Source organism: Camponotus vicinus, unplaced genomic scaffold (genome assembly GCF_025532165.1).
Source record: "Camponotus vicinus isolate PSW18456_S1 unplaced genomic scaffold, iyCamVici1.0 SCAF_3, whole genome shotgun sequence".
In the NCBI taxonomy this organism is placed as follows: Eukaryota; Metazoa; Arthropoda; class Insecta; order Hymenoptera; family Formicidae; genus Camponotus; species Camponotus vicinus.
Genome location: NW_028141967.1, coordinates 12,043,927 through 12,247,835, shown reverse-complemented (window position 1 = coordinate 12,247,835; position 203,909 = coordinate 12,043,927). Strand labels below are relative to the sequence as shown.

The window sequence follows — 203,909 nt, the reverse complement described above, 5'->3', positions numbered from 1 at the left end:
GCGATATTATCGTTCTCTCTTTCGTACGCGCTATCGTTCTCTCTCGCACGCGTTGTTCTCTCTCGCGCGCTAATTGTAGGTCTCTCTTTCATATGCTCGTCACTCACTCACTTACCTTTGCGTCGTCCTTCTCCCACCTATGCGTCATCTTACAATGCGTCGTCCTTGTCCCACGTTAACGCCATCCTTGTCGCACGTTGATGCCATCCTTGTCGCACTGTCCTCTTCACACTTAGCGCTATCCTTTTCCCAAACGTAGCGCTATCCTTCTCACACCTTAGCACCGTTTCTCTTTCCGCGGATCTCCTTTCTCCTCGCGGACCCCTCGCCCATCGGTTGCGCCGCGGTTCCCCCTTCCCCGCGCGGACCCCCTCGTCCATCGGTCGCGCCGCGGTTCCCCCTTCCCCGCGCGTGACGTCACTCACCGCGCGCTGCAATTCCTCCTTCCCCGCGCGTGACGTCACTCACCCCGCGCCGCGGTTCCCCTCGCACCTCACCCCTCCTGAGAGGGCCTGGGTTAGAACCGGCCTAGCTATACTACTCATCTTCATAGTCAATGTATTTCTTATCACGACGTTTTTGTGAAATTGCATGTTTCAAAAATTCATGTATATTTTGCAACTCATACGGTCCCTCGAGAATCGTAATTTCGGCGTCGTCTTTGCCAAAGTAAAATTTATTATTCGAGGAATTCACATTCGGTATCGTATGATAAGTCTTAAAGTTCGTTAGACCGAGCTCGTATTCATCGTCTCTCAAATCTACTGTGGGAAAGAAGTTTGCCGCGAGAACGCTACTCTTCCCAGTCAACGTGAATGTCATTTACATGTCGACAAAACTATTTAACGAATACTGAGTTAAATAACGCATTATCTGTCTTTAAATTCGCATGCATCGACCGTTTGAAGAAACTGCAAGCACAATTGTCCGCAGATGCTCTGATCGTAAGTTTGAACAGGTGTGTAATTATACTGTATCTTTGTTACGTTTCGTCCGAAATATCGCACCAATTCATTCGGTGGTCGAAGATTGCCGAAACTGTCGAAATATATAGCGCGATTCCCCCTCTTTGCATACGCTACCCAATGAGTACCTGGTCCTTCGACGCTATCCAAATTTACGATGCCGCTCTCGTTTTGATATATACCACCGATCGGTAAAGAGTTGCGCATGAAAACACCTCTAAAATATGGAATGCGCATACGTTTTGCCAGTTGCAGCAATTGTACATTGGTAGTTGCGCCCTGCAGCATTTTTAGCGTCTCTTTGACGTTTTTTTTTTCTTGTTGAGGCTCCTCGTCCGTATTTGTAAGAAGCGAGATATAATCCGCGACCTTCCATGGCGCGATTGTGACGTAGTATCTCTTGCAACTGACGTTGCGCGGCTTTTCCGTCGTTCATCGCCTTCGCTACACCAGCCGCTTCACCGATCAGGGATCCGAGCGCATGCAACATCAAGCGACGCGGTAGCGTCGCGATGCCAAGTACATAAAAAAACAGGTCCAAGCATTGAGTTGAGAGTCACTGTTCTTGATGCGGCGCTACCAAGTACCTTATCCGGAATTTCACGTCAAGTAAACTTTCGATTAAGATATTTAATAAACTAAAGCCGTAATAAAAAATCTAACGACACTTTTGTTATATAATATGAATACAAGCTTTCGATTGCGACCTGTTTGAATAAAATCGGTGCAGTCAATCCTGAGAAATGATGATCGAATATTAGAATTGTGACATTTTTCGTTCTTCTCTTCCTTTTTCAGGTTCAGACTCACGTACATATGCTCGCACGCACACACGCAAAGCGAGTTTGTCCCTCAAGCGGCGTTCACAGCGTGCGTATACGATTATTGTTTCGATATGTACAATGCTTTAAGAGACATAATCATATGCGTGCATACGTGTGATATGTATACGTATGTGTGAGATTAATTTATTAGAATATAGTGCGGAATAGTGTAAAACAAGGAATAGAAGTGACACGTTAAGCAGTCAGGTTACTTGTTTAAAAACACAGATTATAAGAAGTAAATAAGAGTAAATAAATAAAAGTATAGTGCAGAACAAGGAAGAGAAGTAGTGTGTAATAATGTATCAAGGAAGAGAAGTGACATATTAAAAGTTATTATCAAGCGATGCAGTAGCGTCGCGACGCCAAGTACATTTATTAGTATTATATAAAAACACAAATTTATGACACTTAACGACAATCAAGTGGACTGTGAATTTTGTAAATCAATCAAAAGGTAAATATTGTGAAATTTTTCTCATTTCTGTTTAGACATAATATATTTTGACATATTATATATTAATCTTAATAAAGAGAATAAACAGTTATTATCATTTTGTGGAATATAAGTATTATGTCATTTATAATTATATATGTGTGTGTGTGTGTGTGTGTAGAAATTTACATATTTGACTGCGCAACCATAATTATAGTTACATAGACATTTATTACATTTGCTTGCGTAGACACAAATATAGTTACGCAAAAATATTCCCTATATGTATAATGATAATTATATATATATACGTGTATGTATGTGTGTGTATACACACACACGCACGCGCGCGCGCGCGCGCGCGCACACACACACACACGCGCACACACACACACACATATATATATAGTGTGTGTGTAGAAATTTACATATTTGACTGCGCAACCATAATTATAGTTACATAGACATTTATTACATTTGCCTGCATAGACACAAATATAGTTACGCAGAAATATTCCCTACATGTATAATTATATATTATAATTATACATGTAGGGAATATTTCTGCGTAACTATATTTGTGTCTAAGCAGGCAAGTGTAATAAATGTCTATGTAACTATAATTATGGTTGCGCAGTCAAATATGTAAATTTCTACACACACACACATACACACATATGTATATATATGTATATAATTATGTACTATAGAACTATAGAGTTATAGATATACATACTTATGCAACAAAACGTTTATAAAAAAATATCCCTAAAAATTATTTATGTTGAGGGCGAGTGGAAATAATGATGGCCGATACTTTTTATTAATGAAGAAAGTATATTCTTGATGAAACACACAAAGTAAAATACAATAAAGGAACGTGCTACCGCGACAGCGTAAAGACGTCGAGAAACGAGGCGGTGTACACGACAGTATCGCCACACGTATAACGTGGAGACGGCTAACTACACGCAATGTACGTGACTCCAGGCGCAACGTCGACCGCGAGATTCAAATCTCCAACACTCCCCCTCGTTAAGCACGGAGTTGGTTCATCCCTAATAATTTTATGCATTTATTATGTTTGCTGCTAGGCAGACCTTTAGTTAATACGTCAGCAGCCATGTCATCCGTTGAGACATGCGTTAGATTGATATCTCCTGAATTCAATGTTTCCCGTACGAAGTGATGTCTAATGTCTATATGTTTCGTACGAGAATGAAACACGGGATTTTGTCGCGATCTTCTGAGCTCCGATGTTGTCGCACATGACTGTGATGTCTCCTAGGGGCTCTAATCCAAGCTCTACCAGGAACTTTCGTAGATATATGGCTTCCTTGAAGGCATCGCTGATTTCCATATATTCAGCCTCCGTTGACGATAACGCTACCGTTCTCTGCTTTCTGGACTCCCAGGTGATGCAACCACCGGCGAGGATAAAAGCGTATCCCGTATACGATCTGTGGTCGTCTGGGCAGCTTCCCCAGTCTGCATCAACGAACCCGGTGAGAGGTCGTCCGCCAGTTGATTTATAGTTGATTGTGTAATCTAGAGTGGCCTTCAGGTAACGCAATACGCGTTTAGCTGCAACCCAATGAGCGTGTTTGTGACAATCATTGTAACAGCTTAAATAATTTACCGCATGGGCGATATCTGGCCTTGTACCCATGGCTATATACATCGGAGATTCTATAAGTTCACGGTAGGGTACTTTATTATTTTCCTCATCTCCCAAAGACTGACCTCGACTCAATTTTGTACTGACGTCCATGGGAGTTGAAACGGCTTTGCATTCGGTCATTCCGAAACGCGTCAGAACGTCCAGGATAAATCCTCTCTGATGAATGGAGTATTCGTCTTCATGACGCATGAATTCTATGCCAAGACAGCATTTCACCCAGGTCGCGTATGTTGAAAATCTTCAAGAGGTTTTCTCCGATTTTCTTGATGTCACTCCTATTCTTCGAGATGATTAAAATATCGTCGACATAGGCGACGACAAGCGTAAGGGCTCCCCCTTGATTTGATGAATACACGCAGGGGTCTGAATTCAAGGGCGTGAATCCTAAGTTTCGCAATTCTTGGTTCAGTCTCTTGTGCCATTGGCGTCCAGATTACTTTAGCCCGTAGAGTGCTCTGTTCAGTCGACATACTTTGTTTCCGCTTTCTATGTCTTCGAGCATTTTTCTAGCTTTCTTTTCAATTACGCTATTTCTTCGTTCTGTACGTATAATCTGCTTCAAGGCTTCCTCGGTCATCTCGGGGATCTCCATGAATATCTCTTCATCTAGATGACCGTTGAGATAAGCAGCTGTTACGTCAAACTGACGTATAATCATGTTATATTCCAATGCTATAGCCGTTGCGATGCGAACCGAGCTTAGGGTGCTTTCCATTTAGCGACACAAGTCGACACAAGCATTATTCTATCTTTTTTCAGTGAATAACACAAACAAAGATAGAATGACACTTGTGTCGATTTGTGTCGCTAAATGGAAAGCACCCTTAGTCGAGCTACTGGGGCGAAAGTTTCGCCGAAGTCGATTCCCGAACGTTGAGAAAAACCACGTGCGACGACTCTTGCTTTTCTTCGTTCTAATGATCCGTCTGTTCCATACTTGTTACGCAATACGATTCTGCTTCCGATCACTTTGCGGTCTGTGGGGCGATTCACAATTTTCCACGTTTCGTTCTCAATGAGATTTCTCATTTCGGAGCCTATCGCATCGTACCATTCGTGAGAATGGGGACCCGTGATTGCCTGATCAATGGGGATTTCGGCTAAGAACGCTTCTTGACTGCAGTTCGCTTCAGCAATGCAATACTGCTTCTGAGGTCGTCCTCTCCTTCCGGTTTTGATCTTCTGCGGCCTACCGGGGCCTCTTTTCATTGTCCTCTTGTCAGTGTATGGTTCCTCGGTGTTATCATCGTCGTCGTCATCTGCGTTGGATAGTACTGTCTAGTAGTATCTTCTTCTTCGTCGATGTCACCGTCTTCTGGAATCGCCTTGATTAAAAGAATATCGATCTTCGGTATATCGCTCTGTATCTCTGACGGTTGTGATCTTGAAGACGTAGGGGTCAAGGGAGATGCATCTTCCATGAACTTTACGTCCCTGGCTATTTCAACTTTTCGTTCTTCGGGGATCCATATGCGATATCCCTTCGATTGATCTGAATATCCTAGGAACATCCCGCTTTTCGTTTTGGAGTCGAACTTTTCTTTGTGAGAAATTCGATCGAGGACGTAAACTTTGCACGAATTCTCTGAAGAAATCCACTCTCGGCCTTTTTCCATGCCACATCTCGTAGGGGGTCTTACTGTCGAGTGACTTGGAAGGACACCTATTTCTAATGAAGTTTGCAGTCATGATCGCCTCGGCCCAAAAAGAATTTGGCAGCCCGGACTGGATGAGTAGACACTTTACCATTTCTAACAGGGTTCTATTGCGACGTTCTGCCTTCCCATTTTGCTCAGGATTGTTGGCTACGGTTAAGCGTCGTCGAATGCCATTTGAGTTCATGAAATCATTAAATGCGTTATTTAGGTACTCGGTTCCGTTGTCGCTTTGTACATTTTAAAGATTCACCTGTTAAAGACGTACCTGTCTGTTTTTCGAAAAATGCTCTTACCTTCTTGAACTCGGCAAATACCTCGTTCTTTTTATTCAAGAATCGCACCTCGCACCAGCCGGAGTGATCGTCTATGAATGTGACAAAATATTTTGCTCTCCCGTGGGATTCGGTGCGCATCGGACCGCATACATCAGAGTGAATCAGATCCAATATTTTGGTACTTCGCTCGGAATGCTTGGGGAACGCGGCGTGCGACATTTTACCTTGAATGCATACTTCGCAAGTGATATCCCCTTTCGATTCGATGACGCCAATGCCTTCTATCGTTTTCTTCTGTAAAGCTAAGACTAAATCCTTCATGTTTAGGTGCCCCATCCTACGATGCCATAAGCTTGACGACTCTAAATTTGAGAATTCCTGCTTCTTCGTGTCTGAGCTCGCGATAAGTGCGTTCGTTCTTTCCGCCTTAATGTAGTACAATTCGTCAACCCGATCCGCGGTTAGTATAGTCTCACCGTACTCATTTACGACATCCGCCGAGTCTTTCTCGAAAATCACACGATAACCTTTGTCGGTAATTTTACCGACCGACATGAGATTGGTACGTAGATCGGGAGCGTGTAACGCATTTGTTAATTCGACTCTTTTAGTCTTTTGTCCGAGACTTACTTGAATATGCACGTTTCCGCGAGCCTTTATATCCGTCGATGCGTTATTCGCTAAATGTAATTTTCCCGTTTCGACGCTACAAGTATCATTGAGGTCGTCTATATTTTTGGTTAAATGAGACGAACTATCGCTATCTAAACACCAAATGGTATCCTGATTCGCGTACGCGGCTTGTGTCAGTTCAAACGAGTATTTATTGTTTTTATATGCTTGCGTTTCGTGTACGCCGTAGAATAAATGATGCTCCGCGCTTTGTGCACTTTGTTCAGTTTTTTCGCGAGCTTTCCGACACTCGGATCCCTTGTGGCCGATTTTCTTGTATCGGTAACACTTTATTTTCGTTGTGTTCGTGTTGTCTTTAACCGGAAATCCACTTTTCTTCCTCTGTGTTCTGTTCTGCTTGTCGAAACGTTTATTTGCGACCATCGCGTTCGAGATGTCTCCTTGCGTATCATGTTTTCGTGCGTCGCTCTCTTCGATAATTTTGACTCGTAAGGTCTTCGGGCTGGGTAACTCGTCTCTGGACTCTATCGCACAGCGAAAGTTGTCGAACGTCGACGGGAGGCTATATAACAATAAAATCGCGAGAAGATCCGTGTTTATTTCCACTTCCATTTCAGCGAGCTTGTCGACCGCATCGAAGAATTTTCGTAAATGTTCGCGCACGTCGTCGTCCTTCTGCATCCGTGTGAGGATCAGCTGTTTCAGTAACGCGGATTTTCGTGCGGGTCCTTTAGATTGGTAGATCTCTTCAAGACGTTGCCATACATCCCGGGAAGTTTCGCATCCCTTGATTTGTTTAAGCTCAATGGAGCTTATCGATAAGATAATGTCGGATCTCGCTTTCCGGTCATTCATCCAGACGTCGTATGCTACTCTACTCGCATTGTCATTTGGTATAACCTCCGGTTTAACCTTTGTACCAGAGACGTATCCCCAGGCGTCATTTTTAATTAGGAGCGCCTCCATGTGCATTTTCCAGGTGTCATAATTTTCTCGATTTAGAGTATCTATCCTTGTGACACCGGATATGGCCATTTTTGCTTTCGATGATTTCGCGGCGCACTGAGTGTTTTATTTCAATTCGACTTTAACTATTCGATTTATCTCCTGGGCCCATAACCTGTTGAGGGCGAGTGGAAATAATGATGGCCGATACTTTTTATTAGTGAAGAAAGTATATTCTTGATGAAACACACAAAGTAAAATACAGTAAAGGAACGTGCTACCGCGACAGCGTAAAGACGTCGAGAAAGAGGCGGTGTACGCGACAGTGTCGCCACACGTATAACGTGAAGATGGCTAACTACACGCAATGTACGTGACTCCAGGCGCAACGTCGACCGCGAGATTCAAATCTCCAACAATTTATCTCTCAAAAAATATATGTAAATTTTACAAAAAGATGTGAAATCCCTCCAAAAAAACCTTACAAAGGTAAAGAAAAATACGCCAAGTACATAAAAAAATATTCCACCTTGTATGTAACATAACGTTTATAAAAAATATCCCTAAAAATAATTTATAATAAAAATTTTCTCTCGAAAAATATATTTTTCTTAAAAAAAAAAATCAAAACTAAATATGAAATCAATAATTAATTAGCCAAGTACATTGAAGCAATTGATAGAGATTTGTAATTTGAAATATTTGTCACAAATTCAATCTTGCATTTATGTATTAGATTCTCGACAAAATGAAAATGATTTTCAAAATAAGTTCAATACTTTGTATGATATATAAAAATACATTATTATTTGTGATCCAAATAAATATTTGTATAAAATATGAAATAGCATTAATATATTGCGGATTTTATATTGCAGATTATAAATAGTAAGTCATAAAACTATTTAACACTTACTGCAATAACATCGATTGCATTAATCGCCAATTTTGAATTTTAAAGAGGAAAACTAATCGACTTGTTTTAACATCATAAGTTTTACTATGTAGACCTGGAACTAAAGGATTTAAGAAGTTACATACAAAATTTGACCCGAGTCGTATTATAATTTACACATTTTTATTATTAGGAAATATTTAATTTTGAAATTAATCATAAGCTTTGCCAAGTAAATTTGGAACTAAAAAAATTAAGACCAAAACGACTTACAAAAACTTGGCGTGCTCGGGTCACATTATAATACACATAATTTTACAAAGTTTGCGAATTACATACCTGTAATTAATTTCAATTATAGAAATATGTGAATTATCTACGCTTTTGCAATCGCGTGCCTGGTCCGCAAAACTGATAGCCGGGAATATGGAATTCGATCGGAAGTGTGTTTATTGCGTGATTTAATAGACCTCTACCTATTTTCGTTGACATTCGCTGCAATTCTTTATCAACGGCGCCGGACCGTCGATGTGCGTTTGCTGCCATGGCTGATTGTAATGTTCGTAACAGCCAGGGTTGCCACCCGTCCCGATTTTGCCGGGATTGTCCCGCATTTTCTTTTTTTGTCCCGCGTTCCGGCACGATGATAGCCGGGACGCTGAATGTCCCGATTTTCAGTGTTTGACAAAATTGGAACAATTCGTAGGCCCACTGTTCATTGCAGATGGCGCGATAACGCGACGCGCATGCGTGATATCTAAAGAGGGCTCTGCTTTATCGTCTGTACTGTAATAAACCGTAAACGCGTGATAGATTATTAGGTAGTATGTGATTTTCTTTGTAGATTGTGCTCTGATTTCTGATATACATTGTCAACATTAAAAGTGTATACAACTACAATACTGGTAATGTATATCGGTCATCGGAATACAATCTTATACTGTGTGCAAGCATAAGTGTCTAACCTAACCTAAGTATCTAAGTTGCGTTTGCTTTGAATGCTTTCATGCTGAAAGCGAAAGCATCACTCTATTTTTTTCAACCTGTATTAAGTAATAAAGATAGAATGACACTTTCAGCTTTCAGCACGAAAGCATTCAAAGTGAATGCAATCCTAATCTAATAAAAAATGTTATATATAGAAAATAGAAAGAAAGTGTAATCAGTTCTGTTTATCATTTTTTTGTATCACGTACATAACAAAAATGGATGATAGTAATAAGTCAACAAACAGTGTCAATGATTCTAATTTAGGACCACAACAAAGGACCAGGAACCTCAACCAAGAACATCAAAGTCATCGGTAAAAAAAATAAAGCGTATGTGTAAATTTCGTGCTGAATGGTTAAAAATCTTTCCTTGGTTATCAAAAAGTAATAGTGAATTTTATGAAAGATGTAAATTATGTAATAAGGATTTCTCGATTTTACATGGTGGAATTAATGATGTAAAGCACCATGCTAATGGAATGGGACATAAAAAAATATTAATGACTGAAAAAACTTCATATAAAATTAGTAATTTTTTGACGAAAGAGAACTCTCTCCCTTGAATCAGAAAAAGTTTCTTTTGCTGAATTAGTTGAAATTTTTCACTGTGTAAAACATAATATATCATATAATTCACTAAATTGTGGAATTAAATTACTACCACAACTTTTTCCTGACTTTGCAATTGTAAAAAAAGTTTCTTGTGGAAGGACAAAGGCTGAAAGTATTGTCAAAGAAGTGCTTGAATCTAAAGCTGAAAAAATAGTTTTAAGAACATTAAAAAATCCTGAAACAGTTTTAGAAGATCCAATACATTGTAATGAAGTTTATTTAAGTATTATGACAGACACTTTAAATAAAGGAAATAGAAAAATGTATCCGATTTGTGTGCAGTATTTTTCATTTGAGAAAGGATGTCAAAATAAATTGTTGGACTTTTTTGAATGTTCTTCAGAAACATCTAATGCAATAACTAATAATATACTAGACTCTCTACGTAAATTTGATCTTGATATAAATTATGTTTCTGCACTGAGTATAGATAACACGAATGCTAATTTCGGTAAACATAGATCAGCGTATGCATTATTAAAGGAAAAAAACTCTAATCTATTAAAAGTTAATTGTCTTGCTCATGTCGTTATTAATACATTCAAATATGCTTTAAATAAGTTAGATTTAGATGTAGAAAGTGTAGTTCTTAAGATTTATTCTCATTTTTCATCATCAGCTTTAAGAAGAGAAAACTTGAAAGAGTTTGTAGAATTTGTAGATCTTGAATGGCAGGAATTGAACAAACATGTACCTACAAGATGGCTGTCTCTCGGACCAGCTATTAAAAAGATATTAAAATTTTATCCAGCTTTAATGCATTATTTTGTCTCTTGGTGAAGATTGTCCAAATGCTTTCAAGATACTTTTGTCAATAAATGAAGTTGAAAATGATATAGAAAAATGTCAATACCGTAAAACATCATTGTACTTACAGTTTTGTGCAAATATATGCTGTGAGTTTCAGAAGACTAACTTAAAGTTACAAAATAGAACTACTACATCAACAGAACTATTTAGTATTATGGAAAACTTATTTAAATGCATCAAATTAAGAATCGAAGAACAATATTTTGGCTCACACATTCGGATATCAAAAAATCATGCTAATGAAACAATTCTAAAACAAGCAGAATTTGATTTTAATGTCTTTTATAAAAATGTATGTAGTTATCTTACTGATCACTTTGATTTTAATGATACAAATCCACTTAACCCTTTCGCTCCTAACGCCGACTATAGCCGGCATCTACGAGGTAGTTCGCGGAGACGAACGCCGGTTATAGCCGACATTCACGATGTGACCTGCAGAGACGAGCGCCGGCTAGCCGGCTAGCCGGCGCTCTCGCGAACTAGTTTGTGGATAGTAGCACCTTTTGTAATCGTCGCGCAAATTATTTGACGGAAAAAATAAATCATATGATTCGAATCAGTTTTCTCGAAAACTCACGAACCGGAGTTTTTCTCGAGAACCGGAGTTTTCTCGAAAACACACTGTATTTATTCGTCTTCCATTTTTTGAATCAGTTTTGAGTATCATACAGCAATAGTCAGTTAACGAGAATATTACAAACTTTAAAATAAAAAAGTTCGAATACGTCAAATTATTGTTATATATATGTTAATTTATATTACATAATATATATTAATTATGTTTTACTTAAAACAATTATTGTTTATGTAGAAATTATTAATATCTTGTTTTAAAGAAAAGTCCCATTTCTTCCAAAAGCATGTTAAAGCGGCGTTGTTCAGGTGTAAGTCGTAAACCCAAACGCCAAAGACTGTCCACGCGCAATGTATACACTTTTGGCGCGGGGACTCGTTTAATGGCGGCACTACGGCGGAGCGAACCGCCGTAGTGAAAGGGTTAAACAGATACAGCCTTTGTCCTTAAAACAAAATGTTTCTTATGATGATATTGTCAAAGCTGCTACAGCATTAGGATTGGAAAATAAAATATCGATGGATAAATTATTTCATGATTATTCTGTAGTAAAACCGTTAATGCTAAATGCTTTTGTGCCTCTTGTCGAAAATATCAGTATTGATCAAAAGTGGGTAAATATCTTCAAAAGTGTAAAGGAAGAGAAATTAAGTACTTTATTAGTTGTTGTGTCTTGTGCTTTGAGCATTCCGCCATCCAACGCGTTTGTAGAGCGAGTATTTTCTCACATGACATTAAAGTGAACAAATGTTAGAAATAGATGTTCTGCGGAATTAATTAGATCTGAGCTTCTAATATCTTTGTATTTGGACATGTCTTGTACTGAATTTATACAACTGTTTCGAAATGACAAAAAGCTCATTAATGCTGCCTAAAGCAATAAGGAATATGTGTGGAAGCAAAAGTAAATTTTATTTTTATTTTATTTAAATTTAATTTTTTTCATTATTATTTTAAATCCATTATATGCATTATGCATTTGTTTTTTAAATGATAGTATTAATATTATGTTAATTTTATGCTATTTAATTTTATGCTACTGAATTTTATTTAATTTTTAATTTTATTTGTTTAATTTCATTGCAAAATTTTTCTTTTTATGTTTAAAATCTTTTTTCTGTGATTCGTGATTCTGTGATTTGTTTAAAATATTATTAGTGTAATGTATATAAATAAATAATAATATAATAATATAAATATAAATAATAATATAAATGCTAATAAATAAAGTAATACTAACAAAACGAAAAAAATATACTATATGTGTATACAGTATGTATTTCTGATTTCTGTATTTGTAACTATTTCCAATCTACCTTCCCCCTCCCTCCTACTATTCAAAGTCCCGATTTTTATTCAAAGAAAGGTGGCAACCCTGGTAACAGCGACGATACATCCGAACCTCCGGATCCGCCTTTATGTGTTCCGGAAGCTTGTCCCACACGTAGTGGACGTAATCACCGCACATTCGCAACAGCACTGCTTTCGATACAAATTGTAGCTGTTCGACGCTCAAATCGCGAATATCGGAAGGACTTGATAGCAGGATGAACATTTTTTCTCTACTTAGCGATTTGTGATTTCACGCACCTATAAATAGGCAGGCGTTCGATCCAATCGGCAGTGTCGAAAAAATGAGATTCGTATGACAACCTTTGACGATATGAGTGACAAATTGCGATGACAGATTACGATCAATGGGGGACAACGCGGAGATGCGCAGGCACGGTACGATGCTACCGACTACTATACGCGCGATCGTTTGCGACCCCTCGAATTGTGGTAAAACCAACGTTTTGATAAGTCTACTGGAAAGTCCACACGGTGTACGTTTCGAGAACGTGTACGTATACTCGAAGTCGCTGCAACAGCCGAAATATCGATATCTGGAGAATTTGTTGACGTCGATCGACGAAATCGGCTACTTTACGTTCTCCAATAATAGTGACGTCATTCCACCGAGCGAGGCACGTCCAAACTCGATTTTCATCTTCGATGACGTGGCGTGCGACAAGCAACATACGATAAGAGAGTACTTTTCAATGGGTCGTCACTCGAACGTCGACTGCTTCTATCTCTGTCAGACGTACGCGAGAATACCAAAACATCTTATACGCGACAACGCGAACTTGTTGATCTTGTTAAAACAGGACGGTACCAACTTGAAACACGTGTACTACGATCATGTGAATACCGACATGTCGTACGAGGATTTCAGTGAATTATGTCGTACTTATTGGCAGCAAAAGTATGGATTCCTAGTGATAGATAAGGACAGCTCGCTTACGAACGAGCGATACAGAAAAGGATTTAACGTGTTCGCGATACCGCAAAACGATTAGTCGCTGCCAACATTTTGCCGAGAGGGGTGAAACGCTCGACACTTTGTCGACATGGCTGGAAGCGATAATATTCGTGAGTGTGAAAAGATTGCGAGGGAGATTGAGAAGACGAGCGAATCGATCCGCAAGAAACATCGCGCTTTGAAGACCGGTAAGATCGACGACGATATCGCGGTCAAGACCCATTTTAGGCCTATTATCGAGCCACTACAAAAGATCGTCGACAACTCTAGTTCAATCGCGGTGAAAAACTAGCCGGAGAGTAACGCTGACGCGATGATTAAAACGTTATCCATCAAGCAGTACAATGAGGAAGAGAAGGAGGATGCGACACCGAAAAAGAGGAAACGATTGAAGGCGAATCGTTTATTGATGCCGCGTACATCGGATGCTTTACTGGATGAACCGCTGATAACCTCTACACCGTCCGCGACAACGAGAACCGTACAACCCACGATATCACACACAATCGAAAATGTTTTCGAAACCACGCGCAACCCGCTCGAAACATCCGTTCGAAACATGTTACAAACGTCGGAAGGTCAAGAAATGTTACGAGAGCACTTGGAGCCACTGAAACAAAAGTACATGAGCACTCTCCTTAGTGGTAATAAAAAAAACGAAATCGATCACGTGTACGGTGTCTATTTTAACAATAATGAAATGCAGCTCGGTAACAAACGATTCGACATTGATAGAGATTATTCTATAATCATAGACAAAGTGAGGTACATTGGTACACCAGGATTATACGAGTTGATCTTAAAGAGAATTCCCGATGACGTCATATACACTGAGGACGATATGCAAAAATATAAGAGCATATTAATGGCAATGAGTGCGTATAAACGCTAATATGATGCGCAAGGTCAATTAAAGAGCGACAAGGGATACAAGTATAAACAAATAATTGCACCGTTGATGTCGATCGAATCGAAAAAGAAAAAATCCGGTACGGGAGTATTCATGCCTCGCGCGATGATACTAACCGACAATAAGATCGATTACGTGCACTGGGACGATCCCAACTAGTGGATCGCCTACGATTCTGTCGATCATCGATGAACTTCGCGAAATTGGTCTTATTATAAATTAAATGGTGTCTCGACAAAACTAATCAGTCGATCGACGTCACTCGCATCGAGAAAAAAAATGCCTATCAACAAATTTGGATTATTCGAACGGAGAAATGAAGCAATCAACACAAGCGATCATTGGTAAATTGATGACAAGTTACTTGCGTCAAAACGCTCTGTGTCGTGTCGCTACGGACTATGACGCGAGGTCGCGCAAGATTCGCCGTGTAGCGCAACCTGAGGCTGATACCGATGCAGTCAACAAACTGTACGTGCAACAATGCGTTAAAACGTTGGAGAATCAGCAGAAAGAATCAGACGAGAAGCTGACTGCGTTCGAGAAGGACGTGCGAACTTTGCAGACTGTGATAAACGAGCTTCGGCGTGCGATTAACACTAATTCAGAAACGGCTACGAATGGTTATCGAACGGCTGTCGAACGACTATCGAACGGCAACGAACGGTAGCGGACGATAAAGAACGGCTATTGAAAAACGGCAGTGAACGACTCAGAAACGGCTAAAGAGTAACAACGAATGATAAAACGCATGGTGATACTCAAGGCATATATCGTTTGATCGACGAATCGAAAGAACGATGGATCGGTGATCGGGAATAACCGAGGAAGCGAAGAAACAACATAGTTTAGAGAAACGGCAGTTGGTGAACGAACTGCACGCGCCGGCGAGAAAAAATTTTCCCCGATGACATGTCATAGTGCGGGGATACGATGACCTGTGGCAAGCTGACATTGTCGAGATGCGTCCGTACTCTTGTTTCAACAAAGGTTACCACTACATACTCACTGTCATCGATGTGTTGAGCAAGTACGCGTGGGCCGTACCGCTCAAGAGTAAAGGCGGAAGCGAGACAGCTGACGCTATCGCCGAGATAATTCAAGATAGCAAGAGGTGTCCGAAAAACATACAGACCGATATAGGGAAGGAATTTTATAACGCCAACGTGCAACGGCTCATGCGGAAACATGACATCAATCACTATTCTACACATTCGGTATTGAAGGCATTGATCGTTGAGCGATTCAACCGCACGCTGAAAAACGACATGTAGAAGATGTTTACGCTGAACGGATCTTATAAGTGGATCAATGTGTTGTCGCGACTTGTATCGGATTACAACGCGCGCAAGTATCGAACGATCGGTATGCGACCCATCGATCTTATCCCCGCGCTGAAAGACTCTTGGCTACTGTGTACACCGTGTAAATATCGCGGGTCTCGAAAAAAGAAATGTAATTTGCAATTAACAATTACATTTTTTTTTTCGAAACAATTATGTGTTTTCTTTACACCAATCGATTCCTCTCATTATTTTGTACATAAAAGTATTAAGGTAAGATAATCGAAAAATGAATATTTTACTAGATATTTTATAGTTTATGTAAAATTAAGAAATTATTTCAAGCCTTATAACTCGAAAAGTACTTGATGAAAAAATACTTTATTATAGTGATTTGGAAAGCTCTCGACATAAGCTATAAGAATATGCAATAAAAAATAGGTAGTTCCATTTAAGAAATTAAAGGTGTCCTTGACTTCACCTTAACGATGCCATCCAAGGTCAAACCAATGACACCATCTTATGTTCCCCTCAAAACCATACAATTTTTGTCGAAAACATTTTTCTCTAAAATGCTTAGTTTTTGAAAGAAAAGGGGTGTACGGGTGGTCTAGGACACCCTGTACTTGAACTGATTATACGCGCTGGAAGGACTGCGGAGTATATCTCCAATGTCGAGGATGGTCCTCTTAAAGAGGATAAGGAACTGGTCATCACTTATGAGGTGCACCAGGAATATAAGGAGATGACTGCCCGGGTGGCGGAGCTTGCGGACGGGACAGCGGTGGCGTTTGACGCGCTGCGGTCTATGTTGGGGCTTTACTTCACATCGAGGCATAGGAGGATGGAGGATACGGTGGGGCCGAGTCCCGGATACCCGCGCCCCCCGCCCCGAATGGATGCATCCGCCGGCCCCGATAAAAGGGACCGGGGGTTGCAGACGAGGGAGAAGAAGGACGTAGGTACGGATACCGGATGCACGGAGAAGTATCTGTACAGGGTGTACGTCGTTTCCGCGTGCATGTCGGAAAAGAAAATAGGCACCCGCCCGGACAGGGCAGATAGAGGAACATCTCCTCCGAAGGAGCTAGAGGTAAGAGAGGAAGAGAAGGGGGAGGGACCCGGAACTTGGGTCCTGCGACCCCCCCAGCGGGATGCGGCCGTTGATCCCGAGCCACAGGTGGCGAGGGACCGATGGTCGCAAGCGGAGTGCAAGGAGATGGTAGATGCCAATGTGGGGCCCGATAATGACATCCTGGTGGATGTCCCCGGCATCGGTAGGAGGAGGAAGAAGCGCACGGAAAGGGAGACCGCGGCGGTGGCTCCCTCTGAGGGGCTCCCCACATCGGGGTACTCCTCGGGGGAGCATACGGGGCCTTCCTCAGACGAGGAGGGGAAAGTCGGCATCGGCGGGTGCCGGGCCGGGCGCCCTTCGGCTGTGTTGCCGGGGGGCTCGGCCCGGTGCTACTCGTGCCTTGAGACCGGGCATATTGCACGGGGATGCCCGGCTCAAGGAAAAGGAGGGAAAAGGGGCACGCGCTGCTATCGATGCGGCGCGTGCTCCCACCGGATGGCGAGGTGCAGAGCTGGGACCCCGAGGTGTCCGCTGTGTGCGGACCTAGGGCGTCCCGCGGAGCACGTGTTGGGGGAGGCGGGTTGCCTACCTCCCTTCCCGGCACCCCGGCGGCGGAGGAGACCAGTGGGAGCCCCACTTAGCCCGGGTGCGGGTGCGGGGCTCCCTCCGATGAAGCGGAGTGGAAACAAGGAGCAAGGGCTGGACTCGGGGGCGTCGAGGTCCTCCTCTGATGAGGGGACGCCGCGGGGCGGGAGTCCGAGCTCATAGCTGCCTCCCCTCCCGAAGCGTCCCCTTGGAAGGCGGCGGGCGGCAGGGGCAAGAGGAAGGGTCCCTGGTTTAAAACCCGGGGGACCCACTTTGCCCCCGAGTAGGGAGGGATCCTCAGGGGAGGGATGACCGCTACGGCGGTGATCCTCTCTCTCTCGGAGATCCCTCTGAGGACGCCCGCCCGAACCTCGCGGAAGGGGTCCCGGGTTGTTGGCCGAATCCATACTCCCATGGGAGTGGAGGGAGCCTCAACCCGAGGCCGGGGGGCCGGGGCCCGAGTAGGAGACTTGGACCCCGAGCTCGGCCTCCCATAGGGGGCGGGACGTGGAGGTGATGCCCCTCTGCGTCCCAACTAGTGTAAGCACCGCCGTATTCTAACGAATGCGGCGACGTGGGTGGGTCCGCCCTTCACTGGACTCGCCCACCGAGATAGGTCGGATGGATGGGGGGAGGACGTCCGGTCGACATCGCTTCAGCGCACCCGGTCCTCCCCCCGTACACCCGAGTAGGCATCCAGTAAGGAGGTTGGACGGGATGGGGGAGTGCGTGAGAAGGCTCCCCCTCCTCCCAAGTCCTCCAGTACTTGTCGCGGGGAACTTCAATGCCAAATCGAGGCTTTGGGGTTCCCCGCGAACAGACGCGAGGGGCAACGTCCTGGCAGAATGGGCGGCGCAACTCGGCCTGAGCATTTTGAACTTAGGCACGAGGAGCACCTGCGTGCGGCCACAGGGGCAGTCCATTGTGGATCTGACTTGGGTCAGCCCCTAGGCCGCGCGCCTAATCGTAGACTGGAGAGTGGTGGCGGATGCCGAATCTCTATCGGATCACCGATACATAGAGATGGCATCCGTTCCCCTCTCCAGAGGGGTGCTCATCCACCGCCGAGAGGCCAAGGGCGGAATGCGGCGATGGGCCCTGAAAAAGATCGAGGAGGATGCACTATACTCCTCGATTCTCGCGGCCATATGGGCAAGAGAAGGGAGAGGGGAAAACGAGTTACCCCTGGAGGAGGAGGTACGATGGATCCGGGGCACGATGCAAGATGCGTGTGACGCGTCAATGCCCCGGATCCGCCCTTCTCCCAGAAAGGCAGCATACTGGTGGACGGAGGAGATTGTCGAACTCAGGCGCTCCTCCGTCCGCCTCCGCAGACGCTACGACCGGGCAAGAAGAGCCCGTAACGGTCGTAGCGGGGCCGCGAGAATCGAGGAGATGCTCGAAGTGTATAACCACGCCAAGAACGAGCTCAGGGCGCCTATCAAAGCCGCGAAAGCCAGGGTCTGGGAGGAACTTATCCTCATCCTGGATCAGGATCCGTGGGGACGCCCCTACAGTATAGTAATGCGTAAACTGAAGGGAGGGGCGCCCCCAACCACGGAAGTCCTGGACCCCCAATTCGTGCAGTGGATCGTGGCGACCCTCTTCCTAGATGGGGGGGCGTCACGGCCGCTCCCACCCCCGAAGACAACACGGGGCGGGAATGGAACGAGGAGGAACTGGGAGTCACCCAGGGTGAGGTGAAGGACGCCGTCGGGAGAATAAAATCCGGGAAGGCTCGCGGCCCTGACGGCATCCACGGAAAGGTGTGGGCCCTGGCCTTTAAGGAATTAGGTGCTTACATGAGGCACCTTTTTAATAGGTGCCTCCGAGAAGGTCGCTTTCCCGCAGAGTGGAAGAGGGCCAACTTGGTCCTCATCCCGAAGAAGGGCAAACCGGGGGACCAGCCCTCGGCGTACCGTCCCATTTGTCTGTTGGACGAGGCGGGAAAAATTCTTGAGAGAATTATCGCCAACCGCCTCGTCCGACACTTGTCCCGGACCGGTTCCGACCTCAGTCGGGACCAATATGGCTTCCGCAGCGGGCGGTCCACAGTGAACGCGATCCTTCGCGTCCGGTCCGCTGTGGAGGCCGAAGTGGAGGATGGCGGGGTGTTGATGGCGGTGTCGTTGGACATAACCAATGCCTTCAACACCCTGCCATGGCGGTGGATAATGGGGGCGTTCGAACACCGCGGTGTGCCCCAGTATCTCACCGCCATGGTCCGGGACTATTTTAGGGACAGGGTCCGGGCCTCTACGGACCGGGACGGGACGGTGCGCGAGAGGAGGGTTGAGTGCGGGGTTCCACAGGGCTCGGTATTGGGCCCACTATTGTGGAACCTTGCATATGATCACGTCCTCCGATCAGCCCTCCCCCCCGACAGCAGTGTTGTGTGCTATGCCGACAACACGTTGGTGCTTGCCGGGGGACAGACTTGCGGGGAAGCGACGATATGGGCGGAGATAGCCCTCGAGAGCGTGGTGCGTTCCGTGCGGGTTCTGGAGTTGGAGGTGGCGGCTAGAAAAACCGAAGCCGTGATCTTTAAGGGCGCGGCGACGGCGCTGCCGCCTCCGACCTTCATTCGCGTGGGTGAGGCTCGCGTCCAGGTTGGAGAGAAGATTAAATATCTTGGACTCCAGCTGGACGCGACCTGGTCCTTTGGCGAACACTTCCGCTGTCTGGCCCCGAGGGTTGAAGGAGTGGCGATGGCCTTGGGCCGGCTGCTTCCGAACCTTGGGGGACCGGGCGGAAGGGTTCGACGAGTGTATGCCGCCGTGGTGGCATCGGTAACCCTTTACGGGGCCCCTGTGTGGGCAGATGACGTAGCCGCCAACCGTCGTCTGAAAGATCTACTTCGTAGACTTCAGAGGCGGGTGGCGATCCGAGCGGCTCGGGGCTACCGAACCATAAGCCACGCGGCGGCGACGGCCCTGACCGGCATGGCCCCGCTGGATCTCGCGGCCCGAATGTACAATAATATGTACAAAAGGGTTCACGGGATCCGGAAGAGCGGGGCCGAGATTACCGGCAGGGCTCGTCGGATGATAAGGGACCAGGCTCGGCGGTCCATGGTCCTCGAGTGGCAGAGGTCACTCGGGGACCCGCACATTGCGGGAAAAAGGACCGTCGAGGCCATTAGACCCTGTCTACCCGAATGAGTGGACAGGGTCAAGCAGGAAGGAATCACCTACCGAATGACGCAGGTGCTCACCGGACACGAATGTTTCGGTGAGTACCTGTGCAGGATCGGCAAGGAGCGCACCGCGGAGTGCCACCACTGCGATTGCCCGCACGACTCGGCGCAGCACACGCTGGAAGCCTGTCCGGCGTGGGTGGCCGAGCGTGCGGACCTAGTGGTCGCAGTGGGGACAGACCTCTCGTTGCCGGCCATCGCTCTCACGATGGCCGGGAGCGGGGAGACATGGAAGGCCGTGTCCTCCTGCGGCAAAGTGATGCTGCGGAAGGAGAATGCGGAGAGGGAGAGGGAGAGGCGCGGCGAAGGTTGTCGCCGCCGCGCAACTCCCTCTCCGCCGGGAGACGGGGGCCGGATACCTCCGCCGATCGGACCACCTCCGAGAAGGCGGAGGCATTGTAGCCCCCATCGTCCCCCCCCTCGTACGAATAGAGGGGGAGGATGACCTCGACAGGGGGCGGGGACCCGGTAAGCCGGCCTCCCCGCCCCCAGCCGAGGAGAGTCGGGGGGTGCTGCCTCGGGGAGCAATAGCTCCCCGCAGCAGCACCCGAGATTGGAGACGGAGCCCTCCCGGGGCGTGGCCGAATCTCGATCCTGCGGGAGAGAGAGGGAGCCCGCCCCTGGAGGGACACCAAAGAAAGAGCCCCGGGGTGCAGCCCGAATCCCAACCCTTCCCGGGGAAGGGAGGGGGGCCCACCCCGGGGCTCGGGGGGCCGGGGCTCGAGCGGGAGACTCGAGCCTCGACCCCGCCCCCCGGAAACCCTGAGGGAGCGCGGCGTGGAGGTGATGCCCCTCTACGCCGCAACTAGATGAAGGCGCTGCCTTTTAGGCGGCGTGTGCGGGCCCCGTAGCGTTTATCAATGCGACGGGGTCTGCACACAGGGTTAGGTCGGTTGGGTGGGGGGAGGACGTCCGGAAGTAATGCCTCTGGCGTCCCCGGTCCTCCCCCCCCCAAACACCCGGGTAGGCATCCGTAGAGGTTTTAGTTGGTACACCGTTAGTCCTTGCACCACAGACCGGGAGTCCAACATAACCCTTGCTCCCTCCCCGGGGAGTAAGGGTATGCATAAAGCATTTCCTCTACGCTAAAAAAAAAAAAGGCATCCGGTAGAGTTTTAGCGGGTAAACCCTGTTAAATAGGGGGAGTCCCGCATAACCCGTGATTCCTACCCAAGGATTGCGGGTATGAATAAAGCATTTCTCTACCGATATCAAAAAAAAAGGTTGCGGTAGTATATCACGTAACGCTTCTTATCGTATAATGTTGCGAGCAGTTTGTGCTCTGGCTTACCGGATGGCTTGTCGCGTGTCAGGCAAAACGGAAGGTCATTGTGCGTATCGTGAAGATGTTGCGGATGCTCTAAATCTACCTCGAGGGTATAGCCTGTAGGCGAATCTAGCGCGATAAATGACGCGTCAAAATTAAATATACAGGGTGTCCGATTCGCGAGGGACCAAACGAAAAGTGATGATAGATTGGGTCAAACTAAGAAGAAAAGTCCTCTACCATTTTGCAAAATTCGCAATAATTATTAAGTAATAAGCAAAAATGTCACATGAATGTTTAATTTTTTAAATGGAACCCCCTATTTTTCATTATGTATTCTTATAGCTTATCTCGAGAGCTTTCCAAAACATTATAAAAAGTATTTCTTCATTGAGTACTTTTCGAGTTATGAGGCTTGAAATAATTTCTTAATTTTACATAAACCATAAAATATCTAGTAAAATATTCATTTTTCGATTATCTTACCTTAATACTTTTATATGCAAAATAATGAGAGGAATCAATTGGTGTAAAAAAAGCATAGTTATTTTTTCTTAAAAAGCATAGTTGTTTTTAAGAAAAAATTGTAATTGTTAATTGCAAATTACATATTTTTTTTAAAAACAACTATGTTTTTTTTTACACCAATTGATTCCTCTCATTGTTTTGTATATAAAAGTATTAAGGTAAGATAATCGAAAAATGAATATTTTACTAGATATTTTATGGTTTATGTAAAATTGAGAAATTATTTCAAGCCTCATAACTCGAAAAGTACTCAATGAAGAAATACTTTATTATAGTGTTTTGGAAAGCTCTCGAGATAAGCTATAAGAATACATAATGAAAAATAGGGGGTTCCATTTAAAAAATTAAACCTTCATGTGACATTTTTGCTTATTACTTAATAATTATTGCGAAGTTTGCAAAATGGTAGAGGACTTTTCTTCTTAGTTTGACCCAATCTATCATCACTTTTTGTTTGGTCCCTCACGAATCGGACATCCTGTATAATCGATCCATCGAAAATCGGTGTAAGACAACGGTTGACACATTGCCCATCCGTATAAATTATTAACGTCAAAATACATCAAGTACGACGATGGTTTCGATGGATCGTACAACTCCATGTACTTGTTATTAGCACGAGCGTATCTATTGGAACATTGACTTAGACCGCCGCGTATACCACGTTCGATAAACATAACCATGTCGATATCTGTAAACAACTCGAACGTAATTTTCGTATGTTTCAACATGGCGTCTCACGTATATCCGGGAAGAGTATAGTAATACGCGGGGTCCAGTTCGTAACTTTCGATACATTTATCGCGAAAGTTTTCAAAAATGTCGGCTAATAACAAGACATCGATTTTAAGATATAAATCGCTATATTTGCCTAGCGTTCGAATGGAGAATCGCGTTCAGATATTCTCGGTGTGCGCGTAATCACTCTCGGATATAGTGTCGCCGATCATAGAACTATAAAACGATTCGCGCGGTGGTAAACATGTATTTTGTAACCTGTCGACAGAATCGATGTATTCATACCGAAAGACACCTTTCTGTGTTAATAAATTGAAATTTTTACTCGATAAATTTTGAAATTCCGATTTTAAAATATTGAGTATCTTTATTTAATAATGATGCCAATTTTTCGAGACTCGATGCAAGAAATTTGAAGGAATCGATAAAGCGTAATTTTACATGATTTTTTTATTTCTCTTCCTTAAGGTCAACATTTTTCGTAAACGATATATATTTCTCTTTTGTTATCGGAAGTAACTCGACTCTCCCTTCGAACGCTGTGGCTATTTCCTTGATTATAAAATGCGAATCGTACCCGGATAAATTGTGAAAAACTATCGGAATGCAAAAAGATTCTTTATAATTTAAATTACAATTTGAATGCGCGGGACCTCTGTACCGCCTGGTCAAATGACAATGATCGCGTATGATACGTATATGATACGCGTGTATCGTCTTGCGCGAATGGTTTTTCGCATATATGACATTGAGTGGCGCTATGGAATTTTTCCCACTCTTCGGACGTCAAATCTATCATGGGGGACATTGGTCGATAAAATATTTTTTACACGCAGTGCTAAATTTTTAAGATCTTCGACGAACCATGCAACGCAATCGGTACTACGACGCGAATGATACGCGGATAACGATTCGTTATATAAACAATGTACATAATAACCCACGCAGCACCAAGTCGTCTAAAAGTACTACTAAAACTGGACATTTTTTTGTCACAAACATCTTTTACTGACATCGTTAAGTCGATGAAAAGATGGCTAAAAGTCGTCTCATGACCCGAATTCAGTGACATTTTAGTCATGTCCATATGATGACTAAAAGATGACTTGATTCATTCTATATAGATTATCGACACTCGGTAGTAGGAATACTTCAATACACGCAATAAATGGGCTATTTCTCCCATTTATCCGCCTAATTTCTAATAATCTGTTCAATATTCTGAATCCCAACAAGGAATCCAGATTATTAAATAAATTATTTTAAATTCAATTTGTCAGAAATTAAACTGATAAACAGTAATGTCAGGAAAAAGATGCGGCTCACGCGCATACAATCATTCTGCGTAGCCCATGTATGTGGCTCTCTCTGATTGATGCGTGCGAGCAGTATCCTCTTTCTGGCATTACTGCTCGTAAAAGGCAAAAATATGCTTCAGATCTTATATTAATTACTAATTCTTTATATACATTTCGTGATAAATATTAAATACGAGATAAGTTAAGAATGGCTCGCTGCGTAGCGGCAAGCGAAGAAACACATGCCACATACTATTATGTCTTTTTTATGTCATCTTTTTCGACAAAGCGAAAAGATGTCTTTATAGACATCTTTTCGTTTTGTCGAAAAGATAACTTAAAAAAGACATCTTTTCGTTATCTTTTAGTATAATGTGCTGTGTGGGAAGCTATACTAAATACTTGATGATGTTGGTATGCGTTCTTTTCATCTTGGCCAAAACGCATTCCAAGTCAGCGTACATGATGAATGAAAGCTGCTTTTTCCGATTAAAGTTGCTTAACTCGAACCGCTTATCGTTGTCGCTCGGTAATCGGATAGCGCATTCGTTCATCTCTCGACAGTCAACCGTATGTGACTGCAACTTGTCGTCCGAACTAAGGTAATGCAGACATCTGTAAAAGAAAATTTTTAAATTAAAAATTTATACAATGCATATTATATATAATTATAAAATATTTAAAATATAAATTATAAAAATATAAATTAAAAAATAAATTATAAAAATATAAATTAAAAAATTATTAAAATATAAATTATATAAATTATTTAAATTATATAAATTATGCACACCGATCGCAGATATATTTCCTATGATCTTTTTCACCCAATTGCGAGCTCACGAGCCGGGATAAGTTCTTGATCCATGTGAAATGTCCGGTGTTGTTGTCGTCTTCCACGTACATCAAGTTGACGTGCTTATCCCGCTTTTGCTCCGTAAGACATCGGTACAATGCCCTCGTTTTCGATGCCGTACACATTTATAGAAATATCGTTGACAAGTTCAAATTTTTTATCTAATTTACAGTCACTGGAAATTCAATGTCTCGGAGATTTAGCACCGTCACGTAATGCGGGTATGATGATTCCCGTTCTGCGTGATTTTTGGCGGGATATAGAGCGACCACTGCCCACGCATTGTCTTTTGATTGCACGTTAATCACCGCTCTCTTCATCATAATCTTCCGCGCAATTTTATGTGACTCCCGCATGCATAGGATTATATTTATTTATATTAACAGTCAAATTCTATATTCGCGACAATGTCCATCCGCTATCACGTTCCTGAAACTCTTCCAGCGATGCTAAGGTGGGTTCGATAACGCGCCGTTCAGTATGAAAAACCTTTTATAACCTTATATATATTTTTATAACCTTATTTCATAAACTTATATTTTTGAGATATTTCGAGGTCCGACCTTTTTCAAGCAATTTGTATGCCGTAGTGATGTAACGGCACATTTCCTACGATCCTAGGTCCATTTGCAAAAAATTTTTCTTTTTGGTGCCCCCGACAATCTCTGAAAGTTTGTCGATTGATTAACCTGTATTGTTTATACGTCGAACGGAAAAAATCTAGAATTACTTATATTGGAGTTGTACCGCGAGAGCACAAAGCAGCTGAACATTGGCGCTGATATATAAACGGGGGAAGCAAGGGCACGAAGCAGCCGAACATCGGTGCTGATACGTTGCAATTCTTCCTAGAAAAAATATGGAAAATGATTCTGGGGCGCCATTTGTTTATATTGTTTATAAATTTGTGCAACGCGTAATATGAAAAAATCGAGAATTACTTATATTGAGAGTGTACCGCGAGAGCACAAAGCAGTCGAACATCGGCGCTGATACGTTACAATTCTTCATTAAAAAAAATAGAATAGAATAAAATAAAAAAAAAGAAATATAATTTTGGGTCAGCCCCAAGATCCTTTTCAAAGGAATACCGCTGTTTTATTGTTTATACTTGCCATAAAACATCCAACACGTGCGTCCCTCGCTCCGCAGCCCCCGCGCCACCGAAATCCCCTCCGTCCCGTGTGACGTCATTCCCCCGCGCCACCGAAATCCCCTCGCACTTCACTTCCCTGAGAGGACCTGGATTAGAACCGGCCTATATATTCTACTAACGTATACGTAAGTTGCATATATATTTTTCTCTGTCTTACTTTACGTCCACAACTGCGACAGACGTAAGCGCTAACATCTCGTTCTCTACCATCAGCCTTATTATCGGAATGCTACTAGCGCCATTTCGTGTTAAAAATGGCAACCGTAAATTTTTCCGACGACGGAGAGAACGACCACGACGTTTTTTAAGAGAAAATTTTCACATTTAGACTTTGCATCACATTTCCTCAGTTTACAATACATGTAGGAAAACACTAAAGATACTTTTATTATATAATTCAAACCCAAACTATCGATTAAGCTTAAGAATTCGATCCGTTCAGCCGTTATATGAGAAATGATAATCTAAGGCACTCTCAACTATCCGATTCGAGTACAGATACACGGGGTGCCTCGCTGTACTTCGCGTGAACTTGGCGCGAGACACTACCGTGTCTCTTGATACATAGTTAAAGGAGAATTTGTAATTATCAATTACATATTTTAGAAAAACTATTTAAAACTATTTTATTAGGTCTGCTGCGACTTCGCACAGCACAATTATAGTATATTTGATTGACTGTTGGAAGCAGGGCGCTTATTAGATCTCCGCGGGATGCAATTTAGCGTCACCTACACGTCGAGAAACAAGTTCGTACAATGTAACGCGTCATAATCTGTAATATATATGTTAACATCGCGCTGAGGAAGGATCAAAAGATTATCCGAAACGTTCGCTTTTTGTTGTTGTAATGAGTTTCTAATAAACTAATATTGAAAACAGAAAGAAGTGTTGTTGCTTCTCTGCGCTCCAACTACCGCGCGTTGGCTCTTATGCCATTTTCTTTTTAATTTTTTGATTATTTGAGATTTGTTATAATAAATGATTAATAAATAAATTCTACTCCAAATTGTATTTTTGTATGTAAAAGTTTTTTGACATCTAAGTCTTCCAAGTGCGATTTCTCGAAAAATATTCATTTAAATAAAAAAAAGAAAGAGAGTTGTATAGAGAACCAAAAGACCTTTAAAATAATACATCATTTGACCCTTATTGCCGTTTAAGATTTTTGAAGGGATAGCTACCACGACAAAAGGGATGAAAAAATTTCGTCGCATTTAATGTACCCCTTAAATGTCCCTCTCGAAAATAAAATTAACGTCTTTTGGCATTTTTCGCAGAAAATTGTTAATCATGAAAAAAACGAGTAGAAAGTTTAAAATGAACATTCTGTATGTACACTGCGCGACAATGATTCTGTCCTAGGCGGGGCGAGGGGAACTAAAAGTATAGACATGGCGCCATCAGTCGGCAGCGACTGACTAGCACTGATTATCGACATAATTATCGATCGCCGCAAAAAGTATGTTGAGTCGATAAAGAATATGCGCGCGCGATTTATCACTATAATCAAAGATTTTAAATCAGAAATAATATTAAATTGATATTAATATATAGAAAATCTAATATTTTACTGAAAATACTATGCTAAGTTTTAAATGCATTTTTTCTTATTATTTGTATAATTATAAATTCACATATGAATATTTCACACATAAATATATAATTGTTTACATATTATATAATGTTTATTTTGAATTATTTAATGGGTTATATTTTGAAATTAAAAAAAGTTCTTTGAAAATAACAGTAGGTATACTAGGCCGGTTCTAATCCAGGTCTTCTTAGGGGGGGTGAGGCGCGAGGGGGATTTCGGTGGCGCGGGGGAATGACATCACGCGGGACGGAGGGGATTTCGGAGGCGCGGGGGCTGCGGGGCGGGTGTTGGATGTTTTATCACAAGTATAAGTAATATTATATTACATACGCGGTTGATAAACAATATAAACAGTATTGCATATACTGATGTCCGGTTTATAAACAATATAAACAGCCGCATTGAAGACAACGCGTGCGAGAGACAACGCGTGCGAGAGAGAGGGAACGATAGCGCGAGGAGAACGCGTGCGAGAGAGAGGGAACGATAGCGCGAGGAGAACGCGTGCGAGAGAGAGGGAACGATAGTGCGAGATGATCGCGTGCGAGAGAGAGGGAACGATAGCGCGAGATGATCGCTTACGAGAGAGATAGCGCAAGGGATGGGAGCGCAAGGGAAAGACGTGTAAATAAGTACATTTTTTTTCAATTAAAATATATAAAATTTATTAAAGTAATAATACATTTGTATGTGTGTGTGTGTGTGTGTGTGTGTGTGTGTAAAAGATAATGTAAGAAAAATTTAAAAGAATTTAAAATATAAAAATATAAATGAATAGGAGGGCAACGACAACGGCGATGTGGTGGTGTTGATGAGAGGCGATGGTGGGGCGGCTGGGTGGTGGAAAAGAGGTGACGGCGCGGGGTGATGGTCGGTGACTCCTTCTGCACATAAAAAATTTATTAATTATTAATAATTTGAAAATGAATACCTACACATGCGACCTACCTCCAATTAATGATCAGCATCCGTATCAGAATCAGAATCAGAATCAGAATCAGAATCATAACCGATGGTATATTCTAGATATAGCAACCAATGGATATATTGATGGATTCCTTACATCCTTTTAGAACACGCTTGTCGATTCCCGCCTGGCAAACAACAATCTTCGCAAATGGCTGCCTCTAGTCTATTCCTCTCTGTAATCCGAATATAAGATTGTAGATTGGAGGTCACGGTTGGAGAATTTCCTACACCAAGTTCGCGATTTCTTAAATATTGCAACACCGAAGACATGTTCATTGATTTTTTTTTAGTTATCATTTTTACAACACTTGTTGAATTTTCACATTCATAAATGTCCACTGTGCCAGCACAATCTTTGAAAGTTTATTGAACGCAAATAGGACACAGACTGCATGAAACTATTTGAGACACTGAGGCTTTGCATTCGCAGCATCTTTCTCCTAATAGGAAAACGTATCGCTGAATCTCATGTTTACGCACAGCACGAGCACGTGAAAACAAGTCTGCTACTCGTAGAAAACATGCTGTGCAAAATTTTTCACTGTTAAGTGTTTCATAATAAAAGGAGATGCAGCACATTTTTTGAATTACGTCGATATCGCGAATGTCAGCTCGTTTTAACACTCGCACCTGTATCTCACTTGGTTCCTCACTTAGTTCCTCACTGCACTCGCTGTCGTAGCCAAAGTCTTCCAAATGTCCTATCTCATCATCAGATGAGTCTTCAACATCCACAACCTCCACATTTTCAACATCTATTTCCATATTTTCATCATTGTCTTCAAGTATAATCACATCTTCATCACTATCTTCGATGATAATAATCTCTTCTTCTTCTTCTATATTCATTTTATGCACTTTACTCTTACGTTCACTGCACGAAAGCTGAAAACTTTTTGACGTGGAGACAAATCCTCTCTATGGAGAGGAATGGGGGCTGAAACTTATGAGTTTCCATGAAGTAATATCATAGTAATAAAATCAGGCACTATCTATTTTATATTGTTTATAAATTCCAGCAGCCGGACATCGGCGCTCACCGTAATGCAATATCCACGAAGAAACATGTCCCGACGCGTTAGTCAGCCTCAAAATCCAATCCTCTTCAAAGGAATACCGCTGTTTATATTGTTTATAAATTCGCGCGACGAGTAATTCAATGAGAGAGAGATAAGAATACGTCGAACGGAAAAAATCTAGAATTACTTATATTGGGGGTGAGGGGGTGTACTGCGAGAGCGCAAAGCAGCCGAACATCGGCGCTGATATATGAGCGGCGGAAGCAAAAATACAAAGCAGCCGAACATCGGCGCTGACACGTTGCAATTCTTCCTAGAAAAAATGTGGAAGATGATTCTGAAGTGTTTATATTGTCAAGCACCGGAGGATCCCATAAACACTCGAGTGATCTATTTGTTTATATTGTTTATCAACCGGGCATGTAATATTGCTTATACTTGCGATAAATGCATAGGACCACACATACCTTTTACGACGCGTTTTTGATATTGTGATAATGCCACATCTCTACTATACGATCTCGTACCGAGACCTCGTTACCTCGTCATAAGGTTCTGCACCGTCTGCGAGTCGAGAAGAAGTGTGTTAAGAAATGGATCGCGTATCAATATACAAGGATTGGAAAACTAAATTAATGGATATATTGTGCATCGTCGTGTTAAACATGACTTTTACCTGGAACGTAAGTAGTGTTTTGTGAATATTTTGTAAAAAAATTGTGAAAAAATTTGTGTGTATTTTTAAATAGATCGTTTTATAGTTCCAGGATGAAATGGAAATTCCCGGTTTCGTCAATATTCAACAAAGACAGTGGGTGCGGATGGTGCGTCGCGCTAAGAGGGAGGATTTCTCCGATATGTGGGGCGACACCCCGGAGAGTTGCCATCGCCAGGTTGATGATATTTTCGACCTGCGGCGGCTTTTCGGGGAAGAGCCCTACGACATTGTAGAAGAAGAGGAAGAGTGGATCCCAGAAGATTGGGTTATAGAAGAAGAGGATGATGATGAAGAGCAGGAATGGATGGAAAGATGTAAGTGTTTTTATAAATTTTATTGTAATTACGCTTATATTAATCCAATATCTTTTTTCTGTTCCAGGAGCGGCCTCCCCCTTAGCCCGGCGCATCACCCCCCTCGCCCCATATATTATAATTTTAATTTTTATATATTTAAATTAAATTTTTATTATATTATTATATTATTATTATTATATTATTACACACACACACGCACACACACACACACACACTTTGTATAATACACATTTTATTTTTATTAAAAAAGTATTAATATAAAAAAATCTTATTTATTTTCAAAATTCCTCTCTCTCTTTCCTTTGCTCCATTTATTATTAAACTATAAAAAACTATTAAACAAAAAAATTATATTAAATTATTAAAAATATTTTCATTGCGCTATATCTCTCGCCGCGCCATTGTCGCGTGCGCCTCTCTCTCGCCGCGCCGTATCTCTCGCCGCGTGCGCCTCTCTCTCGCCGCGCCGCGCTATCTCTTCTCTCGCGTGCGCCGTATCATTCCTTCGCGCTGTCTCTTTCTTTCCTAGTGTTTGCTCTCTCATGATAACTCTCTCGCAAGGAATTATGCATGAAAGCTGGGACGGGAGAGCGCGCCAAACGCAAAGAAAGTACACCATGATATAGACTTATAACTATTTATTCTGCTTATATTTAGTATACAAATATAATTTTTGTCTTACATATTAAGAATTAAAAGCTAAAACTGCCAGCTCGCAATCGACGAGTTGATGCTTGTTGAAGGTGTCGCTAGCGCGTATTACATTTGATACTTCTTTAGGATCCATTATAGTGGACGTTCCATATAGTTGGCGTTCGTTGGCGTTCGATAGACGTTCCTGGCCCGATGGCTTGGCTCAGCGTGTAATTACAACAGCTATCGTTGGTACGATACACGAAGAAGAAGAAGAAGGAGAAGAATCGTCTGTCGTGTACGTTAAAGGACTTGAAAAGCGAAAATGGCTGACCGATATACTAGACGATGCGGGAAACGGCTATATTATTGAAACCTTGGATGCAGATTACGAAGATATTGATTCTCTAAATAAATTAGATATTACCAATAGTATGCGATGTGGAAAACATGTTAAGAATTGCGCATTACAAAATGTATTCAAAATATTTAACTGGTGGTCGCAACGCCAGAAAGAATTGCAAGAAAAATAAAATATGTAAACATTAATATGTGTTATCTCTTATTTCCCCACCCTAATCCTTTCCTTGCGTTTCTAAGAATTCTTTTGTCCGAGCGCCGTCTCCCTCTTCTCCTAAATTTCAGAGCGTTAGAAGCATTGATCCCCCCCCACCACATTATACTTTTGGAAGATGAGCGTCACGTATACTCAGTTAATTCCTGTACGATCAGTGTCGCGTTAACCGTTCGTGGTTCACTTTTCATAACCCCCCAGAGAAATGTACTACGTCAAAAGAAGCAGCAGCAGCAGCAGCAGCGTCGGAAGACGCGTAAATAATTACGTGCCGAGTCGTGATAAAACTCGATCGTTTGAGAACAAATGTGATGAGTAAGTTTCGTTTAACATTTTTTCTATTTTTCTATTTTTACAAATTGTATTATTACTATTATTTAATTTTAATTTTTCCCGTAGCATTTCATTGGAGCGTTGTGCGGTTTGTATACTAGGTAGACGATACGCATTGACAGCTACGGAATTCAAATTCCTCGAAATTGGTATCAACGTGGGTCCGCCGAGTTACGTGGAGATTGCCGTAGGAGATCATCGGGGAAAGGAACTGATATTATCTCTCGAAACGTGGAAGGGACTCTACGAGCAACGTCATAATATTCTAAATCTCCTTCGGAACGGCTCTCAATCTACAGTTTTATAAGTGTTGGACCGCTAACAGTGCGAGTTCATACAATTAACGATGCTAAACTCATAAGTCTCGAATCTTCAGATGTACGCATGATGATAATCGAATCGACGTTACATCGTATGTTCGATCTCGATGGTTGCATAGATGTAACTTTTGATCGATTGGTTAGAGTAACCGAGACAGTCGATGTCAAATTTACGCAATTCTCCAATATCGCGTCCACTGTAACGGATCCTAAAGAAGTATCAAATGTAATACGCGCTAGCGACACCTTCAACAAGCATTAACTCGTCGATTGCGAGCTGGCAGCTTTAGCTTTTAATTCTTAATATGTAAGACAAAAATTATATTTGTATACTAAATATAAGCAGAATAAATAGTTATAAGTCTATATCATGGTGTACTTTCTTTGCGTTTGGCGCGCTCTCCCGTCCCAGCTTTCATGCATAACTCCTTGCGAGAGAGTTATCATGAGAGAGCAAACACTAGGAAAGAAAGAGACAGCGCGAAGGAGTGATACGGCGCACGCGAGAGAAGAGATAGCGCGGCACGGCGAGAGAGAGGCGCACGCGGCGAGAGATACGGCGCACGCGGCGAGAGATACGGCGCGGCGAGAGAGAGGTGCACGCGGCAATAGCGCGGCGAGAGATATAGCGCAAAGAAAATATTTTTGATAATTTAATATAATTTTTTTGTTTAACCTCTTAACAGTTTCTTTTTTCTGCCATATTGTGTCCAAAAATAAGCACATTTTTGGTAAACAATTTTGTATTCAAATCGATTATATAAATTCAAATCAGCAGTCAAAACTGTTACAAGTATTGAATTTAATAATTTATGATAATTTTTAATTATAGCGAAAAATTGGCATTTTTACTTAAAGTTGGCTTTTCCGAACAAGAACTTTTAAGAACACTTGACAGAAATGGATGTGAGAAAAGAGCACGCATTTTTTTAATACTTACATTTTTATATAATTTTAAAACTCAGCTTTTGTATGATAAATTTTAAAACATGGAGATAAGCAGAGTCCTATATCACAATCGGGACAAAAATATCTGGTTTCTTTTCTCATCCGTTTTCCGCTATCGTTCCTTTTTGAGCAACACACAAAGCACTGCCTCGTCGGTCTCAGTTTCTTTTCAGTGGGTGGAATCACTTCTAAAAAGTGTCTTTCAGTCAATCGTACGGGATTCGGCAAAATTCCTGGTCATCCTTTTTTCTCATTCACTGTTCCATGCCTTTCGATCAGGCGATCAACTAAGTCAAGTCTAAAATTCAAATGAGAGTATTTTCCTCCAAGCTTCTGGTACAAAATAAAAGCATTCCACAGTGATATATCAAAGAGGTGAAAGAATATTTTTTTATAATATTTTTTTCCTCTCTTTTTTATGACGGGATAATTTGTGAGATGTTGATCCGTTTTATCAACACCTCCCATAGTATTATTGTACTGCATTACTACTTTTGGTTTCTTTTTGACTTCATCGTTGTGAGACGACACTTCAATCATTTCGGAATTGTGTATAGTAGATAACAGAGTTACAACCTTCTTATCCATCCATTTGATGATGCATACCTTTCCTCTTTGGTAAGCACAGATTTCGCCTTTTTTGAGTTTCTTTGACTGCAATTCCTTTGGAACGTCTTTTCTGCTAAGTTTGAGTGTTCCATACATATCTGTTTGCTTGCTGAGAAGGATGTCTGCCAATTCTGGAGATGTGTAAAAATTATCTGTTGTTAGGCAATATCCTTTATTGAATAGTGGCTGCATAAGAGTCATTACCACTTGAGATGACTTGCAAAGATGTTGGTAATTGTCATCAAAAAGTGTATCTTTTCCCGTGTATATAATGAGTTGATATACATAACCAGACTTCGATTCGCATAGCATAAAAGTTTTTATACCGAATCGTGATCGCTTCAGCGGTATATATTGTTTCCAGTGTAATCGCCCTTTGAATAGCATCAAGCTCTCGTCGATTGTTACATCTCTTTCAAGTGTGATAATTTCTCGAAAACGAGTATTCAAATGCTTGATTATAGGCCAGAGTTTTTGTAACTTTAGACACTCATGTGTTTCAGCGTTAAATTTAGCATCATCAGAAAAATGTAAATACCGGTGAATGAGATGAAAACGACGATAAGACATAATTTTTGAAAAAAATGGCGTTGATGTTGAATGTCTCTTACTCCAATATTACTCAATATCTGGCTTTTTAACAATTCCTTGTAAAATATTCAAAGCGAGAAACACTTGAATTTCGTTTATCGACGTTGGTTCCCATTTTCTTGCTCTGCTATTTCTTCGTAGATTACTGTTTCGAATACTTCTATCTGCATATTTATTAGTTTCAGAAACTATTATTTCAAGGAGGTTACAATCAAAGAAAATATCAAGAAACTGTAAAGTTCCATTACTTACATCAATATCCAAATGAACAGGATTCGCTGTGAAAGGAAATCGCGGCGGTGCTGGAGGAGGATTACTAGTGTCAATTTCACAAAAGTTCCGCACCTGAGTTAGATCATCGGAATTTTCCGTTTCCTCATTACTAGAGAAGTCCGATAACGAACTTTCACAACTTCCAGAATCATTTAGAGAAATTTCCGATTCATTATCTGATCCAATATCAGAATTATATTCTGTTATGAGCCGCTCACTGTCACTCATTCCTCTTTTATTTTAGCACAAAATTCAAAAGAAATAGTATTCGCAACGTGTGATACACTACACAAGTGAAAACAAAATTCACTCCTTCTCCCACGTAAACGAAAAGCAGTAAAACCTGATATTAAAACCGGTGTACGCATGTTTTGCATTACAATCTTTACTGGACTACTAGAGCCATCTATTAGAAACATTGCAAACGAAAAAAAAGTTAAAAAGCCGGGCAAATCATTGGATTGGCGTAGAAAAATAAGATGCCCGAGCGGCGTACGGGCAAATCAGAAAAGTGACCTTTCGCAGCACCCGAGCGGTGTTCGGGCAAAACTGTTAAGGGGTTAATAGTTTTTTATAGTTTAGTAATAAATGGAGCAAAGGAAAGAGAGAGAGGAATTTTGAAAATAAATAAGATTTTTTTATATTAATACTTTTTTAATAAAAATAAAATGTGTATTATACAAAGTGTGTGTGTGTGTGTGTGCGTGTGTGTGTGTAATAATATAATAATAATAATATAATAATATAATAAAAATTTAATTTAAATATATAAAAATTAAAATTATAATATATGGGGCGAGGGGGGTGATGCGCCGGGCTAAGGGGGAGGCCGCTCCTGGAACAGAAAAAAGATATTGGATTAATATAAGCGTAATTACAATAAAATTTATAAAAACACTTACATCTTTCCATCCATTCCTGCTCTTCATCATCATCCTCTTCTTCTATAACCCAATCTTCTGGGATCCACTCTTCCTCTTCTTCTACAATGTCGTAGGGCTCTTCCCCGAAAAGCCGCCGCAGGTCGAAAATATCATCAACCTGGCGATGGCAACTCTCCGGGGTGTCGCCCCACATATCGGAGAAATCCTCCCTCTTAGCGCGACGCACCATCCGCACCCACTGTCTTTGTTGAATATTGACGAAACCGGGAATTTCCATTTCATCCTGGAACTATAAAACGATCTATTTAAAAATACACACAAATTTTTTCACAATTTTTTTACAAAATATTCACAAAACACTACTTACGTTCCAGGTAAAAGTCATGTTTAACACGACGATGCACAATATATCCATTAATTTAGTTTTCCAATCCTTGTATATTGATACGCGATCCATTTCTTAACACACTTCTTCTCGACTCGCAGACGGTGCAGAACCTTATGACGAGGTAACGAGGTCTCGGTACGAGATCGTATAGTAGAGATGTGGCATTATCACAATATCAAAAACGCGTCGTAAAAGGTATGTGTGGTCCTATGCATTTATCGCAAGTATAAGCAATATTACATGCCCGGTTGATAAACAATATAAACAAATAGATCACTCGAGTGTTTATGGGATCCTCCGGTGCTTGACAATATAAACACTTCAGAATCATCTTCCACATTTTTTCTAGGAAGAATTGCAACGTGTCAGCGCCGATGTTCGGCTGCTTTGTATTTTTGCTTCCGCCGCTCATATATCAGCGCCGATGTTCGGCTGCTTTGCGCTCTCGCAGTACACCCCCTCACCCCCAATATAAGTAATTCTAGATTTTTTCCGTTCGACGTATTCTTATCTCTCTCTCATTGAATTACTCGTCGCGCGAATTTATAAACAATATAAACAGCGGTATTCCTTTGAAGAGGATTGGATTTTGAGGCTGACTAACGCGTCGGGACATGTTTCTTCGTGGATATTGCATTACGGTGAGCGCCGATGTCCGGCTGCTGGAATTTATAAACAATATAAAATAGATAGTGCCTGATTTTATTACTATGATATTACTTCATGGAAACTCATAAGTTTCAGCCCCCATTCCTCTCCATAGAGAGGATTTGTCTCCACGTCAAAAAGTTTTCAGCTTTCGTGCAGTGAACGTAAGAGTAAAGTGCATAAAATGAATATAGAAGAAGAAGAAGAGATTATTATCATCGAAGATAGTGATGAAGATGTGATTATACTTGAAGACAATGATGAAAATATGGAAATAGATGTTGAAAATGTGGAGGTTGTGGATGTTGAAGACTCATCTGATGATGAGATAGGACATTTGGAAGACTTTGGCTACGACAGCGAGTGCAGTGAGGAACTAAGTGAGGAACCAAATGAGATACAGGTGCGAGTGTTAAAACGAGCTGACATTCGCGATATCGACGTAATTCAAAAAATGTGCTGCATCTCCTTTTATTATGAAACACTTAACAGTGAAAAATTTTGCACAGCATGTTTTCTACGAGTAGCAGACTTGTTTTCACGTGCTCGTGCTGTGCGTAAACATGAGATTCAGCGATACGTTTTCCTATTAGGAGAAAGATGCTGCGAATGCAAAGCCTCAGTGTCTCAAATAGTTTCATGCAGTCTGTGTCCTATTTGCGTTCAATAAACTTTCAAAGATTGTGCTGACACAGTGGACATTTATGAATGTGAAAATTCAACAAGTGTTGTAAAAATGATAACTAAAAAAAAATCAATGAACATGTCTTCGGTGTTGCAATATTTAAGAAATCGCGAACTTGGTGTAGGAAATTCTCCAACCGCGACCTCCAATCTACAATCTTATATACGGATTACAGAGAGGAATAGACTAGAGGCAGCCATTTGCGAAGATTGTTGTTTGCCAGGCGGGAATCGACAAGCGTGTTCTAAAAGGATGTAAGGAATCCATCAATATATCCATTTGTTGCTATATCTAGAATATACCATCGGTTATGATTCTGATTCTGATTCTGATTCTGATTCTGATACGGATGCTGATCATTAATTGGAGGTAGGTCGCATGTGTAGGTATTTATTTTCAAATTATTAATAATTAATAAATTTTTTATGTGCAGAAGGAGTCACCGACCATCACCCCGCGCCGTCACCTCTTTTCCACCACCCAGCCGCCCCACCATCGCCTCTCATCGACACCACCACATCGCCGTTGTCGTTGCCCTCCTATTCATTTATATTTTTATATTTTAAATTCTTTTAAATTTTTCTTACATTATCTTTTACACACACACACACACACACACACACACACACACACACATACAAATGTATTATTACTTTAATAAATTTTATATATTTTAATTGAAAAACAATGTACTTATTTACACGTCTTTCCCTTGCGCTCCCATCCCTTGCGCTATCTCTCTCGTAAGCGATCATCTCGCGCTATCGTTCCCTCTCTCTCGCACGCGATCATCTCGCACTATCGTTCCCTCTCTCTCGCACGCGTTCTCCTCGCGCTATCGTTCCCTCTCTATCGCACGCGTTGTCTCTCGCACGCGTTGTCTTTAATGCGGCTGTTTATATTGTTTATAAACCGGACATCGGTATATGCAATACTGTTTATATCGTTTATCAACCGCGTATGTAATATAATATTACTTATACTCGCGATAAAACATCCAACACCCGCCCCGCAGACCCCGCGCCACCGAAATCCCCTCCGTTCCGCGTGACGTCATTCCCCCGCGCCACCGAAATCCCCCTCGCGCCTCACCCCCCCCTGAGAGGACCTGTATTAGAACCGGCCTAGTATACCTACTAATAACTTTTAATAGATATTCTTATTATCGCCTTAATAAAATTGCTTGATCGTTTGTTTCTACGTCAAACAATTTGTGGCTCTGAAGAGAACCGTTTTAATCAATGGTCCTGAATGAAATTATTTAATAAAAGTCAATCTATCATCCGTTTTGTGCAATAATATTATTTATACAGTGGTATTTATACAGCGCTACTCTATGACATAAAAACAAAGAAGCATCATCATGAAAAGACAATCGCTAAGACCGATGTTCAATTGTTTTTCCTCTTCTCGTGTCGTGCAATTATAGCAAGTCTTAGCGAATTTTTTCGTGGTCGCATCGTAGGTTTGTGGGAAAGTGGTGTGAACGAAGATGAAATTGCACAGCGCATCCAGTGCAATGTAAGAATCGTGCGTAGATGGATCAATCGATGGCAAGAAGAGGGAGAAGAAGGTCTTAAAGATAAACGCAAAGACAATCGTAGAGAGCGATCTACATCTGCCGAACAAAATCTATCTTTAGTCAGTCAGGTGGATGAAAATCCTTTTCTTCCGGTGTCGCATTCCGTAAATCAATTAGATTTACAGATATGTGCGAGGACAGCGCAAAGGCGTTTACACGAAGTGAACGTGCATTGTTTCCAGCCAGCACGTAAGATCCCATTAACGGATCGACATCGCGAAGATCGTGTTGCTTTTGCGCTGCATCAACTTAATACCGCTTCACCAGAAGATTGGGATCGAACTATCTGGACTGATGAAAAGGTATTTTGTTCGGCAGATGATCGACATAAATTTGTTTGGAGACCTGAAAACCATCGATTTGAAATATGTGCTTCCTAGCGGGAAAAGTGGGCGTATTACTTGTGCTGTGTGGGGGTGGATCAGTGCTCATTGTCCGGGAGAACTAGTTGAAGTGTCCTCGCATATGGACGCCTTAGAATACATAGATATTCTGGAGGACGTTTTGCTGCCAAGCGTTCGCAGAATTTATAGTAAAGGTGATATGCCGACATTTCGATTAGTTCAGGATAATAGTGCTGTCCACACTGCTCACATAGTACAAGAATGGTTTGCCCAACATCCTGAGATCGAAGTTCTCGATTGGCCAGCTAAATCCCCGGATCTTAATTTGATTGAAAATGTTTTGGCAGCTATTATGAATTCGTGGGATGCTGGTCATGAGAGAAATAAAGCACAACTGATTGCGCACGCGAAAACTGCGTGGGAAAATCTTCGCCAGAAACCACAACTTTTCGCAAACCTACGAGCATCAGTAGAAAAAAGGCTAGACCAAGTAATTGCACGAAATGGGTGGTGGACCGATTATTAAACGGTTCTTTTCAGAGCCACCAATTATTTAACGTAGGAACAAACGATCAAGCAATGTTATTAAAGCAATAATAAAAATATCTATTAAAAGTTATTTTCAAAGAACTTTTTTAATTTCAAAATATAACCCATTAAATAATTTAAAATAAACATTATATAATATGTAAACAATTATATATTTATGTGTGAAATATTCATATGTGAATTTATAATTATACAAATAATAAGAAAAAATGCATTTAAAACATAACATAGTATTTTCAGTAAAATATTAGATTTTCTATATATTAATATCAATTTAATATTATTTCTGATTTAAAATCTTTGATTATTGTGATAAATCGCGCGCGTATATTCTTTATCGACTCAACATACTTTTTGCGGCGATCGATAATTATGTCGATAATCAGTGCTAATCAGCCGCTGCCGACTGATGGCGCCGTATCTATACTTCTAGTTCCCATCGCCCCGCCTAGGATAGAATCATTGTCGCGGAGTGTACATTTATTATATTAATAATTACTAACAAGAAGATGGCAAGAACTGTCAAATAAAATGTATCATAGTTCACTCGAAGAGGAGAAGGAATAGGGTTTGTGGAAACTGTAACAGGATTTGAGATAGGCCTTAGTTTCTGAAAAATTTTTTAAATTGAGCGTCCACCAGCAATACGTTAAATTACATTTAAATACATTTAATTAAGTTGAGCGAATTAACGTGTGTAGACTAATTGCAAGACGTGCGCGCATTAAACTTTTGTAACTGCGTCGATGAGTTCGAATTCCTGCAATAACTTCTCTTTTTTATAACAATTATATTTTATACTATTACAACTATATTTTATAATGTAATTAATTTTGCTTTATAGCCTTAATTTTTCTTTAACTGTTTTATAATATGTAAAAATATTAACAATCAATATTACATATTAAAAAATAAATTTTTTAAAATTATTTATTATAATTCAAACATTGTTGTACAATGTTTCGGATAAAACTTTATATAAAAACATTGAAAACATACATAAATTGGACATTGCATTTTAGAAAAGAGCATTTATTGCAAACACATTTCATATCGTGCATATTTGAGGGAAAACATAATTAATTGGTTAACATTGTAAAAAATTTCATGTTGAACTTGCTATAAAACATGAAATTTTATATAATGTTAATCCAATTGTTTTCCCTCGAATATATAATATGTGTTTTGCAGAACAAATATCTCTTAAAATGTTCGTGATATGCAACTTATTCATATTTTTTAATATTTGTATGTAAATTTAATCCGAATTGTACGTATTTTACAATTCTTGACATCTCTTTATAAGTATAGTTATTGTAAGTATAGCAATTTTCACTGGCTTTTTATATGGATGCTTATGAATTGTGTACCTTTTGAGATACATAGTGAGCCATAATTAAGACATAAGACATGACTTAAATAAAACATAAGATATAATTATTGCACAAAAATTTACCTGTATTGCGTATCCATATATTGCATCTTGCATCCTTTTGAATTGGGAATCTGAATAGCCGTTTCCCATGCGAAATATTTTCATTCTTGCACTCTTTATACATCCACTTATTGTAATCTACTGACTCGACATCGTATTATGATATGAAAAGTAATTAGAAATATAAAAAAAGGAAAAAAATACAAAACTTAAAAATAAATAGAAATAAGAAAAGAAGAAAAGAAATAAAGAAGAAATAAAAGAAATAATAAAAAAAAGAAATAGGAAAAGAAATAAAGAAAGAAATAAGAAAAGAAATACAACACATAAAAGGAAATAAATGTATGAAAAGAATGAACTGACACTATAAAAGTACACGCGTACGTACACGCGCCGGCAGGAATGGTGTCCCGGTATGTTTGTGTGACGCTCATAGACGTCATATTCACACAAGCGAAGCGCGCACGTACGTGGACAGGGCAGCGAAGGAGAAAGTGGGGGTAGAGTAGTGGGGAGCGTTCCGATTTTGCGTCCTTCACGCACGGCGAGAGAGAGAGAGAGCATTACAAGAGCGAAAGAGCATTACAAGACGTGATATCGAGTTAGTAGTGTCCGATAGCCGCCTCTCTCACTCGGTGCTCGAACGAGAGAATGCGAGCGAGACAGCTATATACCGCGCGGGATACCGCGCTGTCTCTATACATGTCTCGTGTTCTTTAGTATCGATATGCATGTTTTTCTTTTCTTTCTTTAAGAAATGCACCTGAACCGCGTGCACCAATGGCCGGCGCATTCATTTTATTAAATTGAATAATAATTAAATTATATAAAAAGTGTTCAGAGATTTTCGTGATGTAGCGCGTCAGGTATGCGAACACGCGCCCCTCACGTGATCGCGGCAATCGTTCGAGTGATGGGCAAGCGCGATGAAAATGCGCCCCAAATTGATATCGGTGGTACCATCCCAGCGCGCCCCTTCGAACTCTTCTTATTCCACACCGCCCCGCATCCCCTCAAGTACGTGGCGATAGACAATTGCGACACGTATGATTCTAAGGATCATAGGCCAATCAAAGGATCGCGTGATCCTGCGTGTCGATCATTGATTGGCTTTACTGATCGAATGTTCGCGAACCGTATCGCACCCCCGAAAGTCTAAGACTCCGGCAGTCAGAGACCATTCAAACGAGATCTGAACGCACGTGTCCGCGACAGTCTTCCAATATATCCGGCTGATTAACATAGAATCAACGGACGATTTTATTGTTAATTATTGCATTCCGCAGTGCAAAGGCGCGTGAAGTTCGGGCATCGTGTATTCAAAATAACGCAACGGCCGACCGAGAGAGCCGGAATTGAGCTATCGGTTACGATCGATCGAACATTTTCGATCCGCATTACTCGTACATGGACTGGTGAATCCTTGCCAACCGCGCAAGTGAATCGTGACCGGACACTGCTCGGAAGTTTGGTGCAAGACTAATCAGTTCGGCTAAATATACGAATTATCATTAATCGTGTGCTCTCTGTTTTCGCGCGCTCTCTCACTCGCATTTGTTCTCGCGCACTTTTACTCGCTCTTATAGCGCGCTCTCACTCGCAGCCGTTGTACATTGCATTCCTTCACATTCGCCGAACGAGCTCTCGCCGTTAATTCGTTATTAACGCATTCTTATGTTGTATTATGAAGTGCTTTCGCTTTTGTCGTTAGTATACTCGCTCGTGTCATCGAATCACTCTTGTCGTAAGCGTTATCACTCGCTCGTGTCGTTAGCGCTTTTTGTTCGTCTAGTTGTGCGTGCCTGGAGATCAACCGAGACTTGCCCCCGCGGCAACATTTATATGATTTTTCTACTTTGCATTGTGAGGCATCAACTTGCCTAGAAACTGTGTACAAAATTGTGAACTCTTTTGTGAATATTGACTTCTTTTGTTTTGACACTGTTACCAAAGAATAAATGTCTTTGTGATTAATCATACGGTCTTATCCGTTTTCCGATTCACTGTATCCCTATCGGGATAGTTCCAGTCACGGAAACTTTCTCGCATAATCCCGCACAAAGAGATAAAATTTAATGAGGGATAAATTTGTAATGATGCACCTCCAAATACATCGTTTCCCGACGAACACCGGCCGGAAGCTGCCGCCCGACGATCACCGGTCGGGCCGAGGCAGAGGCTATGCGCCCATTTTTTAATACTTAGAATAACAACCGGGTAGGAACCGATCGATCGATTATCACGACGCTGCCGTCGAGAATCGATACCGGCGGTTGAGAGCCCGTGCTCAGCACCCCAAACTCCCCCGGGCAGACCCGAACCGCTCCGATATTTTTACCGCCGCCCGGTGGGAGTAATTATCGAATATGCTGGCGCGGGTAATTAACCGAGGGTAATAAAACGGGCTCTCGGCGACACAGACAGACATCCTACCGATCCTTCTTGAGACGCAAAGCTAGTCAGAAGGCAAGCAAAGCGAATAACGAGAGAAATCCTTGCGAAAGTAAAAGGCCAGAAGGTAGTGCAAACGCTGCCGATCGATATCGACGCCTTGGAAATTGCCTCCGAACCAACATCCAAATATCAGACGTCGTGCCTATCACGAGATGGAACTTGAGCCGCCTCCGACGCTCGCTAGCGTTGCGACGCCTTCTGTAAACCCTCTATCCATCGGGGAAACAGACACGATTTAAATAACCGCACGAACAACCGGATTTAAATCCCGAACAGCTGACGGACGAGACGTAAACACCGGGCAAGAAACGCGGGCAAAAACGCGCTCGACAGTCCGCAAAAACGCGAGCGCGCCGTATCGGGATTCGTGCAATCGCATATTGCACGCATTATAAGATTGCGTTATTCCGCGCCGCTAATTGTGCGAACTAATATCTCCGCAAAATCCGTGACACGTTCACGGCCGAATTATATAACGCGGACGCATTGATAAAGCGCAACTTCCGCCGATTATAAACCGCGGCAATTACTTCGCGCCGGGATCCCGTAGATCCTCGGCCCGCGTTTCGCGAACATATCGATTCGCATACGCGCTTACACATACATTGTAATTACACGTATTCACATACACATATACACGCACACGCACACTCACACTTTTGTACATCACAACATAGAGTTACAATAAATATATAATATATACAATAATATATACAATATACAATAATACATTTATTACACACATACACGTAATTCGTTCTTATATCCGCCACCTGGATCCGACGGTTATCCGCAATTAGAGATTTCGCGGTATACGAAAAACTGCACGTTACAAAATCTTATAATAATTAATTTTTATAATAATTAATGCTGTAATAAATCTCATAATAATTTTTGTAATAATTTTTTTATACAGGGTGTAACTGAAAAAGTGCCCACGGAGCAAATAGCGTTATTCCTGATTAAAAATCGAGTCGAAAAGTCCTGAACCATTTTTTTCTATAATGCTTAATAAAGCGGTAATTATAGAGTAAAGTTGCGCCAATAAGCACCGACCTTTAGACGGGTGCACGTCAGTGAGCCGCGCGCCTGGTAGTGTGTGTGAGCGCTTCGCTGTTTCGGCGCTATGTATGCCGCTATCGTGCAATATTCTTATGCGTTGTAATAATGTGAAAAACTTTATTTTGCATTAAAAATCATATTTCTTCCGTCAAAAGCGTTTCCTTAAAAAAAATTTCGACAAGGAGACTAAAAGTCGGTGCTTATTGGCGCAACTTTACTCAATAATTACCGCTTTATTAAGCATTATAGAAAAAAATGGTTCAGGACTTTTCGATTCAATTTTTAATCAGGAATAACGCTATTTGCTCAGTGGGCGCTTTTTCAGTTACACTCTGTATATATATGTAAAGACTGCAATCTGTGTTATAGTCCGAAAGACTAACTTTTATTTTACCGCTAATAAATTTTATATAATTAAAATGCGATGGAATGTTCGCGAACCGCATAAAACCGCTACCTCAGCGAACCGCCGGAAACGCGAAATATGCCAACGAAGGGATCCGACTTTGAACCTCCTTCGCTTGCACTTAGACTTGACCGCCACGAAAAATCTTCCATGACCGAATATGGTCATGTCGCTAGGCGATCCCCTCCAAAAAACCCCAAAAAACGTGACGTTAAAAACCAGTCGATAAAGAGTACGAATCTGGGCTAGTTACTATTCAGCGCGTCTATAACACTTAAAGTCTAACGGAACGAAGGAAGAGGCGACGGAAAGAAAAGCTAAATGATAGAACCTGGCAAATAAATAAATATGTTCAACAAACGAACGAAATGTGTAAAAATATAAGATCCGAAAATAACATTAAACGAACGTGCGAAAATTTAAAAAACATTATCAACAATGATTCTAGTACACTACCTAAAATAAAATTAATAAATAATCTATATAAAACATCATCAGACGCAGAGGTCTGATAGATGGAGTAGGCTCAATAACTAAAACGTTATTTGGACTTATGGACGCGAATGATAGAAAACTAATAAACGAACAAATTCAACTATTACAAAATAATCAGTAAACACTAAAACACGTCGCGAAAAACCAAATAAAAGTCCTAAACACTACCATAATTCATTTAAATAAATTAGAAAACATATTAGATTACAATGGTAAATTAATAAATCACTATATTAGAGAAATTACTACGCGAGAAGAAATAAACGAACATTTCACTGTAATTATAGAAATGATAACCGATCTAATCAGAGACGCGAAAGACATTTTAGAATACCTCACATACATACGTAAAAGCATAATGCATCCGCTATTAACACCAATAAATGAAATAATTTCCCATTTGAAAGAAGCCGTCTTACAATTACCACAAGGTTCGTATTTCCCGTTCGAAATCAAATATGACGAATGATTAACAATAGAAAATTATATGAAAATAAGCGCGTACTGCAACAAAACAACTATATATACAATATTAAAATTTCCAATAGTCGCGCAACCAATGTATGATATTTTGAATGTAATATCGTTACCAACGTATAATCATGTAAATAAAATTGCAATAAATAAAGATATGCGTATATATGTAATCTTAACAAAACAAAACCTAAATGATTGTATAAATAATAATAATCAATACTTATGCGAAAAAAGTTAACCAATATATCATGTAAGTATAAATACACCGTGCGAAATTAAAATGTATATACGAGCACAAGATTATGGAGAAAATTGTAACATAGACTATACGATAATGAACCGCTCTATATGGATTACGTTACATCAGCCACACTCTTGGCTATATTCGACTGCATCCGAGCAGCAAATTGCGATAAACTGCGATAACCATCCTAAGTATAAAAGGATACTCACAAAATCAGGTCGAATTATCTTAAACGACAATTGTAAACTGACAACTGCAGACATGACAATACAAACAGAAACAATTACATATAGAACGAATATGGAAACATTTTTACCAGAATTCAATATAACAATTTCCCGAAACATTGACGAATCAAATGACGAACGAAAATTCAAAGACGTAATAAATAATCCTCTAGAATTAAAAGAATTAAGAGGATGCCGGACCTTCCTGTATTACCGCTAAATTTTGTGCACAGAAAACTTTTTATTAGTTGCACAGAATAATAAATACTTCTCCACAATTAAATTACACATAGCAAGAAATATGAGAGTGAACCATTTTATGTTTAAAATAAAGAAAAAATAGAAAATTACAGTTTTCTTATCGGCTTCTGACATCAACTCGTAACAATATTAGCTGAATATAAAAGTTTTTAGTTTGTACGTACAAAATAAGAGCACACTCAGCTCGGAATTTCCTGAAGGAATATAAGTGAACAGTCAGAAATGCGTTTAGAAGCGTAGTAAAAAAAATTTCTGTGCAGAAAATTTTTGTGCATATGTGTTTGTGTGAGATCGAGGCAAAAGAGTAAAACAGACCCGTAGATTAGTTGCCCGATGTCGCGATAGATGGCGCTGTAATCGGTTTGTGTGACAAGGAGAGTCAATCTCGTACCATCCTTCTCTTTCATTTTGCATGTAATAGTATACGTCAGTATACATGTACGCGCACACTAAAGCATTACACTCTTGCGTTTTCTTTCTCGAATTTCGCGTCATAGATACTCGCTGTCACGAAGTGGCGTAACAATCGTACGCGTAACAAGCTGCGGAAAAACAGCGTTACAACGTGTTCCATAGAAAATATTCTGTGTAAGTTATACATATACACAATATATATATGTGTGTGTGTGTGTGTGTGTGTGTGTGTGTGTATTGCGTGCGTGCGTGTGCGTGTGCGTGTGTGTGTGTGTGTGTGTGGATGTGTGTGGGTGTTGGTGTGGGTGTTGGTGTGTGTATGTATGGACGTATGTATGTACAAAAGTGACGCGAGAGTTACGTGAAGAAGCGAGAAGGTAATAAGAACGAGCAAAATAACAATAAGAGCGAATGAGATAAAAATAGCACGAACAACGAGGACTCGAACTCGAGAATCGGATCTTTCTTTCACACTATTATTTTCCTCTCGCTCGCATCTAGTACTGTCTCGCTCGCTCCTATTATTGTCTCGCTCGCATCTATTACTGTTTCGCTCGCTTCTATTATTGTCTAGCTCGCATCTATTATTGTCTCGCTCGCTCTCGATTCTTGGGTCCGCTTATATTTTCGAGCTGTCTATCACGATTGTCAAGTGTGACGGAGAAAGCAAGACCATGAGTAAAGAGCGAGCGAGATGACCTATCATCAAAGAGTTCCGAAGTCTCTTACAATCGGTTTCTTCGCTTCCTCCATTCCGAATTCATGAAAATGTAAACATCTTATAAAATAAAAATTGAAACTTTTATTTTTAATTTCATCGGTTTGAAAATAATTTTAATAAATTAATAAGATTTTTGCGATTAAAATGATATCAAACACGGCGTAAATCGGGTAATTTTTAATTAGTCTGATAATACAAGTTTTATAATTATATATTTAACTAAATTTATGCCACTTATATCGTGTTTGATATTATTTTAATTGTAACATTCTCATTATTCTATTAAAATTACTTTCAAATGAATAAAAAATGCATTTTATTTTCTGACATATATTCGTGAATTTTATAAATAAAGTCTCATGTAAGAGACTTCGCAATGTTCGACATCGGAAACTTTTTCGTTATTTATAATAATTCATAATAATTTATAATATAATAATTTACGACTTTAAATTGCCATAAAATAAAAACTAAAACTTTTATATTTTATTTGATCTTTTTTGATAAAAAGGGATTAATGAAATTTTTGCGTTTAAAATGACATCGAACACAATATAATTCGGGTAACTTTTACTTATTGTTATATAAGTAGAAGAATGTATCTAATTGAAAATTATTCGAATAAAATGTTGGGTTGTTTAATGTGATTTTAGTCGTAAAAATCATATTAATTCTAAAATTATATTCAGTAAGGTAAATTAAGTAATGTAAAAATTTTAGTTTCTAATACATTTTCAATGTTATCAATTGTGGTGTTCACATGACGTCTCCTGGTCTAAATATGGTCGATATAATTAATATTAAATGATCTATATATTGTGCAGTGAAACAAATTATCTTAATTTATTATACATATTAAAATAATTTATTTATTTCTTTCACATATTTAAATGTACCAGAAGATGTCATGTGAACATCACAATTGATAACATTGAAAATGTATTAGAAACTACAATTTTTACATTACTTAATTTATCTTATTGAACATAATTTTAGAATTAATATGGTTTTTACGACTAAAATCACATTAAACAACCCAACATTTTATTAGAATAATTTTCAATTAGATACATTCTTTTACTTATATAACAATAAGTAAAAGTTATCCGAATTATATTGTGTTCGATGTCATTTTAAACGCAAAAATTTCATTAATCGCTTTTTATCAAAAAAGATCAAATAAAATATAAAAGTTTTACTTTTTATTTTATGGAAATTTAAAGTCGTAAATTATTATAAATAAAAAACGAAAAAGTTCCCGATGTCGAACATTGCGAAGTCTCTTACATGAGACTTTATTTATAATATTCACGAATATATGTCAGAAAATAAAATGCATTTTTTATTCATTTGAAAGTAATTTTAATAGAATATTGAGAATGTTGCGATTAAAATAATATCAAACACGATATAAATCGCATAAATTTAGTTAAATATATAATTATAAAACTTGTATTATCAGACTAATTAAAAATTACCCGATTTACGCCGTGTTTGATATCATTTTAATCGCAAAATCTCATTAATTTATTAAAATTATTTTCAAACTGATGAAATTAAAAATAAAAGTTTCAATTTTTATTTTATAAGATGTTTACATTTTCATGAATTCGGAATGGATAGAGGAAGCGAAGAAACCGATTGTAAGAGACTTCGGAACTCTTTGATGATAGATCATCTCGCTCGCTCTCTACTCATGGTCTTGCTTTCTCCGTCACACTTGACAATCGTGATAGACAGCTCGAAAAGATAAGTGGACCCAAGAATCGAGAGCGAGTGAGACAGTAATAGATGCGAGCGAGAGGAAAATAATAGTGTGAAAGAAAGATCCGATTCTCGAGCTCGAGTCCTCGTTGCTCGTGCTATTTCTATCTCGTTCGCTCTTATTGTTATTTCGCTCGTTCTTATTACCTCGCTTCCTCGTGTAACTCTCGCATCACTTTTATACATACATACGTCCATACATACACACACCCACACTCACACCCACCCACACAACACACGCACACACACATATATATACACGTACAGATTATATATTTTACCAGATGCGGTTTGCATGTGCGCTTTAGTTATTAATTAAAAAATACTTTTTAAAAAATATTTATCCCAGAGACGATTTATTCGTGGATTGGTGGTTTTTAGAAATATTTCATACCAGATGCGGTTTGTATGTGCGCTCTGGTTATTAAAATATTTATTTCAGAGGCGATCTATTCGTGAGCTGATTATTAAAAAAAATTCCAGAGGCGATTTAATTCGTGTGCTGGTTATTCAAAAAAAATCCAGAGGCGATTTAATTCGTGTGCTGGTTGTTTTTAGAAATGTTTCATACCAGATGCGGTTTGTATGTGCGCTCTGGTTATTAAAATATTTATTTCAGAGGCGATCTATTCGTGAGCTGATTATTAAAAAAAATTCCAGAGGCGATCTAATTCGTGTGCTGGTTTAAAAAAACCCAGAGGCGATTTAATTCGTGTGCTGGTTATTGAAAAAAAATCCAGAGGCGATCTAATTTGTGTGCTGGTTTAAAAAAAATCCAGAGGCGATTTAATTCGTGTGCTGATTATTCAAAAAAATCCAGATGCAATTTATTCGTAAGCTGGTTGTTTTTAGAAATATTTCATATCAGATGCGGTTTGCATGTGCGCTTTGGTTATTTAAAATATTTATTTCAGAGGCGATCTATTCGTGAGCTGATTATTAAAAAAAAATCCAGAGGCGATCTAATTCGTATGCTGGTTTAAGAAAAACCCAGAGGTGATTTAATTTTGATGCTGACTATTCGAAAAGTATTCCAGAGGCGATTTAATTCGTGTGCTGGTTATTCAAAAAAAATCTAGAGTCGATCTAATTTGTATGTTGATTATTCAAAAAAAATTCGAGAAGCGATCTTAATTTGTGTGCTGGTTACTTTCAAAAATGTTTTACATCAGATACGATTTGCATGTGCATTCTGAAAGCGAAATTTAAACGAAATTTAATTCAGAGATCATAAAGACACTGCCTCAACTAAAAGGCATATTTGATAAGAATAAAAATCCAGATAAAATGAATCATTGAACCGATTTTTACACGTTATAAGAGGATTCTTATTTTGAAAGTGTGCTATATATTGCGATAATTCTTATATAATTGTAGCATGTCATATAGCGACAAAAGCTAACAAATTATTGGAGCAAATTATACTGATCGCTGGCGATTTTTTTTTATGACACCAAGCTTCGAATGTACGATAGCCTACCCGGCTATGTGGTGTCTATTGGTGCCTAAAAAAATTACTTTCATTGCCGTTTCCTACAAATAATATAATATTTGAAAAGCTTCGACTTGATAGCATATGCTGTGAAATTTATGCTGCGGCTTTCACTATACTACTATAAACTATAGCCTTAGAAGGAAATCCTTGTAAAAATATTTCAATAATGTGAAATGTACAAAGCAACATTTTTTTAAAATTATAGCAGAAAGTAAATTGCCTTTTCCAAAGTGATAAATTATTCATATATCTTACATTTATCATATCTGATCACGATATTCCAATGAATATCGTTAGAAAAAGACGCCTCAGTACAAATATCTCATTTGCATATATCGGAGAAACGAAAAAAATATATATTATGGTTGCGTCTGGAAATGGACGATGAAACCTATTATATTATCGATATAAATCTATCATTTCGATGCTTTTGAGACAAAGAATGTATTATGAAAATATTTATATTATTTATAAATTTTACATTACATCAATTTGCATAAAACATTTTATATTGTTAGCTTTTGATTATATCGATTTAACAAATGTCGTGCATAAATTGTAATTTGTAGATAGTTATATGCAAATATCTTTTTTATTGTATATACAGAATGTCGCAGAGTACTATACATATATAAGCGCTTGTGAGGAGCGCAGTAAATTGAAGAAACAAGTCCCATAGCATTTTACGATTTTCGCAATAATAGAAATTATAAAATAAATAAATTATATAATAATATTAGATAAAATCGAACGAATGTGTATCTACGTGTGTGTTTGTGTGTTTGTGAGAGAGAGAGAGAGAGAGAGAAGCGCTCGGCCGTTCGAGCTATCGCATGATCCAGTGTGTTTGGCATTTTGTCGGCGCGCGGCAAGGGGAGGGACAGCGCGGCGCGGTGATGACGTTGTAACGAATGACAACGACATGTCCCGCTGTTCTTCCCCTTGCCACGTGCCGACGAAATGCCTAACACGTTGGACCATGCAATAGCTCGAACGGCCGAGCGTTTCTCTCTCTCTCTCACAAACACACAAACACACACGTAGATATACACATTCGTTCGATTTTATTTAATATTATTATATAATTTATTTATTTTATAATTTCTATTATTACGAAAATCGTAAAATGCTATGGGACTTTTTTCTTCAATTTACTACGCTCCTCACAAACGCTTATATATGTATAGTACTCTGCGACGCTCTGTATATACAATAAAAAGGATATTTGCATATAACTTTCTACAAATTACAATTTATGCACGACATTTGTTAAATCGATATAATCAAAAGTTAACAATATAAAATGTTTTATGCAAATTGTTTGATGTAATATCGTATTCGTAAAATTTATAAGTATATAATATTTATAAATATTTTCACAATATATTTTTATTATATATATAAAGAGACATAGCTAAATGAGAGCAATGATATTAGAATTATGTTTAATATGTACGCAATAAAGACAGATCTATGCTCTAAAATCGTTGCTTGTGCGAGACGATATAGCAGTGAAAATGCAACATATTTTTTGTTCCAATAAACACAATTAAACACAATGTAAAGAAAAGCTTTCACATTGCTCTTTCTAAAATATGCATGTCTTTTTATTCTAGACAATACTGTCGGTAACATAACTATAAGTGTTGGTAATGTACCGACACTTTTAGTTATGTTAAAATGAGGGCGCCTACCCGTCGGAGTTCGGCTGTGACTCCGGCATCCTCTTAAGTAACAAGTTAAAAGAAATAAATAAAGATTTAAATAATAACGAAAATAATTTCTTTAAACAAAAGGAATTTATTTATCCAATGGCTTCCAGTGGAATAACCACTATAATTATTATAATATTAATAGTATGGATAATTGTCCAATATAGGAAAAAGAAATCTAAACGACCGACTGTCACAATAATAGACGAAACTGACAAACCATACGGAATGCCTAGACCAATATTAAAAAGAAGTAAAAGTACACGATTTTAGAATAAATAAATTTTAACTTAGAGATAAGAAACGATTATAATAAATATTGTAAACGGGAAACATATGTTTTTTGTACAATCAAAATTAAAAAAGTTATTCGGGGTGATCGATTAAAATGGGACACCCTGTATAATTGTGTAGACATAATTATTATGTATGGATTTCGGACTTGATCTAATCATATATATATATATATATATATATATACAGTACTCTCCATAAGTTTGGAAACACTCTAAAGATATACAATATAAAGAAAATAACTTTAATTTCTTTGATATTTGCCGGATGTTATATCCTTCTTCTTGTAAAATAATAATCTTGACTCGCAATTCATATGGAATCTGGCACGTCGGAGCCATTTTTAATGATTGTAGTAATTTTTGTTACTTTTACAGAAACTAAAATCAAACTGCACTTAAATGAGTTCTTATTACTCTGATGTATGTTTCTAATGCGCGTAAACATTACAGGCATTCCAATACAGCATCTGATATGCTGTAATAGCACTAATTGGCAGAAAAAATCAACGCGCGAAATTTAACTCCGAGCAGTTCGGTGCCGCGTAATAATTATTCGATATATTTTCGGTATAAATAGGCGTCATATCATCATTTAAACGTCTTACAATATATTCATATGAAAAATCTGCACAGATTGCTGCCATGCGATTGTTTCTGTAAAATGCAATGTGTTTCCAAACTTAGAGTGTAGTGTATATACAGATAAAATTATTTTTGATTATAGTAGTTAGTACTAGGCGGTTTCTAACCCAGGGATCTCAGGGGGGGTGAGGGGCGAGGGGATCTCAGCGGCGCGGGAGAATGACGTCACGCAGGATGGAGGGGGGATGACGTCACGCGGGACGGAGGGGATTTCGGTGGCGCGGGGGCTGCGGGGCGGGGGACGCACGTATAAACAAAAATGGCGGTATTCCTTTGAAGAAGATTTTGGGTCTCTCTCTCTATCCCTCCCTCTCTCTCGCTCTCTCTCTCTTTCTCTCTTTATCCCTTTATCTTTCTATCCCTCTCTCTCTCCCCCTCTCTATCCCTCTATCTATCTCTTTATCCCTTTTATCTCTCTTTCTCTCTGTCATCTCTGTATTATCGCAAGTATACAATATTAGTCATAAACTTATATTTTGAGATATTTCGGGGTCCGACGTTTTCGAGCAATCTGTGAATCATAGCGAGATAACAACACATTTTTGAGATATTTCGGGGTCCGACGTTTTCGAGCAATCTGTAAATCATAGCGAGATAACAACACATTTCCAACCCTAGGTTCAGTTACAAAAAAATTTTTTCTTTTGTGCTCCCAACAATCTCTGAATATCCCTCTCTCTTTCTCTCTTTATCCCTTTTATCTCTCTCTGTCATCTCTGTATTATCGCAAGTATACAATATTACCAGTTAATAAACAATATAAATAGAAGTATTCTTTGAAGGATTGGGTGGATGGAAATGCGTGCGAAGAAATTACGTCATGATTTAGACTTAAAAAACTCTTTATTTATGTTTTATATATATTTTTCTTACGTACTATGGACTAAAAACTAAAGCTGCCAGTTCGCAATCGACGATTTTGTTACAATTAAAAATATATATAATTTATTTAAATGTGTGAGTTTAATCAAAAGTATACAATATAAAAGAAAAATAATAATAATATATAAAATAGACCGTCGGGCTATGTTGCGGAAACCGTTTCTGAAAACAGAAGAAAACATATGCATTTCATTAGTTTAAATTATTTAATAATTTATTTTAAAATACTTTTGATATATAATAAATTAAAAGATACTTACAATGTTATCCATGACTCATCTATTTTAATTTGTGCAAATAGGGCACATGTCGCAGGGCAATATTTGATTTAAACATTTTCTGCATCCTTTGCATGACATATTTTCCAAATGAACATAAGCTATGGTTCTATGTTCTCGAACAGAACTAGTTTCTTCAAACTGATGCGGATCTTCTAGAAAGCATTCGGTACAAAATTTTGATCCATTTTCCATGTAATAATAGGAAATGCAACATATCTTTGTTGCTTCGTTATATGTTATTATTTCAGGTATGCTTAAATCTCGCTGTTTCTTTTGTAACCGTTCATCAAGAATATCGACACTATTGTCACTATCATAATCACTGTCCTTCGCCAAGGGTTCTATATCAGATCCATCATCTTTCATCTCTCTCCTCTCTCTCTCCTCTCTCTCTATCTCCATCCTCTCCGCCACAACTAGATCCATCCAATAATCGTAATCATCATCCGTATCGTCGTCGATGATAATTACGTTTTCTTCAGCCACCGTATCATCGTCGATGATAATTACGTTTTCTTCAGCCACCGTATTGTCGTCGATGATAATTACGTTTTCTTCAGCCATTGCACAAGACCACCGAAACACAGAAGAGCAACGAAAGAAATGATACTCTAGTGCAGCAGACCAACGAAACACAGAAGAGCAACGAAAGAAATGATACTCTAGTGCAGCAGAGTCCTCTTCATTTGAGATATTTCGGGGTCCGACCTTTTCGAGCAATCTGTGAATCATAGCGAGATAACAACACATTTTTAACCCTAGGTTCAGTTACAAAAATTTTTTCTTTGTGCCCCCCAACAATCTCTGAAAGTTTGTTGGTTGAATATAAGAAGGATCGAAGCGCATCAGATCATAGTACGTGATTTGAAAGCGCATCGACACGTCGGTATAGCAAAAGTATAGTCAAAAAGTGTAGTGTTCTGTCAGAAAGTAGTGTTCTGTCAGTGTTGTGTGATAATATATATATAAAAATGGAAGACGAAGATCACGCGTTGTCATCTGACAGTGATTGCATTAGTGACTGCAGTGAGAACTCCACGGAATTCAGAGAGAAAATAGTATCTGTTGCGGAAATTAATGCTTTAAACGCACGTAGTACAAAATTTTGTATCATATACTTTTATTATTCCACGGGTGGTGCTTTAGCTGTATGTCCTTCGTGTATGATTGCATTGCAAGGCGTGGATAGCCAAATGATGTATGCTGTTCGAAAGCATAAAATTGAGACACTTGATGCGATGGATGGCCGATTCTGTTCAAGTTGTAGCGAGCCGTTGTATATAAGATTTCCGTGCAATATGTGCCCAATTTGCACTCTGTGAAGAAATGGAAAACGTCGAGCAGACTGAACGCGACCTGGTGGAGCGGTCCCGCCAAATTGCCACCTTGGGCGAATATTTTGCATGGCTACAACGATGCAACGAGTACATCGAGTCGCTGGAAGAGCAAAGTCGGATCAAACGACCACGATTATCGATCGGGAATCGACAATCGCTGATTGCTCGGATCGCGCGACTCGAAGGTGCAAAGACTCGATTGCAGAGACAGTTTATGCTCAGTGGTGATAATTACAGTGGCGACAATAACGCGGGTGCCGGATGTAGCGCGCATCAAAATGAACTTGTGTGGCGCGAGATTGATACCGCGTTCGATAACCGTATTCTGACCGGTGCTGTGATTAACGCAAACCATATCGAACCTCGTCAATTTCTCGAGGATGCCAAAGACATCGTGCTCGAGCAAGTGCAAGACGTTATAAGAAGACACAACAGTGTAAAAGTGAACACTATATTCAACGGTGAATTTGTGTCGGGTGATAAGCGTGCGAATAAAAGTATCAATACGAGAAACTGTGAACTCTTTCGCACGTCTGATTTACACGAGTGGTACGAGCGCAGCGTTATCGAGCCCACCCTAGCATTGCTAGAAGAATTTCAGGAACGCGATAGTGGCTGGGCATTGTCGCGAATACAGAATTTAACTGTAAATATAAATAAATATAATCCTATGCGCGCGGGATGTTATATTAAATTGCCGCGAGAAATTATGATGAAGAGAGCTGTAATTAATGTACAATCCAGAGACAATGCATGTTTCGCGTGGGCAGTGGTGGCCGCTCTATACCCCGCAGAAAGGAAGGCGGAACGGGAATCTTCATATCCCCACTATACGACGGTGTTAAATGTACAAAATATTGAGTTTCCGATGACGTTGAACCAACTAAAAAAGTTTGAACATATAAACAATATCTCATATCAACGTGTACAGCATCGAGAAAGAAAACAGCATTGTCCCGATACGTCTTTCGGAGCAGAAACGGGATAAAAACGTCAACCTGTTGTATGTGGAAGACGGCAACAGCGTCGGACATTTCGCATGGATCAAGAACTTATCCCGGCTCGTGAGCTCGCAATTGAGCAAACACAAGAATCATAAATATATCTGTGATCGGTACGTATAATTTAAATAGTTTATGTAATTATAAAATATAATGCATTGCATAAATCTTTAATTTAAATATTCTTTTACAGATGCTTGCACTATTTCGGATAGGAGGACAAGTTGCAGTCACAGACGGTAGACTGCGGAAAAATAAACGACTGCGCTATCCGATTGCCGAGCGATAAGGACAAGTGGCTCGAGTTCAACAACTACACGAGGAAAGAGCGGCTTCCATTTGTGATCTATGCCGATTTGGAATGTGCGTTGACAAAGACTGACGAAGAAAAAAATTATCAGCATCATAAGGTGTTTAGTATAGCGTATTATATGCATTGTTCGTTCGACGACTCGTTATCCGCGTACCATTCTCGCCGCAGTATTGATTGTATCGCGTGGTTCGCCGAAGAACTTAAAAATTTAGCGTTACGTGTAAAGACTATTTTAATGACTACAAATGTCTCCATGGTAAATTTAACATCGGACGAGTGGGAAAAATTTCACAGCGCAACGCATTGCCATATTTGCGAAAAACCGTTTACGCAAGAAGACGATACACGCGTACGCGATCATTGTCATTTGACCGGACGATATAAGGGTCCCGCGCACTCAAATTGCAATCTAAATTACAAAGAATCATTATATATTCCGATAGTCTTTCACAATTTATCAGGTTACGACGCGCATTTCATTATCGAGGATATAGCCACAGCGTTCGAAGGGGAAATCGAATTACTTCCGATAACCAAGGAAAAGTATATATCGTTTACAAAAACTGTTAAAGTTGCACAAGACAATTGGAAAAATTATATAAAATTAAGTTTTTTTGATTCGAACAAATTTCTTACAGCAAGTCTCGACAAATTGGCATCTTATCTAGACAAAGACAAATTCAAAATTTTAAAATCAGAATTTCAAAATTTATCTGCAGAAAATTTCAGTTTATTAACACGGAAAGGCGTCTTTCCGTACGAATACGTCGACTCTGTAGATAGGTTGCAAGATACGTGTTTACCACCGCGCGAATCGTTTTACAGTTCTTTGACCGGTGAAACTATATCCGAGAGTGATTACGCGCACGCCGAGAACATCTGGACGCGATTCTCCATTCGAACGCTAGGCGAGTATAGCGATTTGTACCTGAAAATCGACGTCTTGTTATTAGCCGATATTTTTGAAAACTTTCGCGATAGTTGCATCAAAAGTTACGGACTCGACCCCGCGTATTATTATACTCTTCCCGGATACACGTGGGATGCCATGTTAAAGCATACAAAGATTACGTTCGAATTGCTTACCGACATCGACATGGTCATGTTTATCGAACGCGGTATACGCGGTGGTCTGAGTCAGTGTTCCAACAGATACGCGCGCGCTAATAACAAGTACATGCAACAATCGTACGATCCATCGAAACCATCGTCGTACTTGATGTATTTCGATGTAAATAATTTGTACGGATGGGCAATGTGTCAACCGTTGCCCTATGCCGATTTTCGATGGGTCGACGACGTGTCGAATTTTGACATAGCATCGATCGCGTTAGATTCGCCTACGGATTATATCCTCGAAGTCGATCTCGAGTACCCGCAACATCTTCACGATACGCACACTGACCTTCCGTTTTGTCCGACACGCGACAAGCCGTCCGGCAAGCAGCAAGACAAACTCCTCGCAACGCTATACGATAAGAAGCGTTACGTGATACACTAATCTACAGCAATGTACGCGACACGGCCTTCGCGTTACAAAAATACATCGCGTTTTACAATTTACACAATCTCCGTGGCTTCGCAGTTATATCGAATTAAATACACAGTTTAGAACACTCGCGAAAAATGATTTTAAAAAAAATTTATATAAACTGTGTGACGTTGCCGTCCCATCCGCCCCGGAAATCTTCACGGGGCGCGAGCCGAGCGGCCGCGCCAGAAAAAGATTGCGAGAGCCGTATCGAAATCTCCGGAGAGACGAGCCATTATCCTTTTTCGCGCTAGTATTAATTATTTTTTTGTATCATTTTTGTACGTCGGGCAACCCGCCGGAGGGAAACCAGAAGAGGCCCAAGAGGAATCATTACGACAGCCGATACGACAACGCCGGAGGAACAGAGTCGCGGGTGGATTTCGCCCCCTTCAAGTAAAGGAAGGAAATCATCTGTCTTGTGGGCCGAAATAACCGGGCCGGATCGGCGCCACCCTCAGAGGAGGGAGGACGGAAAATCTACCTCCGGACGATCGTAGATAACAGGATCGCCGAAAGTCAGCATTTTTAAAGTATCGGGGCCGTTACGATCCCCGATACGGCGTTGTCGCGGGGCGCAGTAATACCTCGCGTGTCGCGGCGCTATTGGCCGCTAATCCGCGCACTCCTGCGCGCAGAATTGACGCCGCTATCGACCCTGGATCGCGAGATCCAGGGACTCACTCTGGTGCGAGCGCTCTCAGCAGATAGTCGCCAAAAATTGTCGTTATTATTTTGTGCTTCGTTGTCGAGATCCAGTCGAGAGGACGAGCCGAGGATCATCCCCTGGCCACGGGAGAAAGTATCGGTGAGGTTGCCCATCGCTATTTTGTACGCCACGTACGCGATTCCGTCCGCGGACCGGCCGTTCTGTCGCCGTCGCTATTTTCGTGTCTCGTTGTCGCTCGGGCCTTGTACCGAGCTCGCGATTTTCGTGTATTTCGGGCGACCGGAGACAAGCGACCGAGGCATCAAGGACGATCGTAACGTAGGCCGCAGCTGATAAGGAACCGTTCGTCTCTCTCCGGGATTCGGGGTGTCGTAAAACGCGTAGTGACCGGCTCTCGTATATCGACCACGTGCGCGGTAAATCGCGGGGAATGCGTCCGCTATCCGTGCTGTCGAAAAGAGTTGTCGAAACCGCGTAAGACATCCCCGCAATCGATCTCCGGGCAATTTTCGTCTGTAATTAGCGTGTATGTGAGCGTGTGACCGTGTGCGTGTGACGACGTGGCAAATGTCGTGCTGTCCTTGTCGCTCTTGATACTTGTACGAATTGCGTTTATTGCGCGGTATTTGTCGTACGTTGGAGTGTGTCGCGGTGCATAATAGATTAAGAAAGTGTCGAAATTCGAGGGTTTCGCATAGATAGAAAGCGGTACGCCGAAAAGAGGCGAAGCGGCGTCCGACGGCTATCGAATTCCGAGCGAATCGATCTTGCTCGTAGCAAGCGAGATTTTTCGTCTTCGCAAATCGCTTGATTACTATCGCTCAATTATTAAGCCTCATTTAAAACATAGCGCTGTCGATTAAAAGAGCGAGTAACAAAGGGAATAGATCTGTTAAATGCGTCCTCGAGGAGATTGTCGAAATTTCCGTTACGCTCTCGAAACGCCGTTCGGTTTCGCAAAGTCCGGCCATAAAAACGGGCCTGAAGGACGATAAATATCTCCGCTGTCTTGCTATGGTTATCTATTCTCTGGTATTGCTATGGTTATTATATATCACCGCTGTCGATCTGTTGTACGTTATTTCAAATTTTCGCATTTATTTTAAACTCAGTTATATTTCGTTAATTCAGTCTCGCTAATTTATGTCATTACTACTATTTCTTTCTAGAACTTGTTATTTCTTTCCCTTTATATTCTTTTCTATTATATTTCTTTTATTTAAATAAATTTGTTACAGTCTCTTTTCTATTAAATTCGCGTAACTTATTTGAGTGTTCGTTTGTCGTGAGCGTTAAATCCCGTTGTGTTCGTCAATTTTCGTAATCACCGACCGCCTCGCATAAAATAATTCTGGATCCTTTTCAACGGACCCTGCCCCTCTACCGTTAGGTGAGCTAGTCGGCCCATGGCGAAACAGGCTAACGTTCTTCGCGTTATTCTGACGATTTTGCGAACTGATACGTGGAAGACCGTATCTGGCGCCCAACTTCGAGGTCTCGAGACGGCCTTCGCTTCGCCGCGGCTCGCGCGAGAACACCCTCCATCTGAGTTCCTCCGAGCGCGAGTATCTCTATCCACCTTGTGTCTTTTTTTTTGACGGCGTTTTCGCTCCCCATTAACATCCTCCTCTCCAACACCCGAGGAGGATCGAAAAATTAAAAATAAAAAGACGTCGCAAAAATTTGGCGCCCAACGTGGGGCCACGCGTTGAGAAGGAAAAAGTTCGGGGAGCTAATACGAATTAAATTATTTAGTCGAATGATTGCTTTTGTCGTATATTCGTTTCGCTTGTCGTTAACGCTTTCGTTTGAAATTCTTTTCTTTCGCCGACCTTTACGTGTTTGTTGTCGACCTTCGATCGTTTGGACAATAACGGCTTTATCTAGTGTTATTGAGTTATCGACGTTTATGATCACGGTGATCTTGCCACGTCTTACTGAGTTCGAGCTTATTTATTTTGTTTCGAGTTTTTCTTTCTTGATCGCATGAGTCAGGTCGATCCAGAGGACGACTGGATTTTCGTGTTAAATCGCGAACAATTGCTTGAGGAATTACAGCGGCGTAGACTTTCAACGGAAGGAAGTTATTCGATTCAGACCGCGCGTTTGCTGCGTCGCGTACGCAAAGATCGAAAATCTAATACGGGCAAGATGTCGGACGAGGAGCTTTTAGAAGTTCCTACGGATGCAATGGTTCGACCTGATAGTCCGATGGATCAGGCGAGATCTCGCGCGCCTTCCGGCTCCCGCGATACTCCGCGCTCGATGGGGCGAGATTTCTCGCGCGAAAACGCGGGAAATTCCGCGATGACGGCGTACAACGTCATGCGGAAGTGGAATTTGAAATTCTCGGGTGCGAGAGGGGAAGACGCGGAAACATTTTTACTTAGAATTGAGGAAGGTCGCGAGTTAATTCCCGTACCCGACGAAGACATTTTGCGTTGCTTGCCGTTCTTTCTAACGGGCATAGCACTTCATTGGTTCCGTAGTAAACGCGATCGGCTGTCGAATTGGACCGTTTTTAAAAATGCGTGGAGAACGCGATTCGGGGACCCGGATTTTCAATTTGCTCTTCGCGAAGAAATTATGAGAAGGACTCAAGGGGAACATGAGTCTGTCGCCGATTTTTTGACGTGTCTTCGAGCCATATTCGATCGGTTGTCGCCACCGTGGACTGAATCAGAGCAAGTAAGCAGCGCGTTTCGAAATTTATTACCGCGCATACAGCAGTCCATCCGTCGAAATGAGGTAGAAGACTTAGACGCTTTAGAGGATTTGGCGACTCGCGTGGAGGCTAGTTATCAGCTGTCGCAACGCTATCGGGCTCCCCCGACTCCGGAGAAATCTCTGTTTCCGGATCTCGCGTACCACGCACCGCGCAATACGAAACAGTCTACACGAGGCCGGGAAACTCTTGCCGCGTTGAGTACGCCTAATGCGGAATCAGAAACGAGATCTGCCTCTCGCAGGGAGAGGAAAAACAAAAATCGCGCAACTCGAGCCGCGACCGGAACGGAGGCCGCTCAGACAAGTTTGTCGTCTTCAGGGGCAACGGCCGCAGAATCAAATGCTTCGCGAAATTCCGCATTAAAATGTTGGAATTGTGAGGGTGTAGGTCATATTTCGAGAAATTGTTCAGCCGCTCCGCGACTACATTGCTATCGTTGCGGTCGAGCGAAAGTAACGTTACGAACGTGTCCCGACTGTTCGGGAAAAGAATAAAGGAGTCGAATAATAGGGGGGACCCGACTCCTATTCAAACCCAACCCCCTTTTCGTGTCGTTAATTGTTCTCGTGAATTTTCGTTCAGTGCTTTTGGTTGTCGTGACATCTCGTCGATGTTATTTATCCGTGTTAAATTATTAGGAAACGAGATTAGCGCTCTAGTGGATTGTGGTTCTACTCGAACTTTCTTAGGTTCTAGCGTTGTCGAATTGGTGGACAAATTGAAATTAAAGTTTCGAAAGTCGGATGGCCGACGAGTAGTTACGGCGACCGGCCAAACGACACGCGTTAGGGGGGAGGTGGATCTTCCTTTTACGTTGTTTGAAAGGACGCTTTCTGTGAGAGCGTATGCCTTGCCGTCATTAGCAATATCATGCATACTTGGGCTTGATTTTTTGGGGCTATTTGGTATGGTGGTCAATTTTCCACGCCAAGAATGGTACTTTGAGGATGAACCCGCCGTTGTGTATCGTTTCGAGAACCAGCCAGTGGACCCCATTTTTCACTTAAATTTGATCGAGAATTCGGCTAGTCGTGAATCAAGTAATTATTTCGTGTCCGAAATCGCGAAATTAGCAGACCGAAAGTCGGATGACGGCCCGCGAGAAATTAGTCTTCCCGCGGAAACGACCCGTGTTCACAAAATACGGGCTCGGCTGTCGAAATCTGATCCGCTTATTTGCTGCGGTTTGAGTGAGTTGTCGTCGCGCGAAAGCCAGCGATTAGAAAAATTCTTAGAGGGTCATATCGTAGGCGATCCGAATAAACCGGGAGCGACTAGTTTGGCGGAGCACAAAATTGATGTCGGCGGACATGCTCCGATTAAACAGAGGTATTATCCCGTTTCGCCAAAAATTCAGGAAGCGATTTACGCGGAAGTAGATAAAATGTTAGCGGCGGGGATTATAGAACCATCTAAAAGCGAATGGTCTAGTCCGATCGTAATGATTAAGAAACCTAATGGAAGCTATCGATTTTGTCTGGATTTTCGAAAATTAAACAGCGTTTCGAAAAAGGATGCGTATCCATTACCGTATATGAACGCAATTCTCGATAAGTTACGATCGGCTAGTTATATTTCGACTATCGATCTAAGTCAGGCCTATTTTCAGATTCCGCTCGAGAGAAATAGTCGCGAGTTAACGGCGTTTACGGTACCGGGGAAGGGGTTGTTTCATTTTACTCGAATGCCGTATGGTCTCACCGGTGCCCCCGCGACATTTCAGCGTTTACTTGATCGGCTTATAGGTCCTGAAATGGAACCGCATGCTTTCGCTTATTTAGATGATATCGTTGTCGTAACCCGTACTTTTGAAGAACATTTGAGTTGGTTGAAACGCGTACTAGATCGGATAAGAGAGGCAGGCCTTACAATAAATCCTGAGAAGAGTAAATTCTGTCGGTCACAAGTGAAATATCTTGGGTTCCTGATACAACAGGAGGGGCTCAAGGTTGACCCTGATAAAACCGCGCCGATTGTCGAATATCCGCCACCGAAGAACTTAAAGCAATTGCGACGATTTATAGGGATGGCGTCTTGGTATCGCCGATTTGTACCGCAGTGTGCGACGCGCTTAGAACCGCTAACTCGTCTCCTCCGGAAGGGTTTCTCTTGGGAGTGGGGGGATGAGCAAAAAGCTGCGTTTGATTCTATTAAATCGTGCATCACGTCACCGCCTACGCTGTCGTGTCCGAATTTTGAATTGCCGTTTGTTTTACAAACGGATGCGAGTTCGGTCGGTTTGGGAGCGGTATTGACCCAAGAAACGGAAGGCGTAGAACACGTCATCGCGTTCGCTAGTAGAGCGCTGTCGGAGGCCGAAAAGAAATACTCTACGACCGAGCAGGAATGTTTGGCTGTCGTTTGGTCGATTAAAAAGTTTAGACCGTATCTCGAGGGGTATACTTTTAAAGTCATCACGGACCATAGCAGCTTACGCTGGTTACATAATTTAAAGAACCCCACAGGTCGATTAGCGCGATGGGCTCTCGAATTGTTGGAATATGACTACGCGATCGAACACCGGAAAGGAGCGTTACATCATGTTCCAGACGCGTTGTCGCGCATGTATGAGACTACCGATGAATTATGCGCTGTTGCGATTACCGGAGACGCTTGGTATGATGCACGCGTTCGAGACGTGGAAACTAATCCGCGTAAGAATTCGGGTTGGAAAATTGAAAACGATCAGCTGTATTTTCGAAAGCCGAACGCTGTCGTTTCTCAAGTTGTCGACGATCTCGAGCAATGGAAACTAGTACTTCCTAAAGAAGCGCGCGCGAACGTTATTAGGGAGGCTCACGATGTTCCACAATCAGGTCACTTAGGAGTCGAGAAAACATATCAGCGAGTAGCGACTCGGTATTTCTGGCCGCGTATGTTTCGTGGGGTAGCGGATTATGTCAGACATTGTGACGTTTGTCAGAGGACAAAGGTGGAACAGAATGTGCCGATGGGTTTAATGGGACGCCGAGCTGTCGAAACTCCGTGGACGGTCGTAGCGGCGGATATTATGGGTCCTTTTCCGCCGAGCAAAAACGGTAACGCGTATATTCTGGTAATCCAAGACCTATTCACCAAATGGATTGAATGTAGCCCGCTCCGGAAAGCAACGGGCAAAAAGATTCGCGAGCTTTTAAATGAATTAATCGTTAACCGTTGGGGCGCGCCGCGGATACTGTTGACGGACAACGGCACTGAATTCATCAACCGCGAATTACAGGCGTTTGCGGAAGAATATGGCATCGTTCACTCGACCGTACCTCCGTATCATCCTCAGGCAAATCCGGTAGAACGCGTCAATAGGGTACTCAAAACTATGATTACGGCGTTTCTCAAAAACGATCATCGCGAATGGGATATTCACTTGGCTGAGTTCAGATTCGCATACAACACGGCGTACCATACCTCCTTACAGGCTACTCCGGCGTTCTTAAATTTCGGTAGGGAACCCCAGCCGGTTAACACCGTGCGTGGGGGACACGAGTCAGCTGTCGAAGTCGCGGAAGCGAATCCCGAGACTTGGAAAGAGCGCATGGAAAGAATTAAGGCTTTGCGAGATTGGGTAGTAGAGAACTTAGAGGCCGCGCATAATAAGCAGGCGCATTATTATAATTTGCGAAGACGAGATCATCGTTTTGCGATTGGCGAGCAAGTCCTGAAGCGGCAGCATGTGTTGTCGTCAGCCGCTCAGAATATTTCGGCTAAATTAGCGACCAAATATCACGGTCCGTTTACTATCGCGAAAATATTGTCGCCGGTAGTGTACGAATTAAAAGACCACGCTAATAGATCAATAGGCAAGGTGCACATTAAAGACTTGAAACCCTATAATATTCCACCTGACCCTCCAGGCAATTAACCCACTAAGAATGTCGCGAGAATTTCGCGAAAGATATCGCGACGTACTAAATGCTGTCGACGAGCTGCGCCCCGGGTTTTGGACGGCGATGGCCGATGAGCTGCGCAGGATGATGGAGGGGCGCGTTACAACCAGAGGCGCCGTGGTGCGCGAATTTCCGGCGCACAGAGAGGCCGGGGTTCAAGTGGTCGTCGATACCCGGGATGAGGCCACCGAGACGACGGTCGGAGCCGCGTGTGAAGCCGCGGTTCAGACCGGGCCAGAGGACCCGGAACTGAACTCCACATCCACCGACGACCAAGAGGCTCCCATCATGGAGTCACCCTGGGACAGCCCTCAGGCACGACGGTCGTCCCCAGCTCCCTGGGAATGGCCGAGACCTCCTGATGGACCGCCTTCACCGGGCGACCCGAACCCACCAGACGGTTGCTGGAACTGTGGGTCCAGGACCCATGTTGCCCGGGAGTGCCCCCGCGCGATAACGGGGGCCTACTGTTTCCGGTGCGGCACCAGGGGATACACCGTCCGGACCTGCCCCCATTGTCGCCAGGGCTGGCTGGCCCAAGGCCCGTACGTGGAAGGCCGAGGCCACCGGGGACCAGAACCCCCACGAGGTCGCCGGGCGAGGGGTGGGTCCCGCCTAGGACCCTATTAGCAGCTGTCGCTCGCGGTCCTCCTCCACTGCCGTCATCTTATTTTTTTTTGATACGGGTTTTGCCGAGACCATCAATTTTTTTTTATGCTGTCGCTCGGTTCGAGGCCTACATATATGTTTAAGGGGAAATAAATAAGTTGCGGCAACATTCTTTCCTCATTCTTGTAATTTTCCTCCTTACAACCTACTTCCACCTTTAGTGAGACAGCTCGCGAATGTCGAACGGGAGGGTCCAGCCGCCAAACGGGACCGCGGGCCCCCGTGAGAGACGACAGCGCGAGCAACAGTTAGTGAGAGACGGCATCCTATAGCTTCTCGTTTCGGAAAGTTTATTGTTTGGTTTGTTTCGTCCCATTGTGGATTTGTATTTGTGTCTGCCTCGGCTCCGGAGACTTTGGTCGCCCGAACATGTGCGAAAGGACGAACGGAAAGTCCGATTTTGTGGCCATGATGGATGGCTGGAGCCGATACGGTCTCTCTTGGCAGGGGGGGGTGTGACGTTGCCGTCCCGACGCGCGTCCATCCGCCCCGGAAATCTTCACGGGGCGCGAGCCGAGCGGCCGCGCCAGAAAAAGATTGCGAGAGCCGTATCGAAATCTCCGGAGAGACGAGCCATTATCCTTTTTCGCGCTAGTATTAATTATTTTTTTGTATCATTTTTGTACGTCGGGCAACCCGCCGGAGGGAAACCAGAAGAGGCCCAAGAGGAATCATTACGACAGCCAATACGACAACGCCGGAGGAACAGAGTCGCGGGTGGATTTCGCCCCCTTCAAGTAAAGGAAGGAAATCATCTGTCTTGTGGACCGAAATAACCGGGCCGGATCGGCGCCACCCTCAGAGGAGGGAGGACGGAAAATCTACCTCCGGACGATCGTAGATAACAGGATCGCCGAAAGTCAGCATTTTTAAAGTATCGGGGCCGTTACGACCCCCGATACGGCGTTGTCGCGGGGCGCAGTAATACCTCGCGTGTCGCGGCGCTATTGGCCGCTAATCCGCGCACCCCTGCGCGCAGAATTGACGCCGCTATCGACCCTGGATCGCGAGATCCAGGGACTCACTCTGGTGCGGGCGCTCTCAGCAGATAGTCGCCAAAAATTGTCGTTATTATTTTGTGCTTCGTTGTCGAGATCCAGTCGAGAGGACGAGCCGAGGATCATCCCCTGGCCACGGGAGAAAGTGTCGGTGAGGTTGCCCATCGCTATTTTGTACGCCACGTACGCGATTCCGTCCGCGGACCGGCCGTTCTGTCGCCGTCGCCATTTTCGTGTCTCGTTGTCACTCGGGCCTTGTACCGAGCTCGCGATTTTCGTGTATTTCGGGCGACCGGAGACAAGCGACCGAGGCATCAAGGACGATCGTAACGTAGGCCGTAGCTGATAAGGAACCGTTCGTCTCTCTCCGGGATTCGGGGTGTCGTAAAACGCGTAGTGACCGGCTCTCGTATATCGACCACGTGCGCGGTAAATCGCGGGGAATGCGTCCGCTATCCGTGCTGTCGAAAAGAGTTGTCGAAACCGCGTAAGACATCCCCGCAATCGATCTCCGGGCAATTTTCGTCTGTAATTAGCGTGTATGTGAGCGTGTGACCGTGTGCGTGTGACGACATGGCAAATGTCGTGCTGTCCTTGTCGCTCTTGATACTTGTACGAATTGCGTTTATTGCGCGGTATTTGTCGTACGTTGGAGTGTGTCGCGGTGCATAATATATTAAGAAAGTGTCGAAATTCGAGGGTTTCGCATAGATAGAAAGCGGTACGCCGAAAAGAGGCGAAGCGGCGTCCGACGGCTATCGAATTCCGAGCGAATCGATCTTGCTCGTAGCAAGCGAGATTTTTCGTCTTCGCAAATCGCTTGATTACTATCGCTCAATTATTAAGCCTCATTTAAAACATAGCGCTGTCGATTAAAAGAGCGAGTAACAAAGGGAATAGATCTGTTAAATGCGTCCTCGAGGAGATTGTCGAAATTTCCGTTACGCTCTCGAAACGCCGTTCGGTTTCGCAAAGTCCGGCCATAAAAACGGGCCTGAAGGACGATAAATATCTCCGCTGTCTTGCTATGGTTATCTATTCTCTGGTATTGCTATGGTTATTATATATCACCGCTGTCGATCTGTTGTACGTTATTTCAAATTTTCGCATTTATTTTAAACTCAGTTATATTTCGTTAATTCAGTCTCGCTAATTTATGTCATTACTACTATTTCTTTCTAGAACTTGTTATTTCTTTCCCTTTATATTCTTTTCTATTATATTTCTTTTATTTAAATAAATTTGTTACAGTCTCTTTTCTATTAAATTCGCGTAACTTATTTGAGTGTTCGTTTGTCGTGAGCGTTAAATCCCGTTGTGTTCGTCAATTTTCGTAATCACCGACCGCCTCGCATAAAATAATTCTGGATCCTTTTCAACGGACCCTGCCCCTCTACCGTTAGGTGAGCTAGTCGGCCCATGGCGAAACAGGCTAACGTTCTTCGCGTTATTCTGACGATTTTGCGAACTGATACGTGGAAGACCGTATCTGGCGCCCAACTTCGAGGTCTCGAGACGGCCTTCGCTTCGCCGCGGCTCGCGCGAGAACACCCTCCATCTGAGTTCCTCCGAGCGCGAGTATCTCTATCCACCTTGTGTCTTTTTTTTTGACGGCGTTTTCGCTCCCCATTAACATCCTCCTCTCCAACACCCGAGGAGGATCGAAAAATTAAAAATAAAAAGACGTCGCAACTGATGAATAACGCGGTATTTGGCAAGACGATGGAAAATGTGCGTAATCGTGTCGACGTAAAATTATTAACAAAGTGGGACGGACGATACGGCGCAGAAGCAATGATAGCGAAACCAAATTTCCATAGTCGAAGTATTTTTTCGGAGAATCTGGTTGCCATAGAGTTACGCAAACTAGAAGTAAAATTTTATAAACCAATCTATGTCGGCATGTGCATACTCGACATTTCTAAAACGTGCTTGTACGAATTTCATCATGAGTACATGTCACCGCTATATCGTGATAAATGCCGGGTAATGTACACCGACACAGACAGTCTTATATATCACATTGAGTGCGAAGATGTCTATGAAAACATGAAGCGCGATATCAACCGATTTGATACGAGCGATTATGCGATAGACAATGCGTACGGTATACCGCTCGCGAACAAAAAAGTGCCGGGTTTAATGAAAGATGAAACTAACGGCGCTATAATGATCGAATTCGTCGGGCTTAGAGCAAAAATGTACGCGGTGAGAGTGGACGGGAAAAAGGATACGAAGAAGGTTAAAGGCGTCAAAAGTAACGTTGTTGCGAGAACGATAACATTCGACGATTACACGCGGTGTCTGAATGACGAAATAGAAATGACACGACAGCAATCTTGCATAAGATCGAAATTGCACAAAGTGTATACCGTCCGCGAGACGAAAATTGCTTTGAGTCCGTACGATGACAAGCGGTATATCGTATCTGATTCGACTGACACGTTACCATGGGGACATTATAGCATACCTTTGTAAATAAATGTATATTTTGTTTATTATTAATTGTATATATTTTGTACATAACTATGTATATATTTCTGTATTTTTATATTTCATATAGTTTTATGTAATACATATCTTACACATTTATATTTCATATATTTTTTATGTATATTTTCATTTTTCAAATATTAAATGTAAAATGTAAAATGTAAAATGTAAAATGTAAAATGTAAAATGTAAAATGTCCGTGTGTGTGTGTGTGTGTGTGTGTGTGTGTGTGTGTGTGTGTGTGTGTGTGTGTGTGTGTGTGTGTGTGTGTGTGTGTGTGTGTGTGTGTGTGTGTGTGTGTGTGTGTGTGTGTGTGTGTGTGTGTGTGTGTGTGTGTGTGTGTGTGTGTGTGTGTGTGTGTGTGTGTGTGTGTGTGTGTGTGTGTGTGTGTGTGTGTGTGTGTGTGTGTGTGTGTGTGTGTGTGTGTGTGTGTGTGTGTGTGTGTGTGTGTGTGTGTGTGTGTGTGTGTGTGTGTGTGTGTGTGTGTGTGTGTGTGTGTGTGTGTGTGTGTGTGTGTGTGTGTGTGTGTGTGTGTGTGTGTGTGTGTGTGTGTGTGTGTGTGTGTGTGTGTGTGTGTGTGTGTGTGTGTGTGTGTGTGTGTGTGTGTGTGTGTGTGTGTGTGTGTGTGTGTGTGTGTGTGTGTGTGTGTGTGTGTGTGTGTGTGTGTGTGTGTGTGTGTGTGTGTGTGTGTGTGTGTGTGTGTGTGTGTGTGTGTGTGTGTGTGTGTGTGTGTGTGTGTGTGTGTGTGTGTGTGTGTGTGTGTGTGTGTGTGTGTGTGTGTGTGTGTGTGTGTGTGTGTGTGTGTGTGTGTGTGTGTGTGTGTGTGTGTGTGTGTGTGTGTGTGTGTGTGTGTGTGTGTGTGTGTGTGTGTGTGTGTGTGTGTGTGTGTGTGTGTGTGTGTGTGTGTGTGTGTGTGTGTGTGTGTGATACAATATACTACTAAAAGAAATATTAATAAAGATTTTTTGGTATTTTTTATATTTCATATATTTTTATGTAATGCATATCTCATACATCTTATATTAAAAATACATGTACTATCGCAAGGAATATTGATAAGGATTTTTATGTATATTTTCATTTTTCAAATATTATATATATGTTATACACATATATTTTTCTAGAAAATTAAAAATAAACACTGTATGAATTAAATCACATTGTCTTTATGTATCCAAGAATTGTGCGAATTGTCAAATCCCAACCATTTCACGTAAACCTCGTTACCCCTCCTACGCAGTACTTTCTTCACGAGATACACGTCCGGATAATTCGCGCGATGCAACTCGTACTCGTAGAACGCTCCAGCGATAGATTTTTTGCGATAATCCTCCAGTAGATAGTTTACGGGATTAGTATGCTGTACTTTTGCAATTTTAAACACTTCGGTTGTCCAATTTGGCGTGTAACCTTTCTCGAAAACTGTCTTGTACTTGCTAACGCGTACCGAGTCATCTACTTTGAATTTCGCCGGACCCGCGATATTTACATGGTTGTACACAGTAGCCAAGAGTCTTTCAGCGATCGCGGGAGTAACGTCGACGGGTCGCACCGATCGTTCGATGCTTGCGCGCGTTGTAATCCGATACGAGTCGCGATAACGCGCTGATCCACTTGTAAGATCCGTTCAGCGTAAACATCTTCCACATGTCGTTTTTCAGCGTGCGATTGAATCGCTCAACGATCGATGCCTTCAATACCGAATATGTAGAATAGTGATTGATGTCATGTTTCCGCATGAGCCGTTGCACGTCAGCGTTATAAAATTCCTTCCCCATATCAGTCTGTAAGTTTTTCGGACATCTTTTGCTATCTCGAATTATCTCGGCGATAGCGTCAGCTGTCTCGCTTCCGCCTTTACTCTTGAGTGGTATGGCCCACGCGTGCTTGCTCAACGCATCGATGACTGTGAGTATGTAGTGGTAACCTCTGTTGAAACGAGAGTACGGACGCATCTCGACAATGTCAGCTTGCCACAGGTCATCGTATCCCCGCACTATGACGTGTCTTCGGGGAAAATTTTTTCTCGCCGGCGCGTGCAATTCGTTCACCAACTGCTGTTTCTCTAAACTATGTTGTTTCTTCGCTTCCTCGGTTATTCCCGATCGCCGATCCATCGTTGTTTCGATTCATCGATCAAACGATGTGTGCCTCGAGTATCACCGTGCGTTTTATCATTCGTTGCTAGACGTTCCTGGCCCGTTCGATAGCCGTTCATAGCTGTTCGATAGCCGTTCATAGCTGTTCGATAGCCGTTCGATAGCCGTTCATAGCTGTTCGATAGCCGTTCGATAGCCGTTTGATAGCCGTTCGTAGCTGTTCGTAGCTGTTCGATAACCGTTCGATAGCCGATCGATAGCCGTTTATAGCTGTTCGATAGCCGTTCCCAACCCGTTCGATAAACCTTTGCAGATGTTTAATAATTGTACAATAGCCGCTCCTAAACCGTTCACCACAGCCGCTCATTACAGGTTCATAGCCGTTTCTGAATTAGTGTTAATCGCACGCCGAAGCTCGTTTATCGCAGTCTGTAAAGCTCGCACGTCCCTCTCAAACGCAGTCAGCTTCTCGTCTGATTCTTTCTGCTGATTCTTCAACGTTTTAACGCATTGTTCCACGTACAGTTTGTTGACTGCATCGGTATCAGCCTCAGGTTGCGCTACACGGCGAAACTTGCGCGACCTCGCGTCATAGTACGTAGCGACGCGACACAGAGTGTTTTGACGCAAGTAACTTGTCACCGATTTACCCCAATGATCGCTTGTTCTAATTGCTTCATTTCTCCGTTCGAATAATCCAAATTTGTTGATGGGCATTTTTTTCTCGATGCGAGTGACGTCGATCGACTGATCAGTTTTGTCGAGACACCGTTTAATTTATTATAAGACCAACTTCGCGAAGTTCATCGATGATCTCGTTGTCGTGAGCGTTGTGGCCAGCTCGGCGCGAAGCGTTGAGCAATCGTAGACGATCCACTAGCTCGTTGGGATCGTCCCAGTGCACGTAATCGATCTTATTGTCAGTTAGCGTCATCGCGCGAGGCATGAATACTCCCGTACCGCATTTTTTCTTTTTCGATTCGATCGACATTAACGGTGCAATTATGTGTTTATACTTGTATCCCCTGTTGCTCTTTAATTGACCTTGCGCACTCGTCGCCATTAATATGCTCTTATATTTTTGCATATCGTCCTCAGTGTATATGTCATCATCGCGAATTCTCTTGAAGATCAACTCGTATAATCCAGGTGTACCAATGTACCTCACTTTGTCTATGATTATAGAGTCATCTGCGCCGATGTCGAATCGTTTGTTACCGAGCCACATTTCATTCTTGTCGAAATAGACACCGTACACGTAATCGATCTGGTTTTTTTTGTCGCCACTAAGGTGAGCGCCCATGTACTTTTGTGCCAGTGGTCCGAAGTGCTCTCGTAACATTTTTTGACCTTCCAACGTTTGTGACATGTTTCGAACAGATGGTGATTCGAGCGGGTTGCCCATGGTTTCGAAAACATTTTCGATTGCGAGTGATTCGGGTATCGTGGGTTGTACGATTCTCGTTGTCGCGGACGGTGTGGAGGTTATCAACGGTTCATCCGATGTATGCGATGTCGATAAACGATTCGCCTTCAATCGTTGTCTCTTTTTCGGTGTCGTATCCTCCTCCTCCTCCTCCTCCTCCTCCTCCTCCTCCTCCTCTTCCTCCTTGTACCGCTTGGGTAACGTTTTAATTATAGCATCAGTATTACTCTCCGGCTCGTTTTTCACCGTGATTAAGCTAGAGTTGTCGACAATTTTTTGTAGTGGCTCGATAATAGGCCTAAAATGGGTCTTGACCGCGATATCGTCGTCGATCTTACCGGTCTTTAAAGCGCGATGTTTCTTGCGGATCGATTCGCTCGTTTTCTCAATCTCCCTCGCAATCTTTTCACGCTCGCGAATATTATCGCTTTCAGCCATGTCGACAGAGTGTGTCTGCAGCGACTAATCGTTTTGCGGTATCGCGAACACGATAAATCCTTTTCTGTATCGCCCGTTCGTAAATGAGCTGTCCTTATCTATCACTAGGAATCCATACTTTTGTTGCCAACAAGTACGACATAATTCATTGAAATCTCCGTACGACATGTCGGTATTCATGTGATCGTTGTACACGTGTTTCAAGTTGGTACCGTCCTGTTTAAACAAGATCAGCAGGTTCGCGTTGTCGCGTATAAGATGTTTTGGTATTCTCGCGTACGTCTGACAGAGATAGAAGCAGTCGACGTTCGAGTGACGACCCATTGAGAAGTACTCTCTTATCGTATTTTGCTTGTCGTATTTTGCACGCCACGTCATCGAAGACGAAAATCGAGTTTGGACGTGCCTCGCTCGGTGGAATGACGTCACTGTTATTGGAGAACGTAAAATAGCCGATTTCGTCGATCGGCGTCAACAAATTCTCCAGATATCGATATTTCGGCTGTTGCAGCGACTTCAAGTACACGTACACGTTCTCGAAACGTACACCATGCGGGCTTTCCAGTAGACTTATCAGAACGTTGGTTTTACCACAATTCGAGGGGCCGCAAACGATCGCGCGTATAGTAGTCGGTAGCATCGTACCGTGCCTGCGCATCTCCGCGTTGTCCTCCATTGATCGTAATCTGTCGTCGCAATTTGTCACGCATATCGTCAAAGGTTGTTGTACGAATCTCATTTTTTTCAACACTGCTGATTGGATCGAACGCCTGCCTATTTATAGGTGCGCGAAATCACGAGTCGCTCAGTAGAGAAAAAATGTTCACCCTGCTAACAAATCCTTTCGATATTCGCGATTTGAGCGTCGAACAGCTACAATTTGTGCGAAAGCAGTTCTATTGAGAACGTGCGGTGATTACGTCCACTACGTGTGGGACAAACTTCCGGAACACATAAAAGCGGATCCGGAGGTTCAGACGTATCGTCGCTGTTACGAACATTACAATCAGCCGTGGCAGGAAACGCACATCGACGGTCCGGCGCCGTTGATAAAGAATTGCGGCGAATGTCAACGAAAATAGGTAGAGGCCTATTAAATCACGCGATAAACGCACTTCCGATCGAATTCCATATTCCCGGCTATCAGTTTTGCGGACCAGGCACGCGGTTGCAAAAGCGATTAGTCAGAGGCGATCGAGGTATAAATCCATTGGACGCGGCGTGTCGCGAACACGATATAGCATACTCTCGGAACAACGATCTCACCGAGAGACACGCGGCGGATAGGATACTCGCTGAGAAAGCGCGGAATCGCATCGTTGCGAAAGATTCGACTCTCGGTGAGAGAGCCGCCGCCACAACTGTCTGGGCAGCGATGAAAGCCAAGACGAAGCTCGGTATGGGTCTGAAGACGAAGACGAAGAAAAAAACGGTGAAGAAACGGATATTTCCGGTAGCGAAATGCGGCGGTGTATTGCCGATTCTACCAATGTAGGGTGCGCTCGGATCCCTGATCGGTGGAGCGGCTGGTGTAGCGAAAGTGGTGAACGACGGAAAAGCCGCGCAACCTCAGTTGCAAGAGATGCTACGTCACAATCGCGCCATGGAAGGTCACGGATTATATCTCGCTCCTTACAAATACGGACGAGGAGCCTCAACGAGAAAAAAAAAACGTCAAAGAGACGCTAAAAATGCCGCAGGGCGCAACTACCAACATACAATTGCTACAACTGGCAAAACGTATGCACATTCCATATTTTAGAGGTGTTTTCATGCGCAACTCGTTACCGATCGGTGGTATATATCAAAACGAGAGCGGCATCGTAAATTTGGATAGCGTCGAAGGACCAGGTACTCATTGGGTAGCGTATGCAAAGAGGGGGAATCGCGCTATATATTTCGACAGTTTCGGCAATCTTCGACCACCGAATGAATTGGTGCGATATCTCGGACGAAACGTAACGAAGATACAGTACAATTACACACCTGTTCAAACTTACGATCAGAGTATCTGCGGACAATTGTGCTTGCAGTTTCTTCGAACGGTCGATGCATGTGAATTTAAAGACAGATATTGCGCTATTTAACTCAGTATTCGTTAAACAGTTTCGTCGACATGTCTATGACGTTCACATTGACTGGGAAGAGTAGCGTTCTCACGGCAAACTTCTTTCCCATCGTAGATTTGAGCGACGGCGATTACGAGCTCGGTCTAACGGATTTTGAGACTTATCACACGATACCGAATGTAAATTCCTCGAATAATAAATTTTACTTTGGCGAAGACGACGAGGAAATTACGATTCCTGAGGGATCGTATGAGTTGCAAAATATACATGAATTTTTGAAACATGCAATTTCACGGAAACATCGCGATGAGAAACACATTGACGGCGGTGACTATGAAGATGGCGAATATCCGATAGTGCTCCGCGCTAATTACAATACAATGAGGAGCGAGATCAAATGTGCCTACAGAATAAACTTTACCAAACCTGACAACATTGGATCGCTGCTAGGATTCTCGAATCGTATTCTCGAGCCGCGAAAATGGTACGAATCAAACATGCCGATTAACATTCTCAACGTGAATATTATCCGTATAGAGTGTAACGTGACCGCGGGTGCGTACAACAACGGCATACTCGTTCATACGATACATGAATTTTCACCGAGAGTACCACCGGGATATAAGATATCGGAAACGCCTGCACAGATCATTTACCTGACGATCATCGCGCGGAGCATTACGGATTTAACGTTACGCGTTGTCGACCAGAACGGACGATTGCTCGATTTTCGAGGAGAAGAGATCACCGTAAGATTGCACGTACGTATGCGACGTATGAGATGCTCGTATTGAACGGATCGAAAGACGTGAGATAACGCAATCTTTACGAGACCAGCAACACCACCAACAACAACAACAACAAGAACAACGTCGACGTTCGCTAATATCAAATCATCCAAGAAAAAGAAACTCAGCGCATCGAACGTTGCATTTTTACAATCTTTGGGATTTGCGGTGCGAAACAGCTGAACGATGACCGACATTCTCAACATCGGTGATGAACCGATCTTTGACAATCGTATCATCAAGATCGAGACTCACACGTACAACCCGTTCGCCAATACAACGTTCGGACACAGTGACGAGATAAGAATACCCATACAACAACAGGATCTGTATACGCTGCCGTACGAGAGTTTCCTATACATCGAGGGACAACTAACGGGGAAAAAAACAGCAACAGTTGAAGGAGAAAGTGATGTGGTACTGGGAAATAATTGCGTCGCATTCATGTTCGATGAGATTCGATACGAACTCGATGGCGTTGAGATTGATCGCAATAGAAACGTAAGAATAACTACTACGCTCAAAAACTATGTAACGGTATCATCCGATAGAAACGTGATTATGAAAAACGCCGGCTAGGATCCGTTGACCTATGCGAATGGACATTTCAATTTTTGCGTACCGCTCCACATGTTATTGGGATTTTGTGAGGATTATAAACGAGTGGTGATTAACGCTCGTCACGAATTGATCTTAATACGATCGCGCAACGATAATAATTGTCTGTTTGCAAATTCTAAAACGCTGGAGCCTGTGATGAACATATTCAAGATACAATGGCGAATGCCTCACGTGCTGTTGAGCGAGATCGAAAAACTGTCGATGCTGCGTGCTCTGGAAAGCGGACGATATCTCAGCATGGGTTTTCGCTCGTGGGATCTGTACGAGTATCCGCTATTGCAGCTTACAACAAGCATTCGTGGGCCATTAAGACTGCGACTCAACTGGAGAAACCACGATACGTTATCTTCGCTATGCAAATAGACCGGAAGAATTCCTTGACTAAGAATGCGACTCAATTCGACAACTGCCAATTAATCAACGTGAAACTCTATCTGAATTCGGAATGTTATCCGTACGACGATATGAATCTGGATTTCAATAAAGGCAGATGTGCCATTCTGTACGACACGTACGCGCGCTTCTGCAAGAACTATTACGGATACGAGTATCTCGAGCCGAGTCTCTCCGTCTATACGTTTCAACAAGACGGTCCGTTCGTGATTATCGATTGTTCTCGACAAAACGAATCGGTCAAGAGCGCAACCGTGGATGTGAGATTGGAATTTGAATGTAAGGAGAACGTGCCGGCGAATACCACTGCGTACTGCCTCATCATACACGATCGTGTGATCCAGTACAATCCGTTGACTAACGTTGTACGCAAAATCACCTAAGCGATAACATCGACACATGAGAGAGGGGAGGAGGATATAAATCAAAGTGCTGCGAGATGATTTTAGAGTTTCCCATTCCTCTCGACTGATGCATCGGGGAGAGAGAGAGAGAGAGAGAGAGAGAGAGAGAGAGAGAGAGAGAGAGAGAGAGAGAGAGAGATCGTCATGTCTATACCAACGTTTGTGGATCTGCAAGGATTTATCATCGACAAACTATTCTTCGTGAAAGAAGCGGCAGTCCTGAGGAAGGGATATGTTCTCTCGCATTATTTTTTCGCAAATCCTGTACCGTGGAGCGTGCTAACAAAATCTGAGCAACGTCAAGTTTTATGGGTGATTAGAAATCATCACGGATTACAATGGGAAGACGGAAACGTTCCATATGACTTGGCTCACCGTGTAATTACAACAGCAGTCGTTGGTACGATACACGAAAAAGAATCATCTGTCGTGTACGTTAAAGGACTTGAAAAGCGAAAATGGCTGACCGATATACTAGACGATGCGGGAAACGGCTATATCATTGAAACCTTGGATGCAGATTACGAAGATATTGATTCTCTAAATAAATTAGATATTACCAATAGTATGCGATGTGGAAAACATGTTAAGAATTGTGCATTACAAAATGTATTCAAAATATTTAACTGGTGGTTGCAACGCCAGAAAGAATTGCAAGAAAAATAAAAAATGTAAACATTAATATGTGTTATCTCTTATTTCCCCACCCTAATCCTTCATTGCGTTTCTAAGAATTTTTATCTGAGCGCCGTCTCCCCTTCTCCTAAATTTCAGAACGTTAGAAGCATTGATCCCCCCACCACATTATACTTTTGGAAGATGAGCGTTATGTATATTCGGTTATTTCTTATAAGATCAGTGTCGCGTTAACACCGCTCTCGTGGTTCACTTTTCATAACTCCCAGAGAAATGTACTACGTCGAAAGAAACAGCAGCAGCGGCATCGGAAGACGCGTGAATAATTACATGCCGAGTCGTAATAAAACTTCATCGTTTGAGAACAAATGTGACGAGTAAGTTTAGTTTAACTTTTTTCTATTTTTCGATTTTTACAAATTGTATTATTACTATTATTTAATTTTAATTTTTCTGTAGCATTTCGTTGGAGCGTCGTGCGGTTCGTATACTAGGTAGACGATACGCATTGACAGCTACGGAATTCAAATTCCTCGAAATTGGTATCAACGTGGGTCCACCGAGTTACGTGGAGATTGTCATAGGAGATCATCGAGGAAAGGAACTGATATTATCTCTCGAAACGTGGAAGGGACTCTACGAGCAACGTCGCAATATTCAAAATTTACCTCGAAACGACTCTAAAGATGACTACAATTTCATAAGCGTTGGACCGCTAACAGTGAGAATTCGTACGATTAACGACGTCAAACTCATAAGTCTCGAATCTTCAAACGTATGCTTGATGATGGTCGAATCGACGTTACATCGTATGTTCGATCTCGATCAATGCATAGATGTAACTTTTGATCGATTGGATAAAATTATCCAAACAGTTGATGTCAAATTTACGCAATTCTCCAATATCGCTTCCACTGTAATAAATCCGAAAGAAATATCAAATGAAATACGAGCGAGTGACGCTTTCAACAAGCATCAACTCGTCGATTGCGAACTGGCAGCTTTAGTTTTTAGTCCATAGTACGTAAGAAAAATATATATAAAACATAAATAAAGAGTTTTTTAAGTCTAAATCATGACGTAATTTCTTCGCACGCATTTCCATCCACCCAATCCTTCAAAGAATACTTCTATTTATATTGTTTATTAACTGGTAATATTGTATACTTGCGATAATACAGAGATGACAAAGAGAGATAAAAGGGATAAAGAGAGAAAGAGAGAGGGATATTCAGAGATTGTTGGGAGCACAAAAGAAAAAATTTTTTTGTAACTGAACCTAGGGTTGAAAATGTGTTGTTATCTCGCTATGATTCACAGATTGCTCGAAAACGTCGGACCCCGAAATATCTCAAAAATGTGTTGTTATCTCGCTATGATTCACAGATTGCTCGAAAACGTCGGACCCCGAAATATCTCAAAATATAAGTTTATGACTAATATTGTATACTTGCGATAATACAGAGATGACAGAGAGAAAGAGAGATAAAAGGGATAAAGAGATAGATAGAGGAATAGAGAGGGGGAGAGAGAGAGGGATAGAAAGATAAAGGGATAAAGAGAGAAAGAGAGAGAGAGCGAGAGAGAGGGAGGGATAGAGAGAGAGACCCAAAATCTTCTTCAAAGGAATACCGCCATTTTTGTTTATACGTGCGTCCCCCGCCCCGCAGCCCCCGCGCCATCGAAATCCCCTCCGTCCCGCGTGACGTCATCCCCCCTCCATCCTGCGTGACGTCATTCCCCCGCGCCGCTGAGATCTCCTCGCCCCTCACCCCCCCTGAAATCCCTGGGTTAGAAACCGCCTAGTACTAACTATTGATTATATATAAGTGGATGACATTATGTATCCTTTATAATATATAAAACATTTGACCCAACAAAATTAAATAATAATATAATTTATCTATTTCATATAAAATTTTACATAAAAAATTCATATAAAAATTTTATTTATATTTATACTTGCATATCGCACTTTACATCTTAAATAGATAATGAATTATTTTCGTTTATTCACCGGACATTTACTTGTCCGACTTATAAAATCAACTTAATATCTGAAGCATTGAGATCAGAAATTAAATTGAACAATATATCTTTAATGTTATTTATTACTCTTTGCAAACTTTATATAATTCTCCTAACTAAAACTTAATTATGAGAATGATAGCACATCGCACATCGTCGCGTAGCGGTAAACCAACGAACTAACACATCCTTGCATGCTCGCGCGAAACTTTGACGTCCGAGACCGGACATCATATCGACGTCCAAATATTGGCCGTTAACGGATGTCTGGAATCAGACGTCCCACACAGCATGAAAGATTTCTGAAATATTTTGGAAATATTGCATTGCAAGATTTGAAATATTTCAGAAATCTTTCATGAAATTTTTCTAAAATATAAATATCCCTCTAAAAAACCTTACAAAGGTAAAAAAAGTACGCCAAGTACATAAAAAATATTCCATCTTGTATGCAACAAAACGTTTAATAAAAAAATATCGCTAAAAATAATTTATAAAAATTTTCCCTCAAAAAATATATATAATTTTTCTAAAAAGAAAATCAAAACTAAATATGAAATCAAAAATTAACTAGCCAAGTACATTGATGCAATTGATAGGATTTGTAATTTGAAATAAATTTATCACAAATTCTATCTTGCATTTATGTATTATAGATTCTCGACAAAATGAAAATGATTTTCAAAATAAGTTCAATACTTTGTATGATATATAAAAATACATTATTATGTGTGATCCAAATAAATATTTGTACAAAATATGAAATAGCACTAATATATTGCGGCTTTTATATTAGATTACAAATAGTAAGTCATGAAACTATTTAACACTTACTGCAATAACATCGACTGTATTAATCGCCAATTTTGAATTTAAAAGAGAAAAACTAATTGATTTGTTTTAAGATCATAAGTTTTACTAAGTAGACCTGGAATTAAAGGATTTAAGAAAAGTTACATACAAAACTTGGCGTGCTCGGGTCATATTAATCTATAATTGAAATTAATTACATGTATATAATTCGCAAACTTTATAAAATTATGTATATTTGTAAATTTGTAAAATTATGTGTATTATAATTTGACTCGAGCACGCCAAGTTTTTGTAAGTCGCTTTGGTCTTAATTTTTTTAGTTCCGAATTTACTTGGCAAAGCTTATGATTAATTTCAAAATTAAATATTTCATAATAATAAAAATGTGTAAATTGTAATACAACTCGGGTAAAATTTTTGTATGTAACTTTTCTTAAATCCTTTAATTCCAGGTCTACTTAGTAAAACTTATGATCTTAAAACAAATCAATTAGTTTTTCTCTTTTAAATTCAAAATTGGCGATTAATACAGTCGATATTATTGCGATGTTATTGGCGATTAATACAGTCGATGTTATTGCAGTAAGTGTTAAATAGTTTCATGACTTACTATTTGTAATCTAATATAAAAGCCGCAATATATTAGTGCTATTTCATATTTTGTACAAATATTTATTTGGATCACACATAATAATGTATTTTTATATATCATACAAAGTATTGAACTTATTTTGAAAATCATTTTCATTTTGTCGAGAATCTATAATACATAAATGCAAGATAGAATTTGTGATAAATTTATTTGAAATTACAAATCCTATCAATTGCTTCAATGTACTTGGCTAGTTAATTTTTGATTTCATATTTAGTTTTGATTTTCTTTTTAGAAAAATTATATATATTTTTTGAGGGAAAATTTTTATAAATTATTTTTAGCGATATTTTTTTATTAAACGTTTTGTTGCATACAAGGTGGAATATTTTTTATATACTTGGCGTACTTTTTTTACCTTTGTAAGGTTTTTTAGAGGGATTTCACACCTTTTTGTAAAATTTATATCTTTTCTGCAAAAAATATATATGCATTTTTAGCATTTCGAGGCCAACTTTTGTATTACTAAATCATTTATTAATTGCCATTTGGTACTTTTAGTACATACAATGTTTGTGTAATGTTCATCGATTATATTCTTACCTTCATGAAAAATTCTACTATTAACTTTATACGTATTCGCACCAATACGTATTTTTTCCGTAGGTATTAAATTATTTTGTCCCTTTTAGTTCCTGTATACTATATTATTATATATTACAAGTCAAAATTACTATTGATTTAATTAAGTTTTTATTATTACATATTTACTATTATAGATTTCATTATTATTGCATTATTTTTTATTATAAAATAAAATTTTGTTTCACGTATGAAGAATCAAAGAAAGTTTTAGAAGTTTAGATTTAATTGAACGATAAGACATGTTGCAATTCTGTCATTGTATTAGATCTTAAATAAAATTGAAATTTAGCCATTACTAGGTCTATAAGAGAAAAAAAAAGAAGTTAAAAATTCGAAATAACTTAAACAGATGTATGTAATAAGTAAATCATAATAATATAATTACCATAAAAGTTTGATATAAGTTTGTTGCGTATCGTAATAAATATTATTTTATAAAGCAGCATCAACATATATAATCCATCCTCCCACAACTTAAAATATAGTATATAATATATATATATATATATATATATATATATATAAAATATAATTATATACATATATATACGTGTGTGTGTGTGTGTGTGTGTGTGTGTGTGTGTGTGTGTGTGTGCGCGCGCGCGTGTGCGCGTGTGCGCGCGCGCGAGCGTGTAGAAATTTACATATTTGACTGCGCAATCATAATTATAGTTACATAGACATTTATTACATTTGCCTGCGTAGACACAAATATAGTTACGCAGAAATATTCCCTACATCTATAATTTTACATATATATATATATATACAGGGTGTCCCATTTTAACTTGGACAGTAAAATATCTCAAAAACTAAGCCCAGCAAACAAAAATGTTTCAGACAAAAGTTGTATGGTTTCGAGGGGGACATAAGATGGTACCATTGGTTTGACCTTGAAGAGTTATTTGAAGGTCACATGAAGGTCACCTTCAATTTCTTAAATGGAACCTACTATTTGTCATTGCATATTCTTGTAGCTTATCTCGAGAGCTTTCCAAAACACTATAATTAAGTACCTTTTCGTTAAGTACTTTTTGAGTTACGAGGCTTGAAATAATTTCTTAATTTTACGTAAACCGTAAAACATCCTACCTTAAAAAGTGTATGTTAAGTCGATTACTCGACTATATCGAAACGTTGAAGCCTTCTTTTCTGCGATGCTGATTGGATGCTGGTGCGTTGCGATATATTCGCGGTAAGTAGCGTAGCGCTCGAGCGCTTTGTCATCCATAACCTATCTGTTACTTTGGTCTTTCGTGCTACATAGTAGTTCGTTAAAAAAGAAGTAAAAAGAATCTCGTGAAGAGGATAGAAAAAGAAGAAAGAGAAAAAGAAGAAAAATCGAATAAAGAAGGTATGTAAATATGTGTATAAATAATGTTCTTTTTTAAAAGAAAGTATGAAAAACTTTGATCGCGAAAAGGTCATACCATTTGTACATATTTATATTTACAATTATATTTACAATATGTATAAAATATATAAGCTATATTGTAATTATATGTATGTACATATATATACATATATATAATATATATACATTACATATACATATGTACACATATATGTTAATATGTAAAATAATATAATATAAATTATATTATTTTTATTTGTAGTTAAATTACACTAATAATTTAAATCCTCTCAAGAATATATATAGAAGTTATTTGTAAATATGCATTATATGTTCTACGTTATCTTATATGCGTAGTAATGATTTAAGAGTATATGTATTAATGCGAATAGCATTCAACATTACTAATCTAATTTAAATATTGCAGGAAGAGTTTGCTTATAAAGAAGCTTGTACAACAAGTTTGTTATCCAGGAAATATATAGCTATTCCTTTATATAAGCTTTTGTATAAGTAAACTCTTCCTGTAATAATTAAATTAGATTAATAATGTTGAATTCTATTGCGTAGTAATGATTTAAGAGTATATGTACTAATGCGAATAGCATTCAACATTACTAATCTAATTTAAATATTGCAGGAAGAGTTTGCTTATAAAGAAGCTTGTACAACAAGCTTGTTATCCAGGAAATATATAGCTATTCCTTTATATAAGCTTTTGTATAAGTAAACTCTTCCTGTAATATTTAAATTAGATTAATAATGTTGAATTCTATTTAAGTTAGTACGTATATTCTTAAATCATTACAATATGTTATTTATAAAAATACATGTATTAAACTGTATCTTATATATACCATAATAATGTACTAATGTGGATAGATTTAAATTTATTAATTTAATTTAAATATTGCAAGAAGAGTTTGTTTATAAAGAAGCTTGTATAAAGAAGTGCCTATACATTTTTTAGATTATTGCATATACTAGATAACTTATGTATGTAATATATATATATTTTTTTAAATAGTTTAGTTTATTGAAAAAAACTAATAAGAATTGTGTATAGGTTATACTTAAAAAATATTTAAAAAATATTCAAAATATATTAAATATACTCACTAAATTTTTATCAATAAAACAAACAATATATATTTTATAAATATTTCCTATATATAATTCTTTAGTTTTCAAAGAATCAAGTTATTTTTAAAGTTTTATATATTATAAAAATTATCTTGCGCAAACAATAATAATCCAGAAAATGAATAATCACTTTTTTATACAAATTTTTTTATTAGCAATTTTTCTTGCAAAATTTAAATTAGATTAAGAATGTTGAACTCTATTTGCATTATAGTAAATATGTTCTTAAATAATTATTATTGTATATATATATATATATATATATAAGATAAAGTATAAGTAAAGATAATACATATATATTAAAAAATAACTTAGTTGAAAAATAGTAAGAATTATAGTAGAAAATATTTATGAAGTATTTATTATTTATTATGTTAATAAAAATTTAATGAACATAGTTATATATATGTAACTGTATTAAGATTCGTACAATTCTTGTTATTTTTTAATAAATCAATGTATTATATGATGTATTATCTTGCATACACACTAATGGTTAAGAAGTATATATGTAATAATGTAGGGAGAGTAGGTTTACAATTATTAATGTAATTTAACTATAAATAAAAATAATATAATCTATATTATAATATATATATATTTAATTATATATATATATATATATATATATATATATATATATGTATAAGTATACAGGGTGTCCCAAAAGTCCCGATACGGTCGAATATTTCATAAACTATGCACTTTAGAAAGAAATGTTTCAGACAAAAGTTGTATAGCTTGAAGGGGGCCATAAGATGGTGGCAATGATTTGACCTTGGAGAGTCATTTGAAGGTCACGTGAAGGTCACCGTCAATTTCTTAAATGGAACCCTCCATTTTTTATTGCATATTCTTGTAGCTTATCTCGAGGACTTTCCAAAACGCTATAATAAAATATTTTTCCCTCAAGTACTTTTTGAGTTATAAGGCTTGAAATCATTTCTTAATTTTACATAAACCGTAAAATATCTTGTAAAATATTCATTTTTCGATTATCTAACCTTAATACTTTTCTATACAAAATAATGAGAGGAATCAATTGGTGTAAAGAAAACACATAATTGTTTCGAAAAAAAAATGTAATTGTTGATTGCAAATTACATTTTTTTTTTTCGAAACAATTATGTGTTTCCTTTACACCAATTGATTCCTCTCGTTATTTTGTACATAAAAGTATTAAGGTAAGATAATCAAAAAATGAATAATTTACAAGATATTTTACGGTTTATGTAAAATTAAGAAATGATTTCAAGTCTCATAACTCGGAAAGTACTTAATGAAAACTAACTTAATTATACTGTTTTGGAAAGCTCTCGAGATGAGCTATAAGAATATGTAAAAGTATATAGGGTATCCCATTTAAGAAGTTGGTGGTGATCTTCACGTGACCTTCAGGTGACTCTTTAAGGTCAAATTAATGATACCATCTTATGTCCCCCTTGGAACCATACAACTTTTGTCTGAAACATTTTTTCGTATCTTTTAAACTTTACGAGATATTTCAATGTCTCAAGATAAAAAACTCACCCTGTATATATATAGATATGTATACATAAATTATGCATATGTATGTATGTATGTATGTATTATTTGTATAATTTCTTATATATTATTTTTTAAAATAAATGTAAATGATTAATATTTATTTCTCTTGTTTCAGGAAAGGCGAGAAAGTTATAAAAAGTGACAAAATAAATAGTAGAAAAAGAGGAAAAGAAGAAGGAAGAGTTTAGAAAGAAAATTATTTGAGAAAACTTTTTATATTGTTATTTTAATTTAATTACAATTAGTAAGAGAAGAAGGAAGAGTGAAGAAAGAAAATTATTTGAGAAAACTTTTTATATTGTTATTTTAATTTAATTACAATTAGTATTTTATATTTAATTATATTTTAATTTTATTGTATTATAATATATTTCATTATATTGTATTTATAAAAATTTAATTAATATTTAATTTTATTACAGTGGTATTATTAATTATTATATATTGTAATTTATTTTATTTTTTTTATGTATGTGTAATTAATAAATAAATAATATTATTCAGAAGTATTGATATTATTATTAATAATAATTATGATATTGATGATAATCGATGATATGAATGATATATAAATGATGATACTGATGATATAAACTATTATAATATTGACGATAACAACAATGATAACGATAATAATGATAATGAAGATGATGATAATGATGATAACAAAATAATAATTTTAACAATAACTATAATAACCATAATAATTAACTTATTTATGTAAACTAATTTATTTAAAGTGAGAAAAACAGCAGCAACTTTATTAATTCTTTGAGTGTTGTATCGACGTCGATCCATATTTGGTTTTAAAGTAAATGATAATTGTAACTCCGATAATAATTCGTCAGATTCCATTCCTAAAGAGAATATTAATTTTTATTTTAAATTGAATTTAATCTAATAATAATAATAATTTATAAGTAATAATAATATTTAAATAATAATAAAATAATAATAATAATAATATATTATTAATATAATAATAGTATGTAGATTATTTAAATAGTAAAAGATATTTCAATAGTAAAAATTTTTTGTATAAATTATTTTCTCTTTATTAATATTTATTAATAACATTACGTGTATATATTTAAGATCTCATATATAGTATATTAATATAGAAAATTCTTATAAAATGACAAGACGTAAAATTGTACGTACTTTAGAAGAAAGATAAGAATTTTTACAACGACATCGAGAAAAAAGAAGGGAGAATCAACGACGCCGTCATGAAAATAACAAATTAGTTGAAAATTCTTCAAAAAAGTCAAATCAACAAACTATTTGTATTGCTGGTACATCAAATGATAATCGTGTAATAGAATTAGATTGGGAAATTGAAGAAAATCCTTTAAGTGTTAGATCAACATTACAATCATCTGTAGAATATCAAACTCGTTATCGATCACGGCAGAAAAAACAACCTCGTTTAAATAATATTAGTACACTATCACTTACTGATGTAATTGAATATTATATTGGTCCTATGGATGTGTATTGTATTCATTGTAATGCAAAACACTTTGCAGCTGAAAAAGTTTCTAATAGAGGATATTCATTTCATGATTGTTGTAATCATGGTGCAGTATCTGTGCAACCTTTGCCTGAATTTCCTCAATTCATTCGTAGTTTATTTGATGGTAGTCACATAAAATCTAATAATTTTTTTCAAAATATTCGTAGTTATAACAGTTCATTTTCATTTGCCTCATTTAACGCTAATTTAATTAACTTTCAAGGTAGACGAGGTAGACGTCCATATTGTTTTAAAATACAAGGACAGATTTATTATCAAATTAATAAAGCATTATATGCTGCACAAAACGAAAGTCCTACTTATGGCCAACTTTTTATCGTAGATTCAAATAAAGCAATAAATCATCGTCTTAATCAAAATTCATACATAGATTTTGAAATTGTACAAAACCTTGAACAAATAATGCGGGAATTTAATGTATTTGCTCAGTCTTATCAAATGATGGGTGAAGAATTAGAAAAGCAACGACGTTTAGAAATGGAATCTGGTGAATTATTACCGGAATTACAATTATCGTTTACTTTAAGACCAAATATGGATCGACGTCGATACAATGCTCAAAGAACTAATGAAGTTGCTGCTGTTTTTTATACAACTGCTGATGGAGAAATTCCAGACTCATACGTTACTGTATGTAATAAAAATATTAAAAGTTTACAAAAAGTTAGTATTATGGATCCCAATGTTGAACCATGGGTATATCCTTTATTTTATCCACACGGCACTCAAGGATGGCATCGTGATTTAAAAAAATTAAATAGTAATAGACGAATAACTAGAGGACAATATATTAAATACCGTATAGCTATTCGCGATGAATTTAATGGTTTTTTATTAGGACGTCGTTTATTTCAGCAGTGGCTTGTAGACAGTTATGTAAAAATTGAAAAAGATAGAATTGATTATTGTAAAAATCATCAAAAAGAATTACGTAGTGAAACATATCAAGGTTTAAGAGATTATTTACAAACTACAGCGAATAACTTAAATGGGCGTATTGAAAAAATGGTCATACTTCCTTCCACATTTATTGGATCGCCACGTAATATGTTACAAAATTATCAAGATGCAATGGCAATTGTTAGTAAATTTGGTAAACCAGATCTTTTCATTACCATGACTTGCAATCCAAAATGGCGTGAAATTGAGGAAAATCTTTTACCCGGTCAACAAGCTTGTGATAGACCTGACATATGTGCTCGTGTTTTTAACATTAAAAAGGATTATTTAATTGATTTGATTGTTAAGCAAAAGTTTTTTGGTGAAGTAGCAGCGTTTGTATACGTTATTGAATTTCAAAAACGTGGGTTGCCACATGTTCATATACTGATTACATTAAAATATAATTTTAAAATAACAACTCCGCAGATCGTTGATAAATTTATTTCTGCTGAAATTCCTGATTCATGTGAAAATCAAATCTTACATGATATAGTTATGAGACATATGATTCATGGACCTTGTAGCGATTGGTGTTTAGTAGATGGACATTGTTCGAAACATTATCCGAAACCTTTTCTCGAAGAAACTAGAATGGATGAAGATGCTTATCCTTATTATCGTCGACGAAATAATGGAAGAAATTTTGAACGTCCTGGTGGATATGTAGTTGATAATCGTTTTGTTGTTCCATATTGTCCTACTTTATCAATTATATTTAATAGTCATATAAATGTTGAAGTAGTTTCAAGTATTAAATCAGTTAAATATCTATATAAATATATTTATATATTATATATTTAAAGGACATGATGTTGCTGCTATAACTATTGAACCAATAACAGAAAGTGTTGTTATTGATCATGATGAGATACATAATTATATCGAAGCTCGTTATGTTGGATCTGTTGAAGCTAGCTGGCGTATTCTTGGTAAAAAACTACAAGATAAAAGTCACGCTATAATACGTTTACCAGTTCATCTTCCTAATGAGCAAAATATTATAATTGAAAATGAAAACATTGACAATGCAATGACTTCTGCTTTAGATCAAGTTACTATGTTAATAGATTATTTTTCATTAAACTTACGCGATGAAGAAGCAAAACAGTATTTGTATATAGAAATTCCAAGTTATTATACATTTAAAAAAGAGAAAGTTAATGGTAAAAATGTATCACGTTGGGTCAAACGTAAAAGTCATTATAATTGTATAGGACGAATGTATTCCGTTAGTCCAACACAAATAGAATTATTTCATTTACGATTATTGTTACTCACAGTAAAAGGGGCTACAAGTTTTAACGATTTAAGAACTGTAAATGGAGAAGTTTGTCAATCATTTTCAGCAGCATGTTTAGCTTCAGGTTTGATTGAAGATGATGATGAGTGGAAAAGAGCTATAAATGAAGCTGTTGGATGGATGATGCCACGACAACTTCGTAGATTATTTGTACGTATATTATTACATTGTCAACCATTACATCCTGAAGAGTTGTGGGAAAACTTTAAAATAGCAATGTCTGAGGATTATATTCGATATTTTGGTACGTTACAGGGACAAAAAAAAGCATATGTACAAATTAATAGGATGCTTCGTAGTAGAAGGTAAAAGTTTTGTTGATTTTCCACAAATGGAACTAACAGAAAATGAAGAAGAAGAGGATTGCATGGCATTTGAAGAAGCTATGGAAATAGGTACCAAACAATATAAACAATTAAATAATAAGCAGAAAGAGATCGTCGATCTTATATTAAATGAATTAGAAAATAATATTATCTCTAATAATTGTTTTTATATTGATGGTCCAGGTGGATCAGGTAAAACATATATATACACAACTATCTATTATTTAGCTAGAATTAAAAATAAACGTGTATGTACAATGGCATTTACAGGTATTGCAGCTACATTATTACCTTTTGGAAAAACAGTCCATAAGATATTTGGATTACCAGTTCCATTATTTGCTGATTCATCATCAATTATTAAAATCCAATCAAAAGAAGCTCAATATTTAAAAGAAATTGATATTTTTATTTGGGATGAAGCACCAATGGCACCACGATATGCTTTAGAAATAATGGACCGAACATTGCGTGATATTATGAATAATGATATTCCTTTCGGTGGAAAAATTGTTTTATTAGGTGGTGATTTTAGACAACTTTTGCCTATTAAAGTACATGCTACTCGAAGTGAAATTGTAAATCTTTCTATTAAGTTTAGTTCTCTTTGGAAACATTTCGTAAAATTCTTTTTAATACAAAATATGAGAGTTCTTCCAGAAGAAATTGAATTTGTAAAATTTTTATTGAATGTTGTAGATGGTACATTAAATGATCTTAATGATAATATACAAATTCCTGAATGTTGTATAGCATCTATTAACGCTGATATTGTGGAAGATATATATGGTGATTTAATAAGAAAAAAAGAATTTGTTAAAATGTCTAAATGTGCCATACTTTCTGCAAGAAATATTGATGTAGATTAATAATGATGTAAATTATTGATGTAAATTAATAAGATATTGATGTGAATTAATAAGAAAGTTGTGGAATTATTAGATATAAATGAAGAACGAATTTATACAAGTGTAGATACTGTCGTGAATAATGACAATGGTGACATGAGTGAAGCATTGTTACCAGAATATTTAAATAGTTTATCTCCATCGTCTCTTCCTCCTCATGAATTGCGTTTAAGACCAAATTGTATTATTATGTTAATTAGAAATTTAAGTATCAATGAAGGTCTTTGTAATGGCACTAGATTAATGATTATAGAGCTTAAAGATCATTTATTAAAATGTAAGATTTTAATAGGTGACAAAATAGGAGACATTGTTTTTTTTGAATCGTATAACGTTATATTGCGAAAATGTATTTCCATTTACTTTTTCTAGGAGACAATTTCCAATAAAATTAGCTTTTGCCATGACGATTAATAAATCACAAGGACAGACGTTTGATAGAATTGGATTAGATCTTCGCAAAGATGTTTTTAATCATGGACAACTTTATGTTGCTTTTTCGCGAGTTCGTTCTTGGCAAGCATTAAAAGTTTATCTTGGTAATCAACGAAATAACAAATTTGTTAAAAATTATGTATATAAAGAAATTTATATTTAATTTTTTATTTATTAAATGTGAAAAAAACACAATTTTGTTAAAGTAATAATAATAATAATAATTTGTTCAGGGAATATATAAAAATTTTTTACAAATATAAATTTTAATATTGGAAAATTTTACATTTTATTTACTAATACAATGCAGTGTGTAACGGAAATAATTTAAAATATTTTTATTAATACAAAAATATTTTATATTTTTATTTTATATATTATAGATTATATAATATTATAGATTAAAAAAAATTATTAGATAGAAAAAAACACATTTTTAAATATACATAAAAAAGTTTCGTCAAATGGATGTTATAGGTAATGAAAATAATAACAGTATTTTAAATTTAATTACCACACGCTGTTTTTAGCTACAAACACTATTTTTAGCGACAAACACTATTTTTAGCGACAAACACTATTTTTTATAATAATATTAAATAATAATTTTATACTAATTCTATACTAATTTCATACTAATATAAGAAATATAATAAATCTATATTATTAAAAGTTTGAATTATATAAAGTAATATTACATAAAAAGAATCACAAGTACAATATCACAAAAAAAATATTTTTATCAATTTTTTGTTGAGAAGATAAGGTAAAGTAAAAATAACTATGACATTATGTGGAAGTTGGATTCCTCTTATTCTGATCCTATAAAATAATATATAAATTAATTTTATATATGTGTGTGTGTGTGTGTGTATGTGTACTATATAATTATAATTATATAATTATATAATAATTATATATAAGTATCAAAATAATGCGTTTCACTAATTGAAAAAAATGATTAAAAAATATGTATTCTGTCAATACAAAGTGTTTGATCACAAAGCAATTAATTGATGATTAAATTAATTAAAGTTTAGAAAAAGTCATCCTTGATACGTCTGTATAGCTGACTTATTACTATCATTATAAATATTAACTTATACATTTTTATAAGAGTTTTAACAATATTGTTTATTAAAGAATAGAAGAATATTTGATTAAACATTTTCTTTCAAATAGTGAAAAATATATTGATATTTATTTTTAATCTATTCCCACTTTACTTCAGTAACTATAATCCATTTTTTACAATTTTTATCAAAAAATAATTTAAAATTACGAATGTTATTAACTGTAAGACTAAAAATTTAGAGTGAAACTTTGAGAGTTTCACCACTCTCTTTAATAAGTTTTATTAAAAACAAATAGTTTTAATATTAGTTATAATAATTATACCTGATTAGATGAAACTATCTCTTCTATTTTTCTTTTTAAATTTTTTGTATCATTTATCAATGTTAATAATGGCATATGTCCAGCAATTTTTTTTATATCTTCCATATTATTAACAATTAAATACGACGGTATAACTAAAAAGTATAAAAATATTAATAATTAAATATAAATAGTATAAATAAATATAAATATATATATATATATATATAATATTACAAAATTGTAATTATTTATTAAAAATATTTTCATTTATTGTAATATACTATATAGCATGAGGTATCTATTAATTTATATACTTGAGTTTTTAATTTGTAAAAAATTATATGTTATATGAAAAGTTATTACATATAAAAAAAATTGAATGATTTTGAGCAGATGTTAATTACGTATTATATTTATTTTTTATAAGTAAAAATTTATAACTTTTATAAGTAAAAGTTTTATATTTTAGAGATTTGAAGATTAAAAATTTCATTTTTTTAAAATAAAGTTCTCAAAATGGATCTTACTTTTTTATATAAATTGATTTTGTAATATTTAAACAATTATAAGGATAAAATAAGTAAAAATTTAATAGTTTAGTTTATTACCTGTAGTTTGCATAATGCCAATGATTTCTACATGATCACCTTTTTTGATATCAAGTAGAAAGTAATCATCGTTACTAAAATTTATTATGTGAACTTCCAGTTTGTATGTGCCATCAGTTATTGCACCACATCCAATAATTTTGTTCATGTTATTGTTATATATTTCAGCAAAATTTGTTTTTACGTATCCTCTCAACACTAAAAATATTTGACGAATATATATTAACAAAAATAATAATAATTATATATAAAATATATTGTGCTATTTTAAATAAATACAATAAAATTTTAAAAGATATAAATAATATTTTATATTATATTATCAATAATCATGTTATTACTTTTTAATAAATTTCTGATTTTATATATATACGCGTATACTATATATAGGGTGTCCGAAAAATTGCCCGCAATACTTCGAAAAGTGATTCAGGACCCAAAAAGAAGGAAAAAAGCTATATAAATATAAGTCCTGAAATAAGTCATTTCCTAATTATAGCTATCTTTATATTAAAAACATAATTTAATTTTTATAATTATAATAATCATAATAATAGTTTATTTCATAGTGTTTTAATATAAACAACTTTATTGTGTGTGTGTGTGTGTGTGTGTGTGTGTGTGTGTGTATATGTATGTGTATGTGCAGGGTATCCAATAATAACTATATTATCTCTCGTGTAAATAGAAGAAGTTAAACAGAAAAAAGAAGAATTTTCTATCATTCTATGATTTTTACAACAATTAATGAGAAATTAATTAAGAAAGATTCACCAATTTACGTAAGTATTAGTCTGTGATGAAAAAAGATAGTCCATTATTACTACATAACCGTTGTCATTTGTAGAGCGCTTCTTTTAAAATTTTTAAAAGTGTTTCGCATAATTGTATTAAATAATAATAGAACATATTATCTATGCTTTAAATCTTTCAATAATTTAAAATCAAATTTGCGTGGAACACTTAATATCTGAATCACTTATAACGAATAAATTTTTTTCTGATATCATCTAAATATCAATCATTTTCATTTATTCAATTTCTTAAAACCATATTTTTTAAATAGATTTCAATTATTCAAAATTTAAAAACACCAAATAATTAAAGTTTATGGAAGAATAGTTTAAAAAATAATTTTGAACAATTTAAAATTTGAATGCTTAATATGTAAACAATTGATATAAGAAAAAATATTTATTTATTGTACTATATTTATTTCAAATTCTAATAACGTATTAATTAAAAAAAAGTATTAAAAAAAAGTATATGGATTAAGAAATTATATAAAAAATATTTATATTATTATATTATATTTATATTATAATATTATGTTGATAAGAAAAGAAAAGAAATTATATAAAGAATACTCACTAATGCGATTTTTTGTAGCATTTAAAACATCAGATAATTCAATTTTTTCAGGTGTGGTATCTAATATTTCCATTGATTCAAATTTTCCAAGATTTGAAATTGTACTATTGAATTTTATTAATAACTCATACGGCATGTTACTATTGTTGAATTGAGCTATTTTTGGCGGACGTGCCTGAGTACCATCCAAATGAATAATCTATTTTATAAAATGTATTTTAATATTAAAAATATAATTATACATACATTTTACATAAATTCTTAAACAATTACAAGTTATAAATTAAATATTTTATATTTTAAAAAAATAATATAATAATGTGTATAATTATATTAATATAAATACCGAAATTAAAAGATTATAAAAAGAGTAATAGATAAAATACACACATTATTTGTTTAAAAGTATAACACTACATATGTAATTTTATTATAATTATTATGCACATTATTATATAAAATATTATCATTAATATAATAATATTTATAATATATTGTTATGTTATAGATTATGTTATATAATATATTCTTTGTATTATAATATTATATATATTGTAAAATAGGATTTTTGGGACAAAAATTATCAATGAAAAATGACATTATATACAGGGTGACCCATTTTAACTTAGGCAGCCAAATAACTCGAAAAATAAGCAAGATAGAGAAAAATGTTTTAGACAAAAGTTGTATGGTTTCGAGGGGGCCATAAGATGGTATCATTTGTTTGACCTTGAAGAGTCATTTGAAGGTCACGTGAAGGTCACTTCAATTTTTTTAAATGGAACATCCTATATATTTTTGTACATTCTTGTAGCTCATCTCGAGAGCTTTCCAAAACACTATAATTAAGTACATTTTCGTTAAGTACTTTTTGAGTTATGAGGCTTGAAATAATTTCTTAATTTTACATAAACCGTAAAATATCTTGTAAAATATTCATTTTTCGATTACCTTACCTTAATAGTTTTATGTACAAAATAATGAGAGGAATCAATTGGTGTAAAGAAAACACATAGTTGTTTCGAAGAAAAAATATGTAATTTGCAATTAACAATTCCATATTTTTTCTTAAAAACAACTATGTGTTTTCTTTACACCAATTGATTCCTCTCATTATTTTGTACATAAAAGTATTAAGGTAAGATAATCGAAAAATGAATATTTTACAAGATATTTTACGGTTTATGTAAAATTAAGAAATTATTTCAAGCATCATAACTCAAAAAGTACTTAACGGAAAGGTACTTAATTATAGTGTTTTGGAAAGCTCTCGAAATAAGCTACAAGAATGTACAAAAATATATAGGGTATTCCATTTAAAAAAATTGAAGTGACCTTCACGTGACCTTCAAATGACTCTTCAAGGTCAAACCAATGATACCATCTTATGGCCCCCTCGAAACCATACAACTTTTGTCTAAAACATTTTTCTCTATCTTGCTTATTTTTCGAGTTATTTGGCTGCCTAAGTTAAAATGGGTCACCCTGTATGTGAAATATATAATGAATTATATATTATATATATATATATATATATATATATATATATATGTGTGAAATATATATGCAAAAATGCTATTTACGATAAAAAATAGAAATGTTTATTTATATATCTGTAACGTATTTGTATTGTATTAATGTCATATCTATGATATCCATTATATACCAATAATTATTATTTACATATATTCGTATACATTATTTCAATTAAATTAAACTCTTAATGAGAGATTCTCAGGATCAGAATAAATTTTTTTTTATTACACGAAAATTATACAGTAAATATATATAATATTTCATTTGTATATAAATTCACAAGTTAAAAAGAATAAGTAATTTGTTTAACACAGAATAACTTATAAGCAAATATTAACTATCATAAAACCTAATGTACAATAAAAACAATATATTGAGAATAAAAGTTAAATATTAAACTTCAAGAAAAGAAAAAACAAAGATCTTTTTATTTTTCTCTTTTCCTAATGTTTAATATTTGATTCTTATTTCTAATATTTATTTATTTTATATTAGACCTATTGCGTCTATAAAATAACAAAAATACTGTTAGCGATAAAAACAATATCACTATGTATGGATATTAAATTAATTGTAAGATTGAAAGATTTGATTCAAAATCAAATAATGATGATTTAAATATTTCTTTGGAGAGTAGATTAAATATATCGACGTATATACATGGTCTTCTACATTATCTTTTTTACACTTTTTATGACACAAAGAATACCTACATAAGAAGATTCACTAATACTTATAAAAATTTATAAAGTTTACCTTTTATCACAAATTGCATATTATATGTGTATACATATAATATATATATATATTTTTTTTTTCTCTTCTACTAATTTGTAAGAATTTCTTAGTTACCATTTTCATTTTAGATACTCATTATATATATATATATATATATATATATATATATATATATATATATGCATATATTTATTTATTATTTATTTATTTATATTTATAAAAAATATATTTATAGAACTTGAAAAACAAATATATTTCACGAAAACATTAATAAATAAAAAAAAATAAAAAACTAAAAAATAATAAAAATACTTACAGTGTTTACTTTTATATGAGGCTCCACATAATCAATATCATTGTTCCAAGCGACAATTTGAACCCTCTTTCCTTTTCCGTTGTTCAAATAAAATTTGAAGAATTTATACTGTTGTTGCGAGCCTACGCAACGTGGAGATTCGATATTATCAACATAGCCAACAATTTCGCTAATATAATTTAATTAATATAATTAATAATATAATTAATGATAAATTAGAAGGTGCGCACACACACACACACACACATATACATATATATATATATATATACAGGATGTTCGACAACAGGTGGGATAAAATTTAAGAAATGATTCTACTTGATAAAATGAGACGAAAATCAAGAGTAACAAAAATTCGAAAGCTTCGTTTTTTAATTATAAGTATTTGAAAATTTGTGTGAAAGGTGCCTGAAGCATGGTAATCTGTAAAATTTTTAGCAAGCATAAGCTATATCTATCTCAAAATACTCTGTAACGCAAAAGTGTACAGTGAACTGCCGAGTTTTGGATACCTTTTAAACGAACTTTTAAATATTTATAATTAAAAAATGAAGTCTCTACAGGAATTTTGTTACTTTTGATTTTTGTTTTATTTTATCATGTAGAATCATTCCTTAAATTTTGTCTTACTTGTTGTCAAACACCTTTTATATATTCTACAGATCGAAATAATGTAAAATTGTTTTATAAATTTGTAAAAAATATTTCAGATAAAAATTAGAGTTTAAAGAAGAGATCTATTTATTGATTTTATTAGTTTAATCTTAAGTCTTCAAAGTCAAGGCAAAGTTACTTTGAATTTTTTAAATTAAATTCCCTACTTTTATTGTATATTCTTTATACTAATAAAAGATTTTATAAAATTAAATCTTAATAAAATCAATTGGTTTCCTCATATATCGTAACTTATAATTTACTTTGTGTGTGCGTGTGTGTGAGTGTGTATGTGTGTATATATATATATATATATATATATATATATAAACCGAACAGAACAAGTGTGTGTGTGTGTGTGTGTGTGTGTGTGTGTGTATAAATATATAAACAATTATTTTAATCAATTTTCATTATTCTTTTGTATTTTTTGCATTATTTATGTTACATTAGATATGTGTGTATACATATATATATATATATATATATATATATATATATATACATATATATATATATACATACATTAAATTAATATTAATATTAATTATTAAAATTTTAAAAACATAAATAATGCAAAAAATACAAAAGAATAATGAATATTGATTAAAATAATTGTTTATTCTATTCTGTTTATAATTGTTATTCTTTTCTTCAATTTTAAAAAATTTTTTACTTACACTGTTGAATCATACATTTGTATGCTTTCAAGTACATCACTTGGTGTCAAAAGTTCAATTGCATTTAAATTGTCAATTTCAATAAGTTTATCAATATGATTTTGAGAATTTTGAGTTATATGACTTTCCGAATCGTCCGAATTATATTGTGACATTTTTAGATTAATTTGATATTTTGAAGATACAAAATTAATAAAATTAACCTACAAAATATACAAAGATGATATACATATATAATATACATTGTAAAGAGAAAAATAATATATATTTAATATTTATACATTATTTTATGAATCTTTTATTTGAAATAATAATTCAGAGAAAATATTAAAATAATAATTTTTTTTTGAATGAATTAAATAAAATTTATAATTTTAATGTTTTAAAATAGTTTTTCAAAATATTTTATAAAAATTTTTAAAAACGTTTTTAAAAATATTGCTTCCTGATTATGGGATGAAAATATAAAAAATGCACTTTACATATTCTATACATTCATTCATATCAATAATTTCAATCACGTTTTAAATATCAACGTTATTCTTTTGTAAATCATAATGTAAATTATATGTAGAATTATTGTAGATTATCTTCTTAAAATAATTATTGGAAATCATCTGAATGACACATAAAAGTATTTAAAACGTACAATTAGAAAAATTAATACAAAGAACCATTGCAGCCTTTCATAATATTCATAATATTCAATATACAAACATAATTTCAATTATTTATATAGAAAAAGAAATCTAGACAATTTTTGATCTATTTCTTCTTAACTTAAGATTAAAAATGCAGACATTTTGATTTATTTCTTTTCAATTCAAGATTGGAAATCTAGACATTTCGATCTATTTCTTCTTAATAAATGAAATTGTAAAAAAAGTATTATAATAATACTTTTACATTTGGTATAATGCAACAAAAATATTGATTACGCTGTATATATAACTGTGTAACATAATAATAATAATGAAAAAACTATTAGTATGATTAAGTAAGCACAATAGACGCCAAAATAAAGAAACTATAAATACACTGTCGTATAAAATTATAATATATAACATAGATGTACAAAACAAAACATGATATTGTATTAGAAACTTATTATAATGAAAAAGTTGCAGAACACCAGATGAAAAATAAGTTACATATTAATACATAAAAATAACGTCAAAAACTCACCTGCTTTGTTTTTAATTTGAACCATTGAGAAGAATGTGAAGTAAATCGAAATGTATAGAGCTCTATTACTTCTATTTGAATAATTGAAATATGTTTGTATCAGAACCTGTGAAAGATTTCAATTATACTTTTCATTATTTAATATAGTATTTATATACTTATTTTATATAATATAATTTATATATTATATAAATGCATATCTACTTTACACACGTTATACATATTTAAATGAAACATTTGTTAATATATAAAATCAAAATTAAATTTGTTTATTCTAAAGAGTTTAATATTGAATGTTATTGCAATACTTTAGTTTATGACTCCTCTCTCAATAATACAATTAAAATAAATTAAGTAATATATAAAGCTTTATAATATTATTAACCTTTAAAATAATAATTATTTTAATTTTCTTTAAATAAATATTATTACATTTTTACAAATTTTAATAAATTATTTATAAGAATGGTATACATATTATGATGTAAACAATGTTTTATTTATCATGAAAACATATAGAAAAAATAATATCTGATAAAATTTGCAGAATACCAGATGAAAAATAAGTTACATATTAATACATAAAAATAACGTTAAAAACTCACCTGCTTTGTTTTTAATTTGAACCATTGAGAAGAATGTGAAGTAAATCGAAATGTATAGAGCTCTATTACTTCTATTTGAATAATTGAAATATGTTTGTATCAGAACCTGTGAAAGATTTCACAATTATACTTTTCATTATTTAATATAGTATTTATATACTTATTTTATATAATATAATTTACATATTATATAAATGCATATCTACTTTACACACGTTATACATATTTAAATGAAACATTTGTTAATATATAAAATCAAAATTAAATTTGTTTATTCTAAAGAGTTCAATATTGAATGTTATTGCATTACTTTAGTTTATGACTCCTCTCTCAATAATACAATTAAAATAAGTTAAGTAATATATAAAGCTTTATAATATTATTAACCTTTAAAATATAATAATTATTTTAATTTTCTTTAAATAAATATTATTACATTTTTACAAATTTTAATAAATTATTTATAAGAATGGTATACATATTATGATGTAAACAATGTTTTATTTATCATGAAAACATATAGAAAAAATAATATCTGATAAAATTTGCAGAATACCAGATGAAAAATAAGTTACACATTATTACATAAAAATAACGTTAAAAACTCACCTGCTTTGTTTTTAATTTGAACCATTGAGAAGAATGTGAAGTAAATCGAAATGTATAGAGCTCTATTACTTCTATTTGAATAATTGAAATATGTTTGTATCAGAACCTGTGAAAGATTTCACAATTATACTTTTCATTATTTAATATAGTATTTATATACTTATTTTATATAATATAATTTACATATTATATAAATGCATATCTACTTTACACACGTTATACATATTTAAATGAAACATTTGTTAATATATAAAATCAAAATTAAATTTGTTTATTCTAAAGAGTTCAATATTGAATGTTATTGCATTACTTTAGTTTATGACTCCTCTCTCAATAATACAATTAAAATAAGTTAAGTAATATATAAAGCTTTATAATATTATTAACCTTTAAAATATAATAATTATTTTAATTTTCTTTAAATAAATATTATTACATTTTTACAAATTTTAATAAATTATTTATAAGAATGGTATACATATTATGATGTAAACAATGTTTTATTTATCATGAAAACATATAGAAAAAATAATATCTGATAAAATTTGCAGAATACCAGATGAAAAATAAGTTACATATTATTACATAAAAATAACGTTAAAAACTCACCTGCTTTGTTTTTAATTTGAACCATTGAGAAGAATGTGAAGTAAATCGAAATGTATAGAGCTCTATTACTTCTATTTGAATAATTGAAATATGTTTGTATCAGAACCTGTGAAAGATTTCACAATTATACTTTTCATTATTTAATATAGTATTTATATACTTATTTTATATAATATAATTTACATATTATATAAATGCATATCTACTTTACACACGTTATACATATTTAAATGAAACATTTGTTAATATATAAAATCAAAATTAAATTTGTTTATTCTAAAGAGTTCAATATTGAATGTTATTGCATTACTTTAGTTTATGACTCCTCTCTCAATAATACAATTAAAATAAGTTAAGTAATATATAAAGCTTTATAATATTATTAACCTTTAAAATATAATAATTATTTTAATTTTCTTTAAATAAATATTATTACATTTTTACAAATTTTAATAAATTATTTATAAGAATGGTATACATATTATGATGTAAACAATGTTTTATTTATCATGAAAACATATAGAAAAAATAATATCTGATAAAATTGAAGACTCCTGATAAAATGAAAATCAATTGGCATATATTGTAAAAGTATTCATTCACTTGAAAATAAATCGTTTCCAAATTAAGATCAATAAATATACAAATATATAAATATAAATTTGTGTACATATTTATATCTTTTAAAATTACAAAATTGAAAAAAGAATATATATATATATATCTATAAATTTTTTTCTATAAAATTTGTACATATATCAAATAAAATATTATAAAATGTAATATTACAAAGATCTTCATTGAATACAAAGAAATATCAAAAAATATTTTCCTTTATATAAAAATTAATATTTTTTGACAAAAATTTTTTATAAATTACTAACTTATTAATTAACTTATCATCAAACATCGATTAAATTATGTAAATTGAAATTTACACATAATCTTTTAATAATATAATAAATCAAATGTAAAAATTAATAAACAGGATCTAAATAAAAAGTGAAATCATAATATTTTTACGTATATTTATATTAATACGAATAATAAATCAATATTTATATTAATACAAATGATAAATCAATACAATTTATATATATTTCAATCCTTAGTTCAAAATTCTTTTCAATATATAATATATATGTATATGTATACAATAAATATATATGTATATATATACAATAAATGGGTACTTTCCGATTCACGCATGATGCGTATGAAGTACAGAAAATGTATAATATGTGTAACATGAACTATACATTTTTTGTCACATCGTGCGCATCATGCGTGAATCGGAAAGTACCCAATGTCACGTTTCAAAATATAAAAACATGAAGTATCATCCCAAACATGCGTGATGGCTCGATATTTATATCTTGAAATGTAAATAATATTGATTCTGTATACGTATTGAAGAGAATTTGACTTATTTAATTTAGCTTCTTCAGTTATTTTCATATTAAATTACAAATTAAATAGTTATAAAAATAATATTAAATTATATATATATTATAATATTATTTTGAATATGAATTTTAATAAATCTTTATTTCCTATTAAAATATATAAATTCATAAAAAAATAAATAATATAAATGTAAAAATGTATTTATGGTGTGCATAAAACGACACACAATCGAACACAATATTTTAGTTGTATGCGACATGTATTTGATAGTACTTGTACGTATGTACACACTATATTACACGATATTACTTATACTACGATTTTATAATTTCTAACGACAATATCACTATCGTTATCGTGTATTGTGCACATACTTTAACGCCAAAATATATATACAATAATATTAACAATAATGGTATTGTCGTTAAAAGTTATAAAATCGGAGCACTGTACTGATTGTTAGAAAGCATTCATAATAATCTGCATAATAACAGTAATGTAAATAAGTATATGTGTGTGTGGTGTGTGTCTATTAATTTAACATATCAATTTATTACATTATAAACTTACAATTTATTACATTATGATATTATCGTAAACTTACCTCGACAAAGTTTATATGTATATCTCTCTGGTTCTCTCTTTAATATTATATTTTTTAAAGAAATTTTTTTTCTTAATCACAAACCCAAAATCTTAATCGCTCGCAATCTTAATCGTGTACACTTAATCATAGTCAAACTGGGAATGGCAAGCTCTCATCAGTAATACGAAATTCAAATCGTACCTCCTACCACATCGCGTGGTAGGCGTAATAGACATACCATAGATGTAGCTAGATTTACGTTTGGGGGTGAGTTAAAAATATTTCTATATCTTTGATACAAAAACGAGAGAATATACCTCCATACAATACAAATCATTGCAATTACATTGTAGCAACGTTGCAATATTGCAAATTGCAATGAAACATTACAAAGACATTGCAGAGAATAAATTCACAAAATGCCAACACAGTTGCAAGATAACATAAATATTTCGGAAAAATTTTTAAATCAAAATTCTACAATTATATTTTTTTAGAATAAAACATATAGGAAATATGCAAACTATAGATAATAAACTAAACTATTCAATTTTTACTTATTTTATCCTTATAATTGTTTAAATATTACAAAATCAATTTATATAAAAAAGTAAGATCCATTTTGAGAGCTTTATTTAAAAAAAATGAAATTTTTAATCTTCAAATCTCTAAAATATAAAACTTTTACTTATAAAAGTTATAAATTTTTACTTATAAAAAATAAATATAATACGTAATTAACATCTGCTCAAAATCATTCAATTTTTTTTATATGTAATAACTTTTCATATAACATATAATTTTTTACAAATTAAAAACTCAAGTATATAAATTAATAGATACCTCATGCTATATAGTATATTACAATAAATGAAAATATTTTTAATAAATAATTACAATTTTGTAATATTATATATATATATATATATATATATATATATATATATATATATTTATACTATTTATATTTATTTATTAATATTTTTATACTTTTTAGTTATACCGTCGTATTTAATTGTTAATAATATGGAAGATATAAAAAAAATTGCTGGACATATGCCATTATTAACATTGATAAATGATACAAAAAATTTAAAAAGAAAAATAGAAGAGATAGTTTCATCTAATCAGGTATAATTATTATAACTAATATTAAAACTATTTGTTTTTAATAAAACTTATTAAAGAGAGTGGTGAAACTCTCAAAGTTTCACTCTAAATTTTTAGTCTTACAGTTAATAACATTCGTAATTTTAAATTATTTTTTGATAAAAATTGTAAAAAATGGATTATAGTTTCTGAAGTAAAGTGGGAATAGATTAAAAATAAATATCAATATATTTTTCACTATTTGAAAGAAAATGTTTAATCAAATATTCTTCTATTCTTTAATAGACAATATTGTTAAAACTCTTATAAAAATGTATAAGTTAATATTTATAATGATAGTAATAAGTCAGCTATACAGACGTATCAAGGATGACTTTTTCTAAACTTTAATTAATTTAATCATCAATTAATTGCTTTGTGATCAAACACTTTGTATTGACAGAATACATATTTTTTAATCATTTTTTTCAATTAGTGAAACGCATTATTTTGATACTTATATATAATTATTATATAATTATATAATTATAATTATATAGTACACATACACACACACACACATATATAAAATTAATTTATATATTTTTTTATAGGATCAGAATAAGAGGATTCCAACTTCCACATAATGTCATAGTTAGCATATTTATTGTTACTTTACCTTATCTTCTCAACAAAAAATTCATAAAAATATTTTTTTTGTGATATTGTACTTGTGATTTTTTTTATAATTTTCTAATAATTTTTTTTAATCTATAATATTATATAATATATAATATTATAGAATTATTATATATTATATAATATTATAGATTATATGATATATAATATTATAATCTATAATATAATAATATTGTACTATATATATATAATATTATGTATATAATATTCTTATTTCTTTTTTAGTTTTTTCTAACTTTATTAATATTTTTTAGTTTTAAACTATCACAAAAACTTATGTTAAGATGTGCCAAAATGTTATTATTCCAAACTTTTGTGTTATATAGACTCTTTCTGTTTCTTTTACGAGTATTGAAACAATCTTTACAAATATTAATCAATAATTTATTACAAAATATCTTTATAAAATGTTACAAATTATTAATACTATTATACCCGCGATGAATATATAAAAATTAATAATTGATTTAATAATTTGATTAATCAAATCAATTGATGATATATTGTAAATTACCTTTCATTAAAATTTGTATCATTTTATATACTTCGATATATTTTACTGTAATATTCTGCATAATTCTTTTTATTGGCGTAAATTTATGTTTTATGCTCGTAAAAGAAACTGATGAAAGAATCGTATATATATATTTGCATTTATATAATTTATACTATCATTTTATTTTATTATATTATTGTATCTTAAGTTAATCAACTGTGATTTGATGTAAACCGAAAGTTCATTCTAAGCCAAAAGACAAGAAATAAAATAACTAACTATAACTATATATACATATATAAAAAGAAAAATTTTTGTTAAATTAAAAGAAACAATAAAGGTAATATATTTAAATCGTATTTCCTCGAATTTGTTACTCATCCTAAATATTAAAATTTTAACTTGTTTGTATTTTTTAATTCTTCAATTATATCTCATGTATGAGCATGTAAAAAATAAGCGCAATATAATTTTATGATTATTAAATAATATTGACTGTATATATAATTGATACTGTATATATATATATATATATATATATATATATATATATATATATATATATATATACACACACAGTATCAATTGTAAGAAATAAATAGCGCGCGCGTAGCGCGCGCCTGTATTGTTCTAGTCTTGTAAAATATTCATTTTTCGATTATCGTACCTTAATACTTTTACGTACAAAATAATGAGAGGTATCAATTGGTGTAAAGAAAACACATAGTTGTTTTTAAAAAAAAATATGTAATTCGAAAATATGTAATTCGAAAGAAAAAATGTAATTTGCAATTAACAATTACATATTTTTTCTTTCGAAACAATTATGTGTTTTCTTTACACCAATTGATTCCTCTCATTATTTTGTACGTAAAAGTATTAAGGTACTGTTAAGTATTGTAATGTTCTGTTAGATGGCAGGCGAGTCAGAGTCGCATGTTCGCGCGCTAAGACCGCCACATTTTCTTTGTGGCTTGTATCACTCTCAATAAGTAAGCAATAAAGAGCACATTTAAGTAACATATTTTGGTCCTTCGAGCCGGATAAAGAGAAGTTTCAGGTACGTGAGTCTCATTCCTATCTCAATCCTTTCCAAAAAAAAAAAGGGGGGGAAGGCACCATGTCAACGAAAAAAGGACTAAGATTAAGTAGAAGGCACATAAAAGGCAATTTAATCAGATTCAGTGAATTCTTAGAATCTCCAGCGGCAAATGATAAGGTAGAAGTACAAGAACGGTTAAATGTTGCTTCATTATTATTAAATAAATTCGAAACTGTTCAAGCGCAATTAGAAGAATTAGATCAACCTCAAGACGAAGCAGTAGAATTTATAGAACCAGCACAGGAAGAAATAGAGCAACGTCTGGAATTTGAAAACCTTTATTACAAATGTATGGCGAAGGCAAGAAGTCTTTTACAAACAGAAGCAGTGGACGTTCCAGCAGCAGAGAACATAAATAACAATTTCACAAAAGTAAAGTTGCCTACATTAGCACTTCCCACGTTCCAGGGGGAATATGAAAAATGGATGCTGTTTAAAGATTCATTCACATCTGTCATCGATCAGAACGTAAGTCTTACACCAATTCAAAAATTTCAATATCTTAGAAGTGCACTAAAAGGCGATGCATTACAAGTTATAGAATGTCTCAACACAAGCGCAGAAAATTACAATATCGCATGGGATTTGATAAAAAGAAGGTACGACAACAGAAGACTCATTGTAAATACACACGTTCAGCAACTTCTTAGCTTACCCGCCATTAGCAAAGCAGAGAATATTACACATCGGTCTCTCGTCGATTTAGTAAGGTCGCACGTTCGAGCATTGAACGCACTAGATCAACCTGTACAATATTGGGATACGATAATAAGTTATATCGTCACGAGTAAGCTTGATTTCGCCACGAGACGAGATTGGGAAAATGAGGTAAGCAAGATTGAACATGATGAACTACCATCTCTCGAAGATTTAATGAAGTTTTTAGAAAATCGAAGTCAATCCTTTGAGTTAATAGAAAAATGCAAAATTAAACAAGAATTAGTTAAGTGCGCAAAAGTATCGAAGAAAGAAAGAGCAGTATCACGACCGAACGAGCATGTGAACTTTGTAATGAGAATCACAAGATTTATCAATGTCAATCATTTCTTGACATGCCGATTGTGACAAGAGCAAAAGAGATTCAAACTAAGCGTCTATGTCTTAATTGCTTACGGCCAGGACATATAAGTAAGGACTGCAAGGCATCCACTTGCAAGAAATGTAACAAACGTCACAACACCTTACTACATGAAGATCGGACAGCAAATATTCCTTCTAATGCACTCTTGAAGACGACGAGTCAAGCAGAACCGCAATCTTCCAATACAGCTGTTCATTACATACAAACTTCTGAAGAAAATTGTTGCATCACACAAAATAACTCCGAGTACACAGCGATTCATTATGCGCAAGGGAAATCCCCGCAAGTTATATTGTCCACTGCACAAGTGCTGATATATGACAAGTACGGAAAGCGCCATAGTTGTAGAGCATTACTAGATCAGGGCTCTCAATCAAATATCATAACAAGCACCATAGCACACAAGCTTAAATTACCTCTCGAAAATATTAATATGTCTATAAGCGGAGTTCAAGGTATGAAGACAACAGTAGGACAATCAATTCAAGTTCAATTTCAATCGAGATTCGGTACCTTTTCGTCACAAATGTGTTGCCTGGTGATGCCAAAGATTACAAAAACGTTGCCACATATAAAGTTAACAAGTGATGTTGTTCGTATTCCAGATAACATTGAGCTTGCGGATCCTTCATTTGACACTCCAGGAGTCATCGAGTTATTGATTGGTGCAGGTTTATTCTGGAATCTTCTATGCATTCCGCGCATTCAATTGTCAAAAGATGAGCCAATATGGCAAAAAACAAAGCTAGGATGGATTGTTGGAGGTGAAATGAATAACCTTCAAGAACATCAAGTTTCGACATGTCATTTGATTACAAACGAAACCTTAAATAACCAATTAGAACAATTTTGGAGGATTGAAGACATCGAAATTAGAGAAGAAATAGATCAGCTTGACCCTTGCGAGCAACATTTTATAAATACTTGTCAGCGACAACCCGACGGAAGATATATAGTCAGTCTTCCCAAGAATGCGGAAATTCAACTAGGAAATTCTCGAGACAAGGCCGAAAAAAGATTATTCTCGTTGGAAAGACGATTGAACAAACAGCCTGACTTGAAGAATGCGTATCACAATTTTCTTAACGAATACCTGCTGTTGAATCATATGTCAGAAGTTGAAGACGTTAACTCAGAAGTAGAAGTTTTTTACTTACCGCATCAAGCAGTCATACGCAAAGACAAAATGACTACGAAATTACGAGTCGTTTTTGATGGATCGGCAAAATCATCTAATGGAAATTCACTCAACGATAAGCTACTGTGCGGACCTAATCTGCAGAACGATCTAATTGACATTTTACTGCGTTTTCGCATACATCAGATTGTAATTACTAGCGACATTAAAATGATGTATCGACAGATTTTGATCAGAGAAGAGGATCGACCATTGCAACGCATTCTATGGCGAGAAGAATCGGACCTGCCTATTAAAATTTTTAACCTGAATACGATCACATATGGAAAGTCTTGTGCACCGTTTTTAGCAATGCGTTGCTTGAGGAAACTAGCAGAAGACGAAAGAAAGGATTATCCTCTGGCAGCCGCTATTTTAGAAAACGATTGTTATATGGATGACATTCTTACTGGTACGAATACCATCACCGAAGCTTTGGAACTTCAAAAACAACTCACCGAACTGTTAGCACGAGGCAAATTCAAATTGCGAAAATGGCGATCAAATAAGCCAGAAGTTCTCAAACACTTGCAAAAAGAAGATCAAGCAGATGAGCTACTGCTATTAGAACAGAAACAGGCATTGAAGACTTTAGGTATTCTATGGAACTCAAAAACGGACAAATTACAGTTCAACGTCACCCCAGCGGACCTAACTAGTATCACAAAACGGACTGTTCTTTCTACGATTGCTCGTATTTATGATCCATTGGGTCTTATTGGACCAATTGTAATAGAAGCAAAACACATTTTACAGAATTTGTGGCAATTGAAACTATCATGGGATGAACCGCTTCCTCAAGAACTGAATAAAAAATGGAGCACGTATATAAAGTCATTATCAAAGGTAAATAAAATATGCATTCCTAGAGTCATTTGTCCAAATAACATAACGGGAACTATCGAGCTACATGGATTCAGTGACGCGTCCACCAAGGCATATGGCGCATGCATTTATGCAGTTAGTCGGGATGACGCAGGAGTCTTAACTTCGCGTCTTGTGTGCTCCAAATCTCGCATAGCACCACTGCAGACACTCTCCGTACCACGTTTAGAGCTTTGTGCCGCTCTATTGCTTGCAAAATTAGTACACGTCGTATCTCAAGCTTTTGGGATAAAGGTATCGGCAACTTATTTATGGAGTGACTCTCAAATCGTGCTCGCATGGATACAAACTGCTGCATCGCAGCTGAAAACTTTTGTCGCAAATAGAGTCTCAAAAATTCAGAAGTTAACGAAGCCGGAAAGTTGGCGTCATGTAAATTCATTTGAAAACCCGGCGGATATTTTGTCACGTGGATTACTAGGAGATAAACTCATCGAAAATGAATTATGGTGGGCAGGACCTCAGTGGCTCCTATTTCATGAACTACCGCACACATCAAACATGAAGATCATCAACATTCCTGAACAAAAGTCAATTTTTCTTAATGTGTGTTCCCCTATTTCAGGCATTCTACATAAATTTTCATCGTATAAAAAATTGCAACGAGTTATTGCCTATTGCAATCGATTCATTCAGATTAAATGTCGAAAGACGAAGTTATCAGGACCATTGACTGTAGACGAACTACTAGAAGCAGAATTAACAATAGCGAAGATGGTGCAACAAGAATCCTTTCCTCTAGAACGTCTCAAGTTGCAAAAAAAAGGCATGGTCAGCACTAAAAGCAAGCTTCTTCCACTCAACCCATTTCTGGACACGAATGGTTTAATCCGGATTGGCGGGCGAATACAACAATCTAACATGTCATGGGAACAACAACACCCGATTATTCTTCCTTCAGGACATTTTATTACCAATCTACTGATGTACGAAGAGCACGTCCGCCTTCTGCACTGTGGACCGGAACAACTTTTAAGTTCTATACGTCAAAAATACTGGCCGCTGTCAGGACGGCGAGAAGCAAAAAAGATAAAGCATAATTGCATTAAGTGCTACCGTATGCGACCATCGGTACCTGATGCTATTATGGGAAATCTTCCTCGAGAACGTGTAACTGAAGGAACACGTCCCTTCATAAATTGTGGGGTAGACTATGCTGGACCCCTCCAATATCGCACAAGTCAAGGACGCGGAAGACCACAAATTTTAAAGGCATATATCGCAGTATTTACATGTCTAAGCACAAAGGCAGTTCATCTAGAACTGGTTACTCAACTGACAACGGAGTGTTTTTTAGCAGCACTCAAGAGATTCACTTCTAGAAGAGGACTATGCGCTCAAATATTCTCTGACAACGGAACTAATTTTGTTGGTGCAAATAAGGAGCTGCAAGCAATCTATGAATTTCTACGATCTAACAACGCAACCATCACTGAAGATTTAGCCGCACAAAAAATAAGCTGGAAATTCATACCTCCGAGAGCCGCACATTTTGGCGGCCTATGGGAGGCGGCAGTTAAAATTGCAAAACGTCATCTTTACACCGTAACTCAAGGAGACTCACTTACATCTCCAGTCGAGTACTATTATCTCGATACGGCGGACAACCGTTTATCCCGCTGGGAACATTTGCAGAAAGTACGTCAACACTTTTGGCAAAGATGGCAAAGAGAATATTTACATCAACTCCAGACCAGACATAAGTGGAACATCTCTGGAACTAATATCCAACCAGGAGCCCTAGTGCTGTTGCAAGAGGACAATACCGCACCTCTTCATTGGCCATTGGGACGAATCATCGATGTCCATCCCGGACTTGACGGAGTTGTCCGAGTTGCGTCTGTTAAGACAGCTCGCGGAATTTATAAAAGACCAGTCAAAAAACTATCTCTATTACCTATTCATTAACAATTTAATTACATTTGTTTAGTTGTTTTATTTGCATTTTATTTCTATTTGACGTCCGGACCCAAGATACATTCAATCTGTTAATTTGTTTATTTATACTGTAATATTTGAAACCAAAGATTTCAAAGTCGGGCGGAATGTTAAGTATTGTAATGTTCTGTTAGATGGCAGGCGAGTCAGAGTCGCATGTTCGCGCGCTAAGACCGCCACATTTTCTTTGTGGCTTGTATCACTCTCAATAAGTAAGCAATAAAGAGCACATTTAAGTAACAGGTACGATAATTGAAAAGTGAATATTTTACTAGATATTTTATGGTTTATGAAAAATTAAGAAATTATTTCAAGCCTTATAACTCGAAAAGTACTTGATGAAAAAATACTTTATTATAGTGTTTTGGAAAGCTCTCGACATAAGCTATAAGAATATGCAATAAAAAATAGGTGGTTCCATTTAAGAAATTAAAGGTGTCCTTGACCTCACCTTAACGATGCCATCCAAGGTCAAACCAATGACACCATCTTATGTTTCCCTCAAAACCATACAATTTTTGTCGAAAACGTTTTTCTCTAAAATGCTTAGTTTTTGAAAGAAAAGAGGTGTACGGGTGGTCTAGGACACCCTGTATATATATATATATATATATATATATATATATATATATATAATTGTAAATGTAGGGAATATTTCTGCGTAACTAAATTTGTGTCTACGCAGGCAATTATAATAAATATCTATGTAACTATAATTATGATTGCGCAGTCAAATATGTAAATTTCTACACACACACACATCACACACATATATATATATACATGTAGGGAATATTTCTGCGTAACTATATTTGTGTCTACGCACGCAAATGTAATAAATGTCTATGTAACTATAATTATAGTTGCGCAGTCAAATATGTAAATTTCTACACACACACACACACACACACACACATTTCCTACATATATAATGACAATTATATATATATATATATATAATTGTCATTATATATGTAGAAAATATTTCTGCGTAACTATATTTGTGTCTACGCAGGCAAATGTAATAAATGTCTATGTAACTATAATTATGATTGCACAGTCAAATATGTAAATTTCTACACACACGCACACACACACACACACATACACATACATATAGAATTATAAATTACATAATAATTATATTCCACAAAATGATAACTGTCAATTTTCTTTATTAAGATTAATATATAATATGTCAAAATATATTATGTCTAAACAAAAATGAGAAAAATTTCACAATATTTACCTTTTGATTGATGAATATTACAAAATTCACAGTCCACTTGGTTATCGTTAAGTGTCACACAAATCTGTGTTTTTATATAATACTAATAAATGTACTTGGCGTCGCGACGCTGCTGCGTCGCTTGACAATAACTTTTAATATGTCACTTCTCTTCCTTGATACATTATTACACACTACTCCTCCTCCTTGTTCTGCACTATACTTTTATTTATTTACTCTTATTTATGAAGATCTATATTATGAAGATTATATCACTAACAATAAGATAATATCAGTAAGGATTTTCAGTTTGTTTTTATTTTTGTTTAAAAATATATTTATTTTGAAGAAATACAAAAATATTTATAATAAAAAAATAAATTATGTCTAATTGTGTAATTTTTCTAGAATAATTATATAAATTAATATATTATGAATAAGATGTCATATACATAACATGTTTTTCAATTGACAGTTATTTGATGACATATCTCATCCCGTTTATGTATACCCGTTTCATATTCTCTTGGTGCTTCGTTGTTTGGTATGCATCTATTTTGTGCATCTATATCTGATTGTTGGTCGTCTAAAGGTGCCTTTACATGGGATCGTCTGAGCAGAGAGAAGCCTGAGAGCGGCCATGCCCCTGATTTAGGTGGAACCCGTATTTGAAGCGCCTCTATGTCCATAAAACGTGGACATTGAACTACATAGCCATGTCCATGAAACTTTTCAAAGGGTAACATGCTATGTCCACGATTTGTGGTTCCGTTCCGTGCTATATGCACAAAGTGCCGGCAATATGACTGCAAGACAAGTTATGTATACATCTTTAATGTAAATAAGATTTGTGGTCTCTCTTTCTCCATATATATATATATATATATATATATATATATATCGAGATTTATACTAAAAATAGCTATATACAATATATAGAAATTTATTCATAATATGACTATACTTGAAAATAAGATATTTTTTACCAGACTTAATAATTAATTTATATATTTAAAGAGAGAAAAAGTTTGATATTATTTTCAATATAGATCCTACACATTTCTTAAGAATAAAAGTTCTAAATAATAAAGATGTATATATATATATATATATGTATATATATACACACACGCGCGCGCGCGTGTGTGTGTGTGTGTGTGTGGGGTATATGCGTATGTATGTACGTATGTATGATAAAAGCAATGCGAAAGTTACGTGAGGAAGCGAGAAGGACAAGTAAAATAACAATAAGAGCGAACGAGATAGAAATAGCACTAGCAACGAGACTCGAGCTCGAGAATTTTTCTTGCGCGCTATTATTTTCTTCTCGCTCGCACCTATTACTGTCTCGCTCGCTCCTATTACTGTCTCGCTCGCTCCTATTACTGTCTCGCTCGCTCCTATTATTGTCTCGCTCGTTCTTGTTACTGTTTCGCTCGCTCTCGATTCTTGGGTCCGCTTATCTTTCTGAGTGTCTATCACGATTGTCAAGTGTGACAAAGAAAGTAAGACCATGAGTAGAGAGCGAGCGAGATGACCTATCATCAAAGAGTTCCGAAGTCTCTTACAATCGGTTTCTTCGCTTCCTCTATCCATTCGCAATTCACGAAAATGTAAACATCTTATAAAATAAAAATTGAAACTTTTATTTTTAATTTTATGGGTTTGAAAGTAATTTTAATGAATTAATGATATTTTGGCGATTAAAATGATATCAAACATGACGTAAATCGGGTAATTTTTAATTAATCTGATAATAAATATTTTATTATAATTATATATTTAATTAAATTTATGCGATTTATATCGTGTTTGGTATTATTTTAATCGCAAAATTCTCATTATTCTATTAAAATTACTTTCAAATGAATAAAAAATGCAATTTTATTTTTTGACATATATTCGTGAATATTATAAATGAAGTCTCGTGTAAGAAACTTCGGAATCTGCGGCATCGGGAATTTTTTCGTTATTTATAATAATATATGACTTTAAATTGCCATAAAATAAAAACTATAGCTTTTATATTTTGTTTGATCTTTTTTGATTAAAAGGTATTAATGAAATTCTTGCGTTTAAAATGACATCGAACACAATATAATTCGGATAACTTTTACTTATTGTTATATAAGTAAAAGAATGTTTCTAATTGAAAATTATTTGAATAAAATGTTGGGTTTAATGTGATTTTACAATTAGTCGTAAAAATCATATTAATTTTAAAATTATGTTCAGTAAGATAAATTAAGTAATATAAAAATTTTAGTTTCTAATACATTTTCAATGTTATCAATTGTGGTGTTCACATAACGTCTCCTGGTCTAAATATGTTCAATATAATTAATATTAAATGGTCTATATATTGTGCAGTGAAACAATTTATTTTAATTTATTATATATATATATACAGGGTGACCCATTTTAACTTAGGCAGCCAAATAACTCGAAAAATAAGCAAGATAGAGAAAAATGTTTTAGACAAAAGTTGTATGGTTTCGAGGGGGCCATAAGATGGTATCATTGGTTTGACCTTGAAGAGTCATTTGAAGGTCACGTGAAGGTCACTTCAATTTTTTTAAATGGAATACCCTATATATTTTTGTACATTCTTGTAGCTTATTTCGAGAGCTTTCCAAAACACTATAATTAAGTACCTTTCCGTTAAGTACTTTTTGAGTTATGATGCTTGAAATAATTTCTTAATTTTACATAAACCGTAAAATATCTTGTAAAATATTCATTTTTCGATTATCTTACCTTAATAATTTTCAATTGGTGTAAAGAAAACACATAGTTGTTTTTAAGAAAAAATATGGAATTGTTAATTGCAAATTACATATTTTTTCTTCGAAACAACTATGTGTTTTCTTTACACCAATTGATTCCTCTCATTATTTTGTACATAAAACTATTAAGGTAAGGTAATCGAAAAATGAATATTTTACAAGATATTTTACGGTTTATGTAAAATTAAGAAATTATTTCAAGCCTCATAACTCAAAAAGTACTTAACGAAAATGTACTTAATTATAGTGTTTTGGAAAGCTCTCGAGATGAGCTACAAGAATGTACAAAAATATATAGGATGTTCCATTTAAAAAAATTGAAGTGACCTTCACGTGACCTTCAAATGACTCTTCAAGGTCAAACCAATGATACCATCTTATGGCCCCCTCGAAACCATACAACTTTTGTCTAAAACATTTTTCTCTATCTTGCTTATTTTTCGAGTTATTTGGCTGCCTAAGTTAAAATGGGTCACCCTGTATATATATATATATATATATATATATATATATATATATATATGTGTGTGTATATACAGGGTGTCGCAGATCACCCGTTTCAGCCGAATATCTCAAAAACTGAGCGCGGCAGACAAAAATATTTCCAACAAAAGTTGTAAGGTTTCAAGTAACGCATTACATGGTGATATCAGTATGACCTTGAAGAGTGTTGTCAAGGTCAGGGCAAAATCACTTTGGATTTTTTAAATTCGCTATTTTTGAATTCGCTATTTTTTTATACTTTGAATTTTTGGAATTCGCTATTTTTATTACATATTCTTGTAGCTCATCTCAAGAGCTTTCCAAAACACTATAATTAAGTTAGTTTTAATTAAGTACTTTCCGAGTTATGAGGCTTGAAATCACTTCTTAATTTTACATAAACCGTAAAATATCTCGTAAAATATTCATTTTTCGATTATCTTACCTTAATACTTTTATGTACAAAATAATGAGAGGAATCAATTGGTGTAAAGAAAACATAGTTGTTTCGAAGAAAAAATATGTAATTGTTAATTGCAAATTACATATTTTTTCTTCGAAACAACTATGTGTTTTCTTTACACCAATTGATTCCTCTCATTATTTTGTACATAAAAGTATTAATATAAGATAATCGAAAAATGAATATTTTACAAGATATTTTACGGTTTATGTAAAATTAAGAAATGATTTCAAGCCTTATAACTCAAAAAGTACTTGAGGGAAAAATATTTTATTATAGTGTTTTGGAAAGCCCTCGAGATAAGCTACAAGAATATGCAATAAAAAATTGGGGTTTCCATTTACAGAATTCAAGGTGACCTTTACGTGACCTTAAAAACACTCTTCAAGGTCATACTGATATCACCATGTAATGCATTACTTGAAACCTTACAACTTTTGTCTGAAATATTTTTGTCTGCCGCGCTCAGTTTTTGAGATATTCGGCTGATACGGGTGGTCTGCGACACCCTGTATATATTAAAATAATTTATATATTTCTTTCACATATTTAAATGCAAAATATTTTGCATCTTATATTCTTATTGAAAATATATTAATATTACAGACATAAATTTGTAATAAATTTTAATTTGTTCTTACAAATAAGTACACACACACAAATATATGTGTGTGTGTGTATTGAATAATTTATACAATGCACTAAAGTGTTCTTCAAAATTACAGTTTAAATCAGATTATTAAAATTTATTAAGATAAAATTGTAATTATAAAATAAAATTAAGATTATTATATATACAATGTTCACATGTATACAATAAAACATTTAATTTCTCATAATTATTTTAATAAATTTTTATTTTAAATAAGTTCTATTTTAATAAATTAATAGTCTAATTTAAACTATAATTTTGAAAATAAGACTACATGGTATAAATTATTATATTGTATAAATTGTTGCACTGTACATTACTTAATTTATCTTACTGAACATAACTTTAGAATTAATATGATTTTTACGATTGAAATCACATTAAACCCAATGTTTTATTCAAATAATTTTCAATTAAAAACATTCTTTTACTTATATAACAATAAATAAAAGTTATCCGAATTATATTGTGTTCGATGTCATTTTAAATGCAAGAATTTTATTAATCCCTTTTAATCAAAAAAGATCAAACAAAATAAAAGCTTTAGTTTTTATTTTATGGCAATTTAAAGTCGTATATTATTATAAATAACGAAAAAATTCCCGATGCCGCAGATTCCGAAGTTTCTTACACGAGACTTCATTTATAATATTCACGAATATATGTCAAAAAATAAAATGCATTTTTTATTCATTTGAAAGTAATTTTAATAGAATAATGAGAATTTTGCGATTAAAATAATACCAAACACGATATAAATCGCATAAATTTAATTAACTATATAATTATAATAAAATATTTATTATCAGATTAATTAAAAATTACCCGATTTACGTCGTGTTTGATATCATTTTAATCGCAAAAATCTCATTAATTCATTAAAATTACTGTCAAACCCATAAAATTAGAAATAAAAGTTTCAATTTTTATTTTATAAAATGTTTACATTTTCGTGAATTGCGAATGGATAGAGGAAGCGAAGAAACCGATTGTAAGAGACTTCGGAACTCTTTGATGATAGGTCATCTCGCTCGCTCTCTACTCATGGTCTTACTTTCTTTGTCACACTTGACAATCGTGATAGACACTCGGAAAGATAAGCGGACCCAAGAATCGAGAGCGAGCGAGACAGTAATAGGAGTGAGCGAGACAGTAATAGGAGCGAGCGAGACAGTAATAGGAGCGAGCGAGACAGTAATAGATGCGAGCGAGAGGAAAATAATAGCGCGCAAGGAAAATCCGATTCTCGAGCTCGAGTCCTCGTTGCTCGTGCTCAGGGTTGGGTTTGATACGCATTCCAGAAGTATCCTACGTAGGATACGTATGAAACTATGGCTATGTTAAGGCTGTGTTCCGAAATTGACTGCCAGTACTGAAAAGGCAGTTAATTTCAGAACACTATCTAAATTGACTGTTAGATTTCCAGCTGACAGTCAATTTTGGCTTTAAGTTTTGGACAAAGCTTATGATTTAACATGCAGTCTATAAATAAAAATCAAAAAAGAAGTAATATTTAAAATGTAAGTGCAATATATATATATTTGCTATTATTTGCTTACTAATATTTGCTATTTTACTAATGCATTAATCTATTATGTGTATATACATATATAGATCAATAATGATGCAATTATAAAAATTCGTCTTATATCAAAATATATGTTTATAGATTGTTTCTGAAATATATGGACAATGTGGACCTGTACCACCAAAAAATCCACCAGTTCAGTCAAAAAACGACATTGATATAGTTCTTGCAAAATTCTTTTTTGGATGCAATATACCATTTAAAGTTATTGAATCAATACATTTTAAAAATTTAATAGCTGCACTTAATCCTCACTATCATTTACCAGGAAGGAAATTCTTATCTAATAATTTATTAAATAAAGTTCATGAAGAAATTGTTACTGAACGCAAGAAACATTTGGGAAATAATGACTGTGTATTACTTATTGATGGATGGAAAAATTCTGCGGCAAATAGCAAGCATGTCGTATGCACTATTCATAATGCAGATTATAATAGGCAATTTTTTATTGATATTTCATATGATATAACAGGACGTTCAGAAAATGCAGAACTATTATTAGAAGTTGTTAATAGTGCAATTGAATTGTCAAAAGACTTATGTAGCACAAATATTTTTGCAATAGTATCTGATAATGCTTCACCTATGATTAGTATGGGTAATAGGAGTAACTTGTGGTACTCAACTTGTAACAGTCATAGTGGTAATTTATTAGCCAAATCCTTAGTAGATGGAGAATTTGCAAATGAAGTTAATGCGCTTTTAAAGGAATTCAAAAATCCTGGTCTACAGCGTGATATTATAAATAAAGGTGGTAGTAAAATAAAGTTAGCTTGCGAAACTAGATGGAGTAGCTATAGAGATGCCTTCAAATGTACCTTACAAAATTTGAACATAATGAGAAATATAGCATCAACAGCTTCATATCCTTTAAAAGCAAGGGTTTTGGAACTTCTCCAAGATCAAAAGTTTGAATTAAAATTAAAGCAGTATGTCGAAATATTAAGTTTGTCCAGTTGAAATATCCAGTTTGTATGTTAATAAATAAATGCCAGAGCTCAACATGTAATGTTGCTGATGCAACTCAATTATGGTTAACATTAACAATACCATCAACCGATGAATTTCATAAACATCTACTTACAGAACGTTTAAAAAAAGCTATACGACCAATAGGAATGGCAGCTAATCTTGTACATCCATCTTATCAAAGTGAAAAATTATCTGCAGAACAATTAGAGCGAGCACTACAATTTCTTAATGGAGAATTAAATCAGGAAGGAATAAATGAGTTAGATGCATATTTATATAAAACAGGTATTTTTTTTAAATTATTTAACAAGAAAATTACAGATCCATATGTATTTTGGGCAATGTGTGAAAGAAGGGTTCCTAATCTTTCAGCACTTGCTAAAAAATTATTAAAAATTCCTGCCTCTTCTGCTGAATTAGAAAGATTATTTTCCAATTGGTCTTTTGTTCATTCGTTCTTGCGAAATCGACTATTGAATGAAAAGTCTAAAAAACTTGTCGATATATACTATACACTGAAGACTATGGAGAAACATTCTGAATTATGTCAAAACAATGTATTTTTAGATCCATTTGATTAATATGTTTATTTAATGATTATTAATATTTTTTATTTAAATTATTTTAAATTTGCAAATAAAAATTTACAAAATCAACAAAAATTATTTGAATTAGAAGTGTTTGACTATTTTATTATGGTATCACAACAGAGTATTATTGTACAAAATATGCATGACATATTTAAAAAAACAATACATTTATATTCTTACATTTTAGATCACAGATCAATGTTTACATATTCGTATATATTATTTGTATTGTATCTTTAGTTTAACTTATATGTTATATGTATCACAAGATAATTTTACATATAATTTGTTTCTCATATATCTTAGGACCTAAAATATTCACTAATATCACAAAAACATAGTTATATATTACACAGTTATATATTATTATAAAACATATATATGCAATAAAATAAAAAAGATACAATTTATTGTAGTATCACATATATTACTCAAAAAACAAAGTATTTATTTTTCTAATTAATATTTTGTGATCTATTTGAGATAACATTTTTTATTTGTTACAAAACTAAAAATACTTTTTAAATGATATTTTTTTATTAATACTGGTGAGTTTCAGAAATATGAAACAATAATAAAACAAAAATATAATATTATTATATATAAATATATAAAGTTATATCAGGTAATTGCATATGTATATGCTAAAGTTAAATAATATTAAAAATTTATAATTTTAGCTTTCTGCTTCATTTAATTTTAAAGTGTAAAAAAGACATTTAATTTTCTCTTGCTGATCTTGTGTTAAATTATTCTGAGTAATCTTGTTCATATTTGTATAAGGAACGCATGCAGGAATTTGAAGTAGCTTTTGTGCAAGTTTTGCTAATTCCCCATATTTACGTTCTGCTACTGTCCAAAACACCATTACATCATCAATATTTTTGTCAAATAATTTGGAAAATATTTCCGTTTGTAACATATATTTCGTATACTGTGTCATACCTTCTCCTGACAAATTATCAATAAAAAACTCCTCAAGTGTAAAAGCATACTCATCCTTTTCCATAAAAATATGACCTTTATACTTAGGATTTAAATAATTACTTACTAAATGAATAGGACTGACAATAGATTTGAATATATTATTAAGAATATCAGTATATTGCATATTTTTATCAGATTTCATAAATTGAAACCAATATTGAATAGCGTCTGCAATATTGCATTGTATATTTAATACTTTACTTTTCAAATTTTCGATTTCTAGAGAAAACCTAATAAGCTCTTCAATTTCTTGTTCAAAGAAATCATCAAATACCAATTGCAATATATCGGTGGTAACCTTAAACCTTTGCCCAACAATCTCTCTCATACTTTTTAAGTTTTTTAAGCATGATTCAAGAACAGCACGATAATTATCCCATGAATTAGAATTATACAATACGATTTTTGTCCCTCCTAAATTTATAATATTTGATTCCATGCACTTGAATGCCTCTAATAATTTATTTACTTTTGTTATTAACTCAGGACGAATAAGACATTTCTGTATTGATCTTATATATTGCATGTGACACTGAAAAATCAAAATTTCTGTTTCAATATTTTCTAAATTGACATTAATTTTATCCGACATTGTCACTTCCAAATTATGAACAACCGTATGAATTTTTAATTTCATACTTTCGTATATATATTTTATACAGTCACGAATAAATATATCTAAACTAAGTTTCAATTCATATTCATTAGTTTCAGTACACTTATTTACATTGACAAACACATATTTGTTTTCAATATTGCGAAGTAGACTTATTATTGTAGACTCGTCAACTTTTAACACTAATAATACCGGAATTAATCTAACTTTTAACGAGTCAATTGTAAAAACATTTTGAGCTTCATTTAAAACATCATTTAAAAGATAATTATTGTTGGGCGCTGTATAAGCAGGTCTAATAACGTTTAAAAAATCCTTAAAATATACTGATTCCATTTCCTTAAAATCCAATTTAGAAGCAATAAAAAAATATAATAAGGCTTTATCTATTTTTCGACGTTCGCTATTCGTAATATTATCAATAAACGATTTTACTTTGGTTTGTCGCTTGTTAACTTCACTTGTTTCAGTATCTTTTTTGTGTATTTGCAAAAATTGAGAATTTACTGATAACTGTAGATCTTCATGTATTGTATGTGCCTGTAAATTAAAAAAATATATATATATATATATATATATATATATATATATAATTTCCAAATTACGATTGTAATATTAAATCAACTGTTGGATAAAATATATTGACTTACAGTATATCATAAAAAATTAAGTATAAGGTTAAAGTTAGTAATAGCAGTAGCATGTATGTAGCTGATTCGGAAAAGCAAGTATATAATTTATGATTGTTTTTTCAGAAGTTGAGAATCCTCGCTTTTTTGAATATTTCAATATCATAAATTTAATAACATTTGACTGAGTGTCTATATTATAAAAATAAAATAATTTTTTTACCTGATCCTGATATTGTCTATCATCATCACACACAATTTTTGGATTTTTCCTTAAAGTTACATTATTGTGGTCATCTAAATAATCTTCATCCAATGTAGAGTCATAATTATTTTCATCGTTAGCATGATCAGAAGTTTCAAGATTAGTTGATTCAGTTGATTCATAACGGCATTCTTTTCTATTAATATTTAATATAATTATTAGAAATCTCAATAATAATCTATTTATATGTATATAATAGATAATTAAATAATACTAACCTATGATCTTTTAGACGATTAATTGCAGTGTTCTCTAAGATTTTATTGCAAACTTTGCATTTTGCAATTAGTTTTCCTTTTTCGTTCCTCTTTTCAATAAAAGCTCCTTCTATCCAAAAAGAATGTCTGGGTTTTCCGCCCTTATTCATTATTACACTTTTTAATAACAACTCTGCACATAAGTAGTTGACAATGACAATATCATAAATCATAATACGCAATATCACATAACGCCAACGCAAATCACGTTTGGTTGATCTAAAATAAAGGTTAGGTAATGTATGATACGTACACATATGTATGAAACTAAGGCACGTATCATACTTAGTATAATACGTAGGATACCTATGTATGATTCATAAGGTATGATACGTTCCCAACCCTGCTCGTGCTATTTCTATCTCGTTCGCTCTTATTGTTATTTTACTTGTCCTTCTCGCTTCCTCACGTAACTTTCGCATTGCTTTTATACATACATACGTACATACATACGTATATACCACACACACACACGCGCGCGCGCGCGCGCGCGCGCGTGTGTGTGTGTATATATACATATATATATATATATACATCTTTATTATTTAGAACTTTTATTCTTAAGAAATGTGTAGGATCTATATTGAAAATAATATCAAACTTTCTCTCTCTTTAAATATATAAATTATTTATTAATAGTCTGGTAAAAAATATCTTATTTTCAAGTATAGTCATATTATGAATAAATTTCTATATATTGTATATAGCTATTTTTAGTATAAATCTCGATATATATATATATATATATATATGGAGAAAGAGAGACCACAAATCTTATTTACATTAAAGATGTATACATAACTTGTCTTGCATTCATATTTTTGCAGTCATATTGCCGGCACTTTGTGCATATAGCACGGAACAGAACCACAAATCGTGGACATAGCATGTTACCCTTTGAAAAGTTTCATGGACATGGCTATGTAGTTCAATGTCCACGTTTTATGGACATAGAGGCGCTTCAAATACGGGTTCCACCTAAATCAGGGGCATGGCCGCTCTCAGACTTCTCTCTGGTCTGAGCGTCGAGCATCTGCGCAGAAAACCATTACCAGACCATTGCACAGGATTCATCTGCGCAATAGTTTGGTAATGGTTTTCTGCGCAGACGCTCGACGCTCAGACGCTCCCATGTAAAGGCACCTTAACGCTGCTTCAAAAAGTTGTAAGTCTTCGATGTTGGCCAGGTTGTGTAAAACACAGCACGCATATAACACGTACCATGCGTGGGATATTTCGTAGTTTCAAATGGTACAATTGGCGAAATTTCTGCTTTAAACACCCAAACGTGTTTTCGATTATTACTCTACACGAACTTAGTTTTTGATTAAAAATTCTTTGGTTTCTTGTCAAATGTCCATTATCTCTATACGGAACTATTAGTTGTCGTAGACAAGCATATGCGCTATCTCCTAACAAGAAATTATCTGGAAAAATATTCATAACATTTAAAATAGATTTTAATATTTAATTTGTAGCTTTTCATTTTATAATATTCTATTTTCAACTAACCTCCACAAAGTTCATGTAAATCATTATATATAGTAGAATTCTTTAAAACTCTGGCATCGTGGACAGATCCTGGGTACCCAATAAAGACATCCATAAATTTTAGTTTGTGATTAGCTGTTCCTTGTACGTGTATTGAGAAATACTGCTTTCGATTTATATAAGAGTCAGCATCTTCCACTGGTTTATCAATTCTTACATGAGAACCATCTATAGCACCTAAAAAAAACAATATATAATAAGTAAAACATGTTAAACAAAAAACAAAACATTGAAATATAAATACATTACCAATTACACCAGGAAATCCTTTTTCTTCAAGAAAATAAGTCATGGTTTCTTCTCTTTCCACTTGTGTTGGATATCGTATAATGCTAGGTGCCAATGACATAATAAAGTCCGTCACTCTCGTTATTATATGGTACAACGTACTTATTGCAATACCAAATCGATCAGCTATATCCCGATAAGATCCACTTTCGTGTCCAACGAACCATAAATAACATAAAATATGTTTCTCACCAGTGACTTTCCTTGTGACATACCTTTTTGTAAAACTATTTTTTAAATTAATTTTTTCATAATATTAACTATTAGTTAATTTTATTATCATTTCCTCTTAAAAATATATTCTTACTTTGTATAGAAGTAAATATATCTGATGCATTAAATCGATTTATTAATTCGTATGCTATTTCTCTCGACAATCTAAAATGCATTATAAAATCCTTGTCAATATAATTATGTACAATATTTTCGATATAATTTTGTATTTTTATATGTTGGACCCTTCTAACTAATCGAAACAGTGGATGTAATATCTCCAATTCATTATGCTCTGAAAAGTTTATTAATAGGTTAGAATTTGCGCATTTATATTATTAATATATTATATTATACTAATTCAGCATACAATAATATTTCTTACCATCATTTTCTTCAATTAAAATTGGTTCTAATGATGGAATTGGATTTATATTTTCATCTTCATCGGATAAATCTATCAATTCTATAGGCAAAATGTGGCGCGCCATATTTTTGCACTGCTTTACACTAGTTTACACTGTATCGTTTTCTACTCCCGTCTGCACTCTTAGTTCTCGCTTGCACTGGCTCAGTTCTAGTGCAGAACTAGTTCAGTTCAGTGCAGGAATAAAAAACAAACCTATTATTACACACTACTTCTCTTCCTTGTTCTACACTATACTTTTATTTATTTACTCTTATTTATTTCTTATAATCTGTGTTTTTAAACAAATAATCTGACTGCTTAACCTGTCACTTCTCTTCCTTGTTTTACACTATTCCGCACTATACTTCAATAAATTAATCTCTCACACGTACGTACACACATACATATACATATCACACGTATGCACGCATATGATTTTCTCTCTTAAAGCATTGTACATATCGAAGCAATAATCGTATACGCACGCTGTGAACGCCGCTTAAGGGACAAACTCGCTTTGCGTGTGTGCGTGCGAACATATGTACGTGAGTCTGAACCTGGAGAAAAACGAAAAATGTCACAATTCTGATATTCGATCATCATTTCTCAGGATTGACTGCACCGATTTTATTCAAATTGGTCGCAATCGAAAGCTTATATTCACATTGTATAATAAAAGTGTCGTTAGATTTTTTATTACGGCTTTAGTTTATTAAATATCTTAATCGAAAGTTTATTTTACGTGAAATTCCGGATAAGCTACTTGGTAGCGCCGCGTCGAGAACAGTGACTCTCAACTCAATGCTCGGACCTGTTTTTTATGTACTTGGCGTCGCGACGCTACCGCGACGCCAAGTACATAAAAAACAGGTTGATGTCCAGGAAATTAAAATTTTGAAATATTCCTTGAAATATCTTCGAAATCTTTCATAAATATTTCAAAATATCTTATAAAATATCACAAAGGATATATTTTTAAAATGTTTCTAAATATTTGTTGAAATATTTCAAGATGTATTTCTTTATAGTCCTTAGTTTCTTTATAGTTTTTATCAGAATGGAACGAAAAAATATTGAACAAAATCATATAAAACCATACAAAAACTAAGTGATCTAAGCTATTTCGATACAAAAAACAGGTATCATCAATTACTTATTTATACGGTTTTTTTTTACGATTCCTCATCAATATTTTTCCATTCAATTTTGTTCTGTGCGTTATAAAGAAAGATCATGCAATTTTTGTGCAAAATAATTAATACATTAAAAATTTTTTCTCAAAATATAATCTTTATTTCTGTAAATTGTCTGTCTTTTTATTTTTCAATATATGTTTCAATATATTTTTCAATATATATAGTGTTACGCGCGCGCCCTAGTCGTTACGGCCCTGCCGTTGTCCGGATCCCGTTGACAAGAAGATTGTTTATAAACAACGAGAGTCAGCTGAGTCTGGAGCCAGCTGTCAAGCTGCGCGGATCCATCTTGATTTCCCGAGCTAATATTATTGTTTATCCCGTTGCATTCTGGTGTTATTAAAGTTCCTGTGTTCTCTTTTAAATACGAGTTCTTATTCACGAGTGCGCGAGCGTGTGCGCGAGCGAGTACGCGGGTGCCGATCCTTGTGTCGCGCGCGATCGATAGAAATCGTTCCGCGGACGCAACATTTTGGGGGCTCGTCCGGGATCAACGGACACGCAGTGATTTTGTGCGATGGCAACGATAGCTGCGAAGAGGAGGAGGCGCGAGCAATCCGAGCCGCCGTCGGAATCGAGAGCGACGGAATCGGCGGCGTCGGAATCGGCAGCGACGGAGCCGACGGCTTTACAGGCCGTGTTGTTCGAGATGCGGCGAATGCGCGAGGGGCAGGCACGACGAGAAGAGGAAATCGCCGCAATGCTTCGCCGGCATGATGAGCTGCAGCTTTTGCGGGGGAGCCGTTCTCAGCCTTCACAACAGCTAAGTCGCTCCAATATTTAAAAATGCGGCTAAATCGCACGCGGTCAAATCCGCACGCGTAATTTGTTTTTTAAAAAAAGTTATGTTGAAAAATGTTTCCTTTAAAAAAAATTCTTTTAAAAAGGAATGTACTGGTGTGTGTAAAATTAAGGCGGGTTCGGATGTATTTTGAATAGGGGATAATTCTTTCATTAGAATGCCTGGATGGCAATATTCGTGACTTCCGGTGTTTGTTTTAATAATGGTTGTGTTGGTTCCAATTATTTCTTTGAGCGAATTGTAATCGGTAGAATAATCCTCGAAGTATTATGGGAGGGACTCCTAAGTTATTTTGATTAGGGAATGGCTCTACATCCGAGGGGAGAGGGTTATGGATGGAAAAGTTTAGTGCTTGTTACTCGTTTTATTGTTTTTGTTGTAAAGGAAAGAAATTTTGGAGACGCGTCGGAGTGGTCTACTGTGACAAACATTTGAAGAGGAGATCTTAATAGAAGACTGCCTCGCCCACGGTTTTTGAGCCGTGGTTTTCCCGTGGGCCGGAGGGCGAATGCCGAGGCAGGGACTTGAGGAGTCCTTTTAGGACGATGGGTCCACGGTGGATACCCCCCTCTTGTCCGAAGAAAGACACGGGAAGATAAGGACAGGAAAAAAGAAAAGTTGCGCCGGGCACGATGAAGATGACTGGAATGGGAGGCTGCCCTGGAGTCGATTCTTGAGGGTCTGGCCAACTCTCTGGAAGGAATCGATTGGAAGTCTGTCCAGTGGATTGGGGCCTGGTCGGAGCGATGCTCGATAACCTGAAGCAACAGCTCAGGGAGAGCAGGATATCGTTCGGGGTCCCTGGAAGTCCGCGAGGATTAGTTATCGAGCCCCTTGCTGATTGTCGGGTCGACAATCTTGAAGAGGAGGGGCAGTGTTACGCGCGCGCCCGAGTCGTTACGGCCCTGCCGTTGTCCGGATCCCGTTGACAAGAAGATTGTTTATAAACAACGAGAGTCAGCTGAGTCTGGAGCCAGCTGTCAAGCTGCGCGGACGCGTCTCGATTTCTCGAGCTAATATTATTGTTTATCCCGTTGCATTCTGGTGTTATTAAAGTTCCTGTGTTCTCTTTTAAATACGAGTTCTTATTCGCGAGTGCGCGAGCGTGTGCGCGAGCGAGTACGCGGGTGCCGATCCTTCTGTCGCGCGCGATCGATAGATATCGTTCCGCGGACACAACAATATATATATTGTTACGTCCCTGATGTCCGTGATCATCGGGTCGGCTCCGATTAACAAGAACATCTGGTTGTCAAGAGTTGTTTATAAGGAAGAATGACAGTCGAGTCGGAAAATAGCTGTCAAGCTATAAGGACGCATCTTGATTTCCCGTGTGATAATTATTGTTATATCTTGTTACATTCTGTGTTCCCTTGTGTTCATTAAAGTTCTTGTGTTCTTATTTAAACACGAGTGTTTATTTCCGTGTGCGCGAGTGTGGGCGCGAGTGCCGTTAGCTGTGACGCGCGCGTTCGATATAAATCGTTCCGCGGACATAACATTTTGGGGGCTCGTCCGGGATTTGAGAATCCCGAAAGTAAAAAGACATCTCGAGAGAAAATTATCGAATGAAAAATGATGGCAGAACAGCAAGATTTGTCGTCCGGAATTTTGGTCAGGAAGAGGATGCGAGCCGCGACTCCCGGACTATCAGCGGAGTCGATCACGTTCCGGGCGACGATGCCCGATTCAAGGATTGCGCAGCGAACGACTGTAGGAACGAGCGAAAGAATCTCGGATAAACAGCTAAGTCGCTCCAATATTAAAAAATAATAATTGTAGTTTTGTAGGAGTGGTTAGATCGCACGCGGTCAGATTCGCGAAGTTTGTAAAAGAATGTTAAAATGTTAAAAGAATTTATTTTAAAAAAAACTGGTGTGTGTGAAATTAAGACAGGCTCGGATATATCTCGCATAGAGGTAATTCTTCTTTAGAATTCTGGGATGATATTCGTTCTGCTCTCCGATGTTTGCTTAAATAATGGTTGTTTTGATTCTTATTATTTCTTTGAAAGGGAGTATTCGTATTTTCGCATTTGGAGTATTGTAATGGTTGAGCATTCCTCGAAGAATTTTGGGAGGGACTCCCAAATTATTTTGATTAGGGAATGATTCTACATCCGAGGCCCGAAAAGAAAAATTTGGATTAAAAAAGTTAGTGCTTATTACTCGTTATATTGTTTTTATTTTAAGGGAAGAAATTATGAAGACGCGTCAGAGTGATCTGGTCAAACCTTAGAGGAAAAGATCTTCAATTGAAGGCTGCCTCGTCCGCGGTTTTTGAGCCGTGGTTTTCCCGCGGGACGGAGGGCAAATGCCGAGGCAGGGATTTGAGGAGTCCTTTTTGGACAATGGGTCCACGGTAGATACCCCCCCTCTTGTCCGAAGATCGCACATCGAGATATATATTTCCGAAGCCAATGAAATCGAAAGAACCCAGGAAGATGTAAGGTAAAGTACCCAGTACTTGAACACCACAAAAAATGGGATTAGTACTTGAACAAATTTATATGAGTTGTATTATTACAAAATCCTGGTATTAAATATAAGTAATATCAGTATTTAAACATTATTTGATGACTTAGCAATTAATTTCGAAAAACTTTTTTAAACTTTAAATCGAAATAATTATAGTTTGACTAATTTGAATACTGTCGTATTAAGAATAACCGATAAATGCTACTTTTGTCATGAAAATGATACTCAAGCTTAGAATAAGCAACCAGCAAAAAAAACGTTATATGATAATTTTGAGTAAAAAAATGGTACCAATAAATGAAATAGTCTTTTTTAGACATTATATATTTTTTGCAAGGTCAAAAAATATTTTTTTAATATCGAATTTTATCGTTTAACTATACCTCCCAATTTTCAAACCTGTACCTAGAACTTGAACGAGATGGCGTCACATATTCAAGTATCGGTCCTATGTTTTTCTCATCGCAGCAGTAGTTGAACAGAGTGAATAGAGTTACGGTGCAATAACAAGCAATCTAGTTTAATTACTTATTTCGGATAAAAACTATATAAATATAATATTATAGTGATTGTATTATTGTTTAGTGCAATAAATAAAACTAATTTGAAGTGAAAAGTTATTGATTTTGTAAGAATAAAATATTGACAACGTTCTAACCTATAACAATTCATGACACAGGTAAGATAAACATTGTGAATAATATTATTTACTGCTAATTAATCAAGTTATATATGATAAAATCAGTAAAATTAAAAATTGTTAATGGCTTTAAATCGTGTTTTTCTTGGTTTTTCAGAACTTTACGATTCCTGGTATAAAATAACAGCAAAATGCCTAAGCGTCAGAAAAAAAAGTCGGCAGAAAAATCTAATTTACAGTGTAATGCAAGAAAAAAAACAGTCTCTAATCGCAGTGGGAAAGTTAAAAAAGCAAATATAAAAAAATCTGAAAAATTATGGACCACTGAAATAATGTGTCAAGCAATGGAAGCAGCTAGTAATTCAATGACACTTTCTGAAGCTGCTCGTAAATTTGAAGTTCCAAAGAGTACTTTGTCATTAAAATTGAGGTGTTTCACACCTGTTGAGTGTAAAAAAGGTCCGTCAACTATTCTCAATAATGACGAAGAAAACGAAATTGTCAATTGGATTATATTCTGCGCTGAAAGAGGCTTTCCTGTCACAAAAAATCACCTTTTTGACTGTGTTCAAAACTATTTAATAAGAAATAAGAAAAAAAATCCTTTCAAGAATAACCGACCAGGTAAACATTGGTACAACGCTTTTATGCGAAGGCATCCATCACTAGCTGAAAGGGTTTCCCAAAATTTGACTTCAACTAGAGCTGCTGTCACTGAATCTGATCTTCGTGGATGGTTTTCTCGAGTGCTAGAAAATTTGACAAGTAAAGGTTTACTATCTATTAGCCCTGAGCAAATTTTTAATTTAGATGAAAGCGCATTTATGATGGTTCCCAAAGACAACACGGTTCTTACAACAAAAGGAGCAAAGGCAGTATATCAAATAGTAAGTGCCAGTGAAAAAGCCTGTATAACTACGTTGATAACGGCATCAGCTTCTGGTGAAATGGCACCTCCTATGATTATGTTTGATCGTAAAACTACTCCCAAAAAAAATATTTTGGATAACATACCGAAAGGATGGGGTGTCGGTCATACCGAAAGTGGCTGGATGTCAGCGGAAAGTTTTTACTATTATATCAAAAATGTTTTTTTCAAATGGCTGAAAGAGAAAAATCATCCCTTTCCTGTGATTCTTTATGTTGACGGCCATTCCTCACACTGCACATTACCTCTGGTGAAATTTTGTAAAGAAAATCAGATCGAATTGATATCCTTATATCCTAATGCTACCCATATCATTCAGCCACTGGACGTTGCATTGTTTCGTCCTTTAAAGGCTTCATATGCAAAGGAACATAGAAGATATAAAATTGAAAATAATGTTGTGGATTTTAAGAAATGGATGTTTGCTTCGGTCCTTAAATTAGCTTTAGAAGCTGTCGATTTTAGTAAAACCATTCAAAGTGGCTTTCGCGCTTGCGGATTATATCCATTCAACCCTGATGCCGTAGATTACAATATCCTGAACAAAAGCATAAAAAAGAAGAGTACTCCCGAAGCATGTGAGTCAAATAACTGCGAAAATATTGGGGAAATGGATTCAAACATTCAGCGCCAAATGGATTTGTTACAAGTGTTAGAAAGTCAAATAATTCCTTCAAGTACACTTGAATTATTTAAAAAACACGAGTCGGAAGCATCTTGGACTGGCGACGTTAAACAGGAAGCACTTTTTGAAGCCTGGAAAAAATTGTCACAAGTTTGTGGTACAATATTATGATTTAAGTAACTTTTTTCTATATTTAATAAGATAATACATATTATAAATAAGTTATTATTCTATATAGTTATAAAGGATCGTGAAGAGTGCGTGCAAGAAAGTTGTAACAGTGAAGGGTTGAATGAAGCTGATAGTACCCATAAGTTAATTTATATTAATGATTCTATTACTTTAGAAAATAATTTAGATACACAGCAACTAAATGAAAATTTAGTTTTCGATCCTCAGCAAGTAATAGAGGTTGAAAATATTGTCCACGATGATTTGTTGCAAAACAGCTCTCTTGCATACGATGTTGTAACAAATCCAACATTAAGCATTGAAATTATCCAAGAAACTGAACAAAACATTGTTTTTTTTCCCAATGAATCCTCATCTAAATTGTTACATAAAGGTAAAATGGGTCTATTGAATTAATTTTGTAGCTTTTTTTTATTTTTATATGACAAATCTAATTATTCGCAGACAATTTCGAGGTACCGAGTTCTATTAATTCAATCGACATATTTCATGATAATGCATTAGATTATTCATCTATTCATGACAATAGTAATGTTAATTCATCATCAAAATCTCAATCTACATTTTCTAATTCTTCTGATACCACTATCATGGCAAGGACCAATCCAGAAATATTGAAAGAAATTCAAAATACGTCTGATGGTTGTGAAGGTTGGTGAAAAACTTAATATTGTTATCATTTTTTATAGTTTTCGGTATAGTAATAACTAATAAATATTTCAGCTTTAGACTTATCATGTCACTCTGCTATTTCGGATAAACAAAAGAGTTCGTGTACCAATAATAACGAAACTACTTCCGCAAGTTCCGAGAAAACTTTATCACTTATATCTACAGAAAAATCGACCTCTGATTTTGAAAAATCTTTTCACAAACCAAATTTCAATGTAAATAAAAAAAAGAAACGAAAAAGATCTGATGAAAATATCCCGATTGCTTGTACTGTTGATGACATGTTAGAAATTCTAGAAAAAAAAGATTCTGCCAAAAAATTAAAAGAAGAGGAATTGTCAGAAAAACGAAAAAATCGAACCAAGAATAAAATTATCAAAGAAAAAGAACTGAGTGTTAAAAAACAGTACAGTGAAGTCAAAAAACAAATGTTGCAGCAAAAAAAAGAGTTGAGTGTAGACATTAAAAACTTAAAAAAAGATCTGAAAGTGAAGAATGATATATCATCTCAAAATAAATTAGTAGCTCTTGAATTAAAACTTAAAGATTTGGAAAAATCCATAAAACTCCATGAGTTAACTGTTTTACAGCAAACGCTGAAGATTAAACAAGAAACTGTTTAGATTTAATGGTTTAAATTTTTATGTTAGTTGCTTGTGATATAAAAATTATAATATTAATAATAATATATAAATAAAAATATTTTTGATTTTTAAATGAACGTATTGTGTATATTTTTAATTTCTTATAGATATTATTTATTAATTCTTTATAAATATTCTCTGATATCAATAAAAGACTAATTTTTTAGCTATATCTCATGCTTGTTCAAGTAATGCTCCGGGAATGTTCAACTACTGCGGCTTCTCTGAATAGATTGTTCAACTACTACTGCATCTTTAGTATATTTTAATAATCTTGTAAAAATATAAAAATTTTATTATCTATGATTTTTTTGCTTGTTATTAGATTCAAAACTATCCATATTTTCATGAGAAACACTTATTTTATTGAATTAATCAATTTTTATTTGCTAAAATTAGACTTAAATATGTTTCACTTTGAAACCTGTTCAACTACTGGGTACTTTACCTTATAGTCCGGTAACCTGTGGCAGCAGCGCAGGGTAGGACAAGAAAATGCATCGGGAGTTCTGTATGCGACGAAGAAAACATTGGAAATACCGATACTGAAGAAGTCGATTGAGTCCAAGAAAATGTGTCGTCCGGTAATCTGCAGCAGCAGCTCAGAATAGGACAAGAGGACATATCGGAGCTCTACATTCGACGAGATTCAGTGGAAATTTTGGAAAGTCCTTCTGCCTTTAATTGTCGGGACGACAATTCATTAAGGAGGGGGCAAGTGTTACGTCCCTGATGTCCGTGATCATCGGGTCGGCTCCGATTAAGGCCTTATGCCACTGTAGAGGTACGAAAATGACACTAATGTTTGGTATTTTTTTTTTCAATTAAAAAAATATTTATTCAAAAAATGAAGTATCATAATGTTATACATGTCTTTTAGTGTAAAAAAAATTTTTTTTGAATATAAATTTTACAAAATGGCGGCGCTGCGGTATATCCAAAAAATCATCTTTTTAAAAAGTTGGTCCGGGGCTTGCAGCATAACTTCAGTAATTTTTATTCTGGAACAAAAAAAAAATTCTGCTTAATTCACATATAAATAGCTAGAGAAGTACGTAGAGGATTTTAAAAATATTAATTTTTAAAAAAATAGCGAGCATTTGAAAAAAAACTTCGATTTTCGCTGAAAAAATTCGCAGAAAATTGTTAATAATTTTTGCAATTTCAAATATTTTGCAAAATCCCTACGTACTTCTCTTCGAAATCAAATCAAGAAGCTACAGTTAAAATTTTAAGTAAATCGGATAAAAATTGCTCGACTTATGCTGCAAGCCGATTTGAAAAAAGTCGTTTCGAGAAAAACGCATTTAAAGTTTGGCATAGTGTTTTTTACATTTAAATTGAAAAATTGCTAGTAAAAAAAATTTTTACCGTTAGTCTGCGATCCCAGCTCCATATAGCTGTCCTTCTAAATTGCTATTTTCCTCTTCTTCCTCTTTCCTCAGTGATTTTGTAACCGAGCGCGCCTCTTTTACCACATCGGACAACGACAGCTCTGCGTTACAAATCCTCGCCGCATCAGCTTCAATGCAAAATTCATAACAATTTGGTCCTATTGTCAAGCCTAGTACCTCCATGATCTTCATAATATTGCTGTGTCAGTCTTTTTCTTCCAATATTCACATGACTTACAGTATTTTAATTTGACTATGATATCAATGACTGTGCCAACCGATGAGCGTCACAAGTCCGTACAAAGAAGAAAACCCACGCTTTCGCCATGAGCCGTCGCCAGAAACCATAATTCCTTCAGTCTGTCCTTCTTCAATGCTTTTCACTTTTTCTTGTCTTGCTGCATTTTTCACACTTACAGTACGAACTGCCTCTGTAGCCAATGATATAGTATTTACGAGCGAGTCGTAAAATGAGTGAAAAATTGGATTCGGCATGTCCATAAAAGCACAAAATTTTTTTATTCCCTGTAAGCCGATGCCTAATAATCTCATGGCCAAGCAAATTCTTTTATTTATTTCGTAGCCATTATTTATAAACGGACATATAGGTATTTCTTTTCTAACACACTTCACAAGAAACAATAATTTTAAATCCTAGGCCACGCTTGCTGGACTCCGAAAATTTAATGTTTGTACCGCAGGTCTTGCACACTACATACTCAGAAATAGCAGTCATCACGGCTACAAAATTAATTAATCGATAGCCAAATGCATTATCAACAGCCACATCCTTGAAATTTTCTGAAGATTTTAATTTTTTCAAATTGCTTAAAAATATAAAAAAAAATTTTTTTCGAGTATAAAACTTTGTTTATCGTATTTTTATGATGTTAAAGTTTTTTTTAAGCAAATAAAAAAAAATGACTTTTTTGGAAAAATTACAGTGGCATAAGGCCTTAACAAGAACATCTGGTTGTCAAGAGTTGTTTATAAGGAAGAATGACAGTCGAGTCGAAAAATAGCTGTCAAGCTATACGGACGCATCTTGATTTCCCGTGTGATAATTATTGTTATATCTTGTTACATTCTGTGTTCCCTTGTGTTCATTAAAGTTCTTGTGTTCTTATTTAAACACGAGTATTTATTTCCGTGTGCGCGAGCGTGGGCGCGAGTGCCGTTAGCTGCGACGCGCGCGTTCGATATAAATCGTTCCGCGGACGTAACAATATACAATATATATATATATATATATATATATATATATATACATACATACACATATATATATATGTATATATATATGTGTATGTATGTGTTAGCAAAAGGCGCGAGAATAGACCGAGAAGTGAGCGCGGCGCGAAAGAAAGAGAACGACAAGTCCCGATATATATATGTGTCTATGTACAGTCCTTTATTCTAATTCACAAATACAATTTTTAATATATTTACAGTTTCTTGACTAACGACGAAGAAAAGATCGAAAAATTCAAGCTGAATTTTGAATCCGCAAGCAACGGAGAAAATCGATTTATTCCGCGAGCGACGGAAAGAACGTTTTTAATATTCGAGAGCTAAATGATCGCGTCGGAGACTTTTCGACAAAAGGCTCAGTGCTCCGTGATCGCGTCGATTTATACTCAAGCCCTTCTCGAAAGATCCCGATTTTTCGTGAACTCGACGGTTACCGAGACAATGTTTAAATTGAGCGATCTAACGGGTTATTTGTTGTTGTTGGATCTTTCGAGAAGGGCGAGCGCTGTTTTCGGATATTCGCTGACAAAGCGATATCTCGCTATCGGCTGCCAGGGGCGCCGAACGAACGGCCGGGCCCTCGACTCTCCTTTTTAGTCGAGGGCCATTGCGAGAGTTTTAATTAATTTTTTGATGTTTTTGAACATTCCGCCCGCCTCGCCGAAGGCGTTTGGCGAAATTAGGCTATTTGCGGCAGTGGATGCGCTGCACGCAATGGGAGAATTTATTTTACAGTAGGAAAAAATTTCAGAATAATATTCTATATCTAATTAAAAAATTCAGATCCGTTACTCGCGAGATCGGATCTATTACGGTTGAGGTCCGTAATCCTCGCTGCTGTTGACGGGTAGCACTACGAGTTTCACTACCGGTCGTACGAACTCGGAGGCTGCGGTGCGCACGGTGACGACGCGAACTTGGCCGTCCTCTCCGAGGTGGACTTTCGTGATTCGCGCGAGTGGCCATTTCGTTGGTGGTGTGAGTTCGTTCCGGAGAAGACATAGCCGACCGACCTGGAAGCCCGCCTCTTCGCGTAACCACTTAGGACGGTGAGTTATGGAGTGGAGGTACTCCTTCGACCAGCGCTCCCAAAAGTGATCCCGCATTTTTTGCAGGAGCTGCCAGCGGGATAAACGAGTCGCCGGTTGATGCAGCAAGGACGGCTCGGGTACGGCAGTCAGGGCGGCTCCCACCAGGAAGTGTCCGGGTGTCAACGCGGCGAGATCCTCAGGGTCGTCCGAGAGCGCCTGCAGTGGCCGCGAATTCAGGCACGCCTCGATTTGAGCGAGGAGGGTGCTCATCTCCTCGTATGTTAGAGTGGCGTCGCCAAGCACCCGTCGGAGATGATGTTTCAACGACTTGACGGCGGCCTCCCAGATACCACCGAAGTGCGGCGCGGAGGGAGGGTTGAACTTCCACTCGATTTTCTCGGAGGCGAGTCTGTCGATGACCCAGAGACTTTCGGGGGTGCCAGCGGTGAAGAGAGCCCTCAACTTCGAATCGGCTCCCACGAAGGTGGTTCCGCAGTCACTACGGAGACTGCGACAAATGCCGCGGCGAGAGACGAATCGTCTGAGGGCCGCAAGGAAGGCCTCGGCCGTATAGTCCGAGACCACTTCGAGGTGTACTGCCCTGGAAGCAAGGCAGACGAAGACCGCTACGAAGGCCTTGTAAGAGCGATGTCCACGCCCCTTGGTGGTGCGAAGTTGAATCGGCCCGGCGTAGTCGACCCCGGTGTGAAGGAAGGGCCTCGCAGGTACCACGCGTTCTCGTGGAAGGTTGCCCATCAACTGCTGTGGGGTTGCCGCCCGCCATCGCACACAAATGAGGCATCGCGAGATAGCTCTTTTAACGATGGCTCGACCTCGTGGAATCCAGTATCGCTGGCGGATCAGAGACAATGTGAGCTGCGCTCCGCCGTGCAACGCTCGTCGATGACAGTCGTCCACGATTAGCCGGGTGAGGTGCGAATCCTTTGGCAGGAGGACGGGATGACGCTCGTCGTAGGCCAAGATGGAGTGCTCAAGCCGGCCGCCAACCCGCAAGAGGCCCTTAGGATCTAAAAAGGGGCTAAAACGGACGAGTGAGTTTGATTTGCTGAGCGTAAGATCCTGACTTATTAATTTTAATTCGGCCTTGAATTTTTCAGATTGCACTCGCCGGATCCAGGAAACTCGAGCCTCCTCTATCTCGTCAGCAGACAGAGTCGTTCCGGGGGAGCGCCGGCGAGTGACCGCTGCACAACCTGCCTTCACGTTCAGCCACCGTCGGCATCAGGCTGTTACGCGCAGGAGTCTCTGCAGGGAGGAGAAACGCAGCAACTCGGCGGCCTCGCTCGTTGATGCCTCTGTTGCTTCGACGTGGACTCGGATGCGCTTCTCAGGCAGGTCCTCCTCGATGTTATGGCTGATGGTAGTCGGCCACGCAGCGGTTTCTAACCTTAGCCAAGGTGGACCCTGCCACCACAGTGGGTGACTCAGCAGCGCACTGGGAGAGAGACCGCGGGAAGCGCAGTCGGCTGGGTTGTCCTGGCCAGAGACGTGATGCCACGTAGCCTCCGGGGTTGTCCTCTGGATCTCGGAGACGCGGTTCGCGACATAGGTTTGCCATCTGGTCGGGTGACCTCGAATCCAGCCCAGCGTGACGGTGGAGTCCGTCCACAGGTGAAGCGGTGCGGCTACGTCGAGGATCGCCATGGCGTGTTTGGCTAGGCGGCAGAGAAGGACGGCAGCGCATAACTCTAAGCGAAGTAAGGAAATCTGTTTGAGCGGCGTGACCTTCGTTTTGGCGGTGATCAAACTGACGGCCCATGAATCGTTTAATTTTGTCCTCAAGTACACGACGGCGGAATACGCGCGTTCAGAGGCGTCGGAGAAGCCATGGACCTCCAGGTGCGTGCAAGAAGGGTCCAGATTGATCCATCGAGGTACTCGGATTTGCTCGAGTACCGGGATTTCCGCATGGAAGTCGACCCAGTTTGATGCGGAGACGTCGTCGAGCGGGGCATCCCACTCGAGTCCTTGAAGCCAAGTAGATTGGAAAGCGATCTTGGCACGGACCACGACCGGCGCCAGCCAGCCGAGGGGATCGAATAGTTGCGCCACCAAAGACAGCACGGATCTCTTAGTGACGGACTGCAAGGCAATGTGCCGGGTAGCGAAAGAGAAGTCGTCCGTAGCGGGATGCCACTGCAGTCCCAAGGTGGAGTGAGCCTCGTGTGGTCGCCAGTCACGGAGTTCGCGCTGCAACCGATGCTCCATCGGGATGGCGGAGAGGAGAGCCGAGTCGTTGGTCGACCACTTCCGGAGAGGAAAGCCGCCCGCCATGCAGATGTCGGACAGCTGTTTGCACATCTCCTTGGTCTCCGCGAACGTTGATGCTCCAGTCAGAATGTCGTCCATGTAGACGTCCCGTCGGAGTGCGGCCGTCCCCAGTGGATACCGCTCACTCTCGTCCTCGGCTAACTGCTTCAGGGTGCGCATCGCCAGAAACGGCGCACACGCGAGACCGTAAGTCACCGTGCTCAGCTGATACTCCGCTGGACTGTCTTGCTCGGAATAACGCCACAGAATTCTTTGCAGGTCCCTATCGTCCGGATGTACCAGGATCTGCCGGAACATCTTTTCTACGTCGGTGGCGAGGACGTATCGGTGTTGTCGCCAGCGGAGTAGCACGTCGGCGAGAGGAGGCAGCAAATTCGGACCCACCATAAGATGATCGTTTAGAGTTCTGCCCGAAGTAGCTGGCGTGGAGCCGTTGAAGACCACGCGCAGCTTCGTGGTGACGCTGGTCTTCCGCAGAACGCCGTGGTGAGGTAGGTAATTCACCGACTCATTTGATTTGGCGGCAGGAGCTATGGGTGACATGTGGCGCAAGTCCTCGTACTGCCGCATGAAGTCTGAATAGAGCGCGTGAAATGGAGGATCCCGAGTGAAGCGCCTCTCCATGCTGAAGAGAACTCGCAGAGCCGAAGAGCGCGTTGCTGAAAAGTCTGGCAGAGGAGAAACGACCGGCAGACGCACGACGTATCGGCCGTCGGCGGTTCGCGTATGAGTCCGGCGAAAGAAGTTCTCGCACTCCTAATCCACAGGCGAGAGAGCTACAGCGGCGTCAGAGAGCTCCTCCTGCTGCCAGAACTTCTGTACGAGAGCGCTTAGACTTTCCTCGGCCAGGCAGTGATGTGCTAGCGTGCGACGCGGAGTGGCTGTTGCGCCGACGGCCCCAGATAAGATCCAGCCTAATGCCGTTTTTTGTGCCACAGGTTCCTGTGATTTGCCTCGCCGAAGTCCCTCCTGGAGGATGGTGGCGTAGACATCAGCTCCCAAAAGGATGTCCACGGGGTCCGCAGCTGAGAAGTCCGGATCGGCGAGCTCCAGTCCCTTGATGTGCGTCCACGCTTGACGGTCGGCCTTGATCCCGCCTTCATAAAGGGTGAACCGGGGAAAGACCAAGACGGTCACGTTTATTAAAGGCCCGTCGCATAGAGAGCGGATCTGGAGAGCGACCTGACCGCGCGCGAGGCCCGTCTGCTTGCCGCCGACTCCATACACCGCGACCGAGGTAGGAGATCGCACCAGACGAAGACGCTGGGCTAAAGCTTCGGAAACTAGTGAAGACTCCGAGCCCTGATCGACTAGGGCGCGCGCAGTGTGGACGCGGCCGAACCGGTCCATTACGCGAACGCGCGCGGTAGCAAGGAGCACCGACACCGTCGGCTCGGCCTTGCGTTGCGCTAAGTGCGACGTCTTAGCGACTTCGACCGACGGACACGCCTCGTGGAGAGTCGAGTGATGACGCGCGCGACACAACGAACACGTCTTCTGAGAAGCACACTCGCTTACCTTGTGCTTCCCGAGGCAGTTAAGACACAGATCGTTCGCCTCGACGTGACGCTTCCTCTCTTCCGCCGTCTTGTTCTGGTAGAGATCACAGAACATTATGTAGTGGTCCTGACTACACAAGGAGCAGCGACCTCGTTTGCTGTCCTGCTTTCGCGCGTGTAGAGTGCGGGTTTTCTGCGTTGTACTCGAACTCGACTTGGAAGAAGCGGCCTCGACCTTGACTGGCTGCAACGATTCCAAGGTGTGCAACCGACGATCCAAGAAGAGCTGCAGTTTATCATACGAAGGTGGATCGTTTGAGTCACTAATAAAATTCTCCCACTCGCGACGAGATCGAGGATCGAGAAGGTCGACAACCAGATGCACAAAAAGGTCTTCGCCCTTCGTGATAGGGCGCCCAATGCTCTCCAGGGAGCCCACGGTGCTCTTTACGCTGTGGTAGAGTTTGCGCAGATCAATCACCGACTCGCTCTTCAGTTTTTGAAGTGAACTGGGAGATGTAACTGCGCACCAGGAGACGCTTGTTCTCATAGTAGGCAATGAGAGCATCCCACGCGCGCTCGAAGTTCTCACTTGTCGTAGGCAGGCTTCTGACCAATAATTCTGCCTCTCCCTTAAGGCACGCCTTCAGATAATGGAGCTTCTCAACTGGTGTTGTGAGGGTGTCCCTTCCGATTAGGGACTGAAAAAGGTCGCGGAAAGCTGGCCAATCCTCGTACTTCCCGGAGAAATGAGGCAGCTGGATCCGTGGAAGCGTAGTGCGAGGAGCCTGAGAGGAAGGCTCTAGCGCCTTCGTAGCAGCTTCCCCGGTCTTGAGGCTACGCAGAAGGTCCAACAGCAAACCTTTATTACCGAGGTAGGCCTCCTCAGCCAGAGCAGATATGTCGAGTTTTAAATACTCCGAATCTGCGATTTGGTCTAGGTGGTTTAGAAGCTCATCGTTGTGAGTGTCAAATTTGGTCCAGTACCTCTCCAAGGACTGCAGGCGCGCCTCCACGGCGCCCACAGTGATTCTGGCAGCGCCCAGCTTCATCAGGTTCTCGTGAGTGCGAGCGATTTTGCCGTAGAGATCCGTTGCGGCGGTAATTATTAACTCTGCCTTACGGCTCATGATGGCTTGAATTTCAGGTGACTGATCTCCGAAGCACAGAGGAAGCACACCACTTTTCACTCACACGGCGTCGTATAAAAAACCGGTCACGAAGATCCGGCTCGAAGGACCAGCAAATGTTAGCAAAAGGCGCGAGAATAGACCGAGAAGTGAGCGCGGCGCGAAAGAAAGAGAACGACAAGTCCCGATATATATATGTGTCTATGTACAGTCCTTTATTCTAATTCACAAATACAATTTTTAATATATTTACAGTTTCTTGACTAACGACGAAGAAAAGATCGAAAAATTCAAGCTGAATTTTGAATCCGCAAGCAACGGAGAAAATCGATTTATTCCGCGAGCGACGGAAAGAACGTTTTTAATATTCGAGAGCTAAATGATCGCGTCGGAGACTTTTCGACAAAAGGCTCAGTGCTCCGTGATCGCGTCGATTTATACTCAAGCCCTTCTCGAAAGATCCCGATTTTTCGTGAACTCGACGGTTACCGAGACAATGTTTAAATTGAGCGATCTAACGGGTTATTTGTTGTTGTTGGATCTTTCGAGAAGGGCGAGCGCTGTTTTCGGATATTCGCTGACAAAGCGATATCTCGCTATCGGCTGCCAGGGGCGCCGAACGAACGGCCGGGCCCTCGACTCTCCTTTTTAGTCGAGGGCCATTGCGAGAGTTTTAATTAATTTTTTGATGTTTTTGAACAGTATGTATTAATCTATATATATATATATATATATATATATATACACATATATATATATATATATGTATACAGGGTGACCCATTTTAACTTAGGCAGCCAAATAACTCGAAAAATAAGCAAGATAGAGAAAAATGTTTTAGACAAAAGTTGTATGGTTTCGAGGGGGCCATAAGATGGTATCATTGGTTTGACCTTGAAGAGTCATTTGAAGGTCACGTGAAGGTCACTTCAATTTTTTTAAATGGAACATCCTATATATTTTTGTACATTCTTGTAGCTCATCTCGAGAGCTTTCCAAAACACTATAATTAAGTACATTTTCGTTAAGTACTTTTTGAGTTATGAGGCTTGAAATAATTTCTTAATTTTACATAAACCGTAAAATATCTTGTAAAATATTCATTTTTCGATTACCTTACCTTAATAGTTTTATGTACAAAATAATGAGAGGAATCAATTGGTGTAAAGAAAACACATAGTTGTTTCGAAGAAAAAATATGTAATTTGCAATTAACAATTCCATATTTTTTCTTAAAAACAACTATGTGTTTTCTTTACACCAATTGATTCCTCTCATTATTTTGTACATAAAAGTATTAAGGTAAGATAATCGAAAAATGAATATTTTACAAGATATTTTACGGTTTATGTAAAATTAAGAAATTATTTCAAGCATCATAACTCAAAAAGTACTTAACGGAAAGGTACTTAATTATAGTGTTTTGGAAAGCTCTCGAAATAAGCTACAAGAATGTACAAAAATATATAGGGTATTCCATTTAAAAAAATTTAAGTGACCTTCACGTGACCTTCAAATGACTCTTCAAGGTCAAACCAATGATACCATCTTATGGCCCCCTCGAAACCATACAACTTTTGTCTAAAACATTTTTCTCTATCTTGCTTATTTTTCGAGTTATTTGGCTGCCTAAGTTAAAATGGGTCACCCTGTATATGTGTATGTATATATTAATCAATAATAAAGAATAATACAATACGATAATAAAATATTTTAATATATAATTTTTTCTTTTAATTTAAACTTCTGGATCATCATTTTCAGTTGGTATTATTGGTTGAAATATTTTTCTTTTAGGCGCTTGCCTGAAAAATTAAAAAAATTATTTTAATAAACATTATAAAATAAAATGACTAATATATGAAATAATAACGTTATAATAATTAAAAACTATTACGATTATTATATATATTAAATTAGCTGTTACGATTTCTTGAATAAAAATCAAGAAAGTTATTTATAAAAACATAAAGGTTAAGAAGTACTTTTAACAAGCAATAGAAATACGTAACCCAGAGTAAACACAAAATAACAGTAACATAACATCAATATTATAATTTCCCACTCAACAAGGTAGCTTATACATAACAATTATATGCCTTATACACATAACAATTATACATTGTTGAATGGGAAACTATAACATTGATGTTATGTTATTTTGTGTTTTTCCTGGAAAATAAGGGAATTTTCTGTTTAAAATCCATACTTCTCGTCAAAAAAATTGTTATAGATTTTACTAAAGATGCGAAGTATTGTTCATAGTTACGTTTGAGCACGGAGCATTCTCATTTTTGAACTATCGAGCCATCTTTTAATGCTTGGTTTAATTTCTTCATCACTGACATTAGTAAATTGTAATTTTACAGCATCTACATACATAAAAATAATATCTGTTATGAATGCAAACGTTCTAATATTACTGATACTTTATACTGATACTAGTATATAGTATAAATCGATCAAACTTTTCGAATAAACTTTTGATGTAAAAAAAAATTTTTAACGCTTTTTTATTTATTACTTTTACGATAGTCCAATTCTTAAATTTTAGAAATTAAAAGATATTATTTTATTGCTTTATTTATTATACTAAAAACTTGAAAACTTTATATTTAAGAAAATACAATATATATAATTAGCTATTCAATCACTGGTTAGTTTAAGCTATATTCATTTATTATAAAGCATGCTTCACTTAAATAAAACTTACGGTAGATGCAACTGCATAAGGTAAGATTAGAAAAAATTTGTTTTTGTTTTTGTCCATAAAAGCTATAATTTGTTGCTGCAGAATTAGTTATCGTGCTGGAAATATTGTAAATCAAGTCGTGAGACGTATTACCGCCTTTGCTTTTCATATATAGTACCTACAAAATTAATAAATTTTATAGAGTATATATAATAAACCTAAAAAAAATTATGATTTAAATTTTAAGTACCTCATATACATGAACAATAAGATATATTTAAAATATCGTTTTTCCAGTAATTTAATACAAAATTTTGCAGAAGAATTGCATCATTTTTATATTAAATAGTTGTTGTTTAAGCATAAAGATTTTATTCGAATATTTAATATAGTTATCATATATTGAAAAAGAAATTGTGTGTATACCTTTATGTACGATCATGTCGAAGAAGAAATCCTGTGTGCTTTGTATACGCGTAAGTTCAAAAGTAAGGATAGTATAATTATATTCGAATTTTTATTCATAAACAACAATTTATTTCAATTATAAATTCTAAATTTTGATGAAAATAGAAAATTGTCATATAAAAAATGAGAGAAAAATTAAATATCTATTCAATTAATTATTTATTCAATTACTAAACTATAAATTAAAATTTTTCTTCATAAGAAATATTATTAATTACTTTTAATTATAATATATTATAGAAGGACCGTGTGTTTCTGATTCATTTAAAACTATATCTCCACCCAAACTAATATACATATTAAGATGAAGAATATAATATAATATAATATATAATATATAATATATAATATAATATAATATATTCAAAAAACAATATAAAAAATTTAATTAACTTTGGTCTTCCGTAAAATATAATTTTGCACTTTTAATAAAAAATATTACAAATAATAAAATGTGATAGATTAAACACAAATTGTTTATGCATATTTTGAAATGTTACCACATTATCAAAGAAATTTCGTTCCATCTTCAATTTTTCTTCAACTGCGACAAACGTTTTATTTTCATCATCGATAGGGAAATATTTTGACATTGTTTCTATCACAGCAGCGTCAACAATGATATTACGTTCATGCTTAATGCTACTTTTTTCCATTCGAATAATTTTTGTTAGTATGATATTTTGCTGCTTTGACATAGCATTTATTGCAGTCAACATTTTCTTTTGCATACCTATATAGTAAATAAACTTTTTTACATTATTAAGCTATATAATAAATAAATATATAGTAAATAAACTCTTTTTAATTATTAATATAAATGTCCGATTATACGAAGAGAAAAGAAATTTGTTAATACAACAAAGAAGCTCGATTGGATTAATAGAGAAATATTTCCCACATTTTAGACAATCAATTTTTAAATACGCTAACAAAGTACAATTAATTAGATTCTGTAACTATGCAAAACTAAATTTTATGTACATAAAAAACGAGATTTTTAATTTTTATCGAAAAACATTTAAAAAACAGTGTTTTAAATTTAAATTAATTTCAAGTAGTAATATTCAAGCAGTATTTGTTTATGAGAACTTAATATTTGTTTTTAACTTTTATTGACATAAGAGCTTTTTTGTTTCTATAAATTTTTTTAATTTCAAACACCAACACTATATTCACAAGTGACTTATAGCATTATATTTAAATCCAATAAATTATTAACTAACTAAAAATTTGATAAGCAGAGTAATTAAAAATATTTTGTTAACTGCTAATCTATTTTTTCCATGTAATTATATGCATAATTATACATAAAATTTAATAAGCAATTTTCATTTTTATTTTAGTTTTCAATTACGTCTATAATACTGAATAAAAGTTCAGGAGAAGTTTTTGGATTCCAATTTTCAATATCTTCAATAATTACTGGTTTTGCACATTTTTCGGTAACAATATTTTGTTTAACAAATTTGCCTACAAGAAACAGATTTATTTTAAATTGAAAATCACGTTTTTATGACAAGTATTATTAGATTAACGTTATTGTATTGTATAATTAATTTATATATATATATATATATATATATATATATATATATATAAATTTTAATATTTCTGTAATACTTTCATTTCAAAATATGTGTTTTCATACTTCATATATACATATATACATATATTATTTATTAATATATTGTTATATACAGAGTGAGCCATTTTAATTAACGCACGCAATTATTTCGGAAACAAAGCATTTTAGAGAAAAATGTTTCAGACAAAAGTTTTATGGTTTCGAGGGGGCCATAAGATGGTATCATTGGTTTGACCTTGAAGAGTTATTTGAAGGTCACATGAAGGTCACCTTCAATTTCTGAAATGGAACCTACTATTTGTCATTACATATTCTTGTAGCTTATCTCGAGAGCTTTCCAAAACACTATAATTAAGTACCTTTTCGTTAAGTACTTTTTGAGTTATGAGGGTTGAAATAATTTCTTAATTTTACATAAACCGTAAAATATCTTGTAAAATATTCATTTTTCGATCATTTTATCTTAATACTTTTATGTACAAAATAATGAGAGGAATCAACTGGTGTAAAGAAAACACATAGTTGTTTTTAAGAAAAAATATGGAATTGTTAATTGCAAATTATATATTTTTTCTTCAAAACAATTATGTGTTTTCTTTACACCAGTTGATTCCTCTCATTATTTTGTACGTAAAAGTATTAAGGTAAGATAATCGAAAAATGAATATTTTACAAGATATTTTACGGTTTATGTAAAATTAAGAAATTATTTCAAGCCTCATAACTCAAAAAGTACTTAACGAAAATGTACTTAATTATAGTGTTTTGGAAAGCTCTCGAGATGAGCTACAAGAATGTACAAAAATATATAGGATGTTCCATTTAAAAAAATTGAAGTGACCTTCACGTGACCTTCAAATGACTCTTCAAGGTCAAACCAATGATACCATCTTATGGCCCCCTCGAAACCATACAACTTTTGTCTAAAACATTTTTCTCTATCTTGCTTATTTTTCGAGTTATTTGGCTGCCTAAGTTAAAATGGGTCACCCTGTATATATATATATATATATATATATATATATATATATATATTCTCTGTATTTATAGTAACAAAAAACATGCAATAAATTACATATTGTACGTAATGAGCAAACGAAATTATATTAACTAAAAAAAAAATAAACTCAAGAACTTAAAAACTTTACTTCGAAATCAAATATCAAACTTAGTACTTAAATAATAATAATAGGAACTTCAAATAGCACATATGTAATAGTATTTCAAATATCACTTTTTTCTTTTGCAGCACGTTCTTTTGCACCCAGATAGCACACAATATTCTATGAATATTCTTATAAAGTACGAATGTTCTTAATTTTGGAATATTCGAATTGAATATTATATGAATATACGTAGAATGTTAAAATCGTAAATCATATATTTCTAATAGAGAAGAATATTCTTAGAGTATTCGTTGAATTTATTCATTGCACATTTTATTGCGCATGTGCAGTATACAAGAAATTCGAATTAAATTAAGTGTAAAAAAACCCTTAAGACCATACGCACTACGAACAAGCCTTTAAGCGGCCATATTCGTGAGCGGGTTTGTCTTTTGTCGTCATGTGTCGTCATGTATCGTTAAAGCCCTATGCACAATGAAAAACACAGGCAACAGGAACAGAGAATAACACAGGCAATAGATTTCAACCTATCGGAAACCGTGTATCAATGCACAATGAAAAATATAGGAACGTGGAATAGGCAATAGGAATAAAATTTTCGACGCGTTGGATTTTTATTCTCTATTGCCTGTACCTGACCAATCACAGTGATTTGATTTTATGTACTTTCTTTAGCGCTTTTTCGAACGAGCTCTTTCGAACGAGATTATATGTGCATTCGCGATACATTCAGTAAACATGACATTTAATCACGATTATTATAAAAAAAGAAGTTTTGACGATAGGATGGAAGATATTACTTTCGGAGACATTGACGACATGAATACAGAATACTTAGCTCAGGGTGAAAAACGAGGTGGAGACGAGCTTTTGATAGATCTGGTACGATCTCGCTCATTTCTTTATGATAAGAAATTAAAGGAATATCGAGATAGTGAAAGAAAATGCATGGGCAGAAATATCTTCTATTTTGAAAACATCAAGTAAATTACATTTAATTGAATATTTTTTTAAATAAGTTTTTCCAATAGCTAAGTGTATATTGCACTGACAGTAAATATTACTTGTTTGATGTAAATAAGTTATTTGAATAATTCTAATAATATATTATAATAATATCCAGCACTTAGTTTTTTTTCTTTCTCCACTTGTTGTACAATCCTAGCTCAAATACTTGCGTAGCAGCAAGAAATAGCAATAAATTATCCTCAAAATTATCCATTGCGAGGAAACCTATAAAAAGCAATCATTCCCGTGTTGTCCCAGTTAGCCAAGTCTGCTCGAACAGATTTCGTCAAGTGCTTGCTAAAAATTGTTGTCAGCAAAAAGGCTACAATTTTGCTACAAGAGTTGTTATTACCTGATTAAGCTGGCAGATTGGCAGCAAAAACCAAGCAAAGCTTGCTGACAAAATCCGACAACAAATTGGCGGCAAAAAGCAAGCAAAGCTTGCTGCATTACTTGACGTCAAATTGGCGGCAAAAACCAAGCAAGATCTGCGCGCACAAAATTTAACGTCAAGTTGGCGGCAAAACCCGAGCAAAATCAGTGCAGGAAAGTCTGATGACAAATTGTCAGCAAAAAGCAAGCAAAGCTTGCTGCATGACTTGACGTCAAATTGGCAGCAAAAACTGAGCAAGATCTGCGCGCATAATTTGACGGCAGATTGGTGGCAGAAACCGAGCAGAACCTGCATAATCGGTATTTAAATGCCTTGATTCAATAGTTCCTTCGCTTTCCGCTACGCGATGCACGCTTTCTCGCAATCAAATTTCTGTTAGAAGTAGATATAAAGCCTGCTAGTGGCTATTAATAAAAGATCAAAAGTATATTTCTATTGGTTTAATTTTTGATATCTCATACAAGCCTAATATGAGAATATTAAACTGATTAGAATCAACAGGATAAATGGAAAATTATCTTATTTGAAGCATAAAGCAAGAGTTTAATTATCATATAAATTGTCTCAATTTTATAAATTAAATTTAATTATTTTCACAATTTACTTTATTATTAATTTAATTAAGTTGAAAGAGAATTTGCTGCGTGAGATATAACTACAGTATAACATTACATTTCATAGTTATTTATGAAAAGAAAATTATAATTTACCAATAAAACTTATTCTGTAATATTAAATTTTATTGTACTTTGGTCAAAAGCAGATCATGCTCGGTTTCTACCGTCAATATGCTGTCAGATTGCGCGCGCGCAGGTCTTGCTCGGTTTTTGCCGACAATTTGACGTCAACATGTCAGCAAACTTTGCTCGAGTTTTGTCACCAATTTGCTGTCAGGTTATGTCAGCAAGATTTGCTAGCAAAACACGAGCTTAATGCGGACACAGATGGCTATGGATTTGATGTGGAATTTTGATTAAATTTGCTGCCAATTTGCACGCAATTTGTTAACATTTTGCTTACTGAGGTATTTTATGTTTAATAAAAATAGTTGTTAATTGCCGAAACAAAGAAATTGATCAAAATTTAATCTCTCTGAAGAAGGTACTGTATTGACAGTTCGTATTATTGTAGGTTATGTACGGAATTTATACCGCTGAGTTCTGATTGGATGGCTCTTGTCGCTATCGCCGTCATTGTGAATTGACGGCGATAATTTCTTATTTCTTGTTCCCTGTTTCCTGTTCCTGTTGCCTGTGCTTTTCATTGTGCATAGAGCTTAAGTGTTTGGCCATGTTTGCCATGTGCCTTACATGAAATATCGTTTTAATTAGAGGTAATCATCTTTTTTCTTTTATTAATTTCATTTTATCAAATATTAAATAAAACTTAAGAATATTTTTTTATATATTTTTAGTAATATTTTTTACATTCTTTTAACAGTTCAGGATAAATGTATTTCAGTACATTTAAGGTTATGCTTGAAGAAAATCACACAAAATACATACCCAGCAAACACCGAGTAACAGTTATATAACTATTACTTGATGTTTGCTGGGTATATTGTATCTATTTATTTTCTTATTCTTCATGTAAAATTCTCTTTATATTACAGTGTCCAAGCATCTATATTCTAATAATATTACGTTGCGTCACTTTTGGGTGATTACACACTGGGTCATTAGGACACGAAGCATAAAAGTAAGTACAAATCAAAAACTACTTTATTAGTTTATTTCTTCTTTTTTTTTACATGTCATTGCCAGAGAAAATTCTATAATTATTCTTATACATTAAAAAAAAAATTTGTTTCACTTTAAATTTAAATTGCTTGAATTTTGTTTCAATTTCAGATTTTGGTACTAATCTTATATTATATTATAATAGTATTGTTTTTAAAATTAAATAATGCCTAAATGCAAAAAAAGTCGTACTTTTTTTTAGAAAAGTTAAGAAAAATACAGACACGTGTTATGAACTTATAAATGATAATTTTAATACACGTACTGATACTATTGTTACTTCTACAGAAATTTGCAGAATCAATTGTAGTAATGAACGTAACAGCTTTGACGAGATAAGTGATAATGAAAGCTATATTTCTAATGAAAATTTTTTTGATATTTTTATGGAAAATAACAACAATAGTTTAAACAATTTTGATAACCAATCTTCGACTATTAACTTTGATGTTAATTTACGAAACAATAGTGCAGAAAATAATTTTTTTCATGGTTTACGTAAATGGGCGATTACATATAATGTGTCTCACGAATCATTAAGAAAATTATTAAGTTTATTGAAAACAATACCTATTCACTCAAATTTACCAAATGACCCTAGAACTTTACTGACAACACTTCGGAAAACATTTTCAAAAAATATAGAACCAGGAATTTATGCACATTTTGGCTTAAAGTTTGCAATAGATAAATTAATTTCTAAGGTGGATGTTTCCACATTATTATCGATTGATTTATTAGTTAATATAGATGGATTACCTCTTAGTAAAAGTTCTAGTAGTCAGATTTATCCAATTTTACGTTCTTTATTTAAATATCCTTATAATATATGCGTAATTGGTATTTACCATGGTTACAAAAAACCCACTAATACTAATGAATATCTCTCAGATTTTGTAAAAGAAGCTATAGAACTAGTAAATGATGGTTTTGTATTTCAAGGACGAGTTTTACCATTTACAATTAAAGGTTTTATTTGTGATGCTCCTGCAAAATCTTTCATAACTTAAGCACAATTTCACGCAGCATGTAAAAGCTGGCGTTTTACCCCCACTCCATCAATTTTCGCCAGAATGGCGAATCTAGCGAATAAACGCTCAAAGTTCGACACAGTCCAACTTTTAGCGAATTGAAGCAACGCTGAAATTTAAATTATTTTAATTAAAAGTGTATAAAAGAAGAAATTATGGCTGAAGGGTTTAATGAATTGACAGCACCCGAAAATATAAACGAAGTTGGTATATATTATATACATACATAAACATATTTATAGGTTAGACTGCTCTTTGTTTCTTATTTATTTATGTTAGATAGATTAATTTTGTTATATTGTGTTAATAATTGTGTTTCTTATATTTTAGGAAATTCTGTTGCCCTCGTACACTTGTGGTGTGTGCGAAACTATTTGTACTGAACAAGAAATATCTTGTCATTCACTTTGTTTGGAGGGATATGACAAATGCTTTATAGATGAGAATTTATATTTTTATCCTCAAACCGGTGAACATTAGTAACATTTTCATTATTATATATTTTATAAGTAACATTATAAGTAACATGAATACTTTAATGTGTAGAAGACGGACATATAATACGCAAAAGTTTAATAGATGGTGAGGAGGCAATCGTAACAGATACCATCCAGGTTTCAAACCAAGAGGCCAAGAGCAATTGGCGAAATAGTAAAATTTTGGAAGAGGAACAGCTCATCGAAGAAATACATAAACGTCCCCCGCTGTGGAATTTCAAGCTTCCTCTTAGTGAACGAACTATGTAAGCCAAAAAAAAGCTGTGGGAAGAGATAAAAACAGCAATGAACAGTAATATTCTATACTCATAATTGGGATAAGATTAAGTAGAGAGCCATTAAACATAGTTTTGTATTTTTTCTAGATACAATAGACATTGCGACTATGAAGAAAAAATGGAAGTCATTGTGCGATACTTATAGGACGTATAAAAGTAAGCAGCAGAAACCAAGCGGTTCAGCAGGGACCTCATAAAAGAAATGGGTGCACTTCGAACGAATGAAGTTTCTTAGCGATATGCAGTCCGAAATCGAGTACGTATTTATGAAATAACGAGCGTACAAACATATCTTAATGCAGTAGTACATATTTGTTTATATTCATTGCATGTAAAATTAAACTGTATGTTACAGAACTGTAACCAATATCGCGACATTTCTCAGCGAAGAGTCTAATGATACTATGACTTTTGATGAACGCAGCAGCAGTGGTCGTGGATCACGTATGTTAATTTATTAATTATTTTTTTATGAAAAGTGAAATTGAAGGGAAATGAAAAATTAAAATTAATATTTGTGAAATTTTATATTTAATGAGATTTAAAAATTTTTATCTTTTGTTTTCAATTTTTCACTGCTCTATTTAATCTACAAATGTAATTAAAATAGAAGTAAAAAAAATACAATCTCTAAATGATTGTAGGTAATCACAAACGTAGCTGCAGTAGCATAGATAGCGAAGATGGTTTCAATTTTGACCGATTAATTGATGCTATAAATCAACCGATTAGCATACCACCGTTTGTGTCTCCTATGCCACCACCCTCTGACAAAGCAGCTTTGTATGGTAACCTTGTTGCTGCTCAATTACGAGAAATCAATCCTCAGGTTATGAATGACATAATGCTGCAAGTGATGCAATTGCTTAATAATGCTAAGAAAAAAAATTCTAATTAAATCACCGCCGTTTATTTCCTCTACCGACTCACGAAGCAGCTTTATTTAGTTCTACAAGTGTTAAATAAGTATTAAATAAAGAATAAAGTTTATAATATATAAGTTTATTATACAGGGCGATCCCGAAAAACGATCCGTCTATAAAATGACGTATTCCTGACACCATTCTAAGACAATTTTTCCTTTACCAAAATTTGATTTGAAGCGTAGTTTTTGAATTATTAAAGGAAGTAGTTAACGTATGACGGGTCGAATACAAGAGGCAGGCAAGGGTGGCGCGATTCACCGTCAGACGCGGGTGCTTACACGGGGCGCCTGCTGCGATCAGCTGGTCGCTATACACATACAGACACACATTTTTTTTTTTTTACGCAGGGGAAATCCTCAAGGATACCCCCCCTCCCCGGGGAGAGAGAGAGGGTTATGCCGGACTCCTACCGGCTAAAACCCCTGCGGGTGTCCTCCACCGCGGTGTCACGGGGGAGCCACGGGTACGCCACAGGCATTCTTCCGCGACCCCCCCCACCGCCTCACCTCCAAAATAGCCGAGAGGGAGGACACCCGTCCGCCTCCCGGCTCCGCCTAGTGGGGGTATTGCACCGGTGGGAGGTCTCCCCGCTCTGCACCTGTGCCCCCCTCGCCGCGGCCCTAAGCTGGCCTCTTCTAACGCTGTGGTGGGGGAGCGGGGGGGGCCGCCGGGGAGGCCATGCGGTCTCTGCAGCCCCGGAACCTCCCTACTCACCCCACCATTCCGCCAGCAATGCTGTAAAGGGGGAAGGTAGGCCTACATCAGGTCCCCCATTCAATCTCCGTCCCGCGTGGGGGCTGGAAGCCCAGGAAGCCTCCTCCTTCCTCGTCGGACCCTCCTAGCCGCTGCTCCTCCTCCCAGGGCTGTTGTTGGGGGGGGGCCATTTTCCGCCGGTCCCTTTCGGCCTCCTCCTTGGCGCACATGACCTCTTCGCAGTAGAAGGTCATGGCTCTCCACTCCTCCTCCCCCCTCAGCATTGCCTCTATGACGCTGCCGAGGGAGAGGTCTGCCCCCACCACTGCGACCAGGGCACGGCGCTGCACCTCCCAGGCCGAACAAGCCTCAAGGGTGTGCTGCGCCGTGTCCCGGTCCCCCTCACAATGGTGGCACCTAGGGGTCGGTTCTCTCCCGATGCGGCACAGGTAGTGACCGAAGCACCCGTGCCACCCGGAAGGTGATCCGCCCCCAGGCTCTCCTCAACCACACCCCAAAGACCGGGAGGACGGCCCTCACAACCCTCTGGTTCTCGTGGGCTGGCCCGGCCAGTTGCCGCTGCCAGTCCACGAGGGTCAAATCCATCACCTTTTGCCTGATGGCCTTCTTGGCCCCCGGCCCCACCAAAATTCCCCTCCCCCGAAGCTCCCTAACCCCCCAGTACATCTCAGCCCGAGCATGGGCTAAAAGCTCCAGGGGAGGGGAACCCGCCAAGACCGTCACGGCCGCGTATGCGACCGTGCGATACGCACGCGCGGCCCTGAGTACTATGGCGATGTGCTCGTTTAGGGAGGTGAGCAGCTCCTCCCAGACCCTAGTCTTGGACCTACCGATGGCGACGCCGAGTGAGTGCCGGGCATCTCGATACTCCCCCCGCGCCCGCCCAATGCAGGCCTCACTACCATTCCTCCTCCGCAAACATCTCTGAAGCCGGCGTCTGGCCCGGACCGAGGCATCGCGGAGATTCGGTGAGTGAGCGAATGAGAGAGAGAGAGACAGAGAGACAGACAGACAGAGAGACAGACAGACAGAGAGACAGACAGACAGAGAGACAGACAGACAGACAGACAGACAGAGAGACAGACAGAATAAGACAGACAGACAGACAGGAGTTTAACGAGGGAAATTTTGAAAACCGGTTTTCTCGACGTTTCACGTCACGAGGAGTGTTATAAGACATACTTGTAAAAAAAGTGAAATCTTGTGTGGAACATATTGTGTGGATATCTCCCGGGGAGGCCGTTAATAATAATTATTAATGTTAAAATGTGGTGCCGTTCAATCCTCCCTAGGGAAAAAATGCCACGTGTCAGCTCAAGCATGTGAAGTATGGAAAATATTTGTGAGGAGTGTAAAATAGCTGCCAAACGTATATTCTATCTATTCAATGTAAGGCGAGTAATTACGCAGAGTGTGACGTATATTTTTACGTTCTTGTGTTTCGGATTTAACTAATTAAACATTAAACATTAAGTAGCTCTATCTCTCTCCATCGTATGGGGTGATGACATATGCTTTTTCGCGATCTCCATGGAGACTTGGAGTGCTGTACTACTACTATGGATAGTATCAGTAACGTGATTTGTGCAATTAATGGGATATACAGTGGTAAAAGTGATAATTAACATTTATTCTTATCATTTTTAACATTAGTGCAGTTCTGAGGGCAGATGCGCAAAGAACGTTTACTTCGTCTAATGCGCAACGCGCGCGCGTTCAATCCTGGGATGGCACACCTGCTCACTGAGACGGTTAGCATCACGTGACTGCGTAGACTCCTTATTTCGCTGACAGCGCAGTGCGCGCGTGCTAAATTTCAGATTGGCAATACTGTTATATCCTTGTGATGTTCCTTATTGTACCTTCTACACTTCGGAATTTAACAACTCCAACAGTTATCAAATAATAATTATTAATCTAGCTGTGAAACATTGAAACGGTGGATGGTGCATAATACCAACAAATATGCCTGTTTCATAAACTGAGACAGATTCTAAATGGATTTAAATGACAAATTATAATTACCATATAAACATGATTATTTAATTAATTAAATAAATAGAGACTGATATTTATAACAGGCTTCTGTTTAAATAGTGCTTGTTATAACTGATTGATAAAATATAGTGGTTCACACTATGTTTATAAATTAGTGTGAAATTCTAAGTAGATTGAATAAGACTATCATACTTTAACATAATACCTTGCACATTGATATTATGGTATAACTAATTGTGCCCTATATCGAATTCTAAAATAAACTCATTAACATCGTGATAACATTTTTAATGAATTATTACAGTGCAAGTATATATACATTCGATGCTTCTGAGTGGTTTATAGACAGTTTATTACTGGGAGGCACTGAATGAATACTAACTGGTTGTTGTACTTTATATATATTAATTGAGACTTTTCTATACACTATACTAGTGTTAATTATGGAGTATAAATGGGAATAAAACTTAATCTATTCTGCGATGATATATAAATAATGTACTGTGTCAATGCAGTTACTAATAATAAAGGAATGGGCGTCGCGAGCATTTGTTCAAATGTTATTTTCTGCGATACGTCCTGTCCTAAAACTGCTTATTGAATATACCTTATGATATCAACTTAATAACTTTAATAAACTTTACAGTGAATATACACGTGTGCGGCACTCGCGATTTCGGTGGCTTCTGTATGACTGGTGCATATAACAAGCTTATTACCCTATACTGCGTTTTTGTCGCATACTTATTAGAAGAAATTAAGAAATTAAGAATTAAATAAATGAGTTTAATATGAATATTACAAATGGACTTGACAATTGTTGTAGTTCTCAACTGCTAAGTTACACCGTGTTGCCTTGGCAACATTAGTGATATAATAGACGAATTACTTGTATAATAATACTATAATATTATATCATAAACTAACTACTTGATGCTAACAATACACCTAATTGAGACCGACTCATTAATTAAAGTGATAATTGCTTTGAATTATGTGCAGTGATTCTAATAATCTGTAACACAGTATTTAACTGATAAAACTGATAAATCTGCTTAATTAGTGACGACTGGTCAATAATTGACTCAAACATTGGAATTATTAAATAATTTAATTACAATTTTTCTGTTAATGCTTGATAGCTAATAATATCATTGATAATTTACAAGCTTTTGGCCTTATATCGGATACATTGCTTAGATAGTTGTTAATGGATATCATACATACATTTAATTGCAATAACTAAATTAGTATCAGTAAACTTGGTTAATGAATAACTTAAAAGACTATACTTCTGAAAGAATATATGCCTTATTGAACATAAAGACTTAATGTGCACTGCCATTTGACAGTGGATAATTATATACAATTCTTCCTTGAAAGTTTGTTATGCTGTATCTGAAATTGGATATCGTGGGTGCTGTCTGTATGTGAAGTTAAGTAGCAGTTTTCTTCGCGTGTGACTGTACAGATGTCTGAAAATAATGTATCTAATTAATTGTGGTTAACTCATAGTTTTGAACATTATAATATAAAATAATATAAATTATATTGGAAGGTTGTTTAATAGCAGCTAAATACGAATAAGTTTCTTGATATACATATTGATCTGATGCATAATTCATAAGATAGTGCTATTGTCTATTAAGGATAAGTACAGTACTAGTATATGAACTTGGAGATCTGCTATTTTAAGATCCTAGTTGCATATATTGGTTTGACACACAAGTAATAAGATACTGCTATTAACTAGTAGAAATAATTTAATATTAACGCATGAGTCCGAATTCTGTTATTTTAATATATAAATAATAATATCTATATTCATTTTGTTGTGTTAATTCTCTCATATGAGAAATATACTGTGGAATCGTGATTATTACAACAATTCAGCTCTCTTTATATTAACCACTGTCAAACAGAGATATTTATTGTTAAATGATAAATAGAGGCTTGTATAGCGTTCTGAATTCTTTATAAAATTCTGTTATGCTGTATTTAAATTAGAATATAGATATAGTTATAATTGCTGTATAATGGACGACAACCTTACTCGCAGACTGTTTGCAGACATTGTTGGTTATTTACAGTAACAAAACATTGTCGTTGTATGTCATAGAGTTTGTCTTGACACCTTCTGCGTCCGAACTGCTAAATATAAGTCCACTTGCTGGAAGTCACGCGAAGAGGTGTCGTCACACATCCTACATCTTAGGTTAACCTATGAATTCATTATCTATTAATTTAAATACATAACAATATAGTATGTAATTTGCGTACTGTTAATTCTAGGATAGTTAATATTGATATTATTATTAAAACAACTATTATTTAGAATACTTGCCATATGCATATGTGCTTATAATAAATACACATAAATAGTGGCTGTGTGAGAATACCTTGGAATAATTCCTCCCTCCGGCACTGTTGTTTATTGCTGGCTCCATTATATAACGCGCCTACTACGTATTTTTGTTGCTAAGTACTGCAATTGCTAGTTGCAAATCGATATATCGATCCGGTACTTGGCTCTCTTACTTGTGTGTTCGTGGTCCTCTGACCCCTCATCTGATTTGTCTTACGGCTCCTGTTAGCACAGTAAAATACAAATATTACTAAATTGTGTTAATTTGCTACAAATTATAATAATAACGGAGTTGATGTCTGATGTGCGTGCAATACACTCTACTGTGACAGGTGAACTAAGACTAGAGTGCGTATAGAGAGGAGAGTCACTAGATCAAAACCTTAAGCCGCGTTCTTATGCGCAGTGTTCGTAAAGGCGACGAACCTTTGTAATACGCCTTTCTGATAGTCTTAAATTAATTTTGCGTATAATTATTGTATTTTGGTATGTTAAGATAATTATAACAATTAAGAATATTAGCATGTAATGTAATATTAATATTAATACTGATATATTTGTAAAGCCTAAATACTGATTTTGCTATTATAGGCTTGTCCTTTAGTTTTAAGTTGAAAAGATTCACATAGGCGTGTTCGCCAATTGGAATACACTTCAAATTTGACGACCGAAAGTGCAAAATTCCTTCGCTGCGCAGTGCGTACACACGCTTAAAGGGCGATGCGCGTAGGGCGGAAATGCACCTATCCGACCCCCCCTTTCTGTTCGCAAAGTCAAAATTTATAATTACCTGCGCAGTAATTTTTGATCGCGAAATTTGGATGCGCGTTGAGTGAACTTGCTCTTTGGCCGTTTAACCCATCCTCTTATTGTAATAGATCTTGTTTTTGCTAATTATTCTATTGTATACTATAAGTTGGATTGTTAGTATAACTCATCATCAAATCATTATTGACGTTTACGCTTCAGAATTTAGTTGTAGCTGTTACTAGTTGCTATTAACTTAGCTATGCTTATTTAGAGATACTTAATTAAATAAGAATAATAATTAAATATCTTTATATATAAATTAAGCTACTATTTAATTCTTAGCTGATTTTTATCGGACGAACTTGTAAGATTCGCAGATTAAATTAAGTATACTTATATCATATAAGAATCTTTGCGCCCAATACAGAGTGCGTGCATACAAGCGAATTTGTTGTAATAAATAATTCAGTATCTACTAATTTCTCATTGTATTGCAGTATATCTGAACTATTGTTAGCTATAGGTTTTGTACCTACGTAGTGCTCAGTAACATTGAAATAATGGAGGAAATAATTAATATTCAAGATCTTATGAGCAGGCTTGTTAAAGATGGCATCACTTCTGAGGATTTAGTTGCATGTGCTATCAGGAATTTGTACTCTGCGGAAAGTAGTTTTGTTACGGAAAATAAAATTTGTCTCCGTAATAACATTCGTGCAACTGTCGCATATGTCAAATTATTGTATGACTATGGACAGCAGATGTGTTTGGCACGCTTGTATTTGTTACACCGTATAAAGCTGTTAGAAGTACGAGATCACGATCATAACTTAGAAATAAGTCTACTTCGGGGTTTGTCACCTCCCCTGGAGAAATTCGCACCCAATAGCGACGAGACAAATATTAAACACTGGAATAGCAGCTGCTCAAACTATCAAGATAAAGTTAGTGATCAAGAACTGGAAATCATCCTTGATACATGGATGATAAAGGAAATAGATCTTTCAAAAGCCGCACTCCATGATATTAGCAATAGAATTGAGGATAAGAAGAACGCTCTCTTTGAGTTAGAACAAAAGATAGAGGATGCATCATTTTTCTCCTCAATCGAACAAGGCACATCGCTGGAATCGGAGCATTATATATCTGGCAGCTCCAGTAGGGTTGAGTGTACCCCGGGTCATGAATCACCCAATCGCTCTAGAGACGGGGGCGCTCGAAATTCGCCCCCAAAACATATAACAAACATAGACAGATCACAGGAAAATATGGAAGACTTACCGTCTCAGGGGGTACTCGGATCCCCCAGGGACCGGCACGGTAGTGCGCCCGACGCCGCCGGGTCGACCGCCATAAGGCGGGAATCATGCGAGGGCACTGTTGGGGTGGTCTCAGCCAGCGCCCCAGCAGACCAAGTAGCGACTGCTGAGGATACCGAGTTTTTGATCGATGATGTTCGCAATACGCGTGAGGAGTACTCAGAGGAGACAATCATCCCTGCGACAGGTGAGAAAAGGAAGGCGACTTCTTCTCCTGGAGAGGATACCGAGGAAGCGGAACCTATTGGAGTTAGAAGACCTAACAAAGCTCGGGTCATCGATTCGGTAGAGGATGAGAATCGTGGAGATATAGCTGTTGTAGAAGAATCGTCCTCGATTTCTGAGGTCGAGGAGGTGAAGGAAAATATTGCTTCCCCTCTCTCTTCGCTCGAAGGTAGAGTAACTAGAGGCACTGCTAGACAGAAAAAGCTGTCGGCGGACTGCAGCGCGCTTGCGACTGCCTGCCGTAAGAAGCTAAATAAGTCACTCGGAGTTGTCGAAGAAGACACCTCAACGTTTAAAAGAAAACAAGAGAATATTAGAATGTCAAGTACCCCGGACAGCACGGAAAGAATAATCAGGCCGATCATAGCTCGTATACAAAAAGAAAACGAGGAAAGTGTTGGGATCGATACTAATTCTGAAGGTAGTAACTTGGATACATTTGGACCGAAAGAAACGGAAGAAAGTTCTGATAATTCGGTGCAAAGCGACTCCTATAAAAGGAAAAGCACCAGAGTTCAAAGTAAAAAAGATAACCGCAGGAAGCGCAACAAGGATGTAACAGTTAAGAATCCTATTCAAAAATCTCGAAGGAAGACCACAATCCCTATTATCGTGGACAAGGAGGAAGCGGAAAGGGAAATGGGACTCTCCAAGGAAGACTAGCTAAGGATGGACGCAGCTGCTCTCGGATCCCGGTGTTTGGATCATCTTGCAGAGCTGGAACGGCAGAGAAATCTCTGTAGCAACATTTCCGGCCCTGTTGCTGGGAGAATGAAGCAAAGTAATTCAATCGCAAGCGAGATAACTAGGGTGTTAATAGAGAAACTCACAATAGTAGGAGATGTATATGGTCTTCGCAATGAGAATTTTGCTCTGAAAGATGAGCTTAATTCACTTAAGCGTAAAGAAGAGGCTCAACGCAAAGAAATGGAAGCGCTAAGAAAAATGATCACGAATCTTGAAAGGGAGGTCAGATCCTTGAAAGATGGATTTGGCCCGTTTCCGGCCAAACTCCCTAATGTTTCTCAGATGGAAACAAATAACAAAAGTAAAACGCCTGAAAGGAGGCCGAAAAGAAAGAAGGAAAGGAGTTTAGCACGAAAACAGCAATGTGAAGACACTTACGATGTCATGGAAATTGAAGATGCAGCAATTAATATGCCTGGCAGCTCTAAAGATGAGGAATACATGCAACGAAGAGTTGAATGGCCGACCGGAAGGGGCACATCATCCTGGACCACTGAGGCGCCGGAAGTCGGAAAAGTAGTATTAAGCCAGGATAATAGTATAACTAAAGCTAAATCTAAAATTAACGCTAATAATATTTACAAATCTGGCGATATTTACAATTCGAGTAATATGTACAATTCGAGTAATATGTACAATTCCACTAAATCTAAAAGTAGGATAGATGATACACAGTCATTGCGTAAAGATATCAAATTAATTGGAAATAGGCAGATCGTTCCTCCACACATTCCTTCCTCCAATAGAGGGGAATGGATGAGGGTAAGTGGTAGAGGGAGACTCCTGACGGAATCTTCACAAACTAGCAATAAGCAGGCGAATGAGCCTGCCTCTGTTATTCCTAGGCAGATGACTCGTAATATAAATAATAACGGTAGACTTAATAAGAGACTAGTGAAACCCGCAGTGGTTACCATCACGAATAAAACACAAGGAATATCCTATGCAGAGATTCTAGCGAAGGCAAGGGAGAGAGTTTCCCTTAAAGACATAGGAATCCAAGAGACAATAGTGCGCAGGGCTCTAAACGGTGCGATCGTGATAGAGATCCCGGGTCCTCAGGGAAAACAACTCGCGTGTGCACTGAGTTCTCGTCTTACTGAGGCCCTTGGAGAGGAGGCAAAAGTGTCTAACCCTGTGGCCATGGGAGAGCTTAGGATTCGAGGTATAGATCCCTCCACGACTGAAGAGGAACTCCGTAATGCATTGGAATTTTTTGGAGGATGCAACCGTAATGACCTTAAGATAAGCCCCATCAATAATATGCGCGATGGAATGGGCGTTGCGTGGATTACCTGTCCAATGGGGATCGCGGTTAAGATTGCAGAGCACGGGTATGTTAAATTGGGTTGGACTAAAGTCAGAATAGAACTACTTAAAAAACGCCCGGTTCAGTGCTTCCGTTGCTGGCACTTCGGGCATGTCAGGAATAATTGCAGGTCGGATATAGATAGGAAGGGCACGTGTTTCCGATGTGGAACGGCAGGTCATTCCGCAGGAGTATGCAATGTAGGCATACCAAAATGCATGGTCTGCGAGGACATAGGGAAAGAGAGCAGGCATAGATTGGGTTCTTTACGTTGTTTGGCTAACCAAGGCTTTCCCATTGGTATCCAGCCGGTCAGAAAAATTCGGAATAATTCGGTGAAGGAGAGTCGCATAAATAATTAATAATGGCTCGCTTTTAAGCTTATTCAGGTTAATCTGAATAGAAGTTGGAGAGCCCTTGATTTACTAAAACAGTACGCGATTGAGGCGAATGTAGGCCTTATGCTAATATCCGAACCCCCGCGAAGACTAATAGATAGTGCTACTTGTTTTACGAGTAAGGATAGGCAAGCTGCTGTAATTTGGAGGCCGGAGGGCACCGCTGGGAAGTTTTGCCGGCTGGAAAACAGCGGCGCAGGCTTTGTTGTAGTTAGTCTTGATAGAAATTATTATATATCTTGTTACATTTCACCTAATGTAAATAACTATATTTTCTCCACTTTCTTAGATGATATATATGATACTGTTAAAGGCGCAAACGACTCTTTTCTAATTGGCGGCGATTTTAATGCGCGATCAGTCTTGTGGGGATCTTCGATCACCGATAGGAGGGGAGACCTCATTGGGCGGTGGGCGGCAGCCCTCGATATTAGACTCCTCAATGTGGGTGATACCCACACATGCATTAGGCCTCAGGGCAGCTCCGTGGTAGATCTATCCTGGGCAACCGCTGATCTGCAAACGAGTATTATTAGTTGGTCAGTGCTGGAATCGGTCGAGTCTCTTTCCGACCACCAGTACATAGAAATCGTGCTTACCAGTTCTTGTATAAAGTCGTGTGATTCGTCCATTAAAAGGCGTTGGAATCTTAAGAAGCTGGATAGTGAGCGTTTTACCGCGGCTGTGGAGTTCTTTGCCACAACAGGAGTTCCTGAGGATTCCGTTAGTAATCCTGAGAAGTATGCTAACTGGATAGTTGGCCTTGTGAGCAACGCGTGTAATGTTGCTGCTCCGATTATTTCTAAAATAAATAGACGAAGACAGATGTACTGGTGGTCGGAAGAGATATCTCGACTTAGAGTTTCTGCTATTAGGGCCAAAAGAATCTGGACCAAAAGTAAACGAAAGGGCATAGACTCGGATATTCATATAACGAAAAACAGATATAGGCTGGCCAAGAGAGCATTGAGAGACGCAATCAAAAGAGCGAAAAATACGTCCTGGAAAGAACTAGTTTCTACGGATAAAGATCCTTGGGGTCTGCCATATAAGTTGGTGATGAGCAAGCTCAGAAAATCTAGTCCTTCCCTCAGCGAGACTCTTGACGAGGGAAATTTGAATAGACTAGTGGATTCCTTGTTTCCTAGAGACTCAATTGGTAGTTCTTTTCCACAAGATTTGTCGGTAGAATGGACAGAGGAAATGGATGTTGGTATCGCCGAGATTCTAAGATATGTTAAAAAACGTCCCATTAGAAACGCGGCTCCTGGTCCAGACAACTTGAAGGCGGCCATATGGAAAAAGGCCCCTGGCGTCGTGCTCATACATATTGCCGACATGCTCACGTCTTGCCTCAAAGAGGGTGTTTTCCCCAGTGCATGGAGGAAGGCTACGCTGGTGTTAATCCCGAAGGGGCCGGGGGGTGGGTCGGGTGAGCTTAAGGCCCGCCCGATCTGTCTCCTGGACGAAATTGGAAAGACGTTCGAGAGAATAATTGCCTCTAGAATTAATTATTGGCTTGAATATAATGCTGATTGTTCCCTTTCGGATAATCAATACGGCTTTCGCAGATCAAGATCTACGATCGACGCCCTTAAACGTGTACAGGAATATACTAACCCTGCGATACATAACAACCGTTATGCGATAGCCGTAGGAATAGATATAGCTAACGCCTTTAATTCGGTTCCGTGGCGTGTTATCCTATCAGCAATGGCGGAAAAAAGAATACCGGTCTACTTGCGTAGAATTGTGGCGAGCTATCTGTCATGTCGCTCCATAATGTATAAGAACTCGAGTGGACGCTGGAAAGAGAGAGAGGTTTCGGCTGGTGTTCCGCAGGGGTCGGTCCTAGGACCATTCCTGTGGAACATCGCGTTTGATTCGGTCCTTCGCTTGCAGAGCGAGGAGGGTTGTTACACGGTTTGTTATGCCGACGATACCCTCCTCGTTTCTGTGTCAGATAGCCTCTTTGACACAATCGTTAAAGTCAACATCCAGATTGCCAGAGTCACAAGACATATTAGGAAACTTGGACTGACAGTAGCTGAGACCAAAACTGAGGCAGTTTTATTCTGTAGAAATAAACCGAACGTCATGCCTGTTGTGAAAGTTGGTAAAACTGATATCAGTGTTAAAGAATCAATGAAGTACCTCGGTGTCTTTATTGATCGGCTGTGGAACTTTAGAGAACATTTTAAATACATCGAGTGCAGGATATCTAAAGTCACTAAAGAACTGAGCAGGTTAATGCCTAATCTTCGTGGTCCTGAGGAGCGCAAGCGCAGGTTGTACGCAATGGTAGTCACCTCAGTTGCAATGTACGCGGCACCCGTATGGGGCAGAGAATTGTGTTCCTCTCCGGATAGGATCTTACGGTCTTTTCGTCGAGTCCAACGAGTAGTCGCGATTCGTGTAATCGCGGCTTATAGAACGGTGTCGTTCAACGCGGCCATGCTTCTGGCCAGAATGCCACCCTGGGCGCTGGAAGCAACCCTTAGGTGTCGAATTTTTGAGAGGATAACGGATCTGAAGAGGGCAGACAATCTCACAGAACAGACCGAATCGGAGACGCGAGCAGAAAAAACCACAATGCTCATTAGACAATGGGACATACTATTGAGTAACCCCGGAATATCGGGGGAAAAAACGATTTCAGCCGTCTGCCCTCATTTGAATCAGTGGATTAACCGGAAACATGGAGACCTTAACTATCAGGTTACTCAAATTTTGACTGGCCATGGTAGTTTCGGTCACTTTTTGTATAGGATAGGCAAACGCGAGTCACCGAGCTGCTTCCATTGCACTCACCAGGATGATACGGTGGAGCATACAGTGGCAGAATGCCCTGCTTGGGAGGATTTGAGAGCCAAGTTACTGTCAGATATAGATTTGAGTAGGATAGCTAGAATTAACCTGGAAACAATCGTAGATAAGATCTTACAAAGAAAAGAATATTGGTCGGCTCTTTCTAGCTTTGCAACAGTAGTCATTACGAGGAAGGAAGAGGAGGAGAGAAGCCGAGCGAGGGTCTCTTCTCCCTCTTAACTCCCTCTAACTTGTAATTAGCTTATTTAATTCTGACTCGCCTTGTTCTCCTTTCTTTTGTCCCTCTCCTTACATCCTACCCCTCCTTAAAAAATTTCCTCTTGTTTGATACGTTGTTGTTTGTTTTGTTGTCTTTGTTTTGTTATTGTTTTGCTTTTTGTTCGTTCTTGTTTGTTCTTGTTTGTCTTTTCTTGTTGGGAAAGAAAAAAAAAACCTACTCTTTCCCATCCCTTCCCACCCTAACCCCCCTTCACATATTTGTTGTTATTGTTACGTTGTTTTGTCTTCCTTCTTTGTTATATGTCATGTTCTATGTTCTATGTACTTGCTCTGTCTTTGTTTTGTTTATTGTTCTTGTCTAACCTCATTTGAGTGATAACCCGTCATACTTGGGGGGGACACTCGGGCGGGGATGCCCGGGGGCCCACTATCTCCCATTTATGGCGGGCGGAAGTTCCGGCAATTGCACCGTGGCGCTGGGGCTTCCTGAAGTTTAGTTACTTAGACCCGTGTTGCCACGCTTGGTCAGATTAGTGAGGAATTTATTATTAAAGGATGCGCGTTTAAACGCACACGCTTGGCGACCTCCTGGAAGTTATGCGGAAGCGGTTCCCGGGAGGTCGCCGTTTGCGGTTAGGATGCCACCGGTGAGGTTTAGCGGGTAGTCAGTTTGGGATGGATGCATCCCGACTGGAGTCCCGCACTATCCGAAGCTTCCCACGAAGTGGAGGGTGTCCGTTAACAGGATTCCTCATCGACAAAAAAAAAAGACACAGACAGACAGACAGACACAGACAGACGGACAGACAGACAGACAGACAGACACAGACGGACAGACAGACAGACACAGACAGACGGACAGACAGACAGACACAGACAGACGGACAGACAGACAGACAGACAGACACAGACAGACGGACAGACAGACAGACACAGACAGACGGACAGACAGACAGACAGACAGACAGACGGACAGACAGACAGACAGACACAGACAGACAGACAGACAGACACAGACAGACGGACAGACAGACAGACAGACAGACACAGACAGACAGACAGACACAGACAGACACAGACAGACACAGACAGACACAGGCAGACACAGGCAGACACAGACAGACACAGGCAGACACAGGCAGACACAGGCAGACACAGACAGACACAGACAGACACAGACAGACACAGACAGACAGACAGACACAGACAGACAGACAGTCACAGACAGACAGACAGACACAGACAGACAGACAGACAGACAGACAGAATGTATGTGTTCCCATGTGTGTCTGTATGTGTATAGCGACCAGCTGATCGCAACAGGCGCCCCGCGTAAGTACCCGCGTCTGACGGTGAATCGCGCCACCCTTGCCTGCCTCTTGTATTCGATCCGTCATACGTTAACTACTTCCTTTAATAATTCAAAAACTACGCTTCAAATCAAATTTTGGTAATGGAAATATTGTCTTAGAATGGTGTCAGGAATACGTCATTTTATAGACGGATCGTTTTTCGGGATCGCCCTGTATAATATAGTTTATATAATATATGGAAACTTTTTATATTTTTTATAGAAAAAGGTTTTTGTAATAAAAAATTATTTGTAATAAAAATATGTTTATATTTATTAGTATTTTATCTATTATATAATATACAAATTACATTATACAAATTACATTATAAAAATCATTTCTTAAATTTTATTTAGTTTTATTATATTGCCACGGTACTGCTCCTTCGTTATTAAAATAATGGCAAAATTTATTTCGAATTTCTATATTTTCTTTTAAATTCGTGTTTGATCCGCAGTTTGAGATTTCTCTGAAAGCACATCCATCTTCCGTGATAGTTCGCGAAGACCCTAGTTTAAAGCCATTTTGATAATCATTGACATCGACCACAGATGGAGGAACATACATGTTTATATCATTGTTCTGTCGACGAAGCCAATTATGGAGACAAACAGTTGCCTGAACCATTAGCTTTGCATTTTCAGGACTGGCGATAATTGGTTTTCTATATATTCTCCATTGACTGGCGATTATACCGAATGTTTTCTATTATTCGTCTTGCACGACTCAAATGATAATTGTATATATCTTGTTCTGGTGTAAGTCCACCTCTTCCTGGATACGGACGAAGTAAGTATGATTTTAAAGGAAAGGCTTCGTCTCCTACAAGACAATATGGTAAAATAGGTCCCCCTTCCTTAATCGCTACTGGCTGTGGGATATTCATTCGACCTTCATCGAACGCTTTTCCTATAGCACTCTCCTTAAAAATACCGCCATCACTTCTTCGGCCATAAGCCTCAATATCCACAAATCGAATAATGTAATTTGCATCGCTGATGGCCATGAGTACTATACTGTGACTATTTTTATAATTAAAAAACGCTGATCCAGCATTATTGGGACACTAAAAATAGAAGGATTACACAGGTCTACAAAGTTTTGTTGTTGGGCAGCTGGGGGTCATTTCCGAAGTAATTTTCTGCGTAGAATCCGAATCCGAGGTCAGAATTGGCCCATCACGTCAGGATTTTGAGATATTTGAGGTTATATACTCGAAAAATGGCTTTTTGGGCTACTTTTGAGGTTATGTACAGGACGCACAAAATTTTTTAGCTCTTTTCTTCTAATTGCATCATTTAGTACTACTCTTTCCCTTCAAAATGAGCTGTTGAATGGTCATCTACGATTTTTCCTTGCAAAGTTACGGCCATTTTAAGATGACATGATGAATTCCAAACCCTGCGCCGGGTTTCCACAACTATAGTTGTGGATTTAGTTATATAATAAGTTTGGGGTCGATCTGATCCACAACTATAGTTGTGGATTTAGTTATATAATAGGTTTGGGGTCGATCTGAGATCAGATTCGTAATCAGCGACCCCAAAAACCCATATATACAGTTTTCAGTCCAGGTTTTCGGGTTTATAGTTCAAAGATTACAGGTTTAATGTGAATGCTCATGAGGTTGTTGGGCTATAACGGCGCAGGGTTTGGAATTCATCATGTCATCTTAAAATGGCCGTAACTTTGCAAGGAAAAATCGTAGATGACCATTCAACAGCTCATTTTGAAGGGAAAGAGTAGTACTAAATGATGCAATTAGAAGAAAAGAGCTAAAAAAATTTGTGCGTCCTGTACATAACCTCAAAAGTAGCCCAAAAAGCCATTTTTCGAGTATATAACCTCAAATATCTCAAAATCCTGACGTGATGGGCCAATTCTGACCTCGGATTCGGATTCTACGCAGAAAATTACTTCGGAAATGACCCCCAGCTGCCCAACAACAATCATGACCCCATTTTTTGTAGACCTGTTATTTTTAATTGTACTTCTTTTTAAGTTATATTATACACTAACAATGAATTTACACACTTGAATAATAACGTGCTTGCCATCTATGGCTCCAATACAGTGAATAAAATTCCATTTTTCATTGAAATCATTGGCGATATCTAACCAGTCTTTTTCTTCAAGCTGGCTTGAAAGAACCAAAGGGCACAAATAATCCCAAATAGCTTTGCACGTTTCATGTTATAGTACTCACGGTTATCACTCCCACAAGATATTGATAAGACATTGATGTCATCGAATCTCCGGAAGCAAGATATCTACAATATTTTATATAATAATATTTACATATATGCATTAAGTAAAAATTTATAACATTAGGTTTGTTCGTGTCACATGCTCCAATATACTTTTACTCCAATGTGCTCTAATACGTTTACCGCAAACAAACCTATTGTTTCATACATGCACTAAAAAAATACTAAATTAAAAAATTTAATTTGGTTGAGCTAAACAAACCTCAAGGTTAATGCCAATCGTTCTGGTGGTGAAATAGATTCTCGAATAAAGTCCTGCTTCTGCAATTTATATCCGATTATTCCTAATAATTCCTCCAATTGAGTTGCAGTCATTCGGAAGTAATTGTGAAATCGTATGTCCTCCAATATCAATTTCGGAACCGATGCAAAGAAGAAACTGTGTTTATTACGATTTTTAAAAATCGGAGCTACCCAAAACCTTTTCTTCTTATATTTATTTCTTTTTTTTTTAACAAACACATCGCAGCAACTGCAGCAGCTATACGTCGTCTTCTAATTTGAGCTATAACCGCCACTGTATGTCTATAATATTTTACGTACTCGATGTATTGATTATAATATTCCAACTCCATTTTTATACTTGTTGCGGTTATGTCAGGTTATGTACTTAGCAATTGTCACTTTTTAACGCTGCTTTGCGTTGTGATGGAATAGGGGTAAAACGCCAGCTTTTATTCGCTCCATGAAAAGGATAAAGGCGATAGCGAACAGCTTTTTAACGCTGCTTTGCGTGGCGGTGGAGTGGGGGTAAAAAGCCAGCTTTTACTCGCTGCGTGAAATTGTGCCTTTACTGTAAAGGTTCATTCAGGATTTTATTCTTGTACTAAGTGTATACAAAAAGATAAATACATAAAAGGTAGAGTCTCTTTTATTAAAAATAATGCAACAAAAAGAACAAATGATAGTTTTCGCCATAAGTTGCACCCAGAATATCATAATAGAGTATCTATATTAGAAGATACCCAGATAGCAAAGTCTGTAGAAAGCAAATCATACCAAGTGTCTGCTATCAACTAATGTTAGCAAAAAGGTTACAAATTTGATACTGAAGCTGTTATTATCGATTAAGTTGACAAATTGATGTCAAAAATCGAGCAGAGCCTGCTCACAGAATCTGACGCAGATTTGTGGCAGAAACCAGGCAGGATCTGCTAACATGACTTGATATCAGATTGTCGGCAGAAACCAAGCAGGATCTGCGTGCGCGTAATTTGACTGCAGATTGACGGCAGAAGTGAAACAGGGTTTGCATGCGTGATCTGATAACAAATTGGCAACAATCTGCATTTGATTCGATAGTTCCTTCGCTTACCACTATATGATGTACTTTCTCGCAATCAAATTTCTGTCAGAAATATATATAAAGTCGCGATTATTAATAAAAGATTAAAAATAGTAACTATTTCTATCACTTTAATTTCTGATATCTGATACAAGCAGATGAGATTCAGAATATTAAACTGATTGGAATCAATAGAATAAATGGAAAATTATTCATTTACTACCTATTTGAAGTATAAAGGAAGAATTTAATTCTAAATAAATTATATATCAAGTTTTATAAGTTAAATTTAATTTAATACTTTCACCATTTACTTTATTATTAATTTAATTAAATTGAACTCCTTCACTATGTGAGATATAACATATATTACATATTATATGTTATATTAGAAGAAAATTGTAATTTATCAATAATAGTCTTATTTAGCATCTGTAATAATCAATTTTGTTGCATTTATATTACATATTTATATGAATGACCAGAACTGCAGATTCTGCTCAGAATTTGCTGCCAATCTGCCGTCAGATTACACGCGCGCAAATCCTGCTCGGTTTTTGCCGACAATTTGACGTCAAGTCATGTTAGCAGATCCTGTTCGGTTTTTGCTAACAATCTGCTGTCAGATTGTGTGAGCAGGTTTTGCTAGCAAATCGTGAGCTTATTGCGGACATAACGGATGCCAATCTTAGCAGTTGCTAGCGCAACTTTTGTGAAAATCTGTCGCCAATCTGCTGACAAATTGCGCGCATTTTGCTTACCGGGTATACCTAATCTTGATATGGTAACTAATTTTCTTTTGGAATATATGCATCTCATTTGTTTAGGCGTTGTAAAAAAACTTCTTTTAAATATATGGTTAAATGGAAAACCTTCACATAAATTATCAAAGGAATGTATAAAAAAAATATCTGATTTACTTTTATCGATAAGAAGTTACGTTCCAATTGAATTTGTTAGAAAAACGCGTTCATTGGATGAAGTAAAGCGTTGGAAAGCGACAGAATTTAGATTTTTTTTATTGTATAGTGGACCACTAGTTTTACAGAATGTAATATCATACAATAAATATTTACATTTTCTCACTTTACATATTGCGATTAGAATTTTGATATCTAAAGATTTATACAAAACATATAATGATTTTGCAAATAGCTTATTGCTGTACTTTATTGATCAAGTAAAAATTATTTATGGTTATGAATATATTTCTCATAATGTGCATGGATTAGCACATATAGTGGAAGACACTAAGATTTATGGAACATTGGATTCATTCAGTGCGTTTCCGTTTGAAAATTGTTTACAAGTTTTGAAGAAATTGGTAAGAAAGCCAAATCAACCATTAGCTCAAATTGTACGTCGTTTGCATGAAAAAAATTATACAGTATCAATATGTGATATAATGGAAAACGAAATATTGTTTAGCACAGAGCATAATGAAGGACCTTTACCGTCAAATGATTTTGAAAAAGAATATAAGAATTGTATATCAGGGTCTGTAAAGTCCTTTGTTAGAATGTGCACCAGCGTTAGTAACGCCATCTGGAAGTGTGCCTTCGGATAATATGAACTATCTTCCGAAATATCAATATGGTCGATCAAAATACAATAGATCAAATGTGAATCAAATACGCTTGAAGACACGTGTTGCAATATATTGTCGTCAATTGTAGTGTTAAACAGTGTTAATTTTATTATCAACACATTCTCAGTTGCATTACAGTTCAAGTATGTATTTGATAAAAAATAATTATACATATATGCAACTGAGAATGGTTGATAATAAAATTAACACTGCTTAACACTACAATTGACGACAATATATTGCAACACGTGTCTTCAAGCGTATTTGATTCACATTTGATCTATCGTATTTTGATCGATCATATTGATTTTTCGGAAGATAGTTCATATTATCCGAAGGCACACTTCCAGATGACGTTACTAACGCTGGTGCACATTCTTAACAAATTCCTTAACAAAGGAGTTTACAGACCCTGTTGTACATTCAAACACTTTAAATTAAATACAAACATTGGAAACAATTGTTGTTTACTTAAAAATAAGTTTGTAGTACTTATTGATAATTTCGCTATACGCAATAATAATTATTATGTTATCGGTAGAAAGTTTGAAAATGTTTGTAATTTTTTTAATAAGCCATGCCAGTCTTCGCGATTAAATATTTACTCCGTAAATACTCTTGGCTCTACTTCATTTTGGTTAGTAAATGATATTATTAACAAACTTATTTTCCCAAATAATAATGATTTTATCGTTTTTCCTCTTCTTCATGTTTAAATATTACCCACACATAAAATTGGTTCTGCAAATTTTAAATTTAACAATGGTTTCTGTGAATTTATGAAACAAATAAATATACAATTTTTTAAATTAAATGTTTTTATTTACATAAATGAAAATATAATTTGTTTAGCAAAACAATAATAAAATTGCATCATAAGATTCGATCTTAATAAAACTGTAGAGATTATGGAATGGAAGATAATTCACTTCCTTCATGATAATGTTATTGAGGCTGTACCATCTGCTTGGGTGTTCGATGACATTTGTTATTGGCCACCTTACAAAGGATCAAAATTAACACGAGCCATATCATCGTGTATATTGCCAATATTTGGTGAATGGAATATATGTAAGATACGACAATTAGCAAATGGACAAACATATGGTAATTTTATAGAATGTTGAATTTGGAATAATTTTTTTATTACATTTTATTATATCGAATATTTTGTTTCAGTTTATTAACTTATTAAATTATTAATTTGATATATTTGTTTAAGGTAATTTGCTGAAGCAAAGCTAAAGCAAAGTGCGCAAAAGCAGAACATTCGTCCGATCTCAATTCAGATCTAGAATCTAAAAGACAAATTAAAAGGAAACAATTTTTTGATGAAAAAAGTTCTGGAGACAATGTTGCTCAATTTGATAGTGATTCTACCCTTCGACATAACATTTCGTTATGTACCTCAAAAGATAAGACTACTCATTTTTTACTTATAAAATATTTCATAAAATATTTTAATTTGACAATATATAGAATGTTTCGTCTAATTATAGAACACAAATTAAACAGCATTTCTGAAAGTTCAAGCTCACAAGTAAACCTACGGAAGTGTCACTCTCCGATTTTTCTGAAATTTGGATATGTTATAATACATGAAAAACTAAGGGACACGTATTTTTCTTTAGCGGCGGAAAAACATATTTAGGGGGTGAAATGGAAAAATTGACGACCCCCCCAAAATAGGGGGTAAAATGGAAAAATTGCGATATCTTTGAGATCAGTGAAGCGATTTTAATGATTTTTGGTATGAAAGTATCTTTTGATAGAAGACGAAAATCGGCCTAGGTATGTTGGAGGGGGAGTGAAAATTAGGAGGTCAACTACCCCTAAAGTGACCAATTTTTTGCTGCAAAAAATCAGTTTTGATCTAATCGAAGCGAAATCTATTAAAACTTCAAAAGGAAAGCTAATTAAGGAACACGTATTTTTTTTTTTATATATAAATATTTGGGGGGTAAACAACTCCTATATTGCCGCGCTCGTTTGACATTGCGCATGAAACACCTTGTGAAATTATATTTTTGAACTGTTCGATCTTTTTAATATATTGGTTTTTGAAGTCGCTGAATCCGAATCTGAATTCAGATTTTCAAAATTCAATATGGCGGATCCAATATGGCGGACGAAAACTCGAAAAATTACTTGAATAGACAGTAACTCGACATGCGACTTTCAAAATACAATAAAATCAACTTTTGACATTTATTGTTAGTTATGTGAAGTGAATTAAACATGTTAAAAATATTAATTGTTTATAACCGCCGGCATTAGCGTTACCCGAGATGTACCGCGCGGAGGTCGCACGGTCGGATTTACATCTCTTCGGGGTGCTTGATTAGAGTGAGTCCCCTTGCCTCTCACTATTTTCTGTAAGTGTGTCAGAACACGATTCATTGTTAGAACGCTTATGTACAGGTAACGAAAGATTTTTTTTGTTATTTCAATTTTATTATTTTTTTTGTCGTTTTAATTTTATTTTTTTGTGTTTTTATTTTATTTAGTTTTTTATTATTACTGTTATTTTATAAATGGCTGATTTGCCAATTAAATTATTTTTTGAAAGTTTTGCATACATGATATTCGTTAAAAAAATGTATTATGCACAAAGATGTTTTGCACCAAGCACATCTTATTACTGCACACACATTGCAGAACCCGCAAGATGTCTCACAATTTTTAAAACAGAAATCAACGGGGTTATCAAATTCCAACGGTTTTTCTTTTATATACCCACTTTTATACCATGAGTATTTAATGAGATTTTGAAATCGAGGAGAAGCAAACTGATTGTGTATCAGCGATTGCAGTTTAATGACGTTATTTCGATGGTGCAAATTTATGTCATATTGATAGTTGTGTAAAATGACATTATTTGAAAAATACCTAATAAAATTCTTCCAAGGTCGAAAGAAAAAGACATCTAGGGGTTGAATCATCCCCGTTGTACCAGCAGGAATGGTTTTAATTACAACGGATTTTCCAGACGTTGATAAAGTATTAAGCATTTGTGAATTCTGTCCACTCCAAGAATCTAACAATAGAATACTTTCATTGTTAGTTGATGGCAGGAAAATCTCTGTAAACCATTCTTGGACTAGGTTTGACGTTAATTTACCTGATTTAGAGGCAAGTACATGGACATTTTCAGGAATTAATAAATTCTTTTTTATTCTCGGGCCGAATATACCATCTTTTTCTTGGAGTACAATTAACAACGGAGATAATAAAGTACCATTAGCAGAAATAAGAGGTTGAATCGTGTAACTGTGAGTCATCGAATTTAAAGATTGCGCCAGTGCTTCGATTTTTAGTTCTCCTTTAAATGACAGAGTGCGCCCAGTATGCATCTCCAAATTAAATCCAGACTGATCAGTATTAAATATATTACATTCTCCTACTTCTGAAATAAGTCTGCTTATATCATCAACGAATTCTGTAGCTTGTTCTTTAAGTTTAACTTGATCAACTACAGATTTTTGCGTTATGAACTTATTAACTTTTCTTGACACAATCTTGTACTTTGTTTTAAAAGTGTGAAGCCATTTCGAAGATGCTGTGAATGAATCAGGGAAAAGTGAAAAGTCATCTCGAGCTTTTAAAGCCCATTTACGAATATCAACATCGTGAATCGTTATTGACTTTTCAACCGCTTCTTGAAATTGGGATATAACATATTCAGAAATTTTCTTCAATTTCTCATTCCTAATTCCACCTTTTTCAAGTTGAGCTTCCCAACGATATAACTGACGCTTTGATTTTAATCGCTTAAATTTACTTTGAACGTTTTCAAATTTCACTTTTCTTTTTTTCCCTGATTTCCAATATTCAATGACTTTTCGTTTATATTCATCATCAACTTCATCAACTTTGGAAGAGTCTAACTGTAAAGCGTCGTTTACAATGGGAGTAATATCGGTGGAGTAAGGCGTAAGATTAGGAGTAAGCGAATGGTTTTTTTCCATTTCGCCTTACTACACCGATAAAACTGTCTTACTTCCTACGAAATGTATATAATAAGATGTTAGAGTAGTTTAATTCACTTCACATAACTAACAATAAATGTCAAAAGTTGATTTTATTGTATTTTGAAAGTCGCATGTCAAGTTACTGTCTATTCAAGTAATTTTTCGAGTTTTCGTCCGCCATATTGGATCCGCCATATTGAATTTTGAAAATCTGAATTCAGATTCGGATTCAGCGACTTCAAAAACCAATATATTAAAAAGATCGAACAGTTCAAAAATATAATTTCACAAGGTGTTTCATGCGCAATGTCAAACGAGCGCGGCAATATAGGGGTTGTTTACCCCCCAAATATTTATATATAAAAAAAAAATACGTGTTCCTTAATTAGCTTTCCTTTTGAAGTTTTAATAGATTTCGCTTCGATTAGATCAAAACTGATTTTTTGCAGCAAAAAATTGGTCACTTTAGGGGTAGTTGACCTCCTAATTTTCACTCCCCCTCCAACATACCTAGGCCGATTTTCGTCTTCTATCAAAAGATACTTTCATACCAAAAATCATTAAAATCGCTTCACTGATCTCAAAGATATCGCAATTTTTCCATTTTACCCCCTATTTTGGGGGGGTCGTTTCACCCCCTAAATATGTTTTTCCGCCGCTAAAAAAAAATACGTGTCCCTTAGTTTTTCATGTATTATAACATATCCAAATTTCAGAAAAATCGGAGAGTGACACTTCCGTAGGTTTACCAGATTATTCTGAACACGATATGCTATCGAATACAACAATACCTTCTTCACCATCTAAACGTATGTTTTAGCATATATATGGAGGCTTGCCCCGGCCCTATCTTAGGGTCCATCCGCCACTGCTATTTGGTACAGTGAGGATTTTAGTATATACTAGAGGGATCTTGGGGGATGTGGTCACTCTACGGCGTTGTGCTCGTCGGTGCCGTTTCATACGGAAGGCCAGTCGAAAGCCAGCATGCACGCGAATACTTCCACCGGCACTTATTTGGTCAGCGAGCGACCTTTCAGAAATTCTCCATGGCAATCGGCATTACATCCATCGAGTGAGATTCCAACATCGCTCTGGAGTCGCATATCACTGTGTTAAAAAGCAGCATTAAGTATGAGGTCTGGATAGCTCAGTGGTCTAGAACAGTTGCCCGGAAAGCGAAAGACTCGGGTTCGATTCTCGATCCAGCCACTTGCGCTTCACATATTTTTCTAGTCTGCGAATATTGTTTTCTAGCAATTATTCGTTATGCTGAAAAATGTGTGAATGCTCTCTCCACAGGATATGCGTCCGTGCCGTTGCCACGGATGGATTCTGTCGCTCGTTGATCAAATGGGCGTAAAGACACGTCCAACCTCCTCCCACATACATTCCTATCTTTCTCTGGAGAAAATTCTCTAGCAAATTCGTAGCAAATTCTCTTTCAACTTAATTAAATTAATAATAAAGTAAATTGTGAAAATAATTAAATTTAATTTATAAAATTGAGACAATTTATATGATAATTAAACTCTTGCTTTATGCTTCAAATAGGATAATTTTCCATTTATCCTGTTGATTCTAATCAGTTTAATATTCTCATATTAGGCTTGTATGAGATATCAAAAATTAAACCAATAGAAATATACTTTTGATCTTTTATTAATAGCCACTAGCAGGCTTTATATCTACATCTAACAGAAATTTGATTGCGAGAAAGCGTGCATCGCGTAGCGGAAAGCGAAGGAACTATTGAATCAAGGCATCTAAGTACCGATTATGCAGGTTCTGCTCGGTTTCTGCCACCAATCTGCCGTCAAATTATGCGCGCAGATCTTGCTCGGTTTTTGCTGCCAATTTGACGTCAAGTTATGCAGCAAGCTTTGCTTGCTTTTTGCTGACAATTTGTCATCAGACTTTCTTGCACAGATTTTGCTCGAGTTTTGCCGCCAACTTAACGTCAAATTTTGTGCGCGCAGATTTTGCTTGGTTTTTGCCGCCAATTTGACGTCAAGTAATGCAGCAAGCTTTGCTTGCTTTTTGCCGCCAATCTGCTAGCTTAATCAGGTAATGACAACTCTTGTAGCAAAATTGTAGCCTTTTTGCTGACAATTTTTAGCAAGCACTTGGCGAAATCTGTTCGAGCAAACTTGGCTAACTGGGTACAGTTGGTGTGCAATCATTACAACCTACAGTCACAAATAAACCTGTGATTGAATCAATTACAGTAAGAAAACATCATGAAGAAGAAAACGCTCTACATCGTGAGTTACCCTCTACATCTGCTTACAATAAATCTTCATTTGAAACTGTAAAACCACTGATAATCTGATAATCTATATGGTAATATTATATATTACATTCTATTTTTATTTTTACTAAAAAATATTTGCTAGATGTTGTGTATTCTTTCTTCAATGTACATTATAATAATAGTTTACACTAATGTTTGTTATATCTAAAAATGGACATTACTAATTGTAAAAAATGTATGTTTATAAAAATACTTTGTTTCAGATCATAATTTAAAAAGACAAGTATTACGACAATTGCAAATAATTAATCTAAGACAACAACAAATTTCAGAGGATCTGAGCGTTTTATTGATGAAAGCAAATTCTGAAAAAGATGAACCAATTATATCAAATGAAGAGTATATTTAAAAATTATAATTTTCCTTTAAAAGGAATAGAAGAATTAGAAGCTATAGAAGAATTTCTAATCGAAGACAATAATTTCAAAAAGTTTGTAAGTAAATTTATTTACTGATGCATTTTTATTGTATTTATATAAATTTAGAAATTTAGAAATTTGTATTTTAGGTAACGGAAATTATAAAAATTGGAGGAACATTCTACAAACAGATGGTGAAACGCGTTTTAACAAGAATAATATCTAATGATTTGTCTAAAACTTATAGTTGGATGGGTTTTAAAGGAAAACGTAACTTTTCTAATCTTCGAATTTGCTCAGCAATATTAATTGCTGTACAAAAAACGCATGGCTGTTCCGAAGTGATGATAGAGGCTGCAATAAAATTTGGTTTGTAAAATCTATCGAACGACAGAAGCAGTCAACAAAAAAAAAATTCGTAAGATTTACAAGTACAAGAAAATTTTATTTTGAATGCATATTCTCAAGTAAAAGATAATTTTATTTTAAGTGCCTTAAGTGCAATTTTAAGTACCAAAGATAAAAAATGACATTTGACATTTTTTAAAATGATTATTGTTCATTTTTAAAACACTTCAAGTTTTTAGAAATGAACAATAATCATTTTTTTCTAGTTTTCTCTTTTGTTGGAATGTATAATTATTTTTATAAATTGTTTTTTTTAAAGATTCATATGTGTACTTAAATATTAGACACTTAGACATAATCTTTGGTAATTCTGTTTTGTTAAAAAATTTTGATTTTATGAATTCTAGGATTAAATTCAAAAGTATTATTTCCATTATGAATATAATATATTTTATATTTATATTATATTTATATAAATATTATAAAATATTAATAAATATGTGTTTATATGTATTTTTATAAAAATATGTGAGTAGATATGGGCCACTATGGTGCGTCAAAACAAACCCCCACCACTCGGCCCCTGGCGCCGTGGGCGTGGCCAGGTGAAGTGGAGGGAGGCGTTCTGATTGGTGGAAACAATACCCCACCTCCCGAAGTCTCGATTTTGATTGGCTTGCACCATAGTGGCCCAGAGCTTGATTGGCTTGCACCATAGTGGCCCAGAGTTTGATTGGCTCGCACCATAGTGGCCCAGAGCTGTGATTGGTCGACGCCCCCTATGTCGGGGATTTATCAAATTTTTATTTCCCTACCTCCACGGTACTAGACTCGAAAAAGCAATCCTCCTCCCACTCCGGCTCAGGCCCACCTGTATAGGGTTCCGAGTCAAATTCCTAGCCCTTAGTCGCTCTCGCTACGTCTTGGCAGAACGAACCCCCCACCTACCGACTTTCGGAGGGTAGCCGACGGTATATGTCTCGAGGAAACAATCCTTACCTCCCCACTCCGTCTCGGGGCCCGCTATGGAATATCGAAACAAGCCCCTCCGCTTGAACGGTTCATGACGCGCTTTATCGGAAAAAAAAGACAAAGCATTTCAGCAGGAGACAATAATTATTATAATTAGACTACATTGTACTACAGAGGTAAAAAGATGAACATGCGGATGATTGAACGCGAGGCGGAGGTGCTATAAAGGAAGAAGGGAAAAGCTGAAAGTATTAAACGAATTAAGATAAAAAATTTTCACATTTATTAATATTTTTCAAAACCAGGCATTTTTTATACAATTTTTGCTTATTATTAATATACAGAAATATATACAAAGAAGAATTATATTTATATTGTTATAAATTTTACATTTTTTCTTATGCTACGTACAATATTTATAATTCTATTTTTTAAAATAAAATCGGAAAATGCGCGACTTTTATTTAAAAAAGGAAAAGACGCACAAGAAATAAGAATATTGTTATACCGTCGCATATCCGTACGGTAGCGAATATCTGTTATTGATAAATCTACGCTTTACTAATACCGGCGCACATATTTTTGTTTCACTTCGCGTAACAATTTCATGAAACGCCGTACGTCGAATCGCATTAAAACGTAGATTTATCGAAGTTTCGTTATTTTCTTCTTCTTCGTTTTCCTATGTGTCTTTTTCTCTCGCTAATAGTAGCTTTTTTATAGCATTAAAATTAATTCGTCGCGAGTTCTCGTAATTGAGAGTAATACCCTTAACTTTACAAGTTTCGTGAGTATTACCCTCCGGTGTTCGCACGATGTAGGCGTAAAATTTCAGGCCCTCGGACACGAACGCCTCGATATAGCTACCACGGCCGTAGCTTTCGAGTTCATCCGTCATGTCGCCTAGAAAATTTCCCGTAGGCGGCACGTATTCGTTCGAATCACCGGTGCTTATAAAAATACACGAATCCGTATCGTAATATAATACACGACGATCTAAACGTTCTAGGTACTCGTACAATTTTAAACGCGCTAGTGCAGTCGTATACGCTGCTATCACGACATTTGTTATCGGCGAGGGAACGAGAGCCTCTTGTCGCAGTCGCCACGAAACATACATTACCTCGTCATTCACGGGTAATATGTCGGTTATCTCGTATTCGGCGCTCGTTAATAATGTCGCGAAACGTTGTTGTGTTTTTACGATTTCGGTAGTCAGCAAATTGGATCGTTGGCCGAATTTTCCCCAGAATGAATTTAAGCACAGTTTCGCAACCGAGCGTAAACCGGGATTCCGCGCGATGTTTCGCTTATCAAGAACGATACCCTCAGTTTTTTCATATTCCCTCAAGTATCGCTCTTTTGCCTCATCGTCGTTTTCCCCGCATTCGCTCGGCCAACCACTGGCTTCCTGTTTAAGCTGTAAAAACGTATTAATATATTCGGCGAACAATCCATCTTGCCGCGATGCACGATCGTATTGGCTAACTCTATATTGCCAAATTTCGCTTACCGACGTTACGAGATAACCTTTCTCGACGGCCTTGCGTAATTCGCAGGTTACCCAGGTATCCTCGAATTCACGCTCGCTATCATTTATGAGTGCACGGTGTCTGAGAAAATGTTTCGCAGCAACTACGGCATAACGCGAAGAGTAATTTTCCTCGCGCGCGATGCGGAAGTACGGGGTGAAATAAATAACGAGGAGGGAGTACTCTACAACGTAGAGGCCTTCGAGCAAGTCGAAATTATAATTCGGTGACCTTCCGACTAATGCGCTATATTCATCGCCGACGTAAATTTCCGTATGACCGATCGGAAAAGCGCCCATAGACTTATACTAATAGACTGCGCAACCCAACGGCCGCGCTGTCGTCGGGACCAGAGAGAGAGAGCATGAGCGGTCGGGGCTCTGTCCTTGTCTAACGGTGCGAGTGGTGGGGATGACGATATCTCCTCCGAGTGAGGGAAGACCTATGCTAGTATAAGTCTATGAAAGCGCCTGTCTTCAATACAAACGGGTATAAAGAGCATACGTTGACGTAGCGTATTTTCTCCGTACCTGTGACTTCGTATTGAGTTGCGATATTTCCCGTACGCCCACCGAAAAACGCGTCGCGAGGATCGAGCGGTGGTGTTTCTACCATCGGATGGTTCGCGAGAAAATCATACATTATGCGATTGTCGCGCATTTCTTGGTCGAAGGCGCACTCCCACTTTTCCGACACTATGTATCCCCGCTGACGAAGGCGCCATGAAACAGCGAGAGTTCGTTCATATCGCGAATTTAATGTATCTCCGCGATCCTCCCCCGACGAAAGCACCTTATCGCGATTTATAGGGAAACAAGTTGGACATCCATGCCAAAAGCAACCGTGAAATTGCAATTGTGACGCTGCGTCCTTCCCGCAACAGACGTTTCGAAATAACCATCGACGAGCGTACCCTCGATCGTGCGATATTCCCGCGCACGCCCCGCGTGATTTATACGACGGTCGAGTTCGCGCTCCATCCATATCAGCCATTGTAAGGCTTTACGCGAATGATTGCTCGCGCATCTGTATCCCCCGTAGGAATAATGCCTATCGTATCGGCTTGCAAAAAGTTTTTCCGGAAAACCGTCATGCAGGTTGAAGCAATAGTTGTACATTCCTCGAACGGGCATACATTTCCGCGATCTAGGAAAATTTTTCTAAACGCTACGCACGCTCGTCGAAGAATATCAACATCGTTACGACAATAGCGCACTATCTCGCGTTGGAAGTCGAATACGGTATTTTTTCCCCTCATTTCGGTATGCCATGTGAGAAAGCGTTCGCGATCCTGCGATTTCATGCTATCCGGAGAATAATATTGTACATCGGGTAACGGTCCGACGTACGTTTGATTTTCGATAGTATTAAATAAATGCGGAAAAATGCCCTTATCCTCGGCATCCTTTAGCCCGAAAGCCTTAGGTAATTCGGATAAGCGCATCGGCATATAATTAACGCTATCGATGAATTTTGTATGTCCCGCGGTTAAAAGAATAATTTTTGTGCTGTTTAAAATTACTTTCGGTTCAATATCCCTACAATTTTCCACGATATATTTCAAGATAAATTGCGCGTCGAACGCTTTCGCATTATGCGCTATACAAATTATGTGTTTAAAATATTTTACCGGACGCGTAACGAAATCTACAAACTGTTTAACCGGATCGCGTTGAAATACGAACTCTCGCACTCCGCACCAACGACACCACACGGACATGTCATTTTCCCCCACGCATGCTTCGCAAATCTGTTGCGCGATGCATAGCGTCGGAATATGTTTTTTTATATTTCCCGTTCCTTCGACCGTCTCGTCCTGTCGCGTTTCGAAATCGTAAAATACGAAAGCCACACGTCCCTTTCCGCGTTCATATGCACGTTCGTTCTTTTCCGCGTTATCACTTATGTTCCGTGCTTCTTCTTCTTCTTCTCTCGTGCTAGATATATCTACCTCATCCGGTACCATTGCCGATGAAGATGGCCCGGCAGAGGAAATATCGACACGTTGACGAAGAGGTTGCATATAACACATATGATTGCGCGGTTGTTGTGAACGGCATAATTTGCAATAAGAAACGCCGCATTTGTGTTTTAAATTCGATTTAACGATACGACCGCAACTGTCGCAAAATCGCACGATGCTACAAACATTAGCGGGAGTTCTACCGTCGTACGATTTGCCGCTACGATGACGCTCGAAACACCTTGCACCGTAAAATAACCGATTGCACGCGTCGCATTTTATTTCAGCGTAAGTGGAATCGCACGGCGATACGGATAAACATCGCGGACATTTATTTAAACACCGGTGACTATTAGGCCTATCATTTCGAAAGCCTACATTACATGCTACACAATAATCGCGAGTACCAGCGGCGGCTTTTAAATTTAAAATAGGATTATAATGTTGCGAATCCTCGCAATACGCGATATTTAATCGCCGCGAGGACTCGCATCCGAGAGAAGCGAGTATTTCGGTTCCGTCATACAACGGTTTTTCGCCACGACCGAAAGTATTAAAATTATATACAACAATCGCGATATTGTCGGCGGCGAAATAACGTTGGAAACGTTCGATTTCGCGAATTCCGCAACCCTCTTCCGGTATTACGAGACCGGCATTTCTCGTTAATTGCAATGCACATTCGCGTTGTAACGAAGAATGCGGATATCTTATCGCGTTCCATTTCTCATGCAGCTCGCCTGTACGGATATTATCACGCTCGCTATAAGTTCGAGCTACTACGAGGGCGCGAGGAAAGCACAGGTTATCCGAATTATTAATTTCGACTATCGAACGTTTCGCGACATCCCTGCGTGTTAATGCGACGCGACCGCGACCTGAAGGCATCGAGACATTATAAACCCGTATGTTAAATTGGTCAGCGATATCGAGACCACCAGCGCTCTGTGCTAACGAACTCACGAGTCTCCAAATATTCTCATAACTCAAATCGCGCGACGGACGAAAAGATATACCCGCGGGACCACGCGATAAATTCGGCGAATCAAACGATAACCCTACGTAATCGCCCGGTTCGCATGAATTTAACGCATACGCGTGAATTTCGCAAAACGCGTTTTCTAACGAGTGATATATATCGTCGCCTTCAGTCAACGGTCGTATCGTGAAATTCGCTTCTCTACCGATTACCTTGAATCTTTTAAATTGTCGCGCATTTTCCGATATTAAATTTACAAAATTAAAATTATTATTTTCGACCTGCTGGTGCTGAAGTTGTTGCTGCTGTTGCTGTTGCTGTTGTTGATATTGTTGTTGCTGCTGGTACTCATGCTCCTCCTCTTCCTCCGCGTCCTCTTCACCCTCCTCAGTCTCGGATGAAATATTTTCCGAGCGGGGTAACTCGGCTACCTCGCCCTCAGTCTCCTCCTCCACCGCTTCTTCTTCTTCTTCTTCCTCATTGCTGCGGGAGAGCGCTGAATTTTGTTCGCCGACAACACCACCACCTTCGTATTGCACTGTTAAAAATAAAAAACCGTATAAATTATAAAATACTATTTTCATCATTTTTATTATTTTAATATTTTTATACTCGAATGTAATCCGTACTATGAATGTTAATATAACGAAATAACTCACCTTTTTTAGCAATATTCGCTGTTTTTTATTCCGTTGCTAATATTCCGGGGAATAGCTAATCCCCCAGCGACGAGTTTCTAAAGAAAAATTAAAAATTTGCTGGATTAAATTCGGGCATAAAAATATACCGAGAAATAAATTAATAAAGTTACCTTCTCTGGAGGGAGCGTATACATTTTCCTCTTCTTCTTCATCCTCCTCTTCTTCCTCTCTCTCTGTCTCTTCTTCTTCTTCTTCTTCTACCACTATCACTTCCTCTTCCTGCACTTCTTCTGCCTCCCCGCTCTCCTCTGTCTCTTCTTCGTTAATCTCCACTCTCTCGCGCTCCTCCATCTCTCGCGGAAATTCTAATAATATTTTAAGATTTGAATATTTAATATTATAGAAACAGAATTTAAAAAAGTTTTAAAAATACTTTTATATTCGGATTTTCGTTTTAGTATATATTTTACATCAACATCATCTTACCCGGCGAGAACACTTCGCTATCGGGGCTGCTGACTGCGTATGCGATGTCGGCAGCGTCATCGTCCATGTTTTCCTCGCCGTCGTCATCGTCGTCAAGAACGACAATGGGAATCGCCGGATTTTCCTCGAGTAATCGCGGTCTTCCTGAAATGTAGAATATTTTTTATTAGTATTAATTGTTATTTTTATTACTAGCGAACAATTTATCTGAGAAAAATTAGCACACGTTTTTATTACGTGCAAACTTACGTGAAGGACCTGCCTCGGGTTCTTCCTCAGCACGGCGCCTACGCGAAGATCGTACCATCACTGTTCTCGCGGGATTATTGTTTCCTGCGATTATAATTAGTAATTAAATATTTAACTTTATAATCGCGATTTTCGTATTTTTTCATCGAAAATAAAAATAAATAAAATAAGTAAAAATAATTACCCGCCGACTGGATCCTGCTGTAGTTTTGGAGTAGGTAGGTTACATGTCCACCTACATCCTCCTCTTCTTCATTTTTCTCATCTCTTCTCAAGGCTCTTCGTGCACCAATTATTTCGCCGGCAATATTTAGTAATTCCGTGTCGCCGCCGAAATGCCCCAATTTATATAAAATTGCCAGCATTGTATCGGAGCAGACACACGCGAAACTCGAAAATACACTATAATTATGTTCACTTGTTTCTTCACTTTCCGTTAATTTGGAAATGTAGCTCGCGAAATTTATCTTTGGAGATAAATTCGCAGCCAACTTTACACAACTTGATATCAAATTTTTATTACGCGCCATTTTTTCTCAAAGGAATAACACGCGAGTGAAAATCGTACAAGTTTCCTCGGGCGAAGAAAATCTCGAAAATGCTTATATTCGGTTAAACATTGTCCATTTTATGTTTTCTCCCCTCTCGAAAAAGGAAAACAAATCTCTAACAAATCTTTATCAGCGCTCGGAGAAATCCGAAAAATGTAGAAAATGTTTGAAATTTCTTGTAGTCATACCGTATTGTAATTATATTTTTCATCGTAGCGTGAATAATCTATTTGATTTTTTATTTTGTTTTTTCGAAAAAGTAACTGACGCCAAGCATTTTTCTAATTACCTTAATTAAGTATTGGTATTCGCATATGATTTCTTAAAAACTAAGCGTGATAAAAAAATTTGTAATTATTTCATTTGTCAAAGATTTTTATTCCGCGTCGACCATAGCTATTACACGAGTAGAATAAATTTTTAAAATGATTTGTTTCTTTATAAGAAAAGATACTCGTTTAATGCTAATAATAATAATAATAATAATAATAATAATAGCAATACACAACGTGTTTTTGCGAGTTCGCGGTAAAGAACAGAAGGACATATTGGGAGATATATTGAAAACGCAGTAAAAAAAGTACTCTGTGAATTTTTTTAAGAAAAACTTGATATTTATTATTATTACATTTATCGATGTATGTTTATTTATTGGTTTTCATAAAATTTTCGTTTTTGTAAAATTGTACGAGAAATTTCATTAAATTTAAGCGAAAGTATCTCTACAAATACAATGCTGAAATATACCTACATCTAAAAATGTTAAATTATTAATTTGAGTTCGGACACTTTGTTCGATTTCTTCATAATTTCCTTTAATTGTGAGTTTTATAATTTCACAATCTATGTACGACGAGGGAAGTTTTAATTCTATTTCGTTTATTATATAGTTAGCACATGTATTGACAGTATCAACGATATTAATTAATTGCGACAAATGCATATCTACGCATTTTATAATATTTTCCAAGCCGAGGAAAGTAACTTTCTGCATCACGATAGCGGTGTTATAAGTTTTTCGTTTCTTCAAGGGAGGCTGTTCTTCTTCCTTCTCGCCATTAGTCGCGGAATATTCGGTGGTTTCCTTGTATGCCACTAGAATAGTCCTCGCGCCATAAGCGCTGGTAAAGTTGATGGTGATATTGTTAATAATAATCGGACTTAATCCCCCGTTCTTTTTTGATCCTCGTTCAAATACTGCCTCATATGATCCATGCAGCTTTGAAATTGCTGCCACGTGTCGAAGTCGAGACAAATCCCATCGGCATTATTGCTCGTTAATTTAACAATTGGAACGAAGCAGTCTTCCTTCGTCGATTGCAATCCCACTTGTATCTTCTTAGTGAAGGATGAATTAAGTCCATATGTTGTTGATAGCAACAAATGTCGGTTTCTTCTGCCGTTGCCGATTTTATTGTCTCCATTTCCCGGCTCCGTAATATCACAAACGTGCGCGGATTTCACAAAACTCGCTATTTTTTCCATCGTTCCGGCCATTGCTATTAACTTTCGAGTGCACTATGTAAAAAATACTCACAACAACGATAGCGTATTCGCGTAGAATTTTTCTTCTTCGCTCGAGGCTTAACTTCTGTTAACGGCGGAATTCGAATGAATACGCGGTTTGTCCTCGCGCTTATATTACTGCTTTCCCCATCAAAAAAAAATCTAAAAAGAGTGGTGGGAAAATAATATGCGCAAAAGTGAGCATAAATGCGTGTTCAAACAAAATATTTTACAATAATCAAAGAAAAAATACCGAGAAACTTCTATAAACGTTTCTAGAAACTCTATCCCGGTGATTCACTATGGGAAAAATAAAAATATTTTCCATATCTTCCTAAATTATTTAGAAAGTGAATTGTTTTCTTATTACGGGGGATAGTGATTGTCTGAGTCAGCTATCGGTTGATTCGTAAAATACGAGTATGTACAGGTATTTTGTAATTTAGATGATACATCGATTTAAAATATATTTTCCGGAATTTAAGCATTTTATTTTTACTATAACCGTATATGGAGAATCAATTATGAGCTCATTAGCGTTGAAAACCATCGATGGTTATCTTAAGATTAGATTATTTTATTGGATGTCTCGAGTTTTTAACGTGCGTTTAGGCTTTTAAGAATTTCTAGATATTATTATATCGCGGGGGGATAGTGTTTGTCTGAGTCAGCTATCGGATGATTCATAAAATACGAGTATGTACAGGTATTTTGTAATTTAGACGATACATCGATTTAAAATATATTTTCCAGAATTTAAGCATTTTATTTTTATACTATAAGCATATATGGAGAATCAATTATGAGCTCGTTAGCGTTGGTGCTCGCGAAAGTCGCCGATGCGAGCCTACCCTCGCGCGAATACGCTTACTCGCGGTCGCGTGCGCCGTGTATCGGCTTATCAGCGGTGCTTTCCGCTCGCACGCGTAACAGAGAACGCTAGCGCGAGCACGCGGCCGCCGCGGATGGGGCCCCCGTGAATAAGCTTATATTTTCTTCTTACATTCCTGCAAATAATATTCGAGGAGCATGCGCATTTTTTACTTAGGTTATTGTTGTTAAATATCATCGTTTACTTTTTTATTTATGAGATTGTTCCTAAACACGAAATCGATTACTTTGTGTAATGGACGTGCGCTGGAAACATCCTTGGACGTCGATCGTCTGCGGTCCTACGGGATGCGGGAAAACAATTTTCGTGAAAACATTTCTTCGACATTTATCCCGCATGTCCGATGTCCGATTCGAGAGAATTTTATTTTATTACGCCGAGTGGCAAGATGCGTATCAGTGCTTACATTGCGACACGGGTGAGAGAGAAGAAGAGAAAAGCGAGAGCAAATATAGCGATAATGCTTTAGTAAAATCGAGGAAAAATATAATCGAATTTCACGAAGAGTTACCGCGCCCGGAGGATTATTCCAACGATCCGCTTTCTCCGAAATTGGTGATAATCGACGATCTTATGAGGGAATCATCTTCGTGCGACGCTATCGTGAATCTATTTACCAAAGGAAGTCATCATAAGAATCTCAGCGTTATACTCATTTCATAAAATCTTTTCCATCAGGGACGTGGGCAGCGCGACATATCTCTCAACACGAATTATATAGTAATTTTCAAAAATCCGCGCGATCGCGCGCAAATTCGTTATTTAGCACGCCAGGTATATCCCGACGATCCAAAATTTATGGAAGAAGCGTACTACGACGGTAGCTCGAAGCCGCATGGATATTTATTGCTCGACCTTTTGAAACAATCGACTCCAGACGAATACCAATTTCGCACGTGTATCTTTCCGGAGGATACTCTACATTACGTCTACATACCGCGTAAATCAGTCATTAGGGGCGGAAGCGTATAAAAGAACGGTATTCGCACCCGCGAGTTGTAGTTGCACGATTACGACGCAATGGTGAAAAAAGCAGATCCTAACAAAACATCATCGACGGCGATAGCGAGGAATTTACCGAATAGCGCGATAAAGACTGCAAAACGCCGCATCGGAGAGAGGAACCTGTGTCTCTTAAAAACTCTATGCTATTTGAAAAAAAATCAAAGAGCGGCGTTCTTACGTGATGCTGACAATAAATTTGTAAAGTGTATTCAGGAGTGTATTTTCAATACGCTCGAAGGTAACGTACCGCTCGAATCTAGCGAAAAAAAGCGCTTGTCCAAGCATAAAATGACTTTACGACGCATCGCGACAAAGCGGGGTAATTTGAAGACTAAAAGAAAACTATTGGTACAACGCGGAGGATTTTTACCCTATATTATCGGTCCTATACTCGGTGCTTTATTATCACGGATTATCGGCGAGTGAAAAAAGGATACAATTCTTTATATCCTTTGTGAGGAAAAATAATAATATTTGGAAAAATATTAAAAATGGAAAAGGCTAAAAAAATGGTTTTAATTTCTACGGAAAATCTCGAAAAAATCCAACGAATGCAGCAGCAACAAAATCAACAGACGGAAAATGTTAATAATACGGAAAATGATAATAATAAATCTATACGGACACCGGGAACCCCTTTATCGCGACTCGATGCGGAGATGTGTCGTATTCTCAATCTCTCGACTCCCGCCGACGAGGGTGAAAGATGGAAAATGTATAAAGAAGTACTTCAACGTTATCTTTACTTTGTTCGGGATGCAAAAAAGCGTTTTCGCAAAGATTCGCGTGGGGCTTTAAACGGCGACGCCGATGATAAAACTGAGCAGGACGAGGACATGTACTTGGAAGATGACGATACCGCTGAATTTACGCGTACTTTAATTAGTAGCGTTGGAGATGGAGGAGGTGACGCTAATAGTTTCGGGAAAAAACGCGATCAATCGGCGGAAATGATTAAAAATATAATCGAAAGTGTGCCGAAAACTTATCGCTACAAAGCTCACACGCTATTGAAATATTTACTCGATGCCCCGTCGTCAAAGATCGGTTGGGATAGACAAGGATTCGTGACTATAAACGGTGCGGTTGTAACGGGTTCGAATATTAGCGATCTCATAAATGACGCGATATGCGAGAAAAAAACAGTAAAAGCAATCGGAAGAGTTCAGTTTGCGCGATTACTGCAGGACATAAACACACCTTCCAGTCTCATAGGAAATCGTAGTTTTTTACACGCGGGCAAAATAGCTCGTCGTATTAAAAGCAGCGAATTAGCACCTGTTACTTCCACTCCGAAAACTCGTCGTTCACGCAGCAGGTTAAACGAGACGGTTGTATCCGAAGGAGATACGGTATTTATATCTGCCGATGAGGATGAGGATGAGGCCGATAAAACATTAGCAAGTAAGGACGAGAATTCCCCGACAAAGAAAGCAAGAGGTTTATTCGGTTGGAGCAAATTCTAATAAGATGGAACTCGAAAAATTATATTACGATCCTTCGCACTACGCGGGTTATTCAGCGACGCTCAATTTATCAGGAGCGGCTAAGCCGAATTTCTCGCGTAACGAGGTTGTCGACTGGCTTAAATCGCAAGACGCGTACACGCTGCATCGTCCAGTACGTCGAAAATTTCCGCGTTTACATTATAATGTGACAAATATCGACGATTTATGGGAGGCGGATTTAATCGATCTTCGTAATCTTAAGAGTTATAACGACGGATATTCCTATCTACTGGTGGTTATCGATGTATTTAGCAAATTTGCTTGGGTAGAACCTTTGCGCGATAAAACTTCGGTGTGCGTGATAAAGGCCTTTCAGAACATATTCTCGAGAAACAAAAAACGTTTACCCGTTTACCTACAAACCGACAAAGGTAAAGAATTTATCGCCACTACTGTACAAAAATTTTTAAAAGAAAAAAACATCTGTTTTCGCGTAGCTCGCAATCCCGATATTAAAGCAGCTATAGTCGAGCGTTTCAATAGAACACTTAAGGAGAGGATGTGGCGTTATTTTACGCATAAAAATACTCGTCGTTATATCGATATTTTGCAGGATGTTGTTCGCGCTTACAATCATACTCGTCATTCTAGCATTAAAATGCAACCCGCGGCCGTTACGTTGGAAAATGCGCGTATCGCGCGAGAAAATATGAATCGACGTTGGAATATCAATGATAATGATGATGATGCTGGAGGGAGAAAAAATCGCGGACGCAAACAAAAGTGTAAATACAAAGCGGGCGAACTCGTACGCATCAGTAGAGCAAAAGCGGCGTTTGAGAAAGGATACGAGGCTGGATGGAGCGAAGAAATATTTCGAATTCAACGCGTTCTCGAATGGAGAAGACCTCTTGTATACGAACTAAGTGATTTACAGGGCGAGGTTATAGACGGGATTTTTTACGAGCAAGAATTAGCACATGTTATTAAAGACTTGCGAGAGGGAGAATTTATCGTAGACCGTGTGATAAAAACCAAGGGACGAGGTAACAATAAACAATTACTAGTTAGTTGGCGGGGATATCCTTCTAAATTCGATTCTTGGATACCAGCCTCGAGTTTAATATCAAAATGAGAGGGGAAGAATTTTACATAATCCTCCCGAGCAATAGTAGCATGCGATACTTTACGAAAAATGAAACAACGTGTTTCACCACCGAATTACCTCAACGTATAGACTTAAACGATCGTTGGGAAGTAGCGCTCACGGAGATCCAGTTTCCGTGTAGCTTTTTACATATACACCCTGGAGAAGGTACATTACAATTCCTCATTGTTAGAAGGAAGAACGAAGAAATAATTCCTGTAGACGATGCCGAAGTACCGCCAGGCGTTTATTCAAATATACGCGATATTATAGAAACGATGAATTACGCGTCCAAATTGATAAACTCGCATATCGTTTGGGAATTAAAAGTCGGGGGTAGAGTTGTTATGAAACTTTCTTGTGTAGAAGAGAAATGCGACATGGTCCATTACGTATATTTTTCCGACAAACTTTGTCGAATACTCGGTTTTGATATAGACGGTAAAAAACGTTCACGCTTACTTTTCCCGTCATTTCTTTTTGCACTCGAGGATGCTACCGAGCATATAATAGCCGACAAACCAGCTAGCTTGTTACGAGGCATTCCCGACAAACTTTTCGTCTACTGCGACATTTGCGAGCCTTATATCACGGGTGATGTACAATCGCCCCTTCTTCGAATAGTCGCGCTCAATACTCGAAATAATTATTCGTTTGCATCTAGCCAGATAACCCATTTTTCGCCCGCGCAATACATCGCTTTTCGTCAAACATGTTTCCGAACAATCGAAATAGATATAAGAGATCATCTGGGGGAAGGTATACTATTCGAATTCGGAACGTTGACTGTGACTTTGCACTTTAGACGTATCGATTAGATATTATAAAATACGCGGAATCTGAGAAAGAGAAAAAGTGCATTTGACCGTTCATTATTATTATTATTAATGGACTATTACTCGGTATATCGCGACGAATTACAGAACGGAGACGGTCGCGGCGGCGGAATCCCGCGAGTTTTCGTCGGATCGCCCTATCAGCGCGGTCACGGAATCGGCAGTTTTCTCGGGGGATTATTCAGACGCGTATTACCATATTTAGGTAAAGCCGCGCGAGCTGTGGGGAAAGAAGCTTTACGAGCTGAGGTTAATGTAATCGAAGACGTCGAAAACAATACGCCATTTAAGGTAGCGGTCAAACACCGTTTTGAAGAATCGCGAGACAAACTCAAGAGAAAAGCCAAAGAAAAAATAAGTAGTCTAATGAAGGGCTCGGGATATAAGTCTGATGCGAAAATGCATGTAGCTCAGTTCCCTTTTGTCGGGCTTGATAATCACATCGCACGATCCGCAACATTGGCTCGTAAGCGACGACGGATGAGTAAGAAAATCAAAGCGGTTGGGAAAAAAAGAACGAGTACAAAAGCACAGAGAAATAAAAAGAAGAAGAAAAGTCGTACGGTTGTGAAACAAAGATTTAAGACGTCTGCGAAACGACGTAAAATCGATAAAAAACGTACCGTATCCGATATATTTTCTTAAGCGGTTATATTCGGAGCATTCTAATTTAACGACGGTGGCGAGCGACGGACGACAGCGAGCAATTTGCGATAAAGAAATATGTTTTTTCTTCACACGCATTCGAGCGAGTGTTTAAAGAGCGAACTAGATCTCTTCTCTCTACCACCTACGCAAACTAGCATCGAAAATTCGCAATGGATTCATTATAAACCCGTGACCTCTCTCTCGGACGACTCACCGATAGAATTCGTCATCCCCGGACACGGAGAAGAATATTTAGATCTCACGCACACCATGCTGAGTCTTCGTCTACGTGTAGAAACAAACGCCGATTCCGCGAGACAGGCTTCAGGAACAAGCGGCGAAAGAATAGCCGTAGGCCCTGTAAATCATTTGCTTCATTCTATCTTCAATCAAATCGACGTGTATTTCAATCAAAAGCTCGTGTCGCCTCCAAACAACGCTTACGCGTACCGAGCGTACATAGAGGCGTTGTTAAATTATTCTTCACCCGCAAAAACTTCCCATCTAACTTCATGTCTATGGGATATGGATGCACCTGGACACATGGACGATCTGTTGGAATCAAATCCCGGCAATCCCGCTCTCGCAAGACGCGCTCGTTACATTTCCGGAGGAAAGGCGTTAGATCTCGTAGGACATCTTCATTGCGACGTTTTCAATCAAGACAAATTTTTAATTAACGGTGTAGAAGTACGGTTGAGATTCGTTCGTTCGAAAGATTCGTTTTGCCTGATGGAAAGTAGCGGAACATCGAAAATTCACATTTTCGATGCTACCTTGCTCGTTAGAAGAGCGAAAATAAGCTCGGGTTTGTTACTCGCGCATGCTAGAATGATGAGTAAAGTTACAGCCAAGTATCCGCTCACGAGAGTCGAGGTTAAAACATTCACGATTCATAGCGGTGTTATGGGTGAATCGTTAGATAATGTAATACTCGGTCAATTACCGAAGCGAGTAATAGTCGGTTTCGTTAGTAATAAAGCGTTTAACGGCGACAGAAAATTAAATCCGTTTAATTTCAAGAACTACGGAATAAATTTCTTTTCGCTGTACGTCGATGGCACGCAAATTCCCAGTAGACCTTTGCAACCAGCTTTCTCCGTGGAGGAACCGCTTTACATCGAAGCTTATCAAACGCTTTTCTCTGGAACGGGCATTCATTTTTTGAACGAAGGAAATTCTATAAGCAGAGACGATTATTTCAAAGGATATACTTTATTCGCTTTTGATCTTACTCCCGATCTATCCGCTAATTGCGCTGGACATTGGAATCTCGTCAAACATGGTAGTTTACGATTAGAAGTGCGATTCGTAAAGGCACTTTCCGAGACGGTTAATTGTATTATCTATGCTGAATTCGATAATGTCATAGAAATCGACTCGTTTCGTCAGGTCATCGTCGATTTTTCGGGGTAAATTTTGTATAGACGCTTAAAATTGTTCCCCCTCTACCTCGCTCAAAACACCGACATCAGCGCGTAGCGTTTCGAAAAATATTCAGTTTCGTTGGAAACACGCTCGGCGTCGTTGTTTCACATAGAGCCTCGCGTCGAATCACATAAGTTTTTCGTAAGATGGATATAGTCGTCGATATTCAGGGTTTCCGTGATGCGAAGAAAAAGTTTATCCCTAAGAAGGTTGCTGTTGTAGCGATTGACGCTCCAATCGTCGATCATTGGATTATGATACCGCCGCATTCGTTTGCCGAATTACCCGAAAAAATAAGACAAGAAAACAACTGGCTCACGCGAAATCATCACGGCATTGAATGGTTCGATGGCGAAACTAATCCGAAATATTTTACATCGCAACTGCGGCAAATTACAAGATGCGTGCGTCACATTTATGTTGGAGGAAACGAGAAAGCGAGTTATTTGAGGAATCTACTTTCTAGAAATATATATAATTTGGAAGGCATCTCACCGGCATTCAAAAATCTGACGATAGAAGAAGAGTGCGGACATCACGGATTTCGAAAATTCGGAATCTTTCATTGCGCATTACGCAACGCTTACAAATTAAAAAGCTGGATTGTTGCGCAAAATAATTTCAGCAGCGACGGAGACAGCATTACTCAAACGACTTGCAGTTCTCCCGAAATTTTGATAGTAAGCGACGACGACGACGACGACGACGATGAAAATGAAAATATTAAAGCACAATCAAATAATAAAATAGAGAAGAAAAATCTGCAAAAAATCGAACGTACGGCTATTAACCGCCCCACGCAAACAGAAAATCCGTTAGCTGTACAACCCGAAAACAAGCCACCAAAAGAAATTATTCAAATAATACCGCTTGTTCGCTCGTCTTCGCTGCAAACAAATGGACTCTCGCGAAATTCTGCAAGCATTGCGTCAGTTAGATGTCAAACATGTGGGAGTCTATCCTGCCGACAGATTGCCGATGGTGTGGACGAGGTCGACGGCCATCGTCGCTAATACGGACAATCATAATCGCTCTGGAGAATACTGGATCGCTTTCTTCCTCGACGAAAACGGTACAGGGACATACTTCGATAGCTACGGAATACCGCCCTTGTATCCGGGTTTTTTCCTACGTCTCCGACGAAATTCCAACATTTATCGATGGAATACCGAACAACTACAAGGGCTTTTCTCTCAAACCTGCGGACTCTACAGTTGTGTATTTTTATATTATATGTGCAGCGGTTACGATCTCGATCTCGATTTCTTAGTCTTTTTTCCGAAAATTGCGAATATAACGATCATTTAATCGTAGAATTATTTCATAAAATTTTTTTTCTTCGCGAAAAGAAACATGAAAAATATAATCTTAATTAATAGCGTGTTTAATTGTAAGAAGATATAAAAAATATTTTTGCGAAGTACTACGAATTGTATGCGGGTATATTAATAAATGTGAAAATTTTTTATCTTAATTCGTGTTTAATACTTTTAGCTTTTCCCTTCTTCCTTTATAACACCTCCGCCTCGCGTTCAATCATCCGCATGTTCATTTTTTTACCTCTGTAGTACAATGTAGTCTAATTATAATAATTATTGTCTCCTGCTGAGATGCTTTGTCCTTTTTTTTCCGATAAAGCGCGTCATGAACCGTTCGAGCGGAGGGGCTTGTTTCGATATTCCATAGCGGGCCCCGAGACGGAGTGGGAGTAAGGGAGGTAAGGATTGTTTCCTCGAGACATATACCGCCGGCTACCCTCCGAAAGTCGGTAGGTGGGGGGTTCGTTCTGCCAAGACGTAGCGAGAGCGACTCTAGGGCTAGGTAACGGGAATTTGACTCGGAACCCTATACAGGTGGGCCTGAGCCGGAGTGGGAGGAGGATTGCTTTTTCGAGTCTAGTACCGTGGAGGTAGGGAAATAAAAATTTGATAAATCCCCGACAGGGGGCGTCGACCAAACACAGCTCTGGGCCACTATGGTGCAAGCCAATCAAAATCGAGACTTCGGGAGGTGGGGTATTGTTTCCACCAATCAGAACGCCTCCTTCCACTTCACCTGGCCACGCCCACGGCGCCAGGGGCCGAGTGGTGGGGGTTTGTTTTGACGCACCATAGTGGCCCATATCTACTTATGTGTAAAAAGTTTTAAAAATTATTTTTTAAAATAATAAAATGAACAAAATTACTTTATGTATTTATTAATTACATAATGTAAACTTCTGTAACATATATAATCAAATAATCAGTTCTAAAAAACATGAAATTATTCATTTTCAAAAGCATTTAAATTCATCTTTTTTATAAGAACAAAAATTACTTAAAATACAAAAGAAATTGATAATGTGGAAGTGTTAAAATTAAAAAACGGATAATATCAGTTAATAGAAAAAATTAATACTTTAACATTCTCAACTTATATTATTTTCTATTTAATTTTTTTGTTTCTTTCGTAAAAGGTGAAATTTAGCTGTTTTTGAAAATAATAATTTATGTTTATGGAGAGACTATTTATTTTATTCTAATGTAAATACATAAATTCATATTCTGAATCCTCTTTTATCGATAAAAGTGCTTCTAAAAGTGGCTTATAAGTCTTTTCATTGGCTACAAGCCACTTTTAGAAGCATTTTTATCAATAAAAGAGGACTCAGAATATGGGCCATAGAATGAGTATAGAATATTCTGTGTAATATATTACGCACATTTATAGAACATTCTATTAGAACATATATGGGATATTCTATAAATATACATAAAATGTTACATAGAATATTCGATAGATTATTCTAGTCACATTCAAAAAACATTTAAAATAGTGTCATTCGAATATACTGTAAACATACTATAAATATATAAGAATGTCTTATAGAATATTCGAAACATTCTTAAAGAATATTCATAGCACGTTCATAGAAATGTTTAGTGCTATCTGGGGCATACCATGCTAATATATTATGAGCATAACCCATATTTTTATGGATGTTGATATTTCATCATCTGTTGCATCTGCATGAGAGTTTCTTATCACATCTGAAACATTAATTTTTATACATTAGTAATTTGTAAATATCATTTTCAAAATTTATCACATCTGAAACATTAATTTTTATACATTAGTAATTTGTAAATATCATTTTCAAAATTTGTTTAAATTCGAATCGATTATAAATCCCACACGGAACAAAAACCTCTAATGGATGTCCACTAGACGTCTACCATGGAGATTCGAAACCTCCATTAGATGTCCATGAAACGTCCCGTAAACATCTACTAGACATCCACAGTTCCGCATTTCATACCTCCATTCGACATCCATTAGACGTATTCATAGATGTCATATGTACGTTATATTGAGTAATTATAGATATTGAATGAAGCGTTCATGGATGTCATATGTACATTATATGGAGTAATTATAGATATTTTGTCGAGCTTTCATGGATGTCATATGTACGTTATATGGAGTAACAAATAGATAATGAACGGATCATTTTCGTTTATTGGCCGGACATTTACTTGTCCGACTTATAAAATCGATTTAATATCTGAAGTTCCTCTATTGAAACTGTATCAGAAATTAGATCGAAGTAATACTTTTAATTTTATCTGTCGCTTTTTGCAAGCTTTATATAATTCTCATGACTAAAACTCAAGTACGAGAAAAAGAGCGCACCATAGTGGTAAACGAACGAACTAGCGCGATTACTGATTTTACAGTGAAATTTTACTTCCACTGACTATAATTATTAGTGAGATATAAGATAAAGTAACAAAAAATAATATTTACCAATACTAGGAAAAATAATTAATAAAAATTATTTATGTTAAGAGAAATGTGTACACATCTATCATACATCCATAACCGACGTCTAATGGACATCCATGATGAATTTACAAACGACATCTACCGTGGAGATAATATGGATTTCTATTAGAGATCCATTGAACATCCACCGTGGAGATAGAGGTCATATGGAGGTATGGAGGTTATATGGACTTCCAATGGATGTCATGTTCCGTGTGGGATCAATATAACTTCTAATTAATTTTTATTAGTCATCCATAAAAGTTCCACAAAATATCTATAATTATTCCATATAATGTATACATATGACATCCATGAAATCTTCACTAAATATATCTATAATTATTCCGTATAACATACATATGACATCCATATAAAGAGTAATCATAGATATTTCA

At 37.0% G+C, this 203,909-nt stretch overlaps 18 protein-coding genes, 3 long non-coding RNA genes and 4 pseudogenes across 32 annotated transcripts; 16 read left to right on the top strand and 9 right to left on the bottom strand.

The window, feature by feature from the left end:
- The first annotated feature begins 20,655 nt into the window (after positions 1-20,655).
- On the top strand, positions 20,656-22,044 carry LOC145969063 (uncharacterized). Its single transcript, XM_083094923.1, has 2 exons — positions 20,656-20,962; positions 21,929-22,044. Exons 1-2 carry the CDS (start codon positions 20,656-20,658, stop codon positions 22,042-22,044), a joined length of 423 nt encoding a protein of 140 aa, XP_082951049.1.
- An 8,703-nt stretch (positions 22,045-30,747) lies between these two features.
- On the top strand, positions 30,748-33,267 carry LOC145969062 (uncharacterized; annotated as a pseudogene).
- A 23,805-nt stretch (positions 33,268-57,072) lies between these two features.
- LOC145969061 (uncharacterized) lies at positions 57,073-58,299 on the top strand (annotated as a pseudogene).
- An 8,896-nt stretch (positions 58,300-67,195) lies between these two features.
- Positions 67,196-67,840, top strand: LOC145969060 (uncharacterized). Its single transcript, XM_083094922.1, has one exon. The coding sequence runs from the start codon at positions 67,196-67,198 to the stop codon at positions 67,838-67,840; it is 645 nt and encodes a 214-aa protein (XP_082951048.1).
- Positions 67,841-70,779: 2,939 nt separating this feature from the next.
- LOC145969311 (uncharacterized) lies at positions 70,780-71,355 on the top strand. Its single transcript, XM_083095320.1, has one exon. The coding sequence runs from the start codon at positions 70,780-70,782 to the stop codon at positions 71,353-71,355; it is 576 nt and encodes a 191-aa protein (XP_082951446.1).
- An 18,951-nt stretch (positions 71,356-90,306) lies between these two features.
- LOC145969059 (uncharacterized) lies at positions 90,307-93,341 on the top strand. Its single transcript, XM_083094920.1, has 7 exons — positions 90,307-91,594; positions 91,650-91,775; positions 92,193-92,390; positions 92,434-92,541; positions 92,656-92,664; positions 92,743-93,042; positions 93,172-93,341. Exons 1-7 carry the CDS (start codon positions 90,307-90,309, stop codon positions 93,339-93,341), a joined length of 2,199 nt encoding a protein of 732 aa, XP_082951046.1.
- A 1,005-nt stretch (positions 93,342-94,346) lies between these two features.
- On the bottom strand, positions 94,347-126,532 carry LOC145968310 (uncharacterized). Of its 5 annotated transcripts, XM_083093692.1 has the most exons (12): positions 115,816-116,242; positions 106,118-106,348; positions 104,107-104,212; positions 103,498-103,603; positions 102,889-102,994; positions 102,284-102,389; positions 101,099-101,301; positions 99,765-99,933; positions 97,175-97,373; positions 95,804-96,001; positions 95,214-95,347; positions 94,347-94,637 (listed from the first exon to the last, which is right to left on the bottom strand). In XM_083093692.1, the coding sequence occupies exons 7-12, from the start codon at positions 101,251-101,253 to the stop codon at positions 94,605-94,607; spliced, it is 888 nt and encodes a 295-aa protein (XP_082949818.1). In that variant the 5' UTR covers positions 101,254-101,301; positions 102,284-102,389; positions 102,889-102,994; positions 103,498-103,603; positions 104,107-104,212; positions 106,118-106,348; positions 115,816-116,242; the 3' UTR covers positions 94,347-94,604. The 5 variants fall into 5 exon arrangements, 3 of the variants coding, with proteins under 3 accessions (XP_082949818.1, XP_082949817.1, XP_082949816.1); XM_083093691.1 differs by lacking the exon at positions 106,118-106,348; XR_014437710.1 differs by lacking the exons at positions 94,347-94,637; positions 95,214-95,347; positions 95,804-96,001; ... (1 more) ...; positions 99,765-99,933; positions 106,118-106,348 and adding exons at positions 116,306-116,600; positions 125,787-125,964; positions 126,047-126,532 and having other exon boundaries at positions 101,263-101,301; positions 115,816-116,047.
- LOC145969058 (uncharacterized) lies at positions 109,504-113,301 on the top strand. Its single transcript, XM_083094919.1, has 3 exons — positions 109,504-110,380; positions 110,605-113,158; positions 113,265-113,301. The coding sequence occupies exons 1-3, from the start codon at positions 109,504-109,506 to the stop codon at positions 113,299-113,301; spliced, it is 3,468 nt and encodes a 1,155-aa protein (XP_082951045.1).
- LOC145968280 (uncharacterized) lies at positions 109,697-114,536 on the top strand. Its single transcript, XM_083093657.1, has 2 exons — positions 109,697-110,313; positions 113,194-114,536. Exon 2 carries the CDS (start codon positions 113,343-113,345, stop codon positions 114,534-114,536), a length of 1,194 nt encoding a protein of 397 aa, XP_082949783.1. The 5' UTR covers positions 109,697-110,313; positions 113,194-113,342.
- Positions 116,963-123,418, top strand: LOC145968279 (uncharacterized; annotated as a pseudogene).
- A 1,457-nt stretch (positions 126,533-127,989) lies between the features above and the next one.
- LOC145968312 (uncharacterized) lies at positions 127,990-128,644 on the bottom strand. Its single transcript, XR_014437711.1, has 3 exons — positions 128,523-128,644; positions 128,232-128,432; positions 127,990-128,151 (listed from the first exon to the last, which is right to left on the bottom strand). It is a non-coding gene; the product is annotated as an uncharacterized LOC145968312 (long non-coding RNA).
- A 1,230-nt stretch (positions 128,645-129,874) lies between these two features.
- Positions 129,875-137,175, top strand: LOC145968453 (uncharacterized). 4 transcript variants are annotated; one of them, XR_014437738.1, is made up of 5 exons: positions 129,875-132,994; positions 133,431-133,700; positions 133,819-135,779; positions 135,851-136,057; positions 136,130-136,807. XR_014437738.1 is itself a non-coding variant. In XM_083093910.1 (4 exons), the coding sequence occupies exons 2-4, from the start codon at positions 135,997-135,999 to the stop codon at positions 137,141-137,143; spliced, it is 480 nt and encodes a 159-aa protein (XP_082950036.1). In that variant the 5' UTR covers positions 135,383-135,779; positions 135,851-135,996; the 3' UTR covers positions 137,144-137,175. The 4 variants fall into 4 exon arrangements, 2 of the variants coding, with proteins under 2 accessions (XP_082950036.1, XP_082950035.1); XR_014437739.1 differs by lacking the exon at positions 133,431-133,700 and having other exon boundaries at positions 136,130-136,808; XM_083093910.1 differs by lacking the exons at positions 129,875-132,994; positions 133,431-133,700 and adding an exon at positions 137,122-137,175 and having other exon boundaries at positions 135,383-135,779; positions 136,130-136,526.
- A 2,261-nt stretch (positions 137,176-139,436) lies between these two features.
- Positions 139,437-145,567, top strand: LOC145968405 (uncharacterized). Of its 2 annotated transcripts, XM_083093829.1 has the most exons (8): positions 139,437-140,416; positions 140,483-141,450; positions 141,517-142,116; positions 142,203-142,876; positions 142,949-143,181; positions 143,629-145,064; positions 145,131-145,250; positions 145,337-145,567. In XM_083093829.1, the coding sequence occupies exon 2, from the start codon at positions 140,711-140,713 to the stop codon at positions 141,320-141,322; it is 612 nt and encodes a 203-aa protein (XP_082949955.1). In that variant the 5' UTR covers positions 139,437-140,416; positions 140,483-140,710; the 3' UTR covers positions 141,323-141,450; positions 141,517-142,116; positions 142,203-142,876; positions 142,949-143,181; positions 143,629-145,064; positions 145,131-145,250; positions 145,337-145,567. The 2 variants fall into 2 exon arrangements, with proteins under 2 accessions (XP_082949955.1, XP_082949954.1); XM_083093828.1 differs by having other exon boundaries at positions 139,437-141,450.
- Positions 141,641-143,314, bottom strand: LOC145969057 (uncharacterized). Its single transcript, XM_083094918.1, has one exon. It carries the CDS (start codon positions 143,312-143,314, stop codon positions 141,641-141,643), a length of 1,674 nt encoding a protein of 557 aa, XP_082951044.1.
- LOC145969056 (uncharacterized) lies at positions 143,447-145,319 on the bottom strand. The gene is made up of 2 exons (XM_083094917.1): positions 144,782-145,319; positions 143,447-144,711 (listed from the first exon to the last, which is right to left on the bottom strand). The coding sequence occupies exons 1-2, from the start codon at positions 145,317-145,319 to the stop codon at positions 143,447-143,449; spliced, it is 1,803 nt and encodes a 600-aa protein (XP_082951043.1).
- An 8,255-nt stretch (positions 145,568-153,822) lies between the features above and the next one.
- LOC145968454 (uncharacterized) lies at positions 153,823-157,091 on the top strand. 2 transcript variants are annotated; one of them, XR_014437740.1, is made up of 8 exons: positions 153,823-153,929; positions 154,209-154,294; positions 155,227-155,569; positions 155,697-155,835; positions 155,913-156,108; positions 156,229-156,397; positions 156,497-156,585; positions 156,786-156,812. XR_014437740.1 is itself a non-coding variant. In XM_083093911.1 (3 exons), the coding sequence occupies exons 1-3, from the start codon at positions 156,363-156,365 to the stop codon at positions 157,037-157,039; spliced, it is 378 nt and encodes a 125-aa protein (XP_082950037.1). In that variant the 5' UTR covers positions 156,276-156,362; the 3' UTR covers positions 157,040-157,091. The 2 variants fall into 2 exon arrangements, 1 of the variants encoding a protein (XP_082950037.1); XM_083093911.1 differs by lacking the exons at positions 153,823-153,929; positions 154,209-154,294; positions 155,227-155,569; positions 155,697-155,835; positions 155,913-156,108 and having other exon boundaries at positions 156,276-156,397; positions 156,786-157,091.
- A 3,780-nt stretch (positions 157,092-160,871) lies between these two features.
- On the bottom strand, positions 160,872-162,501 carry LOC145968570 (uncharacterized). Its single transcript, XR_014437783.1, has 2 exons — positions 162,179-162,501; positions 160,872-162,000 (listed from the first exon to the last, which is right to left on the bottom strand). It is a non-coding gene; the product is annotated as an uncharacterized LOC145968570 (long non-coding RNA).
- A 4,681-nt stretch (positions 162,502-167,182) lies between these two features.
- LOC145969240 (uncharacterized) lies at positions 167,183-169,732 on the bottom strand. The gene is made up of 3 exons (XR_014437987.1): positions 169,704-169,732; positions 167,492-167,694; positions 167,183-167,408 (listed from the first exon to the last, which is right to left on the bottom strand). It is a non-coding gene; the product is annotated as an uncharacterized LOC145969240 (long non-coding RNA).
- A 9,255-nt stretch (positions 169,733-178,987) lies between these two features.
- On the bottom strand, positions 178,988-179,837 carry LOC145969055 (uncharacterized). The gene has a single exon (XM_083094916.1). The coding sequence runs from the start codon at positions 179,783-179,785 to the stop codon at positions 178,988-178,990; it is 798 nt and encodes a 265-aa protein (XP_082951042.1). The 5' UTR covers positions 179,786-179,837.
- Positions 179,838-182,561: 2,724 nt separating this feature from the next.
- On the top strand, positions 182,562-183,837 carry LOC145969054 (uncharacterized; annotated as a pseudogene). The gene is made up of 4 exons (XR_014437939.1): positions 182,562-182,746; positions 182,921-183,151; positions 183,226-183,494; positions 183,832-183,837. The product of XR_014437939.1 is annotated as an uncharacterized LOC145969054 (transcript).
- A 1,241-nt stretch (positions 183,838-185,078) lies between these two features.
- On the bottom strand, positions 185,079-186,227 carry LOC145969053 (uncharacterized). The gene has a single exon (XM_083094914.1). The coding sequence runs from the start codon at positions 186,225-186,227 to the stop codon at positions 185,079-185,081; it is 1,149 nt and encodes a 382-aa protein (XP_082951040.1).
- Positions 186,228-189,277: 3,050 nt separating this feature from the next.
- LOC145968785 (uncharacterized) lies at positions 189,278-190,384 on the bottom strand. 2 transcript variants are annotated; one of them, XM_083094572.1, is made up of 5 exons: positions 190,247-190,384; positions 189,998-190,141; positions 189,682-189,876; positions 189,530-189,606; positions 189,278-189,408 (listed from the first exon to the last, which is right to left on the bottom strand). In XM_083094572.1, exons 1-4 carry the CDS (start codon positions 190,302-190,304, stop codon positions 189,566-189,568), a joined length of 438 nt encoding a protein of 145 aa, XP_082950698.1. In that variant the 5' UTR covers positions 190,305-190,384; the 3' UTR covers positions 189,278-189,408; positions 189,530-189,565. The 2 variants fall into 2 exon arrangements, with proteins under 2 accessions (XP_082950698.1, XP_082950697.1); XM_083094571.1 differs by having other exon boundaries at positions 189,530-189,876.
- Positions 190,385-195,670: 5,286 nt separating this feature from the next.
- LOC145969052 (uncharacterized) lies at positions 195,671-196,783 on the top strand. The gene has a single exon (XM_083094913.1). The coding sequence runs from the start codon at positions 195,671-195,673 to the stop codon at positions 196,781-196,783; it is 1,113 nt and encodes a 370-aa protein (XP_082951039.1).
- Positions 196,784-198,354: 1,571 nt separating this feature from the next.
- LOC145969051 (uncharacterized protein F54H12.2-like) lies at positions 198,355-199,695 on the top strand. The gene is made up of 2 exons (XM_083094912.1): positions 198,355-199,252; positions 199,373-199,695. Exons 1-2 carry the CDS (start codon positions 198,355-198,357, stop codon positions 199,693-199,695), a joined length of 1,221 nt encoding a protein of 406 aa, XP_082951038.1.
- A 53-nt stretch (positions 199,696-199,748) lies between these two features.
- LOC145969049 (uncharacterized) lies at positions 199,749-200,720 on the top strand. Its single transcript, XM_083094911.1, has 2 exons — positions 199,749-200,387; positions 200,679-200,720. Exons 1-2 carry the CDS (start codon positions 199,854-199,856, stop codon positions 200,718-200,720), a joined length of 576 nt encoding a protein of 191 aa, XP_082951037.1. The 5' UTR covers positions 199,749-199,853.
- Positions 200,721-203,909: the final 3,189 nt, after the last annotated feature.

Coding starts and splice junctions, on each gene's coding strand:
- LOC145969063 (XM_083094923.1), top strand. CDS start 20,656: ATGACGCAGGTGCTCACCGGACACGAATGTTTCGGTGAGTACCTGTGC. Junction 20,963..21,928: donor GAGGGAGAGGCGCGGCGAAG/GTTGTCGCCGCC, acceptor TGTTGCGAGCAG/TTTGTGCTCTGGCTTACCGG.
- LOC145969060 (XM_083094922.1), top strand. CDS start 67,196: ATGTCGCGAGAATTTCGCGAAAGATATCGCGACGTACTAAATGCTGTC.
- LOC145969311 (XM_083095320.1), top strand. CDS start 70,780: ATGTGCATACTCGACATTTCTAAAACGTGCTTGTACGAATTTCATCAT.
- LOC145969059 (XM_083094920.1), top strand. CDS start 90,307: ATGCGGGAATTTAATGTATTTGCTCAGTCTTATCAAATGATGGGTGAA. Junction 91,595..91,649: donor AAATGTTGAAGTAGTTTCAA/GTATTAAATCAG, acceptor ATATATTTAAAG/GACATGATGTTGCTGCTATA. Junction 93,043..93,171: donor TAAAGTACATGCTACTCGAA/GTGAAATTGTAA, acceptor TGAATGTTGTAG/ATGGTACATTAAATGATCTT.
- LOC145969058 (XM_083094919.1), top strand. CDS start 109,504: ATGTCAACGAAAAAAGGACTAAGATTAAGTAGAAGGCACATAAAAGGC. Junction 110,381..110,604: donor GAAGTTTTTAGAAAATCGAA/GTCAATCCTTTG, acceptor GCTTACGGCCAG/GACATATAAGTAAGGACTGC. Junction 113,159..113,264: donor ATCAACATTCCTGAACAAAA/GTCAATTTTTCT, acceptor CGATTCATTCAG/ATTAAATGTCGAAAGACGAA.
- LOC145968280 (XM_083093657.1), top strand. CDS start 113,343: ATGGTGCAACAAGAATCCTTTCCTCTAGAACGTCTCAAGTTGCAAAAA.
- LOC145968310 (XM_083093690.1), bottom strand. CDS start 126,342: ATGTGTACGTATCATACATTACCTAACCTTTATTTTAGATCAACCAAA. Junction 125,965..126,046: donor AATCGTCTAAAAGATCATAG/GTTAGTATTATT, acceptor AAATATTAATAG/AAAAGAATGCCGTTATGAAT. Junction 125,475..125,786: donor ATAGACAATATCAGGATCAG/GTAAAAAAATTA, acceptor TTTAATTTACAG/GCACATACAATACATGAAGA.
- LOC145968453 (XM_083093909.1), top strand. CDS start 135,997: ATGGCAAGGACCAATCCAGAAATATTGAAAGAAATTCAAAATACGTCT. Junction 136,058..136,129: donor TACGTCTGATGGTTGTGAAG/GTTGGTGAAAAA, acceptor TAAATATTTCAG/CTTTAGACTTATCATGTCAC. Junction 136,527..136,889: donor ATGTTGCAGCAAAAAAAAGA/GTTGAGTGTAGA, acceptor CTAATTTTTTAG/CTATATCTCATGCTTGTTCA.
- LOC145968405 (XM_083093829.1), top strand. CDS start 140,711: ATGATGTTTCAACGACTTGACGGCGGCCTCCCAGATACCACCGAAGTG.
- LOC145969057 (XM_083094918.1), bottom strand. CDS start 143,314: ATGGAGAGGCGCTTCACTCGGGATCCTCCATTTCACGCGCTCTATTCA.
- LOC145969056 (XM_083094917.1), bottom strand. CDS start 145,319: ATGAGCCGTAAGGCAGAGTTAATAATTACCGCCGCAACGGATCTCTAC. Junction 144,712..144,781: donor CAGAAGCCTGCCTACGACAA/GTGAGAACTTCG, acceptor CCTGGTGCGCAG/TTACATCTCCCAGTTCACTT.
- LOC145968454 (XM_083093911.1), top strand. CDS start 156,363: ATGAAGTTTCTTAGCGATATGCAGTCCGAAATCGA. Junction 156,398..156,496: donor GATATGCAGTCCGAAATCGA/GTACGTATTTAT, acceptor TGTATGTTACAG/AACTGTAACCAATATCGCGA. Junction 156,586..156,785: donor CAGCAGTGGTCGTGGATCAC/GTATGTTAATTT, acceptor AAATGATTGTAG/GTAATCACAAACGTAGCTGC.
- LOC145969055 (XM_083094916.1), bottom strand. CDS start 179,785: ATGCATACTGGGCGCACTCTGTCATTTAAAGGAGAACTAAAAATCGAA.
- LOC145969053 (XM_083094914.1), bottom strand. CDS start 186,227: ATGGGCGCTTTTCCGATCGGTCATACGGAAATTTACGTCGGCGATGAA.
- LOC145968785 (XM_083094571.1), bottom strand. CDS start 190,304: ATGGTACGATCTTCGCGTAGGCGCCGTGCTGAGGAAGAACCCGAGGCA. Junction 190,142..190,246: donor ACCCGAGGCAGGTCCTTCAC/GTAAGTTTGCAC, acceptor TCTACATTTCAG/GAAGACCGCGATTACTCGAG. Junction 189,877..189,997: donor TAGCGAAGTGTTCTCGCCGG/GTAAGATGATGT, acceptor AAATATTATTAG/AATTTCCGCGAGAGATGGAG.
- LOC145969052 (XM_083094913.1), top strand. CDS start 195,671: ATGGAACTCGAAAAATTATATTACGATCCTTCGCACTACGCGGGTTAT.
- LOC145969051 (XM_083094912.1), top strand. CDS start 198,355: ATGTTTTTTCTTCACACGCATTCGAGCGAGTGTTTAAAGAGCGAACTA. Junction 199,253..199,372: donor AGTAATAGTCGGTTTCGTTA/GTAATAAAGCGT, acceptor CTTTGCAACCAG/CTTTCTCCGTGGAGGAACCG.
- LOC145969049 (XM_083094911.1), top strand. CDS start 199,854: ATGGATATAGTCGTCGATATTCAGGGTTTCCGTGATGCGAAGAAAAAG. Junction 200,388..200,678: donor GTTCTCCCGAAATTTTGATA/GTAAGCGACGAC, acceptor TCCTGCCGACAG/ATTGCCGATGGTGTGGACGA.